General features: G+C 42.3%; 9 non-coding genes and 394 pseudogenes across 9 annotated transcripts; 168 read left to right on the forward strand and 235 right to left on the reverse strand.

Annotated features, from left to right (window-relative positions):
- The first annotated feature begins 45,735 nt into the window (after window positions 1-45,735).
- Window positions 45,736-45,855, forward strand: LOC146749840 (5S ribosomal RNA; annotated as a pseudogene).
- A 96-nt stretch (window positions 45,856-45,951) lies between these two features.
- Window positions 45,952-46,070, forward strand: LOC146749841 (5S ribosomal RNA; annotated as a pseudogene).
- A 96-nt stretch (window positions 46,071-46,166) lies between these two features.
- LOC146749842 (5S ribosomal RNA) lies at window positions 46,167-46,286 on the forward strand (annotated as a pseudogene).
- A 421-nt stretch (window positions 46,287-46,707) lies between these two features.
- LOC146749843 (5S ribosomal RNA) lies at window positions 46,708-46,827 on the forward strand (annotated as a pseudogene).
- A 96-nt stretch (window positions 46,828-46,923) lies between these two features.
- LOC146749844 (5S ribosomal RNA) lies at window positions 46,924-47,043 on the forward strand (annotated as a pseudogene).
- Window positions 47,044-47,359: 316 nt separating this feature from the next.
- On the forward strand, window positions 47,360-47,479 carry LOC146749845 (5S ribosomal RNA; annotated as a pseudogene).
- Window positions 47,480-47,791: 312 nt separating this feature from the next.
- LOC146749846 (5S ribosomal RNA) lies at window positions 47,792-47,911 on the forward strand (annotated as a pseudogene).
- A 525-nt stretch (window positions 47,912-48,436) lies between these two features.
- On the forward strand, window positions 48,437-48,556 carry LOC146749847 (5S ribosomal RNA; annotated as a pseudogene).
- A 96-nt stretch (window positions 48,557-48,652) lies between these two features.
- Window positions 48,653-48,772, forward strand: LOC146749848 (5S ribosomal RNA; annotated as a pseudogene).
- Window positions 48,773-48,986: 214 nt separating this feature from the next.
- On the forward strand, window positions 48,987-49,106 carry LOC146749849 (5S ribosomal RNA; annotated as a pseudogene).
- A 96-nt stretch (window positions 49,107-49,202) lies between these two features.
- On the forward strand, window positions 49,203-49,322 carry LOC146749850 (5S ribosomal RNA; annotated as a pseudogene).
- Window positions 49,323-49,418: 96 nt separating this feature from the next.
- LOC146749851 (5S ribosomal RNA) lies at window positions 49,419-49,538 on the forward strand (annotated as a pseudogene).
- Window positions 49,539-50,064: 526 nt separating this feature from the next.
- LOC146749852 (5S ribosomal RNA) lies at window positions 50,065-50,184 on the forward strand (annotated as a pseudogene).
- Window positions 50,185-50,280: 96 nt separating this feature from the next.
- Window positions 50,281-50,400, forward strand: LOC146749853 (5S ribosomal RNA; annotated as a pseudogene).
- Window positions 50,401-50,496: 96 nt separating this feature from the next.
- Window positions 50,497-50,616, forward strand: LOC146749854 (5S ribosomal RNA; annotated as a pseudogene).
- A 96-nt stretch (window positions 50,617-50,712) lies between these two features.
- Window positions 50,713-50,832, forward strand: LOC146749855 (5S ribosomal RNA; annotated as a pseudogene).
- A 214-nt stretch (window positions 50,833-51,046) lies between these two features.
- On the forward strand, window positions 51,047-51,166 carry LOC146749856 (5S ribosomal RNA; annotated as a pseudogene).
- Window positions 51,167-51,692: 526 nt separating this feature from the next.
- LOC146749857 (5S ribosomal RNA) lies at window positions 51,693-51,812 on the forward strand (annotated as a pseudogene).
- Window positions 51,813-52,026: 214 nt separating this feature from the next.
- On the forward strand, window positions 52,027-52,146 carry LOC146749858 (5S ribosomal RNA; annotated as a pseudogene).
- A 97-nt stretch (window positions 52,147-52,243) lies between these two features.
- LOC146749859 (5S ribosomal RNA) lies at window positions 52,244-52,363 on the forward strand. The gene has a single exon (XR_014928846.1). It is a non-coding gene; the product is annotated as a 5S ribosomal RNA (ribosomal RNA).
- Window positions 52,364-52,889: 526 nt separating this feature from the next.
- On the forward strand, window positions 52,890-53,009 carry LOC146749860 (5S ribosomal RNA; annotated as a pseudogene).
- A 214-nt stretch (window positions 53,010-53,223) lies between these two features.
- On the forward strand, window positions 53,224-53,343 carry LOC146749861 (5S ribosomal RNA; annotated as a pseudogene).
- A 526-nt stretch (window positions 53,344-53,869) lies between these two features.
- On the forward strand, window positions 53,870-53,989 carry LOC146749862 (5S ribosomal RNA; annotated as a pseudogene).
- A 214-nt stretch (window positions 53,990-54,203) lies between these two features.
- Window positions 54,204-54,323, forward strand: LOC146749863 (5S ribosomal RNA; annotated as a pseudogene).
- Window positions 54,324-54,419: 96 nt separating this feature from the next.
- LOC146749864 (5S ribosomal RNA) lies at window positions 54,420-54,539 on the forward strand (annotated as a pseudogene).
- Window positions 54,540-54,635: 96 nt separating this feature from the next.
- On the forward strand, window positions 54,636-54,755 carry LOC146749865 (5S ribosomal RNA; annotated as a pseudogene).
- Window positions 54,756-54,969: 214 nt separating this feature from the next.
- On the forward strand, window positions 54,970-55,089 carry LOC146749866 (5S ribosomal RNA; annotated as a pseudogene).
- Window positions 55,090-55,615: 526 nt separating this feature from the next.
- LOC146749867 (5S ribosomal RNA) lies at window positions 55,616-55,735 on the forward strand (annotated as a pseudogene).
- A 214-nt stretch (window positions 55,736-55,949) lies between these two features.
- On the forward strand, window positions 55,950-56,069 carry LOC146749868 (5S ribosomal RNA; annotated as a pseudogene).
- Window positions 56,070-56,166: 97 nt separating this feature from the next.
- LOC146749869 (5S ribosomal RNA) lies at window positions 56,167-56,286 on the forward strand (annotated as a pseudogene).
- A 741-nt stretch (window positions 56,287-57,027) lies between these two features.
- Window positions 57,028-57,147, forward strand: LOC146749870 (5S ribosomal RNA; annotated as a pseudogene).
- A 96-nt stretch (window positions 57,148-57,243) lies between these two features.
- Window positions 57,244-57,363, forward strand: LOC146749871 (5S ribosomal RNA; annotated as a pseudogene).
- Window positions 57,364-57,668: 305 nt separating this feature from the next.
- On the forward strand, window positions 57,669-57,788 carry LOC146749872 (5S ribosomal RNA; annotated as a pseudogene).
- Window positions 57,789-57,884: 96 nt separating this feature from the next.
- Window positions 57,885-58,004, forward strand: LOC146749873 (5S ribosomal RNA; annotated as a pseudogene).
- A 97-nt stretch (window positions 58,005-58,101) lies between these two features.
- LOC146749874 (5S ribosomal RNA) lies at window positions 58,102-58,221 on the forward strand (annotated as a pseudogene).
- Window positions 58,222-58,316: 95 nt separating this feature from the next.
- On the forward strand, window positions 58,317-58,436 carry LOC146749875 (5S ribosomal RNA; annotated as a pseudogene).
- Window positions 58,437-58,532: 96 nt separating this feature from the next.
- Window positions 58,533-58,652, forward strand: LOC146749876 (5S ribosomal RNA; annotated as a pseudogene).
- Window positions 58,653-58,749: 97 nt separating this feature from the next.
- On the forward strand, window positions 58,750-58,869 carry LOC146749877 (5S ribosomal RNA; annotated as a pseudogene).
- Window positions 58,870-58,964: 95 nt separating this feature from the next.
- LOC146749878 (5S ribosomal RNA) lies at window positions 58,965-59,084 on the forward strand (annotated as a pseudogene).
- Window positions 59,085-59,604: 520 nt separating this feature from the next.
- LOC146749879 (5S ribosomal RNA) lies at window positions 59,605-59,724 on the forward strand (annotated as a pseudogene).
- Window positions 59,725-59,820: 96 nt separating this feature from the next.
- On the forward strand, window positions 59,821-59,940 carry LOC146749880 (5S ribosomal RNA; annotated as a pseudogene).
- A 96-nt stretch (window positions 59,941-60,036) lies between these two features.
- Window positions 60,037-60,156, forward strand: LOC146749881 (5S ribosomal RNA; annotated as a pseudogene).
- A 96-nt stretch (window positions 60,157-60,252) lies between these two features.
- Window positions 60,253-60,372, forward strand: LOC146749882 (5S ribosomal RNA; annotated as a pseudogene).
- A 95-nt stretch (window positions 60,373-60,467) lies between these two features.
- LOC146749883 (5S ribosomal RNA) lies at window positions 60,468-60,587 on the forward strand (annotated as a pseudogene).
- A 310-nt stretch (window positions 60,588-60,897) lies between these two features.
- LOC146749884 (5S ribosomal RNA) lies at window positions 60,898-61,017 on the forward strand (annotated as a pseudogene).
- Window positions 61,018-61,113: 96 nt separating this feature from the next.
- Window positions 61,114-61,233, forward strand: LOC146749885 (5S ribosomal RNA; annotated as a pseudogene).
- Window positions 61,234-61,663: 430 nt separating this feature from the next.
- LOC146749886 (5S ribosomal RNA) lies at window positions 61,664-61,783 on the forward strand. The gene has a single exon (XR_014928844.1). It is a non-coding gene; the product is annotated as a 5S ribosomal RNA (ribosomal RNA).
- Window positions 61,784-61,997: 214 nt separating this feature from the next.
- On the forward strand, window positions 61,998-62,117 carry LOC146749887 (5S ribosomal RNA; annotated as a pseudogene).
- Window positions 62,118-62,429: 312 nt separating this feature from the next.
- LOC146749888 (5S ribosomal RNA) lies at window positions 62,430-62,548 on the forward strand (annotated as a pseudogene).
- Window positions 62,549-62,644: 96 nt separating this feature from the next.
- LOC146749889 (5S ribosomal RNA) lies at window positions 62,645-62,764 on the forward strand (annotated as a pseudogene).
- Window positions 62,765-62,861: 97 nt separating this feature from the next.
- Window positions 62,862-62,981, forward strand: LOC146749890 (5S ribosomal RNA; annotated as a pseudogene).
- A 96-nt stretch (window positions 62,982-63,077) lies between these two features.
- On the forward strand, window positions 63,078-63,197 carry LOC146749891 (5S ribosomal RNA; annotated as a pseudogene).
- A 214-nt stretch (window positions 63,198-63,411) lies between these two features.
- Window positions 63,412-63,531, forward strand: LOC146749892 (5S ribosomal RNA; annotated as a pseudogene).
- A 96-nt stretch (window positions 63,532-63,627) lies between these two features.
- Window positions 63,628-63,747, forward strand: LOC146749893 (5S ribosomal RNA; annotated as a pseudogene).
- Window positions 63,748-64,057: 310 nt separating this feature from the next.
- LOC146749894 (5S ribosomal RNA) lies at window positions 64,058-64,177 on the forward strand (annotated as a pseudogene).
- A 429-nt stretch (window positions 64,178-64,606) lies between these two features.
- On the forward strand, window positions 64,607-64,726 carry LOC146749895 (5S ribosomal RNA; annotated as a pseudogene).
- A 96-nt stretch (window positions 64,727-64,822) lies between these two features.
- On the forward strand, window positions 64,823-64,942 carry LOC146749896 (5S ribosomal RNA; annotated as a pseudogene).
- Window positions 64,943-65,246: 304 nt separating this feature from the next.
- LOC146749897 (5S ribosomal RNA) lies at window positions 65,247-65,366 on the forward strand (annotated as a pseudogene).
- Window positions 65,367-65,461: 95 nt separating this feature from the next.
- On the forward strand, window positions 65,462-65,581 carry LOC146749898 (5S ribosomal RNA; annotated as a pseudogene).
- Window positions 65,582-65,677: 96 nt separating this feature from the next.
- On the forward strand, window positions 65,678-65,797 carry LOC146749899 (5S ribosomal RNA; annotated as a pseudogene).
- Window positions 65,798-65,894: 97 nt separating this feature from the next.
- LOC146749900 (5S ribosomal RNA) lies at window positions 65,895-66,014 on the forward strand (annotated as a pseudogene).
- Window positions 66,015-66,533: 519 nt separating this feature from the next.
- On the forward strand, window positions 66,534-66,653 carry LOC146749901 (5S ribosomal RNA; annotated as a pseudogene).
- A 96-nt stretch (window positions 66,654-66,749) lies between these two features.
- Window positions 66,750-66,869, forward strand: LOC146749902 (5S ribosomal RNA; annotated as a pseudogene).
- A 96-nt stretch (window positions 66,870-66,965) lies between these two features.
- LOC146749903 (5S ribosomal RNA) lies at window positions 66,966-67,085 on the forward strand (annotated as a pseudogene).
- A 96-nt stretch (window positions 67,086-67,181) lies between these two features.
- On the forward strand, window positions 67,182-67,301 carry LOC146749904 (5S ribosomal RNA; annotated as a pseudogene).
- A 95-nt stretch (window positions 67,302-67,396) lies between these two features.
- Window positions 67,397-67,516, forward strand: LOC146749905 (5S ribosomal RNA; annotated as a pseudogene).
- Window positions 67,517-67,828: 312 nt separating this feature from the next.
- Window positions 67,829-67,948, forward strand: LOC146749906 (5S ribosomal RNA; annotated as a pseudogene).
- A 95-nt stretch (window positions 67,949-68,043) lies between these two features.
- On the forward strand, window positions 68,044-68,163 carry LOC146749907 (5S ribosomal RNA; annotated as a pseudogene).
- Window positions 68,164-68,259: 96 nt separating this feature from the next.
- Window positions 68,260-68,379, forward strand: LOC146749908 (5S ribosomal RNA; annotated as a pseudogene).
- Window positions 68,380-68,476: 97 nt separating this feature from the next.
- LOC146749909 (5S ribosomal RNA) lies at window positions 68,477-68,595 on the forward strand (annotated as a pseudogene).
- A 96-nt stretch (window positions 68,596-68,691) lies between these two features.
- On the forward strand, window positions 68,692-68,811 carry LOC146749910 (5S ribosomal RNA; annotated as a pseudogene).
- Window positions 68,812-69,123: 312 nt separating this feature from the next.
- LOC146749911 (5S ribosomal RNA) lies at window positions 69,124-69,243 on the forward strand (annotated as a pseudogene).
- A 96-nt stretch (window positions 69,244-69,339) lies between these two features.
- On the forward strand, window positions 69,340-69,459 carry LOC146749912 (5S ribosomal RNA; annotated as a pseudogene).
- A 311-nt stretch (window positions 69,460-69,770) lies between these two features.
- On the forward strand, window positions 69,771-69,890 carry LOC146749913 (5S ribosomal RNA; annotated as a pseudogene).
- Window positions 69,891-69,986: 96 nt separating this feature from the next.
- LOC146749914 (5S ribosomal RNA) lies at window positions 69,987-70,106 on the forward strand (annotated as a pseudogene).
- A 96-nt stretch (window positions 70,107-70,202) lies between these two features.
- Window positions 70,203-70,322, forward strand: LOC146749915 (5S ribosomal RNA; annotated as a pseudogene).
- A 96-nt stretch (window positions 70,323-70,418) lies between these two features.
- On the forward strand, window positions 70,419-70,538 carry LOC146749916 (5S ribosomal RNA; annotated as a pseudogene).
- A 96-nt stretch (window positions 70,539-70,634) lies between these two features.
- On the forward strand, window positions 70,635-70,754 carry LOC146749917 (5S ribosomal RNA; annotated as a pseudogene).
- A 96-nt stretch (window positions 70,755-70,850) lies between these two features.
- LOC146749918 (5S ribosomal RNA) lies at window positions 70,851-70,970 on the forward strand (annotated as a pseudogene).
- Window positions 70,971-71,184: 214 nt separating this feature from the next.
- On the forward strand, window positions 71,185-71,304 carry LOC146749919 (5S ribosomal RNA; annotated as a pseudogene).
- A 311-nt stretch (window positions 71,305-71,615) lies between these two features.
- On the forward strand, window positions 71,616-71,735 carry LOC146749920 (5S ribosomal RNA; annotated as a pseudogene).
- Window positions 71,736-71,831: 96 nt separating this feature from the next.
- On the forward strand, window positions 71,832-71,951 carry LOC146749921 (5S ribosomal RNA; annotated as a pseudogene).
- A 96-nt stretch (window positions 71,952-72,047) lies between these two features.
- Window positions 72,048-72,167, forward strand: LOC146749922 (5S ribosomal RNA; annotated as a pseudogene).
- A 529-nt stretch (window positions 72,168-72,696) lies between these two features.
- Window positions 72,697-72,816, forward strand: LOC146749923 (5S ribosomal RNA; annotated as a pseudogene).
- A 96-nt stretch (window positions 72,817-72,912) lies between these two features.
- Window positions 72,913-73,032, forward strand: LOC146749924 (5S ribosomal RNA; annotated as a pseudogene).
- Window positions 73,033-73,128: 96 nt separating this feature from the next.
- Window positions 73,129-73,248, forward strand: LOC146749925 (5S ribosomal RNA; annotated as a pseudogene).
- A 310-nt stretch (window positions 73,249-73,558) lies between these two features.
- LOC146749926 (5S ribosomal RNA) lies at window positions 73,559-73,678 on the forward strand (annotated as a pseudogene).
- A 96-nt stretch (window positions 73,679-73,774) lies between these two features.
- LOC146749927 (5S ribosomal RNA) lies at window positions 73,775-73,894 on the forward strand (annotated as a pseudogene).
- Window positions 73,895-73,990: 96 nt separating this feature from the next.
- On the forward strand, window positions 73,991-74,110 carry LOC146749928 (5S ribosomal RNA; annotated as a pseudogene).
- Window positions 74,111-74,425: 315 nt separating this feature from the next.
- LOC146749929 (5S ribosomal RNA) lies at window positions 74,426-74,545 on the forward strand (annotated as a pseudogene).
- Window positions 74,546-74,641: 96 nt separating this feature from the next.
- Window positions 74,642-74,761, forward strand: LOC146749930 (5S ribosomal RNA; annotated as a pseudogene).
- Window positions 74,762-74,857: 96 nt separating this feature from the next.
- LOC146749931 (5S ribosomal RNA) lies at window positions 74,858-74,977 on the forward strand (annotated as a pseudogene).
- Window positions 74,978-75,404: 427 nt separating this feature from the next.
- On the forward strand, window positions 75,405-75,524 carry LOC146749932 (5S ribosomal RNA; annotated as a pseudogene).
- A 96-nt stretch (window positions 75,525-75,620) lies between these two features.
- On the forward strand, window positions 75,621-75,740 carry LOC146749933 (5S ribosomal RNA; annotated as a pseudogene).
- Window positions 75,741-75,954: 214 nt separating this feature from the next.
- LOC146749934 (5S ribosomal RNA) lies at window positions 75,955-76,074 on the forward strand (annotated as a pseudogene).
- Window positions 76,075-76,170: 96 nt separating this feature from the next.
- On the forward strand, window positions 76,171-76,290 carry LOC146749935 (5S ribosomal RNA; annotated as a pseudogene).
- Window positions 76,291-76,386: 96 nt separating this feature from the next.
- LOC146749936 (5S ribosomal RNA) lies at window positions 76,387-76,506 on the forward strand (annotated as a pseudogene).
- Window positions 76,507-76,603: 97 nt separating this feature from the next.
- Window positions 76,604-76,723, forward strand: LOC146749937 (5S ribosomal RNA; annotated as a pseudogene).
- A 96-nt stretch (window positions 76,724-76,819) lies between these two features.
- LOC146749938 (5S ribosomal RNA) lies at window positions 76,820-76,939 on the forward strand (annotated as a pseudogene).
- A 96-nt stretch (window positions 76,940-77,035) lies between these two features.
- On the forward strand, window positions 77,036-77,155 carry LOC146749939 (5S ribosomal RNA; annotated as a pseudogene).
- A 96-nt stretch (window positions 77,156-77,251) lies between these two features.
- Window positions 77,252-77,371, forward strand: LOC146749940 (5S ribosomal RNA; annotated as a pseudogene).
- Window positions 77,372-77,467: 96 nt separating this feature from the next.
- On the forward strand, window positions 77,468-77,586 carry LOC146749941 (5S ribosomal RNA; annotated as a pseudogene).
- A 96-nt stretch (window positions 77,587-77,682) lies between these two features.
- Window positions 77,683-77,802, forward strand: LOC146749942 (5S ribosomal RNA; annotated as a pseudogene).
- Window positions 77,803-77,898: 96 nt separating this feature from the next.
- Window positions 77,899-78,018, forward strand: LOC146749943 (5S ribosomal RNA; annotated as a pseudogene).
- A 526-nt stretch (window positions 78,019-78,544) lies between these two features.
- LOC146749944 (5S ribosomal RNA) lies at window positions 78,545-78,664 on the forward strand (annotated as a pseudogene).
- Window positions 78,665-78,760: 96 nt separating this feature from the next.
- Window positions 78,761-78,880, forward strand: LOC146749945 (5S ribosomal RNA; annotated as a pseudogene).
- Window positions 78,881-78,976: 96 nt separating this feature from the next.
- Window positions 78,977-79,096, forward strand: LOC146749946 (5S ribosomal RNA; annotated as a pseudogene).
- A 98-nt stretch (window positions 79,097-79,194) lies between these two features.
- Window positions 79,195-79,314, forward strand: LOC146749947 (5S ribosomal RNA; annotated as a pseudogene).
- A 96-nt stretch (window positions 79,315-79,410) lies between these two features.
- LOC146749948 (5S ribosomal RNA) lies at window positions 79,411-79,530 on the forward strand (annotated as a pseudogene).
- Window positions 79,531-79,626: 96 nt separating this feature from the next.
- Window positions 79,627-79,746, forward strand: LOC146749949 (5S ribosomal RNA; annotated as a pseudogene).
- A 96-nt stretch (window positions 79,747-79,842) lies between these two features.
- LOC146749950 (5S ribosomal RNA) lies at window positions 79,843-79,962 on the forward strand (annotated as a pseudogene).
- A 96-nt stretch (window positions 79,963-80,058) lies between these two features.
- LOC146749951 (5S ribosomal RNA) lies at window positions 80,059-80,177 on the forward strand (annotated as a pseudogene).
- Window positions 80,178-80,273: 96 nt separating this feature from the next.
- Window positions 80,274-80,393, forward strand: LOC146749952 (5S ribosomal RNA; annotated as a pseudogene).
- A 96-nt stretch (window positions 80,394-80,489) lies between these two features.
- LOC146749953 (5S ribosomal RNA) lies at window positions 80,490-80,609 on the forward strand (annotated as a pseudogene).
- A 526-nt stretch (window positions 80,610-81,135) lies between these two features.
- Window positions 81,136-81,255, forward strand: LOC146749954 (5S ribosomal RNA; annotated as a pseudogene).
- Window positions 81,256-81,351: 96 nt separating this feature from the next.
- LOC146749955 (5S ribosomal RNA) lies at window positions 81,352-81,471 on the forward strand (annotated as a pseudogene).
- Window positions 81,472-81,567: 96 nt separating this feature from the next.
- LOC146749956 (5S ribosomal RNA) lies at window positions 81,568-81,687 on the forward strand (annotated as a pseudogene).
- A 212-nt stretch (window positions 81,688-81,899) lies between these two features.
- LOC146749957 (5S ribosomal RNA) lies at window positions 81,900-82,019 on the forward strand (annotated as a pseudogene).
- A 96-nt stretch (window positions 82,020-82,115) lies between these two features.
- LOC146749958 (5S ribosomal RNA) lies at window positions 82,116-82,235 on the forward strand (annotated as a pseudogene).
- A 214-nt stretch (window positions 82,236-82,449) lies between these two features.
- On the forward strand, window positions 82,450-82,569 carry LOC146749959 (5S ribosomal RNA; annotated as a pseudogene).
- A 96-nt stretch (window positions 82,570-82,665) lies between these two features.
- On the forward strand, window positions 82,666-82,785 carry LOC146749960 (5S ribosomal RNA; annotated as a pseudogene).
- Window positions 82,786-82,881: 96 nt separating this feature from the next.
- Window positions 82,882-83,001, forward strand: LOC146749961 (5S ribosomal RNA; annotated as a pseudogene).
- A 96-nt stretch (window positions 83,002-83,097) lies between these two features.
- LOC146749962 (5S ribosomal RNA) lies at window positions 83,098-83,217 on the forward strand (annotated as a pseudogene).
- Window positions 83,218-83,313: 96 nt separating this feature from the next.
- LOC146749963 (5S ribosomal RNA) lies at window positions 83,314-83,432 on the forward strand (annotated as a pseudogene).
- A 96-nt stretch (window positions 83,433-83,528) lies between these two features.
- Window positions 83,529-83,648, forward strand: LOC146749964 (5S ribosomal RNA; annotated as a pseudogene).
- Window positions 83,649-83,744: 96 nt separating this feature from the next.
- Window positions 83,745-83,864, forward strand: LOC146749965 (5S ribosomal RNA; annotated as a pseudogene).
- A 526-nt stretch (window positions 83,865-84,390) lies between these two features.
- Window positions 84,391-84,510, forward strand: LOC146749966 (5S ribosomal RNA; annotated as a pseudogene).
- Window positions 84,511-84,606: 96 nt separating this feature from the next.
- Window positions 84,607-84,726, forward strand: LOC146749967 (5S ribosomal RNA; annotated as a pseudogene).
- Window positions 84,727-84,822: 96 nt separating this feature from the next.
- LOC146749968 (5S ribosomal RNA) lies at window positions 84,823-84,942 on the forward strand (annotated as a pseudogene).
- Window positions 84,943-85,154: 212 nt separating this feature from the next.
- Window positions 85,155-85,274, forward strand: LOC146749969 (5S ribosomal RNA; annotated as a pseudogene).
- Window positions 85,275-85,370: 96 nt separating this feature from the next.
- LOC146749970 (5S ribosomal RNA) lies at window positions 85,371-85,490 on the forward strand (annotated as a pseudogene).
- A 214-nt stretch (window positions 85,491-85,704) lies between these two features.
- Window positions 85,705-85,824, forward strand: LOC146749971 (5S ribosomal RNA; annotated as a pseudogene).
- A 96-nt stretch (window positions 85,825-85,920) lies between these two features.
- Window positions 85,921-86,040, forward strand: LOC146749972 (5S ribosomal RNA; annotated as a pseudogene).
- A 96-nt stretch (window positions 86,041-86,136) lies between these two features.
- Window positions 86,137-86,256, forward strand: LOC146749973 (5S ribosomal RNA; annotated as a pseudogene).
- Window positions 86,257-86,355: 99 nt separating this feature from the next.
- Window positions 86,356-86,475, forward strand: LOC146749974 (5S ribosomal RNA; annotated as a pseudogene).
- Window positions 86,476-86,571: 96 nt separating this feature from the next.
- LOC146749975 (5S ribosomal RNA) lies at window positions 86,572-86,691 on the forward strand (annotated as a pseudogene).
- Window positions 86,692-86,905: 214 nt separating this feature from the next.
- LOC146749976 (5S ribosomal RNA) lies at window positions 86,906-87,025 on the forward strand (annotated as a pseudogene).
- A 96-nt stretch (window positions 87,026-87,121) lies between these two features.
- Window positions 87,122-87,241, forward strand: LOC146749977 (5S ribosomal RNA; annotated as a pseudogene).
- Window positions 87,242-87,337: 96 nt separating this feature from the next.
- LOC146749978 (5S ribosomal RNA) lies at window positions 87,338-87,457 on the forward strand (annotated as a pseudogene).
- A 99-nt stretch (window positions 87,458-87,556) lies between these two features.
- On the forward strand, window positions 87,557-87,676 carry LOC146749979 (5S ribosomal RNA; annotated as a pseudogene).
- A 526-nt stretch (window positions 87,677-88,202) lies between these two features.
- On the forward strand, window positions 88,203-88,322 carry LOC146749980 (5S ribosomal RNA; annotated as a pseudogene).
- A 312-nt stretch (window positions 88,323-88,634) lies between these two features.
- On the forward strand, window positions 88,635-88,754 carry LOC146749981 (5S ribosomal RNA; annotated as a pseudogene).
- A 96-nt stretch (window positions 88,755-88,850) lies between these two features.
- On the forward strand, window positions 88,851-88,970 carry LOC146749982 (5S ribosomal RNA; annotated as a pseudogene).
- Window positions 88,971-89,182: 212 nt separating this feature from the next.
- Window positions 89,183-89,302, forward strand: LOC146749983 (5S ribosomal RNA; annotated as a pseudogene).
- Window positions 89,303-89,398: 96 nt separating this feature from the next.
- Window positions 89,399-89,518, forward strand: LOC146749984 (5S ribosomal RNA; annotated as a pseudogene).
- Window positions 89,519-89,614: 96 nt separating this feature from the next.
- Window positions 89,615-89,734, forward strand: LOC146749985 (5S ribosomal RNA; annotated as a pseudogene).
- A 312-nt stretch (window positions 89,735-90,046) lies between these two features.
- On the forward strand, window positions 90,047-90,166 carry LOC146749986 (5S ribosomal RNA; annotated as a pseudogene).
- A 96-nt stretch (window positions 90,167-90,262) lies between these two features.
- LOC146749987 (5S ribosomal RNA) lies at window positions 90,263-90,382 on the forward strand (annotated as a pseudogene).
- Window positions 90,383-90,478: 96 nt separating this feature from the next.
- Window positions 90,479-90,598, forward strand: LOC146749988 (5S ribosomal RNA; annotated as a pseudogene).
- Window positions 90,599-90,694: 96 nt separating this feature from the next.
- Window positions 90,695-90,814, forward strand: LOC146749989 (5S ribosomal RNA; annotated as a pseudogene).
- A 312-nt stretch (window positions 90,815-91,126) lies between these two features.
- On the forward strand, window positions 91,127-91,246 carry LOC146749990 (5S ribosomal RNA; annotated as a pseudogene).
- A 433-nt stretch (window positions 91,247-91,679) lies between these two features.
- LOC146749991 (5S ribosomal RNA) lies at window positions 91,680-91,799 on the forward strand (annotated as a pseudogene).
- A 96-nt stretch (window positions 91,800-91,895) lies between these two features.
- On the forward strand, window positions 91,896-92,015 carry LOC146749992 (5S ribosomal RNA; annotated as a pseudogene).
- A 95-nt stretch (window positions 92,016-92,110) lies between these two features.
- Window positions 92,111-92,230, forward strand: LOC146749993 (5S ribosomal RNA; annotated as a pseudogene).
- A 96-nt stretch (window positions 92,231-92,326) lies between these two features.
- Window positions 92,327-92,446, forward strand: LOC146749994 (5S ribosomal RNA; annotated as a pseudogene).
- A 95-nt stretch (window positions 92,447-92,541) lies between these two features.
- Window positions 92,542-92,661, forward strand: LOC146749995 (5S ribosomal RNA; annotated as a pseudogene).
- Window positions 92,662-92,757: 96 nt separating this feature from the next.
- LOC146749996 (5S ribosomal RNA) lies at window positions 92,758-92,877 on the forward strand (annotated as a pseudogene).
- Window positions 92,878-92,973: 96 nt separating this feature from the next.
- On the forward strand, window positions 92,974-93,092 carry LOC144345150 (5S ribosomal RNA; annotated as a pseudogene).
- Window positions 93,093-93,188: 96 nt separating this feature from the next.
- On the forward strand, window positions 93,189-93,308 carry LOC144345149 (5S ribosomal RNA; annotated as a pseudogene).
- A 96-nt stretch (window positions 93,309-93,404) lies between these two features.
- LOC144345151 (5S ribosomal RNA) lies at window positions 93,405-93,524 on the forward strand (annotated as a pseudogene).
- A 13,668-nt stretch (window positions 93,525-107,192) lies between these two features.
- On the forward strand, window positions 107,193-107,312 carry LOC144356623 (5S ribosomal RNA; annotated as a pseudogene).
- A 6,182-nt stretch (window positions 107,313-113,494) lies between these two features.
- On the forward strand, window positions 113,495-113,614 carry LOC144345380 (5S ribosomal RNA; annotated as a pseudogene).
- A 96-nt stretch (window positions 113,615-113,710) lies between these two features.
- Window positions 113,711-113,830, forward strand: LOC146749997 (5S ribosomal RNA; annotated as a pseudogene).
- Window positions 113,831-113,926: 96 nt separating this feature from the next.
- LOC146749998 (5S ribosomal RNA) lies at window positions 113,927-114,046 on the forward strand (annotated as a pseudogene).
- A 98-nt stretch (window positions 114,047-114,144) lies between these two features.
- Window positions 114,145-114,264, forward strand: LOC146749999 (5S ribosomal RNA; annotated as a pseudogene).
- A 96-nt stretch (window positions 114,265-114,360) lies between these two features.
- Window positions 114,361-114,480, forward strand: LOC146750000 (5S ribosomal RNA; annotated as a pseudogene).
- A 96-nt stretch (window positions 114,481-114,576) lies between these two features.
- LOC146750001 (5S ribosomal RNA) lies at window positions 114,577-114,696 on the forward strand (annotated as a pseudogene).
- A 312-nt stretch (window positions 114,697-115,008) lies between these two features.
- On the forward strand, window positions 115,009-115,128 carry LOC146750002 (5S ribosomal RNA; annotated as a pseudogene).
- Window positions 115,129-115,532: 404 nt separating this feature from the next.
- On the reverse strand, window positions 115,533-115,652 carry LOC144358295 (5S ribosomal RNA; annotated as a pseudogene).
- A 96-nt stretch (window positions 115,653-115,748) lies between these two features.
- Window positions 115,749-115,868, reverse strand: LOC144343756 (5S ribosomal RNA; annotated as a pseudogene).
- Window positions 115,869-122,383: 6,515 nt separating this feature from the next.
- On the reverse strand, window positions 122,384-122,503 carry LOC146750003 (5S ribosomal RNA; annotated as a pseudogene).
- A 556-nt stretch (window positions 122,504-123,059) lies between these two features.
- Window positions 123,060-123,179, reverse strand: LOC146750004 (5S ribosomal RNA; annotated as a pseudogene).
- A 96-nt stretch (window positions 123,180-123,275) lies between these two features.
- On the reverse strand, window positions 123,276-123,395 carry LOC146750005 (5S ribosomal RNA; annotated as a pseudogene).
- Window positions 123,396-123,491: 96 nt separating this feature from the next.
- On the reverse strand, window positions 123,492-123,611 carry LOC146750006 (5S ribosomal RNA; annotated as a pseudogene).
- Window positions 123,612-123,985: 374 nt separating this feature from the next.
- On the reverse strand, window positions 123,986-124,105 carry LOC146750007 (5S ribosomal RNA; annotated as a pseudogene).
- Window positions 124,106-124,548: 443 nt separating this feature from the next.
- Window positions 124,549-124,668, reverse strand: LOC146750008 (5S ribosomal RNA; annotated as a pseudogene).
- A 96-nt stretch (window positions 124,669-124,764) lies between these two features.
- Window positions 124,765-124,884, reverse strand: LOC146750009 (5S ribosomal RNA; annotated as a pseudogene).
- Window positions 124,885-125,413: 529 nt separating this feature from the next.
- Window positions 125,414-125,533, reverse strand: LOC146750010 (5S ribosomal RNA; annotated as a pseudogene).
- A 95-nt stretch (window positions 125,534-125,628) lies between these two features.
- Window positions 125,629-125,748, reverse strand: LOC146750011 (5S ribosomal RNA; annotated as a pseudogene).
- A 646-nt stretch (window positions 125,749-126,394) lies between these two features.
- LOC146750012 (5S ribosomal RNA) lies at window positions 126,395-126,514 on the reverse strand (annotated as a pseudogene).
- Window positions 126,515-126,610: 96 nt separating this feature from the next.
- Window positions 126,611-126,730, reverse strand: LOC146750013 (5S ribosomal RNA; annotated as a pseudogene).
- A 214-nt stretch (window positions 126,731-126,944) lies between these two features.
- LOC146750014 (5S ribosomal RNA) lies at window positions 126,945-127,064 on the reverse strand (annotated as a pseudogene).
- A 214-nt stretch (window positions 127,065-127,278) lies between these two features.
- LOC146750015 (5S ribosomal RNA) lies at window positions 127,279-127,398 on the reverse strand (annotated as a pseudogene).
- Window positions 127,399-127,495: 97 nt separating this feature from the next.
- LOC146750016 (5S ribosomal RNA) lies at window positions 127,496-127,615 on the reverse strand (annotated as a pseudogene).
- Window positions 127,616-127,925: 310 nt separating this feature from the next.
- LOC146750017 (5S ribosomal RNA) lies at window positions 127,926-128,045 on the reverse strand (annotated as a pseudogene).
- Window positions 128,046-128,141: 96 nt separating this feature from the next.
- On the reverse strand, window positions 128,142-128,261 carry LOC146750018 (5S ribosomal RNA; annotated as a pseudogene).
- Window positions 128,262-128,357: 96 nt separating this feature from the next.
- On the reverse strand, window positions 128,358-128,477 carry LOC146750019 (5S ribosomal RNA; annotated as a pseudogene).
- A 310-nt stretch (window positions 128,478-128,787) lies between these two features.
- Window positions 128,788-128,907, reverse strand: LOC146750020 (5S ribosomal RNA; annotated as a pseudogene).
- Window positions 128,908-129,218: 311 nt separating this feature from the next.
- On the reverse strand, window positions 129,219-129,338 carry LOC146750021 (5S ribosomal RNA; annotated as a pseudogene).
- A 96-nt stretch (window positions 129,339-129,434) lies between these two features.
- On the reverse strand, window positions 129,435-129,554 carry LOC146750022 (5S ribosomal RNA; annotated as a pseudogene).
- A 310-nt stretch (window positions 129,555-129,864) lies between these two features.
- Window positions 129,865-129,984, reverse strand: LOC146750023 (5S ribosomal RNA; annotated as a pseudogene).
- A 95-nt stretch (window positions 129,985-130,079) lies between these two features.
- Window positions 130,080-130,199, reverse strand: LOC146750024 (5S ribosomal RNA; annotated as a pseudogene).
- Window positions 130,200-130,510: 311 nt separating this feature from the next.
- LOC146750025 (5S ribosomal RNA) lies at window positions 130,511-130,630 on the reverse strand (annotated as a pseudogene).
- A 97-nt stretch (window positions 130,631-130,727) lies between these two features.
- LOC146750026 (5S ribosomal RNA) lies at window positions 130,728-130,847 on the reverse strand (annotated as a pseudogene).
- A 96-nt stretch (window positions 130,848-130,943) lies between these two features.
- Window positions 130,944-131,063, reverse strand: LOC146750027 (5S ribosomal RNA; annotated as a pseudogene).
- Window positions 131,064-131,159: 96 nt separating this feature from the next.
- LOC146750028 (5S ribosomal RNA) lies at window positions 131,160-131,279 on the reverse strand (annotated as a pseudogene).
- A 96-nt stretch (window positions 131,280-131,375) lies between these two features.
- On the reverse strand, window positions 131,376-131,495 carry LOC146750029 (5S ribosomal RNA; annotated as a pseudogene).
- Window positions 131,496-131,591: 96 nt separating this feature from the next.
- Window positions 131,592-131,711, reverse strand: LOC146750030 (5S ribosomal RNA; annotated as a pseudogene).
- A 96-nt stretch (window positions 131,712-131,807) lies between these two features.
- On the reverse strand, window positions 131,808-131,927 carry LOC146750031 (5S ribosomal RNA; annotated as a pseudogene).
- A 96-nt stretch (window positions 131,928-132,023) lies between these two features.
- Window positions 132,024-132,143, reverse strand: LOC146750032 (5S ribosomal RNA; annotated as a pseudogene).
- Window positions 132,144-132,455: 312 nt separating this feature from the next.
- Window positions 132,456-132,575, reverse strand: LOC146750033 (5S ribosomal RNA; annotated as a pseudogene).
- A 96-nt stretch (window positions 132,576-132,671) lies between these two features.
- LOC146750034 (5S ribosomal RNA) lies at window positions 132,672-132,790 on the reverse strand (annotated as a pseudogene).
- Window positions 132,791-132,887: 97 nt separating this feature from the next.
- Window positions 132,888-133,007, reverse strand: LOC146750035 (5S ribosomal RNA; annotated as a pseudogene).
- Window positions 133,008-133,104: 97 nt separating this feature from the next.
- On the reverse strand, window positions 133,105-133,224 carry LOC146750036 (5S ribosomal RNA; annotated as a pseudogene).
- A 96-nt stretch (window positions 133,225-133,320) lies between these two features.
- On the reverse strand, window positions 133,321-133,440 carry LOC146750037 (5S ribosomal RNA; annotated as a pseudogene).
- A 96-nt stretch (window positions 133,441-133,536) lies between these two features.
- On the reverse strand, window positions 133,537-133,656 carry LOC146750038 (5S ribosomal RNA; annotated as a pseudogene).
- Window positions 133,657-133,968: 312 nt separating this feature from the next.
- On the reverse strand, window positions 133,969-134,088 carry LOC146750039 (5S ribosomal RNA; annotated as a pseudogene).
- A 97-nt stretch (window positions 134,089-134,185) lies between these two features.
- LOC146750040 (5S ribosomal RNA) lies at window positions 134,186-134,305 on the reverse strand (annotated as a pseudogene).
- A 96-nt stretch (window positions 134,306-134,401) lies between these two features.
- LOC146750041 (5S ribosomal RNA) lies at window positions 134,402-134,521 on the reverse strand (annotated as a pseudogene).
- Window positions 134,522-134,617: 96 nt separating this feature from the next.
- On the reverse strand, window positions 134,618-134,737 carry LOC146750042 (5S ribosomal RNA; annotated as a pseudogene).
- Window positions 134,738-134,833: 96 nt separating this feature from the next.
- Window positions 134,834-134,953, reverse strand: LOC146750043 (5S ribosomal RNA; annotated as a pseudogene).
- Window positions 134,954-135,049: 96 nt separating this feature from the next.
- Window positions 135,050-135,169, reverse strand: LOC146750044 (5S ribosomal RNA; annotated as a pseudogene).
- Window positions 135,170-135,265: 96 nt separating this feature from the next.
- On the reverse strand, window positions 135,266-135,385 carry LOC146750045 (5S ribosomal RNA; annotated as a pseudogene).
- A 311-nt stretch (window positions 135,386-135,696) lies between these two features.
- Window positions 135,697-135,816, reverse strand: LOC146750046 (5S ribosomal RNA; annotated as a pseudogene).
- Window positions 135,817-135,912: 96 nt separating this feature from the next.
- On the reverse strand, window positions 135,913-136,032 carry LOC146750047 (5S ribosomal RNA; annotated as a pseudogene).
- A 96-nt stretch (window positions 136,033-136,128) lies between these two features.
- LOC146750048 (5S ribosomal RNA) lies at window positions 136,129-136,248 on the reverse strand (annotated as a pseudogene).
- Window positions 136,249-136,346: 98 nt separating this feature from the next.
- On the reverse strand, window positions 136,347-136,466 carry LOC146750049 (5S ribosomal RNA; annotated as a pseudogene).
- Window positions 136,467-136,770: 304 nt separating this feature from the next.
- Window positions 136,771-136,890, reverse strand: LOC146750050 (5S ribosomal RNA; annotated as a pseudogene).
- A 512-nt stretch (window positions 136,891-137,402) lies between these two features.
- LOC146750051 (5S ribosomal RNA) lies at window positions 137,403-137,522 on the reverse strand (annotated as a pseudogene).
- Window positions 137,523-137,618: 96 nt separating this feature from the next.
- On the reverse strand, window positions 137,619-137,738 carry LOC146750052 (5S ribosomal RNA; annotated as a pseudogene).
- Window positions 137,739-138,050: 312 nt separating this feature from the next.
- On the reverse strand, window positions 138,051-138,170 carry LOC146750053 (5S ribosomal RNA; annotated as a pseudogene).
- A 96-nt stretch (window positions 138,171-138,266) lies between these two features.
- On the reverse strand, window positions 138,267-138,386 carry LOC146750054 (5S ribosomal RNA; annotated as a pseudogene).
- A 96-nt stretch (window positions 138,387-138,482) lies between these two features.
- Window positions 138,483-138,602, reverse strand: LOC146750055 (5S ribosomal RNA; annotated as a pseudogene).
- A 96-nt stretch (window positions 138,603-138,698) lies between these two features.
- LOC146750056 (5S ribosomal RNA) lies at window positions 138,699-138,818 on the reverse strand (annotated as a pseudogene).
- A 96-nt stretch (window positions 138,819-138,914) lies between these two features.
- LOC146750057 (5S ribosomal RNA) lies at window positions 138,915-139,034 on the reverse strand (annotated as a pseudogene).
- A 98-nt stretch (window positions 139,035-139,132) lies between these two features.
- Window positions 139,133-139,252, reverse strand: LOC146750058 (5S ribosomal RNA; annotated as a pseudogene).
- Window positions 139,253-139,556: 304 nt separating this feature from the next.
- LOC146750059 (5S ribosomal RNA) lies at window positions 139,557-139,676 on the reverse strand (annotated as a pseudogene).
- Window positions 139,677-139,980: 304 nt separating this feature from the next.
- LOC146750060 (5S ribosomal RNA) lies at window positions 139,981-140,100 on the reverse strand (annotated as a pseudogene).
- Window positions 140,101-140,196: 96 nt separating this feature from the next.
- Window positions 140,197-140,316, reverse strand: LOC146750061 (5S ribosomal RNA; annotated as a pseudogene).
- Window positions 140,317-140,412: 96 nt separating this feature from the next.
- On the reverse strand, window positions 140,413-140,532 carry LOC146750062 (5S ribosomal RNA; annotated as a pseudogene).
- Window positions 140,533-140,628: 96 nt separating this feature from the next.
- On the reverse strand, window positions 140,629-140,748 carry LOC146750063 (5S ribosomal RNA; annotated as a pseudogene).
- Window positions 140,749-140,848: 100 nt separating this feature from the next.
- On the reverse strand, window positions 140,849-140,968 carry LOC146750064 (5S ribosomal RNA; annotated as a pseudogene).
- Window positions 140,969-141,064: 96 nt separating this feature from the next.
- LOC146750065 (5S ribosomal RNA) lies at window positions 141,065-141,184 on the reverse strand (annotated as a pseudogene).
- A 96-nt stretch (window positions 141,185-141,280) lies between these two features.
- Window positions 141,281-141,400, reverse strand: LOC146750066 (5S ribosomal RNA; annotated as a pseudogene).
- A 96-nt stretch (window positions 141,401-141,496) lies between these two features.
- LOC146750067 (5S ribosomal RNA) lies at window positions 141,497-141,616 on the reverse strand (annotated as a pseudogene).
- Window positions 141,617-141,712: 96 nt separating this feature from the next.
- On the reverse strand, window positions 141,713-141,832 carry LOC146750068 (5S ribosomal RNA; annotated as a pseudogene).
- Window positions 141,833-142,046: 214 nt separating this feature from the next.
- On the reverse strand, window positions 142,047-142,166 carry LOC146750069 (5S ribosomal RNA; annotated as a pseudogene).
- A 96-nt stretch (window positions 142,167-142,262) lies between these two features.
- On the reverse strand, window positions 142,263-142,382 carry LOC146750070 (5S ribosomal RNA; annotated as a pseudogene).
- A 311-nt stretch (window positions 142,383-142,693) lies between these two features.
- LOC146750071 (5S ribosomal RNA) lies at window positions 142,694-142,813 on the reverse strand (annotated as a pseudogene).
- A 95-nt stretch (window positions 142,814-142,908) lies between these two features.
- On the reverse strand, window positions 142,909-143,028 carry LOC146750072 (5S ribosomal RNA; annotated as a pseudogene).
- A 312-nt stretch (window positions 143,029-143,340) lies between these two features.
- LOC146750073 (5S ribosomal RNA) lies at window positions 143,341-143,460 on the reverse strand (annotated as a pseudogene).
- A 96-nt stretch (window positions 143,461-143,556) lies between these two features.
- On the reverse strand, window positions 143,557-143,676 carry LOC146750074 (5S ribosomal RNA; annotated as a pseudogene).
- Window positions 143,677-144,201: 525 nt separating this feature from the next.
- Window positions 144,202-144,321, reverse strand: LOC146750075 (5S ribosomal RNA; annotated as a pseudogene).
- A 214-nt stretch (window positions 144,322-144,535) lies between these two features.
- Window positions 144,536-144,655, reverse strand: LOC146750076 (5S ribosomal RNA; annotated as a pseudogene).
- Window positions 144,656-144,752: 97 nt separating this feature from the next.
- Window positions 144,753-144,872, reverse strand: LOC146750077 (5S ribosomal RNA; annotated as a pseudogene).
- A 96-nt stretch (window positions 144,873-144,968) lies between these two features.
- LOC146750078 (5S ribosomal RNA) lies at window positions 144,969-145,088 on the reverse strand (annotated as a pseudogene).
- Window positions 145,089-145,184: 96 nt separating this feature from the next.
- Window positions 145,185-145,304, reverse strand: LOC146750079 (5S ribosomal RNA; annotated as a pseudogene).
- Window positions 145,305-145,400: 96 nt separating this feature from the next.
- LOC146750080 (5S ribosomal RNA) lies at window positions 145,401-145,520 on the reverse strand (annotated as a pseudogene).
- Window positions 145,521-146,164: 644 nt separating this feature from the next.
- On the reverse strand, window positions 146,165-146,284 carry LOC146750081 (5S ribosomal RNA; annotated as a pseudogene).
- A 310-nt stretch (window positions 146,285-146,594) lies between these two features.
- On the reverse strand, window positions 146,595-146,714 carry LOC146750082 (5S ribosomal RNA; annotated as a pseudogene).
- A 214-nt stretch (window positions 146,715-146,928) lies between these two features.
- LOC146750083 (5S ribosomal RNA) lies at window positions 146,929-147,048 on the reverse strand (annotated as a pseudogene).
- A 214-nt stretch (window positions 147,049-147,262) lies between these two features.
- On the reverse strand, window positions 147,263-147,382 carry LOC146750084 (5S ribosomal RNA; annotated as a pseudogene).
- Window positions 147,383-147,478: 96 nt separating this feature from the next.
- LOC146750085 (5S ribosomal RNA) lies at window positions 147,479-147,598 on the reverse strand (annotated as a pseudogene).
- A 6,386-nt stretch (window positions 147,599-153,984) lies between these two features.
- LOC146750086 (5S ribosomal RNA) lies at window positions 153,985-154,104 on the reverse strand (annotated as a pseudogene).
- A 315-nt stretch (window positions 154,105-154,419) lies between these two features.
- On the reverse strand, window positions 154,420-154,539 carry LOC146750087 (5S ribosomal RNA; annotated as a pseudogene).
- A 96-nt stretch (window positions 154,540-154,635) lies between these two features.
- Window positions 154,636-154,755, reverse strand: LOC146750088 (5S ribosomal RNA; annotated as a pseudogene).
- Window positions 154,756-154,851: 96 nt separating this feature from the next.
- On the reverse strand, window positions 154,852-154,971 carry LOC144352842 (5S ribosomal RNA; annotated as a pseudogene).
- Window positions 154,972-155,295: 324 nt separating this feature from the next.
- On the reverse strand, window positions 155,296-155,414 carry LOC144352850 (5S ribosomal RNA; annotated as a pseudogene).
- A 528-nt stretch (window positions 155,415-155,942) lies between these two features.
- Window positions 155,943-156,062, reverse strand: LOC146750089 (5S ribosomal RNA; annotated as a pseudogene).
- Window positions 156,063-156,158: 96 nt separating this feature from the next.
- On the reverse strand, window positions 156,159-156,278 carry LOC146750090 (5S ribosomal RNA; annotated as a pseudogene).
- A 96-nt stretch (window positions 156,279-156,374) lies between these two features.
- Window positions 156,375-156,494, reverse strand: LOC146750091 (5S ribosomal RNA; annotated as a pseudogene).
- Window positions 156,495-156,590: 96 nt separating this feature from the next.
- On the reverse strand, window positions 156,591-156,709 carry LOC146750092 (5S ribosomal RNA; annotated as a pseudogene).
- Window positions 156,710-156,805: 96 nt separating this feature from the next.
- LOC146750093 (5S ribosomal RNA) lies at window positions 156,806-156,925 on the reverse strand (annotated as a pseudogene).
- A 423-nt stretch (window positions 156,926-157,348) lies between these two features.
- On the reverse strand, window positions 157,349-157,468 carry LOC146750094 (5S ribosomal RNA; annotated as a pseudogene).
- Window positions 157,469-157,996: 528 nt separating this feature from the next.
- LOC146750095 (5S ribosomal RNA) lies at window positions 157,997-158,116 on the reverse strand (annotated as a pseudogene).
- A 305-nt stretch (window positions 158,117-158,421) lies between these two features.
- LOC146750096 (5S ribosomal RNA) lies at window positions 158,422-158,541 on the reverse strand (annotated as a pseudogene).
- Window positions 158,542-158,637: 96 nt separating this feature from the next.
- On the reverse strand, window positions 158,638-158,757 carry LOC146750097 (5S ribosomal RNA; annotated as a pseudogene).
- A 96-nt stretch (window positions 158,758-158,853) lies between these two features.
- On the reverse strand, window positions 158,854-158,973 carry LOC146750098 (5S ribosomal RNA; annotated as a pseudogene).
- Window positions 158,974-159,068: 95 nt separating this feature from the next.
- Window positions 159,069-159,187, reverse strand: LOC146750099 (5S ribosomal RNA; annotated as a pseudogene).
- A 305-nt stretch (window positions 159,188-159,492) lies between these two features.
- Window positions 159,493-159,612, reverse strand: LOC146750100 (5S ribosomal RNA; annotated as a pseudogene).
- A 312-nt stretch (window positions 159,613-159,924) lies between these two features.
- LOC146750101 (5S ribosomal RNA) lies at window positions 159,925-160,044 on the reverse strand (annotated as a pseudogene).
- A 1,599-nt stretch (window positions 160,045-161,643) lies between these two features.
- On the reverse strand, window positions 161,644-161,763 carry LOC146750102 (5S ribosomal RNA; annotated as a pseudogene).
- Window positions 161,764-161,859: 96 nt separating this feature from the next.
- LOC146750103 (5S ribosomal RNA) lies at window positions 161,860-161,979 on the reverse strand (annotated as a pseudogene).
- A 96-nt stretch (window positions 161,980-162,075) lies between these two features.
- On the reverse strand, window positions 162,076-162,195 carry LOC146750104 (5S ribosomal RNA; annotated as a pseudogene).
- Window positions 162,196-162,291: 96 nt separating this feature from the next.
- LOC146750105 (5S ribosomal RNA) lies at window positions 162,292-162,411 on the reverse strand (annotated as a pseudogene).
- A 96-nt stretch (window positions 162,412-162,507) lies between these two features.
- On the reverse strand, window positions 162,508-162,627 carry LOC146750106 (5S ribosomal RNA; annotated as a pseudogene).
- A 96-nt stretch (window positions 162,628-162,723) lies between these two features.
- LOC146750107 (5S ribosomal RNA) lies at window positions 162,724-162,843 on the reverse strand (annotated as a pseudogene).
- Window positions 162,844-162,939: 96 nt separating this feature from the next.
- LOC146750108 (5S ribosomal RNA) lies at window positions 162,940-163,059 on the reverse strand (annotated as a pseudogene).
- Window positions 163,060-163,155: 96 nt separating this feature from the next.
- Window positions 163,156-163,275, reverse strand: LOC146750109 (5S ribosomal RNA; annotated as a pseudogene).
- A 314-nt stretch (window positions 163,276-163,589) lies between these two features.
- Window positions 163,590-163,709, reverse strand: LOC146750110 (5S ribosomal RNA; annotated as a pseudogene).
- Window positions 163,710-164,012: 303 nt separating this feature from the next.
- Window positions 164,013-164,132, reverse strand: LOC146750111 (5S ribosomal RNA; annotated as a pseudogene).
- A 96-nt stretch (window positions 164,133-164,228) lies between these two features.
- Window positions 164,229-164,348, reverse strand: LOC146750112 (5S ribosomal RNA; annotated as a pseudogene).
- A 96-nt stretch (window positions 164,349-164,444) lies between these two features.
- LOC146750113 (5S ribosomal RNA) lies at window positions 164,445-164,564 on the reverse strand (annotated as a pseudogene).
- Window positions 164,565-164,660: 96 nt separating this feature from the next.
- Window positions 164,661-164,781, reverse strand: LOC146750114 (5S ribosomal RNA; annotated as a pseudogene).
- Window positions 164,782-164,879: 98 nt separating this feature from the next.
- On the reverse strand, window positions 164,880-164,999 carry LOC146750115 (5S ribosomal RNA; annotated as a pseudogene).
- A 304-nt stretch (window positions 165,000-165,303) lies between these two features.
- On the reverse strand, window positions 165,304-165,423 carry LOC146750116 (5S ribosomal RNA; annotated as a pseudogene).
- A 96-nt stretch (window positions 165,424-165,519) lies between these two features.
- Window positions 165,520-165,639, reverse strand: LOC146750117 (5S ribosomal RNA; annotated as a pseudogene).
- Window positions 165,640-165,735: 96 nt separating this feature from the next.
- Window positions 165,736-165,855, reverse strand: LOC146750118 (5S ribosomal RNA; annotated as a pseudogene).
- Window positions 165,856-165,951: 96 nt separating this feature from the next.
- Window positions 165,952-166,072, reverse strand: LOC146750119 (5S ribosomal RNA; annotated as a pseudogene).
- A 96-nt stretch (window positions 166,073-166,168) lies between these two features.
- On the reverse strand, window positions 166,169-166,288 carry LOC146750120 (5S ribosomal RNA; annotated as a pseudogene).
- A 302-nt stretch (window positions 166,289-166,590) lies between these two features.
- On the reverse strand, window positions 166,591-166,710 carry LOC146750121 (5S ribosomal RNA; annotated as a pseudogene).
- A 96-nt stretch (window positions 166,711-166,806) lies between these two features.
- On the reverse strand, window positions 166,807-166,926 carry LOC146750122 (5S ribosomal RNA; annotated as a pseudogene).
- A 96-nt stretch (window positions 166,927-167,022) lies between these two features.
- Window positions 167,023-167,142, reverse strand: LOC146750123 (5S ribosomal RNA; annotated as a pseudogene).
- Window positions 167,143-167,238: 96 nt separating this feature from the next.
- On the reverse strand, window positions 167,239-167,359 carry LOC146750124 (5S ribosomal RNA; annotated as a pseudogene).
- A 96-nt stretch (window positions 167,360-167,455) lies between these two features.
- Window positions 167,456-167,575, reverse strand: LOC146750125 (5S ribosomal RNA; annotated as a pseudogene).
- A 307-nt stretch (window positions 167,576-167,882) lies between these two features.
- LOC146750126 (5S ribosomal RNA) lies at window positions 167,883-168,002 on the reverse strand (annotated as a pseudogene).
- A 96-nt stretch (window positions 168,003-168,098) lies between these two features.
- Window positions 168,099-168,218, reverse strand: LOC146750127 (5S ribosomal RNA; annotated as a pseudogene).
- A 96-nt stretch (window positions 168,219-168,314) lies between these two features.
- Window positions 168,315-168,434, reverse strand: LOC146750128 (5S ribosomal RNA; annotated as a pseudogene).
- A 312-nt stretch (window positions 168,435-168,746) lies between these two features.
- Window positions 168,747-168,866, reverse strand: LOC146750129 (5S ribosomal RNA; annotated as a pseudogene).
- Window positions 168,867-169,393: 527 nt separating this feature from the next.
- On the reverse strand, window positions 169,394-169,513 carry LOC146750130 (5S ribosomal RNA; annotated as a pseudogene).
- Window positions 169,514-169,609: 96 nt separating this feature from the next.
- On the reverse strand, window positions 169,610-169,729 carry LOC146750131 (5S ribosomal RNA; annotated as a pseudogene).
- Window positions 169,730-169,825: 96 nt separating this feature from the next.
- LOC146750132 (5S ribosomal RNA) lies at window positions 169,826-169,945 on the reverse strand (annotated as a pseudogene).
- A 304-nt stretch (window positions 169,946-170,249) lies between these two features.
- LOC146750133 (5S ribosomal RNA) lies at window positions 170,250-170,369 on the reverse strand (annotated as a pseudogene).
- A 96-nt stretch (window positions 170,370-170,465) lies between these two features.
- On the reverse strand, window positions 170,466-170,584 carry LOC146750134 (5S ribosomal RNA; annotated as a pseudogene).
- A 96-nt stretch (window positions 170,585-170,680) lies between these two features.
- On the reverse strand, window positions 170,681-170,800 carry LOC144355278 (5S ribosomal RNA; annotated as a pseudogene).
- A 96-nt stretch (window positions 170,801-170,896) lies between these two features.
- On the reverse strand, window positions 170,897-171,016 carry LOC144355285 (5S ribosomal RNA; annotated as a pseudogene).
- A 96-nt stretch (window positions 171,017-171,112) lies between these two features.
- LOC144355275 (5S ribosomal RNA) lies at window positions 171,113-171,231 on the reverse strand (annotated as a pseudogene).
- Window positions 171,232-171,327: 96 nt separating this feature from the next.
- Window positions 171,328-171,447, reverse strand: LOC144355289 (5S ribosomal RNA; annotated as a pseudogene).
- A 6,084-nt stretch (window positions 171,448-177,531) lies between these two features.
- Window positions 177,532-177,650, reverse strand: LOC144360411 (5S ribosomal RNA; annotated as a pseudogene).
- A 96-nt stretch (window positions 177,651-177,746) lies between these two features.
- Window positions 177,747-177,866, reverse strand: LOC144360415 (5S ribosomal RNA; annotated as a pseudogene).
- A 96-nt stretch (window positions 177,867-177,962) lies between these two features.
- On the reverse strand, window positions 177,963-178,082 carry LOC144360941 (5S ribosomal RNA; annotated as a pseudogene).
- Window positions 178,083-178,178: 96 nt separating this feature from the next.
- Window positions 178,179-178,298, reverse strand: LOC144360413 (5S ribosomal RNA; annotated as a pseudogene).
- Window positions 178,299-178,394: 96 nt separating this feature from the next.
- Window positions 178,395-178,514, reverse strand: LOC144343815 (5S ribosomal RNA). The gene has a single exon (XR_014928845.1). It is a non-coding gene; the product is annotated as a 5S ribosomal RNA (ribosomal RNA).
- Window positions 178,515-178,610: 96 nt separating this feature from the next.
- LOC144343779 (5S ribosomal RNA) lies at window positions 178,611-178,730 on the reverse strand (annotated as a pseudogene).
- A 96-nt stretch (window positions 178,731-178,826) lies between these two features.
- On the reverse strand, window positions 178,827-178,946 carry LOC144343775 (5S ribosomal RNA; annotated as a pseudogene).
- Window positions 178,947-179,250: 304 nt separating this feature from the next.
- On the reverse strand, window positions 179,251-179,370 carry LOC144343785 (5S ribosomal RNA; annotated as a pseudogene).
- Window positions 179,371-179,466: 96 nt separating this feature from the next.
- On the reverse strand, window positions 179,467-179,586 carry LOC144360412 (5S ribosomal RNA; annotated as a pseudogene).
- A 96-nt stretch (window positions 179,587-179,682) lies between these two features.
- On the reverse strand, window positions 179,683-179,802 carry LOC146750135 (5S ribosomal RNA; annotated as a pseudogene).
- A 96-nt stretch (window positions 179,803-179,898) lies between these two features.
- Window positions 179,899-180,018, reverse strand: LOC146750136 (5S ribosomal RNA; annotated as a pseudogene).
- Window positions 180,019-180,322: 304 nt separating this feature from the next.
- LOC146750137 (5S ribosomal RNA) lies at window positions 180,323-180,442 on the reverse strand (annotated as a pseudogene).
- A 96-nt stretch (window positions 180,443-180,538) lies between these two features.
- Window positions 180,539-180,658, reverse strand: LOC146750138 (5S ribosomal RNA; annotated as a pseudogene).
- Window positions 180,659-180,754: 96 nt separating this feature from the next.
- Window positions 180,755-180,874, reverse strand: LOC146750139 (5S ribosomal RNA; annotated as a pseudogene).
- A 305-nt stretch (window positions 180,875-181,179) lies between these two features.
- LOC146750140 (5S ribosomal RNA) lies at window positions 181,180-181,299 on the reverse strand (annotated as a pseudogene).
- A 96-nt stretch (window positions 181,300-181,395) lies between these two features.
- On the reverse strand, window positions 181,396-181,515 carry LOC146750141 (5S ribosomal RNA; annotated as a pseudogene).
- Window positions 181,516-181,815: 300 nt separating this feature from the next.
- LOC146750142 (5S ribosomal RNA) lies at window positions 181,816-181,935 on the reverse strand (annotated as a pseudogene).
- Window positions 181,936-182,030: 95 nt separating this feature from the next.
- On the reverse strand, window positions 182,031-182,150 carry LOC146750143 (5S ribosomal RNA; annotated as a pseudogene).
- Window positions 182,151-182,246: 96 nt separating this feature from the next.
- On the reverse strand, window positions 182,247-182,366 carry LOC146750144 (5S ribosomal RNA; annotated as a pseudogene).
- Window positions 182,367-182,791: 425 nt separating this feature from the next.
- LOC146750145 (5S ribosomal RNA) lies at window positions 182,792-182,911 on the reverse strand. Its single transcript, XR_014928651.1, has one exon. It is a non-coding gene; the product is annotated as a 5S ribosomal RNA (ribosomal RNA).
- Window positions 182,912-183,007: 96 nt separating this feature from the next.
- LOC146750146 (5S ribosomal RNA) lies at window positions 183,008-183,127 on the reverse strand (annotated as a pseudogene).
- A 96-nt stretch (window positions 183,128-183,223) lies between these two features.
- Window positions 183,224-183,343, reverse strand: LOC146750147 (5S ribosomal RNA; annotated as a pseudogene).
- Window positions 183,344-183,439: 96 nt separating this feature from the next.
- Window positions 183,440-183,559, reverse strand: LOC146750148 (5S ribosomal RNA; annotated as a pseudogene).
- A 95-nt stretch (window positions 183,560-183,654) lies between these two features.
- On the reverse strand, window positions 183,655-183,774 carry LOC146750149 (5S ribosomal RNA; annotated as a pseudogene).
- Window positions 183,775-184,079: 305 nt separating this feature from the next.
- On the reverse strand, window positions 184,080-184,199 carry LOC146750150 (5S ribosomal RNA; annotated as a pseudogene).
- A 96-nt stretch (window positions 184,200-184,295) lies between these two features.
- Window positions 184,296-184,415, reverse strand: LOC146750151 (5S ribosomal RNA). Its single transcript, XR_014928799.1, has one exon. It is a non-coding gene; the product is annotated as a 5S ribosomal RNA (ribosomal RNA).
- Window positions 184,416-184,511: 96 nt separating this feature from the next.
- Window positions 184,512-184,630, reverse strand: LOC146750152 (5S ribosomal RNA; annotated as a pseudogene).
- Window positions 184,631-184,726: 96 nt separating this feature from the next.
- Window positions 184,727-184,846, reverse strand: LOC146750153 (5S ribosomal RNA; annotated as a pseudogene).
- A 96-nt stretch (window positions 184,847-184,942) lies between these two features.
- On the reverse strand, window positions 184,943-185,062 carry LOC146750154 (5S ribosomal RNA; annotated as a pseudogene).
- A 95-nt stretch (window positions 185,063-185,157) lies between these two features.
- LOC146750155 (5S ribosomal RNA) lies at window positions 185,158-185,277 on the reverse strand (annotated as a pseudogene).
- Window positions 185,278-185,581: 304 nt separating this feature from the next.
- Window positions 185,582-185,701, reverse strand: LOC146750156 (5S ribosomal RNA; annotated as a pseudogene).
- Window positions 185,702-185,797: 96 nt separating this feature from the next.
- On the reverse strand, window positions 185,798-185,916 carry LOC146750157 (5S ribosomal RNA; annotated as a pseudogene).
- Window positions 185,917-186,012: 96 nt separating this feature from the next.
- On the reverse strand, window positions 186,013-186,132 carry LOC146750158 (5S ribosomal RNA; annotated as a pseudogene).
- A 96-nt stretch (window positions 186,133-186,228) lies between these two features.
- On the reverse strand, window positions 186,229-186,348 carry LOC146750159 (5S ribosomal RNA; annotated as a pseudogene).
- A 96-nt stretch (window positions 186,349-186,444) lies between these two features.
- On the reverse strand, window positions 186,445-186,564 carry LOC146750160 (5S ribosomal RNA; annotated as a pseudogene).
- A 96-nt stretch (window positions 186,565-186,660) lies between these two features.
- Window positions 186,661-186,780, reverse strand: LOC146750161 (5S ribosomal RNA; annotated as a pseudogene).
- Window positions 186,781-186,876: 96 nt separating this feature from the next.
- On the reverse strand, window positions 186,877-186,996 carry LOC146750162 (5S ribosomal RNA). The gene has a single exon (XR_014928855.1). It is a non-coding gene; the product is annotated as a 5S ribosomal RNA (ribosomal RNA).
- A 95-nt stretch (window positions 186,997-187,091) lies between these two features.
- Window positions 187,092-187,211, reverse strand: LOC146750163 (5S ribosomal RNA; annotated as a pseudogene).
- A 96-nt stretch (window positions 187,212-187,307) lies between these two features.
- Window positions 187,308-187,427, reverse strand: LOC146750164 (5S ribosomal RNA; annotated as a pseudogene).
- Window positions 187,428-187,852: 425 nt separating this feature from the next.
- Window positions 187,853-187,972, reverse strand: LOC146750165 (5S ribosomal RNA). The gene has a single exon (XR_014928827.1). It is a non-coding gene; the product is annotated as a 5S ribosomal RNA (ribosomal RNA).
- A 96-nt stretch (window positions 187,973-188,068) lies between these two features.
- LOC146750166 (5S ribosomal RNA) lies at window positions 188,069-188,188 on the reverse strand (annotated as a pseudogene).
- Window positions 188,189-188,284: 96 nt separating this feature from the next.
- LOC146750167 (5S ribosomal RNA) lies at window positions 188,285-188,404 on the reverse strand (annotated as a pseudogene).
- A 96-nt stretch (window positions 188,405-188,500) lies between these two features.
- On the reverse strand, window positions 188,501-188,620 carry LOC146750168 (5S ribosomal RNA; annotated as a pseudogene).
- A 305-nt stretch (window positions 188,621-188,925) lies between these two features.
- LOC146750169 (5S ribosomal RNA) lies at window positions 188,926-189,045 on the reverse strand (annotated as a pseudogene).
- A 96-nt stretch (window positions 189,046-189,141) lies between these two features.
- LOC146750170 (5S ribosomal RNA) lies at window positions 189,142-189,261 on the reverse strand. The gene has a single exon (XR_014928829.1). It is a non-coding gene; the product is annotated as a 5S ribosomal RNA (ribosomal RNA).
- Window positions 189,262-189,357: 96 nt separating this feature from the next.
- On the reverse strand, window positions 189,358-189,476 carry LOC146750171 (5S ribosomal RNA; annotated as a pseudogene).
- A 96-nt stretch (window positions 189,477-189,572) lies between these two features.
- Window positions 189,573-189,692, reverse strand: LOC146750172 (5S ribosomal RNA; annotated as a pseudogene).
- A 96-nt stretch (window positions 189,693-189,788) lies between these two features.
- Window positions 189,789-189,908, reverse strand: LOC146750173 (5S ribosomal RNA; annotated as a pseudogene).
- Window positions 189,909-190,003: 95 nt separating this feature from the next.
- On the reverse strand, window positions 190,004-190,123 carry LOC146750174 (5S ribosomal RNA; annotated as a pseudogene).
- A 304-nt stretch (window positions 190,124-190,427) lies between these two features.
- On the reverse strand, window positions 190,428-190,547 carry LOC146750175 (5S ribosomal RNA; annotated as a pseudogene).
- Window positions 190,548-190,642: 95 nt separating this feature from the next.
- On the reverse strand, window positions 190,643-190,762 carry LOC146750176 (5S ribosomal RNA; annotated as a pseudogene).
- A 96-nt stretch (window positions 190,763-190,858) lies between these two features.
- Window positions 190,859-190,978, reverse strand: LOC146750177 (5S ribosomal RNA; annotated as a pseudogene).
- Window positions 190,979-191,073: 95 nt separating this feature from the next.
- On the reverse strand, window positions 191,074-191,193 carry LOC146750178 (5S ribosomal RNA; annotated as a pseudogene).
- A 304-nt stretch (window positions 191,194-191,497) lies between these two features.
- LOC146750179 (5S ribosomal RNA) lies at window positions 191,498-191,617 on the reverse strand (annotated as a pseudogene).
- Window positions 191,618-191,713: 96 nt separating this feature from the next.
- On the reverse strand, window positions 191,714-191,833 carry LOC146750180 (5S ribosomal RNA; annotated as a pseudogene).
- Window positions 191,834-192,137: 304 nt separating this feature from the next.
- LOC146750181 (5S ribosomal RNA) lies at window positions 192,138-192,257 on the reverse strand (annotated as a pseudogene).
- A 96-nt stretch (window positions 192,258-192,353) lies between these two features.
- LOC146750182 (5S ribosomal RNA) lies at window positions 192,354-192,473 on the reverse strand (annotated as a pseudogene).
- Window positions 192,474-192,569: 96 nt separating this feature from the next.
- LOC146750183 (5S ribosomal RNA) lies at window positions 192,570-192,688 on the reverse strand (annotated as a pseudogene).
- Window positions 192,689-192,784: 96 nt separating this feature from the next.
- Window positions 192,785-192,904, reverse strand: LOC146750184 (5S ribosomal RNA; annotated as a pseudogene).
- A 96-nt stretch (window positions 192,905-193,000) lies between these two features.
- Window positions 193,001-193,120, reverse strand: LOC146750185 (5S ribosomal RNA; annotated as a pseudogene).
- A 304-nt stretch (window positions 193,121-193,424) lies between these two features.
- LOC146750186 (5S ribosomal RNA) lies at window positions 193,425-193,544 on the reverse strand (annotated as a pseudogene).
- A 96-nt stretch (window positions 193,545-193,640) lies between these two features.
- On the reverse strand, window positions 193,641-193,759 carry LOC146750187 (5S ribosomal RNA; annotated as a pseudogene).
- Window positions 193,760-194,071: 312 nt separating this feature from the next.
- Window positions 194,072-194,191, reverse strand: LOC146750188 (5S ribosomal RNA; annotated as a pseudogene).
- Window positions 194,192-194,495: 304 nt separating this feature from the next.
- LOC146750189 (5S ribosomal RNA) lies at window positions 194,496-194,615 on the reverse strand (annotated as a pseudogene).
- A 96-nt stretch (window positions 194,616-194,711) lies between these two features.
- Window positions 194,712-194,831, reverse strand: LOC146750190 (5S ribosomal RNA; annotated as a pseudogene).
- Window positions 194,832-194,927: 96 nt separating this feature from the next.
- Window positions 194,928-195,047, reverse strand: LOC146750191 (5S ribosomal RNA; annotated as a pseudogene).
- Window positions 195,048-195,352: 305 nt separating this feature from the next.
- Window positions 195,353-195,472, reverse strand: LOC146750192 (5S ribosomal RNA; annotated as a pseudogene).
- Window positions 195,473-195,568: 96 nt separating this feature from the next.
- On the reverse strand, window positions 195,569-195,688 carry LOC146750193 (5S ribosomal RNA; annotated as a pseudogene).
- Window positions 195,689-195,784: 96 nt separating this feature from the next.
- LOC146750194 (5S ribosomal RNA) lies at window positions 195,785-195,904 on the reverse strand (annotated as a pseudogene).
- A 96-nt stretch (window positions 195,905-196,000) lies between these two features.
- On the reverse strand, window positions 196,001-196,120 carry LOC146750195 (5S ribosomal RNA; annotated as a pseudogene).
- A 96-nt stretch (window positions 196,121-196,216) lies between these two features.
- LOC146750196 (5S ribosomal RNA) lies at window positions 196,217-196,336 on the reverse strand (annotated as a pseudogene).
- A 96-nt stretch (window positions 196,337-196,432) lies between these two features.
- Window positions 196,433-196,552, reverse strand: LOC146750197 (5S ribosomal RNA; annotated as a pseudogene).
- Window positions 196,553-196,765: 213 nt separating this feature from the next.
- Window positions 196,766-196,885, reverse strand: LOC146750198 (5S ribosomal RNA; annotated as a pseudogene).
- Window positions 196,886-197,197: 312 nt separating this feature from the next.
- On the reverse strand, window positions 197,198-197,317 carry LOC146750199 (5S ribosomal RNA; annotated as a pseudogene).
- A 96-nt stretch (window positions 197,318-197,413) lies between these two features.
- Window positions 197,414-197,533, reverse strand: LOC146750200 (5S ribosomal RNA; annotated as a pseudogene).
- A 96-nt stretch (window positions 197,534-197,629) lies between these two features.
- Window positions 197,630-197,749, reverse strand: LOC146750201 (5S ribosomal RNA; annotated as a pseudogene).
- A 96-nt stretch (window positions 197,750-197,845) lies between these two features.
- Window positions 197,846-197,965, reverse strand: LOC146750202 (5S ribosomal RNA; annotated as a pseudogene).
- A 96-nt stretch (window positions 197,966-198,061) lies between these two features.
- On the reverse strand, window positions 198,062-198,181 carry LOC146750203 (5S ribosomal RNA; annotated as a pseudogene).
- Window positions 198,182-198,277: 96 nt separating this feature from the next.
- On the reverse strand, window positions 198,278-198,397 carry LOC146750204 (5S ribosomal RNA). The gene has a single exon (XR_014928852.1). It is a non-coding gene; the product is annotated as a 5S ribosomal RNA (ribosomal RNA).
- A 96-nt stretch (window positions 198,398-198,493) lies between these two features.
- Window positions 198,494-198,613, reverse strand: LOC146750205 (5S ribosomal RNA; annotated as a pseudogene).
- A 96-nt stretch (window positions 198,614-198,709) lies between these two features.
- On the reverse strand, window positions 198,710-198,829 carry LOC146750206 (5S ribosomal RNA; annotated as a pseudogene).
- A 305-nt stretch (window positions 198,830-199,134) lies between these two features.
- Window positions 199,135-199,254, reverse strand: LOC146750207 (5S ribosomal RNA; annotated as a pseudogene).
- A 96-nt stretch (window positions 199,255-199,350) lies between these two features.
- Window positions 199,351-199,470, reverse strand: LOC146750208 (5S ribosomal RNA; annotated as a pseudogene).
- A 96-nt stretch (window positions 199,471-199,566) lies between these two features.
- Window positions 199,567-199,686, reverse strand: LOC146750209 (5S ribosomal RNA; annotated as a pseudogene).
- Window positions 199,687-199,782: 96 nt separating this feature from the next.
- On the reverse strand, window positions 199,783-199,901 carry LOC146750210 (5S ribosomal RNA; annotated as a pseudogene).
- Window positions 199,902-201,944: 2,043 nt separating this feature from the next.
- Window positions 201,945-202,064, reverse strand: LOC146750211 (5S ribosomal RNA; annotated as a pseudogene).
- A 96-nt stretch (window positions 202,065-202,160) lies between these two features.
- LOC146750212 (5S ribosomal RNA) lies at window positions 202,161-202,280 on the reverse strand (annotated as a pseudogene).
- Window positions 202,281-202,376: 96 nt separating this feature from the next.
- LOC146750213 (5S ribosomal RNA) lies at window positions 202,377-202,496 on the reverse strand (annotated as a pseudogene).
- A 312-nt stretch (window positions 202,497-202,808) lies between these two features.
- Window positions 202,809-202,928, reverse strand: LOC146750214 (5S ribosomal RNA; annotated as a pseudogene).
- Window positions 202,929-203,223: 295 nt separating this feature from the next.
- LOC146750215 (5S ribosomal RNA) lies at window positions 203,224-203,343 on the reverse strand (annotated as a pseudogene).
- A 96-nt stretch (window positions 203,344-203,439) lies between these two features.
- LOC146750216 (5S ribosomal RNA) lies at window positions 203,440-203,558 on the reverse strand (annotated as a pseudogene).
- Window positions 203,559-206,041: 2,483 nt separating this feature from the next.
- On the reverse strand, window positions 206,042-206,161 carry LOC146750217 (5S ribosomal RNA; annotated as a pseudogene).
- Window positions 206,162-206,473: 312 nt separating this feature from the next.
- On the reverse strand, window positions 206,474-206,593 carry LOC146750218 (5S ribosomal RNA; annotated as a pseudogene).
- A 725-nt stretch (window positions 206,594-207,318) lies between these two features.
- Window positions 207,319-207,437, reverse strand: LOC146750219 (5S ribosomal RNA; annotated as a pseudogene).
- Window positions 207,438-207,748: 311 nt separating this feature from the next.
- Window positions 207,749-207,868, reverse strand: LOC146750220 (5S ribosomal RNA; annotated as a pseudogene).
- Between the last annotated feature and the right edge of the window lie 45,033 nt (window positions 207,869-252,901).

A 252,901-nucleotide genomic window follows, 5' to 3' on the forward strand; every position in this document is an offset into this window, starting at 1 on the left:
AGTACGGCAAAGTAGTGGCAAAGTACGGCAAAGTAGTGGCAAAGTACTTCAAAGTAGTGGCAAAGTACGGCAAAGTAGTGACAAAGTATTTCAAAGTAGTGGCAGAGCATGACAAAGTAGTGGCAAAGCACGCCGAAGTGGTGGCAAAGTACGGCATAGTAGTGGCAAAGAATGGAAAAATAGAGGCAAAGTACTGCAAAGTAGTGGCAAAGTAGTAGCAAAGTACGGAAAAGTAGTGGCAAAGTAGTGGCAAAGTTCAGCAAAGTAGTGACAAAGTAGTGGCAAAGTACGTCAAAGTAGTGGCAAAGCACGGCAAAGTAGTGGCAAAGTACTTCAAAGTAGTGGCAAAGCACGGCAAAGCAGTGGCAAAGTACTTCAAAGTAGTGGCAAAGTACTTCAAATTAGTGGCAAAGTACGGAAAAGTAGTGGCAAAGTACTGCAAAGTAGTGGCAAAGTACGGCAAAGTATTTCAAAGTACTGGCAAAGCATGACAAAGTAGTGGCAAAGCACGCCAAAGTGGTGGCAAAGTACGGCATAGTAGTGGCAAAGAATGGAAAAATAGAGGCAAAGTACTGCAAAGTATTGGCAAAGTAGATGCAAAGTACGGAAAAGTAGTGGCAAAGTAGTGGCAAAGTTCAGCAAAGTAGTGACAAAGTAGTGGCAAAGTACGTCAAAGTAGTGGCAAAGCACGGCAAAGTAGTGGCAAAGTACTTCAAAGTAGTGGCAAAGCACGGCAAAGTAGTGGCAAAGCACGGCAAAGTGGTGGCAAAGTACGGCAAAGCGGTGGCAAAGTGCTTCAAAGTAGTGGCAAAGTACGGCAAGGTAGTGGCAAAGTACTGCAAAGTAGTGGCAAAGTACGGCAAAGTAGTGGCAAAGTATTTCAAAATAGTGGCAAAGCATGACAAAGTAGTGGCAAAGCACAGCAAAGTGGTGGCAAAGTACGGCAAATTAGTGGCAAAGTATGGCAAAGTAGTGGCTAAATACTTCAAAGTCGTGGCAAAGCACGGCAAAGTAGTGGCAAAGTACGGCAAAGTAGTGGCAAAGTACGGCAAAGTAGTGGCAAAGTAAGGCAAAGTAGTTGCAAAGTACGTCAAAGTAGTGGCAAAGCACGGCAAAGTAGTGGCAAAGTACTTCAAAGTAGTGGCAAAGCACGGCAAAGTAGTGGCAAAGTACGGCAAAGTAGTGGCAAAGTACTTCAAAGTAGTGGCAAAGTACGGAAAAGTAGTGGCAAAGTACTGCAAAGTAGTGGCAAAGTACGGCAAAGTAGCGGCAAAGTAGCGGCAAAGTAGTGGCAAAATACTTCAAAGTCGTGGCAAAGCACGGCAAAGTAGTGGCAAAGTACGGCAAAGTAGTGGCAAAGTAAGGCAAAGTAGTGGCAAAGTACGTCAAAGTAGTGGCAAAGCACGGCAAAGTAGTGGCAAAGTATTTCAAAGTAGTGGCAAAGCATGACAAAGTAGTGGCAAGGCACGGCAAAGTGGTGGCAAAGTACGGCATAGTAGTGGCAAAGAACGGAAAAATAGAGGCAAAGTACTGCAAAGTAGTGGCAAAGTAGATGCAAAGTACGGAAAAGTAGTGGCAAAATACTGCAAAGTAGTGGCAAAGTACGGTAAAGAAGTGGCAAAGTATTTCAAAGTAGTGGCAAAGCATGACAAAGTATTGGCAAAGTACGGCAAAGTAGTGGCAAAGTACGGCAAAGTAGTGGCAAAGTGGTGGCCAAATACTACAAAGTAGTGACAAAGTATGGTAAGGTAGTGGCAAAGTACGGCAAAATAGTGGCAAAGTACTTCAAATTAGTGGCAAAGCATGACAAAGTAGTGGCAAAGCACAGCAAAGTGGTGCCAAAGTACGGCAAAGTAGTGGTAAAGTACGGCAAAGTAGTGGCAAAATGCTTCAAAGTAGTGGCAAAGCACGGCAAAGTTGTGGCAAAGTACGGCAAAGTAGGGGCAAAGTACGGCAAAGTACTGGCAAAGTACGGCAAAGTAGTGGCAAAGTGGTGGCAAAATACTACAAAGTAGTGGCAAAGTACGGCAAGGTAGTGGCAAAGTACTGCAAAGTAGTGGCAAAGTACGGCAAAGTAGTGGCAAAGCACGGCAAAGTAGTGGCAAAGTACTTCAAAGTAGTGGCAAAGCACGGCAAAGTAGTGGCAAAGTACGGCAAAGTAGTGGCAAAGTACTTCAAAGTAGTGGCAAAGTACGGAAAAGTAGTGGCAAAGTACTGCAAAGTAGTGGCAAAGTACGGCAAAGTAGCGGCAAAGTAGCGGCAAAGTAGTGGCAAAATACTTCAAAGTCGTGGCAAAGCACGGCAAAGTAGTGGCAAAGTACGGCAAAGTAGTGGCAAAGTAAGGCAAAGTAGTGGCAAAGTACGTCAAAGTAGTGGCAAAGCACGGCAAAGTAGTGGCAAAGTATTTCAAAGTAGTGGCAAAGCATGACAAAGTAGTGGCAAGGCACGGCAAAGTGGTGGCAAAGTACGGCATAGTAGTGACAAAGAACGGAAAAATAGAGGCAAAGTACTGCAAAGTAGTGGCAAAGTAGATGCAAAGTACGGAAAAGTAGTGGCAAAATACTGCAAAGTAGTGGCAAAGTACGGTAAAGAAGTGGCAAAGTATTTCAAAGTAGTGGCAAAGCATGACAAAGTATTGGCAAAGTACGGCAAAGTAGTGGCAAAGTACGGCAAAGTAGTGGCAAAGTGGTGGCCAAATACTACAAAGTAGTGACAAAGTATGGTAAGGTAGTGGCAAAGTACGGCAAAATAGTGGCAAAGTACTTCAAAGTAGTGGCAAAGCATGACAAAGTAGTGGCAAAGCACAGCAAAGTGGTGCCAAAGTACGGCAAAGTAGTGGTAAAGTACGGCAAAGTAGTGGCAAAATGCTTCAAAGTAGTGGCAAAGCACGGCAAAGTTGTGGCAAAGTACGGCAAAGTAGGGGCAAAGTACGGCAAAGTACTGGCAAAGTACGGCAAAGTAGTGGCAAAGTGGTGGCAAAATACTACAAAGTAGTGGCAAAGTACGGCAAGGTAGTGGCAAAGTACTGCAAAGTAGTGGCAAAGTACGGCAAAGTAGTGGCAAAGTATTTCAAAGTAGTGGCAAAGCATGACGAAGTAGTGGCAAAGCACAGCAAAGTGGTGCCAAAGTACGGCAAAGTAGTGGTAAAGTACGGCAAAGTAGTGGCAAAATGCTTCAAAGTAGTGGCAAATCACGGCAAAGTTGTGGCAAAGTACGGCAAAGTAGGGGCAAAGTACGGCAAAGTAGTGGCAAAGTACGGCAAAGTAGTGGCAAAGTGGTGGCAAAATACTACAAAGTAGTGATAAAGTATGTAAGGTAGTGGAAAGTACTTCAAAGTAGTGGCAAAGCACGGCAAAGTAGTGGCAAAGCACGGCAAAGTGGTGGCAAAGTACGGCAAAGTAGTGGCAAAGTGTTTCAAAGTGGTGGCAAAGTACGGCAAAGTAGTGGCAAAGTACGGCAAAGTAGTTGCAAAATACATCAAAGTCGTGGCAAAGCACGGCAAAGTAGTGGCCAAGTACGGCAAAGTAGTGGCAAAGTACGGCAAAGTAGTGGCAAAGTACGGCAAAGTAGTGGCAAAGTGGTGGCAAAGTAGTGGCAAAGTACGTCAAAGTAGTGGCAAAGTACGGCAAAGTAGTGGCAAAGTACTTCAAAGTAGTGGCAAAGTACGGAAAAGTAGTGGCAAAGTACTGCAAAGTAGTGGCAAAGTACGGCAAAGTAGTGACAAAGTATTTCAAAGTAGTGGCAGAGCATGACAAAGTAGTGGCAAAGCACGCCGATGTGGTGGCAAAGTACGGCATAGTAGTGGCAAAGAATGGAAAAATAGAGGCAAAGTACTGCAAAGTAGTGGCAAAGTAGAAGCAAAGTACGGAAAAGTAGTGGCAAAGTAGTGGCAAAGTTCAGCAAAGTAGTGACAAAGTAGTGGCAAAGCACGGCAAAGTAGTGGCAAAGTACTTCAAAGTAGTGGCAAAGCACGGCAAAGTAGTGGCAAAGCACGGCAAAGTGGTGGCAAAGTACGGCAAAGTGGTGGCAAAGTGCTTCAAAGTAGTGGCAAAGTACGGGAAGGTAGTGGCAAAGTACTGCAAAGTAGTGGCAAAGTACGGCAAAGTAGTGGCAAAGTATTTCAAAATAGTGGCAAAGCATGACAAAGTAGTGGCAAAGCACAGCAAAGTGGTGGCAAAGTACGGCAAATTAGTGGCAAAGTACGGCAAAGTAGTGGCAAAATACTTCAAAGTCGTGGCAAAGCACGGCAAAGTAGTGGCAAAGTACGGCAAAGTAGTGGCAAAGTACGGCAAAGTAGTGGCAAAGTAAGGCAAAGTAGTGGCAAAGTACGTCAAAGTAGTGGCAAAGCACGGCAAAGTAGTGGCAAAGTACTTCAAAGTTGTGGCAAAGCACGGCAAAGTAGTGGCAAAGTACGGCAATGTAGTGGCAAAGTACTTCAAAGTAGTGGCAAAGTACGGAAATGTAGTGGCAAAGTACTGCAAAGTAGTGGCAAAGTACGGCAAAGTGGTGGCAAAGTACGGCATAGTAGTGGCAAAGAACGGAAAAATAGAGGCAAAGTACTGCAAAGAGGTGGCAAAGTAGAAGCAAAGTACGGAAAAGTAGTGGCAAAGTAGTGGCAAAGTTCAGCAAAGTAGTGAGAAAGTAGTGGCAAAGTACGTCAAAGTAGTGGCAAAGCACGGCAAAGCAGTAGCAAAGTACTTCAAAGTAGTGGCAAAGCACGGCAAAGTAGTGGCAAAGTACGGCAAAGTAGTGGCAAAGTACTTCAAAGTAGTGGCAAAGTACGGAAAAGTAGTGGCAAAGTACGGCAAAGTAGCGGCAAAGTAGCGGCAAAGTATTTCAAAGTAGTGGCAAAGCATGACAAAGTAGTGGCAAAGCACGGCAAAGTGGTGGCAAAGTACGGCATAGTAGTGGCAAAGAACGGAAAAATAGTGGCAAAGTAATGCAAAGTAGTGGCAAAGTAGATGCAAAGTACGGAAAAGTAGTGGAAAGTAGTGGCAAAGTTCAGCAAAGTAGTGACAAAGTAGTGGCAAAGTACGGCAAAGTAGTGGCAAAATACTGCAAAGTAGTGGCAAAGTACGGTATAGAAGTGGCAAAGTATTTCAAAGTAGTGGCAAAGCATGACAAAGTATTGGCAAAGTACGGCAAAGTAGTGGCAAAGTACGGCAAAGTAGTGGCAAAGTGGTGGCCAAATACTACAAAGTAGTGACAAAGTATGGTAAGGTAGTGGCAAAGTACGGCAAAATAGTGGCAAAGTACTTCAAAGTAGTGGCAAAGTACGGCAAGGTAGTGGCAAAGTACTGCAAAGTAGTGGCAAAGTACGGCAAAGTAGTGGCAAAGTATTTCAAAGTAGTGGCAAAGCATGACAAAGTAGTGGCAAAGCACAGCAAAGTGGTGCCAAAGTACGGCAAAGTAGTGGTAAAGTACGGCAAAGTAGTGGCAAAATGCTTCAAAGTAGTGGCAAAGCACGGCAAAGTTGTGTCAAAGTACGGCAAAGTAGTGGCAAAGTACGGCAAAGTAGTGGCAAAGTACGGCAAAGTAGTGGCAAAGTGGTGGCAAAATACTACAAAGTAGTGATAAAGTATGTAAGGTAGTGGAAAGTACTTCAAAGTAGTGGCAAAGCACGGCAAAGTAGTGGCAAAGCACGGCAAAGTGGTGGCAAAGTACGGCAAAGTAGTGGCAAAGTGTTTCAAAGTGGTGGCAAAGTACAGCAAAGTAGTGGCAAAGTACGGCAAAGTAGTTGCAAAATACATCAAAGTCGTGGCAAAGCACGGCAAAGTAGTGGCAAAGTACGGCAAAGTAGTGGCAAAGTACGGCAAAGTAGTGGCAAAGTACGGCAAAGTAGTGGCAAAGTGGTGGCAAAGTAGTGGCAAAGTACTGCAAAGTAGTGGCAAAGTACGGCAAAGTAGTGACAAAGTATTTCAAAGTAGTGGCAGAGCATGACAAAGTAGTGGCAAAGCACGCCGAAGTGGTGGCAAAGTACGGCATAGTAGTGGCAAAGAATGGAAAAATAGAGGCAAAGTACTGCAAAGTAGTGGCAAAGTAGAAGCAAAGTACGGAAAAGTAGTGGCAAAGTAGTGGCAAAGTTCAGCAAAGTAGTGACAAAGTAGTGGCAAAGTACGTCAAAGTAGTGTCAAAGCACGGCAAAGTAGTGGCAAAGTACTTCAAAGTAGTGGCAAAGCACGGCAAAGGAGTGGCAAAGTACTTCAAAGTAGTGGCAAAGTACTTCAAATTAGTGGCAAAGTACGGAAAAGTAGTGGCAAAGTACTGCAAAGTAGTGCAAAGTACGGCAAAGTAGTGGCAAAGTATTTCAAAGTAGTGGCAAAGCATGACAAAGTAGTGGCAAAGCACGCCAAAGTGGTGGCAAAGTACGGCATAGTAGTGGCAAAGAATGGAAAAATAGAGGCAAAGTACTGCAAAGTAGTGGCAAAGTAGAAGCATAGTACGGAAAAGTACTGGCAAAGTAGTGGCAAAGTTCAGCAAAGTAGTGACAAAGTAGTGGCAAAGTACGTCAAAGTAGTGGCAAAGCACGGCAAAGTAGTGGCAAAGTACTTCAAAGTAGTGGCAAAGCACGGCAAAGTAGTGGCAAAGTACGGCAAAGTAGTGGCAAAGTACTTCAAAGTAGTGGCAAAGTACGGAAAAGTAGTGGCAAAGTACTGCAAAGTAGTGGCAAAGAACGGCAAAGTAGCGGCAAAGTATTTCAAAGTAGTGGCAAAGCATGACAAAGTAGTGGCAAAGCACGGCAAAGTGGTGGCAAAGTACGGCATTGTAGTGGCAAAGAACGGAAAAATAGAGGCAAAGTACTGCAAAATAGTGGCAAAGTAGAAGCAAAGTACGGAAAAGTAGTGGAAAGTAGTGGCAATGTTCAGCAAAGTAGTGACAAAGTAGTGGCAAAGTACGGCAAAGTAGTGGCAAAATACTGCAAAGTAGTGGCAAAGTACGGTAAAGAAGTGGCAAAGTATTTCAAAGTAGTGGCAAAGCATGACAAAGTAGTGGCAAAGTATGGCAAAGTAGTGGCAAAGTAGAAGCAAAGTACGGAAAAGTAGTGGCAAAGTAGTGGCAAAGTTCAGCAAAGTAGTGACAAAGTAGTGGCAAAGTACGTCAAAGTAGTGGCAAAGCACGGCAAAGTAGTGGCAAAGTACTTCAAAGTAGTGGCAAAGCACGGCAAAGTAGTGGCAAAGTACGGCAAAGTAGTGGCAAAGTACTTCAAAGTAGTGGCAAAGTACGGAAAAGTAGTGGCAAAGTACTGCAAAGTAGTGGCAAAGTACGGCAAAGTAGTGGCAAAGTATTTCAAAGTAGTGGCAAAGCATGACAAAGTAGTGGCAAAGAACGGAAAAATAGAGGCAAAGTACTGCAAAGTAGTGGCAAAGTAGAAGCAAAGTTCAGCAAAGTAGTGACAAAGTAGTGGCAAAGTACGTCAAAGTAGTGGCAAAGCACGGCAAAGTAGTGGCAAAGTACTTCAAAGTAGTGGCAAAGCACGGCAAAGTAGTGGCAAAGTACGGCAAAGTAGTGGCAAAGTACTTCAAAGTAGTGGCAAAGTACGGAAAATTAGTGGCAAAGTACTGCAAAGTAGTGGCAAAGTACGGCAAAGTAGTGGCAAAGTATTTCAAAGTAGTGGCAAAGCATGACAAAGTAGTGGCAAAGAACGGAAAAATAGAGGCAAAGTACTGCAAAGTAGTGGCAAAGTAGAAGCAAAGTACGGAAAAGTAGTGGAAAGTAGTGGCAAAGTTCAGCAAAGTAGTGACAAAGTAGTGGCAAAGTACTGCAAAGTAGTGGCAAAGTATGGCAAAGTAGTGGCAAAGTATTTCAAAGTAGTGGCAAAGCATGACAAAGTAGTGGCAAAGCACAGCAAAGTGGTGGCAAAGTACGGCAAAGTAGTGGCAAAGTATGGCAAAGTAGTGGCAAAATACTTCAAAGTCATGGCAAAGCACGGCAAAGTAGTGGCAAAGTACGGCAAAGTAGTGGCAAAGTACGGCAAAGTAGTGGCAAAGTACGGCAAAGTAGTGGCAAAGTACGTCAAAGTAGTGGCAAAACACGGCAAAGTAGTGGCAAAGTACTTCAAAGTAGTGGCAAAGCACGGCAAAGTAGTGGCAAAGTACGGCAAAGTAGTGGCAAAGTACTTCAAAGTAGTGGCAAAGTACGGAAAAGTAGTGGTAAATTACTGCAAAGTAGTGGCAAAGTACGGCAAAGTAGTGGCAAAGTATTTCAAAGTAGTGGCAAAGCATGACAAAGTAAAGGCAAAGCACGCCAAAGTGGTGGCAAAGTACGGCATAGTAGTGGCAAATAACGGAAAAATAGAGGCAAAGTACTGCAAAGTAGTGGCAAAGTAGAAGCAAAGTACGGAAAAGTAGTGGCAAAGTAGTGGCAAAGTTCAGCAAAGTAGTGACAAAGTAGTGGCAAAGTACGTCAAAGTAGTGGCAAAGCACGGCAAAGTAGTGGCAAAGTACGGAAAAGTAGTGGCAAAGTACTTCAAAGTAGTGGCAAAGTACGGAAAAGTAGTGGCAAAGTACTGCAAAGTAGTGGCAAAGTATTTCAAAGTAGTGGCAAAGCATGACAAAGTAGTGGCAAAGCATGACAAAGTAGTGGCAAAGCACGTCAAAGTGGTGGCAAAGTACGGCATAGTAGAGGCAAAGAACGGAAAAATAGAGGCAAAGTACTGCAAAGTAGTGGCAAAGTAGAAGCAAAGTACGGAAAAGTAATGGAAAGTAGTGGCAAAGTTCAGCAAAGTAGTGACAAAGTAGTGGCAAAGTACGGCAAAGTAGTGGCAAAATACTGCAAAGTAGTGGCAAAGTACGGTAAAGAAGTGGCAAAGTATTTCAAAGTAGTGGCAAAGCATGGCAAAGTAGTGGCAAAGTACGGCAAAGTTGTGGCAAAGTACGGCAAAGTAGTGGCAAAGTGGTGGCCAAATACTACAAAGTAGTGACAAAGTATGGAAAGGTAGTGGAAAAGTACGGCAAAATAGTGGCAAAGTACTTCAAAGTAATGGCAAAGTACGGCAAGGTAGTGGCAAAGTATTTCAAAGTAGTGGCAAAGCATGACAAAGTAGTGGCAAAGCACAGCAAAGTAGTGGCAAAGTATTTCAAAGTAGTGGCAAAGCACGGCAAAGTAGTGGCAAAGTACGGCAAAGTAGTGGCAAAGTACGGCAAAGTAGTGGCAAAGTACGGCAAAGTAGTGGCAAAGTGGTGGCAAAATACTACAAAGTAGTGATAAAGTATGTAAGGTAGTGGAAAGTACTTCAAAGTAGTGGCAAAGCACGGCAAAGTAGAGGCAAAGCACGGCAAAGTGGTGGCAAAGTACGGCAAAGTAGTGGCAAAGTGTTTCAAAGTAGTGGCAAAGCACGGCAAAGTAGTGGCAAAGTACGGCAAAGTAAGGGCAAAGTACTTCAAAGTAGTGCCAAAGTACGGCAAAGTAGTGGTAAAGTACGGCAAAGTAGTGGCAAAATGCTTCAAAGTAGTGGCAAATCACGGCAAAGTTGTGGCAAAGTACGGCAAAGTAGGGGCAAAGTACGGCAAAGTAGTGGCAAAGTACGGCAAAGTAGTGGCAAAGTGGTGGCAAAATACTACAAAGTAGTGATAAAGTATGTAAGGTAGTGGAAAGTACTTCAAAGTAGTGGCAAAGCACGGCAAAGTAGTGGCAAAGCACGGCAAAGTGGTGGCAAAGTACGGCAAAGTAGTGGCAAAGTGTTTCAAAGTGGTGGCAAAGTACGGCAAAGTAGTGGCAAAGTACGGCAAAGTAGTTGCAAAATACATCAAAGTCGTGGCAAAGCACGGCAAAGTAGTGGCCAAGTACGGCAAAGTAGTGGCAAAGTACGGCAAAGTAGTGGCAAAGTACGGCAAAGTAGTGGCAAAGTGGTGGCAAAGTAGTGGCAAAGTACGTCAAAGTAGTGGCAAAGTACGGCAAAGTAGTGGCAAAGTACTTCAAAGTAGTGGCAAAGTACGGAAAAGTAGTGGCAAAGTACTGCAAAGTAGTGGCAAAGTACGGCAAAGTAGTGACAAAGTATTTCAAAGTAGTGGCAGAGCATGACAAAGTAGTGGCAAAGCACGCCGAAGTGGTGGCAAAGTACGGCATAGTAGTGGCAAAGAATGGAAAAATAGAGGCAAAGTACTGCAAAGTAGTGGCAAAGTAGAAGCAAAGTACGGAAAAGTAGTGGCAAAGTAGTGGCAAAGTTCAGCAAAGTAGTGACAAAGTAGTGGCAAAGCACGGCAAAGTAGTGGCAAAGTACTTCAAAGTAGTGGCAAAGCACGGCAAAGTAGTGGCAAAGCACGGCAAAGTGGTGGCAAAGTACGGCAAAGTGGTGGCAAAGTGCTTCAAAGTAGTGGCAAAGTACGGCAAGGTAGTGGCAAAGTACTGCAAAGTAGTGGCAAAGTACGGCAAAGTAGTGGCAAAGTATTTCAAAATAGTGGCAAAGCATGACAAAGTAGTGGCAAAGCACAGCAAAGTGGTGGCAAAGTACGGCAAATTAGTGGCAAAGTATGGCAAAGTAGTGGCAAAATAATTCAAAGTCGTGGCAAAGCACGGCAAAGTAGTGGCAAAGTACGGCAAAGTAGTGGCAAAGTACGGCAAAGTAGTGGCAAAGTAAGGCAAAGTAGTGGCAAAGTACGTCAAAGTAGTGGCAAAGCACGGCAAAGTAGTGGCAAAGTACTTCAAAGTTGTGGCAAAGCACGGCAAAGTAGTGGCAAAGTACGGCAATGTCGTAGCAAAGTACTTCAAAGTAGTGGCAAAGTACGGAAAAGTAGTGGCAAAGTACTGCAAAGTAGTGGCAAAGTACGGCAAAGTAGTGGCAAAGTATTTCAAAGTAGTGGCAAAGCATGACAAAGTAGTGGCAAAGCACGCCAACGTGGTGGCAAAGTACGGCATAGTAGTGGCAAAGAACGGAAAAATAGAGGCAAAGTACTGCAAAGAGGTGGCAAAGTAGAAGCAAAGTACGGAAAAGTAGTGGCAAAGTAGTGGCAAAGTTCAGCAAAGTAGTGAGAAAGTAGTGGCAAAGTACGTCAAAGTAGTGGCAAAGCACGGCAAAGCAGTAGCAAAGTACTTCAAAGTAGTGGCAAAGCACGGCAAAGTAGTGGCAAAGTACGGCAAAGTAGTGGCAAAGTACTTCAAAGTAGTGGCAAAGTACGGAAAAGTAGTGGCAAAGTACTGCAAAGTAGTGGCAAAGTACGGCAAAGTAGCGGCAAAGTAGCGGCAAAGTAGCGGCAAAGTATTTCAAAGTAGTGGCAAAGCATGACAAAGTAGTGGCAAAGCAAGGCAAAGTGGTGGCAAAGTACGGCATAGTAGTGGCAAAGAACGGAAAAATAGTGGCAAAGTACTGCAAAGTAGTGGCAAAGTAGATGCAAAGTACGGAAAAGTAGTGGAAAGTAGTGGCAAAGTTCAGCAAAGTAGTGACAAAGTAGTGGCAAAGTACTTCAAAGTAGTGGCAAAGCACGGCAAAGTAGTGGCAAAGTACGGCAAAGTAGTGGCAAAGTACTTCAAAGTAGTGGCAAAGTACGGAAAAGTAGTGGCAAAGTACTGCAAAGTAGTGGCAAAGTACGGCAAAGTAGTGGCAAAGTATTTCAAAGTAGTGGCAAAGCATGACAAAGTAGTGGCAAAGAACGGAAAAATAGAGGCAAAGTACTGCAAAGTAGTGGCAAAGTAGAAGCAAAGTTCAGCAAAGTAGTGACAAAGTAGTGGCAAAGTACGTCAAAGTAGTGGCAAAGCACGGCAAAGTAGTGGCAAAGTACTTCAAAGTAGTGGCAAAGCACGGCAAAGTAGTGGAAAAGTACGGCAAAGTAGTGGCAAAGTACTTCAAAGTAGTGGCAAAGTACGGAAAATTAGTGGCAAAGTACTGCAAAGTAGTGGCAAAGTACGGCAAAGTAGTGGCAAAGTATTTCAAAGTAGTGGCAAAGCATGACAAAGTAGTGGCAAAGAACGGAAAAATAGAGGCAAAGTACTGCAAAGTAGTGGCAAAGTAGAAGCAAAGTACGGAAAAGTAGTGGAAAGTAGTGGCAAAGTTCAGCAAAGTAGTGACAAAGTAGTGGCAAAGTACTGCAAAGTAGTGGCAAAGTACGGCAAAGTAGTGGCAAAGTATTTCAAAGTAGTGGCAAAGCATGACAAAGTAGTGGCAAAGCACAGCAATGTGGTGTCAAAGTACGGCAAAGTAGTGGCAAAGTATGGCAAAGTAGTGGCAAAATACTTCAAAGTTGTGGCAAAGCACGGCAAAGTAGTGGCAAAGTACGGCAAAGTAGTGGCAAAGTACGGCAAAGTAGTGGCAAAGTACGGCAAAGTAGTGGCAAAGTACGTCTAAGTAGTGGCAAAACACGGCAAAGTAGTGGCAAAGTACTTCAAAGTAGTGGCAAAGCACGGCAAAGTAGTGGCAAAGTACGGCAAAGTAGTGGCAAAGTACTTCAAAGTAGTGGCAAAGTACGGAAAAGTAGTGGCAAATTACTGCAAAGTAGTGGCAAAGTACGGCAAAGTAGTGGCAAAGTATTTCAAAGTAGTGGCAAAGCATGACAAAGTAGTGGCAAAGCACGCCAAAGTGGTGGCAAAGTACGGCAAAGTAGTGGCAAAGTGTTTCAAAGTGGTGGCAAAGTACGGCAAAGTAGTGGCAAAGTACGGCAAAGTAGTTGCAAAATACATCAAAGTCGTGGCAAAGCACGGCAAAGTAGTGGCCAAGTACGGCAAAGTAGTGGCAAAGTACGGCAAAGTAGTGGCAAAGTACGGCAAAGTAGTGGCAAAGTGGTGGCAAAGTAGTGGCAAAGTACGTCAAAGTAGTGGCAAAGTACGGCAAAGTAGTGGCAAAGTACTTCAAAGTAGTGGCAAAGTACGGAAAAGTAGTGGCAAAGTACTGCAAAGTAGTGGCAAAGTACGGCAAAGTAGTGACAAAGTATTTCAAAGTAGTGGCAGAGCATGACAAAGTAGTGGCAAAGCACGCCGAAGTGGTGGCAAAGTACGGCATAGTAGTGGCAAAGAATGGAAAAATAGAGGCAAAGTACTGCAAAGTAGTGGCAAAGTAGAAGCAAAGTACGGAAAAGTAGTGGCAAAGTAGTGGCAAAGTTCAGCAAAGTAGTGACAAAGTAGTGGCAAAGCACGGCAAAGTAGTGGCAAAGTACTTCAAAGTAGTGGCAAAGCACGGCAAAGTAGTGGCAAAGCACGGCAAAGTGGTGGCAAAGTACGGCAAAGTGGTGGCAAAGTGCTTCAAAGTAGTGGCAAAGTACGGCAAGGTAGTGGCAAAGTACTGCAAAGTAGTGGCAAAGTACGGCAAAGTAGTGGCAAAGTATTTCAAAATAGTGGCAAAGCATGACAAAGTAGTGGCAAAGCACAGCAAAGTGGTGGCAAAGTACGGCAAATTAGTGGCAAAGTATGGCAAAGTAGTGGCAAAATAATTCAAAGTCGTGGCAAAGCACGGCAAAGTAGTGGCAAAGTACGGCAAAGTAGTGGCAAAGTACGGCAAAGTAGTGGCAAAGTAAGGCAAAGTAGTGGCAAAGTACGTCAAAGTAGTGGCAAAGCACGGCAAAGTAGTGGCAAAGTACTTCAAAGTTGTGGCAAAGCACGGCAAAGTAGTGGCAAAGTACGGCAATGTCGTAGCAAAGTACTTCAAAGTAGTGGCAAAGTACGGAAAAGTAGTGGCAAAGTACTGCAAAGTAGTGGCAAAGTACGGCAAAGTAGTGGCAAAGTATTTCAAAGTAGTGGCAAAGCATGACAAAGTAGTGGCAAAGCACGCCAACGTGGTGGCAAAGTACGGCATAGTAGTGGCAAAGAACGGAAAAATAGAGGCAAAGTACTGCAAAGAGGTGGCAAAGTAGAAGCAAAGTACGGAAAAGTAGTGGCAAAGTAGTGGCAAAGTTCAGCAAAGTAGTGAGAAAGTAGTGGCAAAGTACGTCAAAGTAGTGGCAAAGCACGGCAAAGCAGTAGCAAAGTACTTCAAAGTAGTGGCAAAGCACGGCAAAGTAGTGGCAAAGTACGGCAAAGTAGTGGCAAAGTACTTCAAAGTAGTGGCAAAGTACGGAAAAGTAGTGGCAAAGTACTGCAAAGTAGTGGCAAAGTACGGCAAAGTAGCGGCAAAGTAGCGGCAAAGTAGCGGCAAAGTATTTCAAAGTAGTGGCAAAGTACGGCAAAGTAGTGGCAAAGTATTTCAAAGTAGTGGCAAAGCATGACAAAGTAGTGGCAAAGAACGGAAAAATAGAGGCAAAGTACTGCAAAGTAGTGGCAAAGTAGAAGCAAAGTACGGAAAAGTAGTGGAAAGTAGTGGCAAAGTTCAGCAAAGTAGTGACAAAGTAGTGGCAAAGTACTGCAAAGTAGTGGCAAAGTACGGCAAAGTAGTGGCAAAGTATTTCAAAGTAGTGGCAAAGCATGACAAAGTAGTGGCAAAGCACAGCAATGTGGTGTCAAAGTACGGCAAAGTAGTGGCAAAGTATGGCAAAGTAGTGGCAAAATACTTCAAAGTTGTGGCAAAGCACGGCAAAGTAGTGGCAAAGTACGGCAAAGTAGTGGCAAAGTACGGCAAAGTAGTGGCAAAGTACGGCAAAGTAGTGGCAAAGTACGTCAAAGTAGTGGCAAAACACGGCAAAGTAGTGGCAAAGTACTTCAAAGTAGTGGCAAAGCACGGCAAAGTAGTGGCAAAGTACGGCAAAGTAGTGGCAAAGTACTTCAAAGTAGTGGCAAAGTACGGAAAAGTAGTGGCAAATTACTGCAAAGTAGTGGCAAAGTACGGCAAAGTAGTGGCAAAGTATTTCAAAGTAGTGGCAAAGCATGACAAAGTAGTGGCAAAGCACGCCAAAGTGGTGGCAAAGTACGGCAAAGTAGTGGCAAAGTGTTTCAAAGTGGTGGCAAAGTACGGCAAAGTAGTGGCAAAGTACGGCAAAGTAGTTGCAAAATACATCAAAGTCGTGGCAAAGCACGGCAAAGTAGTGGCCAAGTACGGCAAAGTAGTGGCAAAGTACGGCAAAGTAGTGGCAAAGTACGGCAAAGTAGTGGCAAAGTGGTGGCAAAGTAGTGGCAAAGTACGTCAAAGTAGTGGCAAAGTACGGCAAAGTAGTGGCAAAGTACTTCAAAGTAGTGGCAAAGTACGGAAAAGTAGTGGCAAAGTACTGCAAAGTAGTGGCAAAGTACGGCAAAGTAGTGACAAAGTATTTCAAAGTAGTGGCAGAGCATGACAAAGTAGTGGCAAAGCACGCCGAAGTGGTGGCAAAGTACGGCATAGTAGTGGCAAAGAATGGAAAAATAGAGGCAAAGTACTGCAAAGTAGTGGCAAAGTAGAAGCAAAGTACGGAAAAGTAGTGGCAAAGTAGTGGCAAAGTTCAGCAAAGTAGTGACAAAGTAGTGGCAAAGCACGGCAAAGTAGTGGCAAAGTACTTCAAAGTAGTGGCAAAGCACGGCAAAGTAGTGGCAAAGCACGGCAAAGTGGTGGCAAAGTACGGCAAAGTGGTGGCAAAGTGCTTCAAAGTAGTGGCAAAGTACGGCAAGGTAGTGGCAAAGTACTGCAAAGTAGTGGCAAAGTACGGCAAAGTAGTGGCAAAGTATTTCAAAATAGTGGCAAAGCATGACAAAGTAGTGGCAAAGCACAGCAAAGTGGTGGCAAAGTACGGCAAATTAGTGGCAAAGTATGGCAAAGTAGTGGCAAAATAATTCAAAGTCGTGGCAAAGCACGGCAAAGTAGTGGCAAAGTACGGCAAAGTAGTGGCAAAGTACGGCAAAGTAGTGGCAAAGTAAGGCAAAGTAGTGGCAAAGTACGTCAAAGTAGTGGCAAAGCACGGCAAAGTAGTGGCAAAGTACTTCAAAGTTGTGGCAAAGCACGGCAAAGTAGTGGCAAAGTACGGCAATGTCGTAGCAAAGTACTTCAAAGTAGTGGCAAAGTACGGAAAAGTAGTGGCAAAGTACTGCAAAGTAGTGGCAAAGTACGGCAAAGTAGTGGCAAAGTATTTCAAAGTAGTGGCAAAGCATGACAAAGTAGTGGCAAAGCACGCCAACGTGGTGGCAAAGTACGGCATAGTAGTGGCAAAGAACGGAAAAATAGAGGCAAAGTACTGCAAAGAGGTGGCAAAGTAGAAGCAAAGTACGGAAAAGTAGTGGCAAAGTAGTGGCAAAGTTCAGCAAAGTAGTGAGAAAGTAGTGGCAAAGTACGTCAAAGTAGTGGCAAAGCACGGCAAAGCAGTAGCAAAGTACTTCAAAGTAGTGGCAAAGCACGGCAAAGTAGTGGCAAAGTACGGCAAAGTAGTGGCAAAGTACTTCAAAGTAGTGGCAAAGTACGGAAAAGTAGTGGCAAAGTACTGCAAAGTAGTGGCAAAGTACGGCAAAGTAGCGGCAAAGTAGCGGCAAAGTAGCGGCAAAGTATTTCAAAGTAGTGGCAAAGCATGACAAAGTAGTGGCAAAGCACGGCAAAGTGGTGGCAAAGTACGGCATAGTAGTGGCAAAGAACGGAAAAATAGTGGCAAAGTACTGCAAAGTAGTGGCAAAGTAGATGCAAAGTACGGAAAAGTAGTGGAAAGTAGTGGCAAAGTTCAGCAAAGTAGTGACAAAGTAGTGGCAAAGTACTTCAAAGTAGTGGCAAAGCACGGCAAAGTAGTGGCAAAGTACGGCAAAGTAGTGGCAAAGTACTTCAAAGTAGTGGCAAAGTACGGAAAAGTAGTGGCAAAGTACTGCAAAGTAGTGGCAAAGTACGGCAAAGTAGTGGCAAAGTATTTCAAAGTAGTGGCAAAGCATGACAAAGTAGTGGCAAAGAACGGAAAAATAGAGGCAAAGTACTGCAAAGTAGTGGCAAAGTAGAAGCAAAGTTCAGCAAAGTAGTGACAAAGTAGTGGCAAAGTACGTCAAAGTAGTGGCAAAGCACGGCAAAGTAGTGGCAAAGTACTTCAAAGTAGTGGCAAAGCACGGCAAAGTAGTGGAAAAGTACGGCAAAGTAGTGGCAAAGTACTTCAAAGTAGTGGCAAAGTACGGAAAATTAGTGGCAAAGTACTGCAAAGTAGTGGCAAAGTACGGCAAAGTAGTGGCAAAGTATTTCAAAGTAGTGGCAAAGCATGACAAAGTAGTGGCAAAGAACGGAAAAATAGAGGCAAAGTACTGCAAAGTAGTGGCAAAGTAGAAGCAAAGTACGGAAAAGTAGTGGAAAGTAGTGGCAAAGTTCAGCAAAGTAGTGACAAAGTAGTGGCAAAGTACTGCAAAGTAGTGGCAAAGTACGGCAAAGTAGTGGCAAAGTATTTCAAAGTAGTGGCAAAGCATGACAAAGTAGTGGCAAAGCACAGCAATGTGGTGTCAAAGTACGGCAAAGTAGTGGCAAAGTATGGCAAAGTAGTGGCAAAATACTTCAAAGTTGTGGCAAAGCACGGCAAAGTAGTGGCAAAGTACGGCAAAGTAGTGGCAAAGTACGGCAAAGTAGTGGCAAAGTACGGCAAAGTAGTGGCAAAGTACGTCAAAGTAGTGGCAAAACACGGCAAAGTAGTGGCAAAGTACTTCAAAGTAGTGGCAAAGCACGGCAAAGTAGTGGCAAAGTACGGCAAAGTAGTGGCAAAGTACTTCAAAGTAGTGGCAAAGTACGGAAAAGTAGTGGCAAATTACTGCAAAGTAGTGGCAAAGTACGGCAAAGTAGTGGCAAAGTATTTCAAAGTAGTGGCAAAGCATGACAAAGTAGTGGCAAAGCACGCCAAAGTGGTGGCAAAGTACGGCATAGTAGTGGCAAAGAACGGAAAAATAGAGGCAAAGTACTGCAAAATAGTGGCAAAGTAGAAGCAAAGTACGGAAAAGTAGTGGAAAGTAGTGGCAAAGTTCGGCAAAGTAGTGACAAAGTAGTGGCAAAGTACGGCAAAGTAGTGGCAATATACTGCAAAGTAGTGGCAAAGTACGGTAAAGAAGTGGCAAAGTATTTCAAAGTAGTGGCAAAGCATGACAAAGTAGTGGCAAAGTACGGCAAAGTAGTGGCAAAGTAGAAGCAAAGTACGGAAAAGTAGTGGCAAAGTAGTGGCAAAGTTCAGCAAAGTAGTGACAAAGTAGTGGCAAAGTACGTCAAAGTAGTGGCAAAGCACGGCAAAGTTACGGCAAAGTACTTCAAAGTAGTGGCAAAGCACGGCAAAGTAGTGGCAAAGTACGGCAAAGTAGTGGCAAAGTACTTCAAAGTAGTGGCAAAGTACGGAAAAGTAGTGGCAAAGTACTGCAAAGTAGTGGCAAAGTACGACAAAGTAGTGGCAAAGTATTTCAAAGTAGTGGCAAAGCATGACAAGTAGTGGCAATGAACGGAAAAATAGAGGCAAAGTACTGCAAAGTAGTGGCAAAGTAGAAGCAAAGTACGGAAAAGTAGTGGAAAGTAGTGGCAAAGTTCAGCAAAGTAGTGACAAAGTAGTGGCAAAGTACTGCAAAGTAGTGGCAAAGTACAGCAAAGTAGTGGCAAAGTATTTCAAAGTAGTGGCAAAGCATGACAAAGTAGTGGCAAAGCACAGCAAAGTGGTAGCAAAGTACGGCAAAGTAGTGGCAAAGTATGGCAAAGTAGTTGCAAAATACTTCAAAGTCGTGGCAAAGCACGACAAAGTAGTGGCAAAGTACGGCAAAGTAGTGGCAAAGTATGGCAAAGTAGTGGCAAAGTACGGCAAAGTAGTGGCAAAGTACGTCAAAGTAGTGGCAAAACACGGCAAAGTAGTGGCAAAGTACTTCAAAGTAGTGGCAAAGCACGGCAAAGTAGTGGCAAAGTACGGCAAAGTAGTGGCAAAGTACTTCAAAGTAGTGGCAAAGTACGGAAAAGTAGTGGCAAATAACGGAAAAATAGAGGCAAAGTACTGCAAAGTAGTGGCAAAGCAAAAGCAAAGTACGGAAAAGTAGTGGCAAAGTAGTGGCAAAGTTCAGCAAAGTAGTGACAAAGTAGTGGCAAAGTACGTCAAAGTAGTGGCAAAGCACGGCAAAGTAGTGGCAAAGTACTTCAAAGTAGTGGCAAAGCACGGCAAAGTAGTGGCAAAGTACGGAAAAGTAGTGGCAAAGTACTTCAAAGTAGTGGCAAAGTACGGAAAAGTAGTGGCAAAGTACTGCAAAGTAGTGGCAAAGTACGGCAAAGTAGCGGCAAAGTATTTCAAAGTAGTGGCAAAGCATGACAAAGTAGTGGCAAAGCATGACAAAGTAGTGGCAAAGCACGGCAAAGTGGTGGCAAAGTACGGCATAGTAGTGGCAAAGAACGGAAAAATAGAGGCAAAGTACTGCAAAGTAGTGGCAAAGTAGAAGCAAAGTACGGAAAAGTAGTGGAAAGTAGTGGCAAAGTTCAGCAAAGTAGTGACAAAGTAGTGGCAAAGTACGGCAAAGTAGTGGCAAAATACTGCAAAGTAGTGGCAAAGTACGGTAAAGAAGTGGAAAAGTATTTCAAAGTAGTGGCAAAGCATGGCAAAGTAGTGGCAAAGTACGGCAAAGTAGTGGCAAAGTACGGCAAAGTAGTGGCAAAGTGGTGGCCAAATACTACAAAGTAGTGACAAAGTATGGAAAGGTAGTGGAAAAGTACGGCAAAATAGTGGCAAAGTACTTCAAAGTAGTGTCAAAGTACGGCAAGGTAGTGGCAAAGTATTTCAAAGTAGTGGCAAAGCATGACAAAGTAGTGGCAAAGCACAGCAAAGTAGTGGCAAAGTATTTCAAAGTAGTGGCAAAGCACGGCAAAGTAGTGGCAAAGTACGGCAAAGTAGTGGCAAAGTACGGCAAAGTAGTGGCAAAGTACGGCAAAGTAGTGGCAAAGTGGTGGCAAAATACTACAAAGTAGTGATAAAGTATGTAAGGTAGTGGAAAGTACTTCAAAGTAGTGGCAAAGCACGGCAAAGTAGAGGCAAAGCACGGCAAAGTGGTGGCAAAGTACGGCAAAGTAGTGGCAAAGTGTTTCAAAGTAGTGGCAAAGCACGGCAAAGTAGTGGCAAAGTACGGCAAAGTAAAGGCAAAGTACTTCAAAGTAGTGGCAAAGTACGGAAAAGTAGTGGCTTAGTACTGCAAAGTAGTGGCAAAGTACGGCAAAGTAGCGGCAAAGTATTTCAAAGTAGTGGCAAAGCATGACAAAGTAGTGGCAAAGCACGGCAAAGTGGTGGCAAAGTACGGCATAGTAGTGGCAAAGAACGGAAAAATAGAGGCAAAGTACTGCAAAATAGTGGCAAAGTAGAAGCAAAGTACGGAAAAGTAGTGGAAAGTAGTGGCAAAGTTCAGCAAAGTAGTGACAAAGTAGTGGCAAAGTACGGCAAAGTAGTGGCAATATACTGCAAAGTAGTGGCAAAGTACGGTAAAGAAGTGGCAAAGTATTTCAAAGTAGTGGCAAAGCATGACAAAGTAGTGGCAAAGTACGGCAAAGTAGTGGCAAAGTAGAAGCAAAGTACGGAAAAGTAGTGGCAAAGTAGTGGCAAAGTTCAGCAAAGTAGTGACAAAGTAGTGGCAAAGTACGTCAAAGTAGTGGCAAAGCACGGCAAAGTAGCGGCAAAGTACTTCAAAGTAGTGGCAAAGCACGGCAAAGTAGTGACAAAGTACGGCAAAGTAGTGGCAAAGTACTTCAAAGTAGTGGCAAAGTACGGAAAAGTAGTGGCAAAGTACTGCAAAGTAGTGGCAAAGTACGACAAAGTAGTGGCAAAGTATTTCAAAGTAGTGGCAAAGCATGACAAGTAGTGGCAATGAACGGAAAAATAGAGGCAAAGTACTGCAAAGTAGTGGCAAAGTAGAAGCAAAGTACGGAAAAGTAGTGGAAAGTAGTGGCAAAGTTCAGCAAAGTAGTGACAAAGTAGTGGCAAAGTACTGCAAAGTAGTGGCAAAGTAGTGGCAAAGTAGTGGCAAAGTATTTCAAAGTAGTGGCAAAGCATGACAAAGTAGTGGCAAAGCACAGCAAAGTGGTAGCAAAGTACGGCAAAGTAGTGGCAAAGTATGGCAAAGTAGTGGCAAAATACTTCAAAGTCGTGGCAAAGCACGGCAAAGTAGTGGCAAAGTACGGAAAAGTAGTGGCAAAGTATGGCAAAGTAGTGGCTAAGTACGGCAAAGTAGTGGCAAAGTACGTCAAAGTAGTGGCAAAACACGGCAAAGTAGTGGCAAAGTACTTCAAAGTAGTGGCAAAGCACGGCAAAGTAGTGGCAAAGTACGGCAAAGTAGTGGCAAAGTACTTCAAAGTAGTGGCAAAGTACGGAAAAGTAGTGGCAAATTACTGCAAAGTAGTGGCAAAGTACGGCAAAGTAGTGGCAAAGTATTTCAAAGTAGTGGCAAAGCATGACAAAGTAGTGGCAAAGCACGCCAAAGTGTTGGCAAAGTACGGCATAGTAGTGGCAAAGAACGGAAAAAATAGAGGCAAAGTACTGCAAAGTAGTGGCAAAGTAGAAGCAAAGTACGGAAAAGTAGTGGCAAAGTTCAGCAAAGTAGTGACAAAGTAATGGCAAAGTACGTCAAAGTAGTGGCAAAGCACGGCAAAGTAGTGGCAAAGTAAGTACTTCAAAGTAGTGGCAAAGCACGGCAAAGTAGTGGCAAAGTACGGCAAAGTAGTGGCAAAGTACTTCAAAGTTGTGGCAAAGTACGGAAAAGAAGTGGCAAAGTACTGCAAAGTAGTGGCAAAGTACGTCAAAGTAGTGGCAAAGTATTTCAAAGTAGTGGCAAAGTACGGCAAAGTAGTGGCAAAGTGGAGGCCAAATACTACAAAGTAGTGACAAAGTATGGTAAGGTAGTGGCAAAGTACGGCAAAATAGTGGCAAATTACTTCAAAGTAGTGGCAAAGTACGGCAAGGTAGTGGCAAAGTATTTCAAAGTAGTGGCAAAGCATGACAAAGTAGTGGCAAAGCACAGCAAATTGGTGCCAAAGTACGGCAAAGTAGTGGCAAAGTACGGCAAAGTAGTGGCAACATGCTTCAAAGTAGTGGCAAAGCACGGCAAAGTAGTGGCAAAGTACGGCAAAGTAGTGGCAAAGTACGGCAAAGTAGTGGCAAAGTACGGCAAAGTAGTGGCAAACTGGTGGCAAAATACTACAAAGTAGTGATAAAGTATGTAAGGTAGTGGAAAGTACTTCAAAGTAGTGGCAAAGCACGGCAAAGTAGTGGCAAAGCACGGCAAAGTGGTGGCAAAGTACGGCAAAGTGGTGGCAAAGTGTTTCAAAGTAGTGGCAAAGTACGGCAAGGTAGTGGCAAAGTACAGCAAAGTAGTGGCAAAGTAGAAGCAAAGTACGGAAAAGTAGTGGAAAGTAGTGGCAAAGTTCAGCAAAGTAGTGACAAAGTAGTGGCAAAGTACGGCAAAGTAGTGGCAAAATACTGTAAAGTAGTGGCAAAGTACGGTAAAGAAGTGGCAAAGTATTTCAAAGTAGTGGCAAAGCATGACAAAGTAGTGGCAAAGTACGGCAAAGTAGTGGCAAAGTACGGCAAAGTAGTGGCAAAGTGGAGGCCAAATACTACAAAGTAGTGACAAAGTATGGTAAGGTAGTGGCAAAGTACGGCAAAATAGTGGCAAAGTACTTCAAAGTAGTGGCAAAGTACGGCAAGGTAGTGGCAAAGTATTTCAAAGTAGTGGCAAAGCATGACAAAGTAGTGGCAAAGCACAGCAAATTGGTGCCAAAGTACGGCAAAGTAGTGGCAAAGTACGGCAAAGTAGTGGCAAAATGCTTCAAAGTAGTGGCAAAGCACGGCAAAGTAGTGGCAAAGTACAGCAAAGTAGTGGCAAAGTACGGCAAAGAAGTGGCAAAGTATTTCAAAGTAGTGGCAAAGCATGACAAAGTATTGGCAAAGTACGGCAAAGTAGTGGCAAAGTACGGCAAAGTAGTGGCAAAGTGGTGGCCAAATACTACAAAGTAGTGACAAAGTATGGTAAGGTAGTGGCAAAGTACGGCAAAATAGTGGCAAAGTACTTCAAAGTAGTGGCAAAGTACGGCAAGGTAGTGGCAAAGTACTGCAAAGTAGTGGCAAAGTACGGCAAAGTAGTGGCAAAGTATTTCAAAGTAGTGGCAAAGCATGACAAAGTAGTGGCAAAGCACAGCAAAGTGGTGCCAAAGTACGGCAAAGTAGTGGTAAAGTACGGCAAAGTAGTGGCAAAATGCTTCAAAGTAGTGACAAAGCACGGCAAAGTTGTGGCAAAGTACGGCAAAGTAGTGGCAAAGTACGGCAAAGTAGTGGCAAAGCATGACAAAGTAGTGGCAAAGTACGGCAAAGTAGTGGCAAAGTAGAAGCAAAGTACGGAAAAGTAGTGGCAAAGTAGTGGCAAAGTTCAGCAAAGTAGTGACAAAGTAGTGGCAAAGTACGTCAAAGTAGTGGCAAAGCACGGCAAAGTAGCGGCAAAGTACTTCAAAGTAGTGGCAAAGCACGGCAAAGTAGTGACAAAGTACGGCAAAGTAGTGGCAAAGTACTTCAAAGTAGTGGCAAAGTACGGAAAAGTAGTGGCAAAGTACTGCAAAGTAGTGGCAAAGTACGACAAAGTAGTGGCAAAGTATTTCAAAGTAGTGGCAAAGCATGACAAGTAGTGGCAATGAACGGAAAAATAGAGGCAAAGTACTGCAAAGTAGTGGCAAAGTAGAAGCAAAGTACGGAAAAGTAGTGGAAAGTAGTGGCAAAGTTCAGCAAAGTAGTGACAAAGTAGTGGCAAAGTACTGCAAAGTAGTGGCAAAGTAGTGGCAAAGTAGTGGCAAAGTATTTCAAAGTAGTGGCAAAGCATGACAAAGTAGTGGCAAAGCACAGCAAAGTGGTAGCAAAGTACGGCAAAGTAGTGGCAAAGTATGGCAAAGTAGTGGCAAAATACTTCAAAGTCGTGGCAAAGCACGGCAAAGTAGTGGCAAAGTACGGAAAAGTAGTGGCAAAGTATGGCAAAGTAGTGGCTAAGTACGGCAAAGTAGTGGCAAAGTACGTCAAAGTAGTGGCAAAACACGGCAAAGTAGTGGCAAAGTACTTCAAAGTAGTGGCAAAGCACGGCAAAGTAGTGGCAAAGTACGGCAAAGTAGTGGCAAAGTACTTCAAAGTAGTGGCAAAGTACGGAAAAGTAGTGGCAAATTACTGCAAAGTAGTGGCAAAGTACGGCAAAGTAGTGGCAAAGTATTTCAAAGTAGTGGCAAAGCATGACAAAGTAGTGGCAAAGCACGCCAAAGTGTTGGCAAAGTACGGCATAGTAGTGGCAAAGAACGGAAAAAATAGAGGCAAAGTACTGCAAAGTAGTGGCAAAGTAGAAGCAAAGTACGGAAAAGTAGTGGCAAAGTTCAGCAAAGTAGTGACAAAGTAATGGCAAAGTACGTCAAAGTAGTGGCAAAGCACGGCAAAGTAGTGGCAAAGTAAGTACTTCAAAGTAGTGGCAAAGCACGGCAAAGTAGTGGCAAAGTACGGCAAAGTAGTGGCAAAGTACTTCAAAGTTGTGGCAAAGTACGGAAAAGAAGTGGCAAAGTACTGCAAAGTAGTGGCAAAGTACGTCAAAGTAGTGGCAAAGTATTTCAAAGTAGTGGCAAAGTACGGCAAAGTAGTGGCAAAGTGGAGGCCAAATACTACAAAGTAGTGACAAAGTATGGTAAGGTAGTGGCAAAGTACGGCAAAATAGTGGCAAATTACTTCAAAGTAGTGGCAAAGTACGGCAAGGTAGTGGCAAAGTATTTCAAAGTAGTGGCAAAGCATGACAAAGTAGTGGCAAAGCACAGCAAATTGGTGCCAAAGTACGGCAAAGTAGTGGCAAAGTACGGCAAAGTAGTGGCAACATGCTTCAAAGTAGTGGCAAAGCACGGCAAAGTAGTGGCAAAGTACGGCAAAGTAGTGGCAAAGTACGGCAAAGTAGTGGCAAAGTACGGCAAAGTAGTGGCAAACTGGTGGCAAAATACTACAAAGTAGTGATAAAGTATGTAAGGTAGTGGAAAGTACTTCAAAGTAGTGGCAAAGCACGGCAAAGTAGTGGCAAAGCACGGCAAAGTGGTGGCAAAGTACGGCAAAGTGGTGGCAAAGTGTTTCAAAGTAGTGGCAAAGTACGGCAAGGTAGTGGCAAAGTACAGCAAAGTAGTGGCAAAGTAGAAGCAAAGTACGGAAAAGTAGTGGAAAGTAGTGGCAAAGTTCAGCAAAGTAGTGACAAAGTAGTGGCAAAGTACGGCAAAGTAGTGGCAAAATACTGTAAAGTAGTGGCAAAGTACGGTAAAGAAGTGGCAAAGTATTTCAAAGTAGTGGCAAAGCATGACAAAGTAGTGGCAAAGTACGGCAAAGTAGTGGCAAAGTACGGCAAAGTAGTGGCAAAGTGGAGGCCAAATACTACAAAGTAGTGACAAAGTATGGTAAGGTAGTGGCAAAGTACGGCAAAATAGTGGCAAAGTACTTCAAAGTAGTGGCAAAGTACGGCAAGGTAGTGGCAAAGTATTTCAAAGTAGTGGCAAAGCATGACAAAGTAGTGGCAAAGCACAGCAAATTGGTGCCAAAGTACGGCAAAGTAGTGGCAAAGTACGGCAAAGTAGTGGCAAAATGCTTCAAAGTAGTGGCAAAGCACGGCAAAGTAGTGGCAAAGTACAGCAAAGTAGTGGCAAAGTACGGCAAAGAAGTGGCAAAGTATTTCAAAGTAGTGGCAAAGCATGACAAAGTATTGGCAAAGTACGGCAAAGTAGTGGCAAAGTACGGCAAAGTAGTGGCAAAGTGGTGGCCAAATACTACAAAGTAGTGACAAAGTATGGTAAGGTAGTGGCAAAGTACGGCAAAATAGTGGCAAAGTACTTCAAAGTAGTGGCAAAGTACGGCAAGGTAGTGGCAAAGTACTGCAAAGTAGTGGCAAAGTACGGCAAAGTAGTGGCAAAGTATTTCAAAGTAGTGGCAAAGCATGACAAAGTAGTGGCAAAGCACAGCAAAGTGGTGCCAAAGTACGGCAAAGTAGTGGTAAAGTACGGCAAAGTAGTGGCAAAATGCTTCAAAGTAGTGACAAAGCACGGCAAAGTTGTGGCAAAGTACGGCAAAGTAGTGGCAAAGTACGGCAAAGTAGTGGCAAAGTACGGCAAAGTAGTGGCAAAGTGGTGGCAAAATACTACAAAGTAGTGATAAAGTATGTAAGGTAGTGGAAAGTACTTCAAAGTAGTGGCAAAGCACGGCAAAGTAGTGGCAAAGCACGGCAAAGTGGTGGCAAAGTACGGCAAAGTAGTGGCAAAGTGTTTCAAAGTGGTGGCAAAGTACGGCAAAGTAGTGGCAAAGTACGGCAAATTAGTTGCAAAATACATCAAAGTCGAGGCAAAGCACGGCAAAGTAGTGGCAAAGTACGGCAAAGTAGTGGCAAACTACGGCAAAGTAGTGGCAAAGTACGGCAAAGTAGTGGCAAAGTGGTGGCAAAGTAGTGGCAAAGTACGTCAAAGTAGTGGCAAAGTACGGCAAAGTAGTGGAAAAGTACTTCAAAGTAGTGGCAAAGTACGGAAAGGTAGTGGCAAAGTACTGCAAAGTAGTGGCAAAGTACGGCAAAGTAGTGACAAAGTATTTCAAAGTAGTGGCAGAGCATGACAAAGTAGTGGCAAAGCACGCCGAAGTGGTGGCAAAGTACGGCATAGTAGTGGCAAAGAATGGACAAATAGAGGCAAAGTACTGCAAAGTAGTGGCAAAGTAGAAGCAAAGTACGGAAAAGTAGTGGCAAAGTAGTGGCAAAGTTCAGCAAAGTAGTGACAAAGTAGTGGCAAAGTACGTCAAAGTAGTGTCAAAGCACGGCAAAGTAGTGGCAAAGTACTTCAAAGTAGTGGCAAAGCACGGCAAAGGAGTGGCAAAGTACTTCAAAGTAGTGGCAAAGTACTTCAAATTAGTGGCAAAGTACGGAAAAGTAGTGGCAAAGTACTGCAAAGTAGTGCAAAGTATGGCAAAGTAGTGGCAAAGTATTTCAAAGTAGTGGCAAAGCATGACAAAGTAGTGGCAAAGCACGCCAAAGTGGTGGCAAAGTACGGCATAGTAGTGGCAAAGAATGGAAAAATAGAGGCAAAGTACTGCAAAGTAGTGGCAAAGTAGAAGCAAAGTACGGAAAAGTAGTGGCAAAGTAGTGGCAAAGTTCAGCAAAGTAGTGACAAAGTAGTGGCAAAGTACGTCAAAGTAGTGGCAAAGCACGGCAAAGTAGTGGCAAAGTACTTCAAAGTAGTGGCAAAGCACGGCAAAGTAGTGGCAAAGTACGGCAAAGTAGTGGCAAAGTACTTCAAAGTAGTGGCAAAGTACGAAAAAGTAGTGGCAAAGTACTGCAAAGTAGTGCAAAGAACGGCAAAGTAGCGGCAAAGTATTTCAAAGTAGTGGCAAAGCATGACAAAGTAGTGGCAAAGCACGGCAAAGTGGTGGCAAAGTATGGCAAAGTAGTGGCAAAGTAGAAGCAAAGTACGGAAAAGTAGTGGCAAAGTAGTGGCAAAGTTCAGCAAAGTAGTGACAAAGTAGTGGCAAAGTACGTCAAAGTAGTGGCAAAGCACGGCAAAGTAGTGGCAAAGTACTTCAAAGTAGTGGCAAAGCACGGCAAAGTAGTGGCAAAGTACGGCAAAGTAGTGGCAAAGTACTTCAAAGTAGTGGCAAAGTACGGAAAAGTAGTGGCAAAGTACTGCAAAGTAGTGGCAAAGTACGGCAAAGTAGTGGCAAAGTATTTCAAAGTAGTGGCAAAGCATGACAAAGTAGTGGCAAAGAAAGGAAAAATAGAGGCAAAGTACTGCAAAGTAGCGGCAAAGTAGAAGCAAAGTTCAGCAAAGTAGTGACAAAGTAGTGGCAAAGTACGTCAAAGTAGTGGCAAAGCACGGCAAAGTAGTGGCAAAGTACTTCAAAGTAGTGGCAAAGCACGGCAAAGTAGTGGCAAAGTACGGCAAAGTAGTGGCAACGTACTTCAAAGTAGTGGCAAAGTACGGAAAAGTAGTGGCAAAGTACTGCAAAGTAGTGGCAAAGTACTGCAAAGTAGTGGCAAAGTACGGCAAAGTAGTGGCAAAGTATTTCAAAGTAGTGGCAAAGCATGACAAAGTAGTGGCAAAGAACGGAAAAATAGAGGCAATGTACTGCAAAGTAGTGGCAAATTAGAAGCAAAGTACGGAAAAGTAGTGGAAAGTAGTGGAAAAGTTCAGCAAAGTAGTGACAAAGTAGTGGCAAAGTACGGCAAAGTAGTGGCAAAATACTGCAATGTTGTGGCAAAATACGGTAAAGTAGTGGCAAAGTATTTCAAAGTAGTGGCAAAGCATGACAAAGTAGTGGCAAAGTACGGCAAAGTAGTGGCAAAGTACGGCAAAGTAGTGGCAAAGTGGTGGCCAAATACTACAAAGTAGTGACAAAGTATGGTAAGGTAGTGGCAAAGTAGTGGCAAAGTACGGCAAAGTAGTGGCAAAGAACGGAAAAATAGAGGCAAAGTACTGCAAAGTAGAAGCAAAGAAGAAGCAAAGTACGGAAAAGTAGTGGCAAAATATTTCAAAGTAGTGGCAAAGCATGACAAAGTAGTGGCAAAGCACGGCAAACTAGTGGCAAAGTACGGCATAGTAGTGGCAAAGAACGGAAAAGAAGAGGCAAAGTACTGCAAAGTAGTGGCAAAGTAGAAGCAAAGTACGACAAAGTAGTGGAAAGTAGTGGCAAAGTTCAGCAAAGTAGTGACAAAGTAGTGGCAAAGTACGGCAAAGTAGTGGCAAAATACTGCAAAGTAGTGGCAAAGTACGGCAAAGTAGTGGCAAAGTGGTGGCAAAGTAGTGGCAAATACGTCAAAGTAGTGGCAAAACACGGCAAAGTAGTGGCAAAGTACTTCACAGTAGTGGCAAAGTAGTGGCAAAGTACGGCAAAGTAGTGGCAAAGTACTTCAAAGTAGTGGCAAAGTACGGAAAAGTAGTGGCAAAGTACTGCAAAGTAGTGGCAAAGTACGGCAAAGTAGTGGCAATGTATTTCAAAGTAGTGGCAAAGCATGACAAAGTAGTGGCAAAGCACGCCAAAGTGGTGGCAAGGTACGGCATAGTTGTGGCAAAGAACGGAAAATAGAGGCAAAGTACTGCAAAGTAGTGGCAAAGTAGAAGCAAAGTACGGAAAAGTAGTGGCAAAGTAGTGGCAAAGTTCAGCAAAGTAGTGACAAAGTAGTGGCAAAGTACGTCAAAGTAGTGGCAAAGCACGGCAAAGTAGTGGCAAAGTACTTCAAAGTAGTGGCAAAGCACGGCAAGGTAGTGGCAAAGTACTTCAAAGTAGTGGCAAAGTACGGAAAAGTAGTGGCAAAGTACTGCAAAGTAGTGGCAAAGTATGGCAAAGTAGTGGCAAAGTATTTCAAAGTAGTGGCAAAGCATGACAAAGTAGTGGCAAAGAACGGAAAAATAGAGGCAAAGTACTGCAAAGTAGTGGCAAATTAGAAGCAAAGTACGGAAAAGTAGTGGAAAGTAGTGGAAAAGTTCAGCAAAGTAGTGACAAAGTAGTGGCAAAGTACGGCAAAGTAGTGGCAAAATACTGCAAAGTTGTGGCAAAGTACGGTAAAGTAGTGGCAAAGTATTTCAAAGTAGTGGCAAAGCATGACAAAGTAGTGGCAAAGTACGGCAAAGGAGTGGCAAAGTACGGCAAAGTAGTGGCAAAGTGGTGGCCAAATACTACAAAGTAGTGACAAAGTATGGTAAGGTAGTGGCAAAGTAGTGGCAAAGTACGGCAAAGTAGTGGCAAAGAACGGAAAAATAGAGGCAAAGTACTGCAAAGTAGAGGCAAAGTAGAAGCAAAGTACGGAAAAGTAGTGGCAAAATATTTCAAAGTAGTGGCAAAGCACGGCAAACTAGTGGCAAAGTACGGCATAGTAGTGGCAAAGAACGGAAAAATAGAGGCAAAGTACTGCAAAGTAGTGGCAAAGTAGAAGCAAAGTACGACAAAGTAGTGGAAAGTAGTGGCAAAGTTCAGCAAAGTAGTGACAAAGTAGTGGCAAAGTACGGCAAAGTAGAGGCAAAATACTGCAAAGTAGTGGCAAAGTACGGTAAAGTAGTGGCAAAGTATTTCAAAGTAGTGGCAAAGCATGACAAAGTAGTGGCAAAGTTCGGCAAAGTAGTGGCAAAGTATGGCAAAGTAGTGGCAAAGTGGGGGCCAAATACTACAAAGTAGTGATAAAGTATGGTAAGGTAATGGCAAAGTTCTTCAAAGTAGTGGCAAAGCACGGCAAAGCATGGCAAAGTGCTGGCAAAGTACGGCAAAATAGTGGCAAAGTATTTCAAATTAGTGGCAAAGCATGACAAAGTAGTGGCAAATGACGGCAAAGTAGTGGCAAAGCCCGGGAAAGTATTTGCAAAGAACGGAAAAATAGAGGCAAAGTACTGCAAAGTAGTGGCAAAGTAGAAGCAAAGTACGGCAAAGTAGTGGCAAAGTGGTGGCCAAATACTACAAAGTAGTGACAAAGTATGGTGAGGTAGTGGCAAAGTAGTGGCAAAGTACGGCAAAGTAGTGGCAAAGTACTTCAAAGTAGTGACAAAGTACGGCAAGGTAGTGGCAAAGTACTGCAAAGTAGTGGCAAAGTACGGCAAAGTAGTGGCAAAGTATTTCAAAGTAGTGGCAAAGCATGACAAAGTAGTGGCAAAGCACAGCAAAGTGGTGGCAAAGTACGGCAAAGTAGTGGCAAAGTACGGCAAAGTAGTGGCAAAATACTTCAAAGTGGTGGCAAAGCACGGCAAAGTAGTGGCAAAGTATGGCAAAGTAGTGGCAAAGTAAGGCAAAATAGTGGCAAAGCCCGGCAAAGTAGTGGCAAAGTACTTCAAAGTAGTGACAAAGTACGGAAAAGTTGTGGCAAAGTACTGCAAAGTAGTGGCAAAGTACGGCAAAGTAGTGGCAAAGTATTTCAAAGTAGTGGCAAAGCATGACAAAGTAGTGGCAAAGCCCGGCAAAGTAGTGGCAAAGTACTTCAAAGTAGTGACAAAGTACGGAAAAGTTGTGGCAAAGTACTGCAAAGTAGTGGCAAAGTAGAAGCAAAGTACGGAAAAGTAGTGGCAAACTAGTGGCAAAGTTCAGCAAAGTAGTGACAAAGTAGTGGCAAAGTACGTCAAAGTAGTGGCAAAGCACGGCAAAGTAGTGGCAAAGTACTTCAAAGTAGTGGCAAAGCACGGCAAAGTAGTGGCAAAGTAAGGCAAAGTAGTGGCAAAGTACTTCAAAGTAGTGGCAAAGTACGGAAAAGTAGTGGCAAAGTACTGCAAAGTAGTGGCAAAGTATTTCAAAGTAGTGGCAAAGCATGACAAAGTAGTAGCAAAGCATGGCAAAGTGGTGGCAAAGTACGGCATAGTAGTGGCAAAGATCGGAAAAATAGAGGCAAAGTACTGCAAAGTAGTAGCAAAGTAGAAGCAAAGTACGGAAAAGTAGTGGAAAGTAGTGGAAAAGTTCACCAAAGTAGTGACAAAGTAGTGGCAAAGTACGGCAAAGTAGTGGCAAAATACTGCAAAGTAGTGGCAAAGTATGGTAAAGTAGTGGCAAAGTATTTCAAAGTAATGGCAAAGCATGACAAAGTAGTGGCAAAACTACTTTGCCACTACTTTGCCATATTTTGCCACTACTTTGCCGTGCTTTGCCACTACTTTGAAGTACTTTGCCACTACTTTGCCGTGCTTTGCCACTACTTTGACGTACTTTGCCACTGCTTTGAAGTACTTTGCCACTACTTTGCCGTACTTTGCCACTACCTTGCCGTACTTTGCCACTACTTTGAAGTACTTTGCCACTACTTTGCCGTACTTTGCCACTACTTTGCCACTACCTTACCATACTTTGTCACTACTTTGTAGTATTTGACCACCACATTGCCACTGCTTTGCCGTACTTTGCCACTACTTTGCCGTACTTTGCCACTACTTTGTCATGCTTTGCCACTACTTTGAAATACTTTGCCACTACTTTACCGTACTTTGCCACTACTTTGCAGTATTTTGCACTACTTTGCCATACTTTGCCACTACTTTGTCACTACTTTGTTGAACTATGCCATTACTTTCCACTACTTTTCCGTACTTTGCCACTACTATGCCATACTTTGCCACTACTTTGCCGTACTTTGCCACTACTTTGCAGTACTTTGCCACTACTTTGCAGTACTTTGCCACTACTTTGAAGTACTTTGCCACTACTTTGCCGTACTTTGCCACTACTTTGCCGTGCTTTGCCACTACTTTGAAGTACTTTGCCACTACATTGCCGTGCTTTGCCACTACTTTGACGAACTTTGCCACTACTTTGTCACTGCTTTGCAGAACTTTGCCACTACTTTGCCACTACTTTGCAGTACTTTGCTTCTACTTTGCCACTACTTTGCAGTACTTTGCCTCTATTTTTCCGTACTTTGCCACTACTATGCCGTACTTTGCCACCACTTTGGCGTGCCTTGCCACTACTTTGTCATGTTTTGCCACTACTTTGAAATACTTTGCCACTACTTTTCCGTACTTTGCTTCTACTTTGCCACTACTTTGCAGTACTTTGCCTCTATTTTTCCGTTCTTTGCCACTACTTTGCCGTACTTTGCCACTACTCTGCCACTACCTTACCATACTTTATCACTACTTTGTAGTATTTGGCCACCACTTTGCCACTACTTTGCCGTACTTTGCCCCTACTTTGCCGTACTTTGCCACTACTTTGTCATGCTTTGCCACTACTTTGAAATAATTTGCCACTACTTTACCGTACTTTGCCACTACTTTGCAGTATTTTGCCACTACTTTGCCGTACTTTGCCACTACTTTGTCACTACTTTGCTGAACTTTGCCCCTACTTTCCACTACTTTGTCTTACTTTGCTTCTACTTTGCCACTACTTTGCAGTACTTTGCCACTACTTTGCCGTACTTTGCCACCACTTTGCTGTGCTTTGCCACTACTTTGTCATGCTTTGCCACTACTTTGAAATACTTTGCCACTACTTTGCCGTACTTTGCCACTACTTTGCAGTACTTTGCCACTACCTTGCCGTACTTTGCCACTACTTTGAAGTACTTTGCCACTACTTTGCCGTACTTTGCCACTACTTTGCCACTACCTTACCATACTTTGTCACTACTTTGTAGTATTTGGCCACCACATTGCCACTGCTTTGCCGTACTTTGCCACTACTTTGCCGTACTTTGCCACTACTTTGTCATGCTTTGCCACTACTTTGAAATACTTTGCCACTACTTTACCGTACTTTGCCACTACTTTGCAGTATTTTGCACTACTTTGCCATACTTTGCCACTACTTTGTCACTACTTTGTTGAACTATGCCATTACTTTCCACTACTTTTCCGTACTTTGCCACTACTATGCCATACTTTGCCACTACTTTGCCGTACTTTGCCACTACTTTGCAGTACTTTGCCACTACTTTGCAGTACTTTGCCACTACTTTGAAGTACTTTGCCACTACTTTGCCGTACTTTGCCACTACTTTGCCGTGCTTTGCCACTACTTTGAAGTACTTTGCCACTACATTGCCGTGCTTTGCCACTACTTTGACGAACTTTGCCACTACTTTGTCACTGCTTTGCAGAACTTTGCCACTACTTTGCCACTACTTTGCAGTACTTTGCTTCTACTTTGCCACTACTTTGCAGTACTTTGCCTCTATTTTTCCGTTCTTTGCCACTACTATGCCGTACTTTGCCACCACTTTGGCGTGCCTTGCCACTACTTTGTCATGTTTTGCCACTACTTTGAAATACTTTGCCACTACTTTTCCGTACTTTGCTTCTACTTTGCCACTACTTTGCCGTACTTTGCCACTACTTTGTCATGCTTTGCCACTACTTTGAAATACTTTGCCACTACTTTACCGTACTTTGCCACTACTTTGCAGTATTTTGCACTACTTTGCCATACTTTGCCACTACTTTGTCACTACTTTGTTGAACTATGCCATTACTTTCCACTACTTTTCCGTACTTTGCCACTACTATGCCATACTTTGCCACTACTTTGCCGTACTTTGCCACTACTTTGCAGTACTTTGCCACTACTTTGCAGTACTTTGCCACTACTTTGAAGTACTTTGCCACTACTTTGCCGTACTTTGCCACTACTTTGCCGTGCTTTGCCACTACTTTGAAGTACTTTGCCACTACATTGCCGTGCTTTGCCACTACTTTGACGAACTTTGCCACTACTTTGTCACTGCTTTGCAGAACTTTGCCACTACTTTGCCACTACTTTGCAGTACTTTGCTTCTACTTTGCCACTACTTTGCAGTACTTTGCCTCTATTTTTCCGTTCTTTGCCACTACTATGCCGTACTTTGCCACCACTTTGGCGTGCCTTGCCACTACTTTGTCATGTTTTGCCACTACTTTGAAATACTTTGCCACTACTTTTCCGTACTTTGCTTCTACTTTGCCACTACTTTGCAGTACTTTGCCTCTATTTTTCCGTTCTTTGCCACTACTTTGCCGTACTTTGCCACTACTCTGCCGCTACCTTACCATACTTTATCACTACTTTGTAGTATTTGGCCACCACTTTGCCACTACTTTGCCGTACTTTGCCCCTACTTTGCCGTACTTTGCCACTACTTTGTCATGCTTTGCCACTACTTTGAAATACTTTGACACTACTTTACCGTACTTTGCCACTACTTTGCAGTATTTTGCCACTACTTTGCCGTACTTTGCCACTACTTTGTCACTACTTTGCTGAACTTTGCCCCTACTTTCCACTACTTTGTCTTACTTTGCTTCTACTTTGCCACTACTTTGCAGTACTTTGCCTCTATTTTTCCGTTCTTTGCCACTACTATGCCGTACTTTGCCACTAGTTTGCCGTGCTTTGCCACTACTTTGTCATGCTTTGCCACTACTTTGAAATATTTTGCCACTACTTTTCCGTACTTTGCTTCTACTTTGCCTCTACTTTGCAGTACTTTGCCTCTATTTTTCTGTTCTTTGCCACTACTTTGCCGTACTTTGCCACTACTTTGCCACTACCTTACCATACTTTGTCACTACTTTGTAGTATTTGGCCACCACTTTGGCACTACTTTGCCGTACTTTGCCACTACTTTGCCGTACTTTGCCACTACTTTGTCATGCTTTGCCACTACTTTGAAATACTTTGCCACTACTTTACCGTACTTTGCCACAACTTTGCAGTATTTTGCCACTACTTTGCCGTACTTTGCCACTACTTTGTCACTACTTTGCTGAACTTTTCCACTACTTTCCAAAACTTTTCCGTACTTTGCTTCTAATTTGCCACTACTTTGCAGTACTTTGCCTCAATTTTTCCGTTCTTTGCCACTACTTTGTCATGCTTTGCCACTACTTTGAAATACTTTGCCACTACTTTGCCGTACTTTGCCACTACTTTGCAGTACTTTGTCACTACTTTTCCATACTTTGCCACTACTTTGAAGTACTTTGCCACTACTTTGCCGTGCTTTGCCACTACTTTGAAGTACTTTGCCACTACTTTGCCGTGCTTTGCCACTACTTTGACGTAGTTTGCCACTACTTTGTCACTACTTTGCTGAACTTTGCCACTACTTTGCCACTACTTTTCCGTACTTTGCTTCTACTTTGCCACTACTTTGCAGTACTTTGCCTCTATTTTTCCGTTCTTTGCCACAACTATGCCGTACTTTGCCACCACTTTGGCGTGCTTTGCCACAACTTTGTCATGCTTTGCCACTACTTTGAAATACATTGCCACTACTTTGCCGTACTTTGCCACTACTTTGCAGTACTTTGCCACTACTTTTCCGTACTTTGCCACTACTTTGAAGTACTTTGCCACTACTTTGCAGTTCTTTGCCACTACTTTGAAGTACTTTGCCACTACTTTGCCGTACTTTGCCACTACTTTGCCACTACCTTACCATACTTTGTCACTACTTTGTAGTATTTGACCACCACATTGCCACTGCTTTGCCGTACTTTGCCACTACTTTGCCGTACTTTGCCACTACTTTGTCATGCTTTGCCACTACTTTGAAATACTTTGCCACTACTTTACCGTACTTTGCCACTACTTTGCAGTATTTTGCACTACTTTGCCATACTTTGCCACTACTTTGTCACTACTTTGTTGAACTATGCCATTACTTTCCACTACTTTTCCGTACTTTGCCACTACTATGCCATACTTTGCCACTACTTTGCCGTACTTTGCCACTACTTTGCAGTACTTTGCCACTACTTTGCAGTACTTTGCCACTACTTTGAAGTACTTTGCCACTACTTTGCCGTACTTTGCCACTACTTTGCCGTGCTTTGCCACTACTTTGAAGTACTTTGCCACTACATTGCCGTGCTTTGCCACTACTTTGACGAACTTTGCCACTACTTTGTCACTGCTTTGCAGAACTTTGCCACTACTTTGCCACTACTTTGCAGTACTTTGCTTCTACTTTGCCACTACTTTGCAGTACTTTGCCTCTATTTTTCCGTACTTTGCCACTACTATGCCGTACTTTGCCACCACTTTGGCGTGCCTTGCCACTACTTTGTCATGTTTTGCCACTACTTTGAAATACTTTGCCACTACTTTTCCGTACTTTGCTTCTACTTTGCCACTACTTTGCAGTACTTTGCCTCTATTTTTCCGTTCTTTGCCACTACTTTGCCGTACTTTGCCACTACTCTGCCACTACCTTACCATACTTTATCACTACTTTGTAGTATTTGGCCACCACTTTGCCACTACTTTGCCGTACTTTGCCCCTACTTTGCCGTACTTTGCCACTACTTTGTCATGCTTTGCCACTACTTTGAAATACTTTGCCACTACTTTACCGTACTTTGCCACTACTTTGCAGTATTTTGCCACTACTTTGCCGTACTTTGCCACTACTTTGTCACTACTTTGCTGAACTTTGCCCCTACTTTCCACTACTTTGTCTTACTTTGCTTCTACTTTGCCACTACTTTGCAGTACTTTGCCACTACTTTGCCGTACTTTGCCACCACTTTGCTGTGCTTTGCCACTACTTTGTCATGCTTTGCCACTACTTTGAAATACTTTGCCACTACTTTGCCGTACTTTGCCACTACTTTGCAGTACTTTGCCACTACCTTGCCGTACTTTGCCACTACTTTGAAGTACTTTGCCACTACTTTGCCGTACTTTGCCACTACTTTGCCACTACCTTACCATACTTTGTCACTACTTTGTAGTATTTGGCCACCACATTGCCACTGCTTTGCCGTACTTTGCCACTACTTTGCCGTACTTTGCCACTACTTTGTCATGCTTTGCCACTACTTTGAAATACTTTGCCACTACTTTACCGTACTTTGCCACTACTTTGCAGTATTTTGCACTACTTTGCCATACTTTGCCACTACTTTGTCACTACTTTGTTGAACTATGCCATTACTTTCCACTACTTTTCCGTACTTTGCCACTACTATGCCATACTTTGCCACTACTTTGCCGTACTTTGCCACTACTTTGCAGTACTTTGCCACTACTTTGCAGTACTTTGCCACTACTTTGAAGTACTTTGCCACTACTTTGCCGTACTTTGCCACTACTTTGCCGTGCTTTGCCACTACTTTGAAGTACTTTGCCACTACATTGCCGTGCTTTGCCACTACTTTGACGAACTTTGCCACTACTTTGTCACTGCTTTGCAGAACTTTGCCACTACTTTGCCACTACTTTGCAGTACTTTGCTTCTACTTTGCCACTACTTTGCAGTACTTTGCCTCTATTTTTCCGTTCTTTGCCACTACTATGCCGTACTTTGCCACCACTTTGGCGTGCCTTGCCACTACTTTGTCATGTTTTGCCACTACTTTGAAATACTTTGCCACTACTTTTCCGTACTTTGCTTCTACTTTGCCACTACTTTGCAGTACTTTGCCTCTATTTTTCCGTTCTTTGCCACTACTTTGCCGTACTTTGCCACTACTCTGCCGCTACCTTACCATACTTTATCACTACTTTGTAGTATTTGGCCACCACTTTGCCACTACTTTGCCGTACTTTGCCCCTACTTTGCCGTACTTTGCCACTACTTTGTCATGCTTTGCCACTACTTTGAAATACTTTGCCACTACTTTACCGTACTTTGCCACTACTTTGCAGTATTTTGCCACTACTTTGCCGTACTTTGCCACTACTTTGTCACTACTTTGCTGAACTTTGCCCCTACTTTCCACTACTTTGTCTTACTTTGCTTCTACTTTGCCACTAATTTGCAGTACTTTGCCTCTATTTTTCCGTTCTTTGCCACTACTATGCCGTACTTTGCCACTAGTTTGCCGTGCTTTGCCACTACTTTGTCATGCTTTGCCACTACTTTGAAATATTTTGCCACTACTTTTCCGTACTTTGCTTCTACTTTGCCTCTACTTTGCAGTACTTTGCCTCTATTTTTCTGTTCTTTGCCACTACTTTGCCGTACTTTGCCACTACTTTGCCACTACCTTACCATACTTTGTCACTACTTTGTAGTATTTGGCCACCACTTTGGCACTACTTTGCCGTACTTTGCCACTACTTTGCCGTACTTTGCCACTACTTTGTCATGCTTTGCCACTACTTTGAAATACTTTGCCACTACTTTACCGTACTTTGCCACAACTTTGCAGTATTTTGCCACTACTTTGCCGTACTTTGCCACTACTTTGTCACTACTTTGCTGAACTTTTCCACTACTTTCCAAAACTTTTCCGTACTTTGCTTCTAATTTGCCACTACTTTGCAGTACTTTGCCTCAATTTTTCCGTTCTTTGCCACTACTTTGTCATGGTTTGCCACTACTTTGAAATACTTTGCCACTACTTTGCCGTACTTTGCCACTACTTTGCAGTACTTTGTCACTACTTTTCCATACTTTGCCACTAATTTGAAGTACTTTGCCACTACTTTGCCGTGCTTTGCCACTACTTTGAAGTACTTTGCCACTACTTTGCCGTGCTTTGCCACTACTTTGACGTAGTTTGCCACTACTTTGTCACTACTTTGCTGAACTTTGCCACTACTTTGCCACTACTTTTCCGTACTTTGCTTCTACTTTGCCACTACTTTGCAGTACTTTGCCTCTATTTTTCCGTTCTTTGCCACAACTATGCCGTACTTTGCCACCACTTTGGCGTGCTTTGCCACAACTTTGTCATGCTTTGCCACTACTTTGAAATACATTGCCACTACTTTGCCGTACTTTGCCACTACTTTGCAGTACTTTGCCACTACTTTTCCGTACTTTGCCACTACTTTGAAGTACTTTGCCACTACTTTGCAGTTCTTTGCCACTACTTTGCCACTACTGTGAAGTACTTTGCCACTACTTTGCCGTGTTTTGCCACTACTTTGCAGTATTTTGCCACTACTTTGCCGTACTTTGCCACTACTTTGTCACTACTTTGCTGAACTTTGCCACTACTTTCCACTACTTTGTCGTACTTTGCTTCTACTTTGCCACTACTTTGCAGTACTTTGCCTCTATTTTTCCGTTCTTTGCCACTACTATGCCGTACTTTGCCAATAGTTTGCCGTGCTTTGCCACTACTTTGTCATGCTTTGCCACTACTTTGAAATATTTTGCCACTACTTTTCCGTACTTTGCCTCTACTTTGCCTCTACTTTGCAGTACTTTGCCTCTATTTTTCCGTTCTTTGCCACTACTTTGCCGTACTTTGCCACTACTTTGCCACTACCTTACCATACTTTGTCACTACTTTGTAGTATTTGGCCACCACTTTGCCACTACTTTGCCGTACTTTGCCACTACTTTGCCGTACTTTGCCACTACTTTGTCATGCTTTGCCACTACTTTGAAATACTTTGCCACTACTTTACCGTACTTTGCCACAACTATGCAGTATTTTGCCACTACTTTGCCGTACTTTGCCACTACTTTGTCACTACTTTGCTGAACTTTTCCACTACTTTCCACTACTTTTCCGTACTTTGCTTCTAATTTGCCACTACTTTGTCATGCTTTGCCACTAATTTGAAATACTTTGCCACTACTTTGCCGTACTTTGCCACTACTTTGCAGTACTTTGCCACTACTTTTCCGTACTTTGCCACTACTTTGAAGTACTTTGCCACTACTTTGCCGTGCTTTGCCACTACTTTGAAGTACTTTGCCACTACTTTGCCGTGCTTTGCCACTACTTTGACGTACTTTGCCACTACTTTGTCACTACTTTGCTGAACTTTGCCACTACTTTGCCACTACTTTTCCGTACTTTGCTTCTACTTTGCCACTACTTTGCAGTACTTTGCCTCTATTTTTCCGTTCTTTGCCACAGATATGCCGTACTTTGCCACCACTTTGGCGTGCTTTGCCACTACTTTGTCATGCTTTGCCACTACTTTGAAATACATTGCCACTACTTTGCCGTACTTTGCCACTACTTTGCAGTACTTTGCCACTACTTTTCCGTACTTTGCCACTACTTTGAAGTACTTTGCCACTACTTTGCCGTACTTTGCCACTACTTTGCCACTACTGTGAAGGACTTTGCCACTACTGTGAAGTACTTTGCCACTACTTTGCCGTGTTTTGCCACTACTTTGACGTACTTTGCCACTTCTTTGCCACCACTTTGCCACTACTTTGCCGTAATTTGCCTCTACTTTGCCGTAATTTGCCACTACTTTGCCGTACTTTGCCACTACTTTGCCGTACTTTGCCACTACTTTGAAATACTTTGCCACTACTTTACCGTACTTTGCCACAACTTTGCAGTATTTTGCCACTACTTTCCGTACTTTGCCACTACTTTGAAGTACTTTGCCACTACTTTGCCGTACTTTGCTACTACTTTGCCGTGCTTTGCCACTACTTTGAAGTACTTTGCCACCACTTTGCCGTGCTTTGCCACTACTTTGACGTACTTTGCCACTACTTTGTTACTACTTTGCTGAACTTTGCCACTACTTTGACACTACTTTTCCGTACTTTGCTTCTACTTTGCCACTACTTTGCAGTACTTTGCCTCTATTTTTCCGTTCTTTGCCACTACTATGCCGTACTTTGCCACCACTTTGGCGTGCTTTGCCACTACTTTGTCATGCTTTGCCACTACTTTGAAATACTTTGCCACTACTTTTCCGTACTTTGCTTCTACTTTGCCTCTACTTTGAAGTACTTTGCCTCTATTTTTCCGTGCTTTGCCACTACTTTGACGTACTTTGCCACTACTTTGCCACCACTTTGCCACTACTTTGCCGTACTTTGCCTCTATTTTTCCGTTCTTTGCCACTACTATGCCGTACTTTGCAACTAGTTTGCCGTGCTTTGCCACTACTTTGTCATGCTTTGCCACTACTTTGAAATATTTTGCCACTACTTTTCCGTACTTTGCTTCTACTTTGCCTCTACTTTGCAGTACTTTGCCTCTATTTTTCTGTTCTTTGCCACTACTTTGCCGTACTTTGCCACTACTTTGCCACTACCTTACCATACTTTGTCACTAATTTGTAGTATTTGGCCACCACTTTGCCACTACTTTGCCGTACTTTGCCACTACTTTGCCGTACTTTGCCACTACTTTGTCATGCTTTGCCACTACTTTGAAATACTTTGCCACTACTTTACCGTACTTTGCCACAACTTTGCAGTATTTTGCCACTACTTTGCCGTACTTTGCCACTACTTTGTCACTACTTTGCTGAACTTTTCCACTACTTTCCAATACTTTTCCGTACTTTGCTTCTAATTTGCCACTACTTTGCAGTACTTTGCCTCTATTTTTCCGTTCTTTGCCACTACTTTGTCATGCTTTGCCACTACTTTGAAATACTTTGCCACTACATTGCCGTACTTTGCCACTACTTTGCAGTACTTTGTCACTACTTTTCCGAACTTTGCCACTACTTTGAAGTACTTTGCCACTACTTTGCCGTGCTTTGCCACTACTTTGAAGTACTTTGCCACTACTTTGCCGTGCTTTGCCACTACTTTGACGTACTTTGCCACTACTTTGTCACTACTTTGCTGAACTTTGCCACTACTTTGCCACTACTTTTCCGTACTTTGCTTCTACTTTGCCACTACTTTGCAGTACTTTGCCTCTATTTTTCCGTTCTTTGCCACAACTATGCCGTACTTTGCCACCACTTTGGCGTGCTTTGCCACAACTTTGTCATGCTTTGCCACTACTTTGAAATACATTGCCACTACTTTGCCGTACTTTGCCACTACTTTGCAGTACTTTGCCACTACTTTTCCGTACTTTGCCACTACTTTGAAGTACTTTGCCACTACTTTGCCGTACTTTGCCATTACTTTGCCACTACTGTGAAGTACTTTGCCACTACTTTGCCGTGTTTTGCCACTACTTTGCAGTATTTTGCCACTACTTTGCCGTACTTTGCCACTACTTTGTCACTACTTTGCTGAACTTTGCCACTACTTTCCACTACTTTGTCGTACTTTGCTTCTACTTTGCCACTACTTTGCAGTACTTTGCTTCTATTTTTCCGTTCTTTGCCACTACTATGCCGTACTTTGCCACTAGTTTGCCGTGCTTTGCCACTACTTTGTCATGCTTTGCCACTACTTTGAAATATGTTGCCACTACTTTTCCGTACTTTGCCTCTACTTTGCCTCTACTTTGCAGTACTTTGCCTCTATTTTTCCGTTCTTTGCCACTACTTTGCCGTACTTTGCCACTACTTTGCCACTACCTTACCATACTTTGTCACTACTTTGTAGTATTTGGCCACCACTTTGCCACTACTTTGCCGTACTTTGCCAATACTTTGCCGTACTTTGCCACTACTTTGTCATGCTTTGCCACTACTTTGAAATACTTTGCCACTACTTTACCGTACTTTGCCACAACTTTGCAGTATTTTGCCACTACTTTGCCGTACTTTGCCACTACTTTGTCACTAATTTGCTACTTTGCCACTTCTTTGCCACCACTTTGCCACTACTTTGCCGTAATTTTCCTCTACTTTGCCGTAATTTGCCACTACTTTGCCGTACTTTGCCACTAATTTGCCGTACTTTGCCACTACTTTGAAATACTTTGCCACTACTTTACCGTACTTTGCCACAACTTTGCAGTATTTTGCCACTACTTTCCGTACTTTGCCACTACTTTGAAGTACTTTGCCACTACTTTGCCGTACTTTGCTACTACTTTGCCGTGCTTTGCCACTACTTTGAAGTACTTTGCCACCACTTTGCCGTGCTTTGCCACTACTTTGACGTACTTTGCCACTACTTTGTTACTACTTTGCTGAACTTTGCCACTACTTTGACACTACTTTTCCGTACTTTGCTTCTACTTTGCCACTACTTTGCAGTACTTTGCCTCTATTTTTCCGTTCTTTGCCACTACTATGCCGTACTTTGCCACCACTTTAGCGTGCTTTGCCACTACTTTGTCATGCTTTGCCACTACTTTGAAATACTTTGCCACTACTTTTCCGTACTTTGCTTCTACTTTGCCTCTACTTTGAAGTACTTTGCCTCTTTTTTTCCGTGCTTTGCCACTACTTTGACGTACTTTGCCACTACTTTGCCACCACTTTGCCACTACTTTGCCGTACTTTGCCACTACTTTGCCGTACTTTGCCACTACTTTGCCGTGCTTTGCCACGACTTTGAAATACTTTGCCACTACTTTGCCGTACTTTTCCACTACTTTGCAGTACTTTGCCACTACCTTGCCGTATTTTGCCACTACTTTGAAGCACTTTTCCACTACTTTGCCGTACTTTGCCACCACTTTGCCGTGCTTTGCCACTATTTTGCCGTGCTTTGCCACTACTTTGAAGTACTTTCCACTACCTTACATACTTTATCACTACTTTGTAGTATTTTGCCACCACTTTGCCACTACTTTGCCGTACTTTGCCACTACTTTGCCACTACTTTGCCGTACTTTGCCACTACTTTGCCGTACTTTGCCACTACTTTGCCGTGCTTTGCCACTACTTTGAAGCATTTTGCCACTACTTTGCCGTACTGTGCCACTACTTTGCCGTACTTTGGCACCACTTTGCTGTGCTTTGCCACTACTTTGTCATGCTTTGCCACTACTTTGAAATACTTTGCCACTACTTTGCCGTACTTTGCCACTACCTTGCCGTACTTTGCCACTACTTTGAAGTACTTTGCCACTACTTTGCCGTACTTTGCCACTACTTTGCCACTACCTTACCATACTTTGTCACTACTTTGTAGTATTTGGCCACCACTTTGCCGCTACTTTGACGTACTTTGCCACTACTTTGCCGTCCTTTGCCACTACTTTGTCATGCTTTGCCACTACTTTGAAATACTTTGCCACTACTTTACCGTACTTTGCCACTACTTTGCAGTATTTTGCCACTACTTTGCCGTACTTTGCCACTACTTTGTCACTACTTTGCTGAACTTTGCCACTACTTTCCATTACTTTTCCGTACTTTGCTTCTACTTTGCCACTACTTTGCAGTACTTTGCCTCTATTTTTCCGTTCTTTGCCACTACTATGCCGTACTTTGCCACCACTTTGCCATGCTTTGCCACTACTTTGTCATGCTTTGCCACTACTTTGAAATACTTTGCCACTACTTTGCCGTACTTTGCCACTACTTTGCAGTACTTTGCCACTACTTTTCCGTACTTTGCCACTACTTTGAAGTACTATGCCACTACTTTGCCGTACTTTGCCACTTCTTTGCCGTGCTTTGCCACTACTTTGAAGTACTTTGCCACTACTTTGCCGTACTTTGCCACTACTTTGACGTACTTTGCCACTACTTTGTCACTACTTTGCTGAACTTTGCCACTAGTTTGCCACTACTTTTCCGTACTTTGCTTCTACTTTGCCACTACTTTGCCGTACTTTGCCACTACTTTGCCATGCTTTGCCACGACTTTGAAGTATTTTGCCACTACTTTGCCGTACTTTGCCACTACTTTGCCATACATTGCCATTACTTTGCTGTGCTTTGCCACTACTTTGTCATGCTTTGCCACTACTTTGAAATACTTTGCCACTACTTTGCCGTACTTTGCCACTACTTTGCATTACTTTGCCACTACCTTGCCGTACTTTGCCACTATTTGAAGCACTTTGCCACTACTTTGCCGTACTTTGCCAACACTTTGCCGTGCTTTGCCACTATTTTGCCGTGCTTTGCCACTACTTTGAAGTACTTTCCACTACCTTACATACTTTATCACTACTTTGTAGTATTTTGCCACCACTTTGCCACTACTTTGCCGTACTTTGGCACTACTTTGCCTATACTTTGCCGTACTTTGCCAACACTTTGCCGTGCTTTGCCACTATTTTGCCGTGCTTTGCCACTACTTTGAAGTACTTTCCACTACCTTACATACTTTATCACTACTTTGTAGTATTTTGCTACCACTTTGCCACTACTTTGCCGTACTTTGGCACTACTTTGCCTATACTTTGCCGTACTTTGCCACTACTTTGCCGTACTTTGCCAATACTTTGCCGTGCTTTGCCACTACTTTGAAGCATTTTGCCACTACTTTGCCGTACTTTGCCACTACTTTGCCGTACTTTGGCACCACTTTGCTGTGCTTTGTCACTACTTTGTCATGCTAACCCTAACCCTAACCCTAACCCTAACCCTAACCTTAACCCTAACCCTAACCGTACACACCAGTTCTCGTCCGATCACTAAATTTAAGCTGCATCGGGCGTGGTTAGTACTTGCATGGGAGACCGGCAGGGAATACCACGTGCAGTAGGCTCATCAACATTTTTATTCCACATTACATACTATCTTTTTCCCTTTATTATTTGCCTGGCCGAAACATTAATTGAAATCCAATTCCGACGAATATTCAGCCTACTGCCTAACCATTGCAGAATACACCAGTTCTCGTCCGATCACTGAAGTTAAGCCGCATCGGCCATGGTTAGGACTTGCACGGGAGACCGGCTGGGAATACCACGTGCAGTAGGCTCATCAACATTTTTATTCCACATTACATACTGACTTTTACCCATGATTTTTTGCCTAGCCGTAGCATTAAATGACATCCAATTCCGACGACTATTCAGCCTACTGCCAAACCATTGCAGAATACACCAGTTCTCGTCCGATCACTGAAGTTAAGCTGCATCAGGCTTGGTTAGTACTTGCATTGGAGAACGGCTGGGAATACTACGTGCAGTAGGCTGATGAACATTTTTATTCCACCGTACACACTAAAATTTTTCCATGATTTTTTGCCAAGCCAAAGCATTAAATGTCATCCAATTCCGACGAATTTTCAGCCTACTGACAAACCATTGCAGAATACACCAGTTCTCGTCCGATCACTGAAGTTAAGCTCACCGGACGTGGTGAGTACTTGCATGGGAGACCGGCTGAGAATATCACGTACAGTAGGCACATTAACATTTTTATTTCACTGCACATACTAACTTTTTCCCGTGATTTTTAGCCTAGCCGAAGCATTAAATGACATCCAATTCCGACGACAATTCAGACTGCTGCCAATGCATTGCAGAATTCACCAGTTCTCGTCCGATCACTGAAGTTAAGCTGCATCAGGCTTGGTTAGTACTTGCATGGGAGACCGGCTGGGAATACCACGTGCAGTAGGCTGATGAACATTTTTATTGCAGAATACACTAGTTCTCGTCCGATCACTGAAGTTAAGCCGCATAGGGCGTGGTTAGTACTTGCATGGTAGACCGGCTGGGAATACCACGTGCAGTAGGCTGATGAACATTTTTATTCCACCATACATACTATTTTTTCCCGTGTTTTTTGCCTAGACGAAGCGTTAAATGACATACAATTCGGACGAATATTCAGCCTACTGCCAAACCATTGCAGAATACACCAGTTCTCGTCCGATCACTGAAGTTAAGCTGCATCGGGCGTGGTTGCATGGGAGACCGGCCTGGAATATCATGTGCATTAGGCTCATCAACATTTTTATAACACCGTACATACCAAATTTTTACCGGGATTTTTTGCCTAGCCGAAGCGTTAAACGACATGCAATTCTGACGAATATTCAGCCTACTGTCAAACCATTGCAGAACACACCAGTTCCCGTTCGAGCACTGAAGTTAAGCTGCATCGGGCGTGGTTAGTACTTGCATGGGAGACATGCTGAGAATACCACGTGCAGTAGGCTCATCAACTTTTTTATTCCACATTATATACTAACTTTTACCCATGATTTTTTGCCTAGCCGTAGCATTAAATGACATCCAATTCCGACGAATACTCAGCCTACTGCCAAACCATTGAAGAATACACCAGTTCCCGTCCGATCACTGAAGTTAAGCTGCATCGGGCGTGTTTAGTACTTGCATGGGGGACAGGCTGGGAATACCACGTGCATTAGGCTCATCATCATTTTTATTCCACCATACATTCTATCTTTTTCCCTTGATTTTTTGCCTAGCCGAAACATTAATTGAAATCCAATTCCAACGAATATTCAGCCTACTGCCAAACCATTGCAGAATACACCAGTTCACGTCCGATCACTGAAGTTAAGCTGCATCGGGCGTACATCGGGCGTGGTTGCATTTGAGTCCGGCCTGTAATACCACGTGCAGTAGGCTCATCAACATTTTTATTCCACATTACATACTAACTTTTACCCATGATTTTTTGCCTAGCCGTAGCATTAAATGACATATAATTCCGACGAATCTTCAGCCTAATGCCAGACCATTGCAGAATACACCAGTTCTCGTCTGATCGCCGAAGTTAAGCTGCATCGGGCGTGGTTAGTACTTGCATGGAAGACCTGCTGGGAATGCCATGTGCAGTAGGCTTATCAACATTTTTATTCCACCGTACATACTATCTTTTTCCCTTTATTATTTGCCTAGCCGAAACATTAACTGAAATCCAATTCCGACGAATATTCAGCCTACTGCCAAACCATTGCAGAATACACCAGTTCTCGTCCGATCACTGAAGTTAAGCCGCATCGGCCATGGTTAGGACTTGCACGGTAGACCGGCTGGGAATACCACCTGCAGTAGGCTAATCAACATTTTTATTCCACATTACATACTAACTTTTACCCATGATTTTTTGCCTAGCCGTAGCATTAAATGGCATCCAATTCCGACGAATATTCAGCCTACTGCCAAACCATTGTAGAATACACCAGTTCTCGTCCGATCACTGAAGTTAAGCTGCATCAGGCTTGGTTAGTACTTGCATTGGAGAACGGCTGGGAATACTACGTGCAGTAGGCTGATGGACATTTTTATTCCACCGTACACACTAACATTTTTCCATGATTTTTTGCCAAGCCGAAGCATTAAATGTCATCCAATTCCGACGAATTTTCAGCCTACTGACAAACCATTGCAGAATACACCAGTTCTCGACCGATCACTGAAGTTAAGCTCACCGGACGTGGTGAGTACTTGCATGGGAGACCGGCTGAGAATTTCACGTGCAGTAGGCTTATCAACATTTTAATTCCACATTACATACTAACTTTTTCCCATGATTTTTTGCCTAGACGTAGCATTAAATGACATCCAATTCCGACGAATTTTCAGTCTACTGCCAAACCATTGCAGAATACACCAGTTCTCGTCCAATGACTGAAGATAAGCTGCATCGGGCGTGGTTAATACATGGATGGGAGATGCTGGGAATACCACGTGCAGTAGACTGATGAACATTTTTATTCCACCGTACATACAAACTTTTTTCCATGATTTTTTTCCTCGCCGAAGCATTAAATGACATCCAATTGCGACGAATATTCAGTCTACTGCCAAACCAATGCAGAATACACCAGTTCTCGTCCGATCACTGAAGTTAATCTGCATCGGGCATGGTTAGTACTTGCGTGGGAGACCGGCTGAGAATACCACGGGCAGTAGGCTCATCAAAAATTTTATTCCGCAGTTCATAGTAAAATTTTTCCTGGATACTTTGCCTAGCCGAAGCATTAAATGACATCCAATTCCGACGAAAATTCAGCCTACTGCCAATGCATTGCAGAATACACCAGTTCTCGTCCGATCACGGAAGTTAAGCTGCATCAGGCTTGGTTAGTACTTGCATGGGAGACCGGCTGGGATTACCACGTGCAGTAGGCTGATGAACATTTTTATTGCAGAATACACCAGTTCTCGTCCGATCACTGAAGTTAAGCCGCATAGGGTGTGGTTAGTACTAGCATGGGAGACTGGCTGGGAATACCACGTGCAGTAGGCTCATCAACATTTTTATTCCACATTACATACTAACTTTTACCCATGATTTTTTGCCTAGCCGTAGCATTAAATGACATCCAATTCCGACGAATATTCAGCCCAATGCAAAACCATTGCAGAATACACCAGTTCTCGTTGGATCACTGAAGTTAAGCTGCATTGGGCGTGGTTAGTACTTGCATGGGAGACCGGCTGGGAATACCACCTGCAGTAGGCTTATCAACATTTTTATTCCACCGTACATACTAACTTTTTCCCGGGATTTGTTGCCTAGCCGAAGTATTAAATTACATCCAATTCCGACGAATATCCAGCCTACTGCCAAACCATTGCAGAATACACCAGTTCTCGTCCGATCACTGAAGTTGAGCTGCATCGGGCGTGGTTAGTACTTGCATGGGAGACCAGCTGGGAATACCTCGTGCATTAGGCACATCAACAATGTTATTCCACCGTACATACTAAATTTTTCCCGGGATTTTTTGCCTAGCCGAAGAATTAAATTACATCCAATTCCAACGAATATCCAGCCTACTGTCAAACCATTGCAGAACACACCAGTTCTTGTCCGATCACTGAAGTTAAGCTGCATTAGGCGTGGTTAATACAAGCATGGGAGACCGGCAGGGAATACCACGTGCAGTAGGCTCATCAACATTTTTATTCCACATTACATACTAACTTTTACCCATGATTTTTTGCCTAGCCGAAGCATTAAATGACATCCAATTCCGACGAATATTCAGCCCAATGCAAAACCATTGCAGAATACACCAGTTCTTGTTGGATCGCTGAAGTTAAGCTGCATTGGGCGTGGTTAGTACTTGCATGGGAGACCGGCTGGGAATACCACCTGCAGTAGGCTTATCAACATTTTTATTCCACCGTACATACTAACTTTTTCCCGGGATTTGTTGCCTAGCCGAAGTATTAAATTACATCCAATTCCGACGAATATCCAGCCTACTGCCAAACCATTGCAGAATACACCAGTTCTCCTCCGATCACAGAAGTTAAGCCCACTGGACGTGGTTAGTACTTGCATGGGAGACCGGCAGAGAATACCACATGCTGTAGGATCATCAACATTTTTATTCCACCGTGCATACTAGCTTTTTCGCTGGATTTTTTGCATAGCCGAAGCATAAACGACATCCAACTCCGACGAATATTCAGCCTACTGCCAACCCATTGCAGAAAACATCAGTTCTCGTCCGATCACTGAAGTTAAGCTGCATCGGGCGTGGTTAGTACTTGCATGGGAGACGGGCTGGGAATACCACGTGCAGTAGGCTCATCAACATTTTTATTGCACCGTACATACTAACTTTTTCCCGGGATTGTTTGCCTAGCCGAAGTATTAAATTACATCCAATTCCGACGAATATCCAGCCTACTGTCAAACCATTGCAGAACACACCAGTTCTTGTCCGATCACTGAATTTAAGCTGCATCGGGCGTGGTTAGTACTTGCATGGGAGACCGGCTGGGAATACCACGTGCAGTAGGCTCATCAACATTTTTATTCCACATTACATACTAACTTTTTCCTATGATTTTTTGCCTAGCCGTAGCATTAAATGACATTTAATTCCGACGAATATTCAGCCTACTGCCAAACCAATGCAGAATACACCAGTTCTCGTCCGATCACTGAAGTTAAGCTGCATTGGGCGTGGTTAGTACTTGCATGGGAGACCGGCTGGGAATACCACGTGCATTAGGCTCATCAACATTTTTATTCCACCGTACATACTAACTTTTTCCCGGGATTTTTTGCCTAGCCGATGTATTAAATTACATCCAATTCCGACGAATATCCCGCCTACTGCCAAACCATTGCAGAATACACCAGTTCTCGTCCGATCACTGAAGTTAAGCTGCATCGGGCGTGGTTAGTACTTGCAGGGGAGACCGGCTGGGAATACCACGTGCAGTAGGCTGATGAACTTTTTAATTGCATAATACACCAGTTCTCGTCCGATCACTGAAGTTAAGCTGCATCGGGCGTGGTTAGTACTTGCATGGGAGACCAGCTGGGACTACCTCGTGCATTTGGCACATCAACAATGTTATTCCACCGTACATACTAACTTTTTCCCTGGATTTTTTGCCTAGCCGAAGAATTAAATTACATCCAATTCCAACGAATATCCAGCCTACTGTCAAACCATTGCAGAACACACCAGTTCTTGTCTGATCACTGAAGTTAAGCTGCATCAGGCGTGGTTAGTACTTGCATGGGAGACCGGCTGGGAATACCACGTGCAGTAGGCTCATCAACATTTTTATTCCACATTACATACTAACTTTTACCCATGATTTTTTGCCTAGCCGTAGCATTAAATGACATCCAATTCCGACGAATATTCAGCCCAATGCAAAACCATTGCAGAATACACCAGTTCTCGTTGGATCACTGAAGTTAAGCTGCATTGGGCGTGTTTAGTACTTGCATGGGAGACCGGCTGGGAATACCACCTGCAGTAGGCTTATCAACATTTTTATTCCACCGTACATACTAACTTTTTCCCGGGATTTGTTGCCTAGCCGAAGTATTAAATTACATCCAATTCCGACGAATATCCCGCCTACTGCCAAACCATTGCAGAATACACCAGTTCTCCTCCGATCACTGAAGTTAATCCCGCTGGACGTGGTTAGTACTTGCATGGGAGACCGGCTGAGAATACCACATGCTGTAGGATCATCAACATTTTTATTCCACCGTACATACTAGCTTTTTCACTGGATTTTTTGCATAGCCGAAGCATAAACGACATCCAACTCCGACGAATATTCAGCCTACTGCCAACCCATTGCAGAAAACATCAGTTCTCGTCCGATCACTGAAGTTAAGCTGCATCGGGCGTGGTTAGTACTTGCATGGGAGACCGGCTGGGAATACCACGTGCAGTAGGCTGATGAACATTTTTGTTGCAGAATACACCAGTTCTTGTCCGATCACTGAAGTTAAGCTGCATCGGGCGTGGTTAGTACTTGCATGGGAGACTGGTTGGGAATACCACGTGCATTAGGCTCATCAACATTTTTATTGCACCGTACATACTAACTTTTTCCCGGGATTGTTTGCCTAGCCGAAGTATTAAATTACATCCAATTCCGACGAATATCCAGCCTACTGTCAAACCATTGCAGAACACACCAGTTCTTGTCCGATCACTGAATTTAAGCTGCATCGGGCGTGGTTAGTACTTGCATGGGAGACCGGCTGAGAATACCACGTGCAGTAGGCTCATCAACATTTTTATTCCACATTACATACTAACTTTTTCCTATGATTTTTTTGCCTAGCCGTAGCATTAAATGACATCTAATTCCGACGAATATTCAGCCTACTGCCAAACCAATGCAGAATACACCAGTTCTCGTCCGATCACTGAAGTTAAGCTGCATCGGGCGTGGTTAGTACTTGCATGGGAGACCGGCTGAGAATACCACGTGCAGTAGGCTCATCAACATTTTTATTCCACATTACATACAAACTTTTTCTTATGATTTTTTGCCTAGCCGTAGCATTAAATGACATATAATTCCGACGAATATTCAGCCTACTGCCAAACCAATGCAGAATAGACCAGTTCTCGTCCGATCACTGAAGTTAATCTGCATCGGCCATGGTTAGTAATTGCATGTGAGACCGGCTGGGATTACCACCTGCAGTAGGCTTATCAACATTTTTATTCCACCGTAATACTAACTTTTTCCCGGGATTTGTTGCCTTGACCAAGTATTAAATTACATCCAATTCCAACGAATATTCAGCCTACTGCCAACCAATTGCAGAATACACCATTTCTCCTCCGATCACTGAAGTTAAGCCCACTGGACGTGGTTAGTACTTGCATGGGAGACCGGCTGGGAATACCACGTGCATTAGGCTCATCAACATTTTTATTCCACCGTACATACTAACTTTTTCCCGGGATTTTTTGCCTAGCCGATGTATTAAATTACATCCAATTCCGACGAATATCCCGCCTACTGCCAAACCATTGCAGAATACACCAGTTCTCGTCCGATCACTGAAGTTAAGCTGCATCGGGCGTGGTTAGTACTTGCAGGGGAGACCGGCTGGGAATACCACGTGCAGTAGGCTGATGAACTTTTTAATTGCATAATACACCAGTTCTCGTCCGATCACTGAAGTTAAGCTGCATCGGGCGTGGTTAGTACTTGCATGGGAGACCAGCTGGGAATACCTCGTGCATTAGGCACATCAACAATGTTATTCCACCGTACATACTAACTTTTTCCCGGGATTTTTTGCCTAGCCGAAGAATTAAATTACATCCAATTCCAACGAATATCCAGCCTACTGTCAAACCATTGCAGAACACACCAGTTCTTGTCTGATCACTGAAGTTAAGCTGCATCAGGCGTGGTTAGTACTTGCATGGGAGACCGGCTGGGAATACCACGTGCAGTAGGCTCATCAACATTTTTATTCCACATTACATACTAACTTTTACCCATGATTTTTTGCCTAGCCGTAGCATTAAATGACATCCAATTCCGACGAATATTCAGCCCAATGCAAAACCATTGCAGAATACACCAGTTCTCGTTGGATCACTGAAGTTAAGCTGCATTGGGCGTGTTTAGTACTTGCATGGGAGACCGGCTGGGAATACCACCTGCAGTAGGCTTATCAACATTTTTATTCCACCGTACATACTAACTTTTTCCCGGGATTTGTTGCCTAGCCGAAGTATTAAATTACATCCAATTCCGACGAATATCCAGCCTACTGCCAAACCATTGCAGAATACACCAGTTCTCCTCCGATCACTGAAGTTAATCCCGCTGGACGTGGTTAGTACTTGCATGGGAGACTGGCTGAGAATACCACATGCTGTAGGATCATCAACATTTTTATTCCACCGTACATACTAGCTTTTTCACTGGATTTTTTGCATAGCCGAAGCATAAACGACATCCAACTCCGACGAATATTCAGCCTACTGCCAACCCATTGCAGAAAACATCAGTTCTCGTCCGATCACTGAAGTTAAGCTGCATCGGGCGTGGTTAGTACTTGCATGGGAGACCGGCTGGGAATACCTCGTGCAGTAGGCTGATGAACATTTTTGTTGCAGAATACACCAGTTCTTGTCCGATCACTGAAGTTAAGCTGCATCGGGCGTGGTTAGTACTTGCATGGGAGACGGGCTGGGAATACCACGTGCAGTAGGCTCATCAACATTTTTATTGCACCGTACATACTAACTTTTTCCCGGGATTGTTTGCCTAGCCGAAGTATTAAATTACATCCAATTCCGACGAATATCCAGCCTACTGTCAAACCATTGCAGAACACACCATTTCTTGTCCGATCACTGAATTTAAGCTGCATCGGGCGTGGTTAGTACTTGCATGGGAGACCGGCTGGGAATACCACGTGCAGTAGGCTCATCAACATTTTTATTCCACATTACATACTAACTTTTTCCTATGATTTTTTGCCTAGCCGTAGCATTAAATGACATTTAATTCCGACGAATATTCAGCCTACTGCCAAACCAATGCAGAATACACCAGTTCTCGTCCGATCACTGAAGTTAAGCTGCATTGGGCGTGGTTAGTACTTGCATGGGAGACCGGCTGGGAATACCACGTGCATTAGGCTCATCAACATTTTTATTCCACCGTACATACTAACTTTTTCCCGGGATTTTTTGCCTAGCCGATGTATTAAATTACATCCAATTCCGACGAATATCCCGCCTACTGCCAAACCATTGCAGAATACACCAGTTCTCGTCCGATCACTGAAGTTAAGCTGCATCGGGCGTGGTTAGTACTTGCAGGGGAGACCGGCTGGGAATACCACGTGCAGTAGGCTGATGAACTTTTTAATTGCATAATACACCAGTTCTCGTCCGATCACTGAAGTTAAGCTGCATCGGGCGTGGTTAGTACTTGCATGGGAGACCAGCTGGGAATACCTCGTGCATTTGGCACATCAACAATGTTATTCCACCGTACATACTAACTTTTTCCCTGGATTTTTTGCCTAGCCGAAGAATTAAATTACATCCAATTCCAACGAATATCCAGCCTACTGTCAAACCATTGCAGAACACACCAGTTCTTGTCTGATCACTGAAGTTAAGCTGCATCAGGCGTGGTTAGTACTTGCATGGGAGACCGGCTGGGAATACCACGTGCAGTAGGCTCATCAACATTTTTATTCCACATTACATACTAACTTTTACCCATGATTTTTTGCCTAGCCGTAGCATTAAATGACATCCAATTCCGACGAATATTCAGCCCAATGCAAAACCATTGCAGAATACACCAGTTCTCGTTGGATCACTGAAGTTAAGCTGCATTGGGCGTGTTTAGTACTTGCATGGGAGACCGGCTGGGAATACCACCTGCAGTAGGCTTATCAACATTTTTATTCCACCGTACATACTAACTTTTTCCCGGGATTTGTTGCCTAGCCGAAGTATTAAATTACATCCAATTCCGACGAATATCCCGCCTACTGCCAAACCATTGCAGAATACACCAGTTCTCCTCCGATCACTGAAGTTAATCCCGCTGGACGTGGTTAGTACTTGCATGGGAGACCGGCTGAGAATACCACATGCTGTAGGATCATCAACATTTTTATTCCACCGTACATACTAGCTTTTTCACTGGATTTTTTGCATAGCCGAAGCATAAACGACATCCAACTCCGACGAATATTCGGCCTACTGCCAACCCATTGCAGAAAACATCAGTTCTCGTCCGATCACTGAAGTTAAGCTGCATCGGGCGTGGTTAGTACTTGCATGGGAGACCGGCTGGGAATACCACGTGCAGTAGGCTGATGAACATTTTTGTTGCAGAATACACCAGTTCTTGTCCGATCACTGAAGTTAAGCTGCATCGGGCGTGGTTAGTACTTGCATGGGAGACTGGTTGGGAATACCACGTGCATTAGGCTCATCAACATTTTTATTGCACCGTACATACTAACTTTTTCCCGGGATTGTTTGCCTAGCCGAAGTATTAAATTACATCCAATTCCGACGAATATCCAGCCTACTGTCAAACCATTGCAGAACACACCAGTTCTTGTCCGATCACTGAATTTAAGCTGCATCGGGCGTGGTTAGTACTTGCATGGGAGACCGGCTGAGAATACCACGTGCAGTAGGCTCATCAACATTTTTATTCCACATTACATACTAACTTTTTCCTATGATTTTTTTGCCTAGCCGTAGCATTAAATGACATCTAATTCCGACGAATATTCAGCCTACTGCCAAACCAATGTTGAATACACCAGTTCTCGTCCGATCACTGAAGTTAAGCTGCATCGGGCGTGGTTAGTACTTGCATGGGAGACCGGCTGAGAATACCACGTGCAGTAGGCTCATCAACATTTTTATTCCACATTACATACAAACTTTTTCTTATGATTTTTTGCCTAGCTGTAGCATTAAATGACATATAATTCCGACGAATATTCAGCCTACTGCCAAACCAATGCAGAATAGACCAGTTCTCGTCCGATCACTGAAGTTAATCTGCATCGGCCATGGTTAGTAATTGCATGTGAGACCGGCTGGGATTACCACCTGCAGTAGGCTTATCAACATTTTTATTCCACCGTAATACTAACTTTTTCCCGGGATTTGTTGCCTTGACCAAGTATTAAATTACATCCAATTCCGACGAATATTCAGCCTGCTGCCAACCAATTGCAGAATACACCATTTCTCCTCCGATCACTGAAGTTAAGCCCACTGGACGTGGTTAGTACTTGCATGGGAGACCGGCTGAGAATACCACATGCTGTAGGATCATCAACATTTTTATTCCACCGTACATACTAGCTTTTTCGCTGGATTTTTTGCATAGCCGAAGCATAAACGACATCCAATTCCGACGGATATTCAGCCTTCTGCCAACTCATTGCAGAATTCACCAGTTCTCGTCCGATCACTGAAGTTAAGATGCATCGGGCGTGGTTAGTACTTGCATGGGAGACTGGCTGGGAATACCACGTGCAGTTAGCTTATCAACATTTTTATTTAACATTACATACTAACTTTTTCCTATGATTTTTTGAGTAGCCGTAGCATTAAATGACATCCAATTCCGACGAATATTCAACCTACTGCCAAACCAATGCAGAATACACCAGTTCTCGTCCGATCACTGAAGTTAAGCTGCATCGGGTGTGGCTTGTACTTGCATGGGAGACCGGCTGGGAATACCACATGCATTAGGCTCATCAACATTTTTATTCCACCGTACATACTAACTTTTTCCCGGGATTTTTTGCTTAGCCGAAGTTCTTAATTACATCCGATTCCGACGAATATTCAGCCTACTGCCAAACCATAGCAGAATACACCAGTTCTCGTCCGATCACTGAAGTTATGCTGCATCGGGCGTGGTGAGTACTTGCATGGGAGACCGGCTAGGAATACCACGTGCAGTAAGCTCATCAACATTTTTATTCCACATTACATACTAACTTTTTCCCATGATTTTTTGCCTTAACGAAGCATTAAATGACATACAATTCGGACGAATATTCAGCCTACTGCCAAACCATTGCAGAATACACCAGTTCTCGTCCGATCACTGAAGTTAAGCTGCATCGGGCGTGGTTGCATGGGAGACCAGCCTGGATTACCATGTGCATTAGGCTCATCAACATTTTTATTCCACCGTACATACTAACTATTTCCCGGGATTTTTTGCCTAGCCGAAGTATTAAATTACATCCAATTCCAACGAATAATCAGCCTACTGCCAAACCATTGCAGAATACATCTGTTCTCGTCCGATCACTGAAGTTAAGCTGCATTGGGCGTGGTTAGTACTTGCATGGGAGACCGGCTGGGAATACCACTTGCAGTAGGCTCATCCAGATTTTTATTCCACATTACATACTAACTTTTTGCCATCATTTTTTGCCAAGATGAAGCATTAAATTACATACAATTCGGACGAATATTCGGCCTACGGCCAAACCATTGCAGACTACACCAGTTCTCGTCCGATCACTGAAGTTAAGCTGCATCGGGCGTGGTCAGTACATGCATGGGAGACCGGCTGGGAATAGCAGGTGCAATAGGCTCATCAACATTTTTATTCCACCGTACATACTAACTTTTTCAAGGGATTTTTTTGCCTAGGCGAAGTACTAAATTACATCCGATTCCGACGAATATTCAGCCTACTGCCAAACCATAGCAGAATACACCAGTTCTCGTCCGATCACTGAAGTAAAGCTGCATCGGGCGTGGTTAGTACTTGCATGGGGGGTCTGCTGGGAATACCACGTGCAGTAGGCTTATCAACATTTTATTCCACCATACATACTAACGTTTTCCCGGGATTTTTTGCCTAGCCAAAGTATTAAATTACATCCAATTCCGACGAATAATCAGCCTACTGCCAAACCATTGCAGAATACATCTGTTCTCGTCCGATCACTGAAGTTAAGCTGCATTGGGCGTGGTTAGTACTTGCATGGGAGACCGGCTGGGAATACCACTTGCAGTAGGCTCATCAACATTTTTATTCCACATTACATACTAACTTTTTCCCATCATTTTTTGCCAAGATGTAGCATTAAATTACATACAATTCGGACGAATATTCGGCCTACGGCCAAACTATTGCAGACTACACCAGTTCTCGTCCGATCACTGAAGTTAAGCTGCATCGGGCGTGGTCAGTACATGCATGGGAGACCGGCTGGGAATACCAGGTGCAATAGGCTCATCAACATTTTTATTCCACCGTACATACTAACTTTTTCCCGGGATTTTTTTGCCTAGGCGAAGTACTAAATTACATCCGATTCCGACGAATATTCAGCCTACTGCCAAACCATAGCAGAATACACCAGTTCTCGTCCGATCACTGAAGTTAAGCTGCATCGGGCGTGGTGAGTACTTGCATGGGAGACCGGCAAGGAATACCACGTGCAGTAAGCTCATCAAAATTTGTATTCCACATTTCATACTAACTTTTTCCCCTGATTTTTTGCTTAGCCGTAGCACTAATGACATCCAATTCCGATGAATATTCAGCCTACTGCCAAACCATAGCAGAATACACCAGTTCTCGTCTGATCACTGAAGTTAAGCTGCATCGGGCGTGGTGAGTACTTGCATGGGAGACCGGCTGGGAATACCACTTGCAGTAGGCTCATCAACATTTTTATTCCACATTACATACTAACATTTTCCCATCATTTTTTGCCAAGACGAAGCATTAAATTACATACAATTCGGACGAATATTCAGCCTACTGCCAAACCATTGCAGAATACTCCAGTTCTCGTCCGATCACTGAAGTTAAGCTGCATCGGGCGTGGTTGCATGGGAGACCGGCCTGGAATACCATGTGCATTAGGCTCATCAACATTTTTATTCCACCATACAGACTAAATTTTTCCCGGGATTTTTTGCCCAGCCGAAGTATTAAATTACATCCAATTCCGACGAATATTCAGCCTACTGCCAAACAATTGCAGAATACACCAGTTCTCGTCTGATCACTGAAGTTAAGCTAACCGGACTTGGTTAGTACTTGCTTGGGAGACCGGCTGAGAATATCACGTGCAGTAAGCTCATCAACATTTTTATTCCACCATACTTATTAACTTTTTTCCATGATTTTTTGCCTAACCGAAGCATTAAATGACATCCAAGTGCGACGAATATTCAGCCTGCTGCCAAACCAATGCAGAATACACCAGTTCTCGTTCAATCACTGAAGCTAATCTGCATCGGGCATGGATTGTACTTGCATGGGAGACCGGCTAGGAATACCACGTGCAGTAGGCTAATCAACATTTTTATTCCTCCGTACATACCATCTTTTTCCCGGGATTTGATGCCTAGCCGAAGTATTAAATTACATCCAATTCCGATGAATGTTCAGCCTACTGCCAAACCATAGCAGAATACACCAGTTCTCGTCCGATCATTGAACTTAAGCTGCATCGGGCGTGGTTAGTACTTGCATGGGAGACCGGCTGGGAATACCACGTGCAGTAGGCTGATGAACATTTTTATTCCACCATACATACTAACTTTTTCCCGGGATTTTTTGCCTAGCCGAAGTATTAAATTACATCCAATTCCGACGATTATTCAGCCTACTGCCAAACAATTGCAGAATACACCAGTTCTCGTCCGATCACTGAAGTTAAGCTCCATCGGGCGTGGTTAGTACTTGCACGGGAGACCAGCTGGGAATACCACGTGCAGTAGGCTCATTAACATTGTTATTCCACATTACATACTAACTTTTTCCCATGATTGTTTGCCTAGACGAAGCATTAAATTACATACAATTCGGACGAATATTCAGCCTACGACCAAACCATTGCAGAATACACCAGTTCTCGTCCGATCACTGAAGTTAAGCTGCATCGGGCGTGGTCAGTACTTGCATGGGAGACTCGCTGCGAATACCATGTGCATTAGGCTCATCAACATTTTTATTCCACCATACATACTAACTTTTCCCGGGATTTTTTGCCTAGCCGAAGTATTAAATTACATCCAATTCCAACAAATATTCAGCCTACTGCCAAACCATTGCAGAATACGCCAGTCCTCGTCCGATCACTGAAGTTAACCTGCATCGGGCGTGGTTAGTACTTGCATGGGAGACCGGCTGGGAATACCACGTGCAGTAGGCTGATCAATATTTTTATTCCACATTACATACTAACATTTTCCCATGATTTTTTGCCTAGCCGTAGCCTTAAATGACTTCCAATTCCGACGAATTTTCAGTCTACTGCCAAACCATTGCAGAATACACCAGTTCTCGTCCAATGACTGAAGATAAGCTGCAACGGGCGTGGTTAATACTTGGATGGGAGATGCTGGGAATACCACGTGCAGTAGACTGATGAACATTTTTATTCCACCGTACATACACACTTTTTCCAATGATTTTTTTCCTCGCCGAAGCATTAAATGACATCCAATTGCGACGAATATTCAGTCTACTGCCAAACCAATGCAGAATACACCAGTTCTCGTCCGATCACTGAAGTTAATCTGCATCGGGCATGGTTAGTACTTGCGTGGGAGACCGGCTGAGAATACCACGGGCAGTAGGCTCATCAAAAATTTTATTCCGCAGTACATAGTAAAATTTTTCCTGGATACTTTGCCTAGCCGAAGCATTAAATGACATCCAATTCCGACGAAAATTCAGCCTACTGCCAATGCATTGCAGAATACACCAGTTCTCGTCCGATCACAGAAGTTAAGCTGCATCAGGCTTGGTTAGTACTTGCATGGGAGACCGGCTGGGATTACCACGTGCAGTAGGCTGATGAACATTTTTATTGCAGAATACACCAGTTCTCGTCCGATCACTGAAGTTAAGCCGCATAGGGCGTGGTTAGTACTAGCATGGGAGACTGGCTGGGAATACCACGTGCAGTAGGCTCATCAACATTTTCATTCCACATTACATACTAACTTTTACCCATGATTTTTTGCCTAGCCGTAGCATTAAATGACATCCAATTCCGACGAATATTCAGCCCAATGCAAAACCATTGCAGAATACACCAGTTCTCGTTGGATCACTGAAGTTAAGCTGCATTGGGCGTGGTTAGTACTTGCATGGGAGACTGGCTGGGAATACCACCTGCAGTAGGCTTATCAACATTTTTATTCCACAGTACATACTAACTTTTTCCCGGGATTTGTTGCCTAGCCGAAGTATTAAATTACATCCAATTCCGACGAATATCCAGCCTACTGCCAAACCATTGCAGAATACACCAGTTCTCGTCCGATCACTGAAGTTAAGCTGCATCGGGCGTGGTTAGTACTTGCATGGGAGACCGGCTGGGAATACCACGTGCAGTAGGCTGATGAACTTTTTAATTGCATAATACACCAGTTCTCGTCCGATCACTGAAGTTGAGCTGCATCGGGCGTGGTTAGTACTTGCATGGGAGACCAGCTGGGAATACCTCGTGCATTAGGCACATCAACAATGTTATTCCGCCGAACATACTAACTTTTTCCCGGGATTTTTTGCCTAGCCGAAGAATTAAATTACATCCAATTCCAACGAATATCCAGCCTACTGTCAAACCATTGCAGAACACACCAGTTCTTGTCCGATCACTGAAGTTAAGCTGCATTAGGCGTGGTTAGTACTAGCATGGGAGACCGGCTGGGAATACCACGTGCAGTAGGCTCATCAACATTTTTATTTCACATTACATACTAACTTTTACCCATGATTTTTTGCCTAGCCGAAGCATTAAATGACATCCAATTCCGACGAATATTCAGCCCAATACAAAACCATTGCAGAATACACCAGTTCTTGTTGGATCACTGAAGTTAAGCTGCATTGGGCGTGGTTAGTACTTGCATGGGAGACCGGCTGAGAATACCACATGCAGTAGGCTTATCAACATTTTTATTCCACCGTACATACTAACTTTTTCCCGGGATTTGTTGCCTAGCCGAAGTATTAAATTACATCCAATTCCGACGAATATCCAGCCTACTGCCAAACCATTGCAGAATACACCAGTTCTCCTCCGATCACTGAAGTTAAGCCCACTGGACGTGGTTAGTACTTGCATGGGAGACCGGCTGGGAATACCACGTGCAGTAGGCTCATCAACATTTTTATTGCACCGTACATACTAACTTTTTCCCGGGATTGTTTGCCTAGCCGAAGTATTAAATTACATCCAATTCCGACGAATATCCAGCCTACTGTCAAACCATTGCAGAACACACCAGTTCTTGTCCGATCACTGAATTTAAGCTGCATCGGGCGTGGTTAGTACTTGCATGGGAGACCGGCTGGGAATACCACGTGCAGTAGGCTCATCAACATTTTTATTCCACATTACATACTAACTTTTTCCTATGATTTTTTTGCCTAGCCGTAGCATTAAATGACATCTAATTCCGACGAATATTCAGCCTACTGCCAAACCAATGCAGAATACACCAGTTCTCGTCCGATCACTGAAGTTAAGCTGCATTGGGCGTGGTTAGTACTTGCATGGGAGACCGGATGGGAATACCACGTGCATTAGGCTCATCAACATTTTTATTCCACCGTACATACTAACTTTTTCCCGGGATTTTTTGCCTAGCCGATGTATTAAATTACATCCAATTCCGACGAATATCCCGCCTACTGCCAAACCATTGCAGAATACACCAGTTCTCGTCCGATCACTGAAGTTAAGCTGCATCGGGCGTGGTTAGTACTTGCAGGGGAGATCGGCTGGGAATACCACGTGCAGTAGGCTGATGAACTTTTTAATTGCATAATACACCAGTTCTCGTCCGATCACTGAAGTTAAGCTGCATCGGGCGTGGTTAGTACTTGCATGGGAGACCAGCTGGGAATACCTCGTGCATTAGGCACATCAACAATGTTATTCCACCGTACATACTAACTTTTTCCCGGGATATTTTGCCTAGCCGAAGAATTAAATTACATCCAATTCCAACGAATATCCAGCCTACTGTCAAACCATTGCAGAACACACCAGTTCTTGTCTGATCACTGAAGTTAAGCTGCGTCAGGCGTGGTTAGTACTTGCATGGGAGACCGGCTGGGAATACCACGTGCAGTAGGCTCATCAACATTTTTATTCCACATTACATACTAAATTTTACCCATGATTTTTTGCCTAGCCGTAGCATTAAATGACATCCAATTCCGACGAATATTCAGCCCAATGCAAAACCATTGCAGAATACACCAGTTCTCGTTGGATCACTGAAGTTAAGCTGCATTGGGCGTGGTTAGTACTTGCATGGGAGACCGGCTGGGAATACCACCTGCAGTAGGCTTATCAACATTTTTATTCCACCGTACATACTAACTTTTTCCCGGGATTTGTTGCCTAGCCGAAGTATTAAATTACATCCAATTCCGACGAATATCCAGCCTACTGCCAAACCATTGCAGAATACACCAGTTCTCCTCCGATCACTGAAGTTAATCCCACTGGACGTGGTTAGTACTTGCATGGGAGACCGGCTGAGAATACCACATGCTGTAGGATCATCAACATTTTTATTCCAACGTACATACTAGCTTTTTCACTGGATTTTTTGCATAGCCGAAGCATAAACGACATCCAACTCCGACGAATATTCAGCCTACTGCCAACCCATTGCAGAAAACATCAGTTCTCGTCCGATCACTGAAGTTAAGCTGCATCGGGCGTGGTTAGTACTTGCATGGGAGACCGGCTGGGAATACCACGTGCAGTAGGCTGATGAACATTTTTGTTGCAGAATACACCAGTTCTTGTCCGATCACTGAAGTTAAGCTGCATCGGGCGTGGTTAGTACTTGCATGGGAGACTGGTTGGGAATACCACGTGCATTAGGCTCATCAACATTTTTATTTCACCGTACATACTAACTTTTTCCCGGTATTGTTTGCCTAGCCGTAGCATTAAATGACATCTAATTCCGACGAATATTCAGCCTACTGCCAAACCAATGCAGAATAGACCAGTTCTCGTCCGATCACTGAAGTTAATCTGCATCGGCCATGGTTAGTAATTGCAAGTGAGACCGGCTGGGATTACCACCAGCAGTAGGCTTATCAACATTTTTATTCCACCGTAATACTAACTTTTTCCCGGGATTTGTTGCCTTGACCAAGTATTAAATTACATCCAATTCCGACGAATATTCAACCTACTGCCAAACCTATGCAGAATACACCAGTTCTCGTCCGATCACTGAAGTTAAGCTGCATAGGGTGTGGCTTGTACTTGCATGGGAGACCGGCTGGGAATACCACGTGCATAAGGCTCATCAACATTTTTATTCCACCGTACATACTAACTTTTTCCCGGGATTTTTTGCTTAGCCGAAGTACTAAATTACATCCGATTCCGACGAATATTCAGCCTACTGCCAAACCATAGCAGAATACACCAGTTCTCGTCCGATCACTGAAGTTATGCTGCATCGGGCGTGGTGAGTACTTGCATGGGAGACCGGCTAGGAATACCACGTGCAGTAAGCTCATCAACATTTTTATTCCACATTACATACTAACTTTTTCCCATGATTTTTTGCCTTAACGAAGCATTAAATGACATACAATTCGGACGAATATTCAGCCTACTGCCAAACCATTGCAGAATACACCAGTTCTCGTCCGATCACTGAAGTTAAGCTGCATCGGGCGTGGTTGCATGGGAGACCAGCCTGGAATACCATGTGCATTAGGCTCATCAACATTTTTATTCCACCGTACATACTAACTATTTCCCGGGATTTTTTGCCTAGCCGAAGTATTAAATTACATCCAATTCCACGAATACTCAGCCTACTGCCAAACCATTGCAGAATACAGCAGTTCTCGTCCGATCACTGAAGTAAAGCTGGATCGGGCGTGGTTAGTACTTGCATGGGGGGTCTGCTGGGAATACCACGTGCAGTAGGCTTATCAACATTTTATTCCACCATACATACTAACGTTTTCCCGGGATTTTTTGCCTAGCCGAAGTATTAAATTACATCCAATTCCGACGAGTAATCAGCCTACTGCCAAACCATTGCAGAATACATCTGTTCTCGTCCGATCACTGAAGTTAAGCTGCATTGGGCGTGGTTAGTACTTGCATGGGAGACCGGCTGGGAATACCACTTGCAGAAGGCTCATCAACATTTTTATTCCACATTACATACTAACTTTTTCCGATCATTTTTTGCCAAGATGAAGCATTAAATTACATACAATTCGGACAAATATTCGGCCTACGGCCAAACCATTGCAGACTACACCAGTTCTCGTCCAATCACTGAAGTTAAGCTGCATCGGGCGTGGTCAGTACTTGCATGGGAGACCGGCTGGGAATACCAAGTGCGTTAGGCTCATCAACATTTTTATTCCACCGTACATACTAACTTTTTCCCCGGGATTTTTTGCCAAGCCGAAGTACTAAATTACATCCGATTCCGACGAATATTCAGCCTACTGACAAACCATTGCAGAATACACCAGTTCTCGACCGATCACTGAAGTTAAGCCGCATCGGGCGTGGTTAGTACTTGCATGGGAGACCGGCTGACAATATCACGTGCAGTAGGTTCGTCAATATTTTTATTCCGCATTACTTACTAACTTTTTCCCATGATGTTTCCCTAGCCGTAGCATTAAATGACATCCAATTCCGACGAATATTCAGCCTACTGCCAAACCATTGCAGAATACTCCAGTTCTCGTCCGGTCACTGAAGTTAAGCTGCATCGGGCGTGGTTGCATGGGAGACCGGCCTGGAATACCATGTGCATTAGGCTCATCAACATTTTTATTCCACCATACAGACTAAATTTTTCCCGGGATTTTTTGCCCAGCCGAAGTATTAAATTACATCCAATTCCGACGAATATTCAGCCTACTGCCAAACAATTGCAGAATACACCAGGTCTCGTCTGATCACTGAAGTTAAGCTAACCGGACTTGGTTAGTACTTGCTTGGGAGACCGGCTGAGAATATCACGTGCAGTAAGCTCATCAACATTTTTATTCCACCATACTTATTAACTTTTTTCCATGATTTTTTGCCTAACCGAAGCATTAAATGACATCCAATTGCGACGAATATTCAGCCTGCTGCCAAACCAATGCAGAATACACCAGTTCTCGTTCAATCACTGAAGCTAATCTGCATCGGGCATGGATTGTACTTGCATGGGAGACCGGCTAGGAATACCACGTGCAGTAGGCTAATCAACATTTTTATTCCTCCGTACATACCATCTTTTTCCCGGGATTTGATGCATAGCCGAAGTATTAAATTACATCCAATTCCGATGAATGTTCAGCCTACTGCCAAACCATAGCAGAATACACCAGTTCTCGTCCGATCATTGAACTTAAGCTGCATCGGGCGTGGTTAGTACTTGCATGGGAGACCGGCTGGGAATACCACGTGCAGTAGGCTGATGAACATTTTTATTCCACCATACATACTAACTTTTTCCCGGGATTTTTTGCCTAGCCGAAGTATTAAATTACATCCAATTCCGACGATTATTCAGCCTACTGCCAAACAATTGCAGAATACACCAGTTCTCGTCCGATCACTGAAGTTAAGCTCCATCGGGCGTGGTTAGTACTTGCACGGGAGACCGGCTGGGAATACCACGTGCAGTAGGCTCATCAACATTGTTATTCCACATTACATACTAACTTTTTCCCATGATTGTTTGCCTAGACGAAGCATTAAATTACATACAATTCGGACGAATATTCAGCCTACGGCCAAACCATTGCAGAATACACCAGTTCTCGTCCGATCACTGAAGTTAAGCTGCATCGGGCGTGGTCAGTACTTGCATGGGAGACTGGCTGCGAATACCATGTGCATTAGGCTCATCAACATTTTTATTCCACCATACATACTAACTTTTCCCGGGATTTTTTGCCTAGCCGAAGTATTAAATTACATCCAATTCCAACAAATATTCAGCCTACTGCCAAACCATTGCAGAATACACCAGTCCTCGTCCGATCACTGAAGTTAATCTGCATCGGGCATGGATTGTACTTGCATGGGAGACCGGCTAGGAATACCACGTGCAGTAGGCTAATCAACATTTTTATTCCTCCGTACATACCATCTTTTTCCCGGGATTTGATGCCTAGCCGAAGTATTAAATTACATCCAATTCCGATGAATGTTCAGCCTACTGCCAAACCATAGCAGAATACACCAGTTCTCGTCCGATCATTGTACTTAAGTTCCATCGGGCGTGGTTAGCACTTGCACGGGAGACCGGATGGGAATACCACGTGCAGTAGGCTGATGAACATTTTTATTCCACCATACATACTTACTTTTTCCCATGATTGTTTGCCTAGACGAAGCATTAAAGTACATACAATTCGGACGAATATTCAGCCTACGGCGAAACCATTGCAGAATACACCAGTTCTCGTCCGATCACTGAAGTTAAGCTGCATCGGGCGTGGTCAGTACTTGCATGGAAGACCGGCTGGGAATACCAAGTGCGATAGGCTCATCAACATTTTTATTCCACCGTACATACTAACCTTTCCCGGGATTTTTTGCCTAGCTGAAGTATTAAATTACATCCAATTCCAACAAATATTCAGCCTACTGCCAAACCATTGCAGAATACACCAGTCCTCGTCCGATCACTGAAGTTAAGCTGCATCGGGCGTGGTTAGTACTTGCATGGGAGACCGGCTGGGAATACCACTTGCAGTAGGCTCATCAACATTTTTATTCCACATTACATACTAACTTTTTCCCATCATTTTTTGCCTAGACGAAGCATTAAATTACATACAATTCGGACGAATATTCGGCCTACGGCCAAACCATTGCAGAATACACCAGGTCTCGTCCGATCCCTGAAGTTAAGCTGCATCGGGCGTGGTCAGTACTTGCATGGGAGACCGGCTGAGAATACCAAGTGCGTTAGGCTCATCAACATTTTTATTCCACCGTACATACTAACTTTTTCCCCGGGATTTTTTGCCAAGCCGAAGTCCTAAATTACATCCGATTCCGATGAATATTCAGCCTACTGCCAAAGCATAGCAGAATACACCAGTTCTCGTTCGATCACTGAAGTTACGCTGCATCGGGCGTGGTTAGTACTTGCATGTAGACCGGCTGGGAATACCACGTGCAGTAGGCTTATCAACATTTTGATTCCACCATACATACCAACATTTTCCCGGGATTTTTTGCTTAGCCGAAGCGTTAAACAACATCCAATTCTGACGAATATTCAGCCTACTGTCAAACCATTGCAGAACACACCAGTTATCGTTCGATCACTGTAGTTAAGCTGCATCGGGCGTGGTTAGTACTTGCATGGGAGACCGGCTGGGAATACCACGTGCAGTAGGCTGATGAACATTTTTATTCCACCATACTTACTAACTTTTTTCCATGATTTTTTTCCTAACCGAAGCATTAAATGACATCCAATTGCGACGAATATTCAGGCTGCTGCCAAACCAATGCAGAATACACCAGTTCTCGTCCAATTACTAAAGTTAATCTGCATCGGGCATGGATTTTACTTGCATGGGAGACCGGCTAGGAATACCACGTGCAGTAGGCTAATCAACATTTTTATTCCACCATACATACTAACTTTTTCCCGGGATTTTTTGCCTAGCCGAAGTATTAAATTACATCCAATTCCGACGAATATTCAGCCTACTGCACAACCATTGCATAATTCACCAGTTCAAGTCCGATCACTGAAGTTAAGCTGCATCGGGCGTGGTTAGTACTTGCATGGGAGACCGGCTGGGAATAACACGTGCAGTAGGCTAATCAACATTTTCATTCCACATTACATACTAACTTTTTCCCATGATTTTTTGCCTAGACGAAGCATTAAATGACATACAATTCGGACGAATATTCAGCCTACTGCCAAACCATTGCAGAATACACCAGTTCTCGTCCGATCACTGAAGTTAAGCTGCATCTGGCGTGATTAGTACTTGCAAGGGAGACCGGCTGGGAATACCATGTGCATTAGGCTCATCAACATTTTTATTCCACCGTACACTCTAACTTTTTAACGGGATTTTTTGACTAGCCGAAGAATTAAATTACATCAAATTCCGACGAATATTCAGCCTACTGACAAACCATTGCAGAATACATCAGTTCTCCTCCGATCACTGAAGTTAATCCCACTGGACGTGGTTAGTACTTGCATGTGAGACCGGCTGGGAATACCACGTGCATTAGGCTCATCAACATTTTTATTCCACCGTACATACTAACTTTTTTCCGGGATTTTTTGCCTAGCCGAAGTATTAAATTACATCCAATTCCTACGAATATCCAGCCTACTCCCAAACCATTGCAGAATACACCAGTTCTCGTCCGATCACTAAAGTTAAGCTGCATCTGGCGTGGTTAGTACTTGCATGGGAGACCGGCTGGGAATACCACGTGCAGTAGGCTTATCAACATGTTTATTCCACCGTACATACCAACTTTTTCCAGGGATTTTTTGCCTTACCGAAGCGTTAAACGACATGCAATTCTGACGAATATTCAGCCTACTGTCAAAACATTGCAGAACACACCAGTTCTTGTCCGATCACTGAAGTTAAGCTGCATCGGGCGTGGTTAGTACTTGCATGGGAGACCGGCTGGGAATACCACGTGCAGTAGGCTCATCAACATTTTTATTCCACATTACATACTAACTTTTACCCATGATTTTTTGCCTAGCCGTAGCATTAAATGACATCCAATTGCGACGAATATTCAGCCTACTGCCAAACCAATGCAGAATACACCAGTTCTCGTCCAATCACTGAAGTTAATCTGCATCGGGCATGGATTGTACTTGCATGGGAGACCGGCTAGGAATACCATATGCAGTAGGCTTATCAACATTTTTATTCCTCCGTACATACGATCTTTTTCCCGGGATTTGTTGCCTAGCCGAAGTATTAAATTACACCCAATTCCGATAAATATTCAGCCTACTGCCAAACCATTGCAGAATACACCAGTTCTCGTCCGATCACTGAAGTTAAGCTGCATCTGGCGTGATTAGTACTTGCATGGGAGACCGGCTGGGATTACCACGTGCAGTAGGCTTATCAACATGTTTATTCCACCGTACATACCAACATTTTCCCGGGATTTATTGCCTAGCCGAAGCGTTAAACGACATCCAATTCTGACGAACACTCAGCCTACTGCCAAACCATTGCAGAACACACCAGTTCTCGTCCGATCACTGAAGTTAAGCTGCATTGGACGTGGTAAGTACTTGAATGGGAGACCGGCTGGGAATGCCACGTGCAGTAGGCTCATCAACATTTTTATTCCACATTACATACTACCTTTTTCCTATGATTTTTTGCCTAGCCGTTGCATTAAATTACATCCAATTCCGACGAATATTAAGCCTACTACCAAACCATTGCAGAATACACCTGTTCTTGTCCGATCACTGAAGTTAAGCTGCATCAGGCTTGGTTAGTACTTGCATGGGAGACCGGCTGGGAATACCACGTGCAGTAGGCTGATGAACATTTGTATTGCAGAATACACCAGTTCTCGTCCGATCACTGAAGTTAAGCCGCATAGGGCGTGGTTAGATATTGCACTGGAGACCGGCTGGGAATACCACGTGCAGTAGGCTCATCAACATTTGTATTCCACATTACATACTAACTTTTTCCCATGATTTTTTGCACAGACGAAGCATTAAATGACATGCAATTCGGACGAATATTCAGCCTACTGCCAAACCATTGCAGAATACACCAGTTCTCGTCCGATCACTGAAGTTATACTGTATCGGGCGTGGTTAGTACTTGCATGGGAGACCGGCTGGGAATACCATGTGCATTAGGCTCATCAACATTTTTATTACACCGTACATTCTAACTTTTTAACGGGATTTTTTGACTAGCCGAAGAATTAAATTACACCCAATTCCGATGAATATTCAGCCTACTGCCAAACCATAGCAGAATACACCAGTTCTGGTCTGATCACTGAAGTTAAGCTAACCGGACTTGGTTAGTACTTGCTTGGGAGACCGGCTGAGAATATCACGTGCAGTAAGCTCATCAACATTTTTATTCCACATTACATACTAACTTTTTCCCATGATTTTTTGCCTAGCCGTAGCATTAAATGACATCCAATTCCGGCGAATATTCAGCCTACTGCCACTCCATTTCAGAATACACCAGTTCTCATCCGATCACTGAAGTTAAGCTGCATCGGGCGTGGACAGTACTTGCATGAGAGACCGGCTGGGAATACCACGTGCAGTAGGCCCATCAACATTTTTATTGCACATTACATACTAACTTTTTCCTATGATTTTTTCCCTAGACGAAGCATTAAATGACATACAATTCGAACGATTATTCAGCCTACTGCCAAACCATTGCAGAATACACCAGTTCTTGTCCGATTGCTGAAGTTAAGCTGCATCGGGCGTGGTTAGTACTTGCATGGGAGACCGGCTGGGAATACCATGTGCATTAGGCTCATCAACATTTTTATTCCACCGTACATTCTAACTTTTTCCCGGGATTTTTTGCCTAGCCGAAGTATTAAATTACATCAAATTCCGACAAATATTCAGCCTACTGCCAAACCATTGCAGAATACACCAGTTCTCGTCCGATCACTGAAGTTAAGCTCCATCGGGCGTGGTTAGTACTTGCACGGGAGACCGGCTGGGAATACCACGTGCAGTAGGCTCATCAACATTTTTATTCCACATTACATACTAACTTATTCCCATGATTTTTTGCACAGACGAAGCATTAAATGACATACAATTCGAACGAATATTCAGCCTACTGCCAAACCATTGCAGAATACACCACTTCTGGTCCGATTGCTGAAGTTAAGCTGCATCGGGCGTGGTTAGTACTTGCATGGGAGACTGGCTGGGAATACCATGTGCATTAGGCTCATCAACATTTTTATTCCACCGTACATTCTAACTTTTTCCCGGGATTTTTTGCCTAGCCGAAGTATTAAATTACATCAAATTCGGACGAATATTCAGCCTACGGCAGAAACCATTGCAGAATACACCAGTTCTCGTCCGATCACAGAAGTTAAGCTGCATCGGGCGTGGTCAGTACTTGCATGGGAGACCGGCTGTGAATACCATGTGCATTAGGCTCATCAACATTTTTATTCCACCGTACATACTAACATTTTTCCGGGATTGTTTGCCTAGCCGATGTATTAAATTACATCCAATTCCGACGAATATCCAGCCTACTGCCAAACCATTGCGGAATACACCAGTTCTCGTCCGATCACTGAAGTTAAGCTGCATCGGGCGTGGTTAGTACATGCATGGGAGACCGGCTGGGAATACCACGTGCATTAGGCAAATCAACAATTTTATTCCACCGTACATACTATCTTTTTCCCGGAATTGTTTGCCTAGCCGATGTATTAAATTACATCCAATTCCGACGAATATCCAGCCTACTGTCAAACCATTGCAGAACACATCAGTTCTTGTCCGATCACTGAAGTTAAGCTGCATGAGGCGCGGTTAGTACTTGCATGTGAGACCGGCTGGGAATACCACGTGCAGTAGGCTCATCAACATTATTATTCCACCATACATACTAACTTTTTCCCGGTATTTTTTGTCTAGTCGAAGTATTAAATTACATCAAATTCCGACGAACATTCAGCCTACTGCCAAACCAATGCAGAATACACAAATTCTCGTCCGATCACTGAAGTTAAGCTGCATCGGGCGTGGTTAGTACTTGCATGGGAGACCTGCTGGGAGTACCAAGTGCAGTAGGCTTATCAACATTTTGATTCTACCGTATATACCAACTTTTTCCCGGGATTTTTTGCCTAGCCAAAGCGTTAAACGACATCCAATTCTGACGAATATTCAGCCTACTGCCAAACCATTGCAGAATACACCAGTTCTCGTCTGATCACTGAAGTTAAGCTAACCGGACGTGGTAAGTACTTGCTTGGAGACCGGCTGAGAATATCACGTGCAGTAAGCTCATCAACATTTTTATTCCACATTACATAGTAACTTTTTCCCATGATTTTTTGCCTAGCCGTAGCATTAAATGACATCCAATTCCGGCGAATATTCAGCCTACTGACACTCCATTTCAGAATACACCAGTTCTCATCCGATCACTGAAGTTAAGCTGCATCGGGCGTGGACAGTACTTGCATGAGAGACCGGCTCGGAATACCACGTACAGTAGGCCCATCAACATTTTTATTGCACATTACATACTAACATTTTCCTATGATTTTTTCTCTAGACGAAGCATTAAATGACATACAATTCGAACGAATATTCAGCCTACTGCCAAACCATTGCAGAATACACCAGTTCTCGTCCGATCACTGAAGTTAAGCTCCATCGGGCGTGGTTAGTACTTGCACGGGAGACCGGCTGGGAATACCACGTGCAGTAGGCTCATCAACATTTTTATTCCACATTACATACTAACTTATTCCCATGATTTTTTGCACAGACGAAGTATTAAATTACATCAAATTCCGACGAATATTCAGCCTACTGCCAAACCAATGCAGAATACACAAATTCTCGTCCGATCACTGAAGTTAAGCTGCATTGGGCGTGGTTAGTACTTGCATGGGAGACCTGCTTGGAGTACCACGTGCAGTAGGATCATCAACATTTTTATTCCACATTACATACTAACTTATTCCCATGATTTTTTGCACAGACGAAGTATTAAATTACATCAAATTCCGACAAATATTCAGCCTACTGACAAACCATTGCAGAATTCACCAGTTCTCCTCCGATCACTGAAGTTAAGCCCACTGGACGTGGTTAGTACTTGCATGGGAGACCGGCTGAGAATACTACATGCAGTAGGATCATCAACATTTTTATTCCACCGTACATACTAAATTTAATTTTTCGCGGGATTTTTTGCATTGCCGAAGCATAAACGACATCCAATTCCGACGAATATTCAGCCTACTGCCAACCCATTGCATAATTCAGCAGTTCAAGTCCGATCACTGAAGTTAAGCTGCATTGGGCGTGGTTAGTACTTGCATGGGAGACCGGCTGGGAATAACATGTGCAGTAGGCTCATCAACATTTTCATTCCACATTACATACTAACTTTTTCCCATGATTTTTTGCCTAGACGAAGCATTAAATGACATACAATTCGGACGAATATTCAGCCTACTGCCAAACCATTGCAGAATACACCAGTTCTCGTCCGATCACTGAAGTTAAGCTGCATCTGGCGTGGTTAGTACTTGCATGGGAGACCGGCTGGGAATACCACGTGCAGTAGGCTTATCAACATGTTTATTCCACCGTACATACCAACATTTTCCCGGGATTTTTTGCCTAGCCGAAGCGTTAAACGACATCCAATTCTGACGAATACTCAGCCTACTGCCAAACCATTGCAGAACACACCAGTTCTCGTCCGATCACTGAAGTTAAGCTGCATCGGACGTGGTAAGTACTTGAATGGGAGACCGGCTGGGAATGCCACGTGCAGTAGGCTCATCAACATTTTTATTCCACATTACATACTAACTTTTTCCTATGATTTTTTGCCTAGCTGTAGCATTAAATGACATCCAATTCCGACGAATATTCAGCCTACTGCCAAACCAATGCAGAATACACAAGTTCTCGTCCAATCACTGAAGTTAAGCTGCATCGGGCCTGGTTAGTACTTGCATTGGAGACCGGCTGGAAATACCACGTGCAGTAGCTGATGAACATTTTTATTGCAGAATACACCAGTTCTCGTCCGATCAGAGAAGTTAAGCCGCATAGGGCGTGGTTAGTTCTTGCTCGGGAGACCGGCTGGGAATACCAGGTGCAGTGCTCATCAACATTTTTATTCCACATTACATATTAAATTTTTCCCATGATTTTTTGCCTAGACGAAGCATTAAATGACATGCAATTCGGACGAATATTCAGCCTACTGCCAAACCATTGCAGAATACACCAGTTCTCGTCCGATCACAGAAGTTATACTGTATCGGGCGTGGTTAGTACTTGCATGGGAGACCGGCTGGGAATACCACGTGCATTAGGCTCATCAACATTTTTACTCCACCGTACATACTAACGTTTTTCCGGGATTTTTTGCCTAGCCGATGTATTAAATTACATCCAATTCCGACGAATATCCAGCCTACTGCCAAACCATTGCGGAATACACCAGTTCACGTCCGATCACTGAAGTTAAGCTGCATCGGGTGTGGTTAGTACTTGCATGGGAGACGGACTGGGAATACCACGTGCAGTAGGCTGAGGAACTTTTATATTGCAGAATACACCAGTTCTCGTCCGATCACTGAAGTTAAGCCGCATAGGGCGTGGTTAGTTCTTGCACGGGAGATCGGCTGAGAATACCACGTGCAGTAGGCTCATCAACATTTTTATTCCACATTACATAATAACTTTTTCCCATGATTTTTTGCCTAGACGAAGCATTAAATGACATGCAATTCGGACGAATATTCAGCCTACTGCCAAACCATTGCAGAATACACCAGTTCTCGTCCGATCACTGAAGTTATACTGTATCGTTCGTGGTTAGTACTTGCATGGGAGACCGGCTGGGAATACCACGTGCATTAGGCTCATCAACATTTTTATTCCACCGTACATACTAACATTTTTCCGGGATTGTTTGCCTAGCCGATGTATTAAATTACATCCAATTCCGACGAATATCCAGCCTACTGCCAAACCATTGCGGAATACACCAGTTCTCGTCCGATCACTGAAGTTAAGCTGCATCGGGCGTGGTTAGTACATGCATGGGAGACCGGCTGGGAATACCACGTGCATTAGGCAAATCAACAATTTTATTCCACCGTACATACTATCTTTTTCCCGGAATTGTTTGCCTAGCCGATGTATTAAATTACATCCAATTCCGACGAATATCCAGCCTACTGTCAAACCATTGCAGAACACATCAGTTCTTGTCCGATCACTGAAGTTAAGCTGCATGAGGCGCGGTTAGTACTTGCATGTGAGACCGGCTGGGAATACCACGTGCAGTAGGCTCATCAACATTTTTATTCCACATTACATACTAACTTTTACCCAAATTTTTTTTGCCTAGCTGTAGCATTAAATGACATCCAATTCCGACGAATATTCAGCTTACTGCCAAACCAATGCAGAATACACCAGTTCTCATCCGATCACTGAAGTTAAGCTGCATCGGGCGTGAACAGTACTTGCATGAGAGACCGGCTGGGAATACCATGTGCAGTAGGCCCATCAACATTTTTATTCCACATTACATACTAAGTTTTTCCTATGATTTTTTCCCCAGACGAAGTATTAAATTACATCCAATTCCGACGAATATTCAGCCTACTGCCAAACCATTGCAGAATGCACCAGTTCTCGTCCGATCACTGAAGTTAAGCTCCATCGGGCGTGGTTAGTACTTGCACGGGAGACCGGCTGGGAATACCACGTGCAGTAGGCTCATCAACATTTTTATTCCACATTACATACTAACTTATTCCCATGATTTTGTGCCTAGACGAAGCATTAAATTACATACAATTCGGACGAATATTCAGCCTACGGCCAAACCATTGCAGAATACACCAGTTCTCGTCCGATCACAGAAGTTAAGCTGCATCGGGCGTGGTCAGTACTTGCATGGGAGACTGGCTGGGAATACCATGTGCATTAGGCTCATCAACATTATTATTCCACCATACATACTAACTTTTTCCCGGTATTTTTTGCCTAGTCGAAGTATTAAATTACATCCAATTCCGACGAATATTCAGCCTGCTGCCAAACCAATGCAGAATACACAAATTCTCGTCCGATCACTGAAGTTAAGCTACATCGGGCGTGGTTAGTACTTGCATGGGCGACCTGCTGGGAGTACCAAGTGCAGTAGGCTTATCTACATTTTGATTCTACCGTATATACCAACTTTTTCCCGGGATTTTTTGCCTAGCCAAAGCGTTAAACGACATCCAATTCTGACGAATATTCAGCCTACTGCCAAACCATTGCAGAATACACCAGTTCTCGTCTGATCACTGAAGTTAAGCTAACCGGACGTGGTTAGTACTTGCTTGGGAGACCGGCTGAGAATATCACGTGCAGTAAGCTCATCAACATATTTATTCCACATTACATACTAACTTTTTCCCATGATTTTTTGCCTAGCCGTAGCATTAAATGACATCCAATTCCGGCGAATATTCAGCCTACTGCCACTCCATTTCAGAATACACAAGTTCTCATCCGATCACTGAAGTTAAGCTGCATCGGGCGTGGACAGTACTTGCATGAGAGACCGGCTGGGAATACCACGTGCAGTAGGCCCATCAACATTTTTATTGCACATTACATACTAACTTTTTCCTATGATTTTTTCCCTAGACGAAGCATTAAATGACATACAATTCGAACGAAAATTCAGCCTACTGCCAAACCATTGCAGAATACACCAGTTCTTGTCCGATTTCTGAAGTTAAGCTGCATCGGGCATGGTTAGTACTTGCATGGGAGACCGGCTGGGAATACCATGTGCATTAGGCTCATCAACATTTTTATTCCACCATACATTCTAACTTTTTCCCGGGATTTTTTGCCTAGACGAAGTATTAAATTACATCAAATTCCGACAAATATTCAGCCTACTGACAAACCATTGCAGAATTCACCAGTTCTCCTCCGATCACTGAAGTTAAGCCCACTGGACGTGGTTAGTACTTGCATGGGAGACCGGCTGAGAATACTACATGCAGTAGGATCATCAACATTTTTATTCCACCGTACATACTAACTTTTTCGCGGGATTTTTTGCATTGCCGAAGCATAAACGACATCCAATTCCGCCGAATATTCAGCCTACTGCCAACCCATTGCATAATTCACCAGTTCAAGTCCGATCACTGAAGTTAAGCTGCATCGGGCGTGGTTAGTACTTGCATGGGAGACCGGCTGGGAATAACATGTGCATTAGGCTCATCAACATTTTCATTCCACATTACATACTAACTTTTTCCCATGATTTTTTGCCTAGACGAAGCATTAAATGACATACAATTCGGACGAATATTCAGCCTACTGCCAAACCATTGCAGAATACACCAGTTCTCGTCCGATCACTGAAGTTAAGCTGCATCTGGCGTGGTTAGTACATGCATGGGAGACCGGCTGGGAATACCACGTGCAGTAGGCTTATCAACATGTTTATTCCACCGTACATACCAACATTTTCCCGGGATTTTTTGCCTAGCCGAAGCGTTAAACGACATCCAATTCTGACGAATACTCAGCCTACTGCCAAACCATTGCAGAACACACCAGTTCTCGTCCGATCACTGAAGTTAAGCTGCATCGGGCGTGGTTAGTACATGCATGGGAGACCGGCTGGGAATACCACGTGCATTAGGCAAATCAACAATTTTATTCCACCGTACATACTATCTTTTTCCCGGAATTGTTTGCCTAGCCGATGTATTAAATTACATCCAATTCCGACGAATATCCAGCCTACTGTCAAACCATTGCAGAACACATCAGTTCTTGTCCGATCACTGAAGTTAAGCTGCATGAGGCGCGGTTAGTACTTGCATGTGAGACCGGCTGGGAATACCACGTGCAGTAGGCTCATCAACATTTTTATTCCACATTACATACTAACTTTTACCCAAATTTTTTTTTGCCTAGCTGTAGCATTAAATGACATCCAATTCCGACGAATATTCAGCCTACTGCCAAACCAATGCAGAATACACCAGTTCTCATCCGATCACTGAAGTTAAGCTGCATCGGGCGTGAACAGTACTTGCATGAGAGACCGGCTGGGAATACCATGTGCAGTAGGCCCATCAACATTTTTATTCCACATTACATACTAAGTTTTTCCTATGATTTTTTCCCCAGACGAAGTATTAAATTACATCCAATTCCGACGAATATTCAGCCTACTGCCAAACCATTGCAGAATGCACCAGTTCTCGTCCGATCACTGAAGTTAAGCTCCATCGGGCGTGGTTAGTACTTGCACGGGAGACCGGCTGGGAATACCACGTGCAGTAGGCTCATCAACATTTTTATTCCACATTACATACTAACTTATTCCCATGATTTTGTGCCTAGACGAAGCATTAAATTACATACAATTCGGACGAATATTCAGCCTACGGCCAAACCATTGCAGAATACACCAGTTCTCGTCCGATCACAGAAGTTAAGCTGCATCGGGCGTGGTCAGTACTTGCATGGGAGACTGGCTGGGAATACCATGTGCATTAGGCTCATCAACATTATTATTCCACCATACATACTAACTTTTTCCCGGTATTTTTTGCCTAGTCGAAGTATTAAATTACATCCAATTCCGACGAATATTCAGCCTGCTGCCAAACCAATGCAGAATACACAAATTCTCGTCCGATCACTGAAGTTAAGCTACATCGGGCGTGGTTAGTACTTGCATGGGCGACCTGCTGGGAGTACCAAGTGCAGTAGGCTTATCTACATTTTGATTCTACCGTATATACCAACTTTTTCCCGGGATTTTTTGCCTAGCCAAAGCGTTAAACGACATCCAATTCTGACGAATATTCAGCCTACTGCCAAACCATTGCAGAATACACCAGTTCTCGTCTGATCACTGAAGTTAAGCTAACCGGACGTGGTTAGTACTTGCTTGGGAGACCGGCTGAGAATATCACGTGCAGTAAGCTCATCAACATATTTATTCCACATTACATACTAACTTTTTCCCATGATTTTTTGCCTAGCCGTAGCATTAAATGACATCCAATTCCGGCGAATATTCAGCCTACTGCCACTCCATTTCAGAATACACAAGTTCTCATCCGATCACTGAAGTTAAGCTGCATCGGGCGTGGACAGTACTTGCATGAGAGACCGGCTGGGAATACCACGTGCAGTAGGCCCATCAACATTTTTATTGCACATTACATACTAACTTTTTCCTATGATTTTTTCCCTAGACGAAGCATTAAATGACATACAATTCGAACGAAAATTCAGCCTACTGCCAAACCATTGCAGAATACACCAGTTCTTGTCCGATTTCTGAAGTTAAGCTGCATCGGGCATGGTTAGTACTTGCATGGGAGACCGGCTGGGAATACCATGTGCATTAGGCTCATCAACATTTTTATTCCACCGTACATTCTAACTTTTTCCCGGGATTTTTTGCCTAGACGAAGTATTAAATTACATCAAATTCCGACAAATATTCAGCCTACTGACAAACCATTGCAGAATTCACCAGTTCTCCTCCGATCACTGAAGTTAAGCCCACTGGACGTGGTTAGTACTTGCATGGGAGACCGGCTGAGAATACTACATGCAGTAGGATCATCAACATTTTTATTCCACCGTACATACTAACTTTTTCGCGGGATTTTTTGCATTGCCGAAGCATAAACGACATCCAATTCCGCCGAATATTCAGCCTACTGCCAACCCATTGCATAATTCACCAGTTCAAGTCCGATCACTGAAGTTAAGCTGCATCGGGCGTGGTTAGTACTTGCATGGGAGACCGGCTGGGAATAACATGTGCATTAGGCTCATCAACATTTTCATTCCACATTACATACTAACTTTTTCCCATGATTTTTTGCCTAGACGAAGCATTAAATGACATACAATTCGGACGAATATTCAGCCTACTGCCAAACCATTGCAGAATACACCAGTTCTCGTCCGATCACTGAAGTTAAGCTGCATCTGGCGTGGTTAGTACTTGCATGGGAGACCGGCTGGGAATACCACGTGCAGTAGGCTTATCAACATGTTTATTCCACCGTACATACCAACATTTTCCCGGGATTTTTTGCCTAGCCGAAGCGTTAAACGACATCCAATTCTGACGAATACTCAGCCTACTGCCAAACCATTGCAGAACACACCAGTTCTCGTCCGATCACTGAAGTTAAGCTGCATAGGACGTGGTAAGTACTTGAATGGGAGACCGGCTGGGAATGCCACGTGCAGTAGGCTCATCAACATTTTTATTCCACATTACCTACTAACTTTTTCCTATGATTTTTTGCCTAGCTGTAGCATTAAATGACATCCAATTCCGACGAATATTCAGCCTACTGCCAAACCAATGCAGAATACACAAGTTCTCGTCCAATCACTGAAGTTAAGCTGCATCGGGCGTGGTTAGTACTTGCATGGGAGACCGGCTGGGAATACCACGTGCAGTAGGCTGATGAACATTTTTATTGCAGAATACATCAGTTCTCCTCCGATCACTGAATTTAAGCCGCATAGGGCGGGGTTAGTTCTTGCACGGGAGACCGGCTGGGAATACCACGTGCAGTGCTCATCAACATTTTTATTCCACATTACATACTAACTTTTTCCCATGATTTTTTGCCTAGACGAAGCATTAAATGACATGCAATTCGGACGAATATTCAGCCTACTGCCAAACCATTGCAGAATACACCAGTTCTTGTCCGATCACAGAAGTTATACTGTATCGGGCGTGGTTAGTACTTGCATGGGAGACCGGCTGGGAATACCACGTGCATTAGGCTCATCAACATTTTTATTCCACCGTACATACTAACTTTTTTCCGGGATTTTTTGCCTAGCCGATGTATTAAATTACATCCAATTCCGACGAATATCCAGCCTACTGCCAAACCATTGCGGAATACACCAGTTCACGTCCGATCACTGAAGTTAAGCTGCATCGGGTGTGGTTAGTACTTGCATGGGAGACGGACTGGGAATACCACGTGCAGTAGGCTGAGGAACTTTTTTATTGCAGAATACACCAGTTCTCGTCCGATCACTGAAGTTAAGCCGCATAGGGCTTGGTAAGTTCTTGCACGGGAGATCGGCTGGGAATACCACGTGCAGTAGGCTCATCAACATTTTTATTCCACATTACATACTAACTTTTTCCCATGATTTTTTGCCTAGACGAAGCATTAAATGACATGCAATTCGGACGAATATTCAGCCTACTGCCAAACCATTGCAGAATACACCAGTTCTCGTCCGATCACTGAAGTTATACTGTATCGGGCGTGGTTAGTACTTGCATGGGAGACCGGCTGGGAATACTACGTGCATTAGGCTCATCAACATTTTTATTCCACCGTACATACTAACTTTTTTCCGGGATTATTTGCCTAGCCGATGTATTAAATTACATCCAATTCCGACGAATATCCAGCCTACTGCCAAACCATTGCGGAATACACCAGTTCTCATCTGATCACTGAAGTTAAGCTGCATCGGGTGTGGATAGTACATGCATGGGAGACCGGCTGGGAATACAACGTGCAGTAGGCTCATCAACATTTTTATTCCACATTACATACTAACTTATTCCCATGATTTTGTGCCTAGACGAAGCATTAAATTACATACAATTCGGACGAATATTCAGCCTACGGCCAAACCATTGCAGAATACACCAGTTCTCGTCCGATCACAGAAGTTAAGCTGCATCGGGCGTGGTCAGTACTTGCATGGGAGACTGGCTGGGAATACCATGTGCATTAGGCTCATCAACATTATTATTCCACCATACATACTAACTTTTTCCCGGTATTTTTTGCCTAGTCGAAGTATTAAATTACATCCAATTCCGACGAATATTCAGCCTGCTGCCAAACCAATGCAGAATACACAAATTCTCGTCCGATCACTGAAGTTAAGCTACATCGGGCGTGGTTAGTACTTGCATGGGCGACCTGCTGGGAGTACCAAGTGCAGTAGGCTTATCTACATTTTGATTCTACCGTATATACCAACTTTTTCCCGGGATTTTTTGCCTAGCCAAAGCGTTAAACGACATCCAATTCTGACGAATATTCAGCCTACTGCCAAACCATTGCAGAATACACCAGTTCTCGTCTGATCACTGAAGTTAAGCTAACCGGACGTGGTTAGTACTTGCTTGGGAGACCGGCTGAGAATATCACGTGCAGTAAGCTCATCAACATATTTATTCCACATTACATACTAACTTTTTCCCATGATTTTTTGCCTAGCCGTAGCATTAAATGACATCCAATTCCGGCGAATATTCAGCCTACTGCCACTCCATTTCAGAATACACAAGTTCTCATCCGATCACTGAAGTTAAGCTGCATCGGGCGTGGACAGTACTTGCATGAGAGACCGGCTGGGAATACCACGTGCAGTAGGCCCATCAACATTTTTATTGCACATTACATACTAACTTTTTCCTATGATTTTTTCCCTAGACGAAGCATTAAATGACATACAATTCGAACGAAAATTCAGCCTACTGCCAAACCATTGCAGAATACACCAGTTCTTGTCCGATTTCTGAAGTTAAGCTGCATCGGGCATGGTTAGTACTTGCATGGGAGACCGGCTGGGAATACCATGTGCATTAGGCTCATCAACATTTTTATTCCACCGTACATTCTAACTTTTTCCCGGGATTTTTTGCCTAGACGAAGTATTAAATTACATCAAATTCCGACAAATATTCAGCCTACTGACAAACCATTGCAGAATTTACCATTTCTCCTCCGATCACCGAAGTTAAGCCCACTGGACGTGGTTAGTACTTGCATGGGAGACCGGCTGAGAATACTACATGCAGTAGGATCATCAACATTTTTATTCCACCGTACATACTAACTTTTTCGCGGGATTTTTTGCATTGCCGAAGCATAAACGACATCCAATTCCGCCGAATATTAAGCCTACTGCCAACCCATTGCATAATTCACCAGTTCAAGTCCGATCACTGAAGTTAAGCTGCATCGGGCGTGGTTAGTACTTGCATGGGAGACCGGCTGGGAATAACATGTGCATTAGGCTCATCAACATTTTCATTCCACATTACATACTAACTTTTTCCCATGATTTTTTGCCTAGACGAAGCATTAAATGACATACAATTCGGACGAATATTCAGCCTACTGCCAAACCATTGCAGAATACACCAGTTCTCGTCCGATCACTGAAGTTAAGCTGCATCTGGCGTGGTTAGTACTTGCATGGGAGACCGGCTGGGAATACCACGTGCAGTAGGCTTATCAACATGTTTATTCCACCGTACATACCAACATTTTCCCGGGATTTTTTGCCTAGCCGAAGCGTTAAACGACATCCAATTCTGACGAATACTCAGCCTACTGCCAAACCATTGCAGAACACACCAGTTCTCGTCCGATCACTGAAGTTAAGCTGCATAGGACGTGGTAAGTACTTGAATGGGAGACCGGCTGGGAATGCCACGTGCAGTAGGCTCATCAACATTTTTATTCCACATTACCTACTAACTTTTTCCTATGATTTTTTGCCTAGCTGTAGCATTAAATGACATCCAATTCCGACGAATATTCAGCCTACTGCCAAACCAATGCAGAATACACAAGTTCTCGTCCAATCACTGAAGTTAAGCTGCATCGGGCGTGGTTAGTACTTGCATGGGAGACCGGCTGGGAATACCACGTGCAGTAGGCTGATGAACATTTTTATTGCAGAATACATCAGTTCTCCTCCGATCACTGAATTTAAGCCGCATAGGGCGGGGTTAGTTCTTGCACGGGAGACCGGCTGGGAATACCACGTGCAGTGCTCATCAACATTTTTATTCCACATTACATACTAACTTTTTCCCATGATTTTTTGCCTAGACGAAGCATTAAATGACATGCAATTCGGACGAATATTCAGCCTACTGCCAAACCATTGCAGAATACACCAGTTCTTGTCCGATCACAGAAGTTATACTGTATCGGGCGTGGTTAGTACTTGCATGGGAGACCGGCTGGGAATACCACGTGCATTAGGCTCATCAACATTTTTATTCCACCGTACATACTAACTTTTTTCCGGGATTTTTTGCCTAGCCGATGTATTAAATTACATCCAATTCCGACGAATATCCAGCCTACTGCCAAACCATTGCGGAATACACCAGTTCACGTCCGATCACTGAAGTTAAGCTGCATCGGGTGTGGTTAGTACTTGCATGGGAGACGGACTGGGAATACCACGTGCAGTAGGCTGAGGAACTTTTTTATTGCAGAATACACCAGTTCTCGTCCGATCACTGAAGTTAAGCCGCATAGGGCTTGGTAAGTTCTTGCACGGGAGATCGGCTGGGAATACCACGTGCAGTAGGCTCATCAACATTTTTATTCCACATTACATACTAACTTTTTCCCATGATTTTTTGCCTAGACGAAGCATTAAATGACATGCAATTCGGACGAATATTCAGCCTACGGCCAAACCATTGCAGAATACACCAGTTCTCGTCCGATCACTGAAGTTATACTGTATCGGGCGTGGTTAGTACTTGCATGGGAGACCGGCTGGGAATACTACGTGCATTAGGCTCATCAACATTTTTATTCCACCGTACATACTAACTTTTTTCCGGGATTATTTGCCTAGCCGATGTATTAAATTACATCCAATTCCGACGAATATCCAGCCTACTGCCAAACCATTGCGGAATACACCAGTTCTCGTCTGATCACTGAAGTTAAGCTGCATCGGGTGTGGATAGTACATGCATGGGAGACCGGCTGGGAATACTACGTGCATTAGGCAAATCAACAATTTTATTCCACCGTACATACTAACTTTTTCCCGGAATTGTTTGCCTAGCCGATGTATTAAATTACACCCAATTCCGACGAATATCCAGCCTACTGTCAAACCATTGCAGAACACACCAGTTCTTGTCCGATCACTGAAGTGAAGCTGCATCGGGCGTGGTTAGTACTTGCATGTGAGACCGGCTGGGAATACCACATGCAGTAGGCTCATCAACATTTTTATTCCACATTACATACTAACTTTTACCCAACATTTTTTTTTGCCTAGCCGTAGCATTAAATGACATCCAATTCCGATGCATATTCAGCCTACTGCCAAACCATTGCAGAATACACCAGTTCTTGTCCGATCACAGAAGTTATACTGTATCGGGCGTGGTTAGTACTTGCATGGGAGACCGGCTGGGAATACCACGTGCATTAGGCTCATCAACATTTTTATTCCACCGTACATACTAACTTTTTTCCGGGATTTTTTGCCTAGCCGATGTATTAAATTACATCCAATTCCGACGAATATCCAGCCTACTGCCAAACCATTGCGGAATACACCAGTTCACGTCCGATCACTGAAGTTAAGCTGCATCGGGTGTGGTTAGTACTTGCATGGGAGACGGACTGGGAATACCACGTGCAGTAGGCTGAGGAACTTTTTTATTGCAGAATACACCAGTTCTCGTCCGATCACTGAAGTTAAGCCGCATAGGGCTTGGTAAGTTCTTGCACGGGAGATCGGCTGGGAATACCACGTGCAGTAGGCTCATCAACATTTTTATTCCACATTACATACTAACTTTTTCCCATGATTTTTTCCCTAGACGAAGCATTAAATGACATGCAATTCGGACGAATATTCAGCCTACTGCAAAACCATTGCAGAATACACCAGTTCTCGTCCGATCACTGAAGTTATACTGTATCGGGCGTGGTTAGTACTTGCATGGGAGACCGGCTGGGAATACCACGTGCATTAGGCTCATCAACATTTTTATTCCACCGTACATACTAACTTTTTTCCGGGATTATTTGCCTAGCCGATGTATTAAATTACATCCAATTCCGACGAATATCCAGCCTACTGCCAAACCATTGCGGAATACACCAGTTCTCGTCTGATCACTGAAGTTAAGCTGCATCGGGCGTGGATAGTACATGCATGGGAGACCGGCTGGGAATACTACGTGCATTAGGCAAATCAACAATTTTATTCCACCGTACATACTAACTTTTTCCCGGAATTGTTTGCCTAGCCGATGTATTAAATTACACCCAATTCCGACGAATATCCAGCCTACTGTCAAACCATTGCAGAACACACCAGTTCTTGTCCGATCACTGAAGTTAAGCTGCATCGGGCGTGGTTAGTACTTGCATGTGAGACCGGCTGGGAATACCACATGCAGTAGGCTCATCAACATTTTTATTCCACATTACATACTAACTTTTACCCAACATTTTTTTTTGCCTAGCCGTAGCATTAAATGACATCCAATTCCGATGAATATTCAGCCTACTGCCAAACCAATGCTGAATACACCAGTTCTCATCCGATCACTGAAGTTAAGCTGCATCGGGCGTGGACAGTACATGCATGAGAGACCGGATGGGAATACCATGTGCAGTAGGCCCATCAACATTTTTATTCCACATTACATACTAAGTTTTTCCTATGATTTTTTCCCTAGACGAAGCATTAAATGACATACAATTCGAACGAATATTCAGCCTACTGCCTAACCATTGCAGAATACACCAGTTCTTGTCCGATTGCTGAAGTTAAGCTGCATCGGCCGTGGTTAGTACTTGCATGGGAGACCGGCAGGGAATACCATGTGCATTAGGCTCATCAACATTTTTATTCCACCGTACATTCTAACTTTTTAACGGGATTTTTTGACTAGCCGAAGTATTAAATTACATCAAATTCCGACGAATATTCAGCCTACTGACAAACCATTGCAGAATACACCAGTTCTCCTCCGATCACTGAAGTTAAGCCCACTGGACGTAGTTAGTACTTGCAAGGGAGACCGGCTGAAAATACTACATGTAGTAGGATCATCAATATTTTTATTCCACCGTACATACTAACTTTTTCGCGGGATTTTGTGCATAGCCGAAGCATAAACGACATCCAATTCCGACGAATATTCAGTCTACTGCCAACCCATTGCATAATTCACCAGTTCTAGTCCGATCACTGAAGTTAAGCTGCATCGGGCGTGGTTAGTACTTGCATGGGAGACCGGCTGGGAATAACACGTGTAGTAGGCTCATCAACATTTTCATTCCACATTACATACTAACATTTTCCCATGATTTTTTGTCTAGACGAAGCATTAAATGACATCCAATTCGGACGAATATTCAGCCTACTGCCAAACCATTGCAGAATACACCAGTTCTCGTCTGATCACTGAAGTTAATCTGCATCGGCCATGGTTAGTACATGCATGTGAGACCGGCTGGGAATACTGCCTGCAGTAGGCTTATCATCATTTTTATTCCACCGTACATACTAACATTTTCCCGGGATTTGTTGCCTTGCCGAAGTATTAAATTACATCCAATTACGACGAATATTCAGCCTACTGCCAAACCATTGCAGAATACACCAGTTCTCGTCCGATCACTGAAGTTAAGCTGCATCGGACGTGGTAAGTACTTGAATGGGAGACCGGCTGGGAATGCCACGTGCAGTAGGCTCATCAACATTTTTATTCCACATTACATACTAACTTTTTCCTATGATTTTTTGCCTAGCTGTAGCATTAAATGACATCCAATTCCGACGAATATTCAGCCTACTGCCAAACCATTGCAGAATACACCAGTTCTCGTCCGATCACAGAAGTTATACTGTATCGGGTGTGGTTAGTACTTGCATGGGAGACCGGCTGGGAATACCACATGCATCAGGCTGATGAACATTTTTATTGCAGAATACACCAGTTCTCGTCCGATCACTGAAGTTAAGCCGCATAGGGCGTGGTTAGTTCTTGCACGGGAGACCGGCTGGGAATACCACGTGCAGTGCTCATCAACATTTTTATTCCACATTACATACTAACATTTTCCCATGATTTTTTGCCTAGACGAAGCATTAAATGACATGCAATTCGGACGAATATTTAGCCTACTGCCAAACCATTGCAGAATACACCAGTTCTCATCCGATCACAGAAGTTATACTGTATCGGGTGTGGTTAGTACTTGCATGGGAGACCGGCTGGGAATACCACGTGCATTAGGCTCATCAACATTTTTATTCCACCGTACATACTAACTTTTTTCCGGGATTTTTTGCCTAGCCGATGTATTAAATTACATCCAATTCCGACGAATACCCAGCCTACTGCCAAACCATTGCGGAATACACCAGTTCTCGTCCGATCACTGAAGTTAAGCTGCATCGGGCGTGGTTAGTACATGCATGGGAGACCGGCTGGGAATACCACGTGCATTAGGCAAATCAACAATTTTATTCCATCGTACATACTAACTTTTTCCCGGGATTGTTTGCCTAGCCGATGTATTAAATTACATCCAATTCCAACGAATATCCAGCCTACTGTCAAACCATTGCAGAACACACCAGTTCTTGTCCGATCACTGAAGTTAAGCTGCATCGGGCGTGGTTAGTACTTGCATGTGAGACCGGCTGGGAATACCACGTGCAGTAGGCTCATCAACATTTTTATTCCACATTACATACTAACTTTTTCCTATGATTTTTTGCCTAGCCGTAGCATTAAATGACATCCAATTCCGACGAATATTCAGCCTACTGCCAAACCAATGCAGAATACACCAGTTCTCGTCTGATCACTGAAGTTAATCTGCATCGGCCATGGTTAGTACTTGCATGTGAGACCGGCTGGGAATACTACCTGCAGTAGGCTTTTCATCATTTTTATTCCACTGTACATACTAACTGTTTCCCGGGATTTGTTGCCTTGCCAAAGTATTAAATTACATCCAATTACGACGAATATTCAGCCTACTGCCAAACCATTGCAGAATACACCAGTTCTCGTCCGATCACTGAAGTTAAGCCGCATAGGGCGTGGTTAGTACTTGCATGGGAGATCGGCTGCGAATACCACGTGCAGTAGGCTCATCAACATTTTTATTCCACATTACATACTAACTTTTTCCCATGATTTTTTGCCTAGACGAAGCATTAAATGACATGCAATTCGAACGAATATTCAGCCTACTGCCAAACCATTGCAGAATACACCAGTTCTCGTGCGATCACTGAAGTTATACTGTATTGGGCGTGGTTAGTACTTACATGGGAGACCGGCTGGGAATACCACGTGCATTAGGCTCATCAACATTTTTATTCCACCGTACACACTAACTTTTTTCCGGGATTTTTTGCCTAGCCGATGTATTAAATTACATCCAATTCCGACGAATATCCAGCCTACTGCCAAACCATTGCGGAATACACCAGTTCTCGTCCGATCACTGAAGTTAAGCTGCATCGGGCGTGGTTAGTACATGCATGGGAGACCGGCTGGGAATACCACGTGCATTAGGCAAATCAACATTTTTATTCCATCGTACATACTAACTTTTTCCCGGGATTGTTTGCCTAGCCGATGTATTACATTACATCCAATTCCAACGAATATCCAGCCTACTGTCAAACCATTGCAGAACACACCAGTTCTTGTCCGATCACTGAAGTTAAGCTGCATCGGGCGTGGTTAGTACTTGCATGTGAAACCGGCTGGGAATACCACGTGCAGTAGGCTCATCAACATTTTTATTCCCCATTACATAATAACTTTTTCCTATGATTTTTTGCCTAGCCGTAGCATTAAATGACATCCAATTCCGACTAATATTCAGCCTACTGCCAAACCAATGCAGAATACACCAGTTCTAGTCTGATCACTGAAGTTAATCTGCATCGGCCATGGTTAGTACTTGCATGTGAGACCGGCTGGGAATACTACCTGCTGTAGGCTTTTCATCATTTTTATTCCACTGTACATACTAACTTTTTCCCGGGATTTGTTGCCTTGCCGAAGTATTAAATTACATCCAATTACGACGAATATTCAGCCTACTGCCAAACCATTGCATAATACACCAGTTCTCGTCCGATCACTGAAGTTAAGCTGCATTGGACGTGGTAAGTACTTGAATGGGAGACCGGCTGGGAATGCCACGTGCAGTAGGCTCATCAACATTTTTATTCCACATTACATACTTACTTTTTCCTATGATTTTTTGCCTAGCCGTAGCATTAAATGACATCCAATTCCGACGAATATTCAGCCTACTGCCAAACCTTTGCTGAATACACCTGTTCTTGTCCGATCACTGAAGTTAAGCTGCATCAGGCTTGGTTGGTACTTGCATGGGAGACCGGCTGCTGGGAATACGACGTGCAGTAGGCGGATGAACATTTTTATTGCAGAATACACCAGTTCTCGTCCGATCACTGAAGTTAAGCCGCATAGGGCGTGGTTAGTTCTTACACGGGAGACCGGCTGGGAATACCACGTGCAGTAGGCTCATCAACATTTTTATTCCACATTACATACTAACTTTTTCCCATGATTTTTTGCCTAGACGAAGCAGTAAATGACATGCAATTCGGACGAATATTCAGCCTACTGCCAAACCATTGCAGAATACACCAGTTCTCGTCCGATCACTGAAGTTATACTGTATCGGGCGTGGTTAGTACTTGCATGGGAGACCGGCTGGGAATACCACGTGCATTAGGCTCATCAACATTTTTATTCCACCGTACATACTAACTTTATTCCGGGATTTTTTGCCTAGCCGATGTATTAAATTACATCCAATTCCGACGAATATCCAGCCTACTGCCAAACCATTGCAGAATACACCAGTTCTCGTCCGATCACTGAAGTTAATCTGCATCGGGTGTGGTTAGTACTTGCATGGGAGACCGGCTGGGAATACCATGTGCAGTAGGCTTTTCAACATTTTTATTCCACCGTACATAACAAATTTTCCCGGGATTTTTTGCCTTACCGAAGCGTTAAACGACATGCAATTCTGACGAATATTCAGCCTACTGCCAAACCATTGCAGAACACACCAGTTCTTGTTCGATCTCTGAAGTTAAGCTGCATCGGGCGTGGTTAGTACTTGCATGGGAGACCGGCTGGGAATACCACTTGCAGTAGGCTCATCAACATTTTTATTCCACATTACATACTAACTTTTACCCATGATTTTTTACCGAGCCGTAGCATTAAATGACATCCAATTCCGACGAATATTCAGCCTACTGCCAAACCATTTCTGAATACACCAGTTCTCCTCCGATCACTGAAGTTAAGCTGCATCGGCCGTGGTTAGTACTTGCATGGGAGACCATCTGGGAATACCACGTGCATTAGGCTCATCAACATTTTTATTCCACCGTACATACTAACTTCTCCCGGGATTTTTTGCCTAGCCGAAGTATTAAATTACATCCAATTCCGACGAATATCCAGCCTACTGCCAAACCATTGCAGAATACACCAGTTGTCGTCCGATCACTGAAGTTAAGCTGCATCGGGCGTGGTTAGTACATGCATGGGAGACCGGCTGGGAATACCATGTGCAGTAGGCTTCTCAACATTTTTATTCCACCGTACATACCAACTTTTTCCCGGGATTTTTTGCCTTACCGAAGCGTTAAACGACATGCAATTCTGACGAATATTCAGCCTACTGTCAAACCATTGCAGAACACACCAGTTCTTGTCCGATCACTGAAGTTAAGCTGCACCGGGCGTGGTTAGTACTTGCATGGGTGACCGGCTGGGAATACCACGTGCAGTAGGCTCATCAACATTTTTATTCCACATTACATACTAACTTTTACCCAAGATTTTTTGCCTAGCCGTAGCATTAAGTGACATCCAATTCCGACGAATATTCAGCCTACTGCCAAACCATTGCAGAATACACCAGTTCTCGTCCGATCACAGAAGTTAAGCTGCATCAGCGTGGTTAGTACTACCATGGGAGACCGGCTGAGAATACCACGTGCAGTAGGCTCATCAGCATTTTTATTACACATTACATACTAAATTTTTCCTATGATTTTTTGCCTAGCCGTAGCATTAAATGACATCCAATTCCGACGAATATTCAGCCTACTGCCAAACCAATGCAGAATACACCAGTTCTCGTCCGATCACTGAAGTTAAGCTGCATCGGGCGTGGTTAGTACTTGCATGGGAGACCGGCTGGGAATACCATGTGCAGTAGGCTTATCAACATTTTTATTCCACCGTACATACCAACTTTTTCCCGGGAATTTTTGCCTTGCCGAAGCGTTAAACCACATGCAATTCTGACAAATATTCAGCCTGCTGTCAAACCATTGCAGAACACACCAGTTCTTGTCCGATCACTGAAGTTAAGCTGCATCTGGTGTGGTTAGTACTTGCATGGGAGACCGGCTGGGAATACCACGTGCAGTAGGCTCATCATTACATACTAACTTTTACCCATGATTTTTTGCCTAGCCGTAGCAATAAATGACATCCAACACTGCATGAAAATTCGAATTTCCGTCGTAGCCGCTTGCCGGATTAGCAACGTGTTTTGCAGTAAATCCGTTGTTTATATTTGGGTGCGTAAACGTTCGAATTTCCCTCGCGTAACCGTCGAAACTTAAACGACGTAAATTTTGAAATTGCGCGTTTGATACGCCCAATGTAAACCACGGAAATTCCCAAATTTGCTGTCGTTTTACGCTGAACTTAAATAACTGATATACTACGTTGCCCGTTGTATATTTTCAACGTAAATTGACGGGTATCTCTGAGTTTGTCCTTGTTTTACGTTCAACTTATTAAGCGGAAATCACGCAGCTTGAACTGCTGCACTACTGGCTTGACATGATAGAAATCATTCACTTTTCATATAAACATGCTTAGGTGGCCAGGTCTAAAGACTATAGAAATATATTTCTAACTAATCCGTTTATAATTTACTAATTTATCGTCAACTATATATTTTTTGTTTTACAATGGTATTGTTTGAACTAATACTCAATGATTCGATTGTGGCGAAGTGCTTAACTAGCGACTGTAACTGAACATTACATAAATATGCTATTATAGCGACATATAATAATTTATTACATACGAATCCGTAGTAACTAATAATAATATTACTTCTGTTAATTCGCCCTCGCTGATCTCAAATCCAGTTGAACTTTACAATGCATGCGAAGCAAAATAGCTCCTTGTCATGGCTTATGCGATGGTTGTGCGCCCTCTGTAAATTATGTTTGTTCATCTATGGAATTAACACTTTTTAACGACTATTGACATTTTGTGAAGTGGCCTTGCACCTTACATGGATAATGTATGGGTTTAACCCGCACCATCGCTAATCCTACGAGCACGAAATGTGTTTTGAGGTTAACCTGAATTTGAGATTTACTGGATTCCGACAGAGCAAGATCCCGGCGGATATAATCTCAGAAAACATGTGTTTAGATAATGTAATTTTTAAGTTACTGCCAACACATTACAATAGAACAGGGTCGACGATGAACGTTGATGTACTGTGAAATACTCTATTTTAGCTGGAATTATTGTTTGCTGAAAAGTGTTTTTGAGTATTTTGCATGGATTTTTTTTACTGATCTCTGACGAGTTGAATGCGACATATAGGAAAAAGGTATATTCGCGAAAATAAAGTATTTCACAGTAGATCTAAAAGGTCACCAATTTCAATCTTTATTTTAAAATACAAATAGTCCTATTGTTAGTCCTTTATAAATCATAATATATAATATACAGCTAAAAAATGGGTGGTTTAACAATTAACGGATTATGGTACGCTCACATTAAATGCCATTGTCTTCATGCGATGTACTGTCTGGGAGTTTGTTCTACCCTGATTGTGTCTACAGGGAATGTTTTCTATATCATCACTTATATTAAAATTTTTAAACAAAATGCTATATTACTATGTAGTGTATTGCAATACTTGATGACCATTTAATTTTCAGGGAAAATGTTATGATCTTTTTTTATGAAGATGATGTCTACTCATGAGTTACTGTAGCACACGAATCTACAGTAAGTAGTGAATGTTGTGAGTGTTTTTTGTGAACGGCATGTCGGCCCTTTGATTCTGGCCCGGATTCACGCGACTAATTGACGTAATTTTAAAACATACGACAATTCGTTCCACGCAACCCACTCTGTAAAATAGGTTATTTCAAACAACACCACTTAGCATTAAGTAGTAATTAACGAGGCGTTATATTCGGACAACTTGAAGCGGTGAGCCAACAACCAACAGCCAACACAGCGACAGGCGGATTTATAACTGTTGTGACGTTGCTTCTCTTTCAAGGGCTAAAAATCGTTCTACGATTGCATCACTTCCGCTTTAGGATCTTGTAATCATGACAAGCACTACGGTTGGCGCTGTGACATCACGTCTATTCAGTCTTCCTACTTAGAATTCATAATTGAGATTGTTCTAGCATTTACTAATATTGTTGACGTTTATTATTTGGGCTTAAATGTAATATTCAAGATAATAAATGTTGCTGGTTATCGATAATAAGGTGGTTTCACATTGTAAAACAATGGAGGCTTTTGAGGAGGGGCTGTGGCTTAACTCAATTGCGAATCAAAATATTCGGGCGGTATAAATAAATCATAGCTTAGAAGAGGCCTTTGATGAAAGGCGGTGGTCTTTGCTCAGTGCGTGTTTGAATTTTATGTAAGCAAACAACGTGTTGTATACGTCGCTATGAGTCCATATCAAACACGACGCGGCGCGACAACCATTGCATTTTAATCCCAAGGTTAGGTAGCCCATGGAGGTAAAAAGGGCCTCCATGGGTGGCCTAACTACAGCATGATCAAGCGCTAGATTGCGTAACCGCAACTATCATTGACCATGGAGGTATAAACAGATACCTCCATGCATTGACTAAATTAGGTTCGTGAAATTTGTTTTTACAATTGCAACCAGGATGGCTGTGAGAGATGTCAATTAGCTTGCCGAGGAAACAAAACTAATGGTTGGTATATATTAAAGGAAAACTAATTTCTTAATGGTTATTCCAAAGACAGCATTGTAGAAACAAAAAAAGCAGAGACTTCAATTTAAGACACTATTCCGATAATGCAGACTACCTTTTCGTCGAAATGTGCTACGTACATAAAGGAAAACACCGAGAAACAACACGCTGACGTCCGGCGTGTTGGACACTTCTGACGTAACCAAACTGCGGCCTAAATAATAATGTGTGAAAGCGAAAAAAATAACTGACGTCGAGACACCGTGTCCACTTCCTGTTATACTTGTGAGCATTGTAATATTTATTTTCCGTTGACCCCTTTGTGGCCAACTATTTCTATGGTAGCACCAGCTACAGGAGATGGTTGTTTTAGCCACAGAGGGCGCAACTCTACCCTACTCCACTGTTTGCTGTTTGCAAATGAATTGTCTCAGAACCATTTTGTTAGGTGTGGTGTAAATGATATCAAATGATCTAAATAAATAACTGTTTCATGTTTTTATTTGTAACTGCTGTACGCATCAAAAATGGACAAACTCTATAGAATCACTAAAAGGAAGATGGTTCATTTGCATAAATTACTACCCAGATAACCTGGGCGTGGCAAGTTAGCAGTTGGGCTGGGTGTGGCAGAGGACTCCTAAACTTTCATTGAGAAGGTACTCGGCTTGGCTTATTCCAGTGTGCAATTTCACCTAAAAAAGGCTGTAATGGCACTTCCTGTAAATTATGAAGACTGTCACTGTATTTCGGGATTGAATTTAGGGTTTGCTAATTGACGGGGTGAGTAATACTCTTGTATTCTGAATTGTTCGACCATGTGCTATTTGTCATAACAATGTTTTTACCATTCATTTGATTTAAACTGTATATTGCACCTCGATTATATTTTTCTTGAATATGCTTCCTTGAAACGCCGAGTGTATTATGTATTTGTGACCTTTTTGTATTTTCTTTGTCGTTAGGTTTTTCTTTGTGTTTTGTTCACTCGCTTACTTTAGTTGTAAGATGAATGAATTGTAAGAATTTCTCGGATAGAAATAAAGCCTGGAATGTGTAAACCTGGCGATTCTCTACCATACATTGTGTTGTATCAACTTATTTTCAACTTGGTCACATACTGTTATCTGCATTTTCTGAATTTGCTTTGGCATCGATTTATAACTATAAATCGAACATGTACACCTTCCTTGTTACTTTACTGAGTAATTATATTTAAAATGACAGAAAATTGGGTTTGGGCGTTCCGGTGGACGGACGTTTCGGCCAAGGGTTTCAATATTTGAAATTCGCACCTACCGTTATATGTGTAGTATCAGTTACTAGTATTTCAAACAATAAGTATGATTTTTGGGCCATTGAAAAAAATGGTATATGCTTGTATTTTATGCATGTATTTATGACCAATTTCAAGAATAAGAGTCGTAACTTTCGTAGGTACAAGTATCGTGACTCTTCCATACATTTCACTTACGTTCATTAAACTTGAATGAAGTCATCGCTTGAAAAGGATGCTATTTACGAAGTTTAAAATAGCCAAGCCTTCCGGATTCGACAACGGGAGCTATCATTTATTCTAAAATGTTGAAGATCGGTAAACATAAAACTAATCTAATATATCTCCTGCTTTTCACGTGTTAAGCTAATTTAATTAGATATTAATGTGTGAACTCTGGAGGTCATTGCCCATTTCTGCACATAATTCAAACACGATGTAATAGAGTTCATATTCATATTCACTCCATTTCAAATAAACTAATTCACCATTGAAACATCGCCCAACATAGATGTCGCTGATCACTCAGTTGTCGCAGCGTGTGTTGTACCATGATACACCCAGTTTCGACTTTTGTAAAATGCGATAGTAAAAATATACGTTTCACTTGGTATCACCATGGAGGTAAAAAAGACCTTTACCTCCATGGTATCACATTAGGGTAAAGCTGTGGATGGGGCGCTAAACGGCGGGATATTGGTACCCTTGAACATGCAATAGAAATTACGTGTATACAGTACATTCTAATTAATCTTCGCAAATAAAACAACAATACAAATAAGAACTTTTCATTATCTAATTTACATAATACTGAACATAATAATGACCGAGAAGACTGGTTGTTACAGTTGTTGTCTATTACACGATATAAGTGATCAGTTGTTCACAGAAATATTTAATACATAGTCAATTACGTGATATCGGTGATCAGTTGTTCACATAAATGATGTCGTCATTCAGTTTACAAAAATATTAAAACATACTAGTAGTCTATTCCGTTATTTCGGCGTACATGCTTAGTTGTTTACATTAAAATTTAGTGTATAACCACATTTTTGAAAAGTTATTTTCCAAACTAAAAAAACGTCAACGTCCTTTAAAATAGTATGATACAGGTGCAAATTTGAAGGGCGCTGGTCGTTGCGCAGCGCGTTTTCGTACTTCATGTAATGAAGCAATGTTCACACGTGTTGTATACGTCCCTATGAGTCCCCTATCCAACAGGACGCGATGACCACCGCCCTTTGAACAAAAGATTTTTTATTTTATATGCTGACCAAAAAATATCAGAATAACAATGTTTTAAACCACAGTCCTGTTTAAATGTCTGTAAAATTAACATCGCAAATTTTGAGAATGTGTTTAAGAGAAGCCGCAGTGTAAATAAACATTGCAAACAGGGTCTGCTTCGTTCGTAGAATTTTTGTTTTGTTTATTTCGGCTCATAAAAAAACGTGCTGCATTTGTTTCTGTCTTTGGCATATTTCAGAATGATAGATATTGTCCGGTCGTATTTTTACGGATTTAAGGATCTGTTTATACCAACCGAGTGCACAGTATTAATTTCACCCAACCTGTCTAATTTCCGCTTTATTTTGAAAATATCGCCCGCTGCGCGCATTTTAATTCGTGGTTTTGGCATCGTTATTTTTGGGAAAACACATCAATATTTTTTTCGTTTCTTTGCCCTAGGAAGTTAGCGTTGGCTTTATCAAGTAACTGTCTCGATAATCATTGATAAAAGGAGCGAGCAGTCCTGGATTCAAACGGAACACAGTTCGGCTCCTTCAGCATGTTAAACAAAAGGTCGTAGTTCAAGTTGCGTGCGCGAATGATACAAGGGGGCAAGGAGGGTAATTTTCGTTCAACGTAATTGCAATATTTTTTTTTTCGTACAGCGGAAATTGGAAAAATAAATTCCGTAATTGTGTAATCACAGGCTAGACGTACGACGTAATCAATCAAATATTTTTATCGTACACTGTAAAAATGTGTCATTTTTCTCGGTACGTACAAGAATTTACATCCAAATTGAAAAAGTCGTAAAGAATAATCCAGCGAAATTACATTTTCGAAACTGTGAAATGACTAGATGACACAATTCACTGCAAAATTCAATTATCACTGTAAATTGTAAAAACGTCTTTTTTTCCTTGTAAATTGTAAAAGGCACTTTTTATTTCCCGTAAACTGTACCAGCTACCCCCTCCCCCCTCCATACAAAGTATCATAGATTGTCGTTCGTCCGTATCGTGTCGTTCGGATTTTAATAGTAATTAATACTCTATTACTCGTTGTATCTGTAAACTTTACCATTGAAACAACAAATTCAACCACTCGTGTACCAGTGATCAGTGTTTGAGCCAGCAATTGGTGTTTTAAATAAGCGAGTGAGAAAAGAAAGTGATATAAATGTGGTAGTTTTTTCGGTCGGAAAAGATCCCGTGGTCGGATATTATGTGATAATTGGTTGCTTAAAACCGATAAAAGCGGGTGATTGGGCGAAATTAGTAGCGTGGCAAGTTTATAAATTCAGAAACGTCACCAAGTAAGGACACGGTAGAAAGAGTTGATAGTAAACGCAGGGGTTTACAGCGGGGGAGCAGCCACCACCCCTTTACCATGAAAGCGTGAAATCGCGACAGATTTGTTTCGTTCTTATATTTAATATTAGGTTTTGAGAGCTGCTGAGTCAAAAAAAAGACTAAATGATCCAAAAGGAACGCGTTGGAGACATATGCCAAAGCAGCATTTGGTTTGCCAGTACATAATTCATTTTTAACACCTTGGCTACTCTATTGACAATGCCTGTTTATCCTGATTTGGCTATAAACCCCAGGAAGAACAACGAAACTAAGAGGATTAAAAAAAACTTTGTCTTAGGTTATCTTACAGTTCTTTCGCTTTTGTTTCCACAACATTAGTCATACGCCATATTAGTTGCCGCCGATACGCCCTTATCAACCGCTTTGCTGGAAACGGAAAACTTTAAAAAAAAAATTCATATCTGCACAGTAAAATATTTCGTTCACTACGCATGCGCAAACAAGTCGGTCTGCAGGGTGACCTTCAGTGTACCGGAAATCATGCAACGGGTCGAAGTTTTAGCGAGTTTTCATAATTTTCAATGTCGTTTTTAGATTACTTCTTGTTTTGTTTTTTTCAACCCTCGAAAAACTAAGGTTGCGAAAGTTTGCCAAACATGGGGTTTCGTATGCTGTTTGTTGTCGAGATATCCCGACTTATTTCGTGTTTCCCTTCGATCGCCAGAAGTGGCAATGTGTTTTTTTCACGTTGAATGTCGCTCATTTATCAGTATTTTTGTCTGGGCACCATTGTTTTTTATGCTATAACCGAAACAACTCGATCATGTGATCTCCCGAAGTCGCCCGATTGACTCCGAAAATGACCGATAGTCGGAGATAAACGTTCATTTGCATAAATCGGCTTATTTTTTAATGCGACGAAATACACAGTCAAAATAAACATTCGACATCGCGGCAACTATCATAGTTCAAAGGAAACGAAGTGGTTGTTCTTCATGGGGTTTATAGTTCCATGGTATACTGTATATAGTTTTGACTTATTCTCTCAACTGTGATGTGGTATTTAATCTGATAGTACTACAACTCTTAATTTAGAAAATCTTTGGAATGTTATTTTTATTGTGATAATCAAGAATATAAATTTGACCGAAGTCGGGAGTTGTGAACAAATATACTGTTAATAAAGAGCTTTGGTTATGTAAGATCCATGGTAAGATCTCCGTGATAAGGGGTGGATAGAAACGCATTCTCTCAACCTCCAGTTGGGAAACGATAATACTTCTTTTGTCTCAATGCGTGTTACACGTTCGTCAAATTGTTTATTTGTTAACCCATGGAGGTCTCTTTTTACCTCCATAGTTAACCCAGGTGAACGCAAGCCTACTTTTCTATTACCATAAAATTAGCATATGGTATGACATATGACAACAGAAGCCTTCTTGAATCACATCTACGCATGCGTATACACTTCGTTTCGATTTTTGGCACAACGCGAGAGACGGTACATTATTTACCGAAATGTGGGAAAACTACGAGGATTTTGTCGATTTCGATATCGATTGGAATGATATATTGCAAGACGGCCCACGAAAGAAGGCTACGGAAACAGAGACATCGACACAGCCATCCATTCTGTCAGGGCCGCAAAAAACGTATCGAACGTACGTAGTTTACGTGTTAAAACACGATCTAAGTTTGATCGAAACAAACAGAACAGCCATTAAAACAGCATTGGGCACTATTTTTAACTTCCACCTCAATATTAATAAAATAATAGCTCAAGTCGGAAAAGTGTGTTTGTGAGGTTTGTTAAAATCAGATACTGTCACTATAACATCGAATTTGGTCATTCGAATCGCCATCTTGATATAACCATAGATCCAAGATATAACCTTGGAGATAAATGATATATCATGAACAATTTTTGTACACTCTAAATCAGGGAGCTGTTTAATTCAGTGATTTTCTGAGAAGAATATCGGAATCTGAGTACACCAACATGATTCGGATATTTCTAAGATATAAATCAACGGTTCTTCAAAAGTTTAGGCATCAAAATAAAAAAAAAAACTTCGAACAGTCGTTTTCTTTGAACGATACTCGACGACCATCTTGGTTCGTGGGCGGAAACAAATATCTACGGGGGCAAAACTAACGGTAAAATGATCGACTGAAATGAACCATTTAATACTGCTTCTACACAAAATAATCTATGTTGGGGAATAATTAAAATATTAAACAAAAATATGACGACTGTGATCGTTTTAGATGTAGGGACGCATTTTCATAGGGTGTAAACTTTTTTGTACAGCGTCACCGTAACAAGGCACCCTGCAATGAACAGTGCTGGCTATGATGGTCTGAAATTCTGGATTTTTGTTATGTCAATTAAATGAACATATCGTTTAAATTACACGTGCCTTATCAGGAAGCTTTTACGGACACAAATTACATACGCAACTCGGAATAATTTCGAAATAAGCTGTATAAAATGACAAAGATTCACAGGCGCAGAGCGGAAGACAGTGTAAATCTAGTCACCGGTTTCACTCCACAAGCATAACGCACACTGTTACCAGCGATCGGGGGGATTAACATCTTAGAACAAAGGCGTTTCCCAACCGGGTGTTGAGGGACTGTGGTAGAAATAAGTACAGTCTCTTTAGAGTGGGACTATGTAGAGAGAAAAAAGAGTGCATTTTTTAAATAATTTCACTTGAGCGACGTCACAACTGTTTTCAGTTTTTATCGCTCATTGTCGCAGTGCCAGGGGTTGTTTTAGAGTTCTGATCAGTTTATAAATATTCATGAAGCAATCGCAGCTGTTCCGAGAATTATTTGGACAGTCATTTAACAATATATCTTGGAACTTTGCAAAACACTTGAGTCTTTTCCAGTCTAGTCTTGATGGCGCCGTTGTGTTGGCACGCCCACAATTGGGACCATTTCATAATCTTTCTAGATGCGGGTAAAACGTTGTTTTCATAACGTCACGCCTGGTTACAATGAAATAACAGGTTATGTGCATTTAAGTGTTATATTTTAAATTGTTATAACTATATGAGTCCACTTGACATAACACAATTTACAAATCAACTCCCTACTGTTGAGTAACCCCAGGTATAATTAATGAACTCATTGGCACCGCTGTAAAATTAGGTGCGTTCAGACGTTTAAACTCACACATTCACAAGATAATAACGGTGTGAAATATGTCTGTTTTTTTTTTAGAAAATGCTTTGTCACATAATAATATTCTGTGGAATAGTATGAAATAGTTATGGGACAAAAACAACTAACCTGCTTTGAAATCGAAAAAAATGGGTCTTTTGATTGCCGGGGACGCATTTCAATGAACTTGATCACGGGAAATGCATGGCGCAAATTTCAAGCGGAAATTCCGCTGTGAGCTCTCGCAATCGCGTCATTTTTACAAGGTTCGCCATTTTTTTTGTCACGTGATAACAATGAATGTCCGGTTAGTGCGAACTTGTCCCTCTATATTTAGGCTTTTGAATCATAAATTCTAAAGTATGGTTCTGAATGAAACAGCAGGCAGAGAACACTTTATTCAAAAACGTCGTCAAACCCTTCTCACTACCTTACCGTGACCATGGAAGGTACTCCTTCCATGTCGTGACAATAGCATAACCCCAGACTAGTAATATTACGAGTCTGATGCATAACGGTCCAGTGGCCGACATCATGTGTGTATTGCAAATAAATAGCATAGCGCCGGTCGGCATTTCTTTATTCTGGTCGGAATTTCTGAATGGCGGTTTATAGCAGCGAGCGTGGGCAGATTTTTGAGAAAATAACGAACGAAGAAATCGATAGGTAAAAAGGTGTTTGAGTAATATTCTCAAACATAAAACGCAACTAGATGAGTTTTCAGTAGACCAGTACACTCACGTGACACTACTTTCCCGAATTAGGTTCGTGCAGGGAGCTGGTTCGTGTAAACTACTTCCTTGGGGAAGCCCCTTTTGTTTTCGCACCCCAGGCCACGACACCAGATCTATTCACACTACCTGCCTAGACTTCGTACTTGATATTGTTGCACATTTGTCGTTATTTTGCGCAAAGTAATGACAAACGAAACAGCGTTAATTTTTGACATAGAACAAAGGGAGATAGAACAGTGGTGGACGGTGGACTAATCAGAATATCGGAATCAATCCTCGGTACTGGCATTTTGTGGTTATAATTATATTTATATTGTGCGTGGACGTTTTTGGACGAGGTGAAACTTTACATTCTCCTGATTGAATAGTGTAACGAAAGAGACGCTGGAAGCAATGTCAGAGTTGCTTCGTCGAAATGAGTTTGAGAACCTTCAAACCGTTTGGGTCCGCTTCTTGGCATATGCCAAGTTATGCCCATCTAATCGTTTAACAGGGTTAAGAATTTACAAAAAAGGAATAGCAGCCTGCATATAAAGTTGAAAAAACGATTTTTTTCTTGATGTCAAACCGGTTGCTATGTTGTAACTGTATGGAACAATGCATTCTAGTTGTCCAACTATGGAATGCGGTAAACTTAACGCTAGCTACTGTACACTATTGTCCGAGTCTCATTCTCGTCGCCAGAGTTTATTTCCGCTTCGAGACTCGACGGAGTAAATCTATGTAGGCTTGGCGTAAAAGAGGCCGGGCCATGGCGTACGATGATGTGGCGACTTGGATTCAGTAATACTCCACTATTTGGCTCAAGCAGGCCTGTAAGGCTGTATGTTAAACAATGGAGCTCCATGGTTAAACGTACGATGTATAAAACGCGTCGACATGCTCACAATACTAACTATTATCAGCTCATTACCGACTGTCACCGAACCAATTCTGTCTTCGTATTGCTTATTTGGAATAAAAGACTTGTTTTAAGAGCAGGTCAAAACTTCCACCAGTATTCGACTGAAGTCTGTCACATTGTATTGCTTAACTGAAGAATGACACCTCTTGGTGTGTGAATTGAGTCTTATCCATTTAACATCAACAAACCACCAACTTATTAATTGCAGCGAATTTCTTAATTTGTAATATTACAATAAATGCGGAGCAAAAAATGATATTATCATGGGGAGGGTGCTCAGCACTGCCAATTCACATCATACTTTTGACGAAATTGTCTCTCGACGAAATATGCATCGGGATAAAGCATTCTGTATGTAGTTTCTACCAACGAACATTTTAATTACAATTTTTCTATTCGTTTTTATCCTCAGACGGAAGTGGAATAGTCTCTCTCTTTCGGTTATAATTTGGTATAGTATACTGTTCTAGGCCAATCAGATCTTGGTTAGACCACACATATTTCATAGCAACAAACGTAGTTGACACTTGCATGTAGATCCACATCCTCTAATGGACCATTATAGTTTTTATCAAGGTATCGGATGATTTTGAGCAGGCACATTACATTGACATTACAACAAATACACATTTTAAATTTAAATATTTTATTATATTATTAAGAGTTCCATAATGTCTCTCACACGGGCATAGCTGTGCCAAGGCAAGTATACAAACCAGTGCCGCTACACATTCATTGTGCATTTAATCAAAGTCCCTCTTCACTAGAGTAGTGCACTAGATATGAACTTCGAATATAATTTATTCCAGGGACGTAACGACCAACGTATTTTATTTAAGAATTGTACAGCTACCAGTCTACAGCCTTTTCAACATCAGCATCCGTTACGTGCACATGTTGGGATCTCGGCATGTGCCGATATTTTAAGCTTTCATGTTTGGGGAGAATTACAGTACTGGGTTTACGTTTGTCCGGACCCACATCGGGACCCACTCGGCTCGTGCAGAAATCACGCTATCATTCGTCGATCTGTTAGTTGACCCAAACATGAAAAGCGATACACATATGATGAAAACAATAATTGACATATTGAAATTAATTCCTTTTGTTATTATAGTATTTATTACGAGTCATCATGCAATGAACGTCTTAGAAGATTCGATTTTTTTGTTTACGTCAATGTAGCATTGCAAGAAAATACCGGTTGCAGCACATGAATATTCGTCACCGACGACAGTTTGCATTCATTTCATTCATTACTACTGTATCCGATCATATATATATATATAGTTATGTGTTCTCTGAAAATTCACCACTGATTTCGATTCGTGCCGAGCGTTCAAGTAGATCTCTAACGTGAACGCCACTAATGTGTACTCGAAAGTGACTTGGCTGAGAAATGATTACGTACTACAATATACTAACACTGACACTCTTTTTCTGATTTTCGAAAATAATGGTTTTAAGAAACATTCATTGTGTGTTTTAATCATAGGTTAATCAACACTATGTTTATAAGTTCAGTAACGGTTTTAGTAACCGTGGTTCAGTCACATCAGACAAAACAAATATCACTTGATGCCACAGTGGTGACACCTCTTTTGTTGTAGAAGTAACACACGTGATTATAAACAATGTATTAACAAACAAGTGTGAGCTGTCTTGGCTGAGTTCAAGTGCAGCCCCTTACACGTTTTTTTCTCCAAAACGTAAAATATGACGGAACTTCGTTCTATCATACTAGACTTTTTTTAGATTTTTGAAATGTCATGAAATTGAACTGATAAAGACGTACAAGAAGCGTGATGCATTGGAGCTAAGCACGTCTGGGGTTACATCAATCCTCAAGCCACGACTGTGTTTGTCGTTGAAGGCGGGATCATGACGCGGGAGTAATTGTACTTAACAAGCAATATAAAAACAAGCCGTACGAGGGCGCTATATACGAATATGAAATAATTTTATTATATTTGCTAAAGCACATTTAAATTGTAAACGGTTATACACACCATGTAAGGATAAATATTATAAGGCAGTTCCTGAAAAACGTCAAAATAAATGTAATTTAAAATGGGCGTACTCTGCGTACATGATGTGGAAGAACACAAGAATACGCCGGAAACCGTTCACGTAATGATCGGTTACCCAGCTGTTGTTTCACTTTCAACGTAAATTGGCGTATATTTTTGCATTTACGTTTCTTCCGTCCAACTTAATCAGCGGTTATTTAAAAGTATACATTATAAACGTTGAACGGAAATCTGCGTTTTTTCAGAAATTACCGTTGATTTACGGTTGACTGAATGAACGACAAACATAGCATTTCCGGCTGACGGTTACGCGACGGATATGCCACCCCCATAGTCCGACGGTTACGCGGCGGATTTACTGCAAAACCGCCATGTAACCGTTGTGTAACCGTACCGGAAACACGCGATTTCATGCCGTGCAATTCCGACGAATATTCAGCCTACTGCCAAACCATTGCAGAATACACCAGTTCTCGTCCGATCGCTTAAGTTAAGCTGCATCGGGCGTGGTTAGTACTTGCATGGGAGGCCGGCTAGGAATACCACGTGCAGTAGGCTCATCAACATTTTTATTCCACATTACATACTAACTTTTTCCTATGATTTTTTGCCTAGCCGTAGCATTAAATGACATCCAATTGCGACGAATATTCAGCCTACTGCCAAACCAATGCAGAATACACAAGTTCTCGTCCGATCACTGAAGTTAATCTGCATCGGGCATTTCCGGCTGACGGTTATGCGACGGATATGCCACCCCCCCATAGTCCGACGGTTACGCGACGGTTACGCGGCGGATTTACTGCAAAACCGCCATGTAACCGTTGTGTAACCGTACCGGAAACCCGCGAATTCATGCCGTGCAATTCGGACGAATATTCAGCCTACTGCCAAACCATTGCAGAATACACCAGTTCTCGTCCAAGATGGACGTGCCTGACTGGTGCTCCTGAAATCGATTTGAATCCACTGCATCCTGTGTCACAGAACTGTCAAGTCCTCACATCTGCTTGATTTCTGGTTAACTGACAAACCTTGCCTATTATTTTTAAATTTGAGCTGACAAATTCGCGTTTCTGAGCTGTCTTCGCGAGTTGACTCCGCCCAGCTGGGTGGGGCCAATATGGCCGCCGCCTATGAAAGCAACCCCAGACGTGCTGTATTGAAAAACCACACGGTATGTATTGCGGACAATGAATACAAGGCAATCGATGTTATCGCGGCGCTGCAGAGAATTTTTGGAAATGATTCACTTGTTGCATGTGTGAAAATGAACGGATATTGGCAAGTGACCTTGTCTAATTTTGATGACGTGGAGATCTTACTTGAACAGGGGCTGTCTATCGACAGTAAAGAGGCACATGTCTATGGTCTCGTGAGGAACTTTACAACTCTCTTCTTTTTTAGCATTCCGGCTTACCTTGACGACGATGTCATTATTGAAATGCTTGAATCATACGGATGTATTATTCGAAGTAAAATAGTCAGGAAACATTACAAAGATGCCCCTGAAATTGAAAACGGCACTCGTTTTATTCGTGTTGAAATGCCTGCACATGTAAAATCGCTGCCGTACGCAGTAAAATTGGAAGAAAATGGTCAATACGTAAGACTATTACACAGTAATCAACAAAAAGTTTGCAACAAATGCTGAGTGATGATCATTTAATTTACGAGTGCCCCAAATACAGGTGCAAACAATGTCAAGAACTCGGGCACACGGAAAGGTATTGTCCACAGTCGCGCTGCTTCAAATGTAAAAAAACAGGACATTATGCTCAACTATGCGAGAGTGTGGGTGCTGACTCCATTGAAAACAATGACAGTGATAGAAATGAATCAGCGCATGGGACAAACATTAACACTAGCTCACCACCTAATCATGATACAACTGAAATTGAATGCGATACTACAACATCGCGGGATACAAGTGACGAACCTCACGACGAACATATCATACCTGCACAGAAATCGAAGGAAGATATTATAGAAGAAAGTACCGAAAAAATGGAAACTACAGATACACATAGCAATCTTGATCGCGCCTCCACCAATGAATCCGGCAACAGACAGAAACGGCATCTTTCAAGCGAGGAAGAACCAAGAAATAGCCAAGACGAATCTCGACAGCGAAAGAAACAACCACGGAAGCCCAACTTAAAGAACACTGCAGTAAGACAAGCGTTTACTCCAAAAAAAGGTGATAAAAAGGCGGAAAATGAAGACGGACAGAGTAACAAATGTAAACAATAAGAACAATGTTTGTGAGTATATCGTTATTTATGGTGTTTTAGTATCACTTAATGTCAACGGTTTTGTAAATAGTGAAAAGATATTGCAAACAATTAATTTGTTTAAAGCAAATCATTATGACATAATTTGTTTACAAGAAATATTTTGGTCAAATTGTAGTGTAAACGATATCACAAAAAAATTAGAAAATGACTTTGAAATATTTTATTGTCTGTCGTCAGATACAGCTTCAAGGCAAGGTGTTTGTTGTCTTGTTAGGAAAAATCGGGAATTGAGGTCATAAATACAACTTGTTGTAATAATGGAAGAATCGTTCAGCTCACATGTGACATTGATGACCAACAAGTTAATATAATCAATGTGTACGCTCCCACTGTAGTTAAGGACAGGTGTGATTTTTTCGATGGCCTGGGGCAATATCTTTTACCTGATTGCGCTAATCTGGTGATAGGCGTTTTTAATTGTAAACAGAACTTTGAAATGGACAGTGGAGGTATTGCAACAGCGGGCGACAGATCACGTGCCAATCTTTTAAATTTAATGAACCAAAATTCCCTCATTGATGTTTGGCGACGACAACTTAAACACGCTAAACAGTTCACTTGGCGTAGATATGATAACGTAAACAATGTTTTACGACAGAGCCGTATTGATTACCTGTTAATGCAATCCTCTCACATACATTACTGTGTATCATCAGAAATTGTAAAATATCCATTTAGTGACCATGATCTACTAAAGTATAATATAAAATTTGATAGGGTCAATAGAGGCCCGGGAATATGGAAGTTTAACAACGAATTATTACAAGATGAAGAATACACCAATAAAATCCAAGAAATAATAGAAATGTCCAAAACCGCAAGTGCATACTTTGAAAATAAACTTGTCTGGTTGGATGCTCTAAAAGAGCAAATTCGGCTTTTTTCCATAAGCTACAGTATTAAGAAAAAGAAAACCCTGATAAAATTAAAAAAAATCATTGGAAAAACGTATCGCCCATGAATACCACAAAGCAGCGAAATATGTCGATTATAATTTAACTAAAGTATTTGAACTCGAGAAAGAACTTGAATCAATTACTAAAAGTGAGATCAATGGTGCAATTATAAGAAGTAAAATTAAAAATTTTGAAGAAGGCGAAACTAGCTCAAAATAATTTTTTAATCTAGAAAAATCTCATCAAAACTCAAAATTAATTACGAATATAATAAGAGATGACGGAAGTACGATAAATACAAGCGATGATATACTTGCTGACGGCGTTTTGTTTTACTCCGACTTGTATAATAAAGAATATCACGATCAAACAAATATTGATAAGTTCCTAAAATTTGTAAATGCTGGACTTGATGACGATGACAAAAATAATTGCGAAAGTCAATTGACAATTGATGAGCTTCATTGTGCACTCCAAAACATGACAAATGATAAAAGTCCCGGATGTGATGGGCTCACCACTGTTTGGTATAAACGGTTTTGGGACGATGTTTCGCATGACCTGCTCGACTGTTATAATTTGGCACTTGAAACTGGTTCCCTCTCATGTAGTATGCAGCGGGCCTTTATTACGCTCATACCGAAATCAAACTGTGATAAACGTATGTGGAAAAACTGGAGACCTATTAGCCTTTTGAACATGGATTATACAATTCTGTCCAAAACACTGGCAAATCGCCTTCGTAGCGTTATTGGAACCATTATATCCACTGATCAGACTTGCTGCATACCCGGTCGCGATATTGTTGACAATGTTGTTTGCATGAGCCATCTCATCGACTACGTCAATGAAACGTACCAGTCAGGTATTTTTTTTTTAAACTCGATCAAATGAAAGCATTTGATCGAGTCGATCACCAATACTTAATGAGTACCTTGAAGACCTTTAATTTCGGACACGATTTCATGAATTGGATAAAGGTATTATACAATGGCGCGAATAGCAGCATTAAGTGTAATGGCTACCTGTCAAAACCATTCACTGTAACTCGCGGCATAAGACAAGGGTGCCCAATTTCTGCAATTTTGTATGTATTGTCCGCCGAACCCCTTAATGCTGCTATCAAAGCTAACTCTGGAATCACAGGCATTGGTATGCCTGGCTGCCGAGATATTTCTCTTGTTTACCAACATGCTGATGGCACAACGCTTAGTCTCCGGGATGACAAATCAGCGCACAGGTCTTTCTAAATTCTAAGTGACTATGAGGGCGCATCAGGTGCAAAATTAAACTATGATAAAACGCAATTGTTATGGCTCGGAACAATGCGAGGGCGCACTGACAATCCTTTCCCCATAAAACACTGTAAATAAGATTAACTTGCTAGGGATTACTGTTGGAAATGAAAACTGTAATTACTTGGAAGACAATTGGGAAAAAAGAATTAACAAGTGTACCAAAATTATGAAACAGTGGTCCCACCGAAAACTGACATACAGTGGTAAAATCTTAATTATTAATAGCCTAGTATCATCAACTCTATGGTACACTCTCTCTGTGTTAAGTATTCCTGATGTGTATGTAAACAAACTGAAAACAAATATTGCAAACTTTTTCTGGAGCGGTAAAAAGCACCTTATTAAATATGACGTTCTAACTAGGCCAGTAAGTCACGGAGGGTTGAACCTGGTTGATATTGGTACGAAAAAGGCTGCATTTCGTTTAAAATGGGTAAAGAAAATGATGGACCCCGAATGTACTCATAAGTTTAAATATTTTATGTGGTATTGTTTAAACAAGTATAGAAATATGAAATTAGACTCCAGTATTTTCAAAATAAATATTGACATTTCAAAATGTGGGGATGTCCCCCCTTTTTATCAAGAGATACTAAAAGCTTGGAGACTGGTTGTAAATATCAGATGGCGCTCTCTACAGTCAAATAATGAAATTTGGCATGAACCATTGTTTTTTAATTCATACATAACCAACAATGGCGTACCTCTTTTTTTCAAAGATTATATTAATGCTGATATTGTGAAGGTTAAAGACCTCTTCTATGAAGTCGTGCCTGGTATTTTAACATGTGCGGCTATTGTAGAAATAGTTTGTGGTGCGTCCGAATCTGAACTGAGTGAACGAATGATTTCCAATCAATATCAACAACTACTTAATTCGATACCTTCGGAATGGCTTCAATTTTGTGCATCAAACACGCACTCTGCCACGTGTAACGCAGTAGTTGCGTTCGAAATTGATGACACTCTCGTTAATATCTGCAAACTTTCGATAAAAGAATTAACACAATTGGTTCACTCATGCCAGGTGGATATACACCCACAACAGTTTAATCCTGTCTGTACAGAATATTGGTGTAACAAATTTAATAATTTACAGTTTAGACAAATATGGAATAATATTCGTACGGATACCAAAGAAAAATACCTCAGGGATCTAGATTATCTGATTGTTCACAATGCTGTTATTACAAATGTATCGTTATATAAGATGGAGAAAATTGATTCTCCATTGTATAATTTCTGTAAATGTGAAAACGAAAATACACTTTATTTATTCACAGAGTGTACAACAATACAGCAACTATGGAAATACGTTTTTGACATAATTTTTAAAATGTGTCCATCTTTTAGTGGTGACAAACAACAAAGTATAATTTTTGGGTTTTTAGACAAACATAATAAATATTTTTGAAATACAATCAATTTGCTTTTATCGCTGACAAAGTATTGTATATATATTCGAAGAAAATATTATATCATCAAAGGAGATCACATTCCCCTCAAACAATATTTTAAATATCAATTAAAATACAAAAATAAAATTTGAATATGATCGCTTCCTGCGAAGGGATGACTAAGCACACTTTGAATGTTTGTATGCTTATAATAATTCCATAGTTACAATGGTCAATGGGATAAATTATAGATTAACTATTCCTTGAAGACTTATATTATGCTACTATGTATCCATATTCCCATCGTAATTAGAAATTGCACCACAGTACCAAACTGTGATTCTAGAAACGTTTATACATTATAATCCGGAGAATTTTTAACCGGATACTTGTAAATGATGAGCAATTTGAAACGTAATATTAAATCTTTTATTTTATTAGTTTATGCATTTGATGCAATTTATGTAATGTAAATGATCCTTTGACATGTAAATTCTTTATAATGAGGCAGACCAGTGGGTCTGTCTTTAATAAAAGAGAAAAAAAACAGTTCTCGTCCGATCGCTGAAGTTAAGCTGCATCGGGCGTGGTTAGTACTTGCATCGGAGACCGGATGGGAATACCACGTGCAGTAGGCTGATAAACATTTTTATTGCAGAATACACCAGTTCTCATCCGATCACTGAAGTTAAGCTGCATCGGGCGTGGTTACTACTTGCATGGGAGGCCGGCTAGGAATACCACGTGCAGTAGGCTCATCAACATTTTTATTCCACATTACATACTAACTTTTTCCTATGATTTTTTGCCTAGCCGTAGCATTAAATGACATCCAATTCCGACAAATATTCAGCCTACTGCCAAACCAATGCAGAATACACCAGTTCTCGTCCGATCACTGAAGTTAATCTGCATCGGGCATGGTTAGTACTTACATGGGAGACCGGCGGGGAATACCACAAGCAGTAGGCTTATCAACATTTTTATTCCACCGTACATACAAACTTTTTCCCGGGATTTGTTGCCTAGCTGAAGTATTAAATTACATCCAATTCCAACGAATATTCAGCCTACTGCCAAACCATTGTAGAATACACCAGTTCTCGTCCGATCACAGAAGTTAAGCTGCATTGGGCGTGGTTAGTACTTGCATGGGAGACCTGCTTGGAATACCACGAGCAGTAGGCTTATCAACAATTTTATTCCACCATACATACAAACTTTTTCACGGGATTTGTTGCCTAGCCGAAGTATTAAATTACACCCAATTCCGACGAATATTCAGCCTACTGCCAAACCATTGTAGAATACACCAGTTCTCGTCCGATCACAGAAGTTAAGCTGCATCGGGCGTGGTTAGTACTTGCATGGGAGACCTGCTGGGAATACCACATGCAGTAGGCTTATCAACATTTTTATTCCACCGTACATACTATCTTTTTCCCCCATGATTTTTTGCCTAGCCGAAGCATTAATTGACATCCAAATCCGACAAATATTCAGCCTACTGCCAAACCATTGCAGAATACACCAGTTCTCGTCCGATCACTGAAGTTAAGGCGCATCGGGCGTGGTTAGTTCTTGCACGGGAGACCGGCTGGGAATACCACGTTCAGTCGGCTCATCAACATTTTTATTCCACCGTACATACTAACGTTTTCCCGGGATTTTTTGCCTAGCCGAAGCTTTAAACGACACGCAATTCTGACGAATATTCTGCCTACTGTCAAATCATTGCAGAACACACCAGTTCTCGTTCGATCACTGAATTTAAGCTGCATCGGGCGTGGTTAGTACTTGCATGGGAGACCGGCTGAGAATACCACATGCAGTAGGCTCATCAACATTTTTATTCCACATTACATACTAACTTTTTTCCATGATTTTTTGCCTAGATGAAGCATTAAATGACATACAATTCGGACGAATATTCAGCCTACTGCCAAACCATTGCAGAATACACCAATTCTCGTCCGATCACTGAAGTTAAGCTGCAACGGGCGTGGTTAGTACTTGCACGGGAAACCGGCTGGGAATACCATGTGCAGTAGGCTTATCAACATTTTTATTCCACCGCACATACCAACTTTTTCCCGTGATTTTTTGCCTTGCCGAAGCGTTAAACGACTTGCAATTCTGACGAATATTCAGCCTACTGTCAAACCATTGCAGCACACACCAGTTCTTGTCCGATCACTGATGTTAAGCTCCATCGGGCGTGTTGAGGACTTGCATGGGAGACCGGCTGGGAATACCACGGGCATTAGGCTCATCAACATTTTTATTCCACCGTACTTACTAACTTTTTGCCGGGATTTGTTGCCTAGCCGAAGTACTAAATTACATCCAATTCCGACGAATATTCAGGCTACTGCCAAACCATAGCAGAATACACCAGTTCTTGTCCGATCACTGAAGTTAAGCTGCATCGGGCGTTGTTAGTACTTGCATGGGAGACCGGCTGGGAATACCACGTGCAGTAGGCTTATCAACATTTTGATTCCACATTGCATACTAACTTTTTCATAATTATTTGTCTAGCCATAGCATTAAATGACATCCAATTCCGACGAGTATTCAGCCTACTGCCAAACCATTGCAGAATTTAATGCTTCGGCTTGGCAAAAAATCATGGAAAAAAGTTAGTGTACGGTGGAATAAAAATGTTCATCAGCCTACTGCACGTAGTATTCCCAGCCGTTCTCCAATGCAAGTACTTAACCCCGCCCGATGCAGCTTATATTCAGTGATCGGACGAGAACTGGTGTATTCTGTAATGGTTTGGCAGTAGACTGAATATTCGTCAGAATTTGATGTCGTTTAACGTTTCGGCTAGGCAAAAAATTCCGGGAAAAAAATTTGCTTGTACAGTGGAATAAAAATGTTGATAAGCTTACTGCACGTGGTATTCCCAGCCGGTCTCCCAAGCAAGTACTATCCACGCCCGATGCAGCTTAATTTCAGTATTCGGACGAGAACTGGTGTAATCTGCAATGGTTTGCCAGAAGGCTGAATACTCGTCGTAATTGGATGTCGTTTAATGCTTCTACTAGGCAAAAAATCCCGGGAAAAAGTTAGGATGGATGGTGGAATAAAAATGTTGATAAGCCTACTGCACGTTGTATTCCCAGCAGGTCTCCCATGCAAGTACTAACCACGCTCGATGCAGCTTAACTTCAGTGATCGGACGAAAACTGGTGTACTCTGCAATGGTTTGGCAGTAGGCTGTATATTCGTTGGAATTGGATGCAGTTTAATACTTCGGCTAGGAAACAATTCCTGGGAAAAAGTTGGTATGTACTCTCTTTTTATTTCTCAGTTGTAAAGTATACAGTTCATCTATGTTAAAAAATACATTGCAAATTTACGATAAAGGTCAAAATAGTAATTAATAAATATAGATACTTACATAAAAAGTATATGTATATAGTTTTTATCAATATCTTTAAAATACGTCATGCATTGTCAACTATCGGTAGCTAAGCATGTGCGCAAGACTAAAAATATATACTAGAATACACGCTTTGCAATTGTATATACAAAAAACGGTGACATACACGCTCTGTGTGTGGCCTCTTAATGAGTGTTAAAGTATTGTCCGAATAGAAGGCAATGTCCGTGGTCAATATATAACCCAGTATTAATTCAACTGTTGGTAAAGTTGGTCCCTATGTAATTTCCGCGGCAGTTGGGAGTTTCCCGTCTGTTACTGTGGCGGTGGACCGAATATGTACCAATCCAAAGGAATACCAGTATTCGAATCCAGTACTAGTTTGACGATCCTTTTGAGAGTGAGATGAACAAAAGCAAGCCGACTGCATTCAATGAATATGTGCACCAGGTCATCGACCTCGTCACAAAAAGGGTATTTATCTGTGTCTGATACGAGAACTTAGTAAAAACCTGCCAGTGGGATATGCGCCGTGGATTAGGCGCCACTGTAGGTCACCATCTTTTTTTAATATGGGTGGCAGATAGCAATTACCAAAGTTAGGTGTAATATCTAAGGGAAACAATAGTATTTCATGCCATATCGTATTTTGTTGCGTGTTTTGGTGTTTAATGTATTGTAGAGTAACAAGTCATTTATATATGGACCCTTTTTCAAGTTTATATAACGGACAGTTTAGCAGGAGATCTCGATCGTCTTCTTTATATATAATATCAAAATAGTATTTTGGATTGTTGACTTGCACGTGTGTATCAAAAGTATTTTCGATTATCCTTTTCCATTTTTCAGGTATAGCTCTCATAATAACGCCCATCGCTAAAACAACACACGTTTGGAGTATATAGGCACTTGACGATGAATGGTGTCGTTATCCAGTCACCTTCCATTGTCGATTAACTGGCCTACTTTAGTGATGCCGGCCTCAATGAAATGTCGCATGTTTAATGGTAAACCACTCAGATGGTGTCTTATAAGTGGATTAAATAATAACGGTTCCTCAGATACATCATGGTAGTTGGACGGATCTTCTATTCTCTTCCAAGGCAATTACGACCACAATAACATGAGTTCTTGATAAAGGATAGGCGTGTTTTCATTGCTTTTACTCACAGTTGTTGCGAATATTTGTTTACCGTACCTCAAGTTTTTGACATTTTGCAGGAAAAAATCAGTAAACCAAAAACATGGATGCTCCGATTCAGAGTATAGATATTGTTGTAGATATTGAAGGTGGTAGGCAGCGATGCGGGATGAGAGATCCACGAGACCTTGCCCACCTTCATTCATTGGTAAGTATTGTGTCCCCTTTTTAATCCAGTGTCTACCTTGCCACACAAATGTTAAGAAGATATCTTGTATTGTTTTTATTAATGCTTTGGGTGGACACAGTGAAACAAAAACGTGTAACAGCCTTGAAGCGACAATCTGATTCACAATTAGAGTACGCCCTCTATACGACATATATGGCGTATATTTGTTGTACCAATCCAATTTGGCCCTCACCTGTTCAACCATATCTTTCCAGTTATTTTCCTCAAAGCTGGGCGTGTTGCCTAGATATGTGCCGAGAATTTTTAGGCCATCGCTGTTCCAGTTAATATTTAGTGGTCTGTTTTTTCGAGATCTCCATTGACCTACCCAAAGACCCTGGGATTTTGTGAAGTTAATACGAGCGTTGCTCGCGCGTTCGTATATTTGAAGCCAACGCTCAAGTTTTGGAAAGTCTTCATCCTCGGTAAGAAAAAAGCTTACATCGTCTGCGTAGGCTGAAAGATTGACCTGTCTATTGTTAACTGAAATGCCTTGTATTTCGCTTTCCGTTCTTATTTTATTTAAGAGCATCTCAATAACAATTGTGTATAGTTGCCCGCTTAGGCGGCATCCTTGTCGAATACCGCGCATAAAGTTAACAGGGCTGGTTAGCGACGAGTTGATGCGCACAAGGCTTTGTGTACCTGAGTAGATTAACTGTATATATTTGATAAAGTGTTCACCAAAACCAAATGCGCCTAAAGTTTTGAATAAAAAACCATGATGCACTCGATCGAACGCCTTTTGTTGATCTAAGGCAACAATTGCTAGGGGAGTGTTGTCCAAGTTTGCATATGTGATTACATCACGTATCAAGCTTATATTGTTGTGTATCTGCCTCCCAGGTACACAATATGATTGGTCGACATGTATTATGTCACCGAGCGCTGATCGTAACCTTAGGGAGAGTGCAATGGTCAGGATTTTATAATCCGCGCACAAGAGACTAACAGGTCTCCAATTAGCCAGTGAAGAATTGTTACCTTTCTTTGGCAGTAAGGTGATAAGTGCTCGCCTGCACGACACTGGTAGACACCCATCCTCGAGCGAGGCTGTGAAAACCTCAAACAAATCGTTGCCAAGCAGTGACCAGAAGCCTTTGTAGAATTCCCCGGGTAAGCCATCGAATCCGGGTGATTTGCCATTGGATAACAGTCTAGCGGCATTTGATAGTTCCTCAAATGTGAGTGTGTTATCACAGTTTTCCTTGTGTGCCAAAGAGAGTTGGGGAAGACGCTGTAGCATTTTATTTTGGCAGACTGTAGAAACGGGATCAGGTGAAAATAAGTTAGAGTAAAAATCTCTCACAATTTCTTTCATATCAGCAGGCGATTCAGTTATAGTTCCATCTGCTTTCTGTAGTTGGACCATGATCTTTCGCTTGCCCTTTTGTTTCTCTAGTTCAAAAAAGAACGACGTCGGGGCATCACATTCATTTAACAGTTGGTGGCGCGCTCTTATCGCTGACCCCTTGGCTTCAGTCCGTACAAGGCTCTCTAGGGCTTCCTTCTTGTCGTTCAGTATACTTTCAATTATAGGGTTGTGGTCTATATCATTTTCCAAGGCTGCGATTTCACTTATTAAATTGCGTTTTTTGGTACGGTAGTTACAGCTGAGTTTTGCAGTATATTGTTTAGTTAGTTGTTGTATTTTGATTTTCCCTGTGTCCCACCACAGTTGAATTGACTTGAAGCGTGACTTTTGTTTACGCCAGGAGAACCAGAAGTGACTAAGAATATAGCAATATTCTTCGTCGTGAAGTAGACTGACATTGAAAGCCCACACTGGATTGTGGTTCGGTATGTTTTGTAGGGACAATACGAGTGTGACTGGACAATGATCTGATAAATGAAAGTGTGAATGAATGGATGATTGCTGAATTCTTGAGGCAATTGATTTTGGTACGTAAAACGTATCAAGTCGACATTGTGTGTTGTTGCGTTGCCATGTAAATTGTTTAGAGTCTGTATTAGTATGCCTCCAAGCATCAATTATTTTGAAACGCTTTGAAATGTTTGACAGAAAAACTGACGACGGCAAGTGTTGTTCTGGATTGTTAGCTCTATCCATATTTGGATTCAAGGTACAATTGAAATCTCCAGCCATTATGATAGCGTCAGAGTTTAATCCATTTAAAAGAGTTTTCAAGGTCTTGAAGCACTCCAACCTTTCCTGACCATTTGTGTGTGCATATACATTGATCAGGTGAAGAGGAAAATCATCTAACTCCATATGGACATGTAGTAAATGACCATCAAGAACGTTATTGACAGTGAATACATTGACTTTTGATCCTGGTTTGACCATAATTGCCACTCCGGAGGAATGTGAATTATCAAGTGAGAAAAAGATTTCTCCTCGCCATACTATCCGCCACCTGGCTTCATCAGAAATAATTGTATGTGTTTCTTGGAGGAAGTACACATTACTTGGATGATTGGATTTATGAAAATTGAAAACAAGATGCCGTTTATAAGCATCATTACCGCTTCGCATGTTCCAAGTAGTTGCTTTAAAAGCTGCCATAGTTATGAATAATAGTAATAAAATACGTTATTGAGACAATATCTATATTAATATAAAGTGATTTATTATCAGGATAGCGTTTACAATTTCTTTTTCTTCCCTTTAGTGACGGGAAGACCACGTTTTTCATTCAAGATATCAGATCTCGCATTTTCTGGTGAGTCGAATTCTTCATTATGCTTACTTATTTTCAAAGAATATTTCCAAAGCCGGGTCGCTAAAAGTTGTACGCGGACTTTCTCTCTCGCAGGCATTTTTATTTTCTTTCGAACGTGATTCAGGGAGCGCACTAGTAACCGTAAGTCTGGGCAGAATTTTGAAGCTTCCTGCACCAGGTGTTTAGAGTTGTAGGTAGCTTTTAAGAATGCCATGGTTTTATCGTCGTCAAGAACTCTGTCCTCGTCATCATCCATTAGTTGTGATAAATCTGACATCTCAGATGTAAAAGATTCTGCGTCTTCATTGTCGTCTTGCGCTCCAGTTGAGGTGTTTGGGTTGTCAAAACCATGAGTGGAGTCAGTGCGAGATTCTCCCGAAAACGGAAGTAAAGAAAACGAATTCGAGGGGTGGGTTCGTACCACCGCCTCACCAATACTAAATGTGTTTTGTCCTGTTTGTGTCGGACAAACGGATGATGAGACACTAGTGCGTTGACCTGTTAACGCTTCGGTCTCTATAGCAACACCATTGTCGGCTGTCAAGTTATTTATAGGCGTGTTGCAGCTGTCAGTGACCTTGCTATTGTTAAGGTCGTCGCTGGTTGTGCTTTGTTTATCGTTATAACAATTTTTAGTTGTTGCTTCTGAGGCATTATCGGTCTCAAAAACACTGTTTGTTTTATCAGTTTTATCGTGTTCATCGTTTTTAGTGTATTGTGTATCCATGATGTCGTCAGTAGTATCAGTATTGACCTGTTGAGTTTCTAGACGTGTTTGTGAACCAGTGTCAGCGGAGTGTGTTATATTGTTATTATTCACAGTTGAATCTTTAATAGTAGAAAGACAATTTCGTTGAATATGGCCCTTCTGGTGGCATGTCGGTTCATCAGTCGACAAATAAATTTTGTATGTGCGTTCGTTGTGAATAACATTAAAAAAACCATCGAGTTTGTCAATTTCTGTTACCATGTATACTTGTCTACGAAAAGACATGATATGACGTAGTTCTGTTTGCCTTAAACCGAGAGGAGTCATCCTCACAGAACTCACAATTTTACCAAAGCGCTGCAACTGGTCTTCAAGTATGCCATTGGGTAAAAAAGGCGGAACTCCCGACAATACTACCTTGGTGGCCGGCTTTATGAGTGTCTCAATGTGAATGAAAGTATTACCAATATCAGAAATGCCTGTAGCACATACCTGGTCTACAGTGTCTAAAGCGTCCAAAAAAACAATAAAGCTACCATTTGCTCGTGATGCTGCAACAATTTTGTCAGCACCAATAATTTTAGAAATAGATGTAACGTAACTTAAAATAGGAACACCGTAAACCGACTCACATTTGACTCCATGTTTCCGAGTCAGACCTAAGAACGGCGTGGTCAACGCCCTGGCAGCCATCTTGCTTGCCAGCGTGGCAGACCACCAAACAACAACAACACAAGAACGAAAAAAGACGGAAAACGAGGCAGACGTATGCCAAAAATTAGTGAAAACAAAACAAAAATAACCGCAAAGTGTTAACAAAAGATAATTGACAAGAGTCAGAACTCACTGATTCATACAATAGCGAAAATCGGCGCCTTTCCAGGAGCCATATGAAGGCACGTCCGTAGTATGTACGGTGGAATAAAAATGTTGATAAGCCTACTTACTGCAGGTGATATTCTCAGCCGGTCTCACATGCAAGTACTAACCACGTCCGGTGAGCTTAACTTCAGTTATCGGTCGCGAACTGGTGTATTCTGCAATGGTTTGTCAGTAGGCTGAAAATTCGTCGGAATTGGATGCCATTTAAAGCCTTGGCTAGGCAAAAAATCCCGGGAAAAAGTTAGTATGTACGGTGGAATAAAAATGTTAATGTGCCTACTGCACGTGATATTTTCAGCCGGTCTCCCATGCAAGTACTAACCACATCCGGTGAGCTTAACTTCAGTGATCGGTCGAGAACTGGTGTATTCTGCAATGGTTTGTCAGTAGGCTGAAAATTCTTCGGAATTGGTTAACATTTAATGCTTCGGCTAGGCAAAAAATTCCGGAAAAAAGTTAGAATGTACGGTGGAATAAAAATGTTAATGTGCCTACTGCACTTGATATTCCCAGCCAGTCTCTAATGCAAGTACAAACCACGCCCGATGCAGCTTAACTTCAGTGATCGGACGAGAACTGGTTGTATTCTGCAATGGATTGGCAGTAGGCTGAATTTTCGTTGGAATTGGATGACATTAATTGTTTTGGCTAGGCAAAGAATCCAGGAAAAATTTTACTATGTACTGCGAAATAACATTTTTGATGAGCCTACTGCACGCGGTATTACCAGCCGGTCTCCCATGAAAGTACTAAACATGTCCGATGCAGATTAAGTTCAGTGATCGGACGAGAACTGGTGTATTCTGCAATGGTTTGGCAGTAGGCTGAATATTCGTCGGAATTGGATGTCATTTAATGCTACGGCTAGGCATTGGATGTCATTTAATGCTACGGCTAGGCAAAAAATCATGGGAAAATGTTAGTATGTAATGTGGAATAAAAATGTTGATGATCCTACTGCACGTGATATTCTCAGCCGGTTTCCCATGCAAGTACTAACCACATCCGGTGAGCTTAACTTCAGTGATCGGTCGAGAACTGGTGTATTCTGCAATGGTTTGGCAGTAGGCTGAAAATTCGTCGGAATTGGTTGACATTTAATGCTACGGCTAGGCAAGAAATCATGGGAAAAAGTTAGTATGTATGGTGGAATAAAAATGTTGATGAGCCTATTGCACGTGCTATTCTCAGCCGGTCTCCCATGCAAGTAATAACCACGTCCGGTGAACTTAACTTCAGTGATCAGACTAGAACTGGTGTATTCTGCAATGGTTTGTCAGTAGGCTGAAAATTCGTCGGAATTGGTTAACAATTAATGCTTCGGCTAGGCAAAAAATTCCGGGTAAACGTTAGTATGTACGGTCGAATAAAAATGGTACTGTGCCTACTGCACATGATATTCCCAGCCGGTCTCTCATGCAAGTACTGTCCACGCCCAATGAAGCTTAACTTCAGTGATCGGACGAGAACTGGTGTATTCTGAAATGGAGTGGCAGTAGGCTGAATATTCGTCGGAATTGGATGTCATTTAATGCTACGGCTAGGCCAAAAATCCAGGGAAAAAGTTGGTATATACGGTAGAATCACAATGTTGATAAGCCTACTGCACGTGGTACTCCCAGCAGGTCTCCCATGCAAGTACTAACCACGCCCGATGCAGCTTAACTTCAGTTATCGGACGAGAACTTGTGTATTCTGCATTGGTTTGGCAGTAGGCTGAATATTCGTCGGAATTGGATGTAATTTAGGACTTCGGCTAGGCAAACAATCCCGGGAAAAAGTTAGTATGTACGGTGGAATAAAAATGTTGATGAGCCTAATGCACGTGGTATTCCCAGCCGGTCTCCCATGCAAGTACTAACCACGCCCGATGCAGCTTAACTTCAGTGATCGGACGAGAACTGGTGTATTCTGCAATGGTTTGAAAGTAGGCTGAATATTCGTCTGAATTGCATGTCATTTAATGCTTCGTCTAGGCAAACAATCGTGGGAAAAAGTTAGTATGTAATGTGGAATAAAAATGTTGATGAGCCTACTGCACGTGGCATTCCCAGCCGGTCTCCCATTCAAGTACTAACCATGGCCGATGCAGATTTACTTCAGTGATCAGACGAGAACTGGTGTATTCTGCATTGGATGTCATTTAATGCTACGGCTAGGCAAAAAAAAATTTGGGGTAAAGTTTGTATGTAATGTGGAATAAAAATGTTGATGAGCCTACTGCACATGCTATTCCCAGCCGGTCTCACATGCAAGTACTAATCATGGGAAAAAGTTAGTATGTAATGTGGAATACAAATGTTGATGAGCCTAATGCACGTGGCGTTCCCAGCCGGTCTCCCATTCAAGTACTAACCATACCCGATGCAGCTTAACTTCGGTGATCGGACAAGAACTGGTGTGTTCTGCAATGGTTTGACAGTAGGCTGGATATTCGTCGGAATTGGATGTAATTTAATACATCGGCTAGGCAAACAATCCCGGGAAAAAGTTAGTATGTTCGGTGGAATAAAAATGTTGATGAGCCTAATGCACGTGGTATTCCCAGCCGGTCTCCCATGCAAGTACCACGCCCGATACAGTAACCACGCCCGATACAGTATAACTTCAGTGATCGGACGAGAACTGGTGTATTCTGCAATGGTTTGGCAGTAGGCTGAATATTCGTCCAAATTGCATGTCATTTAATGCTTCGTCTAGGCAAACAATCATGGGTAATAGTTAGTATGTAATGTGGAATAAAAATGTTGATGAGCCTACTGCACGTGGTATTCCCAGCCGGTCTCCGTGCAAGAACTAACCACGCCCTAAGCGGCTTAACTTCAGTGATCGGACGAGAACTGGTGTATTCTGCAATACAAATGTTCATCAGCCTACTGCACGTGGTATTCTCAGCCGGTCTCCTATGCAAGTACTAACCAAGCCTGATGCAGCTTAACTTCAGTGATCGGACAAGAACAGGTGTATTCTGCAATGGTTTGGCAGTTGGCTTAATATTCGTCGGAATTGGATGTCATTTAATGCTACGGCTAGGCAAAAAATCATAGGAAAAAGGTAGTATGTAATGTGGAATAAAAATGTTGATGAGCCTACTGAACGTGGCATTCCCAGCCGGTCTCCAATTCAAGTACTTACCACGTCCAATGCAGCTTAACTTCAGTGATCGGACGAAAACTGGTGTGTTCTGCAATGGTTTGGCAGTAGGCTGAGTGTTCGTCAGAATTGGATGTCGTTTATGCTTCGGCTATGCAAAAAATCCCGCGAAAAAGTTAGTATGTACGGTGGAATAAAAATGTTGATGATCCTACTGCATGTAGTATTCTCAGCCGGTCTCCCTTGCAAGTACTAACCACGTCCAGTGGGCTTAACTTCAGTGATCGGAGGAGAGCTGGTGTATTCTGCAATGGTTTGTCAGTAGGCTGAATATTCGTAGGAATTTGATGTAATTTAATACTTCGGCTAGTCAAAAAATCCCGGGAAAAAGTTAGTATATATGGTGGAATAAAAATGTTGATGAGCCTAATGCACATGGTATTCCCAGCCGGTCTCCCATGCATGTACTGACCATGGCCGATGCAGATTAACTTCAGTGATCAGACGAGAACTGGTGTATTCTGCATTGGTCTGTCAGTAGGCTGAATATTCGTCGGAATTGGATGTCATTTAATGCTACGGCTAGGCAAAAAAAAATTTTGGGTAAAAGTTAGTATGTAATGTGGAATAAAAATGTTGATGAGCCTACTGCACGTGGTATTCCCAGCCGGTCTCACATGCAAGTACTAACCACGCCCGATACAGCTTATCTTCAGTGATCGGACGAGAACTGGTGTATTCTGCAATGTTTTTGCAGTAGTCTGAATATTCGTCCGAATTGCATGTCATTTTTGTTTCGTCTAGGCAAAAAATCATGGGAAAAAGTTAGTATGTAATGTGGAATAAAAATGTTGACGAGCCTACTGCACGTGGCATTCCCAGCCGGTCTCCCATTCAAGTACTAACCATGGCCGATGCAGATTAACTTCAGTGATCAGACGAGAACTGGTGTATTCTGCATTGGTTTGGCAGTAGGCTGGATATTCGTCAGAATTGGATGTAATGTAATACATCGGCTAGGCAAACAATCCCGGGAAAAAGTTAGTATGTACGGTGGAATAAAATTGTTGAGAAGCCTACTGCACATGATATTCCCAGCCGGTCTCCCATGCAAGAACTAACCACGCCCGATACAGTATAACTTCAGTGATGGGACGAGAACTAGTGTATTCTGCAATGGTTTGGCAGTAGGCTGAATATTCGTCCGAATTGCATGTCATTTAATGCTTCGTCTAGGCAAAAAATCATGGGAAAAAGTTAGTATGTAATGTGGAATAAAAATGTTGATGAGCCTACTGCACGTGGTATTCCCAGCCGGTCTCCCGTGCAAGAACTAACCACGCCCTACGCGGCTTAACTTCAGTGATCGGACGAGAACTGGTGTATTCTGCAATAAAAATGTTCATCAGCCTTCTGCACGTGGTATTCCCAGCCAGTGTCCCATGCAAGTACTAACCAAGCCTGATGCAGCTTAACTTCAGTGATCGGACAAGAACAGGTGTATTCTGCAATGGTTTGGCAGTAGGCTTAATATTCGTCGGAATTGGATGTCATTTAATGCTACGGCTAGGCAAAAAATCATAGGAAAAAGGTAGTATGTAATGTGGAATAAAAATGTTGATGAGTCTACTGCACGTGGCATTCCCAACCGGTCTCCCATTCAAGTACTTAGCACGTCCATTGCAGATTAACTTCAGTGATCGGACGAGAACTGGTGTGTTCTGCAATGGTTAGGCAGTAGGCTGAGTGTTCGCCAGAATTGGATGTAGTTTAACGCTTCGGCTAGGCAAAAAATCCCGAGAAAATGTTGGTGTGTACGGTGGAATAAACATGTTGATAAGCCTACTGCACGTGGTATTCCCAGCCGGTCTCCCATGCAAGTACTAACCACGCCTGATACAGTATAACTTCAGTGATCGGACGAAAACTGGTGTATTTTGCAATGGTTTGGCAGTAGGCTGAATATTCGTCCGAATTGCATGTCATTTAATGCTTCGTCTAGGCAAAAAATCATGGTAAAAAGTTAGTATGTAATGTGGAATAAAAATGTTGATGAGCCTACTGCACGTGGTATTCCCAGCCGGTCTCCCGTGCAAGAACTAACCACGCCCTATGCGGCTTAACTTCAGTGATCGGACGAGAACTGGTGTATTCTGCAATAAAAAAGTTCCTCAGCCTACTGCACGTGGTATTCCCAGTCCGTCTCCCATGCAAGTACTAACCACACCCGATGCAGCTTAACTTCAGTGATCGGACGAGAACTGGTGTATTCCGCAATGGTTTGGCAGTAGGCTGGATATTCGTCGGAATTGGATGTAATTTAATACATCAGCTAGGCAAAAAATCCCGGAAAAAAGTTAGTATGTACAGTGGAATAAAAATGTTGATGTGCCTACTGCACGTGGTATTCCCAGCCGGTCTCCCGTGCAAGAATTAACCACGCCCTATGCGGCTTAACTTTAGTGATCGGACGAGAACTGGTGTATTCTGCAATAAAAATGTTCATCAGCCTACTGCACGTGGTATTCCCAGCCGGTCTCCCATTCAAGTACTTACCACGTCCGATGCAGCTTAACTTCAGTGATCGGACGAGAACTGGTTTTTTCTGCAATGGTTTGGCAGTAGGCTGAATATTCGTCCGAACTGTATGTCATTTAATGCTACGTCTAGGCAAAAAAATCATGGGAAAAAGTTAGAATGTAATGTGGAATGAAAATGTTGATGAGCCTACTGCACATGTTATTCCCAGCCGGTCTCCCATGCAAGTACTAACCACGCCCGATGCAGCTTAACTTCAGTGATCAGACTTGAACTGGTGAATTATGCAATGGGTTGGCAGTAGGCTGAATATTCGTCGGAATTGGATGTCGTTTATGCTTCGGCAATGCAAAAAATCCCGCGAAAAAGTTAGTATGTACGGTGGAATAAAAATTTTGATGATCCTACTGCATGTAGTATTCTCAGCCGGTCTCCCATGCAAGTACTAACCACGTCCAGTGGGCTTAACTTCAGTGATCGGAGGAGAACTGGTGTATTCTGCAATAGTTTGTCAGTAGGCTGAATATTCGTCAGAATTGCATGTCGTTTAACGCTTCGGTAAGGCAAAAAATCCCTGGAAAAAGTTGGTATGTACGGTGGAATAAAAATGTTGAGAAGCCAACTGCACATGATATTCCCAGCCGGTCTCCCATGCAAGAACTAACCACGCCCGATGCAGCTTAACTTCAGTGATCGGACGAGAACTGGTGTATCCTGCAATGGTTTGGGAGTAGGCTGGATATTCGTCGGAATTGGATGTAATTTAATACTTCGGCTAGGCAAAAAATCCCGGAAAAAAGTTAGTATGTACGGTGGAATAAAAATGTTGATGAGCCTAATGCACGTGGTATTCCCAGCCGGTCCCCCATGCAAGTACTAACCACGCCCGATGCAGCTTAACTTCAGTGATCGGACGAGAACTGGTGTATTCCACAATGGTTTGGCAGTAGGCTGAATATTCGTCCGAATTGTATGTCATTTAATGCTTCGTCTAGGCAAAAAATCATGGGAAAAAGTTAGTATGTAATGTGGAATGAAAATGTTGATGAGCCTACTGCACGTGTTATTCCCAACCGGTCTCCCATGCAAGTACTAACCACGCCCAATGGAGCTTAACTTCAGTGATCGGACTTGAACTGGTGAATTATGCAATGGGTTGGCAGTAGGCTGAATATTCGTCGGAATTGGATGTCGTTTATGCTTCGGCTATGCAATAAATCCCGCGAAAAAGTTAGTATGTACGGTGGAATAAAAATGTTGATAATCCTACTGCATGTAGTATTCTCAGCCGGTCTCCCATGCAAGTACTAACCACGTCCAGTGGGCTTAACTTCAGTGATCAGTGGAGAAATGGTGTATTCTGCAATGGTTTGTCAGTAGGCTGAATATTCGTCGGAATTTGATGTAATTTAATACTTCGGCTAGTCAAAAAATCCCGTTAAAAAGTTAGAATGTACGGTGGAATAAAAATGTTGATGAGCCTAATGCACATGGTATTCCCAGCCGGTCTCCCATGCAAGTACTAACCACGCCCGATGCAGCTTAACTTCAGCAATCGGACAAGAACTAGTGTATTCTGCAATGGTTTGGCAGTAGGCTGAATATTCGTTCGAATTGTATGTCATTTAATGCTTCGTCTAGGGAAAAATCATAGGAAAAACTTAGTATGTAATGTGGAATAAAAATGTTGATGGGCCTACTGCACATGGTATTCCCAGCCGGTCTCTCATGCAAGTACTGTCCACGCCCGATGCAGCTTAACTTCAGTGATCGGACGAGAACTGGTGTATCCTGCAATTTTTGGGGAGTAGGCTGGATATTCGTCGGAATTGGATGTAATTTAATACTTCGGCTAGGCAAAAAATCCCGGAAAAAAGTTAGTATGTACGGTGGAATAAAAATGTTGATGAGCATAATGCACGTGGTATTCCCAGCCGGTCTCCCATGCAAGTACTAACCACGCCCGATGCAGCTTAACTTCAGTGATCGGAGGAGAACTGGTGTATTCCGCAATGGTTTGGCAGTAGGCTGAATATTCGTCCGAATTGTATGTCATTTAATGCTTCGTCTAGGCAAAAAATCATGGGAAAAAGTTAGTATGTAATGTGGAATGAAAATGTTGATGAGCCTACTGCACGTGTTATTCCCAACCGGTCTCCCATGCAAGTACTAACCACGCCCGATGCAGCTTAACTTCAGTGATCGGACTTGAACTGGTGAATTATGCAATGGGTTAGCAGTAGGCTGAATATTCGTCGGAATTGGATGTCGTTTATGCTTCGGCTATGCAATAAATCCCGCGAAAAAGTTAGTATGTACGGTGGAATAAAAATGTTGATGATCCTACTGCATGTAGTATTCTCAGCCGGTCTCCCATGCAAGTACTAACCACGTCCAGTGGGCTTAACTTCAGTGATCGGTGGAGAACTGGTGTATTCTGCAATGGTTTGTCAGTAGGCTGAATATTCGTCGGAATTTGATGTAATTTAATACTTCGGCTAGTCAAAAAATCCCATTAAAAAGTTAAAATGTACGGTGGAATAAAAATGTTGATGAGCCTAATGCACATGGTATTCCCAGCCGGCCTCCCATGCAAGTACTAACCACGCCCAATGCAGCTTAACTTCAGCAATCGGACAAGAACTAGTGTATTCTGCAATGGTTTGGCAGTAGGCTGAATATTCGTTCGAATTGTATGTCATTTAATGCTTCGTCTAGGGAAAAATCATAGGAAAAACTTAGTATGTAATGTGGAATAAAAATGTTGATGGGCCTACTGCACATGGTATTCCCAGCCGGTCTCTCATGCAAGTACTGTCCACGCCCGATGCAGCTTAACTTCAGTGATCGAAAGAGAATTGGTGTATTCTGCAATGGAGTGGCAGTAGGCTGAATATTCGCCGGAATTGGATGTCATTTAATGCTACGGCTTGGCAAAAAATCGTGGGAAAAAGTTAGTATGTAATGTGGAATAAAAATGTTGATGAGCCTACTGCACATGATATTCTCAGCCGGTCTCCCAAGCAAGTACTAACCACGTCCGGTTAGCTTAACTTCAGTGATCAGACGAGAACTTGTGTATTTTGCAATTGTTTGGCAGTAGGCTGAATATTCGTCAGAATTGGATGTCGTTTAACGCTTTGGCTAGGCAAAAAATCCCGGGAAAAAGTTGGTATATACGGTAGAATCAAAATGTTGATAAGCCTACTGCACTTGGTACTCCCAGCAGGTCTCCCTTGCAAGTACTAACCACGCCTGATGCAGCTTAACTTAAGTGATCGGACGAGAACTGGTGTATTCTGCTATGCTTTGGCAGTAGGCTGAATATTCGTCGGAATCGGATGTAATTTAGGACTTCGGCTTGGCAAAAAATCCCGGGGAAAAAGTTAGTATGTACGGTGGAATAACAATGTTGATGAGCCTACTGCACGTGGTATTCCCAGCCGGTCTCCCATGCAAGTACTAACCACGCCCGAAGGAGCTTAACTTCAGGGATCGGACGAGAACTGGTGTATTCTGCAATGGTTTGGCAGTAGGCTGAATATTCGTCGGAATTGGATGTAATTTAATACTTCGGCTAGGCAAAAAATCCCGGGAAAAAGTTAGTATGTATAGTGGAATAAAAATGTTCATCAGCCTACTGCACGTGGTATTCCCAGCCGGTCTCCCATGCAAGTACTAACCACGCCCGATGCAGCTTAAGTTCAATGATCGGACGAGAACTGGTGTATTCTGCTATGGTTTGGCAGTAGGCTGAACATTCATCGGAATTGGATGTAATTTAATACTTCGGCTAGGCAACAAATCCCGGGAAAAAGATGGTATGTACGGAGGAATAAAAATGTTGATAAGCCTACTGCACGTGGTATTCCTAGCCGGTCTCCCATGCAAGTACAATCCATGCCCGATGCAGATTAACTTCAGTGATTGGACGACAACTGGTGTATTCTGCAATGGTTTGGCCGTAGGCTGAATATTCGTCCGAATTGTATGTAATTTAATGCTTCGTCTAGGCAAAAAATGATGGGAAAAAGTTAGTTTGTAATGTGGAATAAAAATATTGATGAGCCTACTGCAAGTGGTATTCCCAGCCGGTCTCCCATGCAAGTACTAACCACGCCCAATGCAGCTTAACTTCAGTGATCGGCGTCTAACTGGTGTATTCTGCAATGGTTTGGCAGTAGGCTGAATATTTGTTGGAATTGGATGTAATTTAATACTTCAGCTAGGCAAAAAGTCCCGGGAAAATGTTAGTATGTACGGTGGAATAAAAATGTTGATGAGCCTAACGCACTTGGTATTCCCAGCCGGTCTCCCACGCAAGTACTGACCACGCCCGATGCAGCTTAACTTCAGTGATCAGACGAGAACTGGTGTATTCTGCAATGGTTTGGCCGTAGGCTGAATATTCGTCCAAATTGTATGTCATTTAATGCTTCGTCTGCGCAAAAAATCATGGGAAAAAGTTAGAATGTAATGTGGAATAAAAATGTTGATGGGCCTACTGCACGTGGTATTCCCAGCCGGTCTCCCGTGCAAGTCCTAACCATGCCCGATGCAGCTTAACTTCAGTGATCGGACGAGAACTGGTGTATTCTGCATTGGTTTGGCAGTAGGCTGAATTTTCGTCGCAATTGGATGTCATTTAATGCTTCGGTTAGACAAAAAATCATGGAAAAAAGTTAGTAAGTACGGTTGAATAAAAATGTTCATCAGCCTACTGCACGTGGTATTCCCAGCCGCTCTCCCATGCAAGTACTAACCACGCCCGATGCAGCTTATCTTAAGTGATCGGACGAGAACTGGTGTATTCTGCTATGGTTTGGCAGTAGCCTGAATATTCGTCGGAATTGGATGTAATTAAGTACTTCGGCTAGGCAAAAAATCATGGGAAAAAGTTAGTATGTAATGTCGAATAAAAATGTTGATGAGCCTACCTCACGTGGTATTCCCAGCAGGTCTCCCATGCAAGTACAATCCATGCCCGATGCAGATTAACTTCAGTGATTGGACGAGAACTGGTGTATTCTGCAATGGTTTGGCAGCATGCTGAATATTCGTCGCAATTGGATGTCATTTAATGCTTCGGTTAGGCAAAAAATCATGGAAAAAAGTTAGTAAGTATGGTGGAATAAAAATGTTCATCAGCCTACTGCACGTGGTATTACCAGCCGGTCTCCCATGCAAGTACTAACCACGCCCGATGCAGCTTAACTTCAGTGATCGGACGATAACTGGTGTGTTCTGCAATGGTTTGACAGTAGGCTGAATATTTGTCAGAATTGGATGTCGTTTAACGCTTCGGCTAAGCAAAAAATCCCGGGAAAATGTTGGTATGTACGGTGGAATCAAAATGTTGATAAGCCTACTGCACGTGGTATTCCCAGCCGGTCTACATGCAAGTACTAACCGCGCCCGATGCAGCTTAACTTCAGTGATCGGAGGAGAACTGGTGTATTCTGCTATGCTTTGACAGTAGGCTGAATAATCGTCGGAATCGGATGTAATTTAGGACTTCGGCTTGGCAAAAAATCCCGGGGAAAAAGTTAGTATGTACGGTGGAATAAAAATGTTGATGAGCCTAACGCACTTGGTATTCCCAGCCGGTCTCCCATGCAAGTACTGACCACGCCCGATGCAGCTTAACTTCAGTGATCGGACGAGAACTGGTGTATTCTGCAATGGTTTGGCCGTAGGACGATTATTCGTCCGAATTGTATGTAATTTAATGCTTCGTCAAGGCAAAAAAATGATGGGAAAAAGTTAGTATGTAATGTGGAATAAAAATGGTGATGAGCCTACTGCAAGTGGTATTCCCAGCCGGTCTCCCATGCAAGTACTAACCACGCCCGATGCAGCTTAACTTCAGTGATCGGACGCTAACTGGTATATTTTGCAATGGTTTGGCAGTAGGCTGAATATTTGTTGGAATTGGATGTAATTTAATACTTCAGCTAGGCAAAAAATCCCGGGAAAAAGGTAGCATGTACGGTGGAATAAAAATGTTGATGAGCCTACTGCACGTGGAATTCCCAGCCGGTCTCCCATGCAAGTACTAACCACGCCCAATGCAGCTTAAGTTCAATGATCAGACGAGAACTGGAGTATTCTGCTATGGTTTGGCAGTAGGCTGAACATTCATCGGAATTGGATGTAATTTAATACTTCGGCTAGGCAACAAATCCCGGGAAAAAGATGGTATGTACGGAGGAATAAAAATGTTGATAAGCCTACTGCACGTGGTATTCCTAGCCGGTCTCCCATGCAAGTACAATCCATGCCCGATGCAGATTAACTTCAGTGATTGGACGGCAACTGGTGTATTCTGCAATGGTTTGGCCGTAGGCTGAATATTCGTCCGAATTGTATGTAATTTAATGCTTCGTCTAGGCAAAAAATGATGGGAAAAAGTTAGTTTGTAATGTGGAATAAAAATGTTGATGAGCCTACTGCAAGTGGTATTCCCAGCCGGTCTCCCATGCAAGTACTAACCACGCCCAATGCAGCTTAACTTCAGTGATCGGCGTCTAACTGGTGTATTTTGCAATGGTTTGGCAGTAGGCTGAATATTTGTTGGAATTGGATGTAATTTAATACCTCAGCTAGGCAAAAAATCCCGGGAAAAAGTTAGTATGTACGGTGGAATAAAAATGTTGATGAGCCTAACGCACTTGGTATTCCCAGCCGGTCTCCCACGCAAGTACTGACCACGCCCGATGCAGCTTAACTTCAGTGATCAGTCGAGAACTGGTGTATTCTGCAATGGTTTGGCCGTAGGCTGAATATTCGTCCGAATTGTATGTCATTTAATGCTTCGTCTAGGCAAAAAAATGATGGGAAAAAGTTAGTATGTAATGTGGAATAAAAATGTTGATGAGCCTACTGCAAGTGGTATTCCCAGCCGGTCTCCCATGCAAGTACTAACCACGCCCGATGCAGCTTAACTTCAGTGATCGGACGCTAACTGGTGTATTTTGCAATGGTTTGGCAGTAGGCTGAATATTTGTTGGAATTGGATGTAATTTAATACTTCAGCTAGGCAAAAAATCCCGGGAAAAAGGTAGCATGTACGGTGGAATGAAAATGTTGATGAACCTAACGCACTTGGTATTCCCAGCCGGTCTCCCAAGCAAGTACTGACCACGCCCGATGCAGCTTAACTTCAGTGATCGGACGAGAACTGGTGTATTCTGCAATGGTTTGGCCGTAGGCTGAATATTCGTCCGAATTGTATGTCATTTAATGCTTCGTCTGGGCAAAAAATCATGGGAAAAAGTTAGAATGTAATGTGGAATAAAAATGTTGATGGGCCTACTGCACGTGGTATTCCCAGCCGGTCTCCCGTGCAAGTCCTAACCATGCCCGATGTGGCTTAACTTCAGTGATCGGACGAGAACTGGTGTATACTGCATTGGTTTGGCAGTAGGCTGAATTTTCGTCGCAATTGGATGTCATGTAATGCTTCAGTTAGACAAAAAATCATGGAAATAAGTTAGTAAGTACGGTTGAATAAAAATGTTCATCAGCTTACTGCACGTGGTATTCCCAGCCGGTCTCCCATGCAAGTACTAACCACGCCCGATGCAGCTTAACTTAAGTGATCGGACGAGAACTGGTGTATTCTGCTATGGTTTGGCAGTAGCCTGAATATTCGTCGGAATTGGATGTAATTTAGTACTTCGGCTAGGCAAAAAATCATGGGAAAAAGTTAGTATGTAATGTCGAATAAAAATGTTGATGAGCCTACCTCACGTGGTATTCCCAGCAGGTCTCCCGTGCAAGTACTAACCACGCCCGATGGAGCTTAACTTCAGTGATCGGACGAGAACTGGTGTATTCTACAATGGTTTGGCAGTAGGCTGAATATTCGTCGGAATTGGTTGACATTTAATGCTTCGGCTGGGCAAAAAATTCCGGGAAAAAGTTAGTATGTACGGTGGAATAAAAATGTTTATGTGCCTACTGCACGTGATATTCCCAGCCGGTCTCTCATGCAAGTACTGTCCACGCCCGATGCAGCTAAACTTCAGTGATCGGACGAGAACTGGTGTATTCTGCAATGGAGTGGCCGTAGGCTGAATATTCGTCCGAATTGTATGTCATTTAATGCTTCGTCTGGGCAAAAAATCATGGGAAAAAGTTAGAATGTAATGTGGAATAAAAATGTTGATGGGCCTACTGCACGTGGTATTCCCAGCCGGTCTCCCGTGCAAGTCCTAACCATGCCCGATGCGGCTTAACTTCAGTGATCGGACGAGAACTGTGTATACTGCATTGGTTTGGCAGTAGGCTGAATTTTCGTCGCAATTGGATGTCATTTAATGCTTCAGATAGACAAAAAATCATGGAAATAAGTTAGTAAGTACGGTTGAATAAAAATGTTCATCAGCTTACTGCACGTGGTATTCCCAGCCGGTCTCCCATGCAAGTACTAACCACGCCCGATGCAGCTAAACTTCAGTGATCGGACGAGAACTGGTGTATTCTGCAATGGAGTGGCAGTAGGCTGAATATTCGTCGGAGTTGGATGTCATTTAGTGCTACGGCTAGGCAAAAAATCATGGGAAAAAGTTAGTATGTAATGTGGAATAAAAATGTTGATGAGCTTACTGCACGTAGTATTCCTTGCCGGTCTCCCATGCAAGTACTCACCACGCCCGATGCAGCTTAACTTCAGTGATCGGACGAGAACTGGTGTATTCTGCTATGGTTTGGCAGTAGGCTGAATATTCGTCGGAATCGGATGTAATTTAGTACTTCGGCTAGGCAAAAAATCCCGGGAAAAAGTTAGTATGTACGGTGGAATAAAAATGTTGATGAGCCTATTGCACCTGGTATTCCCAGCCGGTCTCCCATGCATGTACTGACCACGCCTGATGCAGCTTAACTTCAGTGATCGGAGGAGAACTGGTGTATTCTGCAATGGTTTGGCCGTAGGCCAAATATTCGTCCGAATTGTATGTAATTCATAATGATTCGTCTTGGCAAAAAATGATGGGAAAAAGTTAGTATGTAATGTGGAATAAAAATGTTGATGAGCCTACTGCAAGTGGTATTCCCAGCCGGTCTCCCATGCAAGTACTAACCACGCCCAATTCAGCTTAACTTCAGTGATCGGACGGGAACAGATGTATTCTGCAATGGTTTGGCAGTAGGCTGAATATTCGTCGGAATTTGATATAATTTAATACTTCGGCTAGGCAAAAGATCCGGGGAAAAAGTTAGTATGTATGGTGGAATTAAAATGTTGATGGGCCTAATGCACATGGTATTCCAGGCCGGTCTCCCATGTAACCACGCCCGATGCAGCTTTACTCCAGTGATCGGACGAGAACTGGTGTACTCTGCAATGGTTTGGCAGTAGGCTGATTATTCGTCGGAATTGGATGTAATTTAATACTTCGGCTAGGCAAAAAATCCCGGGAAAACGTTAGTATGTATGGTGGAATAAAATGTTGATAAGCCTACTGCACGTGGTATTCCCAGCAGACCCCCCATGCAAGTACTAACCACGCCCGATGCAGCTTTACATCAGTGATCGGACGAGAACTGGTGTATTCTGCAATGGAGTGGCAGTAGGCTGAATATTCGTCGGAATTGGATGTCATTTAGTGCTACGGCTAGGCAAAAAATTATGGGAAAATTTTTTTATGTACGGTGGAATAAAAATGTTGATGAGCCTAATGCACATGGTATTCCAGGCGGTCTCCCATGCAACCACGCCCGATGCAGCTTAACTTCAGTGATCGGACGAGAACTGGTGTATTCTGCAATGGTTTGGCAGTAGGCTGAATATTCGTCCGAATTGTATGTCATTTAATGCTTCGTCAAGGCAATAAATCATGGGAAAAATTTAGTATGTAATGTGGAATAAAAATGTTGATGAGCCTAATGCACATGGTATTCCAGGCGGTCTCCCATGCAACCACGCCCGATGCAGCTTAACTTCAGTGATCGGACGAGAACTGGTGTACTCTGCAATGGTTTGGCAGTAGGCTGAATATTTGTCGGAATTGGATGCAATTTAATACTTCGGCTAGGCAACAAATCTCGGGAAAAAGTTATTATGTACGGTGGAATAAAAATGTTGACAAGCCTACTGCAGGTGGTATTCCCAGCCGGTCTCCCATGCAAGTACTAACCACGCCCAATGCAGCTTAACTTCAGTGTTCCGACGAGAAATGGTGTACTCTGCAATGGTTTGGCAGTAGGCTGAATATTTGTCGGAATTGGATGTAATTTAATACTTCGGCTAGGCAACAAATCTCGGGAAAAAGTTAGTATGTACGGTGGAATAAAAATGTTGACAAGCCTACTGCAGGTGGTATTCCCAGCCGGTCTCCAATGCAAGTACTAACCACGCCCGATGCAGCTTAACTTCAGTGATCGGACGAGAACTGGTGTATTCTGCAATGGTTTGGCAGTAGGCTGAATATTTGTTGGAATTGGATGTAATTTAATACTTCAGCTAGGCAAAAAATCCCGGGAAAAAGGTAGCATGTACGGTGGAATAAAAATGTTGATGAGCCTAACGCACTTGGTATTCCCAGCCGGTCTCCCACGCAAGTACTGACCACGCCCGATGCAGCTTAACTTCAGTGATCGGACGCTAACTGGTGTATTTTGCAATGGTTTGGCAGTAGGCTGAATATTTGTTGGAATTGGATGTAATTTAATACTTCAGCTAGGCAAAAAATCCCGGGAAAAAGGTAGCACGTACGGTGGAATAAAAATGTTGATGAGCCTAACGCACTTGGTATTCCCAGCCGGTCTCCCACGCAAGTACTGACCACGCCCGATGCAGCTTAACTTCAGTGATCGGACGAGAACTGGTGTATTCTGCAATGGTTTGGCCGTAGGCTGAATATTCGTCCGAATTGTATGTCATTTAATGCTTCGTCTGGGCAAAAAATCATGGGAAAAAGTTAGAATGTAATGTGGAATAAAAATGTTGATGGGCCTACTGCACGTGGTATTCCCAGCCGGTCTCCCGTGCAAGTCCTAACCATGCCCGATGCGGCTTAACTTCAGTGATCGGACGAGAACTGGTGTATACTGCATTGGTTTGGCAGTAGGCTGAATTTTCGTCGCAATTGGATGTCATTTAATGCTTCAGTTAGACAAAAAATCATGGAAATAAGTTAGTAAGTACGGTTGAATAAAAATGTTCATCATCTTACTGCACGTGGTATTCCCAGCCGGTCTCCCATGCAAGTACTAACCACGCCCGATGCAGCTAAACTTCAGTGATCGGACGAGAACTGGTGTATTCTGCAATGGAGTGGCAGTAGGCTGAATATTCGTCGGAGTTGGATGTCATTTAGTGCTACGGCTAGGCAAAAAATCATGGGAAAAAGTTAGTATGTAATGTGGAATAAAAATGTTGATGAGCTTACTGCACGTGGTATTCCTTGCCGGTCTCCCATGCAAGTACTCACCACGCCCGATGCAGCTTAACTTCAGTGATCGGACGAGAACTGGTGTATTCTGCTATGGTTTGGCAGTAGGCTGAATATTCGTCGGAATCGGATGTAATTTAGTACTTCGGCTAGGCAAAAAATCCCGGGAAAAAGTTAGTATGTACGGTGGAATAAAAATGTTGATGAGCCTATTGCACCTGGTATTCCCAGCCGGTCTCCCATGCATGTACTGACCACGCCTGATGCAGCTTAACTTCAGTGATCGGAGGAGAACTGGTGTATTCTGCAATGGTTTGGCCATAGGCCAAATATTCGTCCGAATTGTATGTAATTCATAATGATTCGTCTTGGCAAAAAATGATGGGAAAAAGTTAGTATGTAATGTTGAATAAAAATGTTGATGAGCCTACTGCAAGTGGTATTCCCAGCCGGTCTCCCATGCAAGTACTAACCACGCCCAATTCAGCTTAACTTCAGTGATCGGACGAGAACAGATGTATTCTGCAATGGTTTGGCAGTAGACTGAATATTCGTCGGAATTGGATATAATTTAATACCTCGGCTAGGCAAAAGATCCGGGGAAAAAGTTAGTATGTATGGTGGAATTAAAATGTTGATGGGCCTAATGCACATGGTATTCCAGGCCGGTCTCCCATGCAACCACGCCCGATGCAGCTTTACTCCAGTGATCGGACGAGAACTGGTGTACTCTGCAATGGTTTGGCAGTAGGCTGATTATTCGTCGGAATTGGATGTAATTTAATACTTCGGCTAGGCAAAAAATCCCGGGAAAACGTTAGTATGTATGGTGGAATAAAATGGTGATAAGCCTACTGCACGTGGTATTCCCAGCAGACCCCCCATGCAAGTACTAACCACGCCCGATGCAGCTTTACTTCAGTGATCGAACGAGAACTGGTGTATTCTGCAATGGAGTGGCAGTAGGCTGAATATTCGTCGGAATTGGATGTCATTTAGTGCTACGGCTAGGCAAAAAATCATGGGAAAAAATTTGTATGTACGGTGGAATAAAAATGTTGATGAGCCTAATGCACATGGTATTCCAGGCGGTCTCCCATGCAACCACTCCCGATGCAGCTTAACTTCAGTGATCGGACGAGAACTGGTGTATTCTGCAATGGTTTGGCAGTAGGCTGAATATTCGTCCGAATTGTATGTCATTTAATGCTTCGTCAAGGCAAAAAATCATGGGAAAAATTTAGTATGTCATGTGGAATAAAAATGTTTATGAGCTTACTGCACGTGGTATTCCTAGCCGGTCTCCCATGCAAGTACTCACCACGCCCGATGCAGCTTAACTTCAGTGATCGGAAGAGAACTGGTGTATTCTGCTATGGTTTGGCAGAAGGCTGAATATTCGTCGGAATCGGATGTAATTTAGTACTTCGGCTAGGCAAAAAATCCCGGGAAAAAGTTAGTATGTACGGTGGAATAAAAATGTTGATGAGCCTACAGCACGTGGTATTCCCAGCCGGTCTCCCATGCAAGTACTAACCACACCAGATGCAGCTTAACTTCAGTGATCGGACAAGAACTGGTGTGTTCTGCAATGGTTTGACAGGAGGGTGAATGTTCGTAGGAAATGCATGTCGTTTAACGTTTCGGCAAGGCAAAAAATCCCGGGAAAAAGTTGGAATGTACGGTGGAATAAAAATGTTGATAAGCCTACTGCACGTGGTATTCCCAGCCGGTCTCCCATGCAAGAACTAACCACGCCCGATGCGGCTTAACTTCAGTGATCGGACGAGAACTGGTGTACTCTGCAATGGTTTGGCAGTAGGCTGAATATTTGTCGGAATTGGATGAAATTTAATACTTCGGCTAGGCAACAAATCTCGGGAAAAAGTTAGTATGTACGGTGGAATAAAAATGTTGACAAGCCTACTGCAGGTGGTATTCCCAGCCGGTCTCCCATGCAAGTACTATCGACGCCCAATGCAGCTTAACTTCAGTGTTCCGACGAGAAATGGCGTATTCTGCAATGGTTTGACAGTAGGCTGAATATTCGTCGAAATTGTATGTCATTTAATGCTACGGCTAGGCAAAAACAAAATTTTGGGTAAAAGTTAGTATGTAATGTGGAATAAAAATTTTGATGAGCCTACTGCACGTGGTATTCCCAGCCCGTCTCCCATGCAAGTACTAACCACGCCCGATGCAGCTTAACTTCAGTGATCGGACAAGAACTGGTGTGTTCTGCAATGGTTTGACAGTAGGCTGGATATTCGTCAGAATTGCATGTCGTTTAACGCTTCGGCAAGGCAAAAAATCCCGAGAAAAAGTTGGTATGTACGGTGGAATAAAAATGTTGATAAGCCTACTGCACATGGTATTCCCAGCCGGTCTCCCATGCAAGTACTAACCACGCCCGACGCAGCTTAACTTCAGTGATCGGACGATAACTGGTGTATTCTGCAATGGTTTGGCAGTAGGCTGAATATTCGTCAGAATTGCATGTAGTTTAACGCTTCGGCAAGGCAAAAAATCCCGAGAAAAAGTTGGTATGTACGGTGGAATAAAAATGTTGATGAGCCTAAGGCACGTGGTATTCCCAACCGGTCTCCCATGCAAGTACTAACCACACCCGATGCAGCTTAACTTCAGTGATAGGACGAGAACTGGTGTATTCTGCAATGGTTTGGCAGTAGGCTGGATATTCGTCGGAATTGGATGTAATTTAATACATCGGCTAGGCAAAAAATCCCGGAAAAAAGTTAGTATGTACGGTGGAATAAAAATGTTGATGAGCCTAATGCACGTGGTATTCCCAGCCGGTCTCCCATTCAAGTACTTACCACGTCCAATGCAGCTTAACTTCTGTGATCGGACGAGAACTGGTGTGTTCTGCAATGGTTTGGCAGTAGGCTGAATATTCGTCAGACTTGCATGTCGTTTAACGCTTTGGTAAGGCAAAAAATCCCGTGAACATTTTGGTATGTACGGTGGAATAAAAATTGTGATGAGCCTACTGCACGTGGTATTCCCAGCCGGTCTCCCATGCAAGTACTAACCACGCCCGATGCAGCTTAACTTCAGTGATCGGACAAGAACTGGTGTGTTCTGCAATGGTTTGACAGTAGGCTGAATATTCGTCAGAATTGCATGTCGTTTAACGCTTCGGCAAGGCAAAAAATCCGGAGAAAAAGTTGGTATGTACGGTGGAATAAAAATGTTGATGAGCCTAAGGTAGGTGGTATTCCCAACCAGTCTCCCATGCAAGTACTAACCACGCCTGATGCAGCTTAACTTCAGTGATCGGACGAGAACTGGTGTATTCTGCAATAAAAATGTTCATCAGCCTACTGCACGTGGTATTCCCAGCCGGTCTCCCATGCAAGTACTAACCACACCCGATGCAGCTTAACTTCAGTGATCGGACGAGAACTGGTGTATTCCGCAATGGTTTGGCAGTAGGCTGGATATTCGTCGGAATTGGATGTAATTTAATACATCGGCTAGGCAAAAAATCCCGGAAAAAAGTTAGTATGTACGGTGGAATAAAAATGTTGATGAGCCTAATGCACGTGGTATTCCCAGCCGGTCTCCCATTCAAGTACTTACCACGTCCAATGCAGCTTAACTTCTGTGATCGGACGAGAACTGGTGTGTTCTGCAATGGTTTGGCAGTAGGCTGAATATTCGTCAGACTTGCATGTCGTTTAACGCTTCGGTAAGGCAAAAAATCCCGTGAACATTTTGGTATGTACGGTGGAATAAAAATGTTGATAAGCCTACTGCAATGGTATTCCCAACCGGTCTCCCATGCAAGTACTATCCACGCCAGATGCAGCTTAACTTCAGTGATCGCACGAGAACTGGTGTATTCTGCAATGGTTTGTCAGTAGCCTGAATATTCGTCCGAAATGTATGTCATTTTATGCTTCGTCTAGGCAAAAAATCATAGGAAAAATTTAGTATGTAATGTAGAATAAAAATGTTGATGAGCCTACTGCACGTGTTATTCCCAACCGGTCTCCCATGCAAGTACTAACCACGCCCAATGGAGCTTAACTTCAGTGATCGGACTTGAACTGGTGAATTATGCAATGGGTTGGCAGTAGGCTGAATATTCGTCGGAATTGGATGTCGTTTATGCTTCGGCTATGCAATAAATCCCGCGAAAAAGTTAGTATGTACGGTGGAATAAAAATGTTGATAATCCTACTGCATGTAGTATTCTCAGCCGGTCTCCCATGCAAGTACTAACCGCGCCCGATGCAGCTTAACTTCAGTGATCGGACAAGAACTTGTGTATTCTGCAATGGTTTGGCAGTAGGCTGAATATTCATCGGAATTGGATGTAATTTAATACATCGCCTAGGCAACAAATCCCGGGAAAAAGATGGTATGTACGGAGGAATAACAATGTTGATAAGCCTACTGCACGTAGTATTCCTAGCCGGTCTCCCATGCAAGTACAATCCATGCCAGATGCAGATTAACTTCAGTGATTGGACGAGAACGGGTGTATTCTGCATTGGTTTGGCAGTAGGCTGAATATTCGTCGGAATTGGATGTCGTTTAACGCTTCGGCTAAGCAAAAAATCCCGGGAAAAAGTTAGTATGTACGGTGGAAGAAAAATGTTGATGAGCCTAATGCACGTGATATTCCCAGCCTGTCTCCCATGCAAGTACTAACCTCGCCTGATGCAGCTTAACTTCAGTGATCGGATGAGAACTGGTGTATTCTGCATTGGTTTGGCAGTAGGTTGAATATTCGTCGGAATTGGATGTCATTTAATGCTACGGCTACTCAAAAAATCATAGGAAAAAGTTAGTATGTAATGTTAAATAAAAATGTTGATGAGCCTACTGCACGTGGTATTCCCAGCCAGTCTCCCATGCAAGTACTAACCACGCCCGATGCAGCTTAACTTCAGTGATCGGACGAGAACTGGTGAATTCTGCAATGGGTTGGCACAAGGCTGAATATCCGTCGGAATTGGATGTCGTTTATGCTTCGGCTATGCAAAAAATCCAGCGAAAAAGCTAGTATGTACGGTGGAATAAAAATGTTGATGATCCTACAGCATGTGGTATTCTCAGCCGGTCTCCCTTGCAAGTACTAACCACGTCCAGTGGGCTTAACTTCAGTGATCGGAGGAGAACTGGTGTATTCTGCAATTGGTTGGCAGTAGGCTGAATAATCGTTGGAATTGGATGTAATTTAATACTTGGTCAAGGCAACAAATCCCGGGAAAAAGTTAGTATTACGATGGAATACAAATGTTGATAAGCCTACTGCAGGTGGCAATCCCAGCCGGTCTCACATGCAATTACTAACCATGGCCGATGCAGATTAACTTCAGTGATCGGACGAGAACTGGTGTATTCTGCATTGGTCTGGGAGTAGGCTGAATATTCGTCGCAATTAGATGTCATTTAATGCTACGGCTAGGCAAAAAATCATAGGAAAAAGGTAGTATGTAATGTGGAATAAAAATGTTGATGAGCCTACTGCACGTGGTATTCCCAGCCGGTCTCCCTTGCAAGTACTAACCACGCCCGATGCAGCTTAAATTCAGTGATCGGACAAGAACTGGTGTGTTCTGCAATGGTTTGACAGTAGGCTGGATATTCTTCGGAATTGTATGTAATTTAATACTTAGGATAGGCAAAAAATCCCGGGAAAAAGTCAGTATGTACGATGGAATAAAAATGTTGATGAGCCTAATGCACGTGGTATTCCCAACCAGTCTCCCATGCAAGTACTAACCACGCCCGATGCAGCTTAACTTCAGTGATCGGACGAGAACTGGTGTATTCTGCAATAAAAATGTTCATCAGCCTACTGCACGTGGTATTCCCAGCCGGTCTCCCATGCAAGTACTAACCACGCCCAATGCAGCTTAACTTCAGTGAACGGACAAGAACTGGTGTATTCTGCATTGGTTTGTCAGTAGGCTGAATATTCGTCGGAATTAGATGTCATTTAATGCTACGGCTAGGCAAAAAAATCATAGGAAAAAGTTAGTATGTAATGTGGAATAAAAATGTTGATGAGCCTACTGCACGTGGTATTCCCAGCCGGTCTCCCATGCAAGTACTAACCACGCCCGATGCAGCTTAACTTCAGTGATCGGACAAGAACTGGTGTATTCTGCAATGGTTTGGCAGTAGGCTGAATATTCATCGGAATTGGATGTAATTTAATACATCGCCTAGGCAACAAATCCCGGGAAAACGATGGTATGTACGGAGGAATAACAATGTTGATAAGCCTACTGCACGTGGTATTCCTAGCCGGTCTCCCATGCAAGTACAATCCATGCCCGATGCAGATTAACTTCAGTGATTGGACGAGAACGGGTGTATTCTGCATTGGTTTGGCAGTAGGCTGAATATTCGTCGGAATTGGATGTCGTTTAACGCTTCGGCTAAGCAAAAAATCCCGGGAAAAAGTTAGTATGTACGGTGGAATAAAAATGTTGATGAGCCTAATGCACGTGATATTCCCAGCCTGTCTCCCAAGCAAGTACTAACCTCGCCTGATGCAGCTTAACTTCAGTGATCGGATGAGAACTGGTGTATTCTGCATTGGTTTGGCAGTAGGTTGAATATTCGTCGGAATTGTATGTCATTTAATGCTACGGCTACTCAAAAAATCATAGGAAAAAGTTAGTATGTAATGTTAAATAAAAATGTTGATGAGCCTACTGCACGTGGTATTCCCAGCCAGTCTCCCATGCAAGTACTAACCACGCCCGATGCAGCTTAACTTCAGTGATCGGACGAGTACTGGTGAATTCTGCAATGGGTTGGCACAAGGCTGAATATCCGTTGGAATTGGATGTCGTTTATGCTTCGGCTATGCAAAAAATCCAGCGAAAAAGCTAGTATGTACGGTGGAATAAAAATGTTGATGATCCTACAGCATGTGGTATTCTCAGCCGGTCTCCCATGCAAGTACTAACCACGTCCAGTGGGCTTAACTTCAGTGATCGGAGGAGAACTGGTGTATTCTGCAATTGGTTGGCAGTAGGCTGAATAATCGTTGGAATTGGATGTAATTTAATACTTGGTCAAGGCAACAAATCCCGGGAAAAAGTTAGTATTACGGTGGAATACAAATGTTGATAAGCCTACTGCAGGTGGCAATCCCAGCCGGTCACACATGCAATTACTAACCATGGCCGATGCAGATTAACTTCAGTGATCGGACGAGAACTGGTGTATTCTGCATTGGTCTGGGAGTAGGCTGAATATTCGTCGGAATTAGATGTCATTTAATGCTACGGCTAGGCAAAAATATCATAGGAAAAAGTTAGTATGTAATGTGGAATAAAAATGTTGATGAGCCTACTGCACGTGGTATTCCCAGCCGGTCTCCCATGCAAGTACTAACCACGCCCGATGCAGCTTAACTTCAGTGATCGGACAAGAACTGGTGTATTCTGCAATAAAAATGTTCATCAGCCTACTGCACGTGGTATTCCCAGCCGGTCTCTCATGCAAGTACTAACCACGCCCGATGCAGCTTAACTTCAGTGATCGGACGAGAACTGGTGTATTCTGGATTGGTTTGGCAGTAGGCTGAATATTCGTCGGAATTGGATGTCGTTTATGCTTCGGCTATGCAAAAAAATCCAGCGAAAAAGCTAGTATGTACGGTGGAATAAAAATGTTGATGATCCTACAGCATGTGGTATTCTCAGCCGGTCTCCTATGCAAGTACTAACCACGTCCAGTGGGCTTAACTTCAGTGATCGGAGGAGAACTGGTGTATTCTGAAATGGTTTTGCATTGGGCTGAATATTCGTCGGAATTGGATGTCATTTAATGCTACGGCTAGGCAAAAAATCATGGGTAAAAGTTAGTATGTAATGTGGAATAAAAATGTTGATGACCTACTGCACGTGGTATTCCCATCCGGTCTCCCATGCTAGTACTAACCACGCCCGATGCAGCTTAACTTCAGTGATCGGACAAGAACTGGTGTGTTTTGCAATGGTTTGACAGTAGGCTGGATATTCGTTGGAATTGGATGTAATTTAATACTTCGGCTAGGCAAAATATCCCGGGAAAAAGTTAATATGTACGGTGGAATAAAATTGTTGATGTGCCTAATGCACGAGGTTTTCCCAACTGGTCTCCCATGCAAGTACTAACCACGCCCAATGCAGCTTAACTTCAGTGATCGGACGAGAACTGGTGTATTATGCAATTAAATAGTTCATCATCCTACTGCACGTGGTATTCCCAGCCGGTCTCCCATGCAAGTACTAACCACGCCCGATGCAGCTTAACTTCAGTGATCGGACGAGAACTGGTGTATTCTGCAATGGTTTGGCAGTAGGCTGGATATTCGTCGGAATTGGATGTAATTTAATACATCGGCTAGGCAAAAAATCCCGGGAAAAAGTTAGTATGTACGGTGGAATAAAAATGTTGATGAGCCTAATGCACGTGGTATTCCCAGCCGGTCTCCCGTGCAAGAACTAACCACGCCCTATGCGGTTTAACTTCAGTGATCGGACGAGAACTGGTGTATTCTGCAATAAAAATGTTAATCAGCCTACTGCACGTGGTATTCCCAGCCGGACTCCCATGCAAGTACTAACCAAGCCTGATGCAGCTTAACTTCAGTGATCGGACGAGAACTGGTGTATTCTGCAATGCATTGGCAGTAGAATGAATTTTCGTCGGAATTGGATGTCATTTAATGCTTCGGCTAGGCAAAGTATCCAGGAAAAATTTTACTATGTACTGCGGAATAAAATTGTTGATGAGCCTACTGCCCGTGGTATTCCCAGCCGGTCTCCCACGCAAGTACTAACCATGCCCGATGCAGATTAACTTCAGTGATCGGACGAGAACTGGTGTATTCTGCATTGGTTTGGCAGTAGACTGAATATTCGTCGCAATTGGATGTCATTTAATGCTTCGGCGAGGAAAAAAATCATGGAAAAAAGTTTGTATGTACGGTGGAATAAAAATGTTCATCAGTCTACTGCACGTGGTATTCCCAGCCGGTCTCCCATGCAAGTACTAACCACGCCCGTTGCAGCTTATCTTCAGTGATTGGACGAGAACTGGTGTATTTTTTTTTCTCTTTTATTAAAAGACTGACCCACTGGACAGCCTTGTTAAAAAGACATATTGCACATTATGTTATTCTTATTGAATATAAAGTTTACATAACTATGACATGAGTTTTTATAAAAACAGTATTAATTATAACACACATTAGCGCTTGTTCCGTTGGTTAAATTCCCGGATTAATAATAAACGTTCATAGGAATACAATGTCAAATTGTGGTGCAAATCCTATCGACGATGGAAAACGTGGAATGAGGCTGAGCGTGATAGCTGTTGGTTTGTAATTCTAGTAGTACCTTGAGGGCACCCTTCATAACCCAGAGCGATTACAGTAATTGTAATTAGTAATAACAGTAATAAAAATAAGTAAACTCTGTACAGATTCCGATGATTGAATTCCCGGATTATAAATAAACGTTCATAGGAATACAATGTCAAATTGTGGTGCAAATCCTATCGACGATGGAAACGTGGAATCGGCATGTTGTAACCATTAATAATACATGTTGAATTTCGCATCAGAGGTTGTGCATTGTGGGTAAGCTATGTGATGTTTACTTCGTATCCCAGAGTATCGACATGTTTCACTATGTGAGTGTCATGGAAGAGACACTGGAATTGTAACAGATCATCATGATGCATAAAGCGATCATATTCAAATGTAAGCTTAGCTTTTAGCTTATACTTAAAATATGGAATGAGCTGCATTGTTTTACTGTGCTTTCGCTGAAACAGATGCCGTGCATTAATGGAGTATTTTCCCAGACCTATTAGAAAATTTATGACCGCACATTCGTATTTGTCCGATTTATCAAGGAAACCAAAAATAATTAATTCTTGCTTATTTGCACTAGAAATTCCTCCACATATTTTGACGATAATACTGAACACGTATGTCCATAATTCCTGTACTGTTGTATATTCAGTGAACGCGTGCAAAATACTATCGTTGTCAGACGTGCAGAAATTACATAAAGGGCTGTCTATAATTTTGGCATTATATAGGGTAGCGTTTGTTACAAGTGAATTATGAACAATAAGATATTCTAGGTCACAAATAATATTTTCTTTTATGCCTCCGTATATATTTTTCCAAATTCTGTCTAAGTGAACATTTGGAAATTTCTCAGCCCAATAATTAATGCAAGCTGGCTTAAATAATTGTGGAGAGCTGGATTTCTGACACGAGCGAACAAGGGCAGTTAGTTGTTTAGTTGTCATTTGCATAATATCGATATTATTTGTTTATATTTGCAATGTGACAGAAAGCGTGTCGCGCTCGTTCGAGCAGGCATTCTCAAAACAATATTGTAACCAATCACGTGGTAATGATTTTAGAAGAACTCTGTACTTATCATAAACCTGTCCCTGTCCACTCGCTTCAGAAGTTGATGTTGCAGTTACAAGCTCTGAAATAGTAGAAAATGGTAGAAAACCCGGTATAACTTCATATGTCAGGTCCTTAACCTGAACAATCCTGGCGTTAATAAAGTCTTGAAAAAATAATGACTTGTTCTTGTGAACAATAAAAGGGTTACAGAATAATGGCTCGTACATTATTTGGTATGAAGGTTCAGGTTGACAACGGTTTTGCCGTTGGCGACCATTCCCCATGCCTTGAGAATTTCAGCATAGAATGGCGGAATATCCAATATTTTATTATTATCGAAATTAATCTTCAGGATTCTTTTGCCAAGTTGCAAGTTTCTGTACTTATTCAAGTAGAATAACATTAAGTGTTTCAATTTATGTTGTGAATCGGCGTTCATGAGTTGTTTAAGCCATTTTAAACGAAACGCCATTTGTTTAAATTCTATATTTACAAGATTGTGCCCGCCTTCAGAGATAGGACCCGTTATCACTTGGTATTTTATTTGATGCCTCTTGTTACTCCAACAGAAATCTACAATACTGTTTTTAATTTTCGCTGTGTAATATTCGGGCATGCTCGAAACAGATAACGTGTACCACAGGGTCGATGAAACCAAGGCATTAGCAACAAGTGTTTTGCCGCGGAAAGTTAATTTCCGGTGGCTCCACATTTTTAAAATGTGAAGGCATTTGTTTACCCTGTTTTCCCAGTTTTGACATTGCACTGAGCTTTTTTTATTTCCCATTACAATACCTAGGATAGTTATGGCGTCGGTACAACGCTTGAAAGGATAGGGACTCTCTGAACGGTTTTTATTACTGCCGATCATGAGATATTCTGACTTATCGATATTTAGTTTAGCACCCGACGCTTTTTCGTATCGTTGCATTATGTCAAGTGTGTGGTCAACAGATCGGTCATCCCTAATTGTGAGAGTGGTGTCGCCTGCGTGCTGGTAAACTAAAGAAGTGTCAATTGAAACGGGAAATTTGATACCATGTATATCAGTACAAGCTTTGATGGCAGCATTTAATGGTTCAGCGGATAGCACAAATAGAATTGCAGAGATTGGGCATCCTTGTCTAATTCCACGAGTAACAGGAAACAAATCCGAAACAAACCCGTTTGACTTAACACAACTTTGAGCATTGTTATAGAGCACGTTAATCCAATTAATAAAGACGGGTCCGAAATTGAAGGCGTTCAGCACGTTATTAAGATACATGTGTTCAACACGATCAAAAGATTTTAACTGATCTAATTTAAGAATGACACCTGCTTTGTTTGTTTCATTAACATAATTAATTACGTCGCTTATACAAAGTACGTTATCCGCTATGTCTCTTCCCGGTATGCAACACGTTTGGTCAACGGATATGATAGACGAAATTACATTACGCAAACGACAAGCCAGTGTTTTAGAAAGAATTTTGTAGTCCACGTTCATTAGGCTAATTGGGCGCCAGTTTTTCAACATTCTTTTGTCGCTGTGAGGCCGTCAGTACCGGGGCTTTTATTGTTGTCCATGCAAGTAAGGGATTGATAAATCTCCTTTAAGCAAAGGGGTTTGTCACACGCATGATTGTCATCCGTGGTCAATTTAGCTGTAAGAAATCTTATGAAATTATCAATATCCGATTGTAGAGGGGGAACTTTCCGGTATAGGTTTGAGTAAAATAATGCGGTTTCTGCTAGAATATTGTCGCTGGTATTTAGTGTATTACCATTATCAGTTATTAAAGTTTTCATACTTTTCTGCTCTTGGCGTGATTTTTCTAAGTTGAAGAAACATTTTGTACTTTTTTCTCCCTCCTCGAAAAACCGCACCTTGCTCCTAATTATAGCGCCGTCGATCTTACGCTGGATGTGTAATTCTAGTTCATTTTCTAATTGTTTTAGTTTTGTTATATCATAATTACTGTATTTTCCTGCCTTCTTATACTCAAACTTGATTTGTTTTTCTAGCTTCTTTTTAGATTTTTTGTTTAATTTGCTTTTATTTTTGGCGAATTTAATTGCGTGTTTTCGAATGCCACTTTTGATGGTTTCCCACCACTCAATTTTATTTTGTTCATAAAGTTCGAGATTTTTAGACTGAGCAAGTAATTGTTTGACTTCGCAGTCATAGGTACCGTCATCTAGAAGTGCGTTATTAAACTTCCAAGTACCCGGTCCTCGAGAAACATTTTCAAAGTTCATCGCGTATTTAATAGCGTCATGGTCGCTGTAAGGAAAAGCTAGTATTTCGGTTGAAATGCAGTAATGTAGATTATTTGTTTCTAAAAGGGCGTAATCAATTCGACTTTGGTGTAGTGTATCATTTATGCTGTCGTATCGCCTCCATGTGAACTGTGTCACGTGAAGATGCTGATAGCGCCATACATCTACAAAATTATTGTGGCACACACATTTTTGGAGATGCCTACGTGACAGATCATTGTCTGTACGAATAGTTACTGAATTGTCTTTTGATGGCATTTGTTTGCAGTTAAAATCGCCGATATATATATTCACAGCATTTCTGTCAACATACTGCTCAAGACTGTCGAAAAAATTACAGCGGTCTCTGACGTTATTTGGCGCGTAAACGTTGACAATGTTTACTAAACGATCATCAATATCACAAGAGAGCTGTAAAACACGCCCTTGATGGTCCAAATTAGTTTTATGAACATTGATTCCAGATGTTTTCCTAACTAGGCAACACACACCCCGCCTCCCATGGGGCGCTATGCAGTTGTTAAAATATACATCAAAATCATTTTGAAAATAAGATACAAACTTAGCTACATTATCATCGGACTAAAATGTCTCTTGAATACATACTAAATCATAGTGACGTATCTTGAAGAGATGTAGTGAGTTCTTTATCTTGACTGGGTTGCATAATCCGTTCACGTTGATTGAGGTGATAATTACCATGATTGTTATGATGTAACAGGTCATTTTGGTTGTCCTGAATCTTCCATGTTACCGTCTTCGTTCTGATCCTCGCGCATGGTATTTGCAGTGTCTTTGGATCTGAATGCGTTCCTCGCCTTTTCAGTATTAGGTTTTGGAGTGAGTTTCTTACGTCTGATGATTGTATCGGTGCAAGTAGAGTCCGATGAGGAGTCGTGATGCCGTTTGTTGCATAATTTACCTCCGATTTGAGGTGATTTTGCAATGGCTCCATTATCCGGGGGTTGTGTTGTTGTAAAACAGGTTAGGTCGAGTGCTAAATGTTCATTGTTTTCAGTCTTGTCATCTTTATTTTCGTTGGGCATGTAGTCGGAATCGGCAATGGTGTCAGGCGGAGTCTGGTCGTTGTCGTTGTGAACATCATCAGAAAAACTAGAGCCCGGCTTATTAGATTCCAAGACAGGGGCTTCACGCTTCTGATTAAGTGGTGTATCACAATCACGTGAAATGTGGCCAAATTGACCACATGTGAAGCATTTCTGTGATCTACATTTGCGCTCAGTATGGCCTTGTTTATGGCATAAATTGCATTCGTACGTCGGGCATTGGTGAATTATATGCTCATCACTGAGGCAATGGTTACACACCTTTCTTTGGTTGTTGTGGATTAATTTCACATAATGTCCATTTTCCTCAAACTTGACAGCGTACGGTAGAGATTTGATTCGGGCCGGAAATTCAACTCGTACAAAACGAATACCATTTTCAACAGTTGGAGCTTCCTTAAAGAATTTGTGAATCACAGGGCTGCGAATCATGCAACCAAAGTGTGTGAGTTTATCAATAACAGCGTCGTCGTGGATATAGAGTGGTAGATTTAGAAATGAGACAGTAGTGAAGTGTCTGGAGATACCTCGGACTTCAACCTCGCTATCTCTAATAGAAACACCTTGTTCCAATAGTAGCTCAGTAGATTCAGGCGATTTCATTGTCAATTGCCAGATCCCATTAATATTCATGCACCCGATCACAGATCCCTTTGATGCTGCTAATTCAACTGACGATATTACTTCTAGAGCGGTATAGTTGTCGTCGATCAGGCTGACAGTGTTTGCCTTAGTCACAATATGTCTCACACTCGGCGAGGCGGCCATCTTGGCCGACAACCCAGCCTGAACAGAATATCTGAACAGGCTGGAAGGCTAGCTTTCCCAGAGCACGATTACACTAAATTCTGTGCTGAGAAGTAGGAGAAACAGCTGTTCATAAAATTCCAAGAAATATAGACGTTGGATGCCTTACACACGCAAGGATGACAAAGGATTTCAGGAGCACCGGTCTGAGGCGTCGATCTTGGACGAGAACTGGTGAATTCTGCAATGGTTTGGCAGTAGGCTGAACATTTGTCGGAATTGGATGTAATTTAATGCTACGGCTAGGCAAAAAATCATGGGAAAAAGTTAGTATGTACGGTGAAATAAAAATGTTGATGAGCCTATTGCACGTGGTATTCTCAGCCGGTCTCCCATGCAAGTACTAACCACGTCCGGTGAGCTTAGCTTCAGTGATCGGATTAGAACTGGTGCATTGTGCAATGGTTTGTCAGTAGGATGAAAATTCGTCGGAATTGGATGCCATTTAATGCTTCAGCTAGGCTAAAGATCACGGGGAAAAGTTAGTATGTGCAGTGAAATAAAAATGTTAATGTGCCTACAGTACGTGATATTCTCAGCCGGTCTGCCATGCAAGTACTCACCACGTCCGGTGAGCTTAACTTCAGTGATCGGACGAGAACTGGTGTATTCTGCAATGGTTTGTCAGTAGGCTGAATATTCGTCGGAATTGGATTTCAATTAAGGTTTCGGCTAGGCAAATAATAAAGGGAAAAAGTTAGTATGTACGGTGGAATAAAAATGTTGATAAGCCTACTGCACGTGGCATTCCCAGCAGGTCTTCCATGCAAGTACTAACCACGCCCGATGCAGCTTAACTTCGGCGATCAGACGAGAACTGGTGTATTCTGCAATGGTCTGGCAGTAGGCTGAAGATTCGTCGGAATTGTATGTCATTTAATGCTACGGCTAGGCAAAAAATCATGGGAAAAGTTAGTATGTAATGTGGAATAAAAATGTTGATGAGCCTACTGCACGTGGTATTCCAGGCCGGTCTCCCATGCAACCACGCCCGAGGCACGCCCGATGTAGCTTAACTTCAGTGATCGGACGTGAACTGGTGTATTCTGCAATGGTTTGGCAGTAGGCTGAATATTCGTTGGAATTGGATTTCAATTAATGTTTCGGCTAGGCAAAAAATCAAGGGAAAAAGATAGAATGTACGGTGGAATAAAAATGTTGATAAGCCTACTGCACGTAGCATTCCCAGCAGGTCTCCCATGCAAGTACTAACCACGCCCGATGCAGCTTAACTTCAGTGATCGGACGAGAACTGGTGTATTCTGCTATGGTTTGGCAGTAGGCTGAATATTCGTCGGAATTGGATGTAATTTAATACTTCGGCTAGGCAAAAAATCCCGGGAAAACGTTAGTATGTACGGTGGAATAAAAATTATGATGAGCCTAATGCACGTGGTATTCCCAGCCTGTCTCCCATGCAAGTACTAACCACGCCCGATGCAGCTTAACTTTAGTGATCGGACGAGAACTGGTGTATTCTGCAATGGTTTGGCAGTAGGCTGAGTATTCGTCGGAATTGGATGTCATTTAATGCTACGGCTAGGCAAAAAATCATGGGTAAAATTTAGTATATAATGTGGAATAAAAAAGTTGATGAGCCTACTGCACGTGGTATTCTCAGCATGTCTCCCATGCAGGTACTAATCACGCCCGATGCAGCTTAACTTCAGTGATCGAACGGGAACTGGTGTGTTCTGCAATTGTTTGACAGTAGGCTGAATATTCGTCAGAATTGCATGTCGTTTAACGCTTCGGCTAAGCAAAAAACACGGGAAAAAGAAAGTATGTATGGTGGAATAAAAATGTTGATGAGCCTAATGCACATGATATTCCAGGCCGGTCTCCCATGCAACCACGCCCGATGCAGCTTAACTTCAGTGATCGGACGAGAACTGGTGTATTCTGCAATAAAAACGTTCATCAGCCTACTGCACGTGGTATTCCCAGCCGGTCTACCATGCAAGTACTAACCACGCCCTATGCGGCTTAACTTCAGTGATCGGACGTGAACTAGTGTATTCTGCAATAAAAACGTTCATCAGCCTACTGCACGTGGTATTCCCAGCCGGTCTCCCATGCAAGTACTAACCAAGCCTGTGCAGCTTAACTTCAGTGATCGGACGAGAACTGGTGTATTCTGCAATGGTTTGTCAGTAGGCTGAAAATTCGTCGGAATTGGATGACATTTAATGCTTCGGCTTGGCAAAAAATCATGGAAAAATGTTAGTGTGTATGGTGGAATAAAAATGTTCATCAGCCTACTGCACGTAATATTCCCAGCCGTTCTCCAATGCAAGTACTAACCAAGCCTGATGCAGATTAACTTCAGTGATCGGACGAGAACTGGTGTAATCTGCAATGGTTTGGCAGTAGGTTGAATATTCGTCGGAATTGGATGTCATTTAATGCTACGGCTAGGCAAAAAATCATGGGTAAAAGTTAGTATGTAATGTGGAATAAAAATGTTGATGAGCCTACTGCACGTGGTATTCCCAGCCGGTCTCCCGTGCAAGTTCTAACCACGGCCGATGCGGCTTAACTTCAGTGATCGGACGAGAACTGGTGTATTCTGTAATGGATTGGCAGTACGCTGAATATTCGTCGGAATTGGATTTCAATTAATGTTTCGGCTAGGCAAATAATAAAGGGAAAAAGATAGTATGTACGGTGGAATAAAAATGTTGATAAGCCTACTGCACGTGGCATTCCCAGCAGGTCTTCCATGCAAGTACTAACCTCGCCCGATGCAGCTTAACTTCGGCGATCGGACGAGAACTGGTGTATTCTGCAATGGTTTGGCAGTAGGCTGAAGATTCGTCGGAATTGTATGTCATGTAATGCTACGGCTAGGCAAAAAATCATGGGTAAAAGTTAGTATGTAATGTGGAATAAAAATGTTGATGAGCCTACTGCACGTGGTATTCCCTGCCGGTCTCCCATGCAAGTACTAACCACGCCCGATGCAGCTTAATTTCAGTGATCGGACGAGAACTGTTGTGTTCTGCAATGGTTTGACAGTAGGATGAATATTCGTCAGAATTGCCTGTGGTTTAACGCTTTGGCTAGGCAAAAAATCCCGGGAAAAATTTGGTATGTACGGTGGAATAAAAATGTTGATAAGCCTACTGCACGTGGTATTCCCTGCCGGTCTCCCATGCAAGTACTAACCACGCCCGATGCAGCTTAATTTCAGTGATCGGACGAGAACTGTTGTGTTCTGCAATGGTTTGACAGTAGGATGAATATTCGTCAGAATTGCCTGTGGTTTAACGCTTTGGCTAGGCAAAAAATCCCGGGAAAAATTTGGTATGTACGGTGGAATAAAAATGTTGATAAGCCTACTGCACGTGGTATTCCCAGCCGGTCTCCATGCAATAACTAACCACGCCCGATGCAGCTTAACTTCAGTGATCGGACGAGAACTGGTGTATTCTGCAATGGTTTGGCAGTAGGCTGCGTATTCGTCAGAATTGGATGTCATTTAATGCTACGGCTAGGCAAAAAATCATGGATAAAAGTTAGTATATAATGTGGAATAAAAAAGTTGATGAGCCTACTGCACGTGGTATTCTCACCCGGTCTCACATGCAAGTACTAACCACGCCCGATGCAGCTTAACTTAAGTGATCGAACAAGAACTGGTGTGTTCTGCAATGGTTTGACAGTAGGCTGAATATTCGTCAGAATTGCATGTCGTTTAACGCTTCGGCTAGGCAAAAAATCCCGGGAAAAATTTGGTATGTACGGTGGAATAAAAATGTTGATGAGCCTATTGCACATGTTATTCCAGGCCGGTCTCCCATGCAACCACGTCCGATGCAGCTTAACTTCAGTGATCGGACGAGAACTGGTGTTTTCTGCAATGGTTTGGCAGTAGGCTGAATATTCGCCCGAATTGTATGTCATTTAACGCTTCGTCTAGGCAAGAAAACACGGGAAAAAGATAGTATATATGGTGGAATAAAAATGTTCATCAGCCTACTGCACGTGGTATTCCTAGCCGGTCTACCATGCAAGTACTAACAACGCCCTATGCGGCTTAACTTCAGTGATCGGACGAGAACTGGTGTATTCTGCAATAAAAATGTTCATCAGTCTACTGCACGTGGTATTCCCAGCCGGTCTCCCATGCAAGTACTAACCACGCCCGTTGCAGCTTATATTCAGTGATTGGACGAGAACTGGTGTATTCTGCAATGGTTTAGCAGTAGACTGAAAATTCGTCGGAATTGGATGTCATTTAATGCTACGGCTAGGCAAAAAATCATGGGAAAAAGTTAGTATGTACGGTGAAATAAAAATGTTGATGAGCCTATTGCACGTGGTATTCTCAGCCGGTCTCCCATGCAAGTACTCACCACGTCCAGTGAGCTTAACTTCAGTGATCGGACGAGAACTGTTGTATTCTGCAATGGTTTGTCAGTAGGCTGAAAATTCGTCGGAATTGGATGACATTTAATGCTTCGGCTTGGCAAAAAATCATGGAAAAATGTTAGTGTGTACGGTGGAATAAAAATGTTCATCAGCCTACTGCACGTAGTATTCCCAGCCGTTCTCCAATGCATGTACTAACCAAGCCTGATGCAGCTTAACTTCAGTAATCGGACGAGAACTGGTGTATTCTGCAATGGTTTGGCAGTAGGCTGAATATTCGTCGGAATTGGATGTCATTTAATGCTCCGGCTAGGCAAAAAAATCCCGGGAACAATTTGGTATGTACGGTGGAATAAAAATGTTGATAAGCCTACTGCACGTGGTATTCCCAGCCGGTCTCCCATGCAAGAACTAACCACGCCCGATGCAGCTTAACTTCAGTGATCGGACGAGAACTGGTGTATTCTGCAATGGTTTGGCAGTAGACTGAATATTCGTCGGAATTGGATGTCATTTACTGCTACGGCTATACAAAAAATCATGGGTAAAAGTTAGTATGTAATGTGGAATAAAAATGTTGATGAGCCTACTGCATGTGGTATTCCAGGCCGGTCTCCCATGCAACCACGCCCGATGCAGCTTAACTTCAGTGATCGGACGTGAACTGGTGTATTCTGCAATGGTTTGGAAGTAGGCTGAATATTCGTTGGAATTGGATTTCAATTAATGTTTCGGCTAGGCTAAAAATCAAGGGAAAAAGATAGAATGTACGGTGGAATAAAAATGTTGATAAGCCTACTGCACGTAGCATTCCCAGCAGGTCTCCCATGCAAGTACTAACCACACCCGATGCAGCTTAACTTCAGTGATCGAACGAGAACTGGTGTATTCTGCTATGGTTTGGCAGTAGGCTGAATATTCGTCGGAATTGGATGTAATTTAATACTTCGGCTAGGCAAAAAATCCCGGGAAAACGTTAGTATGTACGGTGGAATAAAAATGATGATGAGCCTAATGCACGTGGTATTCTCAGCCTGTCTCCCATGCAAGTACTAACCACGCCCGATGCAGATTAACTTCAGTGATCGGACGAGAACTGGTGTATTCTGCATTGGTTTGGCAGTAGGCTGAATGTTCGTCGCAATTGGATGTCATTTAATGCTTCGGCGAGGAAAAAAATCATGGAAAAAAGTTTGTATGTACGGTGGAATAAAAATGTTCATCAGTCTACTGCACGTGGTATTCCCAGCCGGTCTCCCATGCAAGTACTAACCACGCCCGTTGCAGCTTATCTTCAGTGATTGGACGAGAACTGGTGTATTCTGCAATGGTTTGGCAGTAGACTGAAAAATCGTCAGAATTGATGTCATTTAATGCTACGGCTAGGCAAAAAATCATGGGAAAAAGTTAGTATGTAATGTGGAATGAAAATGTTGATGAGCCTACTGCACGTGATATTCTCAGCCGGTCTCCCATGCAAGTACTAACCACGTCCGGTGAGCTTTACTTCAGTGATCGGACGAAAACTGGTGAATTCTGCAATGGTTTGGCAGTAGACTGAATATTCGTCGGAATTGGATGTCATTTACTGCTACGGCTATGCAAAAAATCATGGGTAAAAGTTAGTATGTAATGTGGAATAAAAATGTTGATGAGCCTACTGCACGTGGTATTCCAGGCCAGTCTCCCATGCAACCACGCCCGATGCAGCTTAACTTCAGTGATCGGACGTGAACTGGTGTATTCTGCAATGGTTTGGCAGTAGGCTGAATATTCGTTGGAATTGGATTTCAATTAATGTTTCGGCTAGGCAAAAAATCAAGGGAAAAACATAGAATGTACGGTGGAATAAAAATGTTGATAAGCCTACTGCACGTAGCATTCCCAGCAGGTCTCCCATGCAAGTACTAACCACGCCCGATGCAGCTTAACTTCAGTGATCGGACGAGAACTGGTGTATTCTGCTATGGTTTGGCAGTAGGCTGAATATACGTCGGAATTGGATGTAATTTAATACTTCGGCTAGGCAAAAAATCCCGGGAAAATGTTAGTATGTACGGTGGAATAAAAATGATGATGAGCCTAATGCACGTAGTATTCTCAGCCTGTCTCCCATGCAAGTACTAACAACGCCCGATGCAGATTAACTTCAGTGATTGGACGAGAACTGGTGTATTCTGCATTGGTTTGGCAGTAGGCTGAATATTCGTCGCAATTGGATGTCATTTAATGCTTCGGCGAGGAAAAAAATCATGGAAAAAAGTTTGTATGTACGGTGGAATAAAAATGTTCATCAGTCTACTGCACGTGGTATTCCCAGCCGGTCTCCCATGCAAGTACTAACCACGCCCGTTGCAGCTTATCTTCAGTGATTGGACGAGAACTGGTGTATTCTGCAATGGTTTGGCAGTAGACTGAAAAATCGTCGGAATTGGATGTAATTTAATGCTACGGCTAGGCAAAAAATCATGGGAAAAAGTTAGTATGTAATGTGGAATAAAAATGTTGATGAGCCTACTGCACGTGATATTCTCAGCCGGTCTCCGATGCAAGTACTAACCACGTCCGGTGAGCTTTACTTCAGTGATCGGACGAAAACTGGTGTATTCTGCAATGGTTTGGCAGGAGGCTGAAAATTCGTCGGAATTGGATGACATTTAATGCTTCGGCTAGGCAAAAAATCATTGGAAAAAGTCAGTATGTACGGTGAAATAAAAATGTTGATGAGCCTATTGCACGTGGTATTCTCAGCCGGTCTCCCATGCAAGTACTAACCACGTCCGGTGAGCTTAGCTTCAGTGATCGGACTAGAACTGGTGCATTCTGCAATGGCTTGTCAGTAGGATGAACATTCGTCGGAATTGGATGCCATTTAATGCTTCGCTAGGCTAAAAATCACGGGAAAAAGAAAGTATGTGCAGTGAAATAAAAATGTTAATGTGCCAACTGTATGTGATATTCTCAGCCGGTCTCCCATGCAAGTACTCACCACGTCCGGTGAGCTTAGCTTCAGTGATCGGACTAGAACTGGTGCATTCTGTAATGGTTTGTCAGTAGGATGAAAATTCGTCGGAATTGGATGCCATTTAATGCTTCGGATAGGCTAAAAATCACGGGAAAAAGTTAGTATGTGCAGTGAAATAAAAATGTTAATGTGCCAACTGTACGTGATATTCTCAGCCGGTCTCCCATGCAAGTACTCACCACGTCTGGTGAGCTTAACTTCAGTAATCGGATGAGAACTGGTGTATTCTGCAATGGTTTGGCAGTAGGCTGAATATTCGTCGGAATTGGATGTCATTTAATGCTACGGCTAGGCAAAAAATCATGGGTAAAAGTTAGTATGTAATGTGGAATAAAAATGTTGATGAGCCTATTGCACGTGGTATTCTCAGCCGGTCTCCCATGCAAGTACTAACCACGTCCGGTGAGCTTAGCTTCAGTGATCGGACTAGAACTGGTGCATTCTGCAATGGCTTGTCAGTAGGATGAACATTCGTCGGAATTGGATGCCATTTAATGCTTCGCTAGGCTAAAAATCACGGGAAAAAGTAAGTATGTGCAGTGAAATAAAAATGTTAATGTGCCAACTGTATGTGATATTCTCAGCCGGTCTCCCATGCAAGTAGTCACCACGTCCGGTGTGCTTAGCTTCAGTGATCGGACTAGAACTGGTGCATTCTGTAATGGTTTGTCAGTAGGATGAAAATTCGTCGGAATTGGATGCCATTTAATGCTTCGGATAGGCTAAAAATCACGGGAAAAAGTTAGTATGTGCAGTGAAATAAAAATGTTAATGTGCCAACTGTACGTGATATTCTCAGCCGGTCTCCCATGCAAGTACTCACCACGTCCGGTGAGCTTAACTTCAGTGATCGGACGAGAACTGTTGTATTCTGCAATGGTTTGTCAGTAGGCTGAAAATTCGTCGGAATTGGATGACATTTAATGCTTCGGCTTGGCAAAAAATCATGGAAAAATGTTAGTGTGTACGGTGGAATAAAAATGTTCATCAGCCTACTGCACGTAGTATTCCCAGCCGTTCTCCAATGCAAGTACTAACCATGGCCGATGCAGCTTAACTTCAGTGATCAGACGAGAACTGGTGTATTCTGCAATGGTTTGGCAGTAGGCTGAATATTCGTCGGAATTGGATTTCAATTAATGTTTCGGCTAGGCAAATAATAAAGGGAAAAAGATAGTATGTACGGTGGGATAAAAATGTTGATAAGCCTACTGCACGTGGCATTCCCAGCAGGTCTTCCATGCAAGTACTAACCACGCCCGATGCAGCTTAACTTCGGCGATCGGACGAGAACTGGTGTATTCTGCAATGGTTTGGCAGTAGGCTGAAGATTCGTCGGAATTGTATGTCATTTAATGCTACGGCTAGGCAAAAAATCATGGGTAATAGTTAGTATGTAATGTGGAATAAAAATGTTGATGAGCCTACTGCACGTGGTATTCCCTGCCGGTCTCCCATGCAAGTACTAACCACGCCCGATGCAGCTTATATTCAGTGATCGGACGAAAACTGGTGTGTTCTGCAATGGTTTGACAGTAGGCTGAATATTCGTCAGAATTGCCTGTGGTGTAACGCTTTGGCTAGGCAAAAAATCCCGGGAAAAATTTTGTATGTACGGTGGAATGAAAATGTTGATAAGCCTACTGCACGTAGCATTCCCAGCAGGTCTCCCATGCAAGTACTAACCACACCCGATGCAGCTTAACTTCAGTGATCGAACGAGAACTGGTGTATTCTGCTATGGTTTGGCAGTAGGCTGAATATTCGTCGGAATTGGATGTAATTTAATACTTCGGCTAGGCAAAAAATCCCGGGAAAACGTTAGTATGTACGGTGGAATAAAAATGATGATGAGCCTAATGCACGTGGTATTCTCAGCCTGTCTCCCATGCAAGTACTAACCACGCCCGATGCAGATTAACTTCAGTGATCGGACGAGAACTGGTGTATTCTGCATTGGTTTGGCAGTAGGCTGAATATTCGTCGCAATTGGATGTCATTTAATGCTTCGGCGAGGAAAAAAATCATGGAAAAAAGTTTGTATGTACGGTGGAATAAAAATGTTCATCAGTCTACTGCACGTGGTATTCCCAGCCGGTCTCCTATGCAAGTACTAACCACGCCCAATGCAGCTTAACTTCAGTGATCGGACGAGAACTGGTGTATTCTGCAATGGTTTGGCAGTAGGCTGAATACTCGTCGGAATTGGATGTCATTTAATGCTACGGCTAGACAAATAATCATGGGAAAAATTTAGTATGCAATGTGAAATAAAAATGTTGATGAGCCTACTGCACGTGGTATTCCCAGCTGGTCTCCCATGCAAGTAATAACCACGCCCGATACAGGTTAACTTCAGTGATCGGACGAGAACTTGTGTACTCTGCAATGGTTTGGCAGTAGGCTGAATATTCGTTGGAATTGGATGTAATTTAATACGTCGGTTAGGCAAAAAATCCCGGGAAAAAATTGGTATGAACGTTGGAATGAAAATGTTGATAAGCCTACTACACGTGGTATTCCCAACCGGTCTCCCATGCAAGTACTAACCACGTCCTATGCAGCTTAACTTCAGTGATCGGACGAGAACTGGTGTATTCGGCTATGGTTTGGCAGTAGGCTGAATATTCGTCGGAATTGGATGTAATTTAATACTTCGGCTAGACAAAAAATCCCGGGAAAACGTAAGTATGTACGGTGGAATAAAAATGATGATGAGCCTAGTGCACGTGGTATTCCCAGCAATGTCTCCCATGCAAGTACTAACCACGCCCGATGCAGCTTAACTTCAGTGAACGGACGAGAACTGGTGTATTCTGCAATGGTTTTGGCAGTAGGCTGAATATTCGTCGGAATTGGATGTCATTTAATACTACGGCTAGGCAAAAAATCATGGGTAAAAGTTAGTATATAATGTGGAATAAAAAAGTTGATGAGCCTACTGCACGTGGTATTCTCAGCCGGTCTCCCATGCAAGTACTAACCACGCCCGCTGCAGCTTAACTTCAGTGATCGAACGGGAACTGGTGTGTTCTTCAATGATTTGACAGTAGGCTGAATATTCGTCAGAATTGCATGTCGTTTAACGCTTCGGCTAGGCAAAAAATCCCGGGGAAAATTTGGTATGTACAGTGGAATAAAAATGTTGATGAGCCTAATGCACATGATACTCCAGGCCGGTCTCCCATGCAACCACGCCCGATGCAGCTTAACTTCAGTGATCAGACGAGAACTGGTGTATTCTGCAATGGTTTGGCAGTAGGCTGAATATTCGTCCGAATTGTATGTCATTTAACGCTTCATCTAGGCAAAAAACACGGGAAAAGATAGTATGTATGATGGAATAAAAATGTTCATCAGCCTACTGCACGTGGTATTCCCAGCCGGTCTACCATGCAAGTACTAACCACGCCCGATGCAGCTTAACTTCAGTGATCGGACGAGAACTGGTGTATTCTGCAATGGTTTGGCAGTAGGCTGAATACTCGTCGGAATTGGATGTCATTTAATGCTACGGCTAGACAAATAATCATGGGAAAAATTTAGTATGCAATGTGAAATAAAAATGTTGATGAGCCTACTGCACGTGGTATTCCCTGCCGGTCTCCCATGCAAGTACTAACCACGCCCGATGCAGCTTATATTCAGTGATCGGACGAAAACTGGTGTGTTCTGCAATGGTTTGACAGTAGGCTGAATATTCGTCAGAATTGCCTGTGGTTTAACGTTTTGGCTAGGCAAAAAATCCCGGGAAAAATTTTGTATGTACGGTGGAATGAAAATGTTGATAAGCCTACTGCACGTGGCATTCCCAACCGATCTCCCATGCAAGTACTAAGCACGTCCTATGCAGCTTAACTTCAGTGATCGGACGAGAACTGGTGTATTCTGCTATGGTTTGGCAGTAGGCTGAATATTCGTCGGAATTGGATGTAATTTAATACTTCGGCTAGGCAAAAAATCCCGGGAAAACGTTCGTATGTACGGTGGAATAAAAATAATGATGAGCCTAATGCACGTGGTATTCCCAGCAATGTCTCCCATGCAAGTACTAACCACGCCCGATGCAGCTTAACTTCAGTGATCGGACGAGAACTGGTGTATTCTGCAATGGTTTGGCAGTAAGGCTGAATATTCGTCGGAATTGGATGTCATTTAATGCTACGGCTAGGCAAAAAATCATGGGTAAAAGTTAGTATATAATGTGGAATAAAAAAAGTTGATGAGCCTACTGCACGTGGTATTCTCAGCCGGTCTCCCATGCAAGTACTAACCACGCCCGATGCAGCTTAACTTCAGTGATCGAACGGGAACTGGTGTGTTCTTCAATGGTTTGACAGTAGGCTGAATATTCGTCCGAAATGCATGTCGTTTAACGCTTCAGCTAGGCAAAAAATCCCGGGGAAAATTTGGTAAGTACTGTGGAATAAAAATGTTGAAGAGACTAATGCACATGATACTCCAGGCCGGTCTCCAATGCAACCACGCCCGATGCAGCTTAACTTCAGTGATCAGACAAGAACTGGTGTATTCTGCAATGGTTTGGCAGTAGGCTGAATATTCGTCCGAATTGTATGTCATTTAACGCTTCGTCTAGGCAAAAAACACGGGAAAAAGATAGTATGTATGGTGGAATAAAAATGTTCATCAGCCTACTGCACGTGGTATTCCCAGCCGGTCTACCATGCAAGTACTAACCACGCCCAATGCAGCTTAACTTCAGTGATCGGACGAGAACTGGTGTATTCTGCAATGGTTTGGCAGTAGGCTGAATACTCGTCGGAATTGGATGTCATTTAATGCTACGGCTAGACAAATAATCATGGGAAAAATTTAGTATGCAATGTGAAATAAAAATGTTGATGAGCCTACTGCACGTGGTATTCCCAGCTGGTCTCCCATGCAAGTAATAACCACGCCCGATACAGGTTAACTTCAGTAATCGGACGAGAACTTGTGTACTCTGCAATGGTTTGGCAGTAGGCTGAATATTCGTTGGAATTGGATGTAATTTAATACGTCGGTTAGGCAAAAAATCCCGGGAAAAAATTTGTATGAACGTTGGAATGAAAATGTTGATAAGCCTACTGCACGTGGTATTCCCAACCGGTCTCCCATGCAAGTACTAACCACGTCCTATGCAGCTTAACTTCAGTGATCGGACGAGAACTGGTGTATTCGGCTATGGTTTGGCAGTAGGCTGAATATTCGTCGGAATTGGATGTAATTTAATACTTCGGCTAGGCAAAAAATCCCGGGAAAACGTTAGTATGTACGGTGGAATAAAAATGTTGATAAGCCTACTGCACGTGGTATTCCCAGCAATGTCTCCCATGTAAGTACTAACCACGCCCGATGCAGCTTAACTTCAGTGAACGGACGAGAACTGGTGTATTCTGCAATGGTTTGGCAGTAGGCTGAATATTCGTCGGAATTGGATGTCATTTAATGCTACGGCTAGGCAAAAAATCATGGGTAAAAGTTAGTATATAATGTGGAATAAAAAAGTTGATGAGCCTACTGCACGTGGTATTCTCAACCGGTCTCCCATGCAAGTACTAACCACGCCCGATGCAGCTTAACTTCAGTGATCGAACGGGAACTGGTGTGTTCTTCAATGGTTTGACAGTAGGCTGAATATTCGTCAGAATTGCATGTCGTTTAACGCTTCGGCTAGGCAAAAATCCCGGGGAAAATTTGGTATGTACAGTGGAATAAAAATGTTGATGAGCCTAATGCACATGATACTCCAGGCCGGTCTCCCATGCAACCACGCCCGATGCAGCTTAACTTCAGTGATCAGACGAGAACTGGTGTATTCTGCAATGATTTGGCAGTAGGCTGAATATTCGTCCGAATTGTATGTCATTTAACGCTTCATCTAGGCAAAAAACACGGGAAAAGATAGTATGTATGGTGGAATAAAAATGTTCATCAGCCTACTGCACGTGGTATTCCCAGCCGGTCTACCATGCAAGTACTAACCACGCCCGATGCAGCTTAACTTCAGTGATCAGACGAGAACTGGTGTATTCTGCAATGGTTTGGCAGTAGGCTGAATACTCGTCGGAATTGGATGTCATTTAATGCTACGGCTAGACAAATAATCATGGGAAAAATTTAGTATGCAATGTGAAATAAAAATGTTGATGAGCCTACTGCACGTGGTATTCCCAGCTGGTCTCCCATGCAAGTACTAACCACGCCCGATACAGCTTAACTTCAGTGATCGGACGAGAACTTGTGTACTCTGCAATGGTTTGGCAGTAGGCTGAATATTCGTTGGAATTGGATGTAATTTAATACGTCGGTTAGGCAAAAAATCCCGGGAAAAAATTGGTATGAACGGTGGAATGAAAATGTTGATAAGCCTACTGCACGTGGTATCCCCAACCGGTCTCCCATGCAAGTACTAACCACGTCCTATGCAGCTTAACTTCAGTGATCGGACGAGAACTGGTGTATTCTGCTATGGTTTGGCAGTAGGCTGAATATTCGTCGGAATTGGATGTAATTTAATACTTCGGCAAGGCAAAAAATCCCGGGAAAACGTTAGTATGTACGGTGGAATAAAAATGATGATGAGCCTAATGCACGTGGTATTCCCAGCAATGTCTCCCATGCAAGTACTAACCACGCCCGATGCAGCTTAACTTCAGTGATCGGACGAGAACTGGTGTATTCTGCAATGGTTTGGCAGTAGGCTGAATATTCGTCGGAATTGTATGTCATTTAATGCTACGGCTAGGCAAAAAATCATGGGTAAAAGATAGTATATAATGTGGAATAAAAAAGTTGATGAGCCTACTGCACGTGGTATTCTCAGCCGGTCTCCCATGCAAGTACTAACCACGCCCGATACAGCTTAACTTCAGTGATCGAACGGGAACTGGTGTGTTCTTCAATGGTTTGACAGTAGGCTGAATATTCGTCAGAGAATTGCATGTCGTTTAACGCTTCGGCTAGGCAAAAAATCCCGGGGAAAATTTGGTATGTACAGTGGAATAAAAATGTTGATGAGCCTAATGCACATGATATTCCAGGCCGGTCTCCCATGCAACCACGCCCGATGCAGCTTAACTTCAGTGATCAGACGAGAACTGGTGTATTCTGCAATGGTTTGGCAGTAGGCTGAATATTCGTCCGAATTGTATGTCATTTAACGCTTCGTCTAGGCAAAAACCACGGGAAAAAGATAGTATGTATGGTGAAATAAAAAATGTTCCTCAGCCTACTGCACGTGGTATTCCCAGCCGGTCTACCATGCAAGTACTAACCACGCCCGATGCAGCTTAACTTCAGTGATCGGACGAGAACTGTTGTATTCTGCAATGGTTTGTCAGTAGGCTGAATACTCGTCGGAATTGGATGTCATTTAATGCTACGGCCAGACAAATAATCATGGGAAAAATTTAGTATGCAATGTGGAATAAAAATGTTGATGAGCCTACTGCACGTGGTATTCCCAGCTGGTCTCCCATGCAAGTACTAACCACGCCCGATGCAGCTTAACTTCAGTGATCGGACGAGAACTGGTGTGTTCTGCAATGGTTTGACAGTAGGCTGAATATTCGTCAGAATTGGATGTCATTTAACGCTTCGGCTAAGCAAAAAATCCCGGGAGAAAGTTGGTATGTACGGTGGAATCAAAATGGTGATAAGCCTACTGCACGTGGTATTCCCAGCCGGTCTCCCATACAAGTACTAACCACGCCCGATGCAGCTTAACTTCAGTGACCGGATGAGAACTGGTGTATTCTGCTATGGTTTGGCAGTAGGCAGAATATTCGTCGGAATTGGATGTAATTTAGTACTTTGGCTAGGCAAAAAATCCGCGTAAAACGTTAGTCTTTACGGTGGAATAAAAATGTTGATGAGCCTAATGCACTTGGTATTCCCAGCCTGTCTTCCATGCAAGAACTGACCACGCCCGATGCAGCTGAACTTCAGTGATCGGACGAGAACTGGTGTATTTTGCAATGGTTTGGCCGTAGGCTGAATATTCGTCCGAATGGTATGTAATTTAATGCTTCGTCTAGGCAAAAAATCATGGGAAAAAGTTAGTATGCAATGTGGAATAAAAATGTTGATGAGCCTACTGCACGTGGTATTCCCAGACGGTCTCCCATGCAAGTACTAACCACGCCCGATGCAGATTAACTTCAGTGACCGGTCGAGAACTGGTGTATTCTGCAATGGTTTGTCATTAGGCTGAATAAACGTCGGAATTGGATGACATTTAATGCTTCGGCTAGGCAAAAAATCCCGGTAAAAAGTTAGTATGTACGGTGAAATAAAAATGTTGATGAGCCTATTGCACGTGGTATTCGCAGCCGGTCTCCCATGCAAGTAGTAACCACGTCCGGTGAGCTTAACTTCAGTGATTGGACTAGAACTGGTGTATTCTGCAATGGTTTGTCAGTAAGCTGAATATTCGTCGGAATTGGATGTAATTTAGTACTTCGGTTAGGCAAAAAATCATGGAAAAAAGTTAGTAAGTACGGTGGAGTAAAAATGTTGATGAGCCTACTGGACATATTATTCCCAGCCGGTCTCCCATTCAAGTACTATCCACGCACGATGGAGCTTAACTTCAGTGATCAGACGAGAAGTGGTGTATTCTGCAATGGTTTGGCAGTAGGCTGAATATTCGTTGGAATTGGATGTAATTTAATACTTCGGCTAGGCAAAAAATCCCGGGAAAAAGTTAGTATGTATGGTGGAATAAAAATGTTCATCAGCCTACTGCACGTGGTATTCCCAGCCGGTCTCCCATGCAAATACTAACCACGCCCGATGCAGCTTAACTTCAGTGATCGGACGAGAACTGGTGTATTCTGCAATGGTTTGGCAGTAGGCTGAATATTTGTCGGAATTTGATTTCAATTAATGCTTTGGCTAGGCAAAAAATCACGGGAAAAAGATAGTATGTATGGTGGAATAAAAATGTTCATCAGCCTACTGCACGTGGTATTCCCAGCCGGTCTCCCATGCAAGTACTAACCATGCCCGATAAAGCTTAACTTCCGAGATCGGATGAGAACTGGTGTATTCTGCAATGGTTTGGCAGTTGACTGAATATTCGTCGGAATTGGATGTAATTTAATACTTCGGCAAGGCAAAAAATCCCGTGAAAACGTTAGTATGAACGGTGGAATAAAAATGTTGATGAGCCTAATGCACGTGGTATTCCCAGCCTGTCTCCCATGCAAGTACTAACCACGCCCGATGCAGCTTAAATTCAGTGATCGAACGGGAACTGGTGTGTTCTGCAATGGTTTGACAGTAGGCTGAATATTCGTCAGAATTGCATGTCGTTTAACGCTTCCGCTAAGCAAAAAATCCCGGGAAAAATGTGGTATGTACGGTGGAATAAAAATGTTGATGAGCCTAATCACATGGTATTCCAGGCCGGTCTCCCATGCAACCACGCCCGATGAAGCTTAACTTCAGTGATCGGACGAGAACTGGTGTATTCTGCAATGGTTTGGCAGTAGGCTGAATATTCGTCCGAATTGTATGTCATTTAATGCTTCGTCTAGGCAAAAAAGCATGGGAAAAATTTTGAATGTAATGTGGAATAAAAATGTTGATGGGCCTACTGCACGTGGTATTCCCAGCCGGTCTCCCGTGCAAGTCCTAACCATGCCCGATGCAGCTTAACTTCAGTGATCGGACGAGAACTGGTGTATTCTGCAATGGTTTGGCAGTAGGCTGAATAATCGTCGGAATTGGATGTAATTTAATACTTCGGCTAGACAAAAAATCACGGGAAAAAGATAGTATGTATGGTGGAATAAAAATGTTGATAAGCCTACTGCACGTGATATTCTCAGCCGGTCACCCATGCAAGTACTAACCACGTCCGGTTAGCTTAACTTCAGTGATCAGACGAGAACTGGTGTATTCTGCAATTGTTTGGCAGTAGGCTGAATATTCGTCGGAATAGGATTTCAATTAATGTTTAGGCTCGGCAAATAATAAAGGGAAAAAGATAGTATGTATGGTGGAATAAAAATGTTGATAAGCCTACTGCACGTGGCATTCCCAGCAGGTATCCCATGCAAGTACTAACCACGCCCGATGCAGCTTAACTTCAGTGATCGGACGAGAACTGGTGTATTCTGCAATGGTTTGGCAGTAGGCTGAATATTCGTCGGAATTGGATGTCATTTAATGCTACGGCTAGACAAAAAATCATGGGTAAAATTAAGTATGTAATGTGGTATAAAAAAGTTGATGAGCCTACTGCACGTGGTATTCTCAGCCGGTCTCCCATGCAAGTACTAACCACGCCCGATGCAGCTTAAATTCAGTGATCGAACGGGAACTGGTGTGTTCTGCAATGGTTTGACAGTAGGCTGAATATTCGTCAGAATTGCATGTCGTTTAACGCTTCGGCTAGGCAAAAAATCACGGGAAAAATTGTGTATGTACGGTGGAATAAAAATGTTGATGAGCCTAATCACATGGTATTCCAGGCCGGTCTCCCATGCAAGTACTAACCACGCCCGATGCAGCTTAACTTCAGTGATCGGACGAGAACTGGTGTATTCTGCAATGGTTTGGCAGTAGGCTGAATATTCGTCCGAATTGTATGTCATTTAATGCTTCGTCTAGGCAAAAAAGCATGGAAAAACTTTAGAATGTAATGTGGAATAAAAATGTTGATGGGCCTACTGCACGTTGTATTCCCAGCCGGTCTCCCGTGCAAGTCCTAACCATGCCCGATGCAGCTTAACTTCAGTGATCGGACGAGAACTGGTGTATTCTGCAATGGTTTGGCAGTAGGCTGAATATTCGTCGGAATTGGATGTAATTTAATACTTCGGCTAGGCAAAAAATCCCGGGAAAAATTTAGTATGCACGGTGGAATAAAAATGTTCATCAGCCTACTGCACGTGGTATTCCCAGCCGGTCTCCCATGCAAGTACTAACGCCCTATGCAGCTTAACTTCAGTGATCGGACGAGAACTGGTGTATTTTTTTTCTCTTTTATTAAAAGACTGACCCACTGGACAGCCTTGTTAAAAAGACATATTGCACATTCTGTTATTCTTATTGAATATAAAGTTTACATAACTATGACATGAGTTTTTATAAAAACAGTATTAATTATAACACACATTAGCGCTTGTTCCGTTGGTTAAATTCCCGGATTAATAATAAACGTTCATAGGAATACAATGTCAAATTGTGGTGCAAATCCTATCGGCGATGGAAAACGTGGAATGAGGCTGAGCGTGATAGCTGTTGGTTTGTAATTCGCTAGTAGTACCTTGAGGGCACCCTTCATAACCCAGAGCGATTACAGTAATTGTAATTAGTAATAACAGTAATAAAAATAAGTAAACTCTGTACAGATTCCGATGATTGAATTCCCGGATTATAAATAAACGTTCATAGGAGTTCAATGTCAAATTGTGGTGCAAATCCTATCGACGATGGAAACGTGGAATCGGCATGTTGTAACCATTAATAATACATGTTGAATTTCACATCTGAGGTTGTGCATTGTGGGTAAGCTATGTGATGTTTACTTCGTATCCAGAGTATCGACATGATTCACTATGTGAGTGTCTTGGAAGAGACACTGGAATTGTAACAGATCATCATGATGCAAAAATCGATCATATTCAAATTTAAGCTTAGCTTTTAGCTTATACTTAAAATATGGAATGAGCTGCATTGTTTTACTGTGCTTTCGCTGAAACAGATGCCGTGCATTAATGGAGTATTTTCCCATACCTATTAGAAAATTTATGACCGCCCATTCGTATGTGTCCGATTTATCAAGGAAACCAAAAATAATTAATTCTTGCTTATTTGCACTAGAAATTCCTCCACAAATTGTGACGATAATACTGAACACGTATGTCCATAATTCCTGTACTGTTGTACATTCACTGAACGCGTGCAAAATACTATCGTTGTCAGACGTGCAGAAATTACATAAAGGGCTGTCTATAATTGTGGCATTATATAGGGTAGCGTTTGTTACAAGTGAATTATGAACAATAAGATATTCTAGGTCACAAATAATATTTTCTTTTATGCCTCCGTATATATTTTTCCAAATTCTGTCTAAGTGAACATTTGGAAATTTCTCAGCCCAATAATTAATGCAAGCTGCCTTAAATAATTGTGGAGAGCTGGATTTCTGACACGAGCGAACAAGGGCAGTTAGTTGTTTAGTTGTCATTTGCATAATCTCGATATTATTTGTTTCTATTTGCAATGTGACAGAAAGCGTGTCGCGCTCGTTCGAGCAGGCATTCTCAAAACAATATTGTAACCAATCACGTGGTAATGATTTTAGAAGAACTCTGTATTTATCATAAACCTGTCCCTGTCCACTCGCTTCAGAAGTTGATGTTGCAGTTACAAGCTCTGAAATAGCAGAAAATGGTAGAAAACCCGGTATAACTTCATATGTCAGGTCATTAACCTGAACAATCCGGGCGTTAATAAAGTCTTGAAAAAATAATGACTTGTTCTTGTGAACAATAAAAGGGTTACATAATAATGGCTCGTACATTATTTGGTATGAAGGTTCAGGTTGACTACGGTTGCCGTTGGCGACCATTCCCCATGCCTTGAGAATTTCAGCATAGAATGGCGGAATATCCAATATTTTATTATTATCGAAATTAATCTTCAGGATACTTTTGCCAAGTTGCAAGTTTCTGTACTTATTCAAGTAGAATAACATTAAGTGTTTAAATTTATGTTGTAAATCGGCGTTCATGAGTTTTTTAAGCCATTTTAAACGAAACGCCATTTGTTTAAATTCTATATTTACAAGATTGTGCCCGCCTTCAGAGATAGGACCCGTGATCACTTGGTATTTTATTTGATGCCTCTTGTTACTCCAAAAGAAATCTACAATACTGTTTTTAATTTTCGCTGTGTAATATTCGGGCATGCTCGAAACAGATAACGTGTACCACAGGGTCGAAGAAACCAAGGCATTAGCAACAAGTGTTTTGCCGCGGAAAGTTAATTTCCGGTGGCTCCACCTTTTTAAAATGTGAAGGCATTTGTTTACCCTGTTTTCCCAGTTTTGACATTGCACTGAGCTTTTATTATTTCCCATTACAATACCTAGGATAGGTATGGCGTCGGTACAAAGCTTGAAAGGATAGGGACTCTCTGAACGGTTTTTATTACTGCCGATCATGAGATATTCTGACTTATCGATATTTAGTTTAGCACCCGACGCTTTTTCGTATCGTTGCATTATGTCAAGTGTGTGGTCAACAGATCGGTCGTCCCTAATTGTGAGAGTGGTGTCGTCTGCGTGCTGGTAAACTAAAGAAGTGTCAAATGAACCGGGAAATTTGATACCATGTATATTAGTACAAGCTTTGATGGCAGCATTTAATGGTTCAACGGATAGCACAAATAGAATTGCAGAGATTGGGCAGCCTTGTCTAATTCCACGAGTAACAGGAAACAAATCCGAAACAAACCCGTTTGACTTAACACAACTTTGAGCATTGTTATAGAGCACATTAATCCAATTAATAAAGACGGGTCCGAAATTGAAGGCATTCAGCACGTTATTAAGATACATGTGTTCAACACGATCAAAAGCTTTTAACTGATCTAATTTAAGAATGACACCTGCTTTGTTTGTTTCATTAACATAATTAATTACGTCGCTTATACAAAGTACGTTATCCGCTATGTCTCTTCCCGGTATGCAACACGTTTGGTCAACGGATATGATAGACGAAATTACATTACGCAAACGACAAGCCAGTGTTTTAGAAAGAATTTTGTAGTCCACGTTCATTAGGCTAATTGGGCGCCAGTTTTTCAACATTCTTTTGTCGCGACCCAGTTTGGGGACGAGCGTGATAACTGCTTTTTGCATGCTGGGAGGGAGAAGACCTGATTCTAGCGATAGATTGTAAATATCCATGAGATCCTGTCCTATTATGTCCCAAAAATGCTTATACCAGGCTTCTGTGAGGCCGTCAGTACCGGGGCTTTTATTGTTGTCCATGCAAGTAAGGGATTGATAAATCTTGTTTAAGCAAAGGGGTTTGTCACACGCATGATTGTCATCCGTGGTCAATTTAGCTGTAAGAAATCTTATGAAATTATCAATATCCGATTGTAGAGGGGGAACTTTCCGGTATAGGTTTGAGTAAAATAATGCGGTTTCTGCTAGAATATTGTCGCTGGTATTTAGTGTATTACCATTATCAGTTATTAAAGTTTTCATACTTTTCTGATTATGGCGTGATTTTTCTAAGTTGAAGAAAAATTTTGTACTTTTTTCTCCCTTCTCGAAAAACCGCACCTTGCTCCTAATTATAGCGCCGTCGATCTTACGCTGGATGTGTAATTCTAGTTCATGTTCTAATTGTTTTAGTTTTGTTATATCATAATTACTGTATTTTCCTGCCTTCTTATACTCAAACTTGATTTGTTTTTCTAGCTTCTTTTTAGATTTTTTGTTTAATTTGCTTTTATTTTTGGCGAATTTAATTGCGTGTTTTCGAATGCCACTTTTGATGGTTTCCCACCACTCAATTTTATTTTGTTCATAGAGTTCGAGATTTTTAGACTGAGCAATTAATTGTTTGACTTCGCAGTCATAGGTACCGTCATCGAGAAGTGCGTTATTAAACTTCCAAGTACCCGGTCCTCGAGAAACATTTTCAAAGTTCATCGCGTATTTAATAGCGTCACGGTCGCTGTAAGGAAAAGCTAGTATTTCGGTTGACATACAGTAATGTAGATTATTTGTTTCTAAAAGGGCGTAATCAATTCGACTTTGGTGTAGTGTATCATTTATGCTATCGTATCGCCTCCATGTGAACTGTGTCACGTGAAGATGCTGATAGCGCCATACATCTACAAAATTATTGTTGCACATAAATTTTTGGAGATGCCTACGTGACAGATCGTTGTCTGTACGAATAGTTACTGAATTGTCTTTTGATGGCATTTGTTTTCAGTTAAAATCGCCGATATATATATTCACAGCATTTCTGTCAACATACTGCTCAAGACTGTCGAAAAAATTACTGCGGTCTCTGACGTTATTTGGCGCGTAAACGTTGACAATGTTTACTAAACGATCATCAATATCACAAGAGAGCTGTAAAACACGCCCTTGATGGTCTAAATTAGTTTTATGAACATTGATTCCAGATGTTTTCCTAACTAGGCAACACACACCCCGCCTCCCATGGGGCGCTATGCAGTTGTTAAAATATACATCAAAATCATTTTGAAAATAAGATACAAACTTAGCTACATTATCATCGGACCAAAATGTCTCTTGAATACATACTAAATCATAGTGACGTATCTTGAAGAGATGTAGTGAGTTCTTTATCTTGACTGGGTTGCATAATCCGTTCACGTTGATTGAGGTGATAATTACCATGATTGTTATGATGTAACAGGTCATTTTGGTTGTCCTGAATCTTCCATACTACCGTCTTCGTTCTGATCCTCGGGCATGGTATGTGCAGTGTCTTTGGATCTGAATGCGTTCCTCGCCTTTTCAGTATTAGGTTTTGGAGTGAGTTTCTTACGTCTGTTGATTGTATCGGTGCAAGTGGAGTCCGATGAGGAGTCGTGATGCCGTTTGTTGCATAATTTACCTCCGATTTGAGGTGATTTTGCAATAGCTTCATTATCCGGGGGTTGTGTTGTTGTAAAACAGGTTAGGTCGAGTGCTAAATGTTCATTGTTTTCAGTCTTGTCATCTTTATTTTCGTTGGACATGTAGTCGGAATCGGCAATGGTGTCAGGCGGAGTCTGGTCGTTGTCGTTATGAACATCATCAGAAATACTAGAGCCCGGCTTACTAGATTCCAAGACAGGGGCTTCACGCTTCTGATTAAGTGGTGTATCACAATCACGTGAAATGTGGCCAAATTGACCACATGTGAAGCGTTTCTGTGATCTACATTTGCGCTCAGTATGGCCTTGTTTATGGCATAAATTGCATTCGCACGTCGGGCATTGGTGAATTATATGCTCATCACTGAGGCAATGGTTACACACCTTTCTTTGGTTGTTGTGGATTAATTTCACATAATGTCCATTTTCCTCAAACTTGGCAGCGTACGGTAGAGATTTGATTCGGGCCGGAAATTCAACTCGTACAAAACGAATACCATTTTCAACAGTTGGAGCTTCTTTAAAGAATTTGTGAATCACAGGGCTGCGAATCATGCAACCAAAGTGTGTGAGTTTATCAATAACAGCGTCGTCGTGGATATAGAGTGGTAGATTTAGAAATGAGACATTAGTGAAGTGTCTGGAGATACCTCGGACCTCAACCTCGCTATCTCTAATAGAAATACCTTGTTCCAATAGTAGCTCAGTAGATTCAGGCGATTTCATTGTCAATTGCCAGATCCCATTAATATTCATGCACCCGATCACAGATCCCTTTGATGCTGCTAATTCAACTGACGATATTTCTTCTAGAGCGGTATAGTTGTCGTCGATCAGGCTGACAATGTTTGCCTTAGTCACAGTATGTCTCACACTCGGCGAGGCGGCCATCTTGGCCGACAACCCAGCCTGAACAGAATATCTGAACAGGCTGGAAGGCTAGCTTTCCCAGAGCACGATTACACTAAATTCTGTGCTGAGAAGTAGGAGAAACAGCTGTTCATAAAATTCCAAGAAATATAGACGTTGGATGCCTTACACACGCAAGGATGACAAAGGATTTCAGGAGCACCGGTCTGAGGCGTCGATCTTGGACGAGAACTGGTGAATTCTGCAATGGTTTGGCAGTAGGCTGAACATTTGTCGGAATTGGATTTCAATTAATGCTTCGGCTAGACAAACAATCACGGGAAAAAGATAGTATGTATGGTGGAATAAAAATGTTGATAATCCTACTGCACGTGATATTCTCAGCCGGTCTCCCATGCAAGTACTAACCACGTCCGGTTAGCTTAACTTCAGTGATCAGACGAGAACTGGTGTATTCTGCAATGGTTTGGCAGTAGGCTGAATATTTGTCGGAATAGGATTTCAATTAATGTTTCGGCTCGGCAAATAATAAAGGGAAAAATATAGTATGTACAGTGGAATAAAAATGTTGATAAGCCTACTGCACGTGGCATTCCCAGCAGGTCTTCCATGCAAGTACTAACCACGCCCGATGCAGCTTAACTTCGGCAATCGGACGAGAACTGGTGTATTCTGCAATGGTGTGGCAGTAGGCTGAATATTCGTCGGAATTGGATGTCATTTAATGCTACGGCTAGGCAAAAAATCATGGGCAAAAGTAAGTATGTAATGTGGAATAAAAATGTTGATGAGCCTACTGCACGTGGTATTCCCAGCCGGTCTCCCATGCAAGTACTAACCACGCCCGATGCAGCTTAAATTCAGTGATCGGACGAGAACTGGTGTGTTCTGCAATGGTTTGACAGTAGGCTGAATATTCGTCAGAATTGCCTGTGGTGTAAAGCGTTGGCTAGGCAAAAAATCCCGGGAAAAATTTGGTATGTACGGTGGAATAAAAATGTTGATAAGCCTACTGCACGTGGTATTCCCAGCCGGTCTCCCATGCAAGTACTAACCACGCCCGATGCAGCTTAACTTCAGTGATCGGACGAGAACTGGTGTATTCTGCAATGGTTTGGCAGTAGACTGAATATTTGTCGGAATTGGATTTCAATTAATGCTTCGGCTAGGCAAAAAATCCCGGGAAAAAGTTAGTATGTACGGAGGAATAACAATGTTCATCAGCCTACTGCACGTGGTATTCCCAGCCGGTCTCCCATGCAAGTACTAACCACGCCCGATGCAGCTTAACTTCAGTGATCGGACGAGAACTGGTGTATTCTGCAATGGTTTGGCAGTAGGCTGAATATTCGTCGGAATTGGATGTCATTTACTGCTACGGCTAGGCAAAAAATCCCGGGAAAACGTTAGTATGTACGGTGGAATAAAAATGTTGATGAGGCTAATGCACGTGGTATTCCCAGCCTGTCTCCCATGCAAGTACTAACCACGCCCGATGCAGCTTAACTTCAGTGATCGGACGAGAACTGGTGTATTCTGCAATGGTTAGGCAGTAGGCTGAATATTCGTCCGAATTGTATGTCATTTAATGCTTCGTCTAGGCAAAGAATCATGGGAAAAAGTTAGTATGTAATGTGTTATACAAATGATGATGAGCCTACTGCACGTGGTATTCTCAGCCGGTCTCCCATGCAAGTACTAACCACGCCCGATGCAGCTTAACTTCAGTGATCGAACGGGAACTGGTGTGTTCTGCAATGGTTTGACAGTAGGCGGCATATTCGTCAGAATTGCATGTCGTTTAACGCTTTGGCTAGGCAAAAAATCCCGGGAAAAATTTGGTATGTACGGTGGAATAAAAATGTTGATGAGCCTAATGCACATGATATTCCAGGCCGGTCTCCAATGCAACCACGCCCAATGTAGCTTAACTTCAGTGATCGGACGAGAACTGGTGTATTCTGCGATGGTTTGGCAGTAGGCTAAATATTCGTCCGAATTGTATGTCATTTAATGCTTCGTCTAGGCAAAAAACACGGGAAAAAGATAGTATGTATGGTGGAATAAAAATATTCATCAGCCTACTGCACGTGGTATTCCCAGCCGGTCTCCCATGCAAGTGCAAACCACGCCCGATGCAGCTTATCTTCAGAGATCGGACGAGAACTGGTGTATTCTGCAATGGTTTGGCAGTAGACTGAATATTTGTCGGAATTGGATTTCAATTAATGCTTCGGCTAGGCAAAAAATCCTGGGAAAAACTTAGTATGTACGGTGGAATAAAAATGTTCATCAGCCTACTGCACTTGGTATTCCCAGCCGGTCTCCCATGCAAGTACTAACCACGCCCGATGCAGCTTAACTTCAGAGATCGGACGAGAACTGGTGTATTCTGCAATGGTTTGGCAGTAGACTGAATATTCGTCGGAATTGGATGTAATTTAATACTTCGGCAAGGCAAAAAATCCCGGGAAAACGTTAGTATGTACGGTGGAATAAAAATGTTGATGAGCCTAATGCACGTGGTATTCCCAGCCTGTCTCCCATGCAAGTACTAACCACGCCCGATGCAGCTTAACTTCAGTGATCGGACGAGAACTCGTGTATTCTGCAATAGTTTGGCAGTAGGCTGAATATTCGTCGGAATTGGATGTCATTTAATGCTACGGCTAGGCAAAAAATCATGGGTAAAAGTAGGTATGTAATGTGGTATAAAAAAGTTGATGAGCCTACTGCACGTGGTATTCTCAGCCGGTCTCCCATGCAAGTACTAACAACGCCCGATGCTGCTTAAATTCAGTGATCGAACGGGAACTGGTGTGTTCTGCAATGGTTTGACAGTAGGCTGAATATTCGTCAGAATTGCATGTCGTTTAACGCTTCGGCTAGGCAAAAAATCCCGGGAAAAATTTGGTATGTACGGTGGAATAAAAATGTTGATGAGCCTAACGCACATGGTATTCCAGGCCGGTCTCCCATGCAACCACGCCCGATCCAGCTTAACTTCAGTGATCGGACGAGAACTGATGTATTCTGCTATGGTTTGGCAGTAGGCTGAATATTCGTCTGAATTGTATGTCATTTAATGCTTCGTCTAGGCAAAAATCATGGGAAAAATTTAGAATGTAATGTGGAATAAAAATGTTGATGGGCCTACTGCACGTGGTATTCCCAGCCGGTCTCCCGTGCAAGTCCTAACCATGCCCGATGTAGCTTAACTTCAGTGATCGGACGAGAACTGGTGTATTCTGCATTGGTTTGGCAGTAGGCTGAATATTCGTCGGAATTGTATGTAATTTAGGACTTCGGCTAGGCAAAAAATCCCGGGAAAACGTTAGTATGTACGGAGGAATAAAAATGTTGATGAGCCTAATGCACGTGGTATTCCAAGCCTGTCTCCCATGCAAGTACTAACCACGCCCGATGCAGCTTAACTTCAGTGATCGGACGAGAACTGGTGTATTCTGCAATGGTTAGGCAGTAGGCTGAATATTCGTCCGAATTGTATGTCATTTAATGCTTCGTCTAGGCAAAAAATCATGGGAAAAAGTTAGTATGTAATGTGGAATAAAAATGATGATGAGCCTACTGCACGTGGTATTCTCAGCCGGTCTCCCATGCAAGTACTAACCACGCCCGATGCAGCTTAACTTCAGTGATCGATCGGGAACTGGTGTGTTCTGCAATGGTTTGACAGTAGGCGGAATATTCGTCAGAATTGCATGTCGTTTAACGCTTTGGCTAGGCAAAAAATCCCGGGAAAAATTTGGTATGTACGGTGGAATAATAATGTTGATGAGCCTAATGCACATGATATTCCAGGCCGGTCTCCAATGCAACCACGCCCGATGTAGCTTAACTTCAGTGATCGGACGAGAACTGGTGTATTCTGCGATGGTTTGGCAGTAGGCTGAATATTCGTCCGAATTGTATGTCATTTAATGCTTCGTCTAGGCAAAAAAACACGGGAAAAAGATAGTATGTATGGTGGAATAAAAATATTCATCAGCCTACTGCACGTGGTATTCCCAGCCGGTCTCCCATGCAAGTACTAACCACGCCCGATGCAGCTTAACTTCAGAGATCGGACGAGAACTTGTGTATTCTGCAATGGTTTGGCAGTAGACTGAATATTCGTCGGAATTGGATGTAATTTAATACTTCGGCAAGGCAAAAAATCCCGGGAAAAATTTGGTATGTACGGTGGAATAAAAATGTTGATAAACCTACTGCACGTGGTATTCCCAGCCGGTCTCCCATGCAAGTACTAACCATGCCCGATGCAGCTTAACTTCAGTGATCGGACGAGAACATGTGTATTCTGCAATGGTTTGGCAGTAGGCTGAATATTCGTCGGAATTGGATGTCATTTACTGCTCCGGCTAGGCAAAAAATACCGGGAAAACGTTAGTATGTACGGTGGAATAAAAATGTTGATGAGCCTAATGCACGTGGTATTCCCATGCAAGTACTAACAACGCCCGATGCAGCTTAAATTCAGTGATCGAAGGGGAACTGGTGTATTCTGCAATGGTTTGGCAGTAGGCTGAATATTCGTCCGAATTGTATGTCATTTAATGATTCATCTAGGCAAAAAATCATGGGAAAAAGTTAGTATGTAATGTGGAATAAAAATGTTGATGAGCCTACTGCACGTGGTATTCTCAGCCGGTCTCCCATGCAAGTACTACCCACGCCCTATGCAGCTTAACTTCAGTGATCGGACGAGAACTGGTGTGTTCTGCAATGGCTTGGCAGTAGACTGAATATTCGTCGGAATTGGATGTAATTTAATACTTCGGCTAGGCAAAAAATCCCGGGAAAAGTTAGTATGTACGGTGGAATAAAAATGTTCATCAGCCTACTGCATGTGGTATTCCCAGCCGGTCTCCCATGCAAGTACTAACGACGCCCTATGCAGCTTAACTTCAGTGATCGGACGAGAACTGGTGTATTCTGCAATGGTTTGGCAGTAGGCTGAATATTCGTCGGAATTGGATGTCATTTAATGCTACGGCTAGGCAAAAAATCATGGGTAAAAGTTAGTATGTAATGTGGAATAAAAAAGTTTATGAGCCTACTGCACGTGGTATTCTCAGCCGGTCTCCCATGCAAATACTAACCACACCCGATGGAGCTTAACTTCAGTGATCGAACGGGAACTGGTGTGTTCTGCAATGGTTTGACAGTAGGCTGAATATTCGTCAGAATTGCATGTCGTTTATCGCTTCGGCTAGGCAAAAAATCCCGGGAAAAATTTGGTATGTACGGTGGAATAAAAATGTTGATGAGCCTAATGCACATGATATTCCAGGCCGGTCTCCCATGCAACCACGCCCGATGCAGCTTAACTTCAGTGATCGGACGAGAACTGGTGTATTCTGCAATGGTTTGGCAGTAGACTGAATATTCGTCGGAATTTGATGTAATTTAATACTTCGGCAAGGCAAACCATGCCCGATGCAGCTTAACTTCAGTGATCAGACGAGAACTGGTGTATTCTGCAATGGTTTGGCAGTAGGCTGAATATTCGTCGGAATTGGATGTAATTTAATACTTCGGCTAGGCAAAAAATCCCGGGAAAATGTTAGCATGTACGGTGGAATAAAAATGTTCATCAGCCTACTGCACGTGGTATTCCCAGCCGGTCTCCCATGCAAGTACTAACCACGCCCTATGCAGCTTAACTTCAGTGATCGAACGAGAACTGGTGTATTCTGCAATGGTTTGGCAGTAGGCTGAATATTCGTCAGAATTGGATGTCATTTAATGCTACGGCTAGGCAAAAAATCATGGGTAAAAGTTAGTATGTAATGTGGAATGAAAATGTTGATGAGCCTACTGCACGTTGTATTCCCAGCCGGTCTCCCATGCAAGTACTAACCACGCCTTATGCAGCTTAAATTCAGTGATCGGACGTGAACTGGTGTGTTCTGCAATTGTTTGACAGTAGGTTGAATATTCGTCAGAATTGCCTGTGGTTTAACGCGTTGGCTAGGCAAAAAATCCCGGGAAAAATTTGGTATGTATGGTGGAATAAAAATGTTGATAAGCCTACTGCATGTGGTATTCCCAGCCGGTCTCCCATGCAAGTACTAACCACGCCCGATGCAGCTTAACTTCAGTGATCGGACGAGAACTGGTGTATTCTGCAATGGTTTGGCAGTAGTCTGAATATTCGTCGGAATTGGATGTCATTTACTGCTACGGCTAGGCAAACAATCCCGGGAAAACGTTAGTATGTACGGTGGAATAAAAATGTTGATGAGCCTAATGCACGTGGTATTCCAAGCCTGTCTCCCATGCAAGTACTAACCACGCCCGATGCAGCTTAACTTCAGTGATCGGACGAGAACTGGTGTATTCTGCAATGGTTTGGCAGTAGGCTGAATGTTCGTCCGAATTGTATGTCATTTAATGCTTCGTCTAGGCAAAAAATCATGGGAAAAGTTAGTATGTAATGTGGAATAAAAATATTGATGAGCCTACTGCACGTGGTATTCTCAGCCGGTCTCCCATGCAAGTACTAACCACGCCCGATGCAGCTTAACTTCAGTGATCGAACGGGAACTGGTGTGTTCTGCAATGGTTTGACAGTAGGCTGAATGTTCGTCAGAATTGCATGTCGTTTAACGCTTCGGCTAGGCAAAAAATCCAGGGAAAAATGTGGTATGTACGGTGGAATAACAATGTTGATGAGCCTAATGCACATGGTATTCCAGGCCGGTCTCCCATGCAACCACGCCTGATGCAGCTTAACTTCAGTGATCAGACGAGAACTGGTGTATTCTGCAATGGTTTGGCAGTAGGCTGATTATTCGTCCGAATTGTATGTCATTTAATGCTTCGTCTAGCCAAAAAATCATGGGAAAAATTTAGAATGTAATGTGGAATAAAAATGTTGATGGGCCTACTGCACGCGGTATTCCCAGTCGGTCTCCTGTGCAAGTCCAAACCATGCCCGATGCAGCTTAACTTCAGTGATCGGACGAGAACTGGTGTATTCTGCAATGGTTTGGCAGTAGGCTGAATATTCGTCGGAATTGGAGGTAATTTAATACTTCGGCTAGGCAAAAAATCCCGGGAAAATGTTAGTATGTACGGTGGAATAAAAATGTTCATCAGCCTACTGCACGTGGTATTCCCAGCCGGTCTCCCATGCAAGTACTAACCACGCCCTATGCAGCTTAACTTCAGTGATCGAACGAGAACTGGTGTATTCTGCAATGGTTTGGCAGTAGGCTGAATATTTGTCGGAGTTGGATTTCAATTAATGCTTCGGCTAGACAAAAAATCACGGGAAAAAGATAGTATGTATGGTGGAATAAAAATGTTGATAAGCCTACTGCACGTGATATTCTCAGCCGGTCTCCCATGCAAGTACTAACCACGTCCGGTTAGCTTAACTTCAGTGATCAGACGAGAACTGGTGTATTCTGCAATGGTTTGCCAGTAGGCTGAATATTCGTCGGAATCGGATGTCATTTAATGCTACGGCTAGGCAAAAAATCATGGGTAAAAGTTAGTATGTAATGTGGAATGAAAATGTTGATGAGCCTACTGCACGTTGTATTCCCAGCCGGTCTCCCATGCAAGTACTAACCACGCCTGATGCAGCTTAAATTCAGTGATCGGACGAGAACTGGTGTGTTCTGCAATTGTTTGACAGTAGGTTGAATATTCGTCAGAATTGCCTGTGGATTAACGCGTTGGCTAGGCAAAAAATCCCGGGAAAAATTTGGTATGTATGGTGGAATAAAAATGTTGATAAGCATACTGCATGTGGTATTCCCAGCCGGTCTCCCATGCAAGTACTAACCACGCCCGATGCAGCTTAACTTCAGTGATCGGACGAGAACTGGTGTATTCTGCAATGGTTTGGCAGTAGTCTGAATATTCGTCGGAATTGGATGTCATTTACTGCTACGGCTAGGCAAAAATCCCGGCAAAACGTTAGTATGTACAGTGGAATAAAAATGTTGATGAGCCTAATGCACGTGGTATTCCCAGCCTGTCTCCCATGCAAGTACTAACCACGCCCGATGCAGCTTAACTTCAGTGATCGGACGAGAACTGGTGTATTCTGCAATGGTTTGGCAGTAGTCTGAATATTCGTCGGAATTGGATGTCATTTACTGCTACGGCTAGGCAAAACATCCCGGGAAAGCGTTAGTATGTACGGTGGAATAACAATGTTGATGAGCCTAATCACATGGTATTCCAGGCCGGTCTCCCATGCAACCACGCCCGATGCAGCTTAACTTCAGTGATCGGACGAGAACTGGTGTATTCTGCAAGGGTTTGGCAGTAGGCTGAATATTCGTCGGAATTGGATGTAATTTAATACTTCGGCTAGGCAAAAAATCCCGGGAAAATGTTAGTATGTACGGTGGAATAAAAATGTTCATCAGCCTACTGCACGTGGTGTTCCCAGCCGGTCTCCCATGTAAGTGCTAACCACGCCCTATGCAGCTTAACTTCAGTGATCGGACGAGAACTGGTGTATTCTGCAATGGTTTGGCAGTAGGCTGAATATTTGTCGGAATTGGATTTCAATTAATGCTTCCGCTAGACAAAAAATCACGGGAAAACGATAGTATGTATGGTGGAATAAAAATGTTGATAAGCCTACTGCACGTGATATTCTCAGTCGGTCTCCCATGCAAGTACTAACCACGTCCGGTTAGCTTAACTTCAGTGATCAGACGAGAACTGGTGTGTTCTGCAATGGTTTGGCAGTAGGCTGAATATTCGTCGGAATAGGATTTCAATTAATGTTTCGACTAGGCAAATAATGAAGGGAAAAAGATAGTATGTACGATGGAATAAAAATGTTGATAAGCCTACTGCACGTGGCATTCCCAGCAGGTCTTCCATGCAAGTACTAACCACGCCCGATGCAGCTTAACTTCGGCGATCGGATGAGAACTGGTGTATTCTGCAATGGTTTGACAGTAGGATGAATATTCGTCGGAATTGGATGTCAGTTAATGCTACAGCTAGGCAAAAAATCATGGGTAAAAGTTAGTATGTAATGTGGAATAAAAATGTTGATGAGCCTACTGCACGTGGTATTCCCAGCCGGTCTCCCATGCAAGTACTAACCACGCCCGATGCAGCTTAAATTCAGTGATCGGACGAGAACTGGTGTGTTCTGCAATGGTTTGACAGTAGGCTGAATATTCGTCAGAATTGCCTGTGGTTCAACGCGTTGGCTAGGCAAAAAATCCCGGGAAAAATTTGGTATGTACGGTGGAATAAAAATGTTGATAAGCCTACTGCACGTGGTATTCCCAGCCGGTCTCCCATGCAAGTTCTAACCATGCCCGATGCAGCTTAACTTCAGTGATCGGACGAGAACATGTGTATTCTGCAATGGTTTGGCAGTAGGCTGAATATTCGTCGGAATTGGATGTCATTTACTGCTACGGCTAGGCAAAAAATCCCGGGAAAACGTTAGTATGTACGGTGGAATAAAAATGTTGATGAGCCTAATGCACGTGGTATTCCCAGCCTGTCTCCCATGCTAGTACTAACCACGCCCGATGCAGCTTAGCTTCAGTGATCGGACGAGAACTGGTGTATTCTGCAATGGTTTGGCAGTAGGCTGAATATTCGTCCGAATTGTATGTCATTTAATGCTTCATCTAGGCAAAAAATCATGGGAAAAAGTTAGTATGTAATGTGGAATAAAAATGTTGATGAGCCTACTGCACGTGGTATTCTCAGCCGGTCTCCCATGCAAGTACTACCCACGCCCTATGCAGCTTAACTTCAGTGATCGGACGAGAACTGGTGTATTCTGCAATGGTTTGGCAGTAGGCTGAATATTCGTCGGAATTGGATGTAATTTAATACTTCGGCTAGGCAAAAAATCCTGGGAAAAGTTAGTATGTACGGTGGAATAAAAATGTTCATCAGCCTACTGCATGTGGTATTCCCAGCCGGTCTCCCATGCAAGTACTAACGACGCCCTATGCAGCTTAACTTCAGTGATCGGACGAGAACTGGTGTATTCTGCAATGGTTTGGCAGTAGGCTGAATATTCGTCGGAATTGGATGTCATTTAATGCTACGGCTAGGCAAAAAATCATGGGTAAAAGTTAGTATGTAATGTGGAATAAAAAAGTTTATGAGCCTACTGCACGTGGTATTCTCAGCCGGTCTCCCATGCAAATACTAACCACACCCGATGGAGCTTAACTTCAGTGATCGAACGGGAACTGGTGTGTTCTGCAATGGTTTGACAGTAGCCTGAATATTCGTCAGAATTGCATGTCATTTATCTCTTCGGCTAGGCAAAAAATCCCGGGAAAAATTTGGTATGTACGGTGGAATAAAAATGTTGATGAGCCTAATGCACATGATATTCCAGGCCGGTCTCCCATGCAACCACGCCCGATGCAGCTTAACTTCAGTGATCGGACGAGAACTGGTGTATTCTGCAATGGTTTGGCAGTAGACTGAATATTCGTCGGAATTTGATGTAATTTAATACTTCGGCAAGGCAAACCATGCCCGATGCAGCTTAACTTCAGTGATCAGAGGAGAACTGGTGTATTCTGCAATGGTTTGGCAGTAGGCTGAATATTCGTCGGAATTGGATGTAATTTAATACTTCGGCTAGGCAAAAAATCCCGGGAAAATGTTAGCATGTACGGTGGAATAAAAATGTTCATCAGCCTACTGCACGTGGTATTCCCAGCCGGTCTCCCATGCAAGTACTAACCACGCCCTATGCAGCTTAACTTCAGTGATCGAACGAGAACTGGTGTATTCTGCAATGGTTTGGCAGTAGGCTGAATATTCGTCGGAATTGGATGTCATTTAATGCTACGGCTAGGCAAAAAATCATGGGTAAAAGTTAGTATGTAATGTGGAATGAAAATGTTGATGAGCATACTGCACGTTGTATTCCCAGCCGGTCTCCCATGCAAGTACTAACCACGCCTTATGCAGCTTAAATTCAGTGATCGGACGTGAACTGGTGTGTTCTGCAATTGTTTGACAGTAGGTTGAATATTCGTCGGAATTGCCTGTGGTTTAACGCGTTGGCTAGGCAAAAAATCCCGGGAAAAATTTGGTATGTATGGTGGAATAAAAATGTTGATAAGCCTACTGCATGTGGTATTCCCAGCCGGTCTCCCATGCAAGTACTAACCACGCCCGATGCAGCTTAACTTCAGTGATCGGACGAGAACTGGTGTATTCTGCAATGGTTTGGCAGTAGTCTGAATATTCGTCGGAATTGGATGTCATTTACTGCTACGGCTAGGCAAACAATCCCGGGAAAACGTTAGTATGTACGGTGGAATAAAAATGTTCATGAGCCTAATGCACGTGGTATTCCAAGCCTGTCTCCCATGCAAGTACTAACCACGCCCGATGCAGCTTAACTTCAGTGATCGGACGAGAACTGGTGCATTCTGCAATGGTTTGGCAGTAGGCTGAATGTTCGTCCGAATTGTATGTCATTTAATGATTCGTCTAGGCAAAAAATCATGGGAAAAATTTGGTATGTACGGTGGAATAACAATGTTGATGAGCCTAATGCACATGGTATTCCAGGCCGGTCTCCCATGCAACCACGCCTGATGCAGCTTAACTTCAGTGATCAGACGAGAACTGGTGTATTCTGCAATGGTTTGGCAGTAGGCTGATTATTCGTCCGAATTGTATGTCATTTAATGCTTCGTCTAGCCAAAAAATCATGGGAAAAATTTAGAATGTAATGTGGAATAAAAATGTTGATGGGCCTACTGCACGCGGTATTCCCAGTCGGTCTCCTGTGCAAGTCCAAACCATGCCCGATGCAGCTTAACTTCAGTGATCGGACGAGAACTGGTGTATTCTGCAATGGTTTGGCAGTAGGCTGAATATTCGTCGGAATTGGATGTAATTTAATACTTCGGCTAGGCAAAAAATCCCGGGAAAATGTTAGTATGTACGGTGGAATAAAAATTTTCATCAGCCTACTGCACGTGGTATTCCCAGCCGGTCTCCCATGCAAGTACTAACCACGCCCTATGCAGCTTAACTTCAGTGATCGAACGAGAACTGGTGTATTCTGCAATGGTTTGGCAGTAGGCTGAATATTTGTCGGAGTTGGATTTCAATTAATGCTTCGGCTAGACAAAAAATCACGGGAAAAAGATAGTATGTATGGTGGAATAAAAATGTTGATAAGCCTACTGCACGTGATATTCTCAGCCGGTCTCCCATGCAAGTACTAACCACGTCCGGTTAGCTTAACTTCAGTAATCAGACGAGAACTGGTGTATTCTGCAATGGTTTGGCAGTAGGCTGAATATTCGTCGGAATTGGATGTCATTTAATGCTACGGCTAGGCAAAAAATCATGGGTAAAAGTTAGTATGTAATGTGGAATGAAAATGTTGATGAGCCTACTGCACGTTGTATTCCCAGCCGGTCTCCCATGCAAGTACTAACCACGCCTGATGCAGCTTAAATTCAGTGATCGGACGAGAACTGGTGTGTTCTGCAATTGTTTGACAGTAGGTTGAATATTCGTCAGAATTGCCTGTGGATTAACGCGTTGGCTAGGCAAAAAATCCCGGGAAAAATTTGGTATGTATGGTGGAATAAAAATGTTGATAAGCATACTGCATGTGGTATTCCCAGCCGGTCTCCCATGCAAGTACTAACCACGCCCGATGCAGCTTAACTTCAGTGATCGGACGAGAACTGGTGTATTCTGCAATGGTTTGGCAGTAGTCTGAATATTCGTCGGAATTGGATGTCATTTACTGCTACGGCTAGGCAAAAATCCCGGGAAAACGTTAGTATGTACGGTGGAATAAAAATGTTGATGAGCCTAATGCACGTGGTATTCCCAGCCTGTCTCCCATGCAAGTACTAACCACGCCCGATGCAGCTTAACTTCAGTGATCGGACGAGAACTGGTGTATTCTGCAATGGTTTGGCAGTAGTCTGAATATTCGTCGGAATTGGATGTCATTTACTGCTACGGCTAGGCAAAACATCCCGGGAAAGCGTTAGTATGTACGGTGGAATAACAATGTTGATGAGCCTAATGCACATAATCTTCCAGGCCGGTCTCCAATGCAACCACGCCCGATGCAGCATAACTTCAGTGATCGGTCGAGAACTGGTGTATTCTGCAATGGTTTGGCAGTAGGCTGAATATTCGTCCGAATTGTATGTCATTTAATGCTTCGTCTAGGCAAAAAACACGGGAAAAAGATAGTATGTATGGTGGAATAAAAATGCTCGTCAGCCTACTGCACGTGGTATTCCCAGCCGGTCTCCCATGCAAGTACTAACCACGCCCGATGCAGGTTATCTTCAGAGATCGGTCGAGAACTGGTGTATTCTGCAATGGTTTGGCAGTAGGCTGAATATTCGTCCGAATTGTATGTCATTTAATGCTTCGTCTAGGCAAAAAACACGGGAAAAAGATAGTATGTATGGTGGAATAAAAATGCTCGTCAGCCTACTGCACGTGGTATTCCCAGCCGGTCTCCCATGCAAGTACTAACCACGCCTGATGCAGCTTAAATTCAGTGATCGGACGAGAACTGGTGTGTTCTGTAATTGTTTGACAGTAGGTTGAATATTCGTCAGAATTGCCTGTGGATTAACGCGTTGGCTAGGCAAAAAATCCCGGGAAAAATTTGGTATGTATGGTGGAATAAAAATGTTGATAAGCATACTGCATGTGGTATTCCCAGCCGGTCTCCCATGCAAGTACTAACCACGCCCGATGCAGCTTAACTTCAGTGATCGGACGAGAACTGGTGTATTCTGCAATGGTTTGGCAGTAGTCTGAATATTCGTCGGAATTGGATGTCATTTACTGCTACGGCTAGGCAAAAATCCTGGGAAAACGTTAGTATGTATGGTGGAATAAAAATGTTGATGAGCCTAATGCACGTGGTATTCCCAGCCTGTCTCCCATGCAAGTACTAACCACGCCCGATGCAGCTTAACTTCAGTGATCGGACGAGAACTGGTGTATTCTGCAATGGTTTGGCAGTAGTCTGAATATTCGTCGGAATTGGATGTCATTTACTGCTACGGCTAGGCAAAACATCCCGGGAAAGCGTTAGTATGTACGGTGGAATAACAATGTTGATGAGCCTAATGCACATAATCTTCCAGGCCGGTCTCCAATGCAACCACGCCCGATGCAGCATAACTTCAGTGATCGGTCGAGAACTGGTGTATTCTGCAATGGTTTGGCAGTAGGCTGAATATTCGTCCGAATTGTATGTCATTTAATGCTTCGTCTAGGCAAAAAACACGGGAAAAAGATAGTATGTATGGTGGAATAAAAATGCTCGTCAGCCTACTGCACGTGGTATTCCCAGCCGGTCTCCCATGCAAGTACTAACCACGCCCGATGCAGGTTATCTTCAGAGATCGGACGAGAACTGGTGTATTCTGCAATGGTTTGGCAGTAGACTGAACATTCGTCCGAATTGTATGTCATTTAATGCTTCGTCTAGGCAAAAAATCATGGGAAAAAGTTAGTATGTAATGTGGAATAAAAATATTGATGAGCCTACTGCACGTGGTATTCTCAGCCGGTCTCCCATGCAAGTACTAACCACGCCCGATGCAGCTTAACTTCAGTGATCGAACGGGAACTGGTGTGTTCTGCAATGGTTTGACAGTAGGCTGAATGTTCGCAGAATTGCATGTCGTTTAACGCTTCGGCTAGGCAAAACATCCAGGGAAAAATTTGGTATGTACGGTGGAATAACAATGTTGATGAGCCTAATGCACATGGTATTCCTGGCTGGTCTCCCATGCAACCACGCCTGATGCAGCTTAACTTCAGTGATCGGACGAGAACTGGTGTATTCTGCAATGGTTTGGCAGTAGGCTGAATATTCGTCCGAATTGTATGTCATTTAATGCTTCGTCTAGCCAAAAAATCATGGGAAAAATTTAGAATGTAATGTGGAATAAAAATGTTGATGGGCCTACTGCACGTGGTATTCCCAGCCGGTCTCCCGTGCAAGTCCAAACCATGCCCGATGCTGCTTAACTTCAGTGATCGGACGAGAACTGGTGTATTCTGCAATGGTTTGGCAGTAGGCTGAATATTCGTCGGAATTGGATGTAATTTAATACTTCGGCTAGGCAAAAAATCCCGGGAAAATGTTAGTATGTACGGTGGAATAAAAATGTTCATCAGCCTACTGCACGTGGTATTCCCAGCCGGTCTCCCACGCAAGTACTAACCACGCCCTATGCAGCTTAACTTCAGTAATCGAACGAGAACTGGTGTATTCTGCAATGGTTTGGCAGAAAGCTGAATATTTGTCGGAGTTGGATTTCAATTAATGCTTCGGCTATACAAAAAATTACGGGAAAAAGATAGTATGTATGGTGGAATAAAAATGTTGATAAGCCTACTACACGTGATATTCTCAGCCGGTCTCCCATGCAAGTACTAACCACGTCCGGTTAGCTTAACTTCAGTGATCAGACGAGAACTGGTGTATTCAGCAATGGTTTGGCAGTAGGCTGAATATTCGTCGGAATTGGATGTCATTTAATGCTACGGCTAGGCAAAAAATCATGGGTAAAAGTTAGTATGTAATGTGGAATGAAAATGTTGATGAGCCTACTGCACGTTGTATTCCCAGCCGGTCTCCCATGCAAGTACTAACCACGCCTGATGCAGCTTAAATTCAGTGATCGGACGAGAACTGGTGTGTTCTGCAATTGTTTGACAGTAGGTTGAATATTCGTCAGAATTGCCTGTGGTTTAACGCGTTGGCAAGGCAAAAAATCCCGGGAAAAATTTGGTATGTATGGTGGAATAAAAATGTTGATAAGCCTACTGCATGTGGTATTCCCAGCCGGTCTCCCATGCAAGTACTAACCACGCCCGATGCAGCTTAACTTCAGTGATCGGACGAGAACTGGTGTATTCTGCAATGGTTTGGCAGTAGTCTGAATATTCGTCGGAATTGGATGTCATTTACTGCTACGGCTAGGCAAAAAATCCCGGGAAAACGTTAGTATGTACGGTGGAATAACAATGTTGATGAGCCTAATGCACATGATCTTCCAGGCCGGTCTCCAATGCAACCACGCCCGATGCAGTATAACTTCAGTGATCGGTCGAGAACTGGTGTATTCTGCAATGGTTTGGCAGTAGGCTGAATATTCGTCCGAATTGTATGTCATTTAATGCTTCGTCTAGGCAAAAAACACGGGAAAAAGATAGTATGTATGGTGGAATAAAAATGCTCGTCAGCCTACTGCACGTGGTATTCCCAGCCGGTCTCCCATGCAAGTACTAACCACGCCCGATGCAGGTTATCTTCAGAGATCGGACGAGAACTGGTGTATTCTGCAATGGTTTGGCAGTAGGCTGAATATTTGTCGGAGTTGGATTTCAATTAATGCTTCGGCTAGACAAAAAATCACGGGAAAAAGATAGTATGTATGGTGGAATAAAAATGTTGATAAGCCTACTGCACGTGATATTCTCAGCCGGTCTCCCATGCAAGTACTAACCACGTCCGGTTTGCTTAACTTCAGTGATCAGACGAGAACTGGTGTATTCTGCAATGGTTTGGCAGTAGGCTGAATATTCGTCGGAATTGGATGTCATTTAATGCTACGGCTAGGCAAAAAATCATGGGTAAAAGTTAGTATATAATGTGGAATGAAAATGTTGATGAGCCTACTGCACGTTGTATTCCCAGCCGGTCTCACATGCAAGTACTAACCACGCCTGATGCAGCTTAAATTCAGTGATCGGACGAGAACTGGTGTGTTCTGCAATTGTTTGACAGTAGGTTGAATATTCGTCAGAATTGCCTGTGGTTTAACGCGTTGGCTAGGCAAAAAATCCCGGGAAAAATTTGGTATGTATGGTGGAATAAAAATGTTGATAAGCCTACTGCATGTGGTATTCCCAGCCGGTCTCCCATGCAAGTACTAACCACGCCCGATGCGGCTTATCTTCAGTGATCGGACGAGAACTGGTGTATTCTGCAATGGTTTGGCAGTAGTCTGAATATTCGTCGGAATTGGATGTCATTTACTGCTACGGCTAGGCAAAAAATCCCGGGAAAACGTTAGTATGTACGGTGGAATAACAATGTTGATGAGCCTAATGCACATGATCTTCCAGGCCGGTCTCCAATGCAACCACGCCCGATGCAGTATAACTTCAGTGATCGGTCGAGAACTGGTGTATTCTGCAATGGTTTGGCAGTAGGCTGAATATTCGTCCGAATTGTATGTCATTTAATGCTTCGTCTAGGCAAAAAACACGGGAAAAAGATAGTATGTATTATGGAATAAAAATGCTCGTCAGCCTACTGCACGTGGTATTCCCAGCCGGTCTCCCATGCAAGTACTAACCACGCCCGATGCAGGTTATCTTCAGAGATCGGACGAGAACTGGTGTATTCTGCAATGGTTTGGCAGTAGACTGAATATTCGTCGGAATTGGATGTAATTTAATACTTCGGCAAGGCAAAAAATCCCGGGGAAACGTTAGTATGTACGGTGGAATAAAAATGTTGATGAGCCTAATGCACGTGGTATTCCCAGCCTGTCTCCCATGCAAGTACTAACCACGACCGATGCAGCTTAACTTCAGTGATCGGACGAGAACTGGTGTATTCTGCAATGGTTTGGCAGTAAGTTGAATATACGTCGGAATTGGATGTCATTTAATGCTATGGCTAGGCAATAAATCATGGGTAAAAGTTAGTATGTAATGTGGTATAAAAAAGTTGATGAGCCTACTGCACGTGGTATTCTCAGCCGGTCTCCCATGCAAGTACTAACCACGCCCGATGCAGCTTAAATTCAGTGATCGAACGGGAACTGGTGTGTTCTGCAATGGTTTGACAGTAGGCTGAATATTCGTCAGAATTGCATGTCGTTTAACGCTTCGGCTAGGCAAAAAATCCCGGGAAAAATTTGGTATGTACTGTGGAATAAAAATGTTGATGAGCCTAATGCACATGGTATTCCAGGCCGGTCTCCCATGCAACCACGCCCGATGCAGCTTAACTTCAGTGATCGGACGAGAACTGGTGTATTCTGCAATGGTTTGGCAGTAGACTGAATATTCGTCGGAATTGGATGTAATTTAATACTTCGGCAAGGCAAAAAATCCCGAGAAAAATTTGGTATGTACGGTGGAATAAAAATGTTGATAAACCTACTGCACGTGGTATTCCCAGCCGGTCTCCCATGCAAGTACTAACCATGCCCGATGAAGGTTAACTTCAGTGATCGGACGAGAACATGTGTATTCTGCAATGGTTTGGCAGTAGGCTGAATATTCGTCAGAATTGGATTTCAATTAATGTTTCGGCTAGGCAAATAATAAAGGGAAAAAGATAGTATGTACGGTGGAATAATAATGTTGATAAGCCTACTGCACGTGGCATTCTCAGCAGGTCTTCCAAGCAACTACTAACCACGCCCGATGCAGCTTAACTTCGGCGATCGGACGAGAACTGGTGTATTTTGCAATGGTTTGGCAGTAGGCAGAATATTCGTCGGAATTGGATGTCATTTAATGCTACGGCTGGGTAAAAAATCATTGGCAAAAGTTAGTATGTAATGTGGAATAAAAATGTTGATAAGCCTAATGCACGTGGTATTCCCAGCCGGTATCCCATAAAAGTACTAACCACGCCCGATGCAGCTTAACTTCAGTAATCGGACGAGAACTGGTGTATTCTGCATTGGTTTGGCAGTAGGCTGAATATTCGTCGGAATTGGATGTCATTTAATGCTACGGCTAGGGAAAAAATCATAGGAAAAAGTTAGTATGTAATGTGGAATAAAAATGTTGATGAGCCTACTGTACGTGGTATTCCCAGCCGGTCTCCCATGCTAGTACTAACCACGCCCGATGCAGCTTAACTTCAGTGATCCGACCAGAACTGGTGTATTCTGCAATAGTTTTGCAGTAGGCTGAATATTCGTCGGAATTGGATGTCATTTAATGCTATGGCTGGGTAAAAAATCATTGGCAAAAGTTAGTATGTAATGTGGAATAAAAATGTTGATGAGCCTACTGTACGTGGTATTCCCAGCCGGTCTCCCATGCTAGTACTAACCACGCCCGATGCAGCTTAACTTCAGTAATCGGACAAGAACTGGTGTGATCTGCAATGGTTTGACAGTAGGCTGAAAATTGGTCAGAATTGCATGTCATTTAACGCTTCAATAAGGCAAAATATCCCGGGAAAAATTTGGTATGTACGGTGGAATAAAAATGTTGATAAGCCTACTGCACATGGTATTCCCAGCCGGTCTCCCATGCAAGTACTAACCACGCCCGATGCAGCTTAACTTCAGTGATCGGACGAGAACTGGTGTATTCTGCAATTGTTTGGCAGTAGGCTCGATATTCGTCGGAATTGGATGTAATTTAATACTTCGGCTAGGCAAAAAATCCAGGGAAAAAGTTAGTATGTACGGTAGAATAAAAATGTTGATGAGCCTAATGCACGTGGTATACCCAGCCGGTCTCCATGCAAGTACTAACCACGCCCGATGCAGCTTAACTTCAGTGATTGGACGAGAACTGGTGTATTCTGCAATAAAAATGTTCATCAGCCTACTGCACGTGGTATTCCCAGCCGGTCTCCCATGCAAGTACTGACCACGCCCGATGCAGCATAACTTCAGTGATTGGACGAGATCTGGTGTATTCTGCAATGGTTTGGCAGTAGGCTGGATATTCGTTGGAATTGGATGTAATTTATAACTTTGGCTAGGCAAAAAATCCCGGGAAAAAGTTAGTATGTACGGTGGAATAAAAATGTTGATGAGCCTAATGCACGTGGTATTCCCAGCCGGTCTCGCGTGCAAGAACTAACCACGCCCGATGCAGCTTAACTTCAGTAATCGGACAAGAACTGGTGTGATCTGCAATGGTTTGACAGTAGGCTGAGTATTCGTCAGAATTGGATGTCGTTTAACGCTTCGGGTAGGCAAAAAATCCCGTGAAAATGTTGGTATGTATGGTGGAATAAAAATGTTGATAAGTCTACTGCACGTGGTATTCCCAGCCAGTCTCCCATGCAAGTACTAACCACGCCCGATGCAGCTTAACTTCAGTGATCGGACAATAACTGGTGTGTTCTGCAATGGTTTGACAGTAGGCTGAATATTCGTCAGAATTGCATGTCGTTTAACGCTTCGGTAAGGCAAAAAATCCCGGGAAAAAGTTGGTATGTACGATGGAATAAAAATGTTGATAAGCCTAATGCACATGGTATTACAAGCCGGTCTCCCATGCAAGTACTAACCACGCCCGATGCAGCTTAACTTCAGTGATCGGACGAGAACTGGTGTATTCTGCAATGGTTTGGCAGTAGGCTGGATATTCGTTGGAATTGGATGTAATTTATTACTTTGGCTAGGCAAAAAATCCCGGGAAAAAGTTAGTATGTACGGTGGAATAAAAATGTTGATGAGCCTACTGCACGTGGTATTCCCAGCCGGTCTCCCATGCTAGTACTAACCACGCCCGATGCAGCTTAACTTCAGTGATCCGACCAGAACTGGTGTATTCTGCAATAGTTTTGCAGTAGGCTGAATATTCGTCGGAATTGGATGTCATTTAATGCTATGGCTGGGTAAAAAATCATTGGCAAAAGTTAGTATGTAATGTGGAATAAAAATGTTGATGAGCCTACTGTACGTGGTATTCCCAGCCGGTCTCCCATGCTAGTACTAACCACGCCCGATGCAGCTTAACTTCAGTAATCGGACAAGAACTGGTGTGATCTGCAATGGTTTGACAGTAGGCTGAATATTGGTCAGAATTGCATGTCAGTTAACGCTTCAATAAGGCAAAATATCCCGGGAAAAATTTGGTATGTACGGTGGAATAAAAATGTTGATAAGCCTACTGCACATGGTATTCCCAGCCGGTCTCCCATGCAAGTACTAACCACGCCCGATGCAGCTTAACTTCAGTGATCGGACGAGAACTGGTGTATTCTGCAATGGTTTGGCAGTAGGCTGGATATTCGTTGGAATTGGATGTAATTTATTACTTTGGCTAGGCAAAAAATCCCGGGAAAAAGTTAGTATGTACGGTGGAATAAAAATGTTGATGAGCCTACTGCACGTGGTATTCCCAGACGGTCTCCCATGCTAGTACTAACCACGCCCGATGCAGCTTAACTTCAGTGATCGGACGAGAACTGGTGTATTCTGCAATGGTTTGGCAGTAGGCTGAATATTCGTCCGAATTGTATGTCATTTAATGCTTCGTCTAGGCAAAAAATCATGGGAAAAAGTTAGTATGTAATGTGGATTAAAAATGTTGATGAGCCTACTGCACGTGGTATTCCCAGCCGGTCTCGCGTGCAAGAACTAACCACGCCCGATGCAGCTTAACTTCAGTGATCGGACAAGAACTGGTGTGATCTGCAATGGTTTGGCAGTAGACTGAATATTCGTCGGAATTGGATGTCATTTAATGCTACGGCTAGGCAAAAAATCATGGGTAAAAGCTAGTATGTAATGTGGTATAAAAAAGTTGATGAGCCTACTGCACGTGGTATTCTCAGCCGGTCTCCCATGCAAGTACTAACCACGCCCGATGCAGCTTAAATTCAGCGATCGAACGGGAACTGGTGTGTTCTGCAATGGTTTGACAGTAGGCTGAATATTCGTCAGAATTGCATGTCGTTTAACGCTTCGGCTAGGCAAAAAATCCCGGGAAAAATGTGTTATGTACGGTGGAATTAAATTGTTGATGAGCCTAATGCACTTGGTATTCCAAGCCGGTCTCCCATGCAACCACGCCTGATGCAGCTTAACTTCAGTGATCGGACAAGAACTGGTGTGATCTGCAATGGTTTGGCAGTAGGCTGAATATTCGTCGGAATTGGATGACATTTAATGCTTCAGCTAGGCAAAAAATTCCGGGAAAAACTTAGTATGAACTACGGAATAAATTTTTTTATGAGCCTACTACACGTGGTATTCCCAACCGGTCTCCCATGCAAGTACTAACCATGCCCGATGCAGGTTAACTTCAGTGATCGGACGAGAACTGGTGTATTCTGCAATGGTTTGGCAGTGGGCTGAATATTCGTTCGAATTGTATGTCATTTAATGCTTCGTCTAGGCAAAAAATCATGGGAAAAAGTTAGTATGTAATGTGGAATAAAAATGTTGATGAGCCTACTGCACGTGGTATTCCCAGCCTGTCTCCCATGCAAATACTAACCACGCCCTATGAAGCTTAACTTCAGTGATCGGACGAGAACTGGTGTATTCTGCAATGGTTTGGCACTAGGCTGAATATTCGTCAGAATTGGATGTCATTTAATAATACGGTTAGGCAAAAAATCATGGGAAAAAGTTAGTATGTAATGTGGAATAAAAATGTTGATGAGCCTACTACATGTGGTATTCCCAACCGGTCTCCCATTCAAGTACTAACCATGCCCGATGCAGGTTAACTTCAGTGATCGGATGAGAACTGGTGTATTCTGCATTGGTTTGGCAGAAGGCTGAATATTCGTCGCAATTGAATGTCATTTAATGCTTCGGCTAGGCAAAAAATCATAGAAAAAAGATAGTATGTACAGTGAAATAGAAATGTTGATGAGCCTACTGCACGTGGTATTCTCAGCTGGTCTCCCATGCAAGTACTAACCACGTCCGGTGAGATTAACTTCAGTGATCGGACGAGAACTGGTGTATTCTGCATTGGTTTGTCAGTAGGCTGAAAATTCGTCGGAATTGGATGACATTTAATGCTTCGGCTATGCAAAAAATCATGGGAAAAAGTTAGTATGTACAGTGAAATAAAAATGTTGATGAGCCTACTGCACGTGGTATCATCAGCCGGTTTCCCATGCAAGTACTAACCACGTCCGGTGAGCTTAACTTCAGTGATCAAACGAGAACTGATGTATTCTGCAATGGTTTGGCAGTAGGCTGAATACACGTCGGAAGTGGATGTCATTTAATGCTACGGCTAGGCAAAAAATCCCGGGAAAAAGTTAGAATGTACGGTGGAATAAAAATGTTGATGAGCCTAATGCACGTGGTATTCCCAGCCGGTCTCCAATGCAAGTACTAACCACTCCCAATGCAGCTTAACTTCAGTGATTGGACGAGAACTGGTGTATTCTGCAATGGTTTGTCAGTAGGCTGAATATTCGTCGGAATTTGATGTAATTTAATACTTCGGCTAGGCAAAAAATCCCGGGAAAAAGTTAGAATGTACGGTGGAATAAAAATGTTGATGAGCCTAATGCACGTGGTATTCCCAGCCGGTCTCGCATGCAAGTACTAACCACGCCCGATGCAGCTTAACTTCAGCGATCGGACGAGAACTGGTAATGGCAAAGTACTGAAAAGTAGTGGCAAAGTGTTGAAAAGTGTGGCAAAGTACTGAAAAGTTGTGTCAAGTGCTGAAAAGTAGTGGCAAAGTACTGAGAAGCAGTGGCAAAGTACTGAAAAGTGTGGCAAAGTACTGAAAAGTGTGGCAAAGTACTGAAAAGTTGTGACAAAGTCATGGCAAAGTACTGAAATGTTGTGGCAAAGTGCTGAAAAGTGTGGCAAAGTACTGAAAAGTTGTGACAAAGTCGTGGAAAAGTACTGAAAAGTGTGGCAAAGTACTGGAAAGTGTGGCAAAGTACTGAAAAGTTGTGGCAAAGTACTGAAAAAGTGTGGCAAAGTAATGACAAGTTGTGGCAAAGTGCTGAAACGTTGTGGCAAAGTACTGACAATCAGTGGCAAAGTACTGAAAAGTGTGGAAAAGTACTGAAAAGTTGTGGCAAAGTCGTGGCAAAATACTGAAAAGTGAGGCAAAGTACTGACAAGTTGTGGCAAAGTGCTGAAAAGTAGAGGCAAAGTACCGAAAAGTGTGGCAAAGTACTGAAAAGTTGTGGCAAAGTGCTGAAAAGTAGTGGCAAAGTAAGGAAAAGTAGTGGCAAAGTGCTGAAAAGTGTGGCAAATTACTAAAAAGTTGTGGCAAAGTGCTGAAAAGTTGTGGCAAAGTACTGAAAAGCAGTGGCAAAGTACTGAAAAGTGTGGCAAAGCACAGAAAAGTTGTGGCAAAGTGCTGAAAAGGGTGGCAAAGTACTGCAAAGTTGTGGCAAAGTCGTGGCAAAGTACTGAAATGTTGTGGCAAAGTGCTGAAAAGTGTGGCAAAGTACTGAAAAGTTGTGGCAAAGTCGTGGAAAAGTACTGAAAAGTGTGGCAAAGTACTGAAAATTGTGGCAAAGTACTGAAAGGTTGTGGCAATGTCGTGGCAAAGTACTGAAAAGTGTGGCAAAGTACTGAAAAGTTGTGGCAAAGTTCTGAAAAGTAGTGGCAAAGTACTGAAAGGTAGTGGCAAAGTGCTGAAAAGTGTGGCAAAGTACTGAAAAGTTGTGGCAAAGTGCTGAAAAATAGTGGCAAAGTACTGAAAAGCAGTGGCAAAGTACTGAAAAGTGTGGCAAAGTACTGAAAAGTTGTGGCAAAGTCGTGGCAAAGTACTGAAAAGTGTGGCAAAGTACTGAAAAGTTTTTTCAAAATGCTGAAAAGTAGTGGCAAAGTACTGAAAATGTGGCAAAGTACTGAAAAGTTGTCGCAAAGTGCTGAAAAGCCTTGGCAAAGTACTGAAAAGTGTGGCAAAGTACTGAAAAGTTGTGGCGAAGTGCTGAAAAGTAGTGGCAAAGTACTGAAAAGTAGTGGCAAAGTGCTGAAAAGTGTGGCAAAGTACTGAAAAAAAATCCCGGGAAAAAGTTAATATGTACGGTGGAATAAAAATGTTGATGAGCCTAATGCACGTGCTATTCCCAGCCGGTCTCCCATGCAAGTACTGACCACGCCCGCTGCAGCTTAACTTCAGTGATTGGACGAGAACTGGTGTATTCTGCAATGGTTTGGCCGTAGGCTGAATATTCGTCCGAATTGTATGTAATTTAATGCTTCGTCTAAGCAAAAAATCATGGGAAAAAGTTAGTATGTAATGTTGAATAAAAATGTTGATGAGCCTACTGCACGTTGTATTCCCAGCCGGTCTCCCGTGCAAGTACTAACCACGCCCGATGGAGCTTAAATTCAGTGATCGGACGAGAACTGATGTATTCTGCAATGGTTTGTCAGTAGGCTGAATGTTCGTCGGAATTTGATGTAATTTAATACTTCGGCTAGGTAAAAAATCCCGGGATAAAGTTAGAATGTACGGTGGAATAAAAATGTTGATGAGTCTAATGCTCGTGGTATTCCCAGCCGGTCTCGCATGCAAGTACTAACCACGCCCGATGCAGCTTAACTTCAGCGATCGGACGAGAACTGGTGTATTCTGCAATGGTTTGGCAGTAGGCTGAATATTCGTTCGAATTGTATGTCATTTAATGCTTCGTCTAGGCAAAAAATCATGGGAAAAAGTTAGTATATAATGTGGAATAAAAATGTTGATGAGCCTACTGACTGTGGTATTCCCAGCCGGTCTCCCATGCAAGTACTAACCACGCCCGATGCAACTTAACTTCAGTGATCGGAAGAGAATTGGTGTATTCTGCAATGGGTTGGCAGTAGGCTGAATATTCGTTGGAATTGGATGTTGTTTAATGCTTCGGCTAGACAAAAAATCCCGCGAAAAAAATAGTATGTATGGTAGAATACAAATGTTGATGAGCCTACTGAATGTGGTATTCCCAGCCGGTCTCCCATGCAAGTACTAACCACGCCCGATGCAACTTAACTTCAGTGATCGGAAGAGAATTGGTGTATTCTGCAATGGGTTGGCAGTAGGCTGAATATTCGTTGGAATTGGATGTTGTTTAATGCTTCGGCTAGGCAAAAAATCCCTGGAAAAAGTTAGAATGTACAGTAGAATAAAAATGTTAATGATCCTGCTGTACATGGTATTCCCAGCCGGTCTCCCATGCAAGTACTAACCACTTCAGTGATCGGACGAGAACTGGTGTATTCTGCAATGGTTTGGCACTAGGCTGAATATTCGTCAGAATTGGATGTCATTTAATAATACGGTTAGGCAAAAAATCATGGGAAAAAGTTAGTATGTAATGTGGAATAAAAATGTTGATGAGCCTACTACATGTGGTATTCCCAACCGGTCTCCCATTCAAGTACTAACCATGCCCGATGCAGGTTAACTTCAGTGATCGGATGAGAACTGGTGTATTCTGCATTGGTTTGGCAGAAGGCTGAATATTCGTCGCAATTGAATGTCATTTAATGCTTCGGCTAGGCAAAAAATCATAGAAAAAAGATAGTATGTACAGTGAAATAGAAATGTTGATGAGCCTACTGCACGTGGTATTCTCAGCTGGTCTCCCATGCAAGTACTAACCACGTCCGGTGAGATTAACTTCAGTGATCGGACGAGAACTGGTGTATTCTGCATTGGTTTGTCAGTAGGCTGAACATTCGTCGGAATTGGATGACATTTAATGCTTCGGCTATGCAAAAAATCATGGGAAAAAGTTAGTATGTACAGTGAAATAAAAATGTTGATGAGCCTACTGCACGTGGTATCATCAGCCGGTTTCCCATGCAAGTACTAACCACGTCCGGTGAGCTTAACTTCAGTGATCAAACGAGAACTGATGTATTCTGCAATGGTTTGGCAGTAGGCTGAATACACGTCGGAAGTGGATGTCATTTAATGCTACGGCTAGGTAAAAAATCCCGGGAAAAAGTTAGAATGTACGGTGGAATAAAAATGTTGATGAGCCTAATGCACGTGGTATGCCCAGCCGGTCTCCAATGCAAGTACTAACCACGCCCAATGCAGCTTAACTTCAGTGATTGGACGAGAACTGGTGTATTCTGCAATGGTTTGTCAGTAGGCTGAATATTCGTCGGAATTTGATGTAATTTAATACTTCGGCTAGGCAAAAAATCCCGGGAAAAAGTTAGAATGTACGGTGGAATAAAAATGTTGATGAGCCTAATGCACGTGGTATTCCCAGCCGGTCTCGCATGCAAGTACTAACCACGCCCGATGCAGCTTAACTTCAGCGATCGGACGAGAACTGGTAATGGCAAAGTACTGAAAAGTAGTGGCAAAGTGTTGAAAAGTGTGGCAAAGTACTGAAAAGTTGTGTCAAGTGCTGAAAAGTAGTGGCAAAGTACTGAGAAGCAGTGGCAAAGTACTGAAAAGGGTGGCAAAGTACTGAAAAGTTGTGGCAAAGTCGTGGCAAAGTACTGTACAATGTGGCAAAGTACTGAAAAGTTGTGGCAAAGTGCTGAAAATTAGTTGCAAAGTACTGAAAAGCAGTGGCAAAGTGTTGGAAAATGTGGCAAAGTACTGAAAAGTAGTGGCAAAGTACTGAAAAGTTGTGGCAAAGTGCTGAAAATTAGTGGCAAAGTACTGAAAAGTGTGGCAAAGTACTCAAAAGTTTTGGCAATGTCGTAGCAAAGTACTGAAAAGTGTGGCAAAGTACTGAAAGGTAGTGGTAATGTACTGAAAAGCAGTGGCAAAGTCCTGAAAAGTGTGGCCAAGTACTGAAAAGTTGTGACAAAGTCGTGGCAAAGTACTGAAAAGTTGTGGCAAAGTTGTGGCAAAGTACTTAAAATTGTGGCAAAGTACTGAAAAGTTGTGGCAAAGTGCTGATAAGTAGTGGCAAAGTACTGAAAAGTAGTGGCAAAGTATTGAAAAGTGTGGCAAAGTACTGAAAAGTTGTGGCAAAGTGCTGAATAGTAGTGACAAAGTACTGAAAAGTTGTGGCATAGTACTGAAAGGCGGTGGCGAAGTGCTGAAAAGTAGTGGCAAAGTACTGAAAAAGTGTGGCAAAGTACTGACAAGTTGTGGCAAAGTGCTGAAAAGTTTTGGCAAAGTACTGAAAATCAGTGGCAAAGTACTGAAAAGTGTGGAAAAGTACTGAAAAGTTGTGGCAAAGTCGTGGCAAAGTACTGAAAAGTGTGGCAAAGTACTGAAAAGTTGTGGCAAAGTACTGAAAAGCGTGGCAAAGTACAGAAAAGTTGTGACAAAGTGCTGAAAAGTAGTGACAAAGTACTGAAAAGTGTGGCAAAGTACTGAAAAGTTGTGGCAAATTCGTGGCAAAGAGCTGAAAAGTAGTGGCAAAGTACTGAAAAGTAGTGGCAAAGTGCTGAAAAGTGTGGCAAAGTAATGAAAAGTTGTGGCAAAGTGCTGACAATTAGTGGCAAAGTACTGAAAAGGTTGGCAAAGTACAGCAAAGTTGTGGCAAAGTCGTGGCAAAGTACTGAAAAGTGTGGCAAATTACAGAAAAGTTGTGGCAAAGTGCTGAAAAGTGTGGCAAAGTACTGAAAAGTTGTGGCAAAGAGCTGAAAAATAGTGGCAAAGTACTGAAAAGCAGTGGCACAGTACTGAAATGTTGTGGCAAAGTCGTGGCAAAGTACTGAAAAGTGTGGCAAAGTACTGAAAAGTTTTGTCAAAATGCTGAAAAGTAGTGGCAAAGTACTGAAAAGTGTGGCAAAGTATAGAAAAGTAGTGGCAAAGTACTGGAAAGTGTGGCAAAGAACTGAAAAGTTGTGGCAAAGTGCTGACAATTAGTGGCAAAGTACTGAAAGCAGTTGCAAAGTACTGAAAAGTGTGGCAAAGTACTGAAAAGTTGTGGCAAAGTCGTGGCAAAGTAATGAAAAGTGTGGCAAAGTACTGAAAAGTTTTTTCAAAATGCTGAAAAGTAGTGGCAAAGTACTGAAAAGTGTGGCAAAGTACTGAAAAGTTGTCGCAAAGTGCTGAAAAGCCTTGACAAAGTACTGAAAAGTGTGGCAAAGTACTGAAAAGTTGTGGCGAAGTGCTGAAAAGTAGTGGCAAAGTACTGAAAAGTAGTGGCAAAGTGCTGAAAAGTGTGGCAAAGTACTGAAAAAAAAATCCCGGGAAAAAGTTAGTATGTACGGTGGAATAAAAATGTTGATGAGCCTAATGCACGTGCTATTCCCAGCCGGTCTCCCATGCAAGTACTGACCACGCCCGCTGCAGCTTAACTTCAGTGATTGGACGAGAACTGGTGTATTCTGCAATGGTTTGGCCGTAGGCTGAATATTCGTCCGAATTGTATGTAATTTAATGCTTCGTCTAAGCAAAAAATCATGGGAAAAAGTTAGTATGTAATGTGGAATAAAAATGTTGATGAGCCTACTGCACGTTGTATTCCCAGTCGGTCTCCCGTGCATGTACTAACCACGCCCGATGGAGCTTAAATTCAGTGATCGGACGAGAACTGATGTATTCTGCAATGGTTTGTCAGTAGGCTGAATGTTCGTCGGAATTTGATGTAATTTAATACTTCGGCTAGGTAAAAAATCCCGGGATAAAGTTACAATGTACGGTGGAATAAAAATGTTGATGAGCCTAATGCTCGTGGTATTCCCAGCCGGTCTCGCATGCAAGTACTAACCACGCCCGATGCAGCTTAACTTCAGCGATCGGACGAGAACTGGTGTATTCTGCAATGGTTTGGCAGTAGCCTGAATATTCGTTCGAATTGTATGTCATTTAATGGTTCGTCTAGGCAAAAAATCATGGGAAAAAGTTAGTATATAATGTGGAATAAAAATGTTGATGAGCCTACTGACTGTGGTATTCCCAGCCGGTCTCCCATGCAAGTACTAACCACGCCCGATGCAACTTATCTTCAGTGATCGGAAGAGAATTGGTGTATTCTGCAATGGGTTGGCAGTAGGCTGAATATTCGTTGGAATTGGATGTCGTTTAATGCTTCGGCTAGACAAAAAATCCCGCGAAAAAAATAGTATGTATGGTAGAATACAAATGTTGATGAGCCTACTGAATGTGGTATTCTCAGCCGGTCTCCCATGCAAGTACTAACCACGTCCGGTGGGCTTTACTTCAGTGATCGGAAGAGAGCTGGTGTATTCTGCAATGGGTTGGCAGTAGGCTAAAAACTCGTCGGAATTGGATGATATTTAATGCTTCGGCTAGGCAAAAAATCCCTGGAAAAAGTTAGAATGTACAGTAGAATAAAAATGTTAATGATCCTGCTGTACATGGTATTCCCAGCCGGTCTCCCATGCAAGTACTAACCACTTCAGTGATCGGACGAGAACTGGTGTATTCTGCAATGGTTTGGCACTAGGCTGAATATTCGTCAGAATTGGATGTCATTTAATAATACGGTTAGGCAAAAATCATGGGAAAAAGTTAGTATGTAATGTGGAATAAAAATGTTGATGAGCCTACTGCACGTTGTATTCTCAGCTGGTCTCCCATGCAAGTACTAACCACGTCCGGTGAGATTAACTTCAGTGATCGGACGAGAACTGGTGTATTCTGCATTGGTTTGTCAGTAGGCTGAAAATTCGTCGGAATTGGATGACATTTAATGCTTCGGCTATGCAAAAAATCATGGGAAAAAGTTAGTATGTACAGTGAAATAAAAATGTTGATGAGCCTACTGCACGTGGTATCATCAGCTGGTTTCCCATGCAAGTACTAACCACGTCCGGTGAGCTTAACTTCAATGATCAAACGAGAACTGATGTATTCTGCAATGGTTTGGCAGTAGGCTGAATACACTTCGGAAGTGGATGTCATTTAATGCTACGGCTAGGCAAAAAATCATGGGAAAAAGATTGTATGTAATGTGGAATAAAAATGTTGATGAGCCTACTGCACGTGGTGTTCCCAGCCGGTCTCCAATGTAAGTACTAACCACGCCCAATGCAGCTTAACTTCAGTGATTGGACGAGAACTGGTGTATTCTGCAATGGTTTGTCAGTAGGCTGAATATTCGTCGGAATTTGATGTAATTTAATACTTCGGCTAGGCAAAAAATCCCGGGAAAAAGTTAGAATGTACGGTGGAATAAAAATGTTGATGAGCCTAATGCACGTGGTATTCCCAGCCGGTCTCGCATGCAAGTACTAACCACGCCCGATGCAGCTTAACTTCAGCGATCGGACGAGAACTGGTAATGGCAAAGTACTGAAAAGTAGTGGCAAAGTGTTGAAAAGTGTGGCAAAGTACTGAAAAGTTGTGTCAAGTGCTGAAAAGTAGTGGCAAAGTACTGAGAAGCAGTGGCAAAGTACTGAAAAGGGTGGCAAAGTACTGAAAAGTTGTGGCAAAGTCGTGGCAAAGTACTGTACAGTGTGGCAAAGTACTGAAAAGTTGTGGCAAAGTGCTGAAAATTAGTTGCAAAGTACTGAAAAGCAGTGGCAAAGTGTTGGAAAATGTGGCAAAGTGATGAAAAGTAGTGGCAAAGTACTGAAAAGTTGTGGCAAAGTGCTGAAAATTAGTGGCAAAGTACTGAAAAGTGTGGCAAAGTACTCAAAAGTTTTGGCAATGTCGTAGCAAAGTACTGAAAAGTGTGGCCAAAGTACTGAAAAGTTGTGGCAAAGTGCTGAAAGGTAGTGGTAATGTACTGAAAAGCAGTGGCAAAGTCCTGAAAAGTGTGGCCAAGTACTGAAAAGTTGTGACAAAGTCGTGGCAAAGTACTGAAAAGTTGTGGCAAAGTCGTGGCAACGTACTTAAAATTGTGGCAAAGTACTGAAAAGTTGTGGCAAAGTGCTGATAAGTAGTGGCAAAGTACTGAAAAGTAGTGGCAAAGTGTTGAAAAGTGTGCAAAGTACTGAAAAGTTGTGGCAAAGTGCTGAAAAGTAGTGGCAAAGTACTGAAAAGTTGTGGCATAGTACTGAAAGGCGGTGGCGAAGTGCTGAAAAGTAGTGGCAAAGTACTGAAAAAGTGTGGCAAAGTACTGAAAAGTTGTGGCAAAGTGCTGAAAAGTTTTGGCAAAGTACTGAAAATCAGTGGCAAAGAACTGAAAAGTGTGGAAAAGTACTGAAAAGTTGTGGCAAAGTCGTGGCAAAGTACTGAAAAGTGTGGCAAAGTACTGAAAAGTTGTGGCAAAGTACTGAAAAGCGTGGCAAAGTACAGAATAGTTGTGACAAAGTGCTGAAAAGTAGTGGCAAAGTACTGAAAAGTAGTGGCAAAGTGCTGAAAAGTGTGGCAAAGTACTGAAAAGTTGTGGCAAAGTGCTGACAATTAGTGGCAAAGTACTGAAAAGTTTGGCAAAGTACTGCAAAGTTGTGGCAAAGTCGTGGCAAAGTACTGAAAAGTGTGGCAAAGTACTGAAAAGTTTTGTCAAAATGCTGAAAAGTAGTGGCAAAGTACTGAAAAGTGTGGCAAAGTATAGAAAAGTAGTGGCAAAGTGCTGGAAAGTGTGGCAAAGAACTGAAAAGTTGTGGCAAAGTGCTGACAATTAGTGGCAAAGTAGTGAAAAGCAGTTGCAAAGTACTGAAAAGGGTGGCAAAGTACTGCAAAGTTGTGGCAAAGTCGTGGCAAAGTACTGAGAAGTGTGGCAAATTACAGAAAAGTTGTGGCAAAGTGCTGAAAAGTGTGGCAAAGTACTGAAAAGCTGTGGCAAAGTGCTGAAAATTAGTGGCAAAGTACTGAAAAGCAGTTGCAAAGAACTGAAAAGGGTGGCAAAGTGTTGCAAAGTTGTGGCAAAGTCGTGGCAAAGTATTGAAATGTTGTGGCAAAGTGCAGGAAAGTGTGGCAAAGTACTGAAAAGTTGTGGCAAAGTCGTGGAAAAGTACTGAAAAGTGTGGCAAAGTACTGAAAAGTTATGGCAATGTCGTGGCAAAGTACTGAAAAGAGTGGCAAAGTACTGAAAAGTTGTGGCAAAGTTCTGAAAAGTAGTGGCAAAGTACTGAAAGGTAGTGGCAAAGTGCTGAAAAGTGTGGCAAAGTACTGAAAAGTTGTGGCAAAGTGTTGAAAAGTGTGGCCAAGTACTGAAAAGTTGTGACAAAGTCGTGGCAAAGTACTGAAAAGTTATGTCAAGTGCTGAAAAGTAGAGGCAAAGTACTGAGAAGCAGTGGCAAAGTACTGAAAAGGGTGGCAAAGTACTGAAAATTTGTGGCAAAGTCGTGGCAAAGTACTGTACAGTGTGGCAAAGTACTGGAAAGTTGTGGCAAAGTGCTGAAAATTAGTTGCAAAGTACTGAAAAGCAGTGGCAAAGTGTTGGAAAATGTGGCAAAGTGATGAAAAGTAGTGGCAAAGTACTGAAAAGTAGTGGCAAAGTACTGAAAAGTGTGGCAAAGTACTCAAAAGTTTTGGCAATGTCGTAGCAAAGTACTGAAAAGTGTGGCAAAGTACTGAAAAGTTGTGGCAAAGTGCTGAAAGGTAGTGGTAATGTACTGAAATGCAGTGGCAAAGTCCTGAAAAGTGTGGCCAAGTACTGAAAAGTTGTGACAAAGTCATGGCAAAGTACTGAAAAGTTGTGGGAAAGTCGTGGCAAAGTACTTAAAATTGTGGCAAAGTACTGAAAAGTTGTGGCAAAGTGCTGATAAGTAGTGGCAAAGTACTGAAAAGTAGTGGCAAAGTGTTGAAAAGTGTGGCAAAGTACTGAAAAGTTGTGGCAAAGTGCTGAAAAGTAGTGGCAAAGTACTGAAAAGTTGTGGCATAGTAATGAAAGGCGGTGGCGAAGTGCTGAAAAGTAGTGGCAAAGTACTGAAAAAGTGTGGCAAAGTACTGAAAAGTTGTGGCAAAGTGCTGAAAAGTTTTGGCAAAGTACTGAAAATCAGTGGCAAAGTACTGAAAAGTGTGGAAAAGTACTGACAAGTTGTGGCAAAGTCGTGGCAAAGTACTGAAAAGTGTGGCAAAGTACTGAAAAGTTGTGGCAAAGTACTGAAAAGCGTGGCAAAGTACAGAAAAGTTGTGACAAAGTGCTGAAAAGTAGTGACAAAGTACTGAAAAGTGTGGCAAAGTACTGAAAAGTTGTGGCAAATTCGTGGCAAAGAGCTGAAAAGTAGTGGCAAAGTACTGAAAAGTAGTGGCAAAGTGCTGAAAAGTGTGGCAAAGTACTGAAAAGTTGTGGCAAAGTGCTGACAATTAGTGGCAAAGTACTGAAAAGGGTGTCAAAGTACTGCAAAGTTGTGGCAAAGTCGTGGCAAAGTACTGAAAAGTGTGGCAAATTACAGAAAAGTTGTGGCAAAGTGCTGAAAAGTGTGGCAAAGTACTGAAAAGTTGTGGCAAAGAGCTGAAAAATAGTGGCAAAGTACTGAAAAGCAGTGGCAAAGTACTGAAAAGTTGTGGCAAAGTCGTGGCAAAGTACTGAAAAGTGTGGCAAAGTACTGAAAAGTTGTGGCAATGTCGTGGCAAAGTTCTGAAAAGTAGTGGCAAAGTACTGAAAGCTAGTGGCAAAGAGCTGAAAAGTGTGGCAAAGTACTGAAAAGTTGTGGCAAAGTGTTGAAAAGTGTGGCAAAGTACTGAAAAGTTGTGTCAAGTGCTGAAAAGTAGTGGCAAAGAACTGAGAAGCAGTGGCAAAGTACTGAAAAGGGTGGCAAAGTACTGAAAAGTTGTGGCAAAGTCGTGGCAAAGTACGTACAGTGTGGCAAAGTACTGAAAAGTTGTGGCAAAGTGCTGAAAATTAGTTGCAACGTACTGAAAAGCAGTGGCAAAGTGTTGGAAAATGAGGCAAAGTGATGAAAAGTAGTGGCAAAGTACTGAAAAGTTGTGGCAAAGTGCTGAAAATTAGTGGCAAAGTACTGAAAAGTGTGGCAAAGTACTCAAAAGTTTTGGCAATGTCGTAGCAAAGTACTGAAAAGTGTGGCAAAGTACTGAAAAGTTGTGGCAAAGTGCTGAAAGGTAGTGGTAATGTACTGAAAAGCAGTGGCAAAGTCCTGAAAAGTGTGGCAAAGTACTGAAAAGTTGTGGCAAAGTCGTGGAAACGTACTGAAAAGTGTGGCAAAGTACTGAAAAGTTGTGGCAATGTCGTGGCAAAGTACTGAAAAGTGTGGCAAAGTGCTGAAAAGTTGTGGCAAAGTTCTGAAAAGTAGTGGCAAAGTACTGAAAGGTAGTGGCAAAGTGCTGAAAAGTGTGGCAAAGTACTGAAAAGTTGTGGCAAAGTGTTGAAAAGTGTGGCAAAGTACTGAAAAGTTGTGTCAAGTGCTGAAAAGTAGTGGCAAAGTACTGAGAAGCAGTGGCAAAGTACTGAAAAGGGTGGCAAAGTACTGAAAAGTTGTGGCAAAGTCGTGGCAAAGTGATGAAAAGTAGTGGCAAAGTACTGAAAAGTTGTGGCAAAGTGCTGAAAATTAGTGGCAAAGTACTGAAAAGTGTGGCAAAGTACTCAAAAGTTTTGGCAATGTCGTAGCAAAGTACTGAAAAGTGTGGCAAAGTACTGAAAAGTTGTGGCAAAGTGCTGAAAGGTAGTGGTAATGTACTGAAAAGCAGTGGCAAAGTCCTGAAAAGTGTGGCCAAGTACTGAAAAGTTGTGACAAAGTCGTGGCAAAGTACTGAAAAGTTGTGGCAAAGTCGTGGCAATGTACTTAAAATTGTGGCAAAGTACTGAAAAGTTGTGGCAAAGTGCTGATAAGTAGTGGCAAAGTACTGAAAAGTAGTGGCAAAGTGTTGAAAAGTGTGTCAAAGTACTGAAAAGTTGTGGCAAAGTACTGAAAAGTTGTGGCATAGTAATGAAAGGCGGTGGCAAAGTGCTGAAAAGTGTTGGCAAAGTACTGAAAATCAGTGGCAAAGTACTGAAAAGTGTGGAAAAGTACTGAAAAGTTGTGGCAAAGTCGTGGCAAAGTACTGAAAAGTGTGGCAAAGTACTGAAAAGTTGTGGCAAAGTACTGAAAAGCGTGGCAAAGTACAGAAAAGTTGTGACAAAGTGCTGAAAAGTAGTGACAAAGTACTGAAAAGTAGTGGCAAAGTGCTGAAAAGTGTGGCAAAGTACTGAAAAGTTGTGGCAAAGTGCTGACAATTAGTGGCAAAGTACTGAAAAGGTTGGCAAAGTACTGCAAAGTTGTGGCAAAGTCGTGGCAAAGTACTGAAAAGTGTGGCAAATTACAGAAAAGTTGTGGCAAAGTGCTGAAAAGTGTGGCAAAGTACTGAAAAGTTGTGGCAAAGAGCTGAAAAATAGTGGCAAAGTACTGAAAAGCAGTGGCAAAGTACTGAAAAGTTGTGGCAAAGTCGTGGCAAAGTACTGAAAAGTGTGGCAAAGTACTGAAAAGTTGTGGCAATGTCGTGGCAAAGTACTGAAAAGTGTGGCAAAGTACTGAAAAGTTGTGGCAAAGTTCTGAAAAGTAGTGGCAAAGTACTGAAAGCTAGTGGCAAAGAGCTGAAAAGTGTGGCAAAGTACTGAAAAGTTGTGGCAAAGTGTTGAAAAGTGTGGCAAAGTACTGAAAAGTTGTGTCAAGTGCTGAAAAGTAGTGGCAAAGTACTGAGAAGCAGTGGCAAAGTACTGAAAAGGGTGGCAAAGTACTGAAAAGTTGTGGCAAAGTCGTGGCAAAGTACTGTACAGTGTGGCAAAGTACTGAAAAGTTGTGGCAAAGTGCTGAAAATTAGTTGCAAAGTACTGAAAAGCAGTGGCAAAGTGTTGGAAAATGTGGCAAAGTGATGAAAAGTAGTGGCAAAGTACTGAAAAGTTGTGGCAAAGTGCTGAAAATTAGTGGCAAAGTACTGAAAAGTGTGGCAAAGTACTCAAAAGTTTTGGCAATGTCGTAGCAAAGTACTGAAAAGTGTGGCAAAGTACTGAAAAGTTGTGGCAAAGTGCTGAAAGGTAGTGGTAATGTACTGAAAAGCAGTGGCAAAGTCCTGAAAAGTGTGGCCAAGTAGTGAAAAGTTGTGACAAAGTCGTGGCAAAGTACTGAAAAGTTGTGGCAAAGTCGTGGCAAAGTACTTAAAATTGTGGCAAAGTACTGAAAAGTTGTGGCAAAGTGCTGATAAGTAGTGGCAAAGTACTGAAAAGTAGTGGCAAAGTGTTGAAAAGTGTGGCAAAGTACTGAAAAGTTGTGGCAAAGTGCTGAAAAGTAGTGGCAAAGTACTGAAAAGTTGTGGCATAGTACTGAAAGGCGGTGGCGAAGTGCTGAAAAGTAGTGGCAAAGTACTGAAAAAGTGTGGCAAAGTACTGAAAAGTTGTGGCAAAGTGCTGAAAAGTTTTGGCAAAGTACTGAAAATCAGTGGCAAAGTACTGAAAAGTGTGGAAAAGTACTGAAAAGTTGTGGCAAAGTCGTGGCAAAGTACTGAAAAGTGTGGCAAAGTACTGAAAAGTTGTGGCAAAGTACTGAAAAGCATGGCAAAGTACAGAAAAGTTGTGACAAAGTGCTGAAAAGTAGTGACAAAGTACTGAAAAGTGTGGCAAAGTACTGAAAAGTTGTGGCAAATTCGTGGCAAAGAGCTGAAAAGTAGTGGCAAAGTACTGAAAAGTAGTGGTAAAGTGCTGAAAAGTGTGGCAAAGTACTGAAAAGTTGTGGCAAAGAGCTGACAATTAGTGGCAAAGTACTGAAAAGGTTGGCAAAGTACTGCAAAGTTGTGGCAAAGTCGTGGCAAAGTACTGAAAAGTGTGGCAAATTATAGAAAAGTTGTGGCAAAGTGCTGAAAAGTGTGGCAAAGTACTGAAAAGTTGTGGCAAAGAGCTGAAAAATAGTGGCAAAGTACTGAAAAGCAGTGGCAAAGTACTGAAAAGTTGTGGCAAAGTCGTGGCAAAGTACTGAAAAGTGTGGCAAAGTACTGAAAAGTTTTGTCAAAATGCTGAAAAGTAGTGGCAAAGTACTGAAAAGTGTGGCAAAGTATAGAAAAGTAGTGGCAAAGTGCTGGAAAGTGTGGCAAAGAACTGAAAAGTTGTGGCAAAGTGCTGACAATTAGTGGCAAAGTAGTGAAAAGCAGTTGCAAAGTACTGAAAAGGGTGGCAAAGTACTGCAAAGTTGTGGCAAAGTCGTGGCAAAGTACTGAGAAGTGTGGCAAATTACAGAAAAGTTGTGGCAAAGTGCTGAAAAGTGTGGCAAAGTACTGAAAAGCTGTGGCAAAGTGCTGAAAATTAGTGGCAAAGTACTGAAAAAGCAGTTGCAAAGAACTGAAAAGGGTGGCAAAGTGTTGCAAAGTTGTGGCAAAGTCGTGGCAAAGTATTGAAATGTTGTGGCAAAGTGCTGGAAAGTGTGGCAAAGTACTGAAAAGTTGTGGCAAAGTCGTGGAAAAGTTCTGAAAAGTGTGGCAAAGTACTGAAAAGTTGTGGCAATGTCGTGGCAAAGTACTGAAAAGTGTGGCAAAGTACTGAAAAGTTGTGGCAAAGTTCTGAAAAGTAGTGGCAAAGTGCTGAAAAATAGTGGCAAAGTACTGAAAAGCAGTGGCAAAGTACTGAAAAGTGTGGCAAAGTACTGAAATGTTTTGTCAAAATGCTGAAAAGTAGTGGCAAAGTACTGAAAAGTGTGGCAAAGTACTGAAAAGTTGTGGCAAAGTGCTGAAAAGCCTTGGCAAAGTACTAAAAGTGTGGCAAAGTACTGAAAAGTTGTGGCGAAGTGCTGAAAAGTGGTGGCAAAGTACTGAAAAGTAGTGGCAAAGTGCTGAAAAGTGTGGCAAAGTACTGAAAAGATGAGGCAAAGTGCTGAAAAGATGTGGCAAAGTACTGAAAAGCAGTGGCAAAGTACTGAAAAGTGTGGCAAAGTACTGAAAAGTTGTGGCAAAGTCGTGGCAAAATACTGAAAAGTGAGGCAAAGTACTGAAAAGTTGTGGCAAAGTTCTGAAAAGTAGTGGCAAAGTACTGAAAGCTAGTGGCAAAGAGCTGAAAAGTGTGGCAAAGTACTGAAAAGTTGTGGCAAAGTGTTGAAAAGTGTGGCAAAGTACTGAAAAGTTGTGTCAAGTGCTGAAAAGTAGTGGCAAAGTACTGAGAAGCAGTGGCAAAGTACTGAAAAGGGTGGCAAAGTACTGAAAAGTTGTGGCAAAGTCGTGGCAAAGTACTGTACAGTGTGGCAAAGTACTGAAAAGTTGTGGCAAAGTGCTGAAAATTAGTTGCAAAGTACTGAAAAGCAGTGGCAAAGTGTTGGAAAATGTGGCAAAGTGATGAAAAGTAGTGGCAAAGTACTGAAAAGTTGTGGCAAAGTGCTGAAAATTAGTGGCAAAGTACTGAAAAGTGTGGCAAAGTACTCAAAAGTTTTGGCAATGTCGTAGCAAAGTACTGAAAAGTGTGGCAAAGTACTGAAAAGTTGTGGCAAAGTGCTGAAAGGTAGTGGTAATGTACTGAAAAGCAGTGGCAAAGTCCTGAAAAGTGTGGCCAAGTAGTGAAAAGTTGTGACAAAGTCGTGGCAAAGTACTGAAAAGTTGTGGCAAAGTCGTGGCAAAGTACTTAAAATTGTGGCAAAGTACTGAAAAGTTGTGGCAAAGTGCTGATAAGTAGTGGCAAAGTACTGAAAAGTAGTGGCAAAGTGTTGAAAAGTGTGGCAAAGTACTGAAAAGTTGTGGCAAAGTGCTGAAAAGTAGTGGCAAAGTACTGAAAAGTTGTGGCATAGTACTGAAAGGCGGTGGCGAAGTGCTGAAAAGTAGTGGCAAAGTACTGAAAAAGTGTGGCAAAGTACTGAAAAGTTGTGGCAAAGTGCTGAAAAGTTTTGGCAAAGTACTGAAAATCAGTGGCAAAGTACTGAAAAGTGTGGAAAAGTACTGAAAAGTTGTGGCAAAGTCGTGGCAAAGTACTGAAAAGTGTGGCAAAGTACTGAAAAGTTGTGGCAAAGTACTGAAAAGCGTGGCAAAGTACAGAAAAGTTGTGACAAAGTGCTGAAAAGTAGTGACAAAGTACTGAAAAGTGTGGCAAAGTACTGAAAAGTTGTGGCAAATTCGTGGCAAAGAGCTGAAAAGTAGTGGCAAAGTACTGAAAAGTAGTGGTAAAGTGCTGAAAAGTGTGGCAAAGTACTGAAAAGTTGTGGCAAAGAGCTGACAATTAGTGGCAAAGTACTGAAAAGGTTGGCAAAGTACTGCAAAGTTGTGGCAAAGTCGTGGCAAAGTACTGAAAAGTGTGGCAAATTACAGAAAAGTTGTGGCAAAGTGCTGAAAAGTGTGGCAAAGTACTGAAAAGTTGTGGCAAAGAGCTGAAAAATAGTGGCAAAGTACTGAAAAGCAGTGGCAAAGTACTGAAAAGTTGTGGCAAAGTCGTGGCAAAGTACTGAAAAGTGTGGCAAAGTACTGAAAAGTTTTGTCAAAATGCTGAAAAGTAGTGGCAAAGTACTGAAAAGTGTGGCAAAGTATAGAAAAGTAGTGGCAAAGTGCTGGAAAGTGTGGCAAAGAACTGAAAAGTTGTGGCAAAGTGCTGACAATTAGTGGCAAAGTAGTGAAAAGCAGTTGCAAAGTACTGAAAAGGGTGGCAAAGTACTGCAAAGTTGTGGCAAAGTCGTGGCAAAGTACTGAGAAGTGTGGCAAATTACAGAAAAGTTGTGGCAAAGTGCTGAAAAGTGTGGCAAAGTACTGAAAAGCTGTGGCAAAGTGCTGAAAATTAGTGGCAAAGTACTGAAAAAGCAGTTGCAAAGAACTGAAAAGGGTGGCAAAGTGTTGCAAAGTTGTGGCAAAGTCGTGGCAAAGTATTGAAATGTTGTGGCAAAGTGCTGGAAAGTGTGGCAAAGTACTGAAAAGTTGTGGCAAAGTCGTGGAAAAGTTCTGAAAAGTGTGGCAAAGTACTGAAAAGTTGTGGCAATGTCGTGGCAAAGTACTGAAAAGTGTGGCAAAGTACTGAAAAGTTGTGGCAAAGTTCTGAAAAGTAGTGGCAAAGTGCTGAAAAATAGTGGCAAAGTACTGAAAAGCAGTGGCAAAGTACTGAAAAGTGTGGCAAAGTACTGAAATGTTTTGTCAAAATGCTGAAAAGTAGTGGCAAAGTACTGAAAAGTGTGGCAAAGTACTGAAAAGTTGTGGCAAAGTGCTGAAAAGCCTTGGCAAAGTACTAAAAAGTGTGGCAAAGTACTGAAAAGTTGTGGCGAAGTGCTGAAAAGTGGTGGCAAAGTACTGAAAAGTAGTGGCAAAGTGCTGAAAAGTGTGGCAAAGTACTGAAAAGATGAGGCAAAGTGCTGAAAAGATGTGGCAAAGTACTGAAAAGCAGTGGCAAAGTACTGAAAAGTGTGGCAAAGTACTGAAAAGTTGTGGCAAAGTCGTGGCAAAATACTGAAAAGTGAGGCAAAGTACTGAAAAGTTGTGGCAAAGAGCTGAAAAATAGTGGCAAAGTACTGAAAAGCAGTGGCAAAGTACTGAAAAGTTGTGGCAAAGTCGTGGCAAAGTACTGAAAAGTGTGGCAAAGTACTGAAAAGTGTTGTCAAAATACTGAAAAGTAGTGGCAAAGTACTGAAAAGTGTGGCAAAGTATAGAAAAGTAGTGGCAAAGTGCTGGAAAGTGTGGCAAAGAACTGAAAAGTTGTGGCAAAGTGCTGACAATTAGTGGCAAAGTAGTGAAAAGCAGTTGCAAAGTACTGAAAAGGGTGGCAAAGTACTGCAAAGTTGTGGCAAAGTCGTGGCAAAGTACTGAGAAGTGTGGCAAATTACAGAAATGTTGTGGCAAAGTGCTGAAAAGTGTGGCAAAGTACTGAAAAGCTGTGGCAAAGTGCTGAAAATTAGTGGCAAAGTACTGAAAAGCAGTTGCAAAGAACTGAAAAGGGTGGCAAAGTGTTGCAAAGTTGTGGCAAAGTCGTGGCAAAGTATTGAAATGTTGTGGCAAAGTGCTGGAAAGTGTGGCAAAGTACTGAAAAGTTGTGGCAAAGTCGTGGAAAAGTACTGGAAAGTGTGGCAAAGTACTGAAAAGTTGTGGCAATGTCGTGGCAAAGTACTGAATAGTGTGGCAAAGTACTGAAAAGTTGTGGCAAAGTTCTGAAAAGTAGTGGCAAAGTACTGAAAGGTAGTGGCAAAGTGCTGAAAAGTGTGGCAAAGTACTGAAAGTTGTGGCAAAGTGCTGAAAAGTTGTGGCAAAGTGCTGAAAAATAGTGGCAAAGTACTGAAAAGCAGTGGCAAAGTACTGAAAAGTGTGGCAAAGTACTGAAAAGTTTTGTCAAAATGCTGAAAAGTAGTGGCAAAGTAATGAAAAGTGTAGCAAAGTACTGAACAGTTGTGGCAAAGTGATGAAAAGCCTTGGCATAGTACTAAAAAGTGTGGCAAAGTACTAAAAAGTTGTGGCGAAGTGCTGAAAAGTAGTGGCAAAGTACTGAAAAGTAGTGGCAAAGTGCTGAAAAGTGTGGCAAAGTACTGAAAAGATGAGGCAAAGTGCTGAAAAGATGTGGCAAAGTACTGAAAAGCAGTGGCAAAGTAGTGAAAAGTGTGGCAAAGTACTGAACAGTTGTGGCAAAGTCGTGGCAAAATACTGAAAAGTGAAGCAAAGTACTGAAAAGTTGTGGCAAAGTGCTGAAAAGTAGAGGCAAAGTACTGAAAAGTGTGGCAAAGTACTGAAAAGTTGTGGCAAAGTGCTGAAAAGTAGTGGCAAAGTACTGAAAAGTAGTGGCAAAGTGCTGAAAAGTGTGGCAAATTACTAAAAAGTTGTGGCAAAGTGCTGAAAAGTAGTGGCAAAGTACTGAAAAGCAGTGGCAAAGTACTGAAAAGTGTGGCAAAGCACAGAAAAGTTGTGGCAAAGTACTGAAAAGTTGTGGCGAAGTGCTGAAAAGTAGTGGCGAAGTGCTGAAAAGTAGTGGCAAAGTACTGAAAAGTAGTGGCAAAGTGCTGAAAAGTGTGGCAAAGTACTGAAAAGATGAGGCAAAGTGCTGAAAAGATGTGGCAAAGTACTGAAAAGATGTTGCAAAGTACTGAAAAGTGTGGCAAAGTACTGAAAAGTTTTGGCAAAGTCGTGGCAAAATACTGAAAAGTGAGGCAAAGTACTGAAAAGTTGTGGCAAAGTGCTGAAAAGTAGAGGCAAAGTACTGAAAAGTGTGGCAAAGTACTGAAAAGTTGTGGCAAAGTGCTGAAAAGTAGTGGCAAAGTACTGAAAAGTAGTGGCAAAGTGCTGAAAAGTGTGGCAAATTACTAAAAAGTTGTGGCAAAGTGCTGAAAAGTAGTGGCAAAGTACTGAAAAGCAGTGGCAAAGCACTGAAAAGTGTGGCAAAGCACAGAAAAGTTGTGGCAAAGTACTGAAAAGTTGTGGCGAAGTGCTGAAAAGTAGTGGCGAAGTGCTGAAAAGTAGTGGCAAAAGTACTGAAAAGTGTGGCAAAGTACTGAAAAGTTGTGGCAAAGTTCTGAAAAGTAGTGGCAAAGTGCTGAAAAATAGTGGCAAAGTACTGAAAAGCAGTGGCAAAGTACTGAAAAGTGTGGCAAAGTACTGAAATGTTTTGTCAAAATGCTGAAAAGTAGTGGCAAAGTACTGAAAAGTGTGGCAAAGTACTGAAAAGTTGTGGCAAAGTGCTGAAAAGCCTTGGCAAAGTACTAAAAAGTGTGGCAAAGTACTGAAAAGTTGTGGCGAAGTGCTGAAAAGTAGTGGCAAAGTACTGAAAAGTAGTGGCAAAGTGCTGAAAAGTGTGGCAAAGTACTGAAAAGATGAGGCAAAGTGCTGAAAAGATGTGGCAAAGTACTGAAAAGCAGTGGCAAAATACTGAAAAGTGAGGCAAAGTACTGAAAAGTTGTGGCAAAGTGCTGAAAAGTAGAGGCAAAGTACTGAAAAGTGTGGCAAAGTACTGAAAAGTTGTGGCAAAGTGCTGAAAAGTAGTGGCAAAGTACTGAAAAGTAGTGGCAAAGTGCTGAAAAGTGTGGCAAATTACTAAAAAGTTGTGGCAAAGTCCTGAAAAGTAGTGGCAAAGTACTGAAAAGCAGTGGCAAAGTACTGAAAAGTGTGGCAAAGCACAGAAAAGTTGTGGCAAAGTACTGAAAATTTGTGGCGAAGTGCTGAAAAGTAGTGGCGAAGTGCTGAAAAGTAGTGGCAAAGTACTGAAAAGTAGTGGCAAAGTGCTGAAAAGTGTGGCAAAGTACTGAAAAGATGAGGCAAAGTGCTGAAAAGATGTGGCAAAGTACTGAAAAGCAGTGGCAAAGTACTGAAAAGTGTGGCAAAGTACTGAAAAGTTGTGGCAAAGTCGTGGCAAAATACTGAAAAGTGAGGCAAAGTACTGAAAAGTTGTGGCAAAGAGCTGAAAAATAGTGGCAAAGTACTGAAAAGCAGTGGCAAAGTACTGAAAAGTTGTGGCAAAGTCGTGGCAAAGTACTGAAAAGTGTGGCAAAGTACTGAAAAGTTTTGTCAAAATGCTGAAAAGTAGTGGCAAAGTACTGAAAAGTGTGGCAAAGTATAGAAAAGTAGTGGCAAAGTGCTGGAAAGTGTGGCAAAGAACTGAAAAGTTGTGGCAAAGTGCTGACAATTAGTGGCAAAGTAGTGAAAAGCAGTTGCAAAGTACTGAAAAGGGTGGCAAAGTACTGCAAAGTTGTGGCAAAGTCGTGGCAAAGTACTGAGAAGTGTGGCAAATTACAGAAAAGTTGTGGCAAAGTGCTGAAAAGTGTGGCAAAGTACTGAAAAGCTGTGGCAAAGTGCTGAAAATTAGTGGCAAAGTACTGAAAAGCAGTTGCAAAGAACTGAAAAGGGTGGCAAAGCGTTGCAAAGTTGTGGCAAAGTCGTGGCAAAGTATTGAAATGTTGTGGCAAAGTGCTGGAAAGTGTGGCAAAGTCGTGGAAAAGTACTGGAAAGTGTGGCAAAGTACTGAAAAGTTGTGGCAATGTCGTGGCAAAGTACTGAATAGTGTGGCAAAGTACTGAAAAGTTGTGGCAAAGTTCTGAAAAGTAGTGGCAAAGTACTGAAAGGTAGTGGCAAAGTGCTGAAAAGTGTGGCAAAGTACTGAAAAGTTGTGGCAAAGTGCTGAAAAGTTGTGGCAAAGTGCTGAAAAATAGTGGCAAAGTACTGAAAAGCAGTGGCAAAGTACTGAAAAGTGTGGCAAAGTACTGAAAAGTTTTGTCAAAATGCTGAAAAGTAGTGGCAAAGTAATGAAAAGTGTGGCAAAGTACTGAAAAGTTGGGGCAAAGTGCTGAAAAGCCTTGGCAAAGTACTAAAAAGTGTGGCAAAGTACTGAAAAGTTGTGGCGAAGTGCTGAAAAGTAGTGGCAAAGTACTGAAAAGTAGTGGCAAAGTGCTGAAAAGTGTGGCAAAGTACTGAAAAGATGAGGCAAAGTGCTGAAAAGATGTGGCAAAGTACTGAAAAGCAGTGGCAAAGTAGTGAAAAGTGTGGCAAAGTACTGAAAAGTTGTGGCAAAGTCGTGGCAAAATACTGAAAAGTGAGGCAAAGTACTGAAAAGTTGTGGCAAAGTGCTGAAAAGTAGAGGCAAAGTACTGAAAAGTGTGGCAAAGTACTGAAAAGTTGTGGCAAAGTGCTGAAAAGTAGTGGCAAAGTACTGAAAAGTAGTGGCAAAGTGCTGAAAAGTATGGCAAATTACTAAAAAGTTGTGACAAAGTGCTGAAAGTAGTGGCAAAGTACTGAAAAGCAGTGGCAAAGTACTGAAAAGTGTGGCTAAGCACAGAAAAGTTGTGGCAAAGTACTGAAAAGTTGTGGCGAAGTGCTGAAAAGTAGTGGCGAAGTGCTGAAAAGTAGTGGCAAAGTACTGAAAAGTAGTGGCAAAGTGCTGAAAAGTGTGGCAAAGTACTGAAAAGATGAGGCAAAGTGCTGAAAAGATGTGGCAAAGTACTGAAAAGATGTGGCAAAGTACTGAAAAGTGTGGCAAAGTACTGAAAAGTTGTGGCAAAGTCGTGGCAAAATACTGAAAAGTGAGGCAAAGTACTGAAAAGTTGTGGCAAAGTGCTGAAAAGTAGAGGCAAAGTACTGAAAAGTGTGGCAAAGTACTGAAAAGTTGTGGCAAAGTGCTGAAAAGTAGTGGCAAAGTACTGAAAAGTAGTGGCAAAGTGCTGAAAAGTGTGGCAAATTACTAAAAAGTTGTGGCAAAGTGCTGAAAAGTAGTGGCAAAGTACTGAAAAGCAGTGGCAAAGTACTGAAAAGTGTGGCAAAGCACAGAAAAGTTGTGGCAAAGTAATGAAAAGTTGTGGCGAAGTGCTGAAAAGTAGTGGCGAAGTGCTGAAAAGTAGTGGCAAAGTACTGAAAAGTAGTGGCAAAGTGCTGAAAAGTGTGGCAAAGTGCTGAAAAGTTGTGGCAAAGTGCTGACAATTAGTAGCAAAGTAGTGAAAAGCAGTTGCAAAGTACTGAAAAGGGTGGCAAAGTACTGCAAAGTTGTGGCAAAGTCGTGGCAAAGTACTGAAAAGTGTGGCAAATTACAGAAAAGTTGTGGCAAAGTGCTGAAAAGTGTGGCGAAGTACTGAAAAGCTGTGGCAAAGTGCTGACAATTAGTGGCAAAGTACTGAAAAGGTTGGCAAAGTACTGCAAAGTTGTGGCAAAGTCGTGGCAAAGTACTGAAAAGTGTGGCAAATTACAGAAAAGTTGTGGCAAAGAGCTGAAAAGTGTGGCAAAGTACTGAAAAGTTGTGGCAAAGTGCTGAAAAATAGTGGCAAAGTACTGAAAAGCAATGGCAAAGTACTGACAAGTTGTGGCAAAGTCGTGGCAAAGTACTGAAAAGTGTGGCAAAGTACTGAAAAGTTTTGTCAAAATGCTGAAAAGTAGTGGCAAAGTACTGAAAAGTGTGGCAAAGTATAGAAAAGTAGTGGCAAAGTGCTGGAAAGTGTGGCAAAGTACTGAAAAGTTGTGGCAAAGTGCTGACAATTAGTGGCAAAGTAGTGAAAAGCAGTTGCAAAGTACTGAAAAGGGTGGCAAAGTACTGCAAAGTTGTGGCAAAGTCGTGGCAAAGTACTGAAAATTGTGGCAAATTACATAAAAGTTGTGGCAAAGTGCTGAAAAGTGTGGCGAAGTACTGAAAAGCTGTGGCAAAGTGCTGAAAATTAGTGGCAAAGTACTGAAAAGCAGTTGCAAAGAACTGAAAAGGGTGGCAAAGTACTGCAAAGCTGTGGCAAAGTCGTGGCAAAGTATTGAAATGTTGTGGCAAAGTGCTGAAAAGTGTGGCAAAGTACTGAAAAGTTGTGGCAAAGTCGTGGAAAAGTACTGAAAAGTGTGGCAAAGTACTGAAAAGTGGTGGCAATGTCGTGGCAAAGTACTGAAAAGTGTGGCAAAGTACTGAAAAGTTGTGGCAAAGTACTGAAATGTTGTGGCAAAGTCGTGGCAAAGTCCTGAAAAGTGTGGCCAAGTACTGAAAAGTTGTGGCAAAGTGCTGAAAAGTAGTGGCAAAGTACTGAAAAGTGTGGCAAAGTACTCAAAAGTTGTGGCAAAGTCGTGGCAAAGTACTGAAAAGTGTGGCAAAGTACTGCAAAGTTGTGGCAAAGTGCTGAAAAGATGTGGCAAAGTACTGAAAAGCAGTGGCAAAGTACTGAAAAGTGTGGCAAAGTACTGAAAAGTTGTGGCAAAGTCGTGGCAAAGTCCTGAAAAGTGTGGCAAAGTACTCAAAAGTTGTGGCAAAGTCGTGGCAATGTACTGCAAAGTTGTGGCAAAGTGCTGAAAAGTAGTGGCAAAGTACTGAAAAGTAGTGGCAAAGTGCTGAAAAGTGTGGCAAAGTACTGAAAAGTTGTGGCAAAGTCGTGGCAAAGTGCTGAAAATTAGTGGCAAAGTACGGAAAAGCAGTTGCAAAGTACTGAAAATGGAGGCAAAGTACTGCAAAGTTGTGGCAAAGTCGTGGCAAAGTACTGAAAAGTGTGGCAAAGTACAGAAAGGTTGTGGCAAAGTGCTGAAAAGTAGTTGCAAAGTACTGAAAAGTGTGGCAAAGTACTGAAAAGTTGTGACAAAGTCATGGCAAAGTACTGAAATATTGTGGCAAAGTGCTGAAAAGTGTGGCAAAGTACTGAAAAGTTGTGGCAAAGTGATGAAAATTAGTGGCAAATTACTGAAAAGCAGTGGCAAAGTACTGAAAAGTTTGGCAAAGTACTGAAAAGTTGTGGCAAAGTACTGAAAAGTGTGGCAAAGTACAGAAAATGTGTGGCAAAGTGCTGAAAAGTAGTGGCAAATTACTGAAAAGTAGTGGCAAAGTGCTGAAAACTGTGGCAAAGTACTGAAAAGTAGTGGCAAAGCGCTGAAAAGTGTGGCAAAGTACTGAAAAGTTGTGGCCAAGAGCTGAAAAATAGTGGCAAAGTACTGAAAAGCAATGGCAAAGTACTGACAAGTTGTGGCAAAGTCGTGGCAAAGTACTGAAAAGTGTGGCAAAGTACTGAACAGTTTTGTCAAAATGCTGAAAAGTAGTGGCAAAGTACTGAAAAGTTGTGGCGAAGTGCTGAAAAGTAGTGGCGAAGTGCTGAAGAGTAGTGGCAAAGTACTGAAAAGTAGTGGCAAAGTGCTGAAAAGTGTGGCAAAGTAATGAAAAGTTGTGGCAAAGTGCTGACAATTAGTAGCAAAGTAGTGAAAAGCAGTTGCAAAGTACTGAAAAGGGTGGCAAAGTACTGCAAAGTTGTGGCAAAGTCGTGGCAAAGTACTGAAAAGTGTGGCAAATTACAGAAAAGTTGTGGCAAAGTGCTGAAAAGTGTGGCGAAGTACTGAAAAGCTGTGGCAAAGTGCTGACAATTAGTGGCAAAGTACTGAAAAGGTTGGCAAAGTACTGCAAAGTTGTGGCAAAGTCGTGGCAAAGTACTGAAAAGTGTGGCAAATTACAGAAAAGTTGTGGCAAAGAGCTGAAAAGTGTGGCAAAGTACTGAAAAGTTGTGGCAAAGTGCTGAAAAATAGTGGCAAAGTACTGAAAAGCAATGGCAAAGCACTGACAAGTTGTGGCAAAGTCGTGGCAAAGTACTGAAAAGTGTGGCAAAGTACTGAAAAGTTTTGTCAAAATGCTGAAAAGTAGTGGCAAAGTACTGAAAAGTGTGGCAAAGTATAGAAAAGTAGTGGCAAAGTGCTGGAAAGTGTGGCAAAGTACTGAAAAGTTGAGGCAAAGTGCTGACAATTAGTGGCAAAGTAGTGAAAAGCAGTTGCAAAGTACTGAAAAGGGTGGCAAAGTACTGCAAAGTTGTGGCAAAGTCGTGGCAAAGTACTGAAAATTGTGGCAAATTACATAAAAGTTGTGGCAAAGTGCTGAAAAGTGTGGCGAAGTACTGAAAAGCTGTGGCAAAGTGCTGAAAATTAGTGGCAAAGTACTGAAAAGCAGTTGCAAAGAACTGAAAAGGGTGGCAAAGTACTGCAAAGCTGTGGCAAAGTCGTGGCAAAGTATTGAAATGTTGTGGCAAAGTGCTGAAAAGTGTGGCAAAGTACTGAAAAGTTGTGGCAAAGTCGTGGAAAAGTACTGAAAAGTGTGGCAAAGTACTGAAAAGTGGTGGCAATGTCGTGGCAAAGTACTGAAAAGTGTGGCAAAGTACTGAAAAGTTGTGGCAAAGTACTGAAATGTTGTGGCAAAGTCGTGGCAAAGTCCTGAAAAGTGTGGCCAAGTACTGAAAAGTTGTGGCAAAGTGCTGAAAAGTAGTGGCAAAGTACTGAAAAGTGTGGCAAAGTACTCAAAAGTTGTGGCAAAGTCGTGGCAAAGTACTGAAAAGTGTGGCAAAGTACTCAAAAGTTGTGGCAAAGTCGTGGCAATGTACTGCAAAGTTGTGGCAAAGTGCTGAAAAGTAGTGGCAAAGTACTGAAAAGTAGTGGCAAAGTGCTGAAAAGTGTGGCAAAGTACTGAAAAGTTGTGGCAAAGTCGTGGCAAAGTGCTGAAAATTAGTGGCAAAGTACGGAAAAGCAGTTGCAAAGTACTGAAAATGGAGGCAAAGTACTGCAAAGTTGTGGCAAAGTCGTGGCAAAGTACTGAAAAGTGTGGCAAAGTACAGAAAGGTTGTGGCAAAGTGCTGAAAAGTAGTTGCAAAGTACTGAAAAGTGTGGCAAAGTACTGAAAAGTTGTGACAAAGTCATGGCAAAGTACTGAAATATTGTGGCAAAGTGCTGAAAAGTGTGGCAAAGAACTGAAAAGTTGTGGCAAAGTGATGAAAATTAGTGGCAAAGTACTGAAAAGCAGTGGCAAAGTACTGAAAAGTTTGGCAAAGTACTGAAAAGTTGTGGCAAAGTACTGAAAAGTGTGGCAAAGTACAGAAAATGTGTGGCAAAGTGCTGAAAAGTAGTGGCAAATTACTGAAAAGTAGTGGCAAAGTGCTGAAAACTGTGGCAAAGTACTGAAAAGTAGTGGCAAAGCGCTGAAAAGTGTGGCAAAGTACTGAAAAGTTGTGGCCAAGAGCTGAAAAATAGTGGCAAAGTACTGAAAAGCAATGGCAAAGTACTGACAAGTTGTGGCAAAGTCGTGGCAAAGTACTGAAAAGTGTGGCAAAGTACTGAACAGTTTTGTCAAAATGCTGAAAAGTAGTGGCAAAGTACTGAAAAGTGTGGCAAAGTATAGAAAAGTAGTGGCAAAGTGCTGGAAAGTGTGGCAAATTACTGAAAAGTTGTGGCAAAGTGCTGACAATTAGTGGCAAAGTAGTGAAACGCAGTTGCAAAGTACTGAAAAGGGTGGCAAAGTACTGCAAAGTTGTGGCAAAGTCGTGGCAAAGTACTGAAAATTGTGGCAAATTACAGAAAAGTTGTGGCAAAGTGCTGAAAAGTGTGGCGAAGTACTGAAAAGCTGTGGCAAAGTGCTGACAATTAGTGGCAAAGTACTGCAAAGTTGTGGCAAAGTGCTGAAAAGTTGTGGCAAAGTCGTGGCAATGTACTGAAAAGTGTGGCAAAGTACTGCAAAGTTGTGGCAAAGTGCTGAAAAGTAGTGGCAAAGTACTGAAAAGTTGTGGCAAAGTGCTGAAAAATAGTGGCAAAGTACTGAAAAGCAATGGCAAAGTACTGAAAAGTGTGGCAAAGTACTGAACAGTTTTGTCAAAATGCTGAAAAGTAGTGGCAAAGTACTGAAAAGTGTGGCAAAGTATAGAAAAGTAGTGGCAAAGTGCTGGAAAGTGTGGCAAAGTACTGAAAAGTTGTGGCAAAGTGCTGACAATTAGTGGCAAAGTAGTGATAAGCAGTTGCAAAGTACTGAAAAGGGTGGCAAAGTTGTGGCAAAGTCGTGGCAAAGTACTGAAAAGTGTGGCAAATTACAGAAAAAGTTGTGGCAAAGTGCTGAAAAGTGTGGCGAAGTACTGAAAAGCTGTGGCAAAGTGCTGAAAATTAGTGGCAAAGTACTGAAAAGCAGTTGCAAAGAACTGAAAAGGGAGGCAAAGTACTGCAAAGTTGTGGCAAAGTCGTGGCAAAGTATTGAAATGTTGTGGCAAAGTGCTGAAAAGTGTGGCAAAGTACTGAAAAGTTGTGGCAAAGTCGTGGAAAAGTACTGAAAAGTGTGGCAAAGTACTGAAAAGTTGTGGCAAAGTTCTGAAAAGTAGTGGCAAAGTACTGAAAGGTAGTGGCAAAGTGCTGAAAAGTGTGACAAAGTACTGAAAAGTTGTGGCAAAGTGCTGAAAAATAGTGGCAAAGTACTGAAAAGCAGTGGCAAAGTACTGAAAAGTGTGGCAAAGTACTGAAAAGTGTGGCAAAGTACTGAAAAGTTTTCTCAAAATGCTGAAAAGTAGTGGCAAAGTACTGAAAAGTGTGGCAAAGTATAGAAAAGTAGTGGCAAAGTGCTGGAAAGTGTGGCAAATTAATGAAAAGTTGTGGCAAAGTGCTGACAATTAGTGGCAAAGTAGTGAAACGCAGTTGCAAAGTACTGAAAAGGGTGGCAAAGTACTGCAAAGTTGTGGCAAAGTCGTGGCAAAGTACTGAAAAGTGTGGCAAATTACAGAAAAGTTGTGGCAAAGTGCTGAAAAGTGTGGCGAAGTACTGAAAAGCTGTGGCAAAGTGCTGACAATTAGTGGCAAAGTACTGAAAAGTTGTGGCAAAGTGCTGAAAAGTTGTGGCAAAGTCGTGGCAATGTACTGAAAAGTGTGGGAAAGTACTGCAAAGTTGTGGCAAAGTGCTGAAAAGTAGTGGCAAAGTACTGAAAAGTTGTGGCAAAGTGCTGAAAAATAGTGGCAAAGTACTGAAAAGCAATGGCAAAGTACTGACAAGTTGTGGCAAAGTCGTGGCAAAGTACTGAAAAGTGTGGCAAAGTACTGAAAAGTTTTGTCAAAATGCAGAAAAGTAGTGGCAAAGTACTGAAAAGTGTGGCAAAGTATAGAAAAGTAGTGGCAAAGTGCTGGAAAGTGTGGCAAAGTACTGAAAAGTTGTGGCAAAGTGCTGACAATTAGTGGCAAAGTAGTGAAAAGCAGTTGCAAAGTACTGAAAAGGGTGGCAAAGTTGTGGCAAAGTCGTGGCAAAGTACTGAAAAGTGTGGCAAATTACAGAAAAGTTGTGGCAAAGTGCTGAAAAGTGTGGCGAAGTACTGAAAAGCTGTGGCAAAGTGCTGAAAATTAGTGGCAAAGTACTGAAAAGCAGTTGCAAAGAACTGAAACGGGAGGCAAAGTACTGCAAAGTTGTGGCAAAGTCGTGGCAAAGTACTGAAAAGTTGTGGCAAAGTCGTGGCAAAGTACTGAAAAGTTGTGGCAAAGTGCTGAAAAGTGTGGCAAAGTACTGAAAAGTTGTGGGAAAGTCGTGGCAAAGTGCTGAAAATTAGTGGCAAAGTACTGAAAAGCAGTTGCAAAGTACTGAAAAGTTGTGACAAAGTCATGGCAAAGTACTGAAATGTTGTGGCAAAGTGCTGAAAAGAGTGGCAAAGTACTGAAAAGTTAGGGCAAAGTGATGAAAATTAGTGGCAAAGTTGTGGCAAAGTCGTGGCAAAGTACTGAAAAGTTTGGCAAAGTACTGAAAAGTTGTGGCAAAGTACTGAAAAGTGTGGCAAAGTACAGAAAATGTGTGGCAAAGTGCTGAAAAGTAGTGGCAAATTACTGAAAAGTAGTGGCAAAGTGCTGAAAACTGTGGCAAAGTACTGAAAAGTTGTGGCAAAGTACTGAAAAGCGTGGCAAAGTACAGAAAAGTTGTGACAAAGTGCTGAAAAGTAGTGGCAAAGTACTGAAAAGTGTGGCAAAGTACTGAAAAGTTGTGGCAAATTCGTGGCAAAGAGCTGAAAAGTAGTGGCAAAGTACTGAAAAGTAGTGGCAAAGTGCTGAAAAGTGTGGTAAAGTACTGAAAAGTTGTGGCAAAATGCTGAAAAATAGTGGCAAAGTACTGAAAAGCAATGGCAAAGTACTGACAAGTTGTGGCAAAGTCATGGCAAAGTACTGAAAAGTGTGGCAAAGTACTGAAAAGTTTTGTCAAAATGCTGAAAAGTAGTGGCAAAGTACTGAAAAGTGTGGCAAAGTATAGAAAAGTAGTGGCAAAGTGCTGGAAAGTGTGGCAAAGTACTGAAAAGTTGTGGCAAAGTGCTGACAATTAGTGGCAAAGTAGTGAAAAGCAGTTGCAAAGTACTGAAAAGGGTGGCAAAGTACTGCAAAGTTGTGGCAAAGTCGTGGCAGAGTACTGAAAAGTGTGGCAAATTACAGAAAAGTTGTGGCAAAGTGCTGAAAAGTGTGGCGAAGTTCTGAAAAGCTGTGGCAAAGTGCTGACAATTAGTGGCAAAATACTGAAAAGGTTGGCAAAGTACTGCAAAGTTGTGGCAAAGTCGTGGCAAAGTACTGAAAAGTGTGGCAAAATACAGAAAAGTTGTGGCAAAGAGCTGAAAAGTGTGGCAAAGTACTGAAAAGTTGTGGCAAAGTGCTGAAAAATAGTGGCAAAGTACTGAAAAGTTGTGGCAAAGTCGTGGCAAAGTACTGAAAAGTGTGGCAAAGTACTGAAAAGTTTTGTCAAAATGCTGAAAAGTAGTGGCAAAGTACTGAAAAGTGTGGCAAAGTACAGAAAAGTAGTGGCAAAGTGCTGTAAAGTGTGGCAAAGTACTGAAAAGTTGTGGCAAAGTGCTGACAATTAGTGGCAAAGTGCTGAAAAGCAATGGCAAAGTACTGACAAGTTGTGGCAAAGTCGTGGCAAAGTACTGAAAAGTGTGGCAAAGTACTGAAAAGTTTTGTCAAAATGCTGAAAAGTAGTGGCAAAGTACTGAAAAGTGTGGCAAAGTATAGAAAAGTAGTGGCAAAGTGCTGTAAAGTGTGGCAAAGTACTGCAAATTTGTGGCAAAGTCGTGGCAAAGTACTGAAAAGTGTGGCAAATTACAGAAAAGTTGTGGCAAAGTGCTGAAAATTGTGGCGAAGTACTGAAAAGCTGTTTCAAAGTGCTGAAAATTAGTGGCAAAGTACTGAAAAGCAGTTGCAAAGAACTGAAAAGGGTGGCAAAGTACTGCAAAGTTGTGGCAAAGTCGTGGCAAAGTATTGAAATGTTGTGGCAAAGTGCTGAAAAGTGTGGCAAAGTACTGAAAAGTTGTGGCAAAGTCGTGGAAAAGTACTGAAAAGTGTGGCAAAGTACTGAAAAGTTGTGGCAAAGTGCTGAAAAGTGTGGCAAAGTACTGAAAATTAGTGGCAAAGTACTGAAAAGTAGTGGCAACGTGCTGAAAAGTGCGCAAGGTACTGAGAAGTTGTGGCAAAGTGCTGAAAATTAGTGGCAAAGTACTGAAAAGCAGTTGCAAAGTACTGAAAATGGTGGCAAAGTACTGCAAAGTTGTGGCAAAGTCGTGGCAAAGTACTGAAAAGTGTGGCAAAGTACAGAAAGGTTGTGGCAAAGTGCTGAAAAGTAGTTGCAAAGTACTGAAAAGTGTGGCAAAGTACTGAAAAGTTGTGACAAAGTCATGGCAAAGTACTGAAATGTTGTGGCAAAGTGCTGAAAAGTGTGGCAAAGTACTGAAAAGTTGTGGCAAAGTGATGAAAATTAGTGGCAAAGTACTGAAAAGCAGTGGCAAAGTACTGAAAAGTTTGGCAAAGTACTGAAAAGTTGTAGCAAAGTACTGAAAAGTGTGGCAAAGTACAGAAAATGTGTGGCAAAGTGCTGAAAAGTAGTGGCAAATTACTGAAAAGTAGTGGCAAAGTGCTGAAAACTGTGGCAAAGTACTGAAAAGTTGTGGCAAAGTACTGAAAAGCGTGGCAAAGTACAGAAAAGTTCTGACAAAGTGCTGAAAAGTAGTGGCAAAGTACTGAAAAGTGTGGCAAAGTACTGAAAAGTTGTGGCAAATTCGTGGCAAAGAGCTGAAAAGTAGTGGCAAAGTACTGAAAAGTAGTGGCAAAGAGCTGAAAAGTGTGGCAAAGTACTGAAAAGTTGTGGCAAAGTGCTGAAAAATAGTGGCAAAGTACTGAAAAGCAATAGCAAAGTACTGACAAGTTGTGGCAAAGTCGTGGCAAAGTACTGAAAAGTGTGGCAAAGTACAGAAAAGTTTTGTCAAAATGCTGAAAAGTAGTGGCAAAGTACTGAAAAGTGTGGCAAAGTATAGAAAAGTAGTGGCAAAGTGCTGGAAAGTGTGGCAAAGTACTGAAAAGTTGTGGCAAAGTGCTGACAATTAGTGGCAAAGTAGTGAAAAGCAGTTGCAAAGTACTGAAAAGGGTGGCAAAGTACTGCAAAGTTGTGGCAAAGTCGTGGCAAAGTACTGAAAAGTGTGGCAAATTACAGAAAAGTTGTGGCAAAGTGCTGAAAAGTGTGGCGAAGTACTGAAAAGCTGTGGCAAAGTGCTGACAATTAGTGGCAAAGTACTGAAAAGTTGTGGCAAAGTCGTGGCAAAGTACTGAAAAGTGTGGCAAATTACAGAAAAGTTGTGGCAAAGTGCTGAAAAGTGTGGCGAAGTACTGAAAAGCTGTGGCAAAGTGCTGACAATTAGTGGCAAAGTACTGCAAAGTTGTGGCAAAGTCGTGGCAAAGTACTGAAAAGTGTGGCAAATTACAGAAAAGTTGTGGCAAAGTGCTGAAAAGTGTGGCAAAGTACTGAAAAGTTGTGGCAAAGTGCTGAAAAATAGTGGCAAAGTACTGAAAAGCAAAGGTAAAGTACTGACAAGTTGTGGCAAAGTCGTGGCAAAGTACTGAAAAGTGTGGCAAAGTACTGAAAAGTTTTGTCAAAATGCTGAAAAGTAGTGGCAAAGTACTGAAAATTGTGGCAAAGTATAGAAAAGTAGTAGCAAAGTGCTGAAAAGTGTGGCAAAGTACTGAAAAGTTGTGGCAAAGTGCTGACAATTAGTGGCAAAGTACTGAAAAGCAGTTGCAAAGTACTGAAAAGGGTGGCAAAGTACTGCAAAGTTGTGGCAAAGTCGTGGCAAAGTATTGAAATGTTGTGGCAAAGTGCTGAAAAGTGTGGCAAAGTACTGAAAAGTTGTGGCAAAGTCGTGGAAAAGTACTGAAAAGTGTGGCAAAGTACTGAAAAGTTGTGGCAAAGTGCTGAAAAGTGTGGCAAAGTACTGAAAATTAGTGGCAAAGTACTGAAAAGTAGTGGCAACGTGCTGAAAAGTGCGCAAGGTACTGAGAAGTTGTGGCAAAGTGCTGAAAATTAGTGGCAAAGTACTGAAAAGCAGTTGCAAAGTACTGAAAATGGTGGCAAAGTACTGCAAAGTTGTGGCAAAGTCGTGGCAAAGTTCTGAAAAGTGTGGCAAAGTACAGAAAGGTTGTGGCAAAGTGCTGAAAAGTAGTTGCAAAGTACTGAAAAGTGTGGCAAAGTACTGAAAAGTTGTGACAAAGTCATGGCAAAGTACTGAAATGTTGTGGCAAAGTGCTGAAAAGTGTGGCAAAGTACTGAAAAGTTGTGGCAAAGTGATGAAAATTAGTGGCAAAGTACTGAAAAGCAGTGGCAAAGTACTGAAAAGTTTGGCAAAGTACTGAAAAGTTGTAGCAAAGTACTGAAAAGTGTGGCAAAGTACAGAAAATGTGTGGCAAAGTGCTGAAAAGTAGTGGCAAATTACTGAAAAGTAGTGGCAAAGTGCTGAAAACTGTGGCAAAGTACTGAAAAGTTGTGGCAAAGTACTGAAAAGCGTGGCAAAGTACAGAAAAGTTCTGACAAAGTGCTGAAAAGTAGTGGCAAAGTACTGAAAAGTGTGGCAAAGTACTGAAAAGTTGTGGCAAATTCGTGGCAAAGAGCTGAAAAGTAGTGGCAAAGTACTGAAAAGTAGTGGCAAAGAGCTGAAAAGTGTGGCAAAGTACTGAAAAGTTGTGGCAAAGTGCTGAAAAATAGTGGCAAAGTACTGAAAAGCAATAGCAAAGTACTGACAAGTTGTGGCAAAGTCGTGGCAAAGTACTGAAAAGTGTGGCAAAGTACAGAAAAGTTTTGTCAAAATGCTGAAAAGTAGTGGCAAAGTACTGAAAAGTGTGGCAAAGTATAGAAAAGTAGTGGCAAAGTGCTGGAAAGTGTGGCAAAGTACTGAAAAGTTGTGGCAAAGTGCTGACAATTAGTGGCAAAGTAGTGAAAAGCAGTTGCAAAGTACTGAAAAGGGTGGCAAAGTACTGCAAAGTTGTGGCAAAGTCGTGGCAAAGTACTGAAAAGTGTGGCAAATTACAGAAAAGTTGTGGCAAAGTGCTGAAAAGTGTGGCGAAGTACTGAAAAGCTGTGGCAAAGTGCTGACAATTAGTGGCAAAGTACTGAAAAGTTGTGGCAAAGTCGTGGCAAAGTACTGAAAAGTGTGGCAAATTACAGAAAAGTTGTGGCAAAGTGCTGAAAAGTGTGGCGAAGTACTGAAAAGCTGTGGCAAAGTGCTGACAATTAGTGGCAAAGTACTGCAAAGTTGTGGCAAAGTCGTGGCAAAGTACTGAAAAGTGTGGCAAATTACAGAAAAGTTGTGGCAAAGTGCTGAAAAGTGTGGCAAAGTACTGAAAAGTTGTGGCAAAGTGCTGAAAAATAGTGGCAAAGTACTGAAAAGCAATGGTAAAGTACTGACAAGTTGTGGCAAAGTCGTGGCAAAGTACTGAAAAGTGTGGCAAAGTACTGAAAAGTTTTGTCAAAATGCTGAAAAGTAGTGGCAAAGTACTGAAAATTGTGGCAAAGTATAGAAAAGTAGTAGCAAAGTGCTGGAAAGTGTGGCAAAGTACTGAAAAGTTGTGGCAAAGTGCTGACAATTAGTGGCAAAGTAGTGAAAAGCAGTTGCAAAGTACTGAAAAGGGTGGCAAAGTACTGCAAAGTTGTGGCAAAGTCGTGGCAAAGTACTGAAAAGTGTGGCAAATTACAGAAAAGTTGTGGCAAAGTGCTGAAAAGTGTGGCGAAGTACTGAAAAGCTGTGGCAAAGTGCTGAAAATTAGTGGCAAAGTACTGAAAAGCAGTTGCAAAGAACTGAAAAGGGTGGCAAAGTACTGCAAAGTTGTGGCAAAGTCGTGGCAAAGTATTGAAATGTTGTGGCAAAGTGCTGAAAAGTGTGGCAAAGTACTGAAAAGTTGTGGCAAAGTCGTGGAAAAGTACTGAAAAGTGTGGCAAAGTACTGAAAAGTTGTGGCAATGTCGTGGCAAAGTACTGAAAAGTGTGGCAAAGTACTGAAAAGTTGTGGCAAAGTTCTGAAAAGTAGTGGCAAAGTACTGAAAGGTAGTGGCAAAGTGCTGAAAAGTGTGGCAAAGTACTGAAAAGTTGTGGCAAAGTGCTGAAAAATTTTGGCAAAGTACTGAAAAGCAGTGGCAAAGTACTGAAAAGTGTGTCAAAGTACTGAAAAATTGTGGCAAAGTCGTGGCAAAGTATTGAAAAGTGTGGCAAAGTACTGAAAAGTTTTGTCAAAATGCTGAAAAATAGTGGCAAAGTACTGAAAAGTGTGGCAAAGTACTGAAAAGTTGTGGCAAAGTGCTGAAGAGCCTTGGCAAAGTACTGAACAGTGTGGCAAAGTACTGAAAAGTTGTGGCGAAGTGCTGAAAAGTAGTGGCAAAGTACTGAAAAGTAGTGCCAAAGTGCTGAAAAATGTGGCAAAGTACTGAAAAGTTTTTGCAAAGTGCTGAAAAGCCTTGGCAAATTACTGAAAAGTGTGGCAAAGTACTGAAAAGTTGTGGCGAAGTGCTGAAAATTAGTGGCAAAGTACTGACAAGTAGTGCCAAAGTGCTGAAAAGTGTGGCAAAGTACTGAAAAGATGAGGCAAAGTGCTGAAAAGATGTGGCAAAGTACTGAAAAGCAGTGGCAAAGTACTGAAATGTGTGGCAAAGTACTGAAAAGATGTGGCAAAATCGTGGCAAAGTACTGAAAAGTGTGGCAAAGTACTGAAAAGTTGAGGCAAAGTGCTGAAAAGTAGTGGCAAAGTACTGAAAAGTAGTGGCAAAGTACTGAAAAGTTGTGGCAAAGTGCTGAAAAGTAGTGGCAAAGTACTGAAAAGTAGTGGCAAAGTGCTGAAAAGTGTGGCAAAGTACTGAAAAGTTTTGGCAAAGTCGTGGCAAAGTACTGAAAAGCAGTGGCAAAGTACTGAAAAGTGTGACAAAGTACTGAAAAGTTGTGGCAAAGTCGTGACAAAGTCCTGAAAAGTGTGGCCAAGTACTGAAAAGTTGTGGCAAAGTGCTGAAAAGTAGTGGCAAAGTACTGAAAAGTATGGCAAAGTACTCAAAAGTTGTGGCAAAGTCGTGGCAAAGTACTGAAAAGTGTGGCAAAGTACTGCAAAGTTGTGGCAAAGTGCTGAAAAGTAGTGGCAAAGTACTGAAAAGTAGTGGCAAAGTGCTGAAAAGAGGGGCAAAGTACTGAAAAGTTGTGGCAAAGTCGTGGCAAAGTACTGAAAAGTAGTGGCAAAGTACTGAAAAGTAGTGGCAACGTGCTGAAAAGTGTGGCAAGGTACTGAAAAGTTGTGGCAAAGTGCTGAAAATTAGTGGCAAAGTACTGAAAAGCAGTTGCAAAGTACTGAAAATGGTGGAAAAGTCGTGGCAAAGTGCTGAAAAGTTGTGGCAAAGTACTGAAAAGTAGTGGCAACGTGCTGAAAAGTGTGCCAAAGTACTGACAAGTTGTGGCAAAGTGCTGAAAATTAGTGGCAAAGTACTGAAAAGCAGTTGCAAAGTACTGAAAATGGAGGCAAAGTACTGCAAAGTTGTGGCAAAGTCGTGGCAAAGTACTGAAAAGTGTGGCAAAGTACAGAAAGGTTGTGGCAAAGTGCTGAAAATTAGTGGCAAAGTACTGAAAAGCAGTGGCAAAGTACTGAAAGGTTTGGCAAAGTACTGAAAAGTTGTGGCAAAGTACTGAAAAGTGTGGCAAAGTACTCAAAAGTTGTGGCAAAGTCGTGGCAATGTACTGAAAAGTGTGGCAAAGTACTGCAAAGTTGTGGCAAAGTGCTGAAAAGTAGTGGCAAAGTACTGAAAAGTAGTGGCAAAGCGCTGAAAAATGTGGCAAAGTACTGAAAAGTTGTGGCCAAGTGCTGAAAAGTGTGGCGAAGTACTGAAAAGTTGTGGCAAAGTCGTGGCAAAGTACTGAAAAGTGTGGCAAAGTACTGAAAAGTTTTGTCAAAATGCTGAAAAGTAGTGGCAAAGTACTGAAAAGTGTGGCAAAGTATAGAAAAGTAGTGGCAAAGTGCTGGAAAGTGTGGCAAATTACTGAAAAGTTGTGGCAAAGTGCTGACAATTAGTGGCAAAGTAGTGAAACGCAGTTGCAAAGTACTGAAAAGGGTGGCAAAGTACTGCAAAGTTGTGGCAAAGTCGTGGCAAAGTACTGAAAAGTGTGGCAAATTACAGAAAAGTTGTGGCAAAGTGCTGAAAAGTGTGGCGAAGTACTGAAAAGCTGTGGCAAAGTGCTGACAATTAGTGGCAAAGTACTGAAAAGTTGTGGCAAAGTGCTGAAAAGTTGTGGCAAAGTCGTGGAAAAGTACTGAAAAGTGTGGCAAAGTACTGAAAAGTTTTGGCAATGTCGTGGCAAAGTACTGAAAAGTGTGACAAAGTACTGAAAAGTAGTGGCAAAGTACTGAAAGGTAGTGGCAAAGTGCTGAAAAATAGTGGCAAAGTACTGAAAAGCAGTGGCAAAGTACTGAAAAGTGTGGCAAAGTACTGAAAAGTTGTGGCAAAGTCAGGGCAAAGTACTGAAAAGCGTGGCAAAGTACTGAAAAGTTGTGGCAAAGTGCTGAAAAGTGTGGCAAAGTACTGAAAAGTTGTGGCAAAGTAGTGGCAAAGTGCTGAAAATTAGTGGCAAAGTACTGAAAAGTACTGGCAACGTGCTGAAAAGTGCGGCAAGGTACTGAGAAGTTGTGGCAAAGTGCTGAAAATTAGTGGCAAAGTACTGAAAAGCAGTTGCAAAGTACTGAAAATGGAGGCAAAATACTGCAAAGTTGTGGCAAAGTCGTGGCAAAGTACTGAAAAGTGTGGCAAAGTACAGAAAGGTTGTGGCAAAGTGCTGAAAAGTAGTTGCAAAGTACTGAAAAGTGTGGCAAAGTACTGAAAAGTTGTGACAAAGTCATGGCAAAGTACTGAAATATTGTGGCAAAGTGCTGAAAAGTGTGGCAAAGTACTGAAAAGTTGTGGCAAAGTGATGAAAATTAGTGGCAAAGTACTGAAAAGCAGTGGCAAAGTACTGAAAGGTTTGGCAAAGTACTGAAAAGTTGTGGCAAAGTACTGAAAAGTGTGGCAAAGTACTCAAAAGTTGTGGCAAAGTCGTGGCAATGTACTGAAAAGTGTGGCAAAGTACTGCAAAGTTGTGGCAAAGTGCTGAAAAGTAGTGGCAAAGTACTGAAAAGTAGTGGCAAAGTGCTGAAAAGTGTGGCAGAGTACTGAAAAGTTGTGGCAAAGTCGTGGCAAAGTACTGAAAAGCGTGACAAAGTACTGAAAAGTTGTGGCAAAGTGCTGAAAAGTGTGGCAAAGTACTGAAAAGTTGTGGCAAAGTCGTGGCAAAGTGCTGAAAATTAGTGGCAAAGTACTGAAAAGTAATGGCAACGTGCTGAAAAGTGCGGCAAGGTACTGAGAAGTTGTTGCAAAGTGCTGAAAATTAGTGGCAAAGTACTGAAAAGCAGTTGCAAAGTACTGAAAATGGAGGCAAAGTACTGCAAAGTTGTGGCAAAGTCGTGGCAAAGTACTGAAAAGTGTGGCAAAGTACAGAAAGGTTGTGGCAAAGTGCTGAAAAGTAGTTGCAAAGTACTGAAAAGTGTGGCAAAGTACTGAAAAGTTGTGACAAAGTCATGGCAAAGTACTGAAATATTGTGGCAAAGTGCTGAAAAGTGTGGCAAAGTACTGAAAAGTTGTGGCAAAGTGATGAAAATTAGTGGCAAAGTACTGAAAAGCAGTGGCAAAGTACTGAAAAGTTTGGCAAAGTACTGAAATGTTGTGGCAAAGTACTGACAAGTGTGGCAAAGTACAGAAAATGTGTGGCAAAGTGCTGAAAAGTAGTGGCAAATTACTGAAAAGTAGTGGCAAAGTGCTGAAAACTGTGGCAAAGTACTGAAAAGTTGTGGCAAAGTACTGAAAAGCGTGGCAAAGTACAGAAAAGTTGTGACAAAGTGCTGAAAAGTAGTGGCAAAGTACTGAAAAGTTGTGGCAAATTCGTGGCAAAGAGCTGAAAAGTAGTGGCAAAGTACTGAAAAGTAGTGGCAAAGCGCTGAAACGTGTGGCAAAGTACTGAAAAGCAATGGCAAAGTACTGACAAGTTGTGGCAAAGTCGTGGCAAAGTACTGAAAAGTGTGGCAAAGTACTGAAAAGTTTTGTCAAAATGCTGAAAAGTAGTGGCAAAGTACTGAAATGTGTGGCAAAGTATAGAAAAGTAGTGGCAAAGTGCTGGAAAGTGTGGCAAATTACTGAAAAGTTGTGGCAAAGTGCTGACAATTAGTGGCAAAGTAGTGAAACGCAGTTGCAAAGTACTGAAAAGGGTGGCAAAGTACTGCAAAGTTGTGGCAAAGTCGTGGCAAAGTACTGAAAAGTGTGGCAAATTACAGAAAAGTTGTGTCAAAGTGCTGAAAAGTGTGGCGAAGTACTGAAAAGCTGTGGCAAAGTGCTGACAATTAGTGGCAAAGTACTGAAAAGTTGTGGCAAAGTGCTGAAAAGTGTGGCAAAGTACTGAAAAGTTGTGGCAAAGTCGTGGCAAAGTGCTGAAAATTAGTGGCAAAGTACTGAAAAGTACTGGCAACGTGCTGAAAAGTGCGGCAAGGTACTGAGAAGTTGTGGCAAAGTGCTGAAAATTAGTGGCAAAGTACTGAAAAGCAGTTGCAAAGTACTGAAAATGGAGGCAAAGTACTGCAAAGTTGTGGCAAAGTCGTGGCAAAGTACTGAAAAGTGTGGCAAAGTACAGAAAGGTTGTGGCAAAGTGCTGAAAAGTAGTTGCAAAGTACTGAAAAGTGTGGCAAAGTACTGAAAAGTTGTGACAAAGTCATAGCAAAGTACTGAAATATTGTGGCAAAGTGCTGAAAAGTGTGGCAAAGTACTGAAAAGTTGTGGCAAAGTGATGAAAATTAGTGGCAAAGTACTGAAAAGCAGTGGCAAAGTACTGAAAAGTTTGGCAAAGTACTGAAAAGTTGTGGCAAAGTACTGAAAAGTGTGGCAAAGTACAGAAAATGTGTGGCAAAGAGCTGAAAAGTAGTGGCAAATTACTGAAAAGTAGTGGCAAAGTGCTGAAAACTGTGGCAAAGTACTGAAAAGTTGTGGCAAAGTATTGAAAAGCGTGGCAAAGTACAGAAAAGTTGTGACAAAGTGCTGAAAAGTAGTGGCAAAGTACTGAAAAGTGTGGCAAAGTACTGAAAAGTTGTGGCAAATTCGTGGCAAAGAGCTGAAAAGTAGTGGCAATGTACTGAAAAGTAGTGGCAAAGCGCTGAAAAGTGTGGCAAAGTACTGAAAAGTTGTGGCCAAGTGCTGAAAAATAGTGGCAAAGTAATGAAAAGCAATGGCAAAGTACTGACAAGTTGTGGCAAAGTCGTGGCAAAGTGCTGAAAAGTGTGGCAAATTACTGAAAAGTTTTGTCAAAATGCTGAAAAGTAGTTGCAAAGTACTGAAAAGTGTGGCAAAGTATAGAAAAGTAGTGGCAAAGTGCTGGAAAGTGTGGCAAATTACTGAAAAGTTGTGGCAAAGTGCTGACAATTAGTGGCAAAGTAGTGAAACGCAGTTGCAAAGTACTGAAAAGGGTGGCAAAGTACTGCAAAGTTGTGGCAAAGTCGTGGCAAAGTACTGAAAAGTGTGGCAAATTACAGAAAAGTTGTGGCAAAGTGCTGAAAAGTGTGGCGAAGTACTGAAAAGCTGTGGCAAAGTGCTGACAATTAGTGGCAAAGTACTGAAAAGTTGTGGCAAAGTGCTGAAAAGTTGTGGCAAAGTCGTGGCAATGTACTGAAAATTGTGGCAAAGTACTGCAAAGTTGTGGCAAAGTGCTGAAAAGTAGTGGCAAAGTACTGAAAAGTTGTGGCAAAGTGCTGAGAAATAGTGGCAAAGTACTGAAAAGCAATGGCAAAGTACTGACAAGTTGTGGCAAAGTCGTGGCAAAGTACTGAAAAGTGTGGCAAAGTACTGAAAAGTTTTGTCAAAATGCAGAAAAGTAGTGGCAAAGTACTGAAAAGTGTGGCAAAGTATAGAAAAGTAGTGGCAAAGTGCTGGAAAGTGTGGCAAAGTACAGAAAGTTGTGGCAAAGTGCTGACAATTAGTGGCAAAGTAGTGAAAAGCAGTTGCAAAGTACTGAAAAGGGTGGCAAAGTTGTGGCAAAGTCGTGGCAAAGTACTGAAAAGTGTGGCAAATTACAGAAAAGTTGTGGCAAAGTGCTGAAAAGTGTGGCGAAGTACTGAAAAGCTGTGGCAAAGTGCTGAAAATTAGTGGCAAAGTACTGAAAAGCAGTTGCAAAGAACTGAAAAGGGAGGCAAAGTACTGCAAAGTTGTGGCAAATTCGTGGCAAAGTACTGAAAAGTTGTGGCAAAGTCGTGGCAAAGTACTGAAAAGTTGTGGCAAAGTGCTGAAAAGTGTGGCAAAGTACTGAAAAGTTGTGGGAAAGTCGTGGCAAAGTGCTGAAAATTAGTGGCAAAGTACTGAAAAGCAGTTGCAAAGTACTGAAAAGTTGTGACAAAGTCATGGCAAAGTACTGAAATGTTGTGGCAAAGTGCTGAAAAGTGTGGCAAAGTACTGAAAAGTTAGGGCAAAGTGATGAAAATTAGTGGCAAAGTACTGAAAAGCAGTGGCAAAGTACTGAAAAGTTTGGCAAAGTACTGAAAAGTTGTGGCAAAGTACTGAAAAGTGTGGCAAAGTACAGAAAATGTGTGGCAAAGTGCTGAAAAGTAGTGGCAAATTACTGAAAAGTAGTGGCAAAGTGCTGAAAACTGTGGCAAAGTACTGAAAAGTTGTGGCAAAGTACTGAAAAGCGTGGCAAAGTACAGAAAAGTTGTGACAAAGTGCTGAAAAGTAGTGGCAAAGTACTGAAAAGTGTGGCAAAGTACTGAAAAGTTGTGGCAAATTCGTGGCAAAGAGCTGAAAAGTAGTGGCAAAGTACTGAAAAGTAGTGGCAAAGTGCTGAAAATTGTGGCAAAGTACTGAAAAGTTGTCGCAAAATGCTGAAAAATAGTGGCAAAGTACTGAAAAGCAATGGCAAAGTACTGACAAGTTGTGGCAAAGTCATGGCAAAGTACTGAAAAGTGTGGCAAAGTACTGAAAAGTTTTGTCAAAATGCTGAAAAGTAGTGGCAAAGTACTGAAAAGTGTGGCAAAGTATAGAAAAGTAGTGGCAAAGTGCTGGAAAGTGTGGCAAAGTACTGAAAAGTTGTGGCAAAGTGCTGACAATTAGTGGCAAAGTAGTGAAAAGCAGTTGCAAAGTACTGAAAAGGGTGGCAAAGTACTGCAAAGTTGTGGCAAAGTTGTGGCAGAGTACTGAAAAGTGTGGCAAATTACAGAAAAGTTGTGGCAAAGTGCTGAAAAGTGTGGCGAAGTACTGAAAAGCTGTGGCAAAGTTCTGACAATTAGTGGCAAAGTACTGAAAAGGTTGGCAAAGTACTGCAAAGTTGTGGCAAAGTCGTGGCAAAGTACTGAAAAGTGTGGCAAAATACACACAAGTTGTGGCAAAGAGCTGAAAAGTGTGGCAAAGTACTGAAAAGTTGTGGCAAAGTGCTGAAAAATAGTGGCAAAGTACTGAAAAGCAATGGCAAAGTACTGACAAGTTGTGGCAAAGTCGTGGCAAAGTACTGAAAAGTGTGGCAAAGTACTGAAAAGTTTTGTCAAAATGCTGAAAAGTAGTGGCAAAGTACTGAAAAGTGTGGCAAAGTATAGAAAAGTAGTGGCAAAGTGCTGTAAAGTGTGGCAAAGTACTGAAAAGTTGTGGCAAAGTGCTGACAATTAGTGGCAAAGTGCTGAAAAGCAATGGCAAAGTACTGACAAGTTGTGGCAAAGTCGTGGCAAAGTACTGAAAAGTGTGGCAAAGTACTGAAAAGTTTTGTCAAAATGCTGAAAAGTAGTGGCAAAGTACTGAAAAGTGTGGCAAAGTATAGAAAAGTAGTGGCAAAGTGCTGTAAAGTGTGGCAAAGTACTGCAAAGTTGTGGCAAAGTCGTGGCAAAGTACTGAAAAGTGTGGCAAATTACAGAAAAGTTGTGGCAAACTGCTGAAAAGTGTGGCGAAGTACTGAAAAGCTGTTTCAAAGTGCTGAAAATTAGTGGCAAAGTACTGAAAAGCAGTTGCAAAGAACTGAAAAGGGTGGCAAAGTACTGCAAAGTTGTGGCAAAGTCGTGGCAAAGTATTGAAATGTTGTGGCAAAGTGCTGAAAAGTGTGGCAAAGTACTGAAAAGTTGTGGCAAAGTCGTGGAAAAGTACTGAAAAGTGTGGCAAAGTACTGAAAAGTTGTGGCAAAGTGCTGAAAAGTGTGGCAAAGTAATGAAAATTAGTGGCAAAGTACTGAAAAGTAGTGGCAACGTGCTGAAAAGTGCGCAAGGTACTGAGAAGTTGTGGCAAAGTGCTGAAAATTAGTGGCAAAGTACTGAAAAGCAGTTGCAAAGTACTGAAAATGGTGGCAAAGTACTGCAAAGTTGTGGCAAAGTCGTGGCAAAGTACTGAAAAGTGTGGCAAAGTACAGAAAGGTTGTGGCAAAGTGCTGAAAAGTAGTTGCAAAGTACTGAAAAGTGTGGCAAAGTACTGAAAAGTTGTGACAAAGTCATGGCAAAGTACTGAAATGTTGTGGCAAAGTGCTGAAAAGTGTGGCAAAGTACTGAAAAGTTGTGGCAAAGTGATGAAAATTAGTGGCAAAGTACTGAAAAGCAGTGGCAAAGTACTGAAAAGTTTGGCAAAGTACTGAAAAGTTGTAGCAAAGTACTGAAAAGTGTGGCAAAGTACAGAAAATGTGTGGCAAAGTGCTGAAAAGTAGTGGCAAATTACTGAAAAGTAGTGGCAAAGTGCTGAAAACTGTGGCAAAGTACTGAAAAGTTGTGGCAAAGTACTGAAAAGCGTGGCAAAGTACAGAAAAGTTCTGACAAAGTGCTGAAAAGAAGTGGCAAAGTACTGAAAAGTGTGGCAAAGTACTGAAAAGTTGTGGCAAATTCGTGGCAAAGAGCTGAAAAGTAGTGGCAAAGTACTGAAAAGTAGTGGCAAAGAGCTGAAAAGTGTGGCAAAGTACTGAAAAGTTGTGACAAAGTGCTGAAAAATAGTGGCAAAGTACTGAAAAGCAATAGCAAAGTACTGACAAGTTGTGGCAAAGTCGTGGCAAAGTACTGAAAAGTGTGGCAAAGTACAGAAAAGTTTTGTCAAAATGCTGAAAAGTAGTGGCAAAGTACTGAAAAGTGTGGCAAAGTATAGAAAAGTAGTGGCAAAGTGCTGGAAAGTGTGGCAAAGTACTGAAAAGTTGTGGCAAAGTGCTGACAATTAGTGGCAAAGTAGTGAAAAGCAGTTGCAAAGTACTGAAAAGGGTGGCAAAGTACTGCAAAGTTGTGGCAAAGTCGTGGCAAAGTACTGAAAAGTGTGGCAAATTACAGAGAAGTTGTGGCAAAGTGCTGAAAAGTGTGGCGAAGTACTGAAAAGCTGTGGCAAAGTGCTGACAATTAGTGGCAAAGTACTGAAAAGTTGTGGCGAAGTCGTGGCAAAGTACTGAAAAGTGTGGCAAATTACAGAAAAGTTGTGGCAAAGTGCTGAAAAGTGTGGCGAAGTACTGAAAAGCTGTGGCAAAGTGCTGACAATTAGTGGCAAAGTACTGCAAAGTTGTGGCAAAGTCGTGGCAAAGTACTGAAAAGTGTGGCAAATTACAGAAAAGTTGTGGCAAAGTGCTGAAAAGTGTGGCAAAGTACTGAAAAGTTGTGGCAAAGTGCTGAAAAATAGTGGCAAAGTACTGAAAAGCAATGGTAAAGTACTGACAAGTTGTGGCAAAGTCGTGGCAAAGTACTGAAAAGTGTGGCAATGTACTGAAAAGTTTTGTCAAAATGCTGAAAAGTAGTGGCAAAGTACTGAAAATTGTGGCAAAGTATAGAAAAGTAGTAGCAAAGTGCTGGAAAGTGTGGCAAAGTACTGAAAAGTTGTGGCAAAGTGCTGACAATTAGTGGCAAAGTAGTGAAAAGCAGTTGCAAAGTACTGAAAAGGGTGGAAAAGTACTGCAAAGTTGTGGCAAAGTCGTGGCAAAGTACTGAAAAGTGTGGCAAATTACAGAAAAGTTGTGGCAAAGTGCTGAAAAGTGTGGCGAAGTACTGAAAAGCTGTGGCAAAGTGCTGAAAATTAGTGGCAAAGTACTGAAAAGCAGTTGCAAAGAACTGAAAAGGGTGGCAAAGTACTGCAAAGTTGTGGCAAAGTCGTGGCAAAGTATTGAAATGTTGTGGCAAAGTGCTGAAAAGTGTGGCAAAGTACTGAAAAGTTGTGGCAAAGTCGTGGAAAAGTACTGAAAAGTGTGGCAAAGTACTGAAAAGTTGTGGCAATGTCGTGGCAAAGTACTGAAAAGTGTGGCAAAGTACTGAAAAGTTGTGGCAAAGTTCTGAAAAGTAGTGGCAAAGTACTGAAAGGTAGTGGCAAAGTGCTGAAAAGTGTGGCAAAGTACTGAAAAGTTGTGGCAAAGTGCTGAAAAATTTTGGCAAAGTACTGAAAAGCAGTGGCAAAGTACTGAAAAGTGTGTCAAAGTACTGAAAAATTGTGGCAAAGTCGTGGCAAAGTATTGAAAAGTGTGGCAAAGTACTGAAAAGTTTTGTCAAAATGCTGAAAAATAGTGGCAAAGTACTGAAAAGTGTGGCAAAGTACTGAAAAGTTGTGGCAAAGTGCTGAAGAGCCTTGGCAAAGTACTGAAAAGTGTGGCAAAGTACTGAAAAGTTGTGGCGAAGTGCTGAAAAGTAGTGTCAAAGTACTGAAAAGTAGTGCCAAAGTGCTGAAAAGTGTGGCAAAGTACTGAAAAACTGTTGTCAAAATGCTGAAAAGTAGTGGCAAAGTACTGAAAAGTGTGGCAAAGTACTGAAAAGTTGTTGCAAAGTGCTGAAAAGCCTTGGCAAATTACTGAAGAGTGTGGCAAAGTACTGAAAAGTTGTGGCGAAGTGCTGAAAATTAGTGGCAAAGTACTGACAAGTATTGCCAAAGTGCTGAAAAGTGTGGCAAAGTACTGGAAAGATGAGGCAAAGTGCTGAAAATATGTGGCAAAGTACTGAAAAGCAGTGGCAAAGTACTGAAATGTGTGGCAAAGTACTGAAAAGATGTGGCAAAATCGTGGCAAAGTACTGAAAAGTGTGGCAAAGTACTGAAAAGTTGAGGCAAAGTGCTGAAAAGTAGTGGCAAAGTACTGAAAAGTAGTGGCAAAGTACTGAAAAGTTGTGGCAAAGTGCTGAAAAGTAGTGGCAAAGTACTGAAAAGTAGTGGCAAAGTGCTGAAAAGTGTGGCAAAGTACTGAAAAGTTTTGGCAAAGTCGTGGCAAAGTACCGAAAAGCAGTGGCAAAGTACTGAAAAGTGTGACAAAGTACTGAAAAGTTGTGGCAAAGTCGTGACAAAGTCCTGAAAAGTGTGGCCAAGTACTGAAAAGTTGTGGCAAAGTGCTGAAAAGTAGTGGCAAAGTACTGAAAAGTATGGCAAAGTACTCAAAAGTTGTGGCAAAGTCGTGGCAAAGTACTGAAAAGTGTGGCAAAGTACTGCAAAGTTGTGGCAAAGTGCTGAAAAGTAGTGGCAAAGTACTGAAAAGTAGTGGCAAAGTGCTGAAAAGAGGGGCAAAGTACTGAAAAGTTGTGGCAAAGTCGTGGCAAAGTACTGAAAAGTAGTGGCAAAGTACTGAAAAGTAGTGGCAACGTGCTGAAAAGTGTGGCAAGGTACTGAAAAGTTGTGGCAAAGTGCTGAAAATTAGTGGCAAAGTACTGAAAAGCAGTTGCAAAGTACTGAAAATGGTGGAAAAGTCGTGGCAAAGTGCTGAAAAGTAGTGGCAAAGTACTGAAAAGTCGTGGCAAAGTGCTGAAAAGTAGTGGCAAAGTACTGAAAAGTAGTGGCAACGTGCTGAAAAGTGTGGCAAGGTACTGAAAAGTTGTGGCAAAGTGCTGAAAAGTAGTGGCAAAGTACTGAAAAGTAGTGGCAACGTGCTGAAAAGTGTGGCAAGGTACTGAAAAGTTGTGGCAAAGTGCTGAAAATTAGTGGCAAAGTACTGAAAAGCAGTTGCAAAGTACTGAAAATGGTGGCAAAGTACTGCAAAGTTGTGGCAAAGTCGTTGCAAAGTACTGAAAAGTGTGGCAAAGTACAGAAAAGTTGTGGCAAAGTGCTGAAAAGTAGTTGCAAAGTACTGAAAAGTGTGGCAAAGTACTGAAAAGTTGTGACAAAGTCATGCAAAGTACTGAAATGTTGTGGCAAAGTGCTGAAAAGTGTGGCAAAGTTCTGAAGAGTTGTGGCAAAGTACTGAAAGGTAGTGGCAAAGTGCTGAAAAGTGTGGCAAAGTACTGAAAAGTTGTGGCGAAGTGCTGAAAAGTATTGGCAAAGTACTGAAAAGCAGTGGCAAAGTACTGAAAAGTGTGGCAAAGTACTGAACAGTTGTGGAAAAGTCGTGGCAATGTACTGAAAAGTGTGGCAAAGTAATGAAAATTTTTGTCAAAATGCTGAAAAGTAGTGGCAAAGTACTGAAAATTGTGGCAAAGTACTGAAAAGTTGTGGCAAAGTGCTGAAAAGCCATGACAAAGTACTGAAAAGTGTGGCAAAGTACTTAAAAGTTGTGGCAAAGTGCTGAAAAGTAGTGGCAAAGTACTGTAAAATAGTGGCAAAGTGCTGAAAAGTGTGGCAAAGTACTGAAAAGTTGTGGCAAAGTGCTGAAAAGTAGTGGCAAAGTACTGAAAAGTTGTTGCAAAGTACTGAAAGGCAGTGGCGAAGTGCTGAAAAGTAGTGGCAAAGTACTGAAAAGCAGTGGCAAAGTAAGGAAAAGTGTGGCAAATACTGAAAAAATGCGGCAAAGTGCTGAAAAGTAGTGGCAAAGTACTGAAAAGTGTGGCAAAGTCATGAAAAGTGTGGCCAAGTACTGAAAAGTTGTGGCAAAGAGCTGCAAAGTACTGGCAAAGTGCTGAAAAGCAGTGACAAAGTGTTGAAAAGTGTGGCACAGTGATGAAAAGTAGTGGCAAAGTACTGAAAAGTTGTGGCAAAGTGCTGAAAAGTAGTGGCAAAGTACTGAAAAGTGTGGCAAAGTACTCAAAAGTTGTGGCAAAATCGTGGCAAAGTCCTGAAAAGTGTGGCCAAGTAATGACAAGTTGTGACAAAGTGCTGAAAAGTAGTGGCAAAGTACTGAATAGTTGTGGCAAAGTCGTGGCAAAGTACTGAAAAGTGTGGCAAAGTTCTGAAAAGTGTGGCAAAGTACTGAAAAGTTGTGGCAAAGTCGTGGCAAAGTACTGAAAAGTGTGGCAAAGTAATGAAAAGTGGTGGCAAAGTTCTGAAAAGTAGTGGCAAAGTACTGAAAAGCAGTGGCAAAGTGCTGAAAAGTAGTGGCAAAGTACTGAAAAGTAGTGGCAAAGTGCTGAAAAGTGTGGCAAAGTACTGAAAAGTAGTGGCAAAGTACTGAAAAGTTGTGGCAAAGTGCTGAAAAGTAGTGGCAAAGTACTGAAAAGCAGTGGCAAAGTGCTGAAAAGTAGTGGCAAAGTACTGAAAAGTAGTGGCAAAGTGCTGAAAAGTGTGGCAAAGTACTGAAAAGTTGTGGCAAAGTGCTGAAAAGTAGTGACAAAGTACTGAAAAGTTGTTGCAAAGTACTGAAAGGCAGTGGCGAAGATCTGAAAAGTAGTGGCAAAGTACTGAAAAGTGTGCCAAAGTACTGACAAGTTGTGGCAAAGTCGTGGCAAAGTGCTGAAAAGTAGTGGCAAAGTACTGAAAAGTAGTGGCAACGTGCTGAAAAGTGTGGCAAGGTACTGAAAAGTTGTGGCAAAGTGCTGAAAATTAGTGGCAAAGTACTGAAAAGCAGTTGCAAAGTACTGAAAATGGTGGCAAAGTACAGAAAAGTTGTGGCAAAGTGCTGAAAAGTAGTTGCAAAGTACTGAAAAGTGTGGCAAAGTACTGAAAAGTTGTGACAAAGTCATGGCAAAGTACTGAAATGTTGTGGCAAAGTGCTGAAAAGTGTGGCAAAGTTCTGAAAAGTTGTGGCAAAGTACTGAAAGGTAGTGGCAAAGTGCTGAAAAGTGTGGCAAAGTACTGAAAAGTTGTGGCGAAGTGCTGAAAAGTAGTGGCAAAGTACTGAAAAGCAGTGGCAAAGTACTGAACAGTTGTGGAAAAAGTCGTGGCAATGTACTGAAAAGTGTGGCAAAGTAATGAAAAGTTTTGTGAAAATGCTGAAAAGTAGTGGCAAAGTACTGAAAATTGTGGCAAAGTACTGAAAAGTTGTGCAAAGTGCTGAAAAGCCATGACAAAGTACTGAAAAGTGTGGCAAAGTACTGAAAAGCAGTGGCAAAGTAATGAAAAGTGTGGCAAATACTGAAAAAATGCGGCAAAGTGCTGAAAAGTAGTGGCAAAGTACTGAAAAGTGTGGCAAAGTCATGAAAAGTGTGGCCAAGTACTGAAAAGTTGTGGCAAAGAGCTGCAAAGTACTGGCAAAGTGCTGAAAAGCAGTGACAAAGTGTTGAAAAGTGTGGCACAGTGATGAAAAGTAGTGGCAAAGTACTGAAAAGTTGTGGCAAAGTGCTGAAAAGTAGTGGCAAAGTACTGAAAAGTGTGGCAAAGTACTCAAAAGTTGTGGCAAAATCGTGGCAAAGTCCTGAAAAGTGTGGCCAAGTAATGACAAGTTGTGACAAAGTGCTGAAAAGTAGTGGCAAAGTACTGAATAGTTGTGGCAAAGTCGTGGCAAAGTACTGAAAAGTGTGGCAAAGTTCTGAAAAGTGTGGCAAAGTACTGAAAAGTTGTGGCAAAGTCGTGGCAAAGTACTGAAAAGTGTGGCAAAGTAATGAAAAGTGGTGGCAAAGTTCTGAAAAGTAGTGGCAAAGTACTGAAAAGCAGTGGCAAAGTGCTGAAAAGTAGTGGCAAAGTACTGAAAAGTAGTGGCAAAGTGCTGAAAAGTGTGGCAAAGTACTGAAAAGTTGTGGCAAAGTGCTGAAAAGTAGTGGCAAAGTACTGAAAAGTTGTGGCAAAGTGCTGAAAAGTAGTGGCAAAGTACTGAAAAGCAGTGGCAAAGTGCTGAAAAGTAGTGGCAAAGTACTGAAAAGTAGTGGCAAAGTGCTGAAAAGTGTGGCAAAGTACTGAAAAGTTGTGGCAAAGTGCTGAAAAGTAGTGACAAAGTACTGAAAAGTTGTTGCAAAGTACTGAAAGGCAGTGGCGAAGATCTGAAAAGTAGTGGCAAAGTACTGAAAAGTGTGCCAAAGTACTGACAAGTTGTGGCAAAGTCGTGGCAAAGTGCTGAAAAGTAGTGGCAAAGTACTGAAAAGTAGTGGCAACGTGCTGAAAAGTGTGGCAAGGTACTGAAAAGTTGTGGCAAAGTGCTGAAAATTAGTGGCAAAGTACTGAAAAGCAGTTGCAAAGTACTGAAAATGGTGGCAAAGTACAGAAAAGTTGTGGCAAAGTGCTGAAAAGTAGTTGCAAAGTACTGAAAAGTGTGGCAAAGTACTGAAAAGTTGTGACAAAGTCATGGCAAAGTACTGAAATGTTGTGGCAAAGTGCTGAAAAGTGTGGCAAAGTTCTGAAAAGTTGTGGCAAAGTACTGAAAGGTAGTGGCAAAGTGCTGAAAAGTGTGGCAAAGTACTGAAAAGTTGTGGCGAAGTGCTGAAAAGTAGTGGCAAAGTACTGAAAAGCAGTGGCAAAGTACTGAACAGTTGTGGAAAAAGTCGTGGCAATGTACTGAAAAGTGTGGCAAAGTAATGAAAAGTTTTGTGAAAATGCTGAAAAGTAGTGGCAAAGTACTGAAAATTGTGGCAAAGTACTGAAAAGTTGTGCAAAGTGCTGAAAAGCCATGACAAAGTACTGAAAAGTGTGGCAAAGTACTTAAAAGTTGTGGCAAAGTGCTGAAAAGTAGTGGCAAAGTACTGAAAAGTAGTGGCAAAGTGCTGAAAAGTGTGGCAAAGTACTGAAAAGTTGTGGCAAAGTGCTGAAAAGTAGTGGCAAAGTACTGAAAAGTTGTTGCAAAGTACTGAAAGGCAGTGGCGAAGTGCTGAAAAGTAGTGGCAAAGTACTGAAAAGCAGTGGCAAAGTAATGAAAAGTGTGGCAAAGTACTGAAAAATTGCGGCAAAGTGCTGAAAAGTAGTGGCAAAGTACTGAAAAGTGTGGTAAAGTCCTGAAAAGTGTGGCCAAGTACTGAAAAGTTGTGGCAAAGAGCTGCAAAGTAGTGGCAAAGTGCTGAAAAGCAGTGACAAAGTGTTGAAAAGTGTGGCACAGTGATGAAAAGTAGTGGCAAAGTACTGAAAAGTTGTGGCAAAGTGCTGAAAAGTAGTGGCAAAGTACTGAAAAGTGTGGCAAAGTACTCAAAAGTTGTGGCAAAATCGTGGCAAAGTCCTGAAAATTGTGGCCAAGTAATGACAAGTTGTGACAAAGTGCTGAAAAGTAGTGGCAAAGTACTGAATAGTTGTGGCAAAGTCGTGGCAAAGTACTGAAAAGTGTGGCAAAGTACTGAAAAGTGTGGCAAAGTACTGAAAAGTTGTGGCAAAGTCGTGGCAAAGTACTGAAAAGTGTGGCAAAGTACTGAAAAGTGGTGGCAAAGTTCTGAAAAGTAGTGGCAAAATACTGAAAGGTAGTTGCAAAGTGCTGAAAAGTGTGGCAAAGTACTGAAAAGTTGTGACAAAGTGCTGAAAAATAGTGGCAAAGTACTGAAAAGCAATGGCAAAGTACTGACAAGTTGTGGCAAAGTCGTGGCAAAGTACTGAAAAGTGTGGCAAAGTACTGAAAAGTTTTGTCAAAATGCTGAAAAGTAGTGGCAAAGTACTGAAAAGTAGTGGCAAAGTACTGAAAAGTAGTGGCAAAGTGCTGAAAAGTGTGGCAAAGTACTGAAAAGTTGTGGCAAAGTGCTGAAAAGTAGTGGCAAAGTACTGAAAAGTTGTTGCAAAGTACTGAAAGGCAGTGGCGAAGTTCTGAAAAGTAGTGGCAAAGTACTGAAAAGCAGTGGCAAAGTAATGAAAAGTGTGGCAAAGTACTGAAAAGTGTGGCAAAGTACTGAAAAGTTGTGGCAAAGTGCTGAAAAGTAGTGACAAAGTAATGAAAAGTTGTTGCAAAGTACTGAAAGGCAGTGGCGAAGTGTTGAAAAGTAGTGGCAAAGTACTGAAAAGCAGTGGCAAAGTAATGAAAAGTGTGGCAAAGTACTGAAAAATTGCGGCAAAGTGCTGAAAAGTAGTGGCAAAGAACTGAAAAGTGTGGTAAAGTCCTGAAAAGTGTGGCCAAGTACTGAAAAGTTGTGGCAAAGAGCTGCAAAGTAGTGGCAAAGTGCTGAAAAGCAGTGACAAAGTGTTGAGAAGTGTGGCACAGTGATGAAAAGTAGTGGCAAAGTACTGAAAAGTTGTGGCAAAGTGCTGAAAAGTAGTGGCAAAGTACTGAAAAGTGTGGCAAAGTACTCAAAAGTTGTGGCAAAATCGTGGCAAAGTCCTGAAAATTGTGGCCAAGTAATGACAAGTTGTGACAAAGTGCTGAAAAGTAGTGGCAAAGTACTGAAAAGTGTGGCAAAGTACTGAAAAGTGTGGCAAAGTACTGAAAAGTTGTGGCAAAGTCGTGGCAAAGTACTGAAAAGTGTGGCAAAGTACTGAAAAGTGGTGGCAAAGTTCTGAAAAGTAGTGGCAAAGTACTGAAAAGCAGTGGCAAAGTGCTGAAAAGTAGTGGCAAAGTACTGAAAAGTAGTGGCAAAGTGCTGAAAAGTGTGGCAAAGTACTGAAAAGTTGTGGCAAAGTGCTGAAAAGTAGTGGCAAAGTACTGAAAAGTTGTGGCAAAGTGCTGAAAAGTAGTGGCAAAGTACTGAAAAGCAGTGGCAAAGTGCTGAAAAGTAGTGGCAAAGTACTGAAAAGTAGTGGCAAAGTGCTGAAAAGTGTGGCAAAGTACTGAAAAGTTGTGGCAAAGTGCTGAAAAGTAGTGACAAAGTACTGAAAAGTTGTTGCAAAGTACTGAAAGGCAGTGGCGAAGATCTGAAAAGTAGTGGCAAAGTACTGAAAAGTGTGCCAAAGTACTGACAAGTTGTGGCAA

Source organism: Saccoglossus kowalevskii, chromosome 2, assembly GCF_978046115.1.
Source record: "Saccoglossus kowalevskii chromosome 2, keSacKowa6.1, whole genome shotgun sequence".
Taxonomy (NCBI): domain Eukaryota; kingdom Metazoa; phylum Hemichordata; class Enteropneusta; family Harrimaniidae; genus Saccoglossus; species Saccoglossus kowalevskii.